Source organism: Bufo gargarizans, chromosome 2, assembly GCF_014858855.1.
Source record: "Bufo gargarizans isolate SCDJY-AF-19 chromosome 2, ASM1485885v1, whole genome shotgun sequence".
NCBI lineage: Eukaryota > Metazoa > Chordata > Amphibia > Anura > Bufonidae > Bufo > Bufo gargarizans.
This window is the reverse complement of record NC_058081.1, coordinates 397,120,153-397,408,510: the sequence shown is the minus strand read 5'-3', so window position 1 is coordinate 397,408,510 and position 288,358 is coordinate 397,120,153. Positions and strand designations below refer to the sequence as shown.

General features: G+C 44.7%; 2 protein-coding genes across 8 annotated transcripts; one reads left to right on the top strand and one right to left on the bottom strand.

The window, feature by feature from the left end:
* The first annotated feature begins 91,598 nt into the window (after window positions 1–91,598).
* AFF4 (AF4/FMR2 family member 4) lies at window positions 91,599–208,345 on the top strand. Of its 7 annotated transcripts, none has more exons than XM_044280834.1 (23): window positions 91,599–91,728; window positions 123,885–123,972; window positions 140,538–140,752; window positions 142,953–143,079; window positions 148,096–148,848; window positions 150,979–151,023; window positions 154,537–154,623; window positions 155,508–155,544; window positions 155,684–155,720; window positions 156,881–156,935; window positions 163,334–163,371; window positions 170,877–171,039; window positions 172,334–173,245; window positions 180,396–180,478; window positions 180,878–181,109; window positions 185,492–185,580; window positions 195,512–195,575; window positions 202,986–203,122; window positions 204,305–204,376; window positions 204,619–204,712; window positions 205,596–205,639; window positions 206,313–206,533; window positions 206,636–208,345. In XM_044280834.1, exons 3-23 carry the CDS (start codon window positions 140,631–140,633, stop codon window positions 206,761–206,763), a joined length of 3,540 nt encoding a protein of 1,179 aa, XP_044136769.1. In that variant the 5' UTR covers window positions 91,599–91,728; window positions 123,885–123,972; window positions 140,538–140,630; the 3' UTR covers window positions 206,764–208,345. The 7 variants fall into 7 exon arrangements, with proteins under 7 accessions (XP_044136769.1, XP_044136771.1, XP_044136773.1 ...); XM_044280832.1 differs by having other exon boundaries at window positions 91,625–91,879; XM_044280836.1 differs by lacking the exon at window positions 140,538–140,752.
* Window positions 208,346–233,566: 25,221 nt separating this feature from the next.
* Window positions 233,567–237,512, bottom strand: LEAP2 (liver enriched antimicrobial peptide 2). The gene is made up of 3 exons (XM_044277774.1): window positions 237,381–237,512; window positions 236,386–236,528; window positions 233,567–233,771 (listed from the first exon to the last, which is right to left on the bottom strand). Exons 1-3 carry the CDS (start codon window positions 237,441–237,443, stop codon window positions 233,735–233,737), a joined length of 243 nt encoding a protein of 80 aa, XP_044133709.1. The 5' UTR covers window positions 237,444–237,512; the 3' UTR covers window positions 233,567–233,734.
* Window positions 237,513–288,358: the final 50,846 nt, after the last annotated feature.

Sequence of the window (288,358 nt, the reverse complement as noted above, 5' to 3'; positions counted from 1 at the left end):
TTTGTCTAAGACCTCCGACTGAAGAGGTCGGAGGTGCCATAAACCCAAGGGACTGCATCCGCAGCCGCTGACATGAGCACCAACATCTTCATGTGAGTCCGGATGGAGACTCGCCGTGTTACGGAAAGGAACCTTGCCAGGTCCTGCATCCATGCTCCTCTTTCTGGCGTCAATTAGAGGGACATCTCCAGAGAGTCGCTATGAATCCTAGATAATGGATAGAAGTTGAAGGGCTGTCACCACCAGACATCTGAGAAGCTCTGACAGACATCTAGAACCTCCTCCTTGAGGTTCCTTTGTTTTGCTTTCATTTTCTCATGTAGTTGTCACGTAGTTGCACCGATTGCATCCCTTTAAATCCTTTTCCCATAGTGCATCACTTTGCGGTTTATACAGCTGGAGTGTGTGCATGCTGCTCCTACTTCTGAGTCTTCTACAAGATAAGTTTTGTTCATTTATTTGTGTCTTTCTGTTTGCTGGATCCCAGGTGACCCTGACTCCCTCCGTATCTAGAGTAGGGAGCCGGTGGTCGTGTCCCCTCACTATTATAGGGTGTTCAGGTGTTATACAGTCGAGGTACGAGGATATGCGATCATCTACCATTGGGATTTTAGCATAGGCTGAGCAGTCAGGGAGAGAGCCAGGTCTGATGCAGGGCTCTCCCTTTTTGTTCCTTAGTGTTTTGTTTTCTAGTTTCCTGCACACCTTCCGTGACAAGGGCTCACGTTCGACTTCTGCCAGTTGATGATCCAACCCAGGTGGAGCAGAAAGGAAATTGCGACATGAAGATGCTGAGAAAGTAATGGGACCGAAGAGGCTAAAAGAAGCCGATCGTCCAAGTAGGGAACAATGGTCAGTCCCTGGAGTCTCAACACTGCTACTACCGATACTACAACTTTGGTGAAGATAAGGGGGGCAGATGAGACTCAGAACGGGAGGGCGGCAAATTGAGAATGCCTGCGCACTTCCGAAATCTGGACCGTGATCCCGAAAAAAATCCTTGAGATGAAGGATGAAACTGGATGTGGAGGAAAATATCCTTGAGGTCCAGAGTAGCCATCACATCCCCAGGGCTGAGGAGGTGGCTGACTGACCTTATGGTTTCCATCCGGAACCTGGTTCTCCTTACAAACGATTGAGGAATCTCAAATCTATGATCACCCGGAGATCTCCTGTCTACTTGGGTACCAGGAATACTGGAGAATAAATCCCTAGACCCCTCTCCCCTGCCGGTACCTCCTCCAGGGCTCCCTTGGAAATATAGTCCTGGATATAGGACTCTAAGATTTCCCTTTTTTTTTTTTTTTTGTCTGGCCGGCAAAAAACTGCGCGTGGCGATAAATCTTTCTAGGGGGAGAGAAATTAGGTATATTAGATAGCCCGAAGCTACTATGCTTTGGACCCAGGGATCTAAGATTTACTGGGCCCATAGGTGTTTGCAAAAGAAAGACGACCCCCTACACTGGAGGGTGAGGGAGGTTTACGGGAAAAACCAGAGGTGTAACGACAGGGGTAGCAGGGTTAATCCAAGAGCCTCAGAGAGGCCCAAAGTTAGGAGGGTTTTGACTCCTTGGTGGGTTTTCGGGAGCGTCTAGAAAATCTTCTAGACTGCCCCCCCCCCCCCCCCAATCTCTACGTTTAGCCTGCTGTCCGGATCTGCCTCCACAATCTTGTCTGCCTCGGGTCCGAAAGGGCTGTTGAGGGAGACTCTTTTCCTTTTTATCGGAGAGTCCCTCCATGATGGTGTCTAGTTCCGAACCAGAATAAATGGTTCGGTTCGAAGGGGAGCCCACAGAGATTATATTTGGAAGCGTTATCCGCATTCCAGGGCTTTAGCCATAAAGGTCTCCTGGCAGCTGACACTAGAGCCATTGACTTGGCTGCCAATTTTAGCTATAATTGGGATGTATCACATAGGAAATCCATTACCAGATTTATGGATTTAAACGCGGCCAGGATGTCGTCCCGGGAGACACTTTGGTCGACATCGGTCTGAATCTGGTTCAGCCTGGACCGTAGGAAGGAAGTAACCTCTGTGGCTGCGATAGAAGTTGAGGCCGAAGCTGCGGCCGCCGGGTAGCTCCTTCTCAGGGTGCACTCTGCCCTCCTATCTAGAGGGTCCTGCAGGCTAGACCCATCATCTGCTGGAACTAGGGTGCGCCTGGACAACTTGGCTATAGCCATGTCCACCTTAGGAATGGAACCCCATGATTCCACTAAGGGTTTAGCCATCGGAAACATCTGTTTGAACCTCCGGGTGAGGACTGGACCTTTCTCCGTTTTTTTCTATTCTGTGCGCATCACAGAAAGGAGGGTCTCATTCACCTTAAAGACTCGCTGAGTCCGACAGGCGGGATCAGAGGACTCCCCTATGTCAACATCACGGTCCCCTGACCTGATGGACTTCAATAGCTTCTGTGTTTTTTCAGGAGGGAAAAAACGAAGTAGATTCTTCCTCCTCAGAGGAAGATGATCCCACAGACAGAGGGTGGGTCTGACAGTAGGGTCGGCAACGTCCATGGGCGTCTGGGAGGAGTCAGGTAGCCTCTCCTTCAGCAGGCGTATAACCCCCTTTATGGAATCATCCACATACGTCTTGGCCCACTGGTACATGTCCTGCATCGTGGGTTCCGTAGTAGAGCCGGAACGGCAACTGTCGCACCTGGAATAGGGGCAAGAATCGTCTAAAGGCGTATTGCAACCATAGCAGGCCAGGTGTTTCCTCTTGGCCGACGATTTTCGCTGTTGGTCTGAATCTCTAAGAGAAGCCATAGCTGAAACGAAAAGAAAGGATTACAACATCCCTAAAAACCCAAAGGGAATTTAACACTTATGTGACGGCACGAACCAGAGGAGTAAGACAGGCAATTGAAATATTAGAATCTGAAAATTCAGTAAATAGCAGAAATTCTCAGTCGGCACAGGAGACTCTGGAGCTAGCTTGTTAAGCAGCGCAGCCAGAGACCGACTGAAGGAACTCAGGGAGCTTAAATAGAGAAGCTCCGCCTAGGTGAGTGGTTTCCTATGACAACCCTCCTCCTAAACAATACTGCTGAGCTATCCCGTTTTTATTAAAAACTTATACCTAAGTGAGGAGAGAACCCTCACATCACATCCCCCCCTGTGGAAAAGAACCCGGCCGGCATCCTCAGCTTGTTTGACCGAGGACGCCGACAGCCGGGCCGAGAAACCGGAAGTGACGCCGCGGCTAGACTGCGCGTCACTTCCGGTCATGGCGGCGCCCATGCCACGCCGGCAACGGAGAGCCGCAGTCACATCGCAGAAGGGGAGCCGCAGATGAGGCAAGCATGGCCCCAGGTACTGCAGCGCGATCAAATGGGGGAAAAAAAATCGATAAAAAATAAAGCGCATATATAAGTGCTACTATGTTTAAAAGAAAAGGAGACCAAGCATAAACTCTGATAGAGTCAGAAGCGTCTCCAAACTCCTAAAAGGGAGAGGAAAACTCGCCAGTCCACCTGTCCAAAGGACAGAAAAAAACACGGTGGGCTGGGGGGTGAACCCCTCCCTTTAATGGAGCTGGAGTTCTTTCATTGGTTACTCTTGGGCTCATTAAAAATTCCGCCGGTCCTACTAGTCCACGGGGGGGCAGTTAACCCCATCTGTGCTGCTGGTAGGACGTAAGGGAATTGTCATTTACATTTTCGGGTGAAATTCACCAATTTTTGGGTGTATAGTACCACTGCTATACCTAGTAGTGCAGTTAACACAAACATTTTACTTGTCAGTTACATTTTCAGTTTAAATTCAACAATTTCTGGGTGTGAAGTACCACTGCTATACCTAGTAGACAGGTTAAACAATAAAAAAAATTGTCTGTTACATTTTATGGTGAAATTCTGCAATTTTTTGGTGTGATGTACCACTGCTATACCTATTAGACCAGTAAAAATATTAACATTTGTCAGTTACATTTTATGGTCAAATTCACAAATTTTTGGGTGTAATATACCCCTCCTCTACCTAGTTGACAGCTTAATAAATTTCAATAATTTTTCTCTTACATTCTTGGGTTGACATTATGAATAAACACCAGCTATGCATAGGTGACAGGGAATAACATTTCTGAAATGCTTCACCTCCTTTCATTAAATGCTTAAACTTAAACAAGTTGAACCACATTTAAGTTTCAATACTTTGTCCCAGATTTCCGCTTGACTCTTTTGTCCCACATTTGGGCGTCTGTAATTTGTCCCACATTTGCACCTCAATAGCTTTTCCCACATTTCTGCTCGATCCCAATTTTTTAAAATACATTTATCTCCCTTAAATTTGGTCTCTTTTTCTCACGCACCCTCTCCGGCCTGGAACCCTGATTCCCCGCCACCCGTGATCACCATGGTAGGCGCGTAAAAGAACATCGAAAGTTGATAGAGCAGATATCAAATTTGATCGTGAACATCACTCGGACGTGCAACATGGTGGGGCAGTAAGTATGCACACGCCTACACGAACTAACTGACAGGGGTCAGCCCCTGCAACTTCTGGGTCTCCAAAATGGGCACATGGCCTAAGCTTGCCCTTTACGCCTTGGAGGTGCTGGATATCACTGAATAATTATCCTACTAAAACTTAACTTTTACATTAGTATTAGTTAAAATAAGTCCCACAGAAATAATCTTAAATAACTGCATATGATAGATGAGGCTTATGCACGGATATATAAGGAAAAAATTACACTGAATAAACAGCTGAGAATACAATTTAGACTTAATAGTCACCACTCACGGTTTGATGTACGCTATTGTGGAGGTATTCTGTGCCAGGGCAAATGGACGTATTTGGGGTAGGAAGTGAGGCAGTATCCACGGTTGTTCGTTTCTTCGCTGCAAATATAATCCAAATGAATCTTTGGTAACTGGCTCTCCTTATACAGAGAGGGTAGGTTAAAGGGAGAGATATATCCCTAACCAACTATATTAGCCCTGCCTGAAAGCGGAGAGGTCTCCCGCCTAAATGCGGGAGAATCACCCCCAGAGGGAGCGACCCCACTTATCGGTGGCTGGCCCTGTTATTCTCACCCTGGAAAAAATCTCCCAGTGCCTGCATAGCCAGATGTTAAATGTTTATCCCAACGCGTTTCCTCTGGTAAAAATTATTACCGGAGTCATCAGGGGATGTCAAAAAAGAGGATAAAAATAAAGATAGAGATATGGCTCAATGGCCGTTAGCACGATCACTCTTTCTAGATAACCCAACTAAATAATGCAGTCCAGAATCATGTTTGTGACTAGCGCCCTAAATATACCCTGTTTAGTTATTGTAAAATAGTTCAGGTGAATACCTCATGTTGATGTCAGCGGCGTGCGTTCCACCCTGTTGGTAACGGAACCGGAAGTACTTCATTCGCGCATGCCCCGACCTATACTATTATTCGGTGTGGAACACATGCCGGATGTATCATGTCCGCTGTGGAACGCAAGAATAATGCAAGGAGGAAGTGCGGCGTACGTGCTGGCCTGCGCTGCAGCCGGTGTATTGTCTAAACGTGTGTTTAGCACGACTGGAGGGTTATACAGGTCCTTCTAAAAAAATTAGCATATTGTGATAAAGTTCATTATTTTCTGTAATGTACTGATAAACATTAGACTTTCATATATTTTAGATTCATTACACACCAACTGAAGTAGTTCAAGCCTTTTATTGTTTTAATATTAATGATTTTGGCATTACAGCTCATGAAAACCCAAAATTCCTATCTCAAAAAATTAGCATATCATGAAAAGGTTCTCTAAACGAGCTATTAACCTAATCATCTGAATCAACTAATTAACTCTAAACACCTGCAAAAGATTCCTGAGGCTTTTAAAAACTCCCAGCCTGGTTCATTACTCAAAACCGCAATCATGGGTAAGACTGCCGACCTGACTGCTGTCCAGAAGGCCATCATTGACACCCTCAAGCAAGAGGGTAAGACACAGAAATACATTTCTGAACGAATAGGCTGTTCCCAGAGTGCTGTATCAAGGCACCTCAGTGGGAAGTCTGTGGGAAGGAAAAAGTGTGGCAGAAAACGCTGCACAACGAGAAGAGGTGACCGAACCCTGAGGAAGATTGTGGAGAAGGACCGATTCCAGACCTTGGGGGACCTGCGGAAGCAGTGGACTGAGTCTGGAGTAGAAACATCCAGAGCCACCGTGTACAGGCGTGTGCAGGAAATGGGCTACAGGTGCCGCATTCCCCAGGTCAAGCCACTTTTGAACCAGAAACAGCGGCAGAAGCGCCTGACCTGGGCTACAGAGAAGCAGCACTGGACTGTTGCATGTCATTCGGAAATCAAGGTGCCAGAGTCTGGAGGAAGACTGGGGAGAGGGAAATGCCAAAATGCCTGAAGTCCAGTGTCAAGTACCCACAGTCAGTGATGGTCTGGGGTGCCATGTCAGCTGCTGGTGTTGGTCCACTGTGTTTTATCAAGGGCAGGGTCAATGCAGCTAGCTATCAGGAGATTTTGGAGCACTTCATGCTTCCATCTGCTGAAAAGCTTTATGGAGATGAAGATTTCATTTTTCAGCACAACCTGGCACCTGCTCACAGTGCCAAAACCACTGGTAAATGGTTTACTGACCATGGTATTACTGTGCTCAATTGGCCTGCCAACTCTCCTGACCTGAACCCCACAGAGAATCTGTGGGATATTGGGAAGAGAAAGTTGAGAGACGCAAGACCCAACACTCTGGATGAGCTTAAGGCCGCTATCGAAGCATCCTGGGCCTCCATAACACCTCAGCAGTGCCACAGGCTGATTGCCTCCATGCCACGCCGCATTGAAGCAGTCATTTCTGCAAAAGGATTCCCGACCAAGTATTGAGTGCATAACTGAACATAATTATTTGAAGGTTGACTTTTTTTGTATTAAAAACACTTTTCTTTTATTGGTCGGATGAAATATGCTAATTTTTTTATGCCAAAATCATCAATATTAAAACAATAAAAGGCTTGAACTACTTCAGTTGGTGTGTAATGAATCTAAAATATATGAAAGTCTAATGTTTATCAGTACATTACAGAAAATAATGAACTTTATCACAATATGCTAATTTTTTGAGAAGCACCTGTATTTCCCAATGTTTTGGGGTGTACCCTAATTTAAAAAACTAAAAATACATTTTAAACCAATAAGCAGTGTAGGCTACCTCCTCCTCCTCCTCCTCCACCACCACTTCCACCTACACCGCCACATCCACCGCCTCCTCAACCTCCTACTCCATATGGACCTGGTCCTCCTAGATCAAGATTATTATTTTTATTTTTTACGTATTTAATGCTATTTTAAGTTATTTCCCTATCCACATTTGTTTGCAGAGTACTTGCCATGCTCTTAACCACATTTTGATGACATTTGCAGCCCTCTAGCCCTTTCCATGACATTTTTACAGCCATTTTAGTGCTCAAAGTTTGGGTCTCAATTGACTTCAATGGGATTCGGGTTCGGGGTAAAGTTCGGGTCCCGAACTCAAACGTTTTTCCGAAGTTCAGCCGAACCCGTTGAACCCGAACATGCAGGTGTCCGCTCAACTCTAGTCAAGACAAGTTCATGCCTATACAACAAAAAAAGTTTATTATGGAGGGCATCAATTTTAGTCTAACACACAATGCGTTCCACTTCCAGGATCAGGTATATAAACATATACGGGATACCGCGATGGGTACGCGTTTCACGCCGAGTTTTGCCAATCTGTTTATGGGTCCTTTCGAGGAGACCCACATCTACCAAATCAACTACTGGTCTGACAACATCATTTTCTTTAAACGATACATAGATTACCTCATCTTCATCTGGAAAGGGGAAAGCACCAGTATGGAGCAATTCATTGCACATTTGAACAACAATCAATGGGGAGTGTCTTTTACATGGAATCACCACAACACTAGAACTAAATACCTAGACCTTGAGATATTTATACAGGACAAAGAAATAATGACTCAGACTTTCTTCAAAAAAGTCGATAGCAATAGCTATCTTGACTTCAAAAGTATCCACTATAAAAAATAGAAGAGCAACATTCCATTCAATCAATTTCAAATAATAAGATGAAATTGTACCCTAGAAAAAAAATTTAAACACCAGAGCGAAATCTTTTCAGCAAGATTCAGGGAGAAGGGATATCCCAATCAGATCGTGACCAAGGCAAAAAAAACGAGCATCAGAACTGACACAAGCGGACTGCTTACTACCAAAATCCAAGTCAAAGGAAGAAAATACCTATCATATGAATTTTATTACCATCTACAATCAAAACCATAATCAAATCAAATCTATCCTAGCCAAAAATTGGTATCTCTTTAAAAACGATCCAGTTTTGAATCAAATTATTCCAAGCAGGGGTGGATTAAGTACATGATAGGCCCGGGGCTGTCTACCCAACTTGGGCCCCCCCCCCCCCTCCATTTTAGTTTTTTTTTTTTGTATGAAGAGGCTGCGGTGCTTCATGGGCGCCACAGTCTCTTCTTAGGCCATATGACATCTTCAGACAAAAAAAAATACCCCAAATTGGGTCCGAAACTGAAAAATGCGGTCGTCAAATTTAAAATACATATAATTGTAATAAAAAAGACATGGAGGAGAATACAGCACCACATACCTGTTACATCCAGTGACATCTCCTGTCATGTAGACCTTCTCTTTCCTTTTCTCCTCCATTTGACCCAGACCACCATGGCAAATTCTTTTAGCCGCATCTCGTCTCTACAGTTTGTAACACAGACACGTTAGATTTCTCAATTTTTTCATCAACCTCCTCATCCTGGTGTCCCCACAGTGTCATCCTGCCAACCCCAATACTGTGCCCGTTGTGCTCACCAATGCCCCAGGAACTATACTGCTAAAAAAATAGTGACCCTGATAGATATAATTGGGGTAATTTATCAAACTGGTGTAAAGTAGAACTGGATTTCCAAAAGAGCTGTCAAATATGAAAGGTGGAGTCTGATTGGCTGCTATGGGCAACTAAGCCAGTTCTGCATTACACCAGTTTGATAAATTACCCCCAGTAATAATAACACCCTATATTGTGCTCCAGGTAATAATCCCTGTATAGTGTCCCCAGAAATAATAGAATTGCCCCTACAGTGCCTCTCCAATAGCAACACCCCCATATAGTAATTTCCACCACACTGCCCCCACATAGTAATCCCCCCATAGTAATTTGCCCCCACACAGTAATTTCCCCCAAACTGCCCCCATATAGTAGTTTGCCCCCACACAGTAATTTGCCCCACACTGCCCCCACATAGTAATTTCTACCACACTGCCCCCACATAGTAATTTCCACCTCACTGCCCCCACATAGTAATTTGCCGCCACACTGCCCGCACATAGTAATTTGCCCCCACATAGCAATTTCCCCACACTGTTCCCACACAATAGTTTTCCCCAAACTGCCCCACATAGCAATTTTCCCACATAGCAATTACCCCACACTGTCCCCACGTAGCAATTACCCCACACTGTCCCCACTTAATAGTTTCCCCCACATAGTAATTTGCCCCCACACTGCCCCATCTAGTAATTTGTCCCCACATAGCAATTTCCCCACACTGCCCCCACATAGCAATTTGCCCCCACACTGCCCCATCTAGTAATTTGCCCCCACATAGTAGTCCCTCTCATAATAATTTGCCCTCACACTGCCCCATCTAGTAATTTGTCCCCACATAGTATTCCCTCTCATAATAATTTGCCCCCACACAATAGTTTTCCCCACACTGCCCCCACATAGTGATTTGCCCCCACATAGCAATTACCCCACACTGTCCCCACATAGCAATTACCCCATACTGTCCCCACATGGCAATTTCCCCCCACACAATAGTTTCCCCCACATAGTAATTTGCCCCATCTAGTAATTTGTCCCCACATAGCAATTACCCCACACTGCCCCCACATAGCAATTACCCCACACTGCCCCCACATAGCAATTACCCTACACTGCCCCCACATAGCAATTTCCCCACACTGCCCCCACATAGCAATTACCCCACACTGCCCCCACATAGCAATTACCCCACACTGCCCCCACATAGCAATTACCCCACACTGTCCCCACATAGAAATTACCCCACACTGTCCCCACATAGAAATTACCCCACACTGCCCCACACAATAGTTTCCCCCACATAGTAATTTGCCCCCACACTGCCCCATATAGTAATTTGTCCCCACATAGCAATTTCCCCACATGGTCCCCACATAGCAATTTCCCCACACTGTCCCCACACAGCAATTACCCCTACACAATAGTTTCCCCCACACTGCCCCATATAGAAATTTGCCCCCACATAGTAGTCCCTCCCATAATAATTTGCCCCCACACATCAATTTGCCCCCACACTGCCCCATCTAGTAATTTGCCCCCACATAGTAGTCCCTCTCATAATAATTTGCCCCCCCTAGTATTTCCTCTCATAATAATTTGCCCCCACACTGCCCCCACATAGCAATTTGCCCCCACACTGCCCCATCTAGTAATTTGCCCCCACATAGTATTCCCTCCCATAATAATTTGGCCCCATACAGCCCCCACATTCCCCCCATGTAATCGATTTATATTCCCTAATATGTCCTCCTGTGTGTCCCCCCCCCCCCCCAAGTAGGCACATGAAATAAAAAAAATAAAAAAAATGAACAAAAAATGAAAAGCTAAATACTCACCTATGTCCAGGGCCAGGCGCTTGCTCGCAGAGAAAGGCGGGATGAGTCAGGCGCGTCACAGTGCTGCGTCCCGGCACAGGCGCGCGATGACATCATCACGCACGCATGCGCCGGGATTTCACTACCGCATAGGCCTCAGGCCCTATTGTTTTTTTAAATTTCCATATTTTATTTATAATGCAAAAATACATATCCACATAACATTTGTAATATTATAAAGTCTAAGATCATCCCCGACCCACCCCACCTATCCCCCCCCCCCTCCCAACCTTGCAGGAAGAAAAAAAAAAAAAGGGTATATATAATAAAAAAGGAAAGTTCCGAATTAATTAAACCATGTCCCACCCTTCCCACAGTTTACCCCATTTTAGATAAGATCCTCTTTGTTTGTGCAGAATCCTCTCATAGCTTTTCACTTTCTCGACCAGAGCCAGCCAGTTGCTGCAGTCTGGAGCGGAGGAGCTAAACCATAGTCTAGCGACAAGAAGCCTAGCCAAGAACATAACCTTAATCAATAATTGACGTTTTATGGGCTGATAGTTAACCTCCGATAAGTCTCCCAAGACCCCTATCCTGGGAGACAGAGGAACAACAATGTTAAGTTTACAAGCCAAGGTGGTCTGGACCGATCTCCAGTAACTACCCACCATTGGGCAATCCCAAAACAGGTGTAAGTGGTCTGCCTCGGAGTCGCCACAACGTGGGCAATCAGAGGAGGCTCTAAGTCCTCTTCTATATAGCCACATAGGTGTCACATATATTTTGTGCAAAATGTTAAATTGTACAACAGTGTGATTAAAATTATGTGAAACATATTTTAAACTTTCCCCTATGTTCTCCCAATCTGGGGGACCCACCTCTGAAAGTAACAAAGACCAGGACTTCTGTCCTGGAGAAAGAAGACCCAGAAAAAAATGTTTAATTAAGTTTCTATAGCAATGTGATATTTTAATTTTCGTGGCAGCTTTCTTAATAATAAAATCGTGTAAGAATTCAGGAGTGTCTATAAAAAGAAGGTGGCTATTCAGAGTGCTAGAAAGTGCAGACCTCAATTGGAAATATGCGTACCAGGCCACCTCACCCAAATTTGCCCTGTGCCCTAATTCCATCGAGGACAGAATTTGTCCACCACTAACCACCTGATGTAAATACTGAACCTTCTTAGTCCTCCAATACTGGCAACAATTCAGGTCCCTTAAATTCACAAGCTTTGGATTATGCCACAATGGGGTGCAAATAAGTGATGCCTTAACTCCACACCAACTCCTAATGACCCGCCAGGTCTTTGTAGCCATTCTGCAGAAAAGTGTATACCCGGTCTGTATATTTGATAGGTAGTCGGACTCCAATACAGTAAAGAAATCCGTAAAGCCTGAGTCTTTCACCACTTTATTGCAGAAATGGCTATTTTCCCTGTCATTAAAAAGGCAGAGTTGAGAGGCCATAAAGTAACCCCTAAAATAGGGGAGGTTAAGGCCTCCCTGATTATAAGGCATGGAGAAGTAGAGCGCCTTCAATCTAACACGCTTCCTCCCCCATAGTAGGTCGTTAAGCATCCGCTCTATTAGTCTAAAATACTTATCTGCAATCCATACAGGCGAGTTGCTCAGGACATAAAGAATCTGGGGCAGCACTACCATTTTTATTAAAGAAATTCTATCAGCTCTTGTATGCCGAATTTTTTGCCATATCTTGATTTTAGCCCTCAGCTTTATCAGCAGGGGAATCAAGTTAAGTTGTGGATATTCCTGAGGTTTGGCAGAGACTGAAATCCCCAGGTACTTTATTGATTCAGAGACTGTTAACTGGTTATCCCAATCACCTCGCAGCTCGTCTATAGGGCCAGACGGGCCATATCTTGATCTCCAGGCCAGACAGAGCAGAAAAAAAACCAACCAAATCCATTATGCGAGGGAGAGTGGTTTCTGTTTGCTGAAGAAAGACCAAGATGTCATCTGCGTAGAGAGATACACGGTCGTGCTTCCCCATTATACCGAAGTCGGCCACCTGCGAATCCTGCCTTATACTGGCTGCTAAGGGTTCAATATAAATATTGAAGAGAAGGGGGGAGAGAGGACAGCCTTGACGGGTGCCTCTTCCTAGGGTGAAGCTCTCTGTGATCGTATCATTAATCCTGATCCTAGCAGCTGGGGAACTATATAATAACTGAACCATCGCCATAAATCTAGGGCCAAAGCCCATTTTTTTCATCACCTCCCAGAGAAAAGTCCACTCCACCCTGTCGAAGGCTTTAGTAGCATCCAACGACAGGATGGAGCGGGCACCACGCCCCGGGGACTGAATATTCATAAATAGCCTCAGGCCCTATTGTAATCCGCCACTGATTCCAAGTGCTCCTCGTCTGACATATAGACAGGCCCGAACTCTGAAGAACATCCTAGCCCCCAGTAAGTTGAAAAATTCCGCCACCACAGGAGGATATACCATCACCACACAGAAAGCTGGAAGAAATTAATGCGGCCAAACTAGATGTCTATGCTGCAATACCATCTGCCAGGAAACATTTTTCAAGAGCAAGAGAGATGGCGAATATTTCCAAATACAAGGCACTCTAGATTGTAATTCTATGCATGTAATTTATATCCTAGAGTGCCCTTGCAAGCAACAATATGTGGGATGCACAATACAAACCCTGAGGAATAGATTAAACAAACTTAGGTCTAATGTAAAAAAACTATTTCAGAAACATAGTGTATCTAGACATGCGGCCACTTTCCATTTGGGATCTTTTTCTGGTTTCAAAATCACCCCCCATAGAACAAATACTGATTCATCAATGCAAGAACCCACAGTGCATAAGAAGACGTGAAATGTACTGGATATATAAACTCAATTCACTGAATCCATTTGGCCTAAATGAGGCCTTTGAAATTAACCTCTGACCAATTTTGAATATCTATGATTAACCCCACTGTACATTAACCCCATTGCACACTAAATATAGAACATCACTGATATGTTAATCTTTGATCAATGCACATATGTATACATATATATACCTTTTAATGTGTACTCTTATCCTTGTTCTTATTATGATACTGTTATGTATATACAGTGGATATAAAATGTCTACACACCCCTGTTAAAATGTCAGGTTTCTGTGTTGTAAAAAAAATTAGACAAAGATAAATAATGTGACCTATAAACTGTACAACTCAATTGAAAAACAAACTGAAATCTTTTAGGTAGAGGGAAGAAAAAACATAAAAATAAAATAATATGGTTGCATAAGTGTGCACACCCTTAACCCCTTAAGGACACAGGGCGTACAGGTACGCCCTTGTGCCCTGGTACTTAAGGACACAGGGCGTACATGTACGCCCTGTGCATTTTCGATCACTGCCGTGCGGCTGGCAGTGATCGGAACCCGGTGCCTGCTCAAATCATTGAGCAGGCACCTAGGCTAAATGCGCGGGGGGGTCCCGTGACCCCCCCATGTCGGCGATCGCGGCAAACCGCAGGTCAATTCAGACCTGCGGTTTGCTGCGATTTCTGCAGTTTCTGATCCCCGCGGTCCCTGACCGCGGGGATCAGAAACTTTAGGATTATTTTTTTTTTCCAGTATCCCTCACCCCTGCACCCCTGAGTTATTTTTCACACGGTGGGAGGTGCAGGGGGAGGGTTGCGGGCGGTGCGGGCGGTGCGGGAGGCGGGCGGTGCGGTAGGCGGGATCGCGATCCCCCGCCCGCCTCCCATTGCGTAATCGTTGGCGTCTAGTGGGTATACCAGGGTGCCAGCACATTGCTGGCACCCTGGTATAAACGGCTGACATCGGTGATGCGATGTCAGCCGTTTAACCCTTTCCATACAGCGGTCCGTACGGACCGCTGTATGGAAAAGGTTAACAGCTCAGGGAGCTCCCTCCCTCTCCCATCGGGGGGCTGCTGTGCCTTTGCAGCCCCCCGAATGGAGAGGGAGAGAGCCCCCAGGCAGCCCCCCCGAAGCCCCGTCCTCACCCTTCCCCGTCTGCGCAGTTCTGGCAACTACTGAGCAGACGGGGAAGGTTCCCATGGCAACAGGACGCCTTCTCAGGCATCCTGCTGTCCATGGTTCTGAACAGATCTGTGCTAAAAGCATAGATCTGTTCAGACAAAGTGTAAGTAAAATACAGTACAGTACAATATATATTGTACTGTACTGTATTATGCAGACATCAGACCCACTGGATCTTCAAGAACCAAGTGGGTCTGGGTCAAAAAAAAAAGTGGAAAAAGTGAAAATAAAGTAAAAATCAAAAACACATTTATCACTGATTAAAAATGAAAAAAATAAAATTCCCTACACATGTTTGGTATCGCCGCGTCCGTAACGACCTGATCTATAAAACGGTAATGTTACTTTACCCGAACGGTGAACGCCATAAAAATAAAAAATTAAAAACTATGATGAAATTGGAATTTTGCCCACCTTACTTCCCAAAAAAGGTAATAAAAGTGATCAAAAAAGTCGCATGTACGCCAAAATTGTAACAATCAAACCGTTATCTCATCCCGCAAAAATCATACCCTACCCAAGATAATCGCCCAAAAACTGAAAAAGTTATGGCTCTTAGACTATGGAAACACTAAAACATGATTTCTTTTGTTTCAAAAATGAAATCATTGTGTAAAACTTACATAAATAAAAAAAAGTATACATATTAGGTATCGCCGCGTCCGTATTGACCGGCTCTATAAAAATATCACATGACCTAACCCCTCAGATGACCACCGTAAAAAAATTAAAATAAAAACGGTGTAAAAAAAGCCATTTTTTGTCATCTTCCGTCACAAAAAGTGTAATAGCAAGCAATCAAAAAGTCATGTGCACCCCAAAATAGTGCCAATAAAATCGTCATCTCATCCCACAAAAAATGAGACCCTACTTAAGATAATCGCCCAAAAATTGAAAAAAACTATGGCTCTTAGACTATGGAGACACTAAAACATTTTTTTTTTTTTTAAATGAAATTATTGTGTAAAACTTACATAAATAAAAAAAATTGGATACATATTGGGTATCACCGCGTCCGTGACAACCTGCTCTATAAAATTAGCACATGATCTAACCTGTCAGATGAATGGTGTAAATAACAAAAAAAGAAAACGGTGCCAAAAAAGCAATTTCTTGTTACCTTGCCGCACAAAAAGTGTAATATAGAGCAACCAAAAATCATATGTACCCTAAACTTGTACCAACAAAACTGCCACCCTATCCCGTAGGTTCTAAAATGGGGTCACTTTTTTGGAGTTTCTACTCTAGGGGTGCATCAGAGGGGCTTCAAATGGGACATGGTGTCAAAAAAAACCAGTCCAGCAAAATCTGCCTTCCAAAAACCGTATGGCATTCCTTTCCTTCTGCGCCCTGCCGTGTGCCCGTACAGCTGTTTACGACCACATATGGGATGTTTCTGTAAACTACTGAATCAGGGCCATAAATAATGAGTTTTGTTTGGCTGTTAACCCTTATTTTGTAACTGGAAAAAAAATATTAAAATGGAAAATCTGCCAAAAATGTGAAATTTTGAAATTGTATCTCTATTTTCCATTAAATCTTGTGCAACACCTAAAGGGTTAACAAAGTTTGTAAAATCAGTTTTGTATACCTTGAGGGGTGTAGTTTCTTAGATGGGGTCACTTTTATGGAGTTTCTACTCTAGGGGTGCATCAGGGGGCTTCAAAAGGGACATGGTGTCAAAAAAACCAGTCCAGCAAAATCTGCAAAAATATTAAAATGGAAAATCTGCCAAAAAAGTGAAATTTTGAAATTGTATCTCTATTTTCCATTAAATCTTGTGCAACACCTAAAGGGTACAGTAGTTTACGGCCACATATGAGGTGTTTCTGTAAACGGCAGAGTCAGGGCAATAAAGATACAGTCTTGTTTGGCTGTTAACCCTTGCTTTGTTAGTGGAAAAAATGGGTTAAAATGGAAAATTAGGCAAAAAAATGAAATTCTCAAATTTCATCCCCATTTGCCAATAACTCTTGTGCAACACCTAAAGGGTTAACAAAGTTTGCAAAATCAGTTTTGAATACCTCGAGGGGTGTAGTTTCTTAGATGGGGTCACTTTTATGGAGTTTCTACTCTAGGGGTGCATCAGGGGGCTTCAAATGGGACATGGTGTCAAAAAACCAGTCCAGCAAAACCTGCCTTCCAAAAACCAAACAGCGCACCTTTCACTCTACGCCCCGCTGTGTGGCCGTACAGTAGTTTACGGCCACATATGGGGTGTTTCTGTAAACGGCAGAGTCAGGGCAATAAAGATACAGTCTTGTTTGGCTGTTAACCCTTGCTTTGTTAGTGGAAAAAATTGGTTAAAATGGAAAATTAGACAATAAAATGAAATTCTCAAATTTCATCCCCATTTGCCAATAACTCTTGTGCAACACCTAAAGGGTTAACAAAGTTTGTAAAATCAGTTTTGAATACCTTGAGGGGTGTAGTTTATAGAATGGGGTCATTTTTGGGTGGTTTCTATTATGTAAGCCTCGCAAAGTGACTTCAGAGCTGTAGTGGTCCCTAAAAATTGGGTTTTTGTAAATTTCTGAAAAATTTCAAGATTTGCTTCTAAACTGCCCCAAAAAATAAAATATCATTCCCAAAATAATTCAAACATGAAGTAGACATATGGGGAATGTAAAGTCATCACAATTTTTAGGGGTATTACTATGTATTACAGAAGTAGAGAAACTGAAACTTTGAAATTTGCTAATTTTTCCCAATTTTTGGTAAATTTGACATTTTTTTATGCAAAAAAAAAAAAAATTAACTTTATTTTACCAGTGTCATGAAGTACAATATGTGACGAAAAAACAGTCTCAGAATGGCCTGGATAAGTCAAAGCGTTTTAAAGTTATCACCACTTAAAGTGACAGTGGTCAGATTTGCAAAAAATGGCCTGGTCCTAAGGTGTAATAAGGCTGTGTCCCTAAGGGGTTAAACTAATACTTTGTTGAAGCACCTTTTGATTTTATTACAGCATTCAGTCTTTTGGGGTAGGAGTCTATCAGCATGGCACATTTTGACTTGGCAAGATTTGCCCACTCTTCTTCGCAAAAACACTCCAAATCTGTCAGATTGCGAGGGCATCTCCTGTGCACAGCCCTCTTCAGATCACCCCACAGATTTTCAATCTAATTCAGGTCTGGGCTCTGGCTGGGCCATTCCAAAATTTTAATCTTCTTCTGGTGAAGCCATTCCTTTGTTGATTTGGATGTATGCTTTGGGTCGTTGTCATGCTAAAATATGAAGTTCCTCTTCATGCTTAGCTTTCTGGCAGAAGCCTGAAGGTTTTGTGCCAATATTGACTGGTATTTGGAACTGTTCATAATTCCCTCTAGCTTAACTAAGGCCCCAGTTCCAGCTGAAGAAAAACATCCCCAAGCATGATGCTGCCACCACCATGCTTCACTGTGGGTATGGTGTTCTTTTGGTGATGTGCAGTGTTGTTTTTGGGCCAAACATATCTTTTGGAATTTTGGGCAAAAGGTTCAACCTTGGTTTCATCAGACCATAACACCTTTTCCCACATGCTTTTGGGAGACTTATAATGTGTTTTTGCAAAATGTAGCCTGGCTTGGATGTTTTTCTTCGTAAGAAAAGCCTTTCGTCTTGCCACTCTACCCCATAGCCCAGACATATGAATAATATGGGAGATTGTTGTTACATGTACCACATATCCAGTACTTGCCAGATATTACTGCAGCTCCTTTAATGTTGCTTTAGGCCTCTTGGTAGCCTCCCAGACCAGTTTTCTTCTCGTCTTTTTATCAATTTTGGAGGGACGTCCAGTTCTTATTAATGTCACTGTTGTGCCATATTTTCTCCATTTGATGATGACTGTCTTTATTGTGTTCTATGGTACAGTATATCTAATGCCTTGGAAACTCTTTTGTTCTCTTCTCCTGACTGATACCTTTTAACAATGAGATCCCTCTGATGCTTTGGAAGCTCTCTGTGGACCATGGCTTTTGCTGTGGGATGCCACTAAGAAAATTTCAGGAAAAACTAACTAGAGCAGCTGAACTTTATTTGGAGTTAATCAGTAAGGCACTTTATGTTTCAATGGGATATTTATTGATGAGAGCATAAAAAAGATCATGTCAATACAGAATAATGTAGTTTTAAACATGAATATACATTGAAGAAAACAACATAATTGGGTGACATTCCTATTGCAGTATATAGATTAGTGCAAGTTAAGCAACATCAGCGGTTTATAAAGCTAAAACCGATTTCAACCTCAAAAGCTAGAATCTAGTGATGAACATCTAGCCATGTCAATGTCAATCACAAAGTGATACAGTAACGAAGATATGTGGAGTGAGAGGAGAACAGCCATGGCTCCCAGAACGTTTCGAAATTAGAGAAAGTATCCATACGGATGGCCGTCAATCGTTCATATGAAAGAATTCTATTGACCCTGTCTAGTACTGCTTGGTAGCTAAGTGCGGGTGATCTCCATTTATAAGCAATATGTATTCTAGCCGCCAATAGTATGAATTGTGATAGCTTAAATTTGGAGTATTGAAGCCAGGTTGGCTTGTCTCCCAAGAGGCATAACAGGAGAGATGTCGGGTAAACACAACCTAAAACTGATGATAAAAGGTTGCTAATCCGACTCCAAAACCTCCTAACTATTGGACAGGCCCACCAAATGTGAAGCATTGTACCATCTTCCTCGCAGCCCCTAAAGCATCTAGGAGAAACTTCAGGGTAGATACGATGTAGTCTGGATGGGACCAGATAAGTTCTGTGCAGAATTTTTATAGAAGTTTCTGCTAACGTAGTTTGCCATGACCACTTAGTGAGGGTCTGGGAACGTTAACTTTATACAGTCTTTTGTAAAGTTCCATATGATAGCAGCAGATATAAGCAGGCTTTCACAACAATGGCAGGTACAATGTTCTTTGCAAGATACTCAGAGGGTGAAAACAACACTTACAGACCAGGCTGCACTTTTCCTCAGAAATCCTGTGCACTATTCCTCAGAAACTATAATTCCTGTTTATCGGTCAAGTTTTAAAATATAACTTTTATTTGACTTTTATTAAACGAACATTAGCACAAAAACATATAAGTGTGAATTTAAAACTACATATGGAGGGCTGTATATATGGGGGGTTTTGGGGTATATTGTCTCTACTAATTAGAGGATCAGATGATATTAATGCATGTCTCTCTGATAATAGAGTGCAGACAATATCATATACTTTATGTCTGTAATGTCAGCCGACATTAGACACTTTGTAGCTTTTTCTATACTGCTCTCTATTAGCTCATTACCCTGCCTGAAGTGCTGTTAGCGTGATATCTAGCATCTGCCGAGATACACTTAGTAGCTCTGCTACTGGCACTTTACATTTTCCGGCACTGCCCCCATGTTGTAATGTGTGCTCGGCGTCGGCAGTTCGCCGTGCATCTAATTATTTCTTTGCCCTGACATAATTTTTAAAAACAAAAAGAATGCAGCTCCCCCGACATGTTTCACCGCTACTGCAGCATCTTTAGGGGGGAAAGGAGCTACTATCAACACGATTGTAGCTCCTTTCCCCCTGAAGACGCCGCAGTAGCGGTGAAACATGTCGGGGGAGCTGCATTCTTTTTGTCGGGGGAGCTGCATTATTTTAAAACTTGACCAAAAACAGGAATTATAGTCGCTGACTATTGGATTTGTATATTTGACCTCCTGGGTTTAGTGGGTCTTTTGAAACTTTATACTATTCCTCAGAACTCCTGGCTGTCTCAATCCCAAGGCCTGTATTCCCTAATGCTGGCTTTATCCTTGGTTGAAAACTTCCTCAGGTATATATCCTTGCTTTTGGGTAAATAATCCTTCTGCCCTTCCGCTCTCCTGTCTGGCTAGAATACTGGCTCTGCTCTGCTTTGTTGTGGGAACTTTGTTTCTCAGGAGGTAACTCTTCCCCTGGTGACAATCTTCTGAACTAACTCTGGCTCAGGAACCTCAGGCAGGCTAGACTGCACTCACTAGCCTCCTGGACTACACTCCTCTTTCCTGTCTGGGCCTAGCTATATATATTAGGGGTTCCCTAGCTCCTTCTACTGTCTAAGAGGAGGAACTACACCCTAACAGGCTTGTCACACAGAAACACATAAAACATCATATCAGGTACAATGGTCATATTAACCCTTGTGTAGTGCCCACATTTACCCAGTGGGACACTACATACCCCATTGCTTTAACGTTGACTGTCCTTGGCGCAACACAAGGGGCCCGCCCAGCTGGGATTGCAACCTGAAAGACAAAAACGGAAAGCAGGCATATACAACAACCACTACTTTCGCAATATAAAACATATTAGGCAGCTCCGCTGGCAAGTGCAGTTAAAGGGGCGTTGTTCTCTTCATACAGGATATAACAGGGAACAGGGGCGCTGACCTGGCACAGCATATCAAGGATAACCAGGATAGTCCATAATTGTTCCTGGAGGCTCAAAGAACAAAATGAGTCCGTACCTGGGTCTTGTAAATAGTTAAACAGGGGTTTTCCTGGAGGGGCTACCTGGGCCCACAATGTAGTCTCCAAATCTCACAGGTGGGTGCCCCTTAGTAGACCGCGTGGACCTTCTTACTGGCAGAGGTTCTTCCTGCCTTGGGTCCGGAGGGTCAGAGGAGTCCACAGGCTCTGGAGCTCCTTCAGGTACATTCTGGGACAGGTCATCCTGGGGTTGAGAACTAGCAGGAACTGTAGCTGGTTCCACAAAGTTCAACCAGGGTGTGAGGAACCAATGAAGTGGCTCTTTGTCATGTATCAGGTTCTCAACAGTCTGCATAGGATCAGCAGGTTGGGCTGGCAACTCGGACTCAGGAGACTCTGGCTCAATATTCTCTGCTGCAATTTCTCCTTCTACGCAGGGTTTTAAACAGTTCCTGTGTACAATTTGAGAGCCTTTATCTTCCCTAGAGATTTGATAAATGTGAGCCTCAGCATTAGGAATAGCAGAAATGTCGTAGGGAGTCCTTTCCCACTTACTGTCCAGTTTGCTGGTTCAGTGTTTTTTTTTCAACCATACCATGTCTCCTACAGCTAGAGGCTCTGCATGAGCAGCCAGATCATAGTCTCTCTTCTGTCGCTCCCAGGCACTTTCCATGGGCTCCTGAACAATCTCCTTAGCATTAAGGAGACGCCTTTGATGCTCCACCACCCAATCAGTCCTTGGTAGTGGATTGATGACATTAGGCACTTGTACATCCAGGGAGTGGTCAGCAGGCAACCTCCCCTGACAGCCGAACATCAAATAGAAGGGCGTGTACCCGGTGGAGCAGTGAATTGTATTGTTATAGGTATACATGAGTTGTGGCAGCAGAGTAGGCCAATCACCCCTTGTCTCAGGGGGTACTGCTCTTAAAGGGAACCTGTCACCGGGATTTTGTGTATAGAGCTGAGGACATGGGTTGCTAGATGGCCACTAGCACATCCGCAATACCCAGTCCCCATAGCTCTGTGTGCTTTTATTGTGTCAAAAAACAGATTTGATACATATGCAAATTAACCTGACATGAGTCCTGTATGTGAGATGAGTCAGGGACAGGACTCATCTCAGGTTAATTTGCATATGTATTAAATCATTTTTTTAACACAATAAAAGCACACAGAGCTATGGGGACTGGGTATTGCGGATGTGCTAGCGGCCATCTAGCAACCCATGTCCTAAGCTCTATACACAAAATCCCGGTGACAGGTTCCCTTTAACATTTCAATGAGAGTTTGATTCATCTTTTCACAGAGTCCGTTACCTTGTGGATGATAGGCTGTGGTCCAGACCTTCTGGCAGTTATGTAGCAGGCACATCTCCTGGAACAACTGTGATTCAAACGCAGACCCCTGGTCGGTGAGGATCCTCTCTGGGCAGCCATAGGGCAAGAGGAAATGCTTCCAGAACGCCTCCGCCGCAGTCTTGGCTTTCAGGTCTTTCACAGGCACTGCTACGACAAACTTGGTGAAGTGATCAATAATGGTCATAGCATGGGGCGGAGGCTGGACTGAGAGCATGGTGGACGTGTGTTAGCTCGCTCCACCACACTAGGCCCGTGCACAGCTCATACCTTAGCTGTACTTGCTACAAGAATGGTCAAAACCGGCAAGGACAAAGCCAGAGATCCAAGAGACCTCACGAAGCCTGATTTGAGGGGTGCCGACATGGATAACTATCTCAGCAGAGCGGCCGCCACGGCGGGAGACCGCGCGCGCAAGATGTCGCCTGAAAGACGGAGAGACCAGTCGGTTGAATCAGATGCAGGCAGCGTCTCTGACTCTACTGTCGCCAGCGGTAATGGGACGCAGGACCAAATCACTAAGCGGTTCCTCAAGCAAGCGCTATCCCACCCATAACCCCGGTGATGAAAGAGCTAGCTGATATTAAAGGCGATCTGAAACAAATAGGGCACAGATTCGAGACCTTGGAAAACAACCAAGCCGAAATGATTGCGTTCAGCTCCCACCTGGAGAAGCGATCTGCCCTGCAAGCTGACTCCATCAATACCGCATTTACCCTCTTGGAAGACCAGGAGAATTGCAGTCGGAGGAGGAATGTTCGGATCAGAGGAGTCCCTGAATCCGTCCTCCCTGACCAGATCCGGGAGACGGTTTTCTCTATCTTTTCCGCTTTCCTGGGGGATGAAAGAGCGGCTACAATAGTAGTTGAAAGAGCCCACAGGGCGCTGAGGCCTGTGCCTAAGCCAAACGAGCCCCCCAGGGACATCGTATGTGGCCTGCTGAATTACCTGGATACTGCGGCCTTGCTTAAGGAGGCCAGAAGCCGCACTGACCTGCAACATGGCGGAGAACGTATCCAACTGTTCCAGGACATTTCTCCTGATACCATCAATAAGAGGAGATTGCTACGACCTCTTACATATCATTTAAAAGCCAATAACATCATGGTCAGGTGGCGTTTTCCAGCAATGGTCGGAGATGTATCATTAGGAACCCGGCTGACTTACCTGCTGCTTGGCTTATCCTCCAGAACGCGCCAATAGAGATACCATCTTGGCTCCAAATCGATACCTCGGAGGACTCACTGCCGTACTTACCAGAATCGGGATCCTGGTCGCAGCCGAAGAAAAATGAATCCACCAGCCGGGACACTGCCAACCCGTGAGAGTTCTCAGCCTTTATTTGTGCTGTATGTGCTACTATTGCGAGTTAAATGACCATAAGTTAGTGGTCGCAGGTTTTTGCAACCCGATTCTATGAGGCATATTTCGTTTGTGGTGGAGGCGAGGGAGCATGGCGGTTTTCGTCTCACCATAAGAGATGCCTTATCGAGGAATAGAAACGCATGGCGTGTAGTAGTAATGCGAGCAGGTGTTTTGCCACACTACCCTGCATTTCCACCTCCGGTGTAATGTATTTTATACTGTCTATGCTTACTATCTGTCTAACTGCAGTTACAGACGTGGACAAAATTGTTGGTACCCTTTGGTCAATGAAAGAAAAAGTCACAATGGTCACAGAAATAACTTTAATCTGACAAAAGTAATAATAAATTAAAATTCTATAAATGTTAACCAATGAAAGTCAGACATTGTTTTTCAACCATGCTTCAACAGAATTATGTAAAAAAATAAACTCATGAAACAGGCATGGACAAAAATGATGGTACCCCTAACTTAATATTTTGTTGCGCAACCTTTTGAGGCAATCACTGCAATCAAACGCTTCCTGTAACTGTCAATGAGACATCTGCACCTCTCAGCAGGTATTTTGGCCCACTCCTCATGAGCAAACTGCTCCAGTTGTGTCCGGTTTGAAGGGTGCCTTTTCCAGACTGCATGTTTCAGCTCCTTCCAAAGATGCTCAATAGGATTGAGGTCAGGGCTCATAGAAGGCCACTTTAGAATAGTCCAATTTTTTCCTCTTAGCCATTCTTGGGTGTTTTTAGCGGTGTGTTTTGGGTCATTGTCCTGTTGCAAGACCCATGACCTGCGACTGAGACCAAGCTTTCTGACACTGGCTAGTACATTTCTCTCTAGAATTCCTTGATAGTCTTGAGATTTCATTGTACCCTGCACAGATTCAAGACACCCTGTGCCAGACGCAGCAAAGCAGCCCCAGAACATAACAGAGCCTCCTCCATGTTTCACAGTAGGGACAGTGTTCTTTTCTTGATATGCTTCATTTTTTCGTCTGTGAACATACAGCTGATGTGCCTTGGCAAAAACTTCGATTTTTGTCTCATCTGTCCACAGGACATTCTCCCAGAAGCTTTGTGGCTTGTCAACATGTAGTTTGGCATATTCCAGTCTTGCTTTTTTATGATTCGTTTTCAACAATGGTGTCCTCCTTGGTCGTCTCCCATGTAGTCCACTTTGGCTCAAACAACGACGGATGGTGCGATCTGACACTGATGTTCCTTGAGCATGAAGTTCACCTTGAATCTCTTTAGAAGTCTTTCTAGGCTCTTTTGTTACCATTCGGATTATCCGTCTCTTAGATTTGTCATCAATTTTCCTCCTGCGGCCACGTCCAGGGAGGTTGGCTACAGTCCCATGGATCTTAAACTTATGAATAATATGTGCAACTGTACTCACAGGAACATCTAGTTGCTTGGAGATGGTCTTATAGCCTTTACCTTTAACATGCTTGTCTATAATTTTCTTTCTGATCTCTTGAGACAGCTCTTTCCTTTGCTTCCTCTGGTCCATGTCGAGTGTGGTACACACCATATCACCAAACAACACAGTGATTACCTGGAGCCATATATATAGGCCCAATGGCTGATTACAAGGTTGTAGACACCTGTGATGCTAATTAGTGGACACACCTTGAATTAACATGTCCCTTTGGTCACATTATGTTCTGTGTTTTCTAGGGGTACCATCATTTTTGTCCATGCCTGTTTCATGAGTTTATTTTTTTACATAATTCTGTTGAAGCATGGTTGAAAAACAATGTCTGACTTTCATTGGTTAACATTTATAGAATTTTAATTTATTATTACTTTTGTCAGATTAAAGTTATTTCTGTGACCATTGTGACTTTTTCTTTCATTGACCAAAGGGTACCAACAATTTTGTCCACGTCTGTATGTTGTTTGGTTTACTGTTTCTACTGTGCCTGAGAGGCACGGGCCTGATAGACCTCTAACAGGCTCATATGTTGTTCTCCTACTTGCTTCGTCTGGTCACCCCCATTCCCAGACAATGCCATGGTGAAGGTGAGGATCTCAACTTCTGGGCAAACCTCTATTGCCTTTTGTCACTTTATTTCCACTCCATATTACCGTTTAGTTTATGTAGTGGTTCACAAATGTGGATTTTATGTTTGTCTTTGACTTTGTTTTCTTCCCCCCCCTGTCTTCCCTGGCCTTTCCACCCCCTCCTCCCCCCCTCCCCCTTCATTGCAGTATAAGGGTTGTGCGTCACCGCATTTGGTACTAGAAATTTAGCACAATGACTCAAGTAAACTGCACTACTTTTAATGTTAGAGGCATGAATACGCCACAGAAACGCTCCCAAATTTGTAGGTTGCTACGTCAGTCCAAAACTGACATATGTTTTTTGCAGGAAACACATTTTAAAGTGGGTGGCATTCCAAGCATGACGCAACATCATTTTCAAAACGTGGTTCCACAGCACTTATGAGAAATCCTCAAGAGGAGTAAGCATTGCCATTGCAAAAACCGTACCTTTTTCCCATATTATGATGCAAGCAGACCCAGAGGGGCGGTTCTTGTTTGTTAAAGGAAAGTTAAGGTCAGATATAGTCACTCTAGTGAACTTGTATGCTCCCAACAAAGGTCAGGGGCTCTGGCTTAAAAGGACACTTTCCAAGTTGGACGTCTTTACTGAAGGATTGTAGGAGGGGACGTCAACCTAGCCCTGTCGCCAGTTTTGGACACTTCATCTGGTTCATCCAGCCATTCTCAACGCTCTCTGGGAGGTGTCTATGGTACGCTGAAGAGAATGGGCCTAGCAGATGACTGGAGGCTATTACACCCCACGACTAAAGATTTTACGTTTTTCTCGGCTGTACATGGCACCTTCCAGAGACTAGATTATCTGTTTATTTCCGAGCAGCATATAGATCTAGTACGTTCTGCTACCATAGGTCCTGCTACACAGGCGAAAACTTGGTGCTTAAACGAAACCCTTCTGGATAGGGAAGTAGATTGCAAGTTCTTACATCAAAAGCTTTCCTTATTTTTTCAGGAAAACCCCCCGGAAGACACCTCCATGATGACAGTCTGGGAGACCCACAAAGCTGTAATTCGAGGCGAAATCATCTCTCTAGGATGTAAGCTTAAAAGAGATAGGCAAAAACAAATGCATTCCCTATTCCGCCATGGATCCTCAAATTGTGACAAGTATAGGTTGGCGAATGTGCATGCAACCAGAGTGCCCATCGCGGTGCCGACATTTTGTTTGAACCACGCATTCCCAAACATAAAGGCATTTAGAGTCCAGTGCCAGGAGGAGATCAGATGTGTCCCTGAGATGTGAGGGTGCCATTTTTACTAACGGTCTCAATGGCCAGTCTAAATACTTGGACAATGGTTCGGTCACTGACCCCACCCCAGAGACAATTGGTCTCCCCGGAGGGTGGGTCAGTGACTTGTGAATCTTCGGGAGAAAATACCATGTCAGTCTCATCAGATACATAGGAAACAATTTTTCAGCTTTGTTTTTAGATAGCAAGTTGATGTCAACATATGTATGCAGAAAGCTCCTTAACAGCTTTTGTATTTTGAAAGTTGGATCACTCGACAATTTTTCATAAGTCAGAGTATCATTTAGCTGTCTATGAGCTTCTGCTACATAGTATTCTTTACTAAGCACTATATTTCCCCCCTTGTCCGCCGGCTTCACAACAATGCCCTCCTGTGACTGGAGCCATTTCAGTGCTTGCTCCTCACCACAAGAGATATTGTGGTTAGCTTGGGGGTAAATCAAAGATTTAACCCCTTCAAGCACCTTTTGGTGGAAGACATCGATGCTACTGCCGGCGGGGACAAAATGTGGAAGGAAGACCACCAGTGAACCCCGGAGTAGCTTCCACCTCCGGAACAATATCCAGACTAGTTTCAGCCATCCATTCCAGACAGGAAATCTTTGTCTGATTAAAGTTGGCATGTGTGCTGAAACCTAAGGGGCCAATTGCTGCGGATCGTTCACCTTCTTTATTTTCGACATGGATAGGGACAGAGGAGTTATAAATTCTTCTGAGGTTTAATTTCCTAATAGCTTTGAAGAGCTCAATTTCAAAATCTGTCGGGTTGAAGCTCTCCACCAGACTGTAATTAAGGCCTCGATTGAGGACCCTAACACAGTCGGGCGGTAGATCCACTCCCGACAGATTTAACACTTCCCTCAAAGGGAATCTCCTCAGCTATCGTCGCCAGGCTACTTGTTTGCGCTTGTATCCCTGTTTTCTTGGCCTGTTTCCTTTCATTGCATTTCCCTCTCCCCCTTCTAATTCTCCTACTAAAGGGGACCCCTCATGGGTTAGTCCTCTAGACTCAAATGGGCCGCAAATGTTTTGGTCGTCAGAAAAACTGGAATCGGAGTCTGAAGTTCAGAAATCGCTTCTCTTTCTCCTTGGATTTAATGAAAAACTCGATATGAGTGTCTTTTTGTAAAATATCAATATTTTATGTATGTTGTCTTTGTTGCTTTTAACATTTCATATATATCTTATTTTGTAACAGTTATGTCTAACCTCTGTTGTTGACACAGCCTATATTCGCAACACTATGCGATAGTCTACGCCAACATCATGCACCTAAGTTTGCGCGCATGACGCATAAAAGATTACGTCTTCTGCGTCAAAGGGTCGACAGTTTTGGCCAGATGAAGCGGTGATACGCGAAACGGCCGTCGCCATGTTCCTGTGATTGCACTGTTGCTTGTCATTTCCCTCTCTGCACCCAGTAAAATAAATTTTGCATCGAATGGTGGGTGCCGCTCATTCATTTCTATTCTTGGAATTATTTTGTACTTTACAAGCTGTGCACCACCAGATCGCAAGTAACCGTACCCCATGCCTCAGTCATGCGATTAAAGTGGTGAAGCGAGGATTCGAAGCCGCAGTGCCACCTCAACCTACGTCTCATTCCAATATACTGAAAAAAAAATTGCCTTCCAGCTCCTGAAAAAGAAGTTAACAGAACCACCAATTTTAGGTTATCCGGATTACCAACAGCCATTTCATCTTTACACAGATGCAAGTAAGAAAGGCCTGGGAGCTGTTTTGTCACAAGTACAAGAATGTAAAGAAAGAGTCATTTCCTACGCTAGTAGATCTCTTAGAGATGCTGAAAGAAACAACCAAAACCACAGTTCCTTCAAATTGGAATTCATCGCACTCGTGTGGGCTGTCACAGAAAATTTTTAAGATTACCTTGCCGCAACACCCTTCGTGGCCTTCACAGATAACAACCCACTAGCACATCTTAACACCGCCAAGTTAGGAGCGTTGGAGCAAAGATGGGCCTCACGCCTTGCTAACTACAATTTTACCGTAAAGTACAGAACAGGAAAAGCAAACAAAAATGCGGATGCATTATCCTGTCTGCCGACCAAAGAAGAGCATACTTCACAAGCGGATGTTTGGGAAGAGGTAGAGATGCCATCCTTCTGCAAAAACGTTGCCCACCAAGACATCATCACTGTCAAAGGGAAAAAGGTTTTCAACCTTCAACAACAAGTGGATCAAAAATCCCATGTGGACAAAGAAAGATGGATCAAGCTACAAAATGAAAGCAGAGTGTTAAGGGAACTACAAGATTTCTTCACCAGCGGAAGAACACCCGAAAGAATCCACAGGAAGAATGCTGATCTAGAGTTGTCAAAACTATGGAGACACAGAAAACACCTCTTTCTACAGAAGGGCTTACTATTAAGAAGAACTTTAGACCTAATTACATGGGATCATCTATACCAAATCCTAATATCACGCCGAGATGCAAGAATAATTCTTGATATGTACCATGATCAATCAGGACACTTTGGCGTGCAGAAAACAGAAGCAACCATCCGTAGAAGATCCTATTGGATTGGGATGAGAAGAGACATTGAAAAATGGTGTCGAGAATGTTCCACCTGTGCTGTTGGAAGAAATGAGAAACATGACCAAAAAGCACCTTTACATTCCATTGTGAGTAGAACACCATTAGAAATAGTAGCAATTGACCATGTGAAGTTGGAACCAAGTCGCTCAGGTTACACATATGCTATGACCATCATTGACCATTACATTAAATTTGTTGTAGCCATGCCTGTCAAAGACTTGACCGCAAAAACAACTGCAGATGCTTTATGGAAACATCTCTTGTTACCATATGGATGCCCAGAGAGAATCCTCACAGATCAGGGATCTGCCTTTGAATCACAACACTTTAAAAGAACTGTGTACCTTTCACAACTGTCAGAAAATCAGGATCACAGCATACCATCCGCAAGGAAATGGACTTTGTGAAAAGATTAACCAAACCCTAATTGAAATGTTAAAAGCAGTCCCACCTGCTACAAGAAATGATTGGCCTACTTTATTGCCTCAGCTGATGTATACCTACAACAACACTATTCATTGTTCTACTGGGTATACACCCTACTATCTTATGTTTGGCCGACAAGGTACATTACCTGCCCACCACACTTTGGGCGTACAAGTGCCTGATGCAATCAACCCTCTACTAAAAACTGATTGGTTGACTGAACACCAAAGGCGTTTTATTGCTGCACAAGAAATTGTTCAACAACACATGGGACATGCTATCACGATCGGCGTAACTGTCACATACGTGACACGGAGGGAGGAACAGAGGGAGGCCCTGCCCTAGTGAGAGGGAAGGTGGTGACCCCTGACTCACCTTGCGTCTGGCACCTGGCTGCCCTGTCGTCCCTAGACGGGTTCCTCACCCGTACGCCGATCACGTGCCTAAAACCCTGGCTTTCCCTAGGATGAGCCCTAGATAGTGAACAGGGCGGTGGGAACACTAGTCTGCACCACTAGCTCTAGAGGAAAACACCAAGGGGAGGACAGACAATACAAACTAAACATATAATCCCAGGTGGGCAACAACAGGAGACAACAAAAGCCCAACAGGGATCCGGAGGGTAGCACTCTGGAACAACAACCAGATTCTCAGCTCCAGTGGGTCAGTATAGATGTCCAGGCAGGAAGCTCTATAACTGGCAACAAGAGAAGTGTGAGAGGAGAATATAAGGAGTTTGGGAGTGGCAGACAAGAAACAGCTGAGGAGGAGAAGCTACGGATCCCTGAGTGAGACAAAAAGGATAGCAAGGCAAACACAGAAAACAAACACTAAGAAACACCGTGATCTTTAGACATAGAGCGCGCAGCCACCCGCTGCGACTTCCTGACCCCGGGTATAACAGAGTCAGACGTGGCTCTTGACACCCTCGTGACAGTACCCCCCCTTTCACGAGGGGCCTCCGGACACTCAGGACCAGGTCTCTCCGGATGAGAGACATGGAAAGCCTGAATCAACCTGTTGGCGTTTACCTCTGACGCTGGAACCCACATTCTTTCCTCGGGACCGTAACCCCTCCAATGCACCAGATACTGAAGAGAGCGGCGGACCCGACGAGAATCAACAATTCTGGATATTTGAAACTCCAGATTACCATCCACAACAACAGGAGGAGGTGGCAGCGGTGATGGTTCTAGAGGTGGAACATACTTCTTGAGCAACGACTTATGGAAGACGTTATGGATCTTAAAAGTCTGAGGTAGCTCCAGGCGAAAAGCCACAGGGTTAATGACGGCTACAATTTTATAAGGACCAATGAACCTAGGACCCAGTTTCCAAGAGGGAACCTTCAACTTAATATTCCTAGTAGACAACCACACATAGTCATTCACTCCTAGGTCCGGACCTGGCGACCGTTTCTTATCGGCCAGTTATAATATCACGATCGGCGTAACTGTCACATACGTGACACGGAGGGAGGAACAGAGGGAGGCCCTGCCCTAGTGAGAGGGAAGGTGGTGACCCCTGACTCACCTTGCGTCTGGCACCTGGCTGCCCTGTCGTCCCTAGACGGGTTCCTCACCCGTACGCCGATCACGTGCCTAAAACCCTGGCTTTCCCTAGGATGAGCCCTAGATAGTGAACAGGGCGGTGGGAACACTAGTCTGCACCACTAGCTCTAGAGGAAAACACCAAGGGGAGGACAGACAATACAAACTAAACATATAATCCCAGGTGGGCAACAACAGGAGACAACAAAAGCCCAACAGGGATCCGGAGGGTAGCACTCTGGAACAACAACCAGATTCTCAGCTCCAGTGGGTCAGTATAGATGTCCAGGCAGGAAGCTCTATAACTGGCAACAAGAGAAGTGTGAGAGGAGAATATAAGGAGTTTGGGAGTGGCAGACAAGAAACAGCTGAGGAGGAGAAGCTACGGATCCCTGAGTGAGACAAAAAGGATAGCAAGGCAAACACAGAAAACAAACACTAAGAAACACCGTGATCTTTAGACATAGAGCGCGCAGCCACCCGCTGCGACTTCCTGACCCCGGGTATAACAGAGTCAGACGTGGCTCTTGACACCCTCGTGACACATGCCCATGAAAAACAACAGAAGGACTATAACCAATCTGCCAAGGCAGAACCTCTCAAAATTGGTAATCGTGTCTGGTTAAAAAATAACCATCGAACCAGCAAACTAGATAGCAAATGGGAACTTTACACCATTACTGCTATTCTCAATCCAGAAACTGATACGTATGAGATTACCCAAGAGGACAAATCCCGGGTAGTACATAGAAATCGCCTAAAATTGTGCCTTAAAGAAGACACTCCAGTAGAAACTTCGCAAGAAAAAGCTGTTCCAGAAGAAATTCAACCCATTAAGCCAGAATTGGAAAAAAACAACTGAGTCAGAGGGACCAATACAGTCCTTTGGAAAAACATTATTAGCCTCTGATCCCTTGCAATGGTTCTTAACACCATGGCTCAACATCTTAGTGCCTGCTAAAACCAACACCCCAACACTTCAACCAGAATCTGAAGTTACTGAAACTCAGGAAACCTCAAGTTCCCCGGAAGCAAGGTCTGAAGAGTCTCAGCCGCTTCGTAGATCCGATAGGAGTACCAGAGGACAATCACCAGTCCGTTACAGGGATTTCCTGCCCCAGCAGCCGAGAAGACAACTTCCAGCTATGCCAATTCAACGTTGAGGACATCCTTACCTTGTCTGGAGTTCCAGAGATCAAGAAAAAGACTGATTTATGTTTATCATGTTTCATTTTCCTTAAAGGACTTTTTAAGGGACTATTTACCTGTTTTGCAACGTTCAAGTCTGCACCCGGAGATAGACTTTCACGTACCTGAGCCTCTGTGATATTCTATTTTGATATTTACTTAAGACCAGGGAACGGACTCATACCCTGTGAGCCTCCTGAGATGTTTATTTTTGTTTTTCTTCTTCATTGTGGATAATTTTGGTTTCCGGTACATCATGAGTCTTCAGAAAAAAATAAATGTGTTACCCCATTTGTCACATTTCGTTGTTGCCTGAGATATGTTTGCCTAACCCATTTTACTTGCAGGTACAAGTAATACAAGCATGGAAGTTATGGTATTGTTTTTCCTATGTATGCATGCTTTTCCCTTTTTCTTATCTTACAGGAAGATCCAACATAGAGGCAAGAATGTGTCGAGGTCGACTTACATTGTACCATGGGGGTATGCAGCGTCCCACTATGTGTGTGTGGGCACTGCTTAAAAGCACTTTTTACTTTGTCAATTGCATTATGCTGTATTGTGGTACTTTGTGTTAATGTATATGCAAAATCCCTATTACCAGGCAGATTAGGTGTAATTTATACATCCCACCACTAGATGGGGATATAGCTTAGGTCATATATATACCTAGTTCAGGCCTAGTGAGATGGGGATAGGGACAGGTCAGTGGTTGTTGACTGATGATTTAGTTTGCTGAGAGTGAGAGAGTGCAGATCTAGCACTTCTGCTCTAATGAACGTTTAGTCCAGAAAGGGACAAGAGAAAAAGGACTTATCTATCCAAAGTATAAAAGCCACAAGTCAGGCATCAAGGACCCTTGGGATATTCAGGTGAAGGATACCATAGCCTCTGGCAACCTCACCAAATTGCACTGATACAGAAAATATCTTGCTAAGCTCCAAGTCAAGCCTAAAAAGCCTAGAAACAGTGGATTTGCAGAATCAACTCTGTTAACATCAAGAGACTGCATTTTTGTACTGCTGCAGCTGAAGTTATCAACAGTAAAAGTTGTGAGTTGCATCTTACCACTGTCTACCTCATTATTACCACTACTGGTTGTACCACCATTAACGGTACTGGCGTCACAACAAAAACCATTAAGGGACTCAGCCGCAACAAGCACCCTAAGCACCCCTAACATCAAGGGCACCTCAACCACCATCTTGGCTGATGCTTCCCTACCACAGAGCGTGCCCCGGAGGATTTCGTGCTGTCCACCTCAACACTGTGCTTCCAGCCCAGGGAGGCTTTCTGCTAACCGTGAGTAAACTGATGAACTGTGTGTTATAATTTGGCCCCTCATCGGTCCACCGTGCACCTCACGTGTTGCCCCTGTGCTACTGGCTGGCTGCACAAAATCTGCTGAAAATTAAACAAGATTTACGCCATATTGGGCACAGTGTGGATGGTTTAGAAGAAATCACAGCAGAGCTATGCAACCATTCTAGAGAGGTTGCCAACCACTTCCAAACCGATCAACACCATTTGAATCAACTTTATACTCAAATAGAAGACCAGGACAATTGTAATAGACGCAATAAACTTCAGAATCACTACTCTCTACAGTAAAACAGATTGCTATTGTACTGCTCGTCGATCGTCACCCCCTTTCTATTGAAATAGAGAGAGCACATAGAGCACTGAGACCGAAACCTGGCCCTGCTGATCTCCCCAGAGATGTTATCTGCAAATTCCTAGACTTCAGAGTTAAAGAAGATATGCTGGGGAAAGCTAGAGAAAATACTAAATGGACTTTTGAAGATCACCAACTTATGCTATTCCAAGACCTAGCCCCCATGACTCTATATAAAAGAAAGCAATTGAAACCTCTTACGGATCTGCTTCGGGGTAGAAATTTTTTATATCGCTGGATGTTTCAATTCGGACTCGCAACCATGGTTGAGGGGAAAAAATGTGTTATCCGGCAACATGAGGACCTCACGGAACTCCTATCAGCCTTAGGAGACCCTATGATCTCAATCGAAGATTGGTGCAATGTCCAGAATCTCCAAGTCTTCCTAGTACTGCCTGCTCCGATCCCGTGGTCCACTGCCCAAACTGGTAAACACGGGAAAAGCAACAAGAGAAGGGGCAGACAGATGTCCTCCAAGACTACGGACAATGAAATTACCCGAATATTATGCCAATATACAATTTGTCTTATGTCTTGGGACATTTCATTTGTTCCTATTAAGAAGGTTTTGCTCTCCTCCTTCTCTAGTCTGACTAACACCTTTGCGCTTCTGTCTCTGGAGGGGAGTGGGGAGAGTAATGTCCTTATATGTGTATAAGGTACTCTCGCTCTCTCTTTTCTTATATGTATTCTCAGATATCTTCCTTTTTTTAAATGTAAAGGTGACCCTTTCAGGGTTCTGTCTTCAAATTGTCATACCTGTGCGCCCCTGAGAACCATGGGAGCTAATCAATGGTTCTTATACCATCATGGGCGTGTTTGCCTAGTTTCACTTTATGGTTTATTTTTTATTTTTAACTGTTTTATTTTCCAGCTTCACTGTAATCCTGATGCAGTCGTGCCGGCTGAGATTCACCGCTCTGCCCTGGGTAACTTTATGCTCCTGCTCATCCCCAAAAACTCACAATGGTATTACACCTAATGTTTATAAATGTGAGGGGATTGAATTCACCCTATAAGCGTTCTGCATTATGGAATGATGAAAATAAGAGTAAATGTGACATCTTACTGGCTCAAGAAACTCACTTGTTAGCCAAGGATAATAGCAGATGTACTAATAAGCAATATCCACATCTATATTTCGCTTCCTCAGAGGCTAAGAAAGCTGGTGTTCTCATAGGTATTAGTCCAGTTTAAATTGCATCAAAGCATCATTGATCAAGCGGGACGGAACATTATTCTAATCTGCACCATATGACTTGAGTATACCGTAGCCAATGTATATGTACCTAACTCTCATCAACTCTCTTTTTTTTACACGTTTTTTCAAGAGACTACTGGACTCTGCCAGGGGTTCCATTATACTAGGCGGAGAATTTAATCTCCCCATTGATGCCTCTCTGGACTGTTCCAAGAAATTATAATTATCAGGTATTATAATTATTCTATTTATTTAAAAAAAAGCAAAGTAATATAATCGCATAGCGAATTAAACTTAGCTGTCTCTATAGTAAACTTTCCTATATGATTGCTAGAATTAGCGAAGTTGATGAATAGGTAGCTAAAACGAAGATGCAGAATACTTCGTTATCTTCGTTTTGTGAAATATGACTAATACATTCGTTATATTCGTTTTGTGGAATATGACGAATACATTCGTCATATTCGCTAATTCTACCAAGCCAACCATAGTAAACCAGGTTCAAGTTGAAATCGCAATGCGATTACTATAACTCGAAGTAATAGCATGGCGATTTCAACTTAGCACTGCTATATTCTATATTAGGCTAGAATTAACGAATATGGAATATAGCAGTGTTAAGTTGAAATCGCAATTCGATTCTTATAACTTGGAATAATCGAATTGCGATTTCAAATTAGCACTGCTATATTCCATATTAGGCTAGAATTAACAAATATGGAATATAGCATTACTAAGTTGAAATCGCCATGCGATTACTTCGAGTTATATAAATCGCATTGTGATTTCAACTTGGACCTGGTTTACTATGGTTGGCTTGGTAGAATTAGCGAATATGACGAATGTATTCGTCATATTCCACAAAACGAATATGGCAAATGTATTCGTTATATTCCACAAAATGAAGATAACAAAGTATTCTCCATCTTCGTTTTAGCTACCTATTCATCAACTTCGCTAATTCTAGCAATCATATAGGAAAGTTTACTATAGAGACAGCTAAGTTTAATTCGCTATGCGATTATATGACTGCTTTTTTTTTATAAATAGAATAATTTTAATAATTATCAGGTATTATAATTATTCTATTTATTTAAAAAAAAAAGCAGTCATATAATCGCATAGCGAATTAAACTTAGCTGTCTCTATAGTAAACTTTCCTATATGATTGCTAGAATTAGCGAAGTTGATGAATAGGTAGCTAAAACGAAGATGCAGAATACTTTGTTATCTTCGTTTTGTGGAATATAACGAATATATTCGCCATATTCGTTTTGTGGAATATGAAAAATACATTCGTCATATTCGCTAATTCTACCAAGCCAACCATAGTAAACCAGGTCCAAGTTGAAATCGCAATTCGATTAATTCAAGTTATAATAATCGAATTGCGATTTCAACTTGGACCTGCTATATTCCATATTAGGCTAGAATTAACGAATATGGAATATAGCAGTGCTAAGTTGAAATCGAAAGTCGATTATTATAACTTGAACTAGAAAAGGTACAATTTCTGGGGAAATTGTGTGATGTGTTCTTGCCTCCACCAGTAGCTTACAACTGGAGTGGGCGGAGTAACTGGGTGGAGTGTAGACTCCGCCCACTTTTATAAATTTTGACCTTTGTCTCACACTGACCCACCCTGCCGAGTTTGGGTGCTGTGAGAATGACAGCTGTTTAAAGGTTTCTTATTGAAGTCAATAGGGAAAATCTGATTGGTTGTTTGTGGCTCCGCCCACTTTTTAGCATCCCCAAAATGAGATATACATTGGCACAGTCCTCCAGTGACCAACTGTGCCAAGTTTCGGAACCCTGCCATTAACAGTCTAAGAGCAGCGGCAGATTGAATTTTTCCCATTTAAACAAATGGCTGAAATTTGATTGGCCGTTGTAGACCCCGCCCACTTTTTATTTTTTTTTGACCCCAGTCACCCAATGACCTACGGTGCCTAGTTTGGGTATTCTGGCTTAAATACTGTGAGAATGACAGCAATTTAAAAGTTTCTCATTGAAGTCAATAGGGAAAATCTGATTGGTGGTTTGTAGCTCCGCCCACTTTTTAATGTCCCCCAAAATGTGACAGAAATTTTCAGGTTGACCCCATGACTAAGTGACCCAAGTTTGGTGACTTTAGTTTAAAATCTGTGCGACTGGGAGAGATTTGAAAATTGTCCCTGTCAAAGTCAATGGGAAAAACGTGGATTTTGGGGGCCCTGTCCCAGGGGCCCGGAGGGTGGGATCGGGTAACAAAGCACAAGCAAGGTACTCGGGTGGGTGCCGACCAAGTCTGCAAAGTTTGGAATTTGTACTCCTAAAAATGTGGGAGAAGTAGCAATTTGAAGGTCTCATTAAAGTCAATGGGGAGATTTTGATTGGTTCTGTGTGGCCCCGCCCACTTTTTGGGGTCCCCGAAATGTGCCCAAAATTTTCGGGTTGACTCCATGACTAAGTGACCCAAGTTTGGTGACTTTAGCATCAAAGCCTGGCGAGTGGGAGCGATTTGAAAATTTACCGTGTCAAAGTCTATGGGAAAAAAGGGGGCTTCCGGGGCCCGCCACGGGGGCCCCGGGGGTGGGATCGCTCCACAAAGTAATAGCAATCCGATCGGGAACAATCTGCACGTTTTGGTAAATTTTTGTCTATGTAGTGTAAAAACTGTGGGAGGAGTTAGGGTGGCAAATTTGGCTATAATAAGAATAATAAGAACTAGAAAAGGTACAATTTCTGGGGAAATTGTGTGATGTGTTCTTGCCTCCACCAGTAGCTTACAACTGGAGTGGGCGGAGTAACTGGGTGGAGTGTAGACTCCGCCCACTTTTATAAATTTTGACCTTTGTCTCACACTGACCCACCCTGCCGAGTTTGGGTGCTGTGAGAATGACAGCTGTTTAAAGGTTTCTTATAGAAGTCAATAGGGAAAATCTGATTGGTTGTTTGTGGCTCCGCCCACTTTTTAGCATCCCCAAAATGAGATATACATTGGCACAGTCCTCCAGTGACCAACTGTGCCAAGTTTCGGGAACCCTGCCATTAACAGTCTAAGAGCAGCGGCAGTTTGAATTTTTCCCATTTAAACAAATGGCTGAAATTTGATTGGCCGTTGTAGACCCCGCCCACTTTTTAATTTTTTTTGACCCCAGTCACCCAATGACCTACGGTGCCTAGTTTGGGTATTCTGGCTTAAATACTGTGAGAATGACAGCAATTTAAAAGTTTCTCATTGAAGTCAATAGGGAAAATCTGATTGGTGGTTTGTAGCTCCGCCCACTTTTTAATGTCCCCCAAAATGTGACAGAAATTTTCAGGTTGACCCCATGACTAAGTGACCCAAGTTTGGTGACTTTAGTTTAAAATCTGTGCGACTGGGAGAGATTTGAAAATTGTCCCTGTCAAAGTCAATGGGAAAAACGTGGATTTTGGGGGCCCTGTCCCAGGGGCCCGGAGGGTGGGATCGGGTAACAAAGCAAAAGCAAGGTACTTGGGTGGGTGCCGACCAAGTCTGCAAAGTTTGGAATTTGTACTCCTAAAAATGTGGGAGAAGTAGCAATTTGAAGGTCTCATTAAAGTCAATGGGGAGATTTTGATTGGTTCTGTGTGGCCCCGCCCACTTTTTGGGGTCCCCGAAATGTGCCCAAAGTTTTCGGGTTGACTCCATGACTAAGTGACCCAAGTTTGGTGACTTTAGCGTCAAAGCCTGGCGAGTGGGAGCGATTTGAAAATTTACCCTGTCAAAGTCTATGGGAAAAAAGGGGGCTTCCGGGGCCCGCCACGGGGGCCCCGGGGGTGGGATCGCTCCACAAAGTAATAGCAATCCGATCGGGCACAATCTGCACGTTTTGGTAAATTTTTGTCTATGTAGTGTAAAAACTGTGGGAGGAGTTAGGGTGGCAAATTTGGCTATAATAAGAATAAGAAGAACTAGAAAAGGTACAATTTCTGGGGAAATTGTGTGATGTGTTCTTGCCTCCACCAGTAGCTTACAACTGGAGTGGGTGGAGTAACTGGGTGCAGTGTAGACTCCGCCCACTTTTATACATTTTGACCTTTGTCTTACACTGACCCACCCTGCCGAGTTTGGGTGCTGTGGCTTAAATACTGTGAGAATGACAGCTGTTTAAAGGTTTCTTATTGAAGTCAATAGGGAAAATCTGATTGGTTGTTTGTGGCTCCGCCCACTTTTTAGCATCCCCAAAATGAGATATACATTGGCACAGTCCTCCAGTGACCAACTGTGCCAAGTTTCAGAACCCTGCCATTAACAGTCTAAGAGCAGCGGCAGTTTGAATTTTTCCCATTTAAACAAATGGCTGAAATTTAATTGGCCGTTGTAGACCCCGCCCACTTTTTAAATTTTTTTGACCCCAGTCACCCAATGACCTACGGTGCCAAGTTTGTGTATTCTGGCTTAAATACTGTGAGAATGACAGCTGTTTAAAGGTTTCTCATTGAAGTCAATAGGGAAAATCTGATTGGTTGTTTGTGGCTCCGCCCACTTTTTAGCATCCCCAAAATGAGATATACATTGGCACAGTCCTCCAGTGACCAACTGTGCCAAGTTTCAGAACCCTGCCATTAACAGTCTAAGAGCAGCGGCAGTTTGAATTTTTCCCATTTAAACAAATAGCTGAAATTTGATTGGCCGTTGTAGACCCCGCCCACTTTTTAAAATTTTTTGACCCCAGTCACCCAATGACCTATGGTGCCAAGTTTGGGTATTCTGGCTTAAATATTGTGAGAATGACAGCAATTTAAAGGTTTCTCATTGAAGTCAATAGGGAAAATCTGATTTGTTGTTGTTGGCTCCGCCCACTTTTTAAATTTTTGAATCCAAATTAATCTATCACCTGATTTCAGAGATTTGAAGCCCCTGACATCAATCATGGAAGCATTTTTCAATTTTCTGCATTTTTTTTTTTCCACATTGAAATCAATGAAAGAAATCTGATTGGTTGTTTTTGGCCCCGCCCACTTTTCAAAATTTTAATCCTAATCCTAAATTGTCCAACTGTACCAAGTTTGGGGAACCTGCCATTAACAGTCTAAGAGCAGCGGCAGTTTGAATTTTTCCCATTTAAACAAATGGCTGAAATTTGATTGGCCGTTGTAGACTCCGCCCACTTTTTTATAAATTTTTGAATCCAGTCACCCAATGACCTACGGTGCCAAGTTTGGGTATTCTGGCTTAAATACTGTGAGAATGACAGCAATTTAAAGGTTTCTCATTAAAGTTAATAGGGAAAATCTGATTTGTTGTTGTTGGCTCCGCCCACTTTTAAATTTTTTGAATCCAAAGTAATCTATGACCTGATCTCAGCGATTTGAAGCCCCTTACATCAATCATGGCAGCATTTTTCAATTTTCTGAATTTTTTTTTTTCCATATTGAAATCAATGAAAGAAATCTGATTGGTTGTTTTTGGGCCCGCCCACTTTTCAAAATTTTAATCCTAATCCTAAATTGTCCAACTGTACCAAGTTTGGGAAACCTGCCATTAACAGTCTAAGAGCAGCGGCAGTTTGAATTTTTCCCATTTAAACAAATGGCTGAAATTTGATTGGCCGTTGTAGACTCCGCCCACTTTTTCATTATTTTTTGAATCCAGTCACCCAATGACCTACGGTGCCTAGTTTGGGTATTCTGGCTTAAATACTGTGAGAATGACAGCAATTTAAAAGTTTCTCATTGAAGTCAATAGGAAAAATCTGATTTGTTGTTGTTGGCTCCGCCCACTTTTTAAATTTTTGAATCCAAAGTAATCTATCACCTGATTTCAGCGATTTGAAGCCCCTGACATCAATCATGGCAGCATTTTTCAATTTTCTGAATTTTTTTTTTTCCATATTGAAATCAATGAAAGAAATCTGATTGGTTGTTTTTGGCCCCGCCCACTTTTCAAAATTTTAATCCTAATCCTAAATTGTCCAACTGTACCAAGTTTGGGAAACCTGCCATTAACAGTCTAAGAGCAGCGGCAGTTTGAATTTTTCCCATTTAAACAAATGGCTGAAATTTGATTGGCCGTTGTAGACTCCGCCCACTTTTTCATTATTTTTTGAATCCAGTCACCCAATGACCTACGGTGCCTAGTTTGGGTATTCTGGCTTAAATACTGTGAGAATGACAGCAATTTAAAGGTTTCTTATTGAAGTCAATAGGGAAAATCTGATTGGTTGTTTGTTGCTCCGCCCACTTTTTAATGTCCCCAAAATGTGACAGAAATTTTCAGGTTGACCCCATGACTGAGTGACCCAAGTTTGGCGAGTTTCACTCCGAAGCTGTATGAGTGACAAACATTTGCATTTTTCCAATAAAACTCTATGGGAGAAAAAAAGAGGTTTTCGGGGGCCCGCCCCAGGGGCCCGGAGGGTGGGATCGGTTAACAAAGCACAAGCAAGATACTCGGGTATGTGCCGACCAAGAGTGCAAAGTTCGGTATTTATACTCCTAAATCTGTGGGAGGAGTAGCAATTTGAACGTCTCATTGTAGTCAATGGGGAGAATTTGATTGGTTCTGTGTGGCCCCGCCCACATTTTCGGGTCTCCGAAATGTGCTAACAAATTGCGCGTTGACCCCATGACTAAGTGACCCAAGTTTGGTGACTTTAGTTTAAAATCTGTGCGACTGGGAGCGATTTGAAAATTGTCCCTGTCAAAGTCAATGGGAAAAACATGGATTTTGGGGGCCCTGTCCCAGGGGCCCGGAGGGTGGGATCGGGTAACAAAGCAAAAGCAAGGTACTCGGGTGGGTGCCGACCAAGTCTGCAAAGTTTGGAATTTGTACTCCTAAAAATGTGGGAGGAGTAGCAATTTGAAGTTCTCATTAAAGTCAATGGGGAGATTTTGATTGGTTCTGTATGGCCCCGCCCACTTTTTGGGGTCCCCGAAATGTGCCCAAAGTTTTCGGGTTGACTCCATGACTAAGTGACCCAAGTTTGGTGACTTTAGCGTCAAAGCCTGGCGAGTGGGAGCGATTTGAAAATTTACCCTGTCAAAGTCTATGGGAAAAAAGGGGGCTTCCGGGGCCCGCCACGGGGGCCCCGGGGGTGGGATCGCTCCACAAAGTAATAGCAATCCGATCGGGTACAATCTGCACGTTTTGGTAAATTTTTGTCTATGTAGTGTAAAAACTGTGGGAGGAGTTAGGGTGGCAAATTTGGCTATAATAATAATAATAATAACTAGAAAAGGTACAATTTCTGGGGAAATTGTGTGATGTGTTCTTGCCTCCACCAGTAGCTTACAACTGGAGTGGGCGGAGTAACTGGGTGGAGTGTAGACTCCGCCCACTTTTATAAATTTTGACCTTTGTCTCACACTGACCCACCCTGCCGAGTTTGGGTGCTGTGAGAATGACAGCTGTTTAAAGGTTTCTTATTGAAGTCAATAGGGAAAATCTGATTGGTTGTTTGTGGCTCCGCCCACTTTTTAGCATCCCCAAAATGAGATATACATTGGCACAGTCCTCCAGTGACCAACTGTGCCAAGTTTCGGAACCCTGCCATTAACAGTCTAAGAGCAGCGGCAGTTTGAATTTTTCCCATTTAAACAAATGGCTGAAATTTGATTGGCCGTTGTAGACCCCGCCCACTTTTTAATTTTTTTTTACCCCAGTCACCCAATGACCTACGGTGCCTAGTTTGGGTATTCTGGCTTAAATACTGTGAGAATGACAGCAATTTAAAAGTTTCTCATTGAAGTCAATAGGGAAAATCTGATTGGTGGTTTGTAGCTCCGCCCACTTTTTAATGTCCCCCAAAATGTGACAGAAATTTTCAGGTTGACCCCATGACTAAGTGACCCAAGTTTGGTGACTTTAGTTTAAAATCTGTGCGACTGGGAGAGATTTGAAAATTGTCCCTGTCAAAGTCAATGGGAAAAACGTGGATTTTGGGGGCCCTGTCCCAGGGGCCCGGAGGGTGGGATCGGGTAACAAAGCACAAGCAAGGTACTCGGGTGGGTGCCGACCAAGTCTGCAAAGTTTGGAATTTGTACTCCTAAAAATGTGGGAGAAGTAGCAATTTGAAGGTCTCATTAAAGTCAATGGGGAGATTTTGATTGGTTCTGTGTGGCCCCGCCCACTTTTTGGGGTCCCCGAAATGTGCCCAAAATTTTCGGGTTGACTCCATGACTAAGTGACCCAAGTTTGGTGACTTTAGCGTCAAAGCCTGGCGAGTGGGAGCGATTTGAAAATTTACCGTGTCAAAGTCTATGGGAAAAAAGGGGGCTTCCGGGGCCCGCCACGGGGGCCCCGGGGGTGGGATCGCTCCACAAAGTAATAGCAATCCGATCGGGAACAATCTGCACGTTTTGGTAAATTTTTGTCTATGTAGTGTAAAAACTGTGGGAGGAGTTAGGGTGGCAAATTTGGCTATAATAAGAATAATAAGAATAATATATATGTGAGATAACATTATGTGGTCTTGCTATGCAAGAACACATAACTAGAATGTGTCGTTTCTGAAGAAACCACAAGATGTTGGCTTGTAGTCTGATTGGCTGTTGGTGGCTCCACCCACTTTTTTGAATTTTAATCCCAGTCCTCCAGTGACCAACTGCGCCAAGTTTGAAGACTGTGCCAATCAAGGTCTAAGAGCAGCGGCAGTTTGAATTCTTCCCATTTAAACACATGGCTGAAATTTGATTGGCCGTTGTAGACTCCGCCCACTTTTTCATTATTTTTTGAATCCAGTCACCCAATGACCTACGGTGCCAAGTTTGGGTATTCTGGCTTAAATACTGTGAGAATGACAGCAATTTAAAAGTTTCTCATTGAAGTCAATAGGGAAAATCTGATTTGTTGTTGTTGGCTCCGCCCACTTTTTAAATTTTTGAATCCAAAGTAATCTATCACCTGATTTCAGCGATTTGAAGCCCCTGACATCAATCATGGCAGCATTTTTCAATTTTCTGAATTTTTTTTTTCCATATTGAAATCAACGATAGAAATCTGATTGGTTGTTTTTGGCCCCGCCCACTTTTCAAAATTTTAATCCTAATCCTAAATTGTCCAACTGTACCAAGTTTGGGAAACCTGCCATTAACAGTCTAAGAGCAGCGGCAGTTTGAATTTTTCCCATTTAAACAAATGGCTGAAATTTGATTGGCCGTTGTAGACTCCGCCCACTTTTTCATTATTTTTGAATCCAGTCACCCAATGACCTACGGTGCCAAGTTTGGGTATTCTGGCTTAAATACTGTGAGAATGACAGCAATTTAAAAGTTTCTCATTGAAGTCAATAGTGAAAATCTGATTTGTTGTTGTTGGCTCCGCCCACTTTTTAAATTTTTGATTCCAAAGTAATCTATCACCTGATTTCAGCGATTTGAAGCCCCTGACATCAATCATGGCAGCATTTTTCAATTTTCTGAATTTTTTTTTTCCATATTGAAATCAATGAAAGAAATCTGATTGGTTGTTTTTGGCCCCGCCCACTTTTCAAAATTTTAATCCTAATCCTAAATTGTCCAACTGTACCAAGTTTGGGGAGCCTGCTATTAACAGTCTGAGAGCAGCGGCAGTTTTAATTTTTCCCATTTAAACAAATGGCTGAAATTTGATTGGCCGTTGTAGACTCCGCCCACTTTTTCATTATTTTTTGAATCCAGTCACCCAATGACTTACGGTGCCAAGTTTGGGTATTCTGGCTTAAATACTGTGAGAATGACAGCAATTTAAAGGTTTCTCATTGAAGTCAATAGGGAAAATCTGATTTGTTGTTGTTGGCTCCGCCCACTTTTAAATTTTTTGAATCCAAAGTAATCTATGACCTGATCTCAGCGACTTGAAGCCCCTGACATCAATCATGGCAGCATTTTTCAATTGTCTATATTTTTCAATTTTCCCATTGAAATCAATCAAAGAAATCTGATTGGTTGTTTTTGGCCCCGCCCACTTTTCAGAATTTTAATCCTAATCCTAAATTGTCCAACTGTACCAAGTTTGGGGATCCTGCCATTAACAGTCTAAGAGCAGCGGCAGTTTTAAATTTTCACATTAAAACATATAGCTGAAATTTGATTGTCCGATATAGACTCCGCCCACTGTTAAACATTTGAATTCTAGTCACCTATTAACCGAATATATTAAGTTTAACAACCCTGCCATTAACAATGTTGAAATGGCAGCAATTTAAAATTTTCTCATTGAAGTCAATAGGGAAAATCTGATTGGTTGTTTGTAGCTCCGCCCACTTTTTAATGTCCCCAAAATGTGACAGAAATTTTCAGGTTGACCCCATGACTGAGTGACCCAAGTTTGGTGAGTTTCACTCCGAAGCTGTATGAGTGACAAACAGTTTGCATTTTTCCAATAAAACTCTATGGGAGAAAAAAAGAGGTTTTCGGGGGCCCGCCCCAGGGGCCCGGAGGGTGGGATCGGTTAACAAAGCACAAGCAAGATACTCGGGTATGTGCCGACCAAGAGTGCAAAGTTCGGTATTTATACTCCTAAATCTGTGGGAGGAGTAGCAATTTGAACGTCTCATTGTAGTCAATGGGGAGAATTTGATTGGTTCTGTGTGGCCCCGCCCACATTTTCGGGTCTCCGAAATGTGCTAACAAATTGCGCGTTGACCCCATGACTAAGTGACCCAAGTTTGGTGACTTTAGTTTAAAATCTGTGCGACTGGGAGCGATTTGAAAATTGTCCCTGTCAAAGTCAATGGGAAAAACATGGATTTTGGGGGCCCTGTCCCAGGGGCCCGGAGGGTGGGATCGGGTAACAAAGCAAAAGCAAGGTACTCGGGTGGGTGCCGACCAAGTCTGCAAAGTCTGGAATTTGTACTCCTAAAAATGTGGGAGGAGTAGCAATTTGAAGGTCTCATTAAAGTCAATGGGGAGATTTTGATTGGTTCTGTATGGCCCCGCCCACTTTTTGGGGTCCCCGAAATGTGCCCAAAATTTTCGGGTTGACTCCATGACTAAGTGACCCAAGTTTGGTGACTTTAGCCTCAAAGCCTGGCGAGTGGGAGCGATTTGAAAATTTACCCTGTCAAAGTCTATGGGAAAAAAGGGGGCTTCCGGGGCCCGCCACGGGGGCCCCGGGGGTGGGATCGCTCCACAAAGTAATAGCAATCCGATCGGGTACAATCTGCACGTTTTGGTAAATTTTTGTCTATGTAGTGTAAAAACTGTGGGAGGAGTTAGGGTGGCAAATTTGGCTATAATAATAAAATAAAATATATGTGAGATAATAGTATGTGGTCTTGCTATGCAAGAACACATAATAATATATGTGAGATAACATATGTGGTCTTGCTATGCAAGAACACATAATAATATATATGTGAGATAACATATGTGGTCTTGCTATGCAAGAACCATAATAATATATATGTGAGATAACATTATGTGGTCTTGCTATGCAAGAACACATAACTAGAAAAGGTACAATTTCTGGGAAATTGTGTGATGTGTTCTTGCCTCCACCAGTAGCTTACAACTGGAGTGGGCGGAGTAACTGGGTGGAGTGTAGACTCCGCCCACTTTTATAAATTTTGACCTTTGTCTCACACTGACCCACCCTGCCGAGTTTGGGTGCTGTGAGAATGACAGCTGTTTAAAGGTTTCTTATTGAAGTCAATAGGGAAAATCTGATTGGTTGTTTGTGGCTCCGCCCACTTTTTAGCGTCTAAGAGCAGTCTAAGAGCAGCGGCAGATTGAATTTTTCCCATTTAAACAAATGGCTGAAATTTGATTGGCCGTTGTAGACCCCGCCCACTTTTTAATTTTTTTTGACCCCAGTCACCCAATGACCTACGGTGCCTAGTTTGGGTATTCTGGCTTAAATACTGTGAGAATGACAGCAATTTAAAAGTTTCTCATTGAAGTCAATAGGGAAAATCTGATTGGTGGTTTGTAGCTCCGCCCACTTTTTAATGTCCCCCAAAATGTGACAGAAATTTTCAGGTTGACCCCATGACTAAGTGACCCAAGTTTGGTGACTTTAGTTTAAAATCTGTGCGACTGGGAGAGATTTGAAAATTGTCCCTGTCAAAGTCAATGGGAAAAACGTGGATTTTGGGGGCCCTGTCCCAGGGGCCCGGAGGGTGGGATCGGGTAACAAAGCAAAAGCAAGGTACTCGGGTGGGTGCCGACCAAGTCTGCAAAGTTTGGAATTTGTACTCCTAAAAATGTGGGAGAAGTAGCAATTTGAAGGTCTCATTAAAGTCAATGGGGAGATTTTGATTGGTTCTGTGTGGCCCCGCCCACTTTTTGGGGTCCCCGAAATGTGCCCAAAATTTTCGGGTTGACTCCATGACTAAGTGACCCAAGTTTGGTGACTTTAGCGTCAAAGCCTGGCGAGTGGGAGCGATTTGAAAATTTACCCTGTCAAAGTCTATGGGAAAAAAGGGGGCTTCCGGGGCCCGCCACGGGGGCCCCGGGGGTGGGATCGCTCCACAAAGTAATAGCAATCCGATCGGGAACAATCTGCACGTTTTGGTAAATTTTTGTCTATGTAGTGTAAAAACTGTGGGAGGAGTTAGGGTGGCAAATTTGGCTATAATAAGAATAATAAGAACTAGAAAAGGTACAATTTCTGGGGAAATTGTGTGATGTGTTCTTGCCTCCACCAGTAGCTTACAACTGGAGTGGGCGGAGTAACTGGGTGGAGTGTAGACTCCGCCCACTTTTATAAATTTTGACCTTTGTCTCACACTGACCCACCCTGCCGAGTTTGGGTGCTGTGAGAATGACAGCTGTTTAAAGGTTTCTTATAGAAGTCAATAGGGAAAATCTGATTGGTTGTTTGTGGCTCCGCCCACTTTTTAGCATCCCCAAAATGAGATATACATTGGCACAGTCCTCCAGTGACCAACTGTGCCAAGTTTCGGGAACCCTGCCATTAACAGTCTAAGAGCAGCGGCAGTTTGAATTTTTCCCATTTAAACAAATGGCTGAAATTTGATTGGCCGTTGTAGACCCCGCCCACTTTTTAATTTTTTTTGACCCCAGTCACCCAATGACCTACGGTGCCTAGTTTGGGTATTCTGGCTTAAATACTGTGAGAATGACAGCAATTTAAAAGTTTCTCATTGAAGTCAATAGGGAAAATCTGATTGGTGGTTTGTAGCTCCGCCCACTTTTTAATGTCCCCCAAAATGTGACAGAAATTTTCAGGTTGACCCCATGACTAAGTGACCCAAGTTTGGTGACTTTAGTTTAAAATCTGTGCGACTGGGAGAGATTTGAAAATTGTCCCTGTCAAAGTCAATGGGAAAAACGTGGATTTTGGGGGCCCTGTCCCAGGGGCCCGGAGGGTGGGATCGGGTAACAAAGCAAAAGCAAGGTACTTGGGTGGGTGCCGACCAAGTCTGCAAAGTTTGGAATTTGTACTCCTAAAAATGTGGGAGAAGTAGCAATTTGAAGGTCTCATTAAAGTCAATGGGGAGATTTTGATTGGTTCTGTGTGGCCCCGCCCACTTTTTGGGGTCCCCGAAATGTGCCCAAAGTTTTCGGGTTGACTCCATGACTAAGTGACCCAAGTTTGGTGACTTTAGCGTCAAAGCCTGGCGAGTGGGAGCGATTTGAAAATTTACCCTGTCAAAGTCTATGGGAAAAAAGGGGGCTTCCGGGGCCCGCCACGGGGGCCCCGGGGGTGGGATCGCTCCACAAAGTAATAGCAATCCGATCGGGTACAATCTGCACGTTTTGGTAAATTTTTGTCTATGTAGTGTAAAAACTGTGGGAGGAGTTAGGGTGGCAAATTTGGCTATAATAAGAATAAGAAGAATAATAAGAACTAGAAAAGGTACAATTTCTGGGGAAATTGTGTGATGTGTTCTTGCCTCCACCAGTAGCTTACAACTGGAGTGGGCGGAGTAACTGGGTGGAGTGTAGACTCCGCCCACTTTTATAAATTTTGACCTTTGTCTCACACTGACCCACCCTGCCGAGTTTGGGTGCTGTGAGAATGACAGCTGTTTAAAGGTTTCTTATTGAAGTCAATAGGGAAAATCTGATTGGTTGTTTGTGGCTCCGCCCACTTTTTAGCATCCCCAAAATGAGATATACATTGGCACAGTCCTCCAGTGACCAACTGTGCCAAGTTTCGGGAACCCTGCCATTAACAGTCTAAGAGCAGCGGCAGTTTGAATTTTTCCCATTTAAACAAATGGCTGAAATTTGATTGGCCGTTGTAGACCCCGCCCACTTTTTAATTTTTTTTGACCCCAGTCACCCAATGACCTACGGTGCCTAGTTTGGGTATTCTGGCTTAAATACTGTGAGAATGACAGCAATTTAAAAGTTTCTCATTGAAGTCAATAGGGAAAATCTGATTGGTGGTTTGTAGCTCCGCCCACTTTTTAATGTCCCCCAAAATGTGACAGAAATTTTCAGGTTGACCCCATGACTAAGTGACCCAAGTTTGGTGACTTTAGTTTAAAATCTGTGCGACTGGGAGAGATTTGAAAATTGTCCCTGTCAAAGTCAATGGGAAAAACGTGGATTTTGGGGGCCCTGTCCCAGGGGCCCGGAGGGTGGGATCGGGTAACAAAGCAAAAGCAAGGTACTTGGGTGGGTGCCGACCAAGTCTGCAAAGTTTGGAATTTGTACTCCTAAAAATGTGGGAGAAGTAGCAATTTGAAGGTCTCATTAAAGTCAATGGGGAGATTTTGATTGGTTCTGTGTGGCCCCGCCCACTTTTTGGGGTCCCCGAAATGTGCCCAAAGTTTTCGGGTTGACTCCATGACTAAGTGACCCAAGTTTGGTGACTTTAGCGTCAAAGCCTGGCGAGTGGGAGCGATTTGAAAATTTACCCTGTCAAAGTCTATGGGAAAAAAGGGGGCTTCCGGGGCCCGCCACGGGGGCCCCGGGGGTGGGATCGCTCCACAAAGTAATAGCAATCCGATCGGGTACAATCTGCACGTTTTGGTAAATTTTTGTCTATGTAGTGTAAAAACTGTGGGAGGAGTTAGGGTGGCAAATTTGGCTATAATAAGAATAAGAAGAACTAGAAAAGGTACAATTTCTGGGGAAATTGTGTGATGTGTTCTTGCCTCCACCAGTAGCTTACAACTGGAGTGGGCGGAGTAACTGGGTGGAGTGTAGACTCCGCCCACTTTTATAAATTTTGACCTTTGTCTCACACTGACCCACCCTGCCGAGTTTGGGTGCTGTGAGAATGACAGCTGTTTAAAGGTTTCTTATTAGAAGTCAATAGGGAAAATCTGATTGGTTGTTTGTGGCTCCGCCCACTTTTTAGCATCCCCAAAATGAGATATACATTGGCACAGTCCTCCAGTGACCAACTGTGCCAAGTTTCGGGAACCCTGCCATTAACAGTCTAAGAGCAGCGGCAGTTTGAATTTTTCCCATTTAAACAAATGGCTGAAATTTGATTGGCCGTTGTAGACCCCGCCCACTTTTTAATTTTTTTTGACCCCAGTCACCCAATGACCTACGGTGCCTAGTTTGGGTATTCTGGCTTAAATACTGTGAGAATGACAGCAATTTAAAAGTTTCTCATTGAAGTCAATAGGGAAAATCTGATTGGTGGTTTGTAGCTCCGCCCACTTTTTAATGTCCCCCAAAATGTGACAGAAATTTTCAGGTTGACCCCATGACTAAGTGACCCAAGTTTGGTGACTTTAGTTTAAAATCTGTGCGACTGGGAGAGATTTGAAAATTGTCCCTGTCAAAGTCAATGGGAAAAACGTGGATTTTGGGGGCCCTGTCCCAGGGGCCCGGAGGGTGGGATCGGGTAACAAAGCAAAAGCAAGGTACTGGGTGGGTGCCGACCAAGTCTGCAAAGTTTGGAATTTGTACTCCTAAAAATGTGGGAGAAGTAGCAATTTGAAGGTCTCATTAAAGTCAATGGGGAGATTTGATTGGTTCTGTGTGGCCCCGCCCACATTTTCGGGTCTCCGAAATGTGCTAACAAATTGCGCGTTGACCCCATGACTAAGTGACCCAAGTTTGGTGACTTTAGTTTAAAATCTGTGCGACTGGGAGCGATTTGAAAATTGTCCCTGTCAAAGTCAATGGGAAAAACATGGATTTTGGGGGCCCTGTCCCAGGGGCCCGGAGGGTGGGATCGGGTAACAAAGCAAAAGCAAGGTACTCGGGTGGGTGCCGACCAAGTCTGCAAAGTCTGGAATTTGTACTCCTAAAAATGTGGGAGGAGTAGCAATTTGAAGTTCTCATTAAAGTCAATGGGGAGATTTTGATTGGTTCTGTATGGCCCCGCCCACTTTTTGGGGTCCCCGAAATGTGCCCAAAATTTTCGGGTTGACTCCATGACTAAGTGACCCAAGTTTGGTGACTTTAGCGTCAAAGCCTGGCGAGTGGGAGCGATTTGAAAATTTACCCTGTCAAAGTCTATGGGAAAAAAGGGGGCTTCCGGGGCCCGCCACGGGGGCCCCGGGGGTGGGATCGCTCCACAAAGTAATAGCAATCCGATCGGGTACAATCTGCACGTTTTGGTAAATTTTTGTCTATGTAGTGTAAAAACTGTGGGAGGAGTTAGGGTGGCAAATTTGGCTATAATAATAATAATAATAACTAGAAAAGGTACAATTTCTGGGGAAATTGTGTGATGTGTTCTTGCCTCCACCAGTAGCTTACAACTGGAGTGGGCGGAGTAACTGGGTGGAGTGTAGACTCCGCCCACTTTTATAAATTTTGACCTTTGTCTCACACTGACCCACCCTGCCGAGTTTGGGTGCTGTGAGAATGACAGCTGTTTAAAGGTTTCTTATTGAAGTCAATAGGGAAAATCTGATTGGTTGTTTGTGGCTCCGCCCACTTTTTAGCATCCCCAAAATGAGATATACATTGGCACAGTCCTCCAGTGACCAACTGTGCCAAGTTTCGGGAACCCTGCCATTAACAGTCTAAGAGCAGCGGCAGTTTGAATTTTTCCCATTTAAACAAATGGCTGAAATTTGATTGGCCGTTGTAGACCCCGCCCACTTTTTAATTTTTTTTGACCCCAGTCACCCAATGACCTACGGTGCCTAGTTTGGGTATTCTGGCTTAAATACTGTGAGAATGACAGCAATTTAAAAGTTTCTCATTGAAGTCAATAGGGAAAATCTGATTGGTGGTTTGTAGCTCCGCCCACTTTTTAATGTCCCCCAAAATGTGACAGAAATTTTCAGGTTGACCCCATGACTAAGTGACCCAAGTTTGGTGACTTTAGTTTAAAATCTGTGCGACTGGGAGAGATTTGAAAATTGTCCCTGTCAAAGTCAATGGGAAAAACGTGGATTTTGGGGGCCCTGTCCCAGGGGCCCGGAGGGTGGGATCGGGTAACAAAGCAAAAGCAAGGTACTTGGGTGGGTGCCGACCAAGTCTGCAAAGTTTGGAATTTGTACTCCTAAAAATGTGGGAGAAGTAGCAATTTGAAGGTCTCATTAAAGTCAATGGGGAGATTTTGATTGGTTCTGTGTGGCCCCGCCCACTTTTTGGGGTCCCCGAAATGTGCCCAAAGTTTTCGGGTTGACTCCATGACTAAGTGACCCAAGTTTGGTGACTTTAGCGTCAAAGCCTGGCGAGTGGGAGCGATTTGAAAATTTACCCTGTCAAAGTCTATGGGAAAAAAGGGGGCTTCCGGGGCCCGCCACGGGGGCCCCGGGGGTGGGATCGCTCCACAAAGTAATAGCAATCCGATCGGGTACAATCTGCACGTTTTGGTAAATTTTTGTCTATGTAGTGTAAAAACTGTGGGAGGAGTTAGGGTGGCAAATTTGGCTATAATAAGAATAAGAATAACTAGAAAAGGTACAATTTCTGGGGAAATTGTGTGATGTGTTCTTGCCTCCACCAGTAGCTTACAACTGGAGTGGGCGGAGTAACTGGGTGGAGTGTAGACTCCGCCCACTTTTATAAATTTTGACCTTTGTCTCACACTGACCCACCCTGCCGAGTTTGGGTGCTGTGAGAATGACAGCTGTTTAAAGGTTTCTTATTGAAGTCAATAGGGAAAATCTGATTGGTTGTTTGTGGCTCCGCCCACTTTTTAGCATCCCCAAAATGAGATATACATTGGCACAGTCCTCCAGTGACCAACTGTGCCAAGTTTCGGGAACCCTGCCATTAACAGTCTAAGAGCAGCGGCAGTTTGAATTTTTCCCATTTAAACAAATGGCTGAAATTTGATTGGCCGTTGTAGACCCCGCCCACTTTTTAATTTTTTTTGACCCCAGTCACCCAATGACCTACGGTGCCTAGTTTGGGTATTCTGGCTTAAATACTGTGAGAATGACAGCAATTTAAAAGTTTCTCATTGAAGATCAATAGGGAAAATCTGATTGGTGTTTGTAGCTCCGCCCACTTTTTAATGTCCCCCAAAATGTGACAGAAATTTTCAGGTTGACCCCATGACTAAGTGACCCAAGTTTGGTGACTTTAGTTTAAAATCTGTGCGACTGGGAGAGATTTGAAAATTGTCCCTGTCAAAGTCAATGGGAAAAACGTGGATTTGGGGGCCCTGTCCCAGGGGCCCGGAGGGTGGGATCGGGTAACAAAGCACAAGCAAGGTACTCGGGTGGGTGCCGACCAAGTCTGCAAAGTTTGGAAGTTTGTACTCCTAAAAATGTGGGAGGAGTAGCAATTTGAAAGGTCTCATTAAAGTCAATGGGGAGATTTTGATTGGTTCTGTGTGGAGCGATTTGAAAATTGTCCCTGTCAAAGTCAATGGGAAAAACATGGATTTTGGGGGCCCTGTCCCAGGGGCCCGGAGGGTGGGATCGGGTAACAAAGCAAAAGCAAGGTACTCGGGTGGGTGCCGACCAAGTCTGCAAAGTCTGGAATTTGTACTCCTAAAAATGTGGGAGGAGTAGCAATTTGAAGTTCTCATTAAAGTCAATGGGGAGATTTTGATTGGTTCTGTATGGCCCCGCCCACTTTTTGGGGTCCCCGAAATGTGCCCAAAATTTTCGGGTTGACTCCATGACTAAGTGACCCAAGTTTGGTGACTTTAGCGTCAAAGCCTGGCGAGTGGGAGCGATTTGAAAATTTACCCTGTCAAAGTCTATGGGAAAAAAGGGGGCTTCCGGGGCCCGCCACGGGGGCCCCGGGGGTGGGATCGCTCCACAAAGTAATAGCAATCCGATCGGGTACAATCTGCACGTTTTGGTAAATTTTTGTCTATGTAGTGTAAAAACTGTGGGAGGAGTTAGGGTGGCAAATTTGGCTATAATAATAATAATAATAACTAGAAAAGGTACAATTTCTGGGGAAATTGTGTGATGTGTTCTTGCCTCCACCAGTAGCTTACAACTGGAGTGGGCGGAGTAACTGGGTGGAGTGTAGACTCCGCCCACTTTTATAAATTTTGACCTTTGTCTCACACTGACCCACCCTGCCGAGTTTGGGTGCTGTGAGAATGACAGCTGTTTAAAGGTTTCTTATTGAAGTCAATAGGGAAAATCTGATTGGTTGTTTGTGGCTCCGCCCACTTTTTAGCATCCCCAAAATGAGATATACATTGGCACAGTCCTCCAGTGACCAACTGTGCCAAGTTTCGGGAACCCTGCCATTAACAGTCTAAGAGCAGCGGCAGTTTGAATTTTTCCCATTTAAACAAATGGCTGAAATTTGATTGGCCGTTGTAGACCCCGCCCACTTTTTAATTTTTTTGACCCCAGTCACCCAATGACCTACGGTGCCTAGTTTGGGTATTCTGGCTTAAATACTGTGAGAATGACAGCAATTTAAAAGTTTCTCATTGAAGTCAATAGGGAAAATCTGATTGGTGGTTTGTAGCTCCGCCCACTTTTTAATGTCCCCCAAAATGTGACAGAAATTTTCAGGTTGACCCCATGACTAAGTGACCCAAGTTTGGTGACTTTAGTTTAAAATCTGTGCGACTGGGAGAGATTTGAAAATTGTCCCTGTCAAAGTCAATGGGAAAAACGTGGATTTTGGGGGCCCTGTCCCAGGGGCCCGGAGGGTGGGATCGGGTAACAAAGCAAAAGCAAGGTACTTGGGTGGGTGCCGACCAAGTCTGCAAAGTTTGGAATTTGTACTCCTAAAAATGTGGGAGAAGTAGCAATTTGAAGGTCTCATTAAAGTCAATGGGGAGATTTTGATTGGTTCTGTGTGGCCCCGCCCACTTTTTGGGGTCCCCGAAATGTGCCCAAAGTTTTCGGGTTGACTCCATGACTAAGTGACCCAAGTTTGGTGACTTTAGCGTCAAAGCCTGGCGAGTGGGAGCGATTTGAAAATTTACCCTGTCAAAGTCTATGGGAAAAAAGGGGGCTTCCGGGGCCCGCCACGGGGGCCCCGGGGGTGGGATCGCTCCACAAAGTAATAGCAATCCGATCGGGTACAATCTGCACGTTTTGGTAAATTTTTGTCTATGTAGTGTAAAAACTGTGGGAGGAGTTAGGGTGGCAAATTTGGCTATAATAATAAGAATAAGAATAAGAAAAGGTACAATTTCTGGGGAAATTGTGTGATGTGTTCTTGCCTCCACCAGTAGCTTACAACTGGAGTGGGCGGAGTAACTGGGTGGAGTGTAGACTCCGCCCACTTTTATAAATTTTGACCTTTGTCTCACACTGACCCACCCTGCCGAGTTTGGGTGCTGTGAGAATGACAGCTGTTTAAAGGTTTCTTATTGAAGTCAATAGGGAAAATCTGATTGGTTGTTTGTGGCTCCGCCCACTTTTTAGCATCCCCAAAATGAGATATACATTGGCACAGTCCTCCAGTGACCAACTGTGCCAAGTTTCGGGAACCCTGCCATTAACAGTCTAAGAGCAGCGGCAGTTTGAATTTTTCCCATTTAAACAAATGGCTGAAATTTGATTGGCCGTTGTAGACCCCGCCCACTTTTTAATTTTTTTTGACCCCAGTCACCCAATGACCTACGGTGCCTAGTTTGGGTATTCTGGCTTAAATACTGTGAGAATGACAGCAATTTAAAAGTTTCTCATTGAAGTCAATAGGGAAAATCTGATTGGTGGTTTGTAGCTCCGCCCACTTTTTAATGTCCCCCAAAATGTGACAGAAATTTTCAGGTTGACCCCATGACTAAGTGACCCAAGTTTGGTGACTTTAGTTTAAAATCTGTGCGACTGGGAGAGATTTGAAAATTGTCCCTGTCAAAGTCAATGGGAAAAACGTGGATTTTGGGGGCCCTGTCCCAGGGGCCCGGAGGGTGGGATCGGTAACAAAGCAAAGCAAGGTACTTGGGGGTGCCGACCAAGAGTGCAAAGTTTGGATTTGTACTCCTAAATGTGGGAGGAGTAGCAATTTGAACGTCTCATTGTAGTCAATGGGGAGAATTTGATTGGTTCTGTGTGGCCCCGCCCACATTTTCGGGTCTCCGAAATGTGCTAACAAATTGCGCGTTGACCCCATGACTAAGTGACCCAAGTTTGGTGACTTTAGTTTAAAATCTGTGCGACTGGGAGCGATTTGAAAATTGTCCCTGTCAAAGTCAATGGGAAAAACATGGATTTTGGGGGCCCTGTCCCAGGGGCCCGGAGGGTGGGATCGGGTAACAAAGCAAAAGCAAGGTACTCGGGTGGGTGCCGACCAAGTCTGCAAAGTCTGGAATTTGTACTCCTAAAAATGTGGGAGGTAGCAATTTGAAGTTCTCATTAAAGTCAATGGGGAGATTTTGATTGGTTCTGTATGGCCCCGCCCACTTTTTGGGGTCCCCGAAATGTGCCCAAAATTTTCGGGTTGACTCCATGACTAAGTGACCCAAGTTTGGTGACTTTAGCGTCAAAGCCTGGCGAGTGGGAGCGATTTGAAAATTTACCCTGTCAAAGTCTATGGGAAAAAAGGGGGCTTCCGGGGCCCGCCACGGGGGCCCCGGGGGTGGGATCGCTCCACAAAGTAATAGCAATCCGATCGGGTACAATCTGCACGTTTTGGTAAATTTTTGTCTATGTAGTGTAAAAACTGTGGGAGGAGTTAGGGTGGCAAATTTGGCTATAATAATAATAATAATAACTAGAAAAGGTACAATTTCTGGGGAAATTGTGTGATGTGTTCTTGCCTCCACCAGTAGCTTACAACTGGAGTGGGCGGAGTAACTGGGTGGAGTGTAGACTCCGCCCACTTTTATAAATTTTGACCTTTGTCTCACACTGACCCACCCTGCCGAGTTTGGGTGCTGTGAGAATGACAGCTGTTTAAAGGTTTCTTATTGAAGTCAATAGGGAAAATCTGATTGGTTGTTTGTGGCTCCGCCCACTTTTTAGCATCCCCAAAATGAGATATACATTGGCACAGTCCTCCAGTGACCAACTGTGCCAAGTTTCGGGAACCCTGCCATTAACAGTCTAAGAGCAGCGGCAGTTTGAATTTTTCCCATTTAAACAAATGGCTGAAATTTGATTGGCCGTTGTAGACCCCGCCCACTTTTTAATTTTTTTGACCCCAGTCACCCAATGACCTACGGTGCCTAGTTTGGGTATTCTGGCTTAAATACTGTGAGAATGACAGCAATTTAAAAGTTTCTCATTGAAGTCAATAGGGAAAATCTGATTGGTGGTTTGTAGCTCCGCCCACTTTTTAATGTCCCCCAAAATGTGACAGAAATTTTCAGGTTGACCCCATGACTAAGTGACCCAAGTTTGGTGACTTTAGTTTAAAATCTGTGCGACTGGGAGAGATTTGAAAATTGTCCCTGTCAAAGTCAATGGGAAAAACGTGGATTTTGGGGGCCCTGTCCCAGGGGCCCGGAGGGTGGGATCGGGTAACAAAGCAAAAGCAAGGTACTTGGGTGGGTGCCGACCAAGTCTGCAAAGTTTGGAATTTGTACTCCTAAAAATGTGGGAGAAGTAGCAATTTGAAGGTCTCATTAAAGTCAATGGGGAGATTTTGATTGGTTCTGTGTGGCCCCGCCCACTTTTTGGGGTCCCCGAAATGTGCCCAAAGTTTTCGGGTTGACTCCATGACTAAGTGACCCAAGTTTGGTGACTTTAGCGTCAAAGCCTGGCGAGTGGGAGCGATTTGAAAATTTACCCTGTCAAAGTCTATGGGAAAAAAGGGGGCTTCCGGGGCCCGCCACGGGGGCCCCGGGGGTGGGATCGCTCCACAAAGTAATAGCAATCCGATCGGGTACAATCTGCACGTTTTGGTAAATTTTTGTCTATGTAGTGTAAAAACTGTGGGAGGAGTTAGGGTGGCAAATTTGGCTATAATAAGAATAAGAAGAACTAGAAAAGGTACAATTTCTGGGGAAATTGTGTGATGTGTTCTTGCCTCCACCAGTAGCTTACAACTGGAGTGGGCGGAGTAACTGGGTGGAGTGTAGACTCCGCCCACTTTTATAAATTTTGACCTTTGTCTCACACTGACCCACCCTGCCGAGTTTGGGTGCTGTGAGAATGACAGCTGTTTAAAGGTTTCTTATTGAAGTCAATAGGGAAAATCTGATTGGTTGTTTGTGGCTCCGCCCACTTTTTAGCATCCCCAAAATGAGATATACATTGGCACAGTCCTCCAGTGACCAACTGTGCCAAGTTTCGGGAACCCTGCCATTAACAGTCTAAGAGCAGCGGCAGTTTGAATTTTTCCCATTTAAACAAATGGCTGAAATTTGATTGGCCGTTGTAGACCCCGCCCACTTTTTAATTTTTTTTGACCCCAGTCACCCAATGACCTACGGTGCCTAGTTTGGGTATTCTGGCTTAAATACTGTGAGAATGACAGCAATTTAAAAGTTTCTCATTGAAGTCAATAGGGAAAATCTGATTGGTTGTTTGTGGCTCCGCCCACTTTTTAGCATCCCCAAAATGAGATATACATTGGCACAGTCCTCCAGTGACCAACTGTGCCAAGTTTCAGGAACCCTGCCATTAACAGTCTAAGAGCAGCGGCAGTTTGAATTTTTCCCATTTAAACAAATAGCTGAAATTTGATTGGCCGTTGTAGACCCCGCCCACTTTTTAAATTTTTTGACCCCAGTCACCCAATGACCTATGGTGCCAAGTTTGGGTATTCTGGCTTAAATATTGTGAGAATGACAGCAATTTAAAGGTTTCTCATTGAAGTCAATAGGGAAAATCTGATTTGTTGTTGTTGGCTCCGCCCACTTTTTAAATTTTTGAATCCAAATTAATCTATCACCTGATTTCAGAGATTTGAAGCCCCTGACATCAATCATGGAAGCATTTTTCAATTTTCTGCATTTTTTTTTTCCACATTGAAATCAATGAAAGAAATCTGATTGGTTGTTTTTGGCCCCGCCCACTTTTCAAATTTTAATCCTAATCCTAAATTGTCCAACTGTACCAAGTTTGGGGAACCTGCCATTAACAGTCTAAGAGCAGCGGCAATTTGAATTTTTCCCATTTAAACAAATGGCTGAAATTTGATTGGCCGTTGTAGACTCTGCCCACTTTTTATACATTTTTGAATCCAGTCACCCAATGACCTACTGTGCCAAGTTTGGGTATTCTGGCTTAAATACTGTGAGAATGACAGCAATTTAAAGGTTTCTCATTAAAGTTAATAGGGAAAATCTGATTTGTTGTTGTTGGCTCCGCCCACTTTTAAATTTTTTGAATCCAAAGTAATCTATGACCTGATCTCAGCGATTTGAAGCCCCTGACATCAATCATGGCAGCATTTTTCAATTTTCTGAATTTTTTTTTTTCCATATTGAAATCAATGAAAGAAATCTGATTGGTTGTTTTTGGGCCCGCCCACTTTTCAAAATTTTAATCCTAATCCTAAATTGTCCAACTGTACCAAGTTTGGGAACCTGCCATTAACAGTCTAAGAGCAGCGGCAGTTTGAATTTTTCCCATTTAAACAAATGGCTGAAATTTGATTGGCCGTTGTAGACTCCGCCCACTTTTTCATTAATTTTTTGAATCCAGTCACCCAATGACCTACGGTGCCAAGTTTGGGTATTCTGGCTTAAATACTGTGAGAATGACAGCAATTTAAAGTTTCTCATTGAAGTCAATAGGGAAAATCTGATTTGTTGTTGTTGGCTCCGCCCACTTTTTAAATTTTTGAATCCAAAGTAATCTATCACCTGATTTCAGCGATTTGAAGCCCCTGACATCAATCATGGCAGCATTTTTCAATTTTCTGAATTTTTTTTTTTCCATATTGAAATCAATGAAAGAAATCTGATTGGTTGTTTTTGGCCCCGCCCACTTTTCAAAATTTTAATCCTAATCCTAAATTGTCCAACTGTACCAAGTTTGGGAAACCTGCCATTAACAGTCTAAGAGCAGCGGCAGTTTGAATTTTTCCCATTTAAACAAATGGCTGAAATTTGATTGGCCGTTGTAGACTCCGCCCACTTTTTCATTATTTTTTGAATCCAGTCACCCAATGACCTACGGTGCCAAGTTTGGGTATTCTGGCTTAAATACTGTGAGAATGACAGCAATTTAAAGGTTTCTTATTGAAGTCAATAGGGAAAATCTGATTGGTTGTTTGTAGCTCCGCCCACTTTTTAATGTCCCCAAAATGTGACAGAAATTTTCAGGTTGACCCCATGACTGAGTGACCCAAGTTTGGTGAGTTTCACTCCGAAGCTGTATGAGTGACAAACATTTGCATTTTTCCAATAAAACTCTATGGGAGAAAAAAAGAGGTTTTCGGGGGCCCGCCCCAGGGGCCCGGAGGGTGGGATCGGTTAACAAAGCACAAGCAAGATACTCGGGTATGTGCCGACCAAGAGTGCAAAGTTCGGTATTTATACTCCTAAATCTGTGGGAGGAGTAGCAATTTGAACGTCTCATTGTAGTCAATGGGGAGAATTTGATTGGTTCTGTGTGGCCCCGCCCACATTTTCGGGTCTCCGAAATGTGCTAACAAATTGCGCGTTGACCCCATGACTAAGTGACCCAAGTTTGGTGACTTTAGTTTAAAATCTGTGCGACTGGGAGCGATTTGAAAATTGTCCCTGTCAAAGTCAATGGGAAAAACATGGATTTTGGGGGCCCTGTCCCAGGGGCCCGGAGGGTGGGATCGGGTAACAAAGCAAAAGCAAGGTACTCGGGTGGGTGCCGACCAAGTCTGCAAAGTCTGGAATTTGTACTCCTAAAAATGTGGGAGGAGTAGCAATTTGAAGTTCTCATTAAAGTCAATGGGGAGATTTTGATTGGTTCTGTATGGCCCCGCCCACTTTTTGGGGTCCCCGAAATGTGCCCAAAATTTTCGGGTTGACTCCATGACTAAGTGACCCAAGTTTGGTGACTTTAGCGTCAAAGCCTGGCGAGTGGGAGCGATTTGAAAATTTACCCTGTCAAAGTCTATGGGAAAAAAGGGGGCTTCCGGGGCCCGCCACGGGGGCCCCGGGGGTGGGATCGCTCCACAAAGTAATAGCAATCCGATCGGGTACAATCTGCACGTTTTGGTAAATTTTTGTCTATGTAGTGTAAAAACTGTGGGAGGAGTTAGGGTGGCAAATTTGGCTATAATAATAATAATAACTAGAAAAGGTACAATTTCTGGGGAAATTGTGTGATGTGTTCTTGCCTCCACCAGTAGCTTACAACTGGAGTGGGCGGAGTAACTGGGTGGAGTGTAGACTCCGCCCACTTTTATAAATTTTGACCTTTGTCTCACACTGACCCACCCTGCCGAGTTTGGGTGCTGTGAGAATGACAGCTGTTTAAAGGTTTCTTATTGAAGTCAATAGGGAAAATCTGATTGGTTGTTTGTGGCTCCGCCCACTTTTTAGCATCCCCAAAATGAGATATACATTGGCACAGTCCTCCAGTGACCAACTGTGCCAAGTTTCGGGAACCCTGCCATTAACAGTCTAAGAGCAGCGGCAGTTTGAATTTTTCCCATTTAAACAAATGGCTGAAATTTGATTGGCCGTTGTAGACCCCGCCCACTTTTTAATTTTTTTTGACCCCAGTCACCCAATGACCTACGGTGCCTAGTTTGGGTATTCTGGCTTAAATACTGTGAGAATGACAGCAATTTAAAAGTTTCTCATTGAAGTCAATAGGGAAAATCTGATTGGTGGTTTGTAGCTCCGCCCACTTTTTAATGTCCCCCAAAATGTGACAGAAATTTTCAGGTTGACCCCATGACTAAGTGACCCAAGTTTGGTGACTTTAGTTTAAAATCTGTGCGACTGGGAGAGATTTGAAAATTGTCCCTGTCAAAGTCAATGGGAAAAACGTGGATTTTGGGGGCCCTGTCCCAGGGGCCCGGAGGGTGGGATCGGGTAACAAAGCAAAAGCAAGGTACTCGGGTGGGTGCCGACCAAGTCTGCAAAGTTTGGAATTTGTACTCCTAAAAATGTGGGAGAAGTAGCAATTTGAAGGTCTCATTAAAGTCAATGGGGAGATTTTGATTGGTTCTGTGTGGCCCCGCCCACTTTTTGGGGTCCCCGAAATGTGCCCAAAGTTTTCGGGTTGACTCCATGACTAAGTGACCCAAGTTTGGTGACTTTAGCGTCAAAGCCTGGCGAGTGGGAGCGATTTGAAAATTTACCCTGTCAAAGTCTATGGGAAAAAAGGGGGCTTCCGGGGCCCGCCACGGGGGCCCCGGGGGTGGGATCGCTCCACAAAGTAATAGCAATCCGATCGGGTACAATCTGCACGTTTTGGTAAATTTTTGTCTATGTAGTGTAAAAACTGTGGGAGGAGTTAGGGTGGCAAATTTGGCTATAATAAGAATAATAATAACTAGAAAAGGTACAATTTCTGGGGAAATTGTGTGATGTGTTCTTGCCTCCACCAGTAGCTTACAACTGGAGTGGGCGGAGTAACTGGGTGGAGTGTAGACTCCGCCCACTTTTATAAATTTTGACCTTTGTCTCACACTGACCCACCCTGCCGAGTTTGGGTGCTGTGAGAATGACAGCTGTTTAAAGGTTTCTTATTGAAGTCAATAGGGAAAATCTGATTGGTTGTTTGTGGCTCCGCCCACTTTTTAGCATCCCCAAAATGAGATATACATTGGCACAGTCCTCCAGTGACCAACTGTGCCAAGTTTCGGGAACCCTGCCATTAACAGTCTAAGAGCAGCGGCAGTTTGAATTTTTCCCATTTAAACAAATGGCTGAAATTTGATTGGCCGTTGTAGACCCCGCCCACTTTTTAATTTTTTTTGACCCCAGTCACCCAATGACCTACGGTGCCTAGTTTGGGTATTCTGGCTTAAATACTGTGAGAATGACAGCAATTTAAAAGTTTCTCATTGAAGTCAATAGGGAAAATCTGATTGGTGGTTTGTAGCTCCGCCCACTTTTTAATGTCCCCCAAAATGTGACAGAAATTTTCAGGTTGACCCCATGACTAAGTGACCCAAGTTTGGTGACTTTAGTTTAAAATCTGTGCGACTGGGAGAGATTTGAAAATTGTCCCTGTCAAAGTCAATGGGAAAAACGTGGATTTTGGGGGCCCTGTCCCAGGGGCCCGGAGGGTGGGATCGGGTAACAAAGCAAAAGCAAGGTACTTGGGTGGGTGCCGACCAAGTCTGCAAAGTTTGGAATTTGTACTCCTAAAAATGTGGGAGAAGTAGCAATTTGAAGGTCTCATTAAAGTCAATGGGGAGATTTTGATTGGTTCTGTGTGGCCCCGCCCACTTTTTGGGGTCCCCGAAATGTGCCCAAAGTTTTCGGGTTGACTCCATGACTAAGTGACCCAAGTTTGGTGACTTTAGCGTCAAAGCCTGGCGAGTGGGAGCGATTTGAAAATTTACCCTGTCAAAGTCTATGGGAAAAAAGGGGGCTTCCGGGGCCCGCCACGGGGGCCCCGGGGGTGGGATCGCTCCACAAAGTAATAGCAATCCGATCGGGAACAATCTGCACGTTTTGGTAAATTTTTGTCTATGTAGTGTAAAAACTGTGGGAGGAGTTAGGGTGGCAAATTTGGCTATAATAAGAATAATAAGAACTAGAAAAGGTACAATTTCTGGGGAAATTGTGTGATGTGTTCTTGCCTCCACCAGTAGCTTACAACTGGAGTGGGCGGAGTAACTGGGTGGAGTGTAGACTCCGCCCACTTTTATAAATTTTGACCTTTGTCTCACACTGACCCACCCTGCCGAGTTTGGGTGCTGTGAGAATGACAGCTGTTTAAAGGTTTCTTATTGAAGTCAATAGGGAAAATCTGATTGGTTGTTTGTGGCTCCGCCCACTTTTTAGCATCCCCAAAATGAGATATACATTGGCACAGTCCTCCAGTGACCAACTGTGCCAAGTTTCGGAACCCTGCCATTAACAGTCTAAGAGCAGCGGCAGTTTGAATTTTTCCCATTTAAACAAATGGCTGAAATTTGATTGGCCGTTGTAGACCCCGCCCACTTTTTAATTTTTTTTGACCCCAGTCACCCAATGACCTACGGTGCCTAGTTTGGGTATTCTGGCTTAAATACTGTGAGAATGACAGCAATTTAAAAGTTTCTCATTGAAGTCAATAGGGAAAATCTGATTGGTGGTTTGTAGCTCCGCCCACTTTTTAATGTCCCCCAAAATGTGACAGAAATTTTCAGGTTGACCCCATGACTAAGTGACCCAAGTTTGGTGACTTTAGTTTAAAATCTGTGCGACTGGGAGAGATTTGAAAATTGTCCCTGTCAAAGTCAATGGGAAAAACGTGGATTTTGGGGGCCCTGTCCCAGGGGCCCGGAGGGTGGGATCGGGTAACAAAGCAAAAGCAAGGTACTCGGGTGGGTGCCGACCAAGTCTGCAAAGTTTGGAATTTGTACTCCTAAAAATGTGGGAGAAGTAGCAATTTGAAGGTCTCATTAAAGTCAATGGGGAGATTTTGATTGGTTCTGTGTGGCCCCGCCCACTTTTTGGGGTCCCCGAAATGTGCCCAAAATTTTCGGGTTGACTCCATGACTAAGTGACCCAAGTTTGGTGACTTTAGCATCAAAGCCTGGCGAGTGGGAGCGATTTGAAAATTTACCGTGTCAAAGTCTATGGGAAAAAAGGGGGCTTCCGGGGCACGCCACGGGGGCCCCGGGGGTGGGATCGCTCCACAAAGTAATAGCAATCCGATCGGGAACAATCTGCACGTTTTGGTAAATTTTTGTCTATGTAGTGTAAAAACTGTGGGAGGAGTTAGGGTGGCAAATTTGGCTATAATAAGAATAATAAGAATAATATATATGTGAGATAACATTATGTGGTCTTGCTATGCAAGAACACATAATAATATATATGTGAGATAACATTATGTGGTCTTGCTATGCAAGAACACATAATAATATATATGTGAGATAACATTATGTGGTCTTGCTATGCAAGAACACATAATAATATATATGTGAGATAATAGTATGTGGTCTTGCTATGCAAGAACACATAATAATAAGAATAATATATATGTGAGATAACAGTATGTGGTCTTGCTATGCAAGAACACATAATAATATATATGTGAGATAACAGTATGTGGTCTTGCTATGCAAGAACACATAATAATATATATGTGAGATAACATTATGTGGTCTTGCTATGCAAGAACACATAATAATATATATGTGAGATAACATTATGTGGTCTTGCTATGCAAGAACACATAATAATATATATGTGAGATAATAGTATGTGGTCTTGCTATGCAAGAACACATAATAATAAGAATAATATATATGTGAGATAACAGTATGTGGTCTTGCTATGCAAGAACACATAATAATATATATGTGAGATAACAGTATGTGGTCTTGCTATGCAAGAACACATAATAATATATATGTGAGATAACATTATGTGGTCTTGCTATGCAAGAACACATAATTAATCGCATTGCTATTTCAATAGGAGAGTAGCCTTTAAGTTAAAGTTAAAATCGCAATACGCGATAATTTAAATCGCATATTAATCGCGATAACTAGAATAATGACAAATATTCGATTTCGACGAATATTTCGTCGAAATCGAGTATGGCACTTGCCGCTCATCACGAATTAGCATCTCCACATTATGGTGCGCCTATAAAAGCTATATGAGAGGACTATTCATTCAGACTGCTTCTAAGCTTAAGAAACAAAGAGAAAAGCAGACGCAAGAGATTTTAACTCAGATAGCGGCTGCGGAATCACAACACAAGACAGCTGCTACTGATAAAGCTATATCATTTAGGAGATAGAGCTGGAGCTATGCTAGCGCGTAGATTGAAAATCAGGGAGGTATCTTCCCGTATTGAGTCAATGAAGCAGAGCAATGGAGTGCTGACTACACACCGAATTGTTATCGCGGACGCTTTTGCGGATTATTATAGCTCCCTTTACAACTTACAAAACGAGACCACCACTCCACAACCTACCTTACAAATCATATTGAACTTCCTAGACTCTGTATCTCTCCCTAGTATTACACCTCAAGATCTGAGGTTACTTAATACTCCCTTTACAGAATTGGATGTGGATACTGCCATAAAAACCCTGAAATTGCATAAAGCCCCAGGCCCAGATGGTTTCTCTGGAGACTACTACAAAACCTTCAGAGCAAATTTACTACCATATCTCACCCGGCTCTTTAATACATTTTTACTACCCAGTAGCATACCTAAAGAAATGTTAAGTGCTATTATCACAACATTCCCCAAACCAGGGAAGCCCCAAGATAGCCTGTCAAACTTCCGTCCCATCTCTTTATTAAATAATGATTTAAAATTATTCTCTAAGCTGCTGGCCTTAAGGATACAACCTCTCCTCCCCAAACTAATTTCCCCAGATCAGGTTAGCTTCATCCCGGGTCGTCAATGCAGAAACGGAACCTGTAGAATGATTGATTTACTGCAGCTGTCGGAGGCCTCAGGTGCACCCACGATTTCAGTTTCTCTAGATGCTTTTGACAGGGTGCACTGGGGGTTTCTGGCGGAGGTACTGAATCGTTTTGGGTTTCAGGGACCTATACTGTCCGCTATTCTAAACCTTTACTCCTCTCCAACAGCCCGGGTTCTGGCATCTGGCTTCTATTCCAAGAGTTTTGATATAACAAAAGGAACCAGACAAGGTTGCCCTTTATCACCTTTGGTATTTGCACTGGTGATGGAACCCTAGGCAGAGAAAATACATGTAGATCCAGAGATTTCAGGAATACAAATAGGGTACATAACACATAAAATTGGCCTATATGCAGACGATGTTATGCTATCTCTCACACATCCAGAAGTTTCTTTCCCAAAAGTCATAACATAAAGAATACGCACAACACCCTGAGAGCAGAACTATTGGCGGATTATACTGGGTATTCTCAGCACTTTATATCTGGATAGCAAGAATCAATGCAGTCAAAATGTAATGACCGGCAACACGCACAGGGAGGAAAACAGGGAAAGCCCTGCCCAAGGGAGAGGGAAAGGTGGTGACCCCTAACTCACCTTGCAGCTGGCACCTGCCTGCCCTGACGTCCCTAGACGGGTTCCTCACCCGTGCGGCGATCACGTGCCTAAACCCTGGCTTTCCCTGAAATGAGCCCTAGATAATGAACGGGCCGGTGGGATCGCTAGTCCTCACCACTGCACTAAGAGGGAAACACCAGGGAGAGGACAGACAAACACAGACAAACACAAACACCCAGGTGGACGGCAACAATAGTCCACAAAGGTCCAACAGGGATCCGGAGGGTAGCGTTCTAAGGCAACACTCAGAGAACTCAGCAACACAGCTCCAGTGGGTCAGAATAGATGTCCAGGCAGGAAGCTCTATATCTGGCAACCAGAGAAGTGTGAGAGGGGAATATAAGGAGGATTGGGAGTGCTGGACAAGGAACAGCTGAGAGAATAAGCTACGGATCCCTGAGTGAGCCAAAAGGGTTTGTAAAGCAAACCCAGAAAGCTACAATAAGGAAACTTCCCTATCTGACATAGAGCGTGCAGCCAACCGCTGCGACCTCCTGACCCCGGGTACAACGGAGTCAGGCGTGGCTCTTGACACCCTCGTGACACAAAATGATGATATTACCTAAGATTCTTTATAAGTTTAGATGTATACATCTTATTTGTATTCGGGTCGGCTCAGAGCAGGGGAGGGAGAGGTGTGTCCCTCCTCTGTTCTTCTGATAGGCCGCAGGTACTAATGCCTGCAGCCTATCAGAGGCCGGCTCAGGCGGCGCGATGATGCCATCATCGCGCCGCCTGAGCCGGGCAGCACACAGCAGGGACACAGGCCGGAAGAGGCCTGCATCGCATCCCTGCTGATGGAGGTAAGTATCAGTGTCATTTTTTATTTTTTGGAGGGGAGGAGCTGGCACTATGGGGGGCACTAAAGGGGAGAACTGGTGGTACTTTTTTTTTGTGTGGCACTTCTTACTGGCACATTATGGGGGGGGGGGCACCATGGGGGAGAGGAGCACTATGGGGGCTCTAAAGGGGCTTTTTTTTTTACACATTATGGGGGCACTATAGGGGAGAACGGCACTATGGGGCATCTGCTGGCACTATAGGGGCATTATTTGGGGGCACTATGAGGAAGTGGTGGTTCTAAAGGGGCCTTTTTTTCTTATTGGCACATGGGGGCATTATGGCATCTGGTGGCACTAAGGGGGCATTTTTTACTGGCACATTATGGGAGGCACTATAGGGGAGGGCGGCACTATGGAGGAGTGGAGCACTATTGGGGCATATGGTGGCACTTTGAAGGGGGATTTTTTACTGGCACATTATGGGGCGGCACCATGGGGGAGAGGAGCACTATGGGGGCATCTGGGGGGTCTAAAGGGGCTTTTTTTTATTGACACATTATGGGGGCACTATAGGGGAGAATGGCACTATAGGGGCATTATTTGTGGGCACTAAGGGGAAGTGGGGGCTCTAAAGGGGCCTTTATTCTTATTGGCACATTATGGGGCCTTATGGCATCTGGTGGCACTAAGGGGGCATTTTTTTACTGGCACATTATGGTAGGCACTATAGGGGAGAGCAGCACTATTGGGACATATGGTGGCACTTAGAAGGGGCATTTTTTACTGGCATATTATGGGGGACACTATGGGGAAGGGGGAGAGGAGCACTATGAGGGCATTTACTGGGGCACTATATAGGGGTATTTTATACTGGCATACATTATGGGGACATTAGCTCAACAGCGGGCACTAAGCGGGGGTATTTCATGTACTGTCATATTGTAGGGAGAATTATTAGTACTAGGAGGTATTATGCGAAGCTTTGCTAATACTGGGGGGCTATGAGGAACATGATTACTAGTATGGGCACTATAGGGGCATTATTACTACTAAGTGTGCTCTGGCAGAGAATTATTTCTATTTTGAGGAGCCCTGTTACTTTGGGGGGCACCCTGCCACAGTATCAGCTTAGCACAATAATTTTTGGGGGACATTATCTTTATACTATTAGTGTCTGGGCACAGTTATTTTTTTAGAGCACTGTGTGCCAATAATTGTTGAGGGGGCACTATCTGTGTGGTAGCAGTATTTCCAGGGGGGCTGTTTCTGCAGTATAGTATTGGGGGCACAGCGGGCACAGTATTGGGGCACTATCTGTGTGGTAGTAGTATTTCCAGGGGGACTGTTTCTGCACTATAGTATTGGGGGCACAGCGGGCACAGTATTGGGGGTGGCAGGAAAGGGTGTTCAGAAGATGTGAAGATGATGGAAATGTGGGAAACTAATGTCTGTTTGTTAATCTCTGCAGAGATGGGAGATGGCTGAAAAATCATCATGGTGGTCTGGTCTGAATGGAGAAGATGAGGAAAGAGAACGTCTACAACAAAGGTGACATCACTGGATGTAAGAGGTAGGGGGCGCTATGTAGAAGAGGAGATGCTCCGGCTCCTCCCCCTGCCATTTGCAGAAGGAGGATTCAGAGCTGGGTGAGGACGGTCAAGGGGGCAGCAGGCCACGGGCGGGTGACAGATGGTGGGGGGAACCACAGGCCTTGAGCAGGATCTGGGAGGGAGGACAGCGGAGGAGCTTTCTGGCTGTAGCCTGCTGTTTATTGTATGATGTGAAGCAGGCAGTGCAGCCAGGACAGGCCTCCCCTCTCCGTATGATGTGTAGAGACAGGCCGCAACTATAGAATGTCAGCTGTACAGTGTTTGTTGGGAGTGGCCTATTATATGTAGGAGGGGCTTTTAATAATGGGCGGGGCCCAAAAAATTGCAGCGCTCTTCGTGCGCCGCATTGTAATTTTCCTACAGAGCTTTTAGAATCGCCAAGTAAAAGAATCAGCACAACACACTACACCACGTCCCTGCATTTTTAAATATAAAGGAGGCTTTGAAAAATTGAATTAGCACAGCACACTACACATGCCACATTTTTTTGCCTTTCGGACCCCCCCTAGACAAAATTCCTGGGTGCTCCCCTGTTTGGTATATATTGTGCATAACAAGCTGACTGTCATCTGCCCAACTTCTTAATAACATGCACTGAGACGTTGTGCTTGGAGGCGGCGAAGCCGCAACAGTGTGGAAGGAATGCCCTGTGATGGAACTGGGACTGACCCCAACATTCCTCAATAATATTCGAATGAATTTGAGAAAGTTCTGACAACTCAAAGGCGCAGAGCCCAGCCTTAGCAGAAGAGCATCCCCTGGGGTTGCTTCGGTAAAGCTCATCCAATCCTGCACTGCCATAACTGGGCACCACTTATTACCAGTGGGGAAGTATCTAACCTCTGTGAGCTGACCCGCTCGGGACGTCTTTGGGGACGTTAAAGTAAGAATTTAGCATGACCCATCCCATGACAGCTGATCCTTCCTCAGATAGCTCTTGCATGTTGTGGCGCAGGTGAACTCGCCTGGTCTGAGGAAGCCGTAGAAGGCTAGGAACATGGTGTCTTGATCAATAAACTAGTGTGCTTACTGAAGGGGTTTTGCGTAGTTTATCTGAAAGCAATCTAAACATTGACCCTGTAAATGGCTGTCGTTTAAGGCTACTTTCACACTAGCGTTTTCCTTTTCTGGCGCTGAGTTCCGTCCTAGGGGCTCAAATCCGGAAAAGAACTGATCAGTTTTATCCTAATGCATTCTGAATGGAGAGTCCGTCCCTTAGGATGCATCAGGATGTCTTCTGTTCAGTCTTTTTGACTGATCAGGCTTTTCAGAAAAACGTAGCATGCAGTATTTTTACCTCCGGCCAAAAATCCTGAACACTTTGACTGAACGCCTGATCAGGCTTTTTTCCCATTGACTTGCATTAACGCCAGATCCGGCGCCATGTGTTCAGTCAAAACGGATCCGGCTTTTGCATGTTAAACCCGAAAAATAGGAAAAAAAAGTTAAAGTCCATAAATGGCGGATCCGTATTTTCCAACGCATTTTTCCATTGTGATCGAAAGCCTGATCAGGATTCAAATGTAATCAGTTTTCACACGTTTTTCTGGATCCGGCGGGCAGTTCCGGTGTCGGAATTGAACGCCGGATTCAAACAACGCTAGTGTGAAAGTAGCCTTAGGCGGGCCACAGCGGACCCCTTCTGTAACATTATAATTGGATGGGCTGAAAACAAGGAGGGTTAATTAGGATGCCATAGATACAAATGATGTTGAATCCCAGCCGGGTATAACTTAATAGTGCTAAATGACAGCTTGTGGTGAGAGTGGCCAAAAAATGCGGCAAAGGCCAGTAGGTGAGAGATGTTGCCCACTCCTGCCGAAGAATGGGTTCTCTTAAAATTACAGAACTAGGTCCATGCCTTCTTATATATCCTCAGGGTGTTACAGGACAGGGCTTTAGTCATAAGTAGAGTTGAGCGAACACCTGGATGTTCGGGTTCGAGAAGTTCGGCCGAACATCCCGGAAATGTTCGGGTTCGGGATCCGAACCCGATCCGAACTTCGTCCCGAACCCGAACCCCATTGAAGTCAATGGGGACCCGAACTTTTCGGCACTAAAAAGGCTGTAAAACAGCCCAGGAAAGAGCTAGAGGGCTGCAAAAGGCAGCAACATGTAGGTAAATCCCCTGCAAACAAATGTGGATAGGGAAATGAATTAAAATAAAAATTAAATAAATAAAAATTAACCAAAATCAATTGGAGAGAGGTTCCATAGCAGAGAATCTGGCTTCCCGTCACCCACCACTGGAACAGTCCATTCTCAGATATTTAGGCCCCGGCACCCAGGCAGAGGAGAGAGGTCCCGTAACAGAGAATCTGGCTTCATGTCAGCAGAGAATCAGTCTGCATGTCATAGCAGAGAATGAGGCTTCACGTCAGCCACCACTGCAACAGTCCATTGGCATATATTTAGGCCCAGCACACACACAGGCAGAGGAGAGAGGTCCCGTAACAGAGAATCTGTCTTCATGTCAGCAGAGAATCAGTCTGCATGTCATAGCAGAGAATGAGGCTTCACGTCACCCACCACTGCAACAGTCCATTGGCATATATTTAGGCCTAGCACACAGGCAGAGCAGAGAGGTCCCGTAACAGACAATCTGGCTTCATGACAGCAGAGAATCAGTCTGCATGTCATAGCAGAGAATCAGGCTTCACGTCAGCCACCACTGCAACAGTCCATTGTCATAAATTTAGGCCCAGCACCCAGGCAGAGGAGAGAGGTCCCGTAACAGAGGATCTGGCTTCATGTCAGCAGAGAATCAGTCTGCATGTCATAGCAGAGAATCAGGCTTCACGTCAGCCACCACTGCAACAGTCCATTGTCATAAATTTAGGCCCAGCACCCAGGCAGAGGAGAGAGGTCCCGTAACAGACAATCTGGCTTCATGTCAGCAGAGAATTAGTCTGCATGTCATAGCAGAGAATGAGGCTTCACGTCAGCCACCACTGCAACAGTCCATTGGCATATATTTAGGCCTAGCACACAGGCAGAGGAGAGAGGTCCCGTAACAGACAATCTGGCTTCATGTCAGCAGAGAATCAGTCTGCATGTCATAGCAGAGAATGAGGCTTCACGTCACCCACCACTGCAACAGTCCATTGGCATATATTTAGGCCTAGCACACAGGCAGAGCAGAGAGGTCCCGTAACAGACAATCTGGCTTCATGACAGCAGAGAATCAGTCTGCATGTCATAGCAGAGAATGAGGCTTCACGTCACCCACCACTGCAACAGTCCATTGGCATATATTTAGGCCTAGCACACAGGCAGAGCAGAGAGGTCCCGTAACAGACGATCTGGCTTCATGTCAGCAGAGAATCAGTCTGCATGTCATAGCAGAGAATGAGGCTTCACGTCAGCCACCACTGCAACAGTCCATTGGCATATATTTAGGCCTAGCACACAGGCAGAGGAGAGAGGTCCCGTAACAGACAATCTGGCTTCATGTCAGCAGAGAATCAGTCTGCATGTCATAGCAGAGAATGAGGCTTCACGTCACCCACCACTGCAACAGTCCATTGGCATATATTTAGGCCTAGCACACAGGCAGAGCAGAGAGGTCCCGTAACAGACAATCTGGCTTCATGACAGCAGAGAATCAGTCTGCATGTCATAGCAGAGAATGAGGCTTCACGTCACCCACCACTGCAACAGTCCATTGGCATATATTTAGGCCTAGCACACAGGTAGAGCAGAGAGGTCCCGTAACAGACGATCTGGCTTCATGTCAGCAGAGAATCAGTCTGCATGTCATAGCAGAGAATGAGGCTTCACGTCACCCACCACTGCAACAGTCCATTGGCATATATTTAGGCCTAGCACACAGGCAGAGCAGAGAGGTCCCGTAACAGACAATCTGGCTTCATGTCAGCAGAGAATCAGTCTGCATGTCATAGCAGAGAATCAGGCTTCACGTCAGCCACCACTGCAACAGTCCATTGTCATAAATTTAGGCCCAGCACCCAGGCAGAGGAGAGAGGTCCCGTAACAGACAATCTGGCTTCATGTCAGCAGAGAATTAGTCTGCATGTCATAGCAGAGAATCAGGCTTCATGTCAGCCACCACTGCAACAGTCCATTGGCATATATTTAGGCCTAGCACACAGGCAGAGGAGAGGTTCATTCAACTTTGGGTAGCCTCGCAATATAATGGTAAAATGAAAATAAAAATAGGATTGAATGAGGAAGTGCCCTGGAGTCCAATAATATATGGTTATGGGGAGGTAGTTAATGTCTAATCTGGACAAGGGACGGACAGGTCCTGTGGGATCCATGCCTGGTTCATTTTTATGAACGTCAGCTTGTCCACATTGGCTGTAGACAGGCGGCTGCGTTTGTCTGTAATGACGCCCCCTGCCGTGCTGAATACACGTTCAGACAAAACGCTGGCTGCCGGGCAGGCCAGCACCTCCAAGGCATAAAAGGCTAGCTCTGGCCACGTGGACAATTTAGAGACCCAGAAGTTGAATGGGGCCGAACCATCAGTCAGTACGTGGAGGGGTGTGCACACGTACTGTTCCACCATGTTAGTGAAATGTTGCCTCCTGCTAACACGTTGCGTATCAGGTGGTGGTGCAGTTAGCTGTGGCGTGTTGACAAAAGTTTTCCACATCTCTGCCATGCTAACCCTGCCCTCAGAGGAGCTGGCCGTGACACAGCTGCCTTGGCGACCTCTTGCTCCTCCTCTGCCTTGGCCTTGGGCTTCCACTTGTTCCCCTGTGACATTTGGGAATGCTCTCAGTAGCGCGTCTACCAACGTGCGCTTGTACTCGCGCATCTTCCTATCACGCTCCAGTGCAGGAAGTAAGGTGGGCACATTGTCTTTGTAGCGTGGATCCAGCAGGGTGGCAACCCAGTAGTCCGCACAGGTTAAAATGTGGGCAACTCTGCTGTCGTTGCGCAGGCACTGCAGCATGTAGTCGCTCATGTGTGCCAGGCTGCCCAGGGGTAAGGACAAGCTGTCCTCTGTGGGAGGCGTATCGTCATCGTCCTGCCTTTCCCCCCAGCCACGCACCAGTGATGGACCCGAGCTGCGTTGGGTGCCACCCCGCTGTGACCATGCTTCATCCTCATCCTCCTCCACCTCCTCCTCATCCTCGTCCTCCTCGTCCTCCAGTAGTGGGCCCTGGCTGGCCACATTTGTACCTGGCCTCTGCTGTTGCCAAAAACCTCCCTCTGAGTCACTTCGAAGAGACTGGCCTGAAAGTGCTAAAAATGACCCCTCTTCCTCCTCCTCCTCCTCCTCCTGGGCCACCTCCTCTTCCATCATCGCCCTAAGTGTTTTCTCAAGGAGACATAGAAGTGGTATTGTAACGCTGATAACGGTGTCATCGCCACTGGCCATGTTGGTGGAGTACTCGAAACAGCGCAACAGGGCACACAGGTCTCGCATGGAGGCCCAGTCATTGGTGGTGAAGTGGTGCTGTTCTGTAGTGCGACTGACCCGTGCGTGCTGCAGCTGAAACTCCACTATGGCCTGCTGCTGCTCGCACAGTCTGTCCAGCATGTGCAAGGTGGAGTTCCACCTGGTGGGCACGTCGCATATGAGGCGGTGAGCGGGAAGGCCGAAGTTACGCTGTAGCGCAGACAGGCGAGCAGCAGCAGGATGTGAACGCCGGAAGCGCGAACAGACGGCCCGCACTTTATGCAGCAGCTCTGACATGTCGGGGTAGTTGTGAATGAACTTCTGCACCACCAAATTCAGCACATGCGCCAAGCAAGGGATGTGCGTCAAATTGGCTAGTCCCAGAGCTGCAACGAGATTTCGCCCATTATCACACACCACCAGGCCGGGCTTGAGGCTCACCGGCAGCAACCACTCGTCGGTCTGTTGTTCAATACCCCGCCACAACTCCTGTGCGGTGTGGGGCCTGTCCCCCAAACATATGAGTTTCAGAATGGCCTGCTGACGTTTACCCCGGGCTGTGCTGAAGTTGGTGGTGAAGGTGTGTGGCTGACTGGATGAGCAGGTGGAAGAAGAGGAGGAGGAAGCCGAGAAGGAGGAGGTGGCAACAGGAGGCAAAGAATGTTGCCCTGCGATCCTTGGCGGCGGAAGGACGTGCGCCAAACAGCTCTCCGCCTGGGGCCCAGCTGCCACTACATTTACCCAGTGTGCAGTTAGGGAGATATAGCGTCCCTGGCCGTGCTTACTGGTCCACGTATCTGTGGTTAGGTGGACCTTGCTACAGATGGCGTTGCGCAGTGCACACTTGATTTTATCGGATACTTGGTTGTGCAGGGAAGGCACGGCTCTCTTGGAGAAGTAGTGCCGGCTGGGAACAACATACTGTGGGACAGCAAGCGACATGAGCTGTTTGAAGCTGTCTGTGTCCACCAGCCTAAATGACAGCATTTCATAGGCCAGTAGTTTAGAAATGCTGGCATTCAGGGCCAGGGATCGAGGGTGGCTAGGTGGGAATTTACGCTTTCTATCAAATGTTTGTGAGATGGAGAGCTGAACGCTGGCGTGTGACATGGTTGAGACGCTTGGTGACGGAGGTGGTGGTGGTGGTGTTGGTGGTACATCCCCTGTTTGCTGGGCGGCAGGTGCCAACGTTCCTCCAGAGGCGGAGGAAGAGGCCGAGGCGGCAGCAGCAGAATAGGCCGAGGCGGCAGCAGCAGAAGAGGTAGCAGGGGGAGCCTGAGTGACTTCCTTGGTTTTAAGGTGTTTACTCCACTGCAGTTCATGCTTTGCATGCAGGTGCCTGGTCATGCAGGTTGTGCTCAGGTTCAGAACGTTAATGCCTCGCTTCAGGCTCTGATGGCACAGCGTGCAAACCACTCAGGTCTTGTCGTCAGCACATTGTTTGAAGAAGTGCCATGCCAGGGAACTCCTTGAAGCTGCCTTTGGGGTGCTCGGTCCCAAATGGCGGCGGTCAGTAGCAGGCGGAGTCTCTTGGCGGCGGGTGTTCTGCTTTTGCCCACTGCTCCCTCTTTTGATACGCTGTTGGCTCGGTCTCACCACTGCCTCTTCCTCCGAACTGTGAAAGTCAGTGGCACGACCTTCATTCCATGTGGGGTCTAGGACCTCATCGTCCCCTGCATCGTCTTCCACCCAGTCTTGATCCCTGACCTCCTGTTCAGTCTGCACACTGCAGAAAGACGCAGCAGTTGGCACCTGTGTTTCGTCATCATCAGAGACATGCTGAGGTGGTATTCCCATGTCCTCATCATCAGGAAACATAAGTGGTTGTGCGTCAGTGCATTCTATGTCTTTCACCGCTGGGGAAGGGCTAGGTGGATGCCCTTGGGAAACCCTGCCAGCGGAGTCTTCAAACAGCATAAGAGACTGCTGCATAACTTGAGGCTGAGACAGTTTCCCTGGTATGCATGGGGGTGATGTGACAGACTGATGGGGTTGGTTTTCAGGCGCCATCTGTGCGCTTTCTGCAGAAGACTGGGTGGGAGATAATGTGAACGTGCTGGATCCACTGTCGGCCACCCAATTGACTAATGCCTGTACCTGCTCAGGCCTTACCATCCTTAGAACGGCATTGGGCCCCACCATATATCGCTGTAAATTCTGGCGGCTACTGGGACCTGAGGTAGTTGGTACACTAGGACGTGTGGATGTGGCAGAACGGCCACGTCCTCTCCCAGCACCAGAGGGTCCACTAACACCACCACGACCATGTCCACGTCCGCGTCCCTTACTAGATGTTTTTCTCATTGTTATGGTTCACCACAACAACAAATATATTATTTGGCCCAATGTATTGTATTCAAATTCAGCGGGATATAAATTTGAGGCCTAGTATTTAGGCGCTGGGTGACCGGTATGGATTTAGTGACAGAATTAGACTTGGAAATGCACAGAAGCGTGTGTGTGTGAAGTTATTCTGAATGACCCAATGTGCACCTTGAATATTATATACCCTTTTAGGGATAGATTTCAAATAGCTCTGATATAGCAGAAACCACTAAATTATGAAATTGCTAAATTGGGAATTGTATTTCAACCCAGAACAAGAAATGTGCTTGAACGGACACTAAATAACTCGCCCAGCTACAGCACTAAGGACAGATTTAGCTGGATATAAATTTGAGGCCTAGTATTTAGGCGCTGGGTGACAGGTATGGGTTTAGTGACAGAATTAGACTTGGAAATACACAGTAGCGGGTGTGTGTGAAGTTATTCTGAATGACCCAATGTGCACCTTGAATATTATATACCCTTTTAGGGATAGATTTCAAATAGCTCTGATATAGCAGAAACCACTAAATTATGAAATTGCTAAATTGGGAATTGTATTTCAACCCAGAACAAGAAATGTGCTTGAACGGACACTAAATAACTCGCCCAGCTACAGCACTAAGGACAGATTTAGCTGGATATAAATTTGAGGCCTAGTATTTAGGCGCTGGGTGACAGGTATGGGTTTAGTGACAGAATTAGACTTGGAAATGCACAGTAGCGGGTGTGTGAAGTTATTCTGAATGTCCCTATGTGCACCTTCAATATGATCTACCCTTTTAGGGATAGATTTCAAATAGCTCTGATATAGCAGAAACCACTAAATTATGAAATTGCTAAATTGGGAATTGTATTTCAACCCAGAACAAGAAATGTGCTTGAACGGACACTAAATAACTCGCCCAGCTACAGCACTAACGACAGATTTAGCTGGATATGAATTTGAGGCCTAGTATTTAGGCGCTGGGTGACAGGTATGGGTTTAGTGACAGAATTAGACTTGGAAATGCACAGTAGCGGGTGTGTGAAGTTATTCTGAATGACCCTATGTGCACCTTGAATATTATATACCCTTTTAGGGATAGATTTCAAATAGCTCTGATACAGCAGAAACCACTAAATTTTTAAATTGCTAAATTGGGAATTGTATTTCAACCCAGAACAAAAAATGTGCTTTGACGGACACTAAATAACTTTCCCAGCCACAACAGGACAGCGGTAACGAGAGATTTAGCGGGATATAAATTTGAGGCCTAGTATTTAGGCGCTGGGTGACCGGTATGGATTTAGTGACAGAATTAGACTGGGATATGGCCAAAAAATAACCACACTATTGCTGGTTAAATGCACTTGGTGATGGGCGCAGCTTGCCCCTGATGTAGTATATGGCCAAAAAATGAACAGACTATTGCTGGTTAAATGCACTTGGTGTCACAGCTTGACCAACCACACTACTGAGGGTTAAATGCACTTGGTGACGGGCGCAGCTTGCCCCTGATGTAGTATATGGCCAAAAAATGAACAGACTATTGCTGGTTAAATGCACTTGGTGACGGGCGCAGCTTGCCCCTGATTTAGTATATGGCCAAAAAATGAACAGACTATTGCTGGTTAAATGCACTTGGTGTGATAGCTTGACCAACCACACTACTGAGGGTTAAATGCACTTGGTGACGGGCGCAGCTTGCCCCTGATGTAGTATATGGCCAAAAAATAAACAGACTATTGCTGGTTAAATGCACTTGGTGTGACAGCTTCACCCTGATGTAGGCTTTAGCCAAAAAACAAACGCACCATTGAGGGTTAAATGCACTTGGTGACAGGCGCAGCTTGCCCCTGATGTAGTATATGGCCAAAAAATAAACAGACTATTGCTGGTTAAATGCACTTGGTGTGACAGCTTCACCCTGATGTAGGCTTTAGCCAAAAAACAACCACACCATTGAGGGTTAAATGCACTTGGTCGCAGCTTGTGCTGGCGCACCACAAGACACAAAATGGCCGCCGATCACCCCAGAAAAATGTGACTGAGAAACGGTCTGGGCAGCCTAAAAACAGTGAGCAATTGAGGATCAGCAGCTCAATGATCCACAGCTGCAGATCGATCAGTTAATCAAGTCCTTTGGAGGAGTTAATCTGCCTAATCTCGCCCTACTGTCGCAGCCGCAACCTCTCCCTACGCTAATCAGAGCAGAGTGACGGGCGGCGCTATGTGACTCCAGCTTAAATAGAGGCTGGGTCACATGGTGCTCTGGCCAATCACAGCCATGCCAATAGTAGGCATGGCTGTGATGGCCTCTTGGGGCAAGTAGTATGACGCTTGTTGATTGGCTGCTTTGCAGCCTTTCAAAAAGCGCCAAGAAAGCGTCACAAAAGCGCGAAGAAAGCGACGAACACCGAACCCGAACCCGGACTTTTACGAAAATGTCCGGGTTCGGGTCCGTGTCACGGACACCCCAAAATTCGGTACGAACCCGAACTATACAGTTCGAGTTCGCTCATCCCTAGTCATAAGGGACCCGGCGGTGGCGAGATGAACCGTTAGTCCATCACTAGCTGGTCGAGCCTGGGCACTGGTGATGGTACGCGGTCTGCTTGTGGAGAGACCTGCAAAAAGAGAAGGGCCAATAGCCCTGTATGGAAACCTGTGGAAAGACCATTGATAACATACTTTACCCAATCTGCATGTGGATGGGACCCTAACAGGATAAGACAACAACCCTGTACAGACTAATGGCTAAGACAAACTCTGGTATGCTGAGTTTCTATTCAACCTCACGTCCTTAGATTTGAGGACCACCGAGACCTCCCCTCAGACTATGGTCTTGTTATCTGGTGCCTCATGAGCTGTTTTGAGTAAGGACGCTAAGTTCACGTCCTTGCCGTCAATTATTTCCTATCGAATGTTGGCTGGAACGGTGTGATAGGGGGTACAGAACCTGACCCACCAGCAACACTAGCCTGGAGGCTAGAAGAAACTGCCGGACTTTGGAACACCAAACGGGCAGCTATATCGCCTGCCTCGACCGACTCTAGCCTGGCCTGAAAGTTCAACATTGATGACGCCATGGAGTTGATGGCCGCGTGCAGTTGTGTAAGAGAGGTCTGAATAGTGTCCATGGACACCAACTGCGGATTTTGGACCTCCGGAACTGAAGACAGAAGACAGAACAGTTCCGCCTTCCTTGCAGAAGCTGGAAATGAAATGCCTCTTTTGGGTAACTCTGCCATCAACTTGGGCACAGTCCATGATCTAATGATGGTGTGGAGTCTCTTGCGGAATGTGACACCACGCTCCCATGGGATGATGATGTATAGTCCATCAATGATTCATTCACCAGTATCACAGACCACCGATGTGCCAAGAACCACCGTACTAGCACGCGAGATGCCGCCCAGCATGCGGAGCACCCCTTCACCGAAGTGACTGAATATGGGAAGATGTGTACATAGCGGAATAGAATGTGACCTAAGTAGCCTTGCAAGCCCCGAACGAGTTCAGATTGAGACATGAGAGTGGACGAGGCATACAGTGTAGGACCGTAACCTGTGGTTGTGACAGGACTTAACAAGACTGTAGACGTGACAGACGTATTGAATTGATGCCTGTAGACGTGACAGGACTTAAACGTGTCTGTAGACGTGACAGACGTATTGTATTGATGACTGTAAACGCGACAGGACTTAAGGTTTTATTTTTATTTATTTTTTTGGCAACTGCTACCTTGCTGATGAAATGACTGAATGTAGCTGAACATGTTAAAAATGGAGTATTAGCAACTGTACAAACCCCCTAGTCTTAAATCTACTCCCGTTATGCACAATAGCTTACTTTGACCCTGATGCTAAATGTTTCTACTAAGAATAGCTGCGTCTGCTGGTCTGAAGCCGTGCATTGGGTGGATAGAAGGAGACACGAACATATGGACGCATATATGAAAGAAAAACATGTAGACAATTGACCCAATAATTGAGAAGTAACGCACTGCTTGAGATGACCCCACTAGAGAAGATGATGGGCAATCAACTTGCGACACGCTGCGGAACCTTAAAGAGTCCCCTTGGATTTTATTTATTTATTTATTTATATCCCCTGGGAGGCAGAACTGCAATAGGAAACAGAAAAAAGGCCGCTGGAAGGATTTCCTGGAAAGGTGGTCCTATGAAAGCAGAGATGGCAAGAGGAAAAGGTGACCCTGAGGAGCTAGAGAGACAACTAGAGAGAGTGAGTTGGAAAAGCAGAGTGAACCTGAGAAAAAAGAAGTCTGAACGGTAGGCTCTGAATGCTTGACTTGTAATGACAAGAAAAAAAGAAGACCCAACAATCTGGAAAAAGAAAAACAGAGAGAAATGATAACTAAAGTAGACTCTAGTGGCCCAAACCACGCGTGCGAGTCTCCCAAAAACATTGTATTGGTGGAGCACAGATGACCGAGCCAAGCGGGCGGAGCCGAGGCCATGCATGAGAGACTCTAATGGCCGAGGCCATGCGTGAGAGACTCTAATGGCCGAGGCCATGCGTGAGAGACTCTAATGGCCGAGGCCATGCGTGAGAGACTCTAATGGCCGAGGCCATGCGTAAGAGACTCTAATGGCCGAGGCCATGCGTGAGAGACTCTAATGGCCGAGGCCATGCGTGAGAGACTCTAATGGCCGAGGCCATGCGTGAGAGACTCTAATGGCCGAGGCCATGCGTGAGAGACTCTAATGGCCGAGGCCATGCGTGAGAGACTCTAATGGCCGAGGCCATGCGTGAGAGACTCTAATGGCCGAGGCCATGCGTGAGAGACTCTAATGGCCGAGGCCATGCGTGAGAGACTCTAATGGCCGAGGCCATGCGTGAGAGACTCTAATGGCCGAGGCCATGCGTGAGAGACTCTAATGGCAGGGGCCATGCGTGAGAGACTCTAATGGCAGGGGCCATGCGTGAGAGACTCTAATGGCAGAGGCCATGCGTGAGAGACTCTAATGGCAGAGGCCATGCGTGAGAGACTCTAATGGCAGAGGCCATGCGTGAGAGACTCTAATGGCAGAGGCCATGCGTGAGAGACTCTAATGGCAGAGGCCATGCGTGAGAGACTCTAATGGCAGAGGCCATGCGTGAGAGACTCTAATGGCAGAGGCCATGCGTGAGAGACTCTAATGGCAGAGGCCATGCGTGAGAGACTCTAATGGCAGAGGCCATGCGTGAGAGACTCTAATGGCAGAGGCCATGCGTGAGAGACTCTAATGGCAGAGGCCATGCGTGAGAGACTCTAATGGCAGAGGCCATGCGTGAGAGACTCTAATGGCAGAGGCCTGTAATGACCGGCGTCACGCACAGGGAGGGAAAAGGGAAAGCCCTGCCCAAGAGAGAGGGAAAGGTGGTGACCCCTGAATCACCTTGCGACTGGCACCTGACTGCCCTGACGTCCCTAGACGGGTTCCTCACCCGTGCGGCGATCACGTGCCTCAACCCTGGCTTTCCCTAAGATAAGCCCTAGATAGTGAACGGACCGGTGGGATTGCTAGTCCGCACCACTGACACTAAGAGGAAAAACACCAGGGAGAGGACAGACAATACAGACAACCACATAAACCCAGGTAGGCGACCACAGCAGACCACAAAGGTCCAACAGGGATCCGGAAGGAAACGTTCTGGACCAACAACCAGAGAACGCAGCAACACAGCTCCAGTGGGTCAGTATAGAAGTCCAGGCAGGAAGCTCTATATCTGGCAACCAGAGAAGTGTGAGAGGGGAATATAAGGAGGTTGGGAGTGCTGGACAAGGAACAGCTGAGGAGAAGGAGCTACGGATCCCTGAGTGAGCCAAAAAGGGTTGCAAAGCAAACCCAGAAAGCTACCATAAGGAAACAGCCCTATCTTACTACATAGAGCGCACAGCCAACCGCTGCGACTTCCTGACCCCGGGTATAACGGAGTCAGGCGTGGTTCTTGACACCCTCGTGACAAGGCCATGCGTGAGAGACTCTAATGGCGGAGGCCATGCGTGAGAGACTCTAATGGCGGAGGCCATGCGAGCGAGACTCTGATGGCGGAATCGTGCGCAAATATGTGTGCGACATCCCGTGGTGGCAGCCTGGACCACGAGGCGAGGGACAGAAACCCCCCCCCTTTCAACCCAAACTCCCAGACCAGATGAATCAAGAGCCTACCAGAAGCAAAACAGCCTTGCATGCATCCCTGCCTCACTACAAGCACGGCGGCCCGTGTTATTCATTACAATGTGTTGCGCTGTCTCCTGCAACCTGAGAGACTGCCGCGTGGAGAGCCGATGCTGCCAGGCAGAAATGTTCCGGTGCGGTGGTGCTTGCTTACCTAAAGGAGCTGACATACCGCCGGCCAGACTGAGAGGACAAAAGACGGCAGTAAGTCACTTACATTCATGAATCAGGAAAAGCAATGCAACCAAGGTTCCTGTGCGGCCAGACATAAACCTGATGGGACTGAATATAGCCTATGTACTGCCCCGTCCTATGATGTAACAATACCGGGTATACATAAAAACACTCCTCAACATATTTAGCCCCTTTAATTTATTATTATTTATTTTCCTGTAACACTCCCCCCCCCCTTTTTCCTTTTTTTTTAATCACTGTAATTGTCACGAGGGTGTCAAGAGCCACGCCTGACTCCGTTGTACCCGGGGTCAGGAGGTCGCAGCGGTTGGCTGCACGCTCTATGTCAGATAGGGAAGTTTCCTTATGGTAGCTTTCTGGGTTTGCTTTACAAACCCTTTTGGCTCACTCAGGGATCCGTAGCTCCTTCTCTCAGCTGTTCCTTGTCCAGCACTCCCAATCCTCCTTATATTCCCCTCTCACACTTCTCTGGTTGCCAGATATAGAGCTTCCTGCCTGGACATCTATGCTGACCCACTGGAGCTGTGTTGCTGCGTTCTCTGAGTGTTGCCTTAGAACGCTACCCTCCGGATCCCTGTTGGACCTTTGTGGACAATTGTTGCCGTCCACCTGGGTGTTTGTGTTTGTCTGTCCTCTCCCTGGTGTTTCCCTCTTAGTGCAGTGGTGAGGACTAGCGATCCCACCGGCCCGTTCACTATCTAGGGCTCATTTCAGGGAAAGCCAGGGTTTAGGCACGTGATCGCCGCACGGGTGAGGAACCCGTCTAGGGACGTCAGGGCAGGCAGGTGCCAGCTGCAAGGTGAGTTAGGGGTCACCACCTTTCCCTCTCCCTTGGGCAGGGCTTTCCCTGTTTTCCTCCCCGTGTGTGTTGCCGGTCATTACAGTAATACTACACAACCATAACCAGAATGAATCAAGACATGACAGGCAAATGTAAGCTGTAATAACACTGCCAACCAGTAGATGGCATGCTGGGACACCTAAGGCAGCAGAGCGCGGCTCTGAACACATAGAAGCCGGCTCTGTCGCCCCCGGAGACGTGACGGTAACAACGCACGGCGTGTCGGTGCTGATCCCTCTCCCCCTGCCCAGGAATGAAGCCGCAAGGCCCCGATCTTACCGCTGGAAGATGTGAATGCTGGGATGTAGGCGTCGATGCCGATGAGAGGCAAAGACCTTATACTCAAGTGCATACAGGCACCCGGAAGTGATGCAGAAACATGCCGCCGGTAAGGTGAGGAGGAGGCTGCGGCTTATAAGCACACAAATGCGGCAAATAGCCATTTGCCTATAACAATACCCTCTAAAACCATACGTTTATTACAGGCAGACCTCCTATAGTTTATATGGGGCAACAAACCCCCTAGAGTGGATCGGCGAGCTTTGTACCCAAACTTAAAAGATGGGGGTTTAGATTTCCCAGATCTGACTTGATATTATAGGGCAAGCCTCACTGAACAGACTAAAGAGTAGTGGTCACCTTCCTCAAGGCAGAGGTGGATAGAGTTGGAGTCCACTTATATGATAAAGGGGTCTCTCCCAGGTTCCTTGCTGCTCACTCCTTGGTTGCCCCTAGACCCCCACCCCTCCTCTTAACTATGCGAGCTGCAGTATGGACCTTGTGCCACTGTATAGAAAAGGGGAAGCTTTTCTCTCCTATTAGATCCAAGATCCTGTTGGTGGCACTTACCGATGGAATCCCAGGCCTTTCACTAGATAAATGGGAGAGGGCTGGTATATTGTGCTTGGAACAGTTATATGAGGGCTATAGCATTAAATCATTTGAAAACTTGCACCAAACATATGGTATTCCTAATTCCTGCTTTTATCAATATCTTCAAATTAGACATATACTGGGAAAATAGGGGACATCTCCGGGGCAGCTGTCTAGGGGTACCCCTTTTAGTAGTTACCATATTTTTCGCCCTATAAGACTCGCTTTTTACACCCCAAAAGTGGGGGGAAAATAGCAGTGCGTCTTATGGGGCGAATGCTGCTGATTTTGCCGAGTTTTCAATGATACAGCCGCCGCGATGCCGCGTGGCGGGTGTATCAGCTGTGAGGGAGGAGGGGCTGGGGGCCGGCATCTGCTTTTAAAATGACAGCGGGGCCCGTGCAGTGACTGTATTCTACTACACGGGCCCCGCTCACTGTATAATCGTATCTCTAATAGTTGATTCTTATGTATATAATCGCATAATCAGCGCTGTGTATTAATTACAACTACAAGCGCCCGCCGCTCCGGTAGGTAGCAGAGAGGAGGGAGGACGGGCGCTGGCAGCGTGAGTCACTACGTTACGCGCCTGCTCTGCCCACTTTATGAATGAAGCAGGCGGTGTGGGCGCATGACGTATGACTCATGCTGCCTGCGCCTGTCCTCCCGGCCTGCCTCCTCCCTCCTCTCTGCTACCCAGCGCTTGTAGTTGTAAGTACCGTAATACACAGCGCTGATTATGGGATTATATACATAACAATTAACTATTAGAGATACGATTATACAGTGAGCAGGGCCCGTGTAGTAGAATGCAGTCACTGCGCGGGCCCCGCTGTCATTATAAAAGCAGATGCGACCCCCACCCCATGTATTGAGGGTTATTCACTACAGGGACACTTATGGAGGCGATCTGTGGATGACACATAGCATAAGATGCAATATATGTGTCATACACAGATCCCCATAACAGTGCCATCCAGAGAGCCCAATAAGAGCCACCCACAGTTCCTCAAGTGTCACCCACAGATCCACCCTAAATGTCACCCACAGATCCCCCCCTAAGTGTCACCCACAGATCCCCCCTAAGTGTCACCCACAGATCCCCCCCTCAAGTGTCACCCACAGATCCCCCCCCCAAGTGTCACCCACAGATCCCCCCCCAAGTGTCACCCACAGATCCCCCCCAAGTGTCACCCACAGATCCCCCCCCCAAGTGTCACCCACAGATCCCCCCTAAGTGTCACCCACAGATCCCCCCATAACAGTGCGTCACCCACAGATCCCCCATAACAGTGCGTCACCCATAGATCCCCTATAACTGTGCCAGCCACAAACCACAATTAGTTCAAAACCCACCAAAAGCACACCTTTTGGTTCAATTTTTTTTTTCTTATTTTCCTCCTCAAAAACCTAGGTGCGTCTTATGGGCCGGTGCGTCTTATAGGGCGAAAAATACGGTATTTCAATAACCGAAGGAGTCAAGGGAAGGGTCTCTCGATTGCATACCAGGCCTTAGGCCCTACTTCAGAAACCAAATTGAGATTTATGAAGAAGTGGGAGAAGGAATTGGGATGTTCCTGGACAGTTGAAGAATGGAAGGATGGAAGGAATGTATCAATCACATTGAACAAAACAGGAAAATACAGCTCAGATGGTATCTAACTCCAGCCCGTATAGCCCATATGGATCCTAACTATGGCCCAGGCTTCTTGAGGGCTTGTGGGGATAGGGGAACTTTATTGCACATGTGGTGGTCATGCCCTATTATTCTCCTGTTCTGGGAAATGGTCTTTGATCTTCTTTCTTCAGTGGCGAGTTTCCCAATTCCTCTCAACCCTTCACTAGCGGTTTTATCCTTCGGAATAGGTGATATGCCTTATAGTAAAAGACCGGTCAAAATGGGAGTTTTATCAGCAGCTAGGAACAGGGGCGTACATAGAAATCACTGGGCCCCATAGCAAGCATCTGAATTGGGCCCCTTAACCCCGCCCACTACCCACCCCTAGCCCATCCCACCTCCTGTCCTGGCTCCTCCCATGCCACACCCCATTAAAGAATCCCTAATGCCCCCCAAAATGCCCGGGGGGGGGGGGAAGGAGTAGGAGAGCACACTGTCCACTATGAGCCCCCCAAAATGCTCAGGACAGTGTGCTTTCATTCTACTCCTCTCCCCCCCTGGGCATTTTGGGGGGCATCAGGGTTTGGGGGGCTCATAGAGGACTCAGGAGGGGGGGGGGTGGAGGCTCATAGAGGACAGTGTGCTTTCCTCCTACTCCCCCCCCCCCCCCTTGACATTTTGGAGTAATGGGGGCATTAGGGGTTGGGAGGCTCATAGAGGACTGGGGGGGGGGGAGTCTCAGAACAGTGTGTTTTCCTCCTACTCCCCCCCCCTGGGCATTTTGGGGTAATGGGGGCATTTTGGGGGGCTCATAGAGGATTCAGGGGGGGGGCTCATACAGGACAGAATAGGAGGAAAGCAGATTGTCCTCTATGAGCCCCCCAAACCCTTAATGCCCCCCAAAATGCTCAGGACAGTGTGCTTTCCTTCTACTCCTCTTCCCCTAGCCCTGGGCAGTTTGGGGGGCATTAGGGGTTGGGGGGCTCATAGAGGACTCAGGGGGGGGGGGAGCTAATACAGGACAGAGTAGGAGGAAAGCAGACTGTCCTCTATGAGCCCCCTCCCTATGAGTTCTCTTGCTACCTGGCAGTGGCAGGCAATGCTGCCTTAATCTATCCCTTCCCGTTCCCATACAGAACAACAAACGGCACACCAACCAATCAATAGAAGGTGACCACCGTCCGGGACTCCGTGTCCGGTCAGGAGTGGGCGGGCAGGCAGGCAGGCAGACCTTCAGGCTGGGGCTGAGCTCGGTGCAGGGTCAGGTCAGAGAATGAATGGGTTTAAGCGGCGCCCGCTCCTGCTGCCTGCAAACACTGGCCAATCAGCAGCTGCCTCTTTGTGCTGCTGACTTGTGCTGATTGGCCAGTGTGAAAAGAGAACACGCCTGCAGCCTGGCCGGGAGAATCAACTTCATGCAATGAGGCAAGTTAATACAAGACAGGAGGGGGGCGGGGCCACCGATCAAAGTCAAAGACAAGTGCAGCGGGCCCGCTGCGCCTGCGCCACAGTGTGTGTAGTGTACTACTAGTACTGGCTAAAATAAACAGAGGGGGCGGGGCCTTCCCTGCGCTCCGGGCCCCCCTGCGCTGCGGGCCCCATAGCAACGGCGTGGTCTGCCTATATTGGCGGTACGCCACTGGCTAGGAAGCTTATTGCTACCTCGTGGAAATTGCCCATCACTCCAAAGCTATCAGACTTGATCCCTTTAGTGAATCAATACATGCAACATGAATGTATCTATGCAGAATCCTATGTAGAGCATCTGCAAACACTTAAGAGGTGGGAAATATGGAGTTCTTCCACATATGCATCTAAAATTCCACTGATGGCTTTGTAGCGAACGACAATGCTTATTAATAGCAATGGGGAGGAGCGGTGAATGCACGGCTGAATAAAGACACGACTCACATATCCATATGCATTTAGGTTACAATAATACTCATATATTCACAGAAATTAATATGTAGTGGTTGGTGAAAAGTGGATATGTAAGCTATGTGGACTAAGGGTCCAGTCACACGTCCGTAGTGTATTGCTACGGACAAGAATAAAATTGCGGACAAAAATAAAACATCTTCTATTTTTTTCAGGTGCCGCGGACCAGAAGATCGGGGTCATGCTCCGGAAATGCGGATGCAGACAGCACACTGTGTGCTGTCCGCATGTCTTCCGGCCCCATAGAGAATGAATGGGTCTGGATTTGTTCCGCAACGATGCGGAACGGATCCGGACCCATTCTAAGGACGTGTGAATGGACCCTAAATCAGAGGTATTAGGTGGTAAAATTACAGGGTACATCAAGGATGAAATTAATACTCCATGGATGTGTGGTAGATTCTAAAACACTCCTGCATGCACAGGCCAGGTTTTTCAGGGCAGGTTTCGCAGTGGTAAATGGTGTCTTTCCATATCCCCCTTTCGGAACACACCCTGCATCTTTTTTGGGCCCTTCCCTTCCTTGCTGTCTGGGGGACTTGACTTGACTTGGAAAATGTTGCCATTATAAAGTACAACTTGTTCTGCAAAAAAAAAAAAAAAGTTATGGCTCTGGGTAGACAGGGAGTAAAAAACGAAAACACAAAAACAGAAAGTGTCAGGTCATTATGTACCGGGCCGTGGGGAGGGTGTTGTCTTACTTTGGTATGGTGTCTTTATGGGAAGATAGGACAAATGGTTTCTTTCTCTGCAAGTACCACAATGTAAAGTATGCTATACTGCACAAATATATTGTGGAACAATTACCGCTTTATTACTTTGCGAAGTTACGTGTGACTTTGTGTAAGTACTTTGGGAAATTAATTGTTACTGTAAAAAAACCTCGGTACCGAACTCTGATTTGGTTCCCAGTGGTACCTTGGAATGAAACCCGAGTTTGGTACCAAGGTTTTTTACAGTAATAATTAATTACCGAAGTTATTACACGAAGTCTCACGCGACTTTGTGAAGTAATAACTTTGGAGCCAATACATTCTGATACTGTACTGAGCTCCTGCTCCGTACAGTATTACAACAAAGTTTTTTGCGAATTGACTTTGGATGTACCATCTGAAGTTGATTCGCTCACCCCTAGTCATCAGTATCAGATTGGTGGGAGTCCAAATCCCAACCCTGGTGATTAATGAAGTCATGCCTGAGGGTCCTATTTCACCACTACGCTCCACTAAAGCTTACCTGTAGCCTGTGAAGTTCCACTCCCAGCTTAGTAGTGGAGCCCAGGCACTTCTGCTACTGCTGGGAAAGGACCCATCCCCCACTGGGCCCCATGCAGCTAAACTGGCCACACAGGTATCATGTCCGCCCCTGGTTTCATTGTTTATGTGGTATTTTAAGCCCACTGCTTGTGTTCAGCAGGGGGTCTGCTGATCTCTGGGGCCCCAAGCATTTGCCTGGTTAGAATGGTCGTAAAGTCCACCCCAACTCACAGCCCTAGCCTAAAAATAACAAAAAAGGCTACATATGATTTTACAACGTGCAATATACCTTTCTACCAGTAGATGGAGTAAACGCCATGCATCAGTTATTCCAAAAAATGTTTTAACCAATTACTTGATTATCACGTTTATTACCTTCACATACATATTTCTGACACCTTATACTACAGATAGAGAAAATGAAGACTAAAAAAAAGAAGTCCGAGACTCCACGGTGCCACCAATAAAATGGCTGCCTTCTTAATAGCGACACAGCTGGAGCAGGCTACGTTCGGTCACCAGGCCGAGTCACGGCGCATGCGATAGGTGACGCAGTCTACGTCTCTCGCGCCAACACAGAGCGAGACAGCCACGCCCCAACTAGCCCGAAGCTCCGCCTGTGGGGCGTCACGTGACTGCCTAGGAGACCCTCCCAACGGTCAGTGAGAGACACCGAGACCGGGAGGCGCAGAGACACCGGAGAGGGACCGAGCGCTAGCTGGTGCGCACAAAAGAGACGCCGGATACTACACACAGGTCAGACAGCCATGGGCCTGGCCGCAGGAGGGGCACCCGGGGCTCAGAGGAGACGTTAGGCTAATCCCCCGTACACGGTGGGGGAGGAGGGAGACAAGTCTCTGCTGTGGCAGCGCCCGGGCCAGAGGCCTCACAAGAGGTGGAGCTGGAGGTAAGAAGAACGGCAGTGCCTTCCCCTCCCCCAGCCCGGGTATTGTCATGTGTCTGGGGTCACTTGCCCATCCTCCATGTCTGCCTCTGACCCCATCACCTCGCTACAGGGGGTCTCGCCTGAGCAGATAGGAGCGCTGACCTCACATGACAGCCCATTATGGGTGAGGACTGGCTGGCACTGCTGCAGAACCTCTTGATGAGTGACAGCTAGGCTTTACTTTCCTGTGTAGGGGGCTGTGATCGTGAAGGCTGCCCACCTTGCATGGACTGGTTATCTGGGAGGCGAGGAAGGCTATTTGGTGTGAATTGGGTTTGGCAGTCTGGCACGTGAAGTGTTAATGGGTGTTTGATGAGCCCTCTGGATTGCCCCATCAGCATCTGTAATGTGTCCACCTCCCCCAGACTCTATTTATAACCTGAAGTGTGTGTCACCCTTGGTGGGGGAGGTAGAGGAGCCTCTTGCTTTTGACCATGGCCTGGGCTGTCCCCTGAATGATTGGGCAGGAGGTGTCTAGGGGTGACATCCTGCACCTTGTCTCCTACTTGGTTTAATTAACCCCTGGTAGTCCACTGATTTTGACAGGGCGTTATATAAAGTGTGTACATAAGAAGGGGCACTGCAACCCCCGCCCCTTGGTTTCTCATCAAGCCCCAACGGTTCTTTTGTGATGCCAGAGTGGTCAGTCGTAGCCCCCGGCTGAGGGGGGATGAGGCACCCAGTGCCAGCGCTGCCTTCCGCTTCTTCGGATCCATCTTTTTCTGCCTTTGTGTGCTCCCGGAACAACATAGCAGCATATCCCTGTCCTCTGTGATGAGCAGGCCTGTGACGGGCTGAATCTCCAGTAATTGACGTCAGGGCTTTGTTCCTCCACTTCAGTCCAGTGAGCATGTCTGTGGCATCACTGGTGGGGGGACGCTGTACTGGAGGCACTGGATTTCCTCATCCGCTTATCTTATTAATATCTTATTGTTGCTCAGTAATCCTTTCGCCCTTTCCCGTGTTCTTTTGACAGCAGTGATTTTCGGATGCTCAGAGGCACAGTAGTACGTTCTTTCCTCACGTGTAACATGCGCTCGTCTTTTACGGGTTCTGTGTTTTTCTGCCATTGGTTGGGACAGAATCTATTTGGATGTACGGTTTTATAATGTATATAGTGGGGTTCTGTGGAAAAGAGCTTCTGTGACATCCAGGGAATAGGTGATCAGTGCATGATCACTTGGAAGGGGGGGGGGGGGGGTCCACCAATAGGCCCCCCCAACAGACTGAATTTAGCCGTGGCTTTTTTTTTTTTTTTTTGAGTAAACATGTTTGGAGTAGTAACAGACATTAGTAAATGTGCACAAAATACTTTGTCTTCATGTTGTGGTGACAAAAAGATGATCTTGTTGGGGCATCCACGTGCCTATGGCCCATGCACATGCTAGGATCAAATGGCTGCCATTCTCTACAGTGCCAACTCTGCTTCATTCAGGAGAGATGTGAGAGGGTTCCCCTCATGGGAAGCCAACACCCAGACCCCCCTGGACACTATTTTGTGACATTTTGGGGTAGAGCTTTCTCAATTGGAAGTTGGGAGAATGCAGGACCGCAGAGCTGCTCTGCACAGCAGGTGCCAGGGGGGAGGTGGGGGTCCTGACATTTAGGCCTCTGTTGATTAGGGTGTGATGGCATGTCCTAGCAGTGGGGGTGAAAACCATTGTGATCTTCTTCTTAGGCCGATCTATGACTAGTAGCTATGAGCGGCATTGACAGATTGCACTGCGGTCAGTCAGGGTAAACATTAGCTTCATCATTGATCTTGCTCAATTATTGGTACCATTGCCCAGAAGCTACCAAATTGGGGCAATAAATAATCAGTAGCCTATAAGTCCTGTTCACACAGTGCAGCTTTATCTGCAGCTTAATCTTGTAAGATCCCAGAACACTTTTTCTCCCTTGTTGTGTTACTGGGCGTCTAGAAAATTCAGTTTATGTGAATTATGCTTTTATTTAGGCTACTTTTACACTTGCATTTACATTTTCTGATATTGAGATCCGGCCTAGGGTCTCAATACCTGAGGAAAAACGCTTTCGTTTTATCCTTTATTCATTGTCAATGGGGACAAAACAGAATTGAAGGCTCCAAAATGCATTCCGCTCCGTTTGGTTGCGTTCTCATACCGGAGAGCAAACCGCAGCATGCTGCAGTTTTTTCTGTCCTGGGATTCTCCGACCATAGAAAAGGGATCTGTCCTACGTTGACTTTCAATGGAGTTCATGACGGATCCGTCTTGGCTATGATAAAGATAATTCAACCGGATCTGTTCATAATGGATGCAGATGGTTGTGTTATCAGCAATGGAAGCGATTTTTGCCGGATCCAGGAAAAACACTAGTGTGAAAGTAGCCTTAGATTTTCAGCGAGATGCCATTTACCGCGTTTCCAGCCTCCATGTTACTATATGCTGCTGTATATATGTGACAGTTACGTAGTCCATCAGCATGTCACGATTACTTCCATGCTCCTCTGTAATGGGAGGTGCACAATGTGTATGAATAAGGTAAAATTGGTTTCTAACATGTATGGCTTTTGTGTGGTGTCCGTGGTTTTCATGAACCCATAGATTATAATATAGGTTAATGTTTGGGTATGTGACCTATGTTTGGAAAGTGACTAACGCCTTTCATTAGCTGATGACACAGGATCAGTATGTGGCTGCTACATTGTATCAAGTGTGCCCGGGCAGTCAGGAGTGGGGCAGCACCTGTAACACACTGAGGCATCCCCGCGCTAAGGCCTCCTTAATACGTCAGTGTATCATGGACATGTGCTGTCCATGGTCTACACAGATGGCACTGAGGGACATTTACCAAGACTGGCATATCCATACTCCAGTCCTCATCTTCCTGCACCGGCTCAGTGCATCTCTGCCCTGCCATGCGCCAGCTACTGAAGTCTATGCCATCTACAGGTGGTAGTAAGCTTTGGCCACTTACAGTAAATGCAGCAAGTGGTGTGTGGCCCCTCCCTCTCTTGCTAAGCCCTTCCCTCTTGCAAAACCCCTCCCCATTCTCAGCACTTCAAAAAAGAGCCAAGAAGCTTAGAAAGTCGTGAGTCACGGCACACATATGACGTGAACCATCACTTGCGACTTATTTAGGTCACAGTAGTGTCATAAATGCCCCTGAATCACTTTACTGCGTGTTGCCCTATTTTTGCCTGTGATTATGGATCCCTCATATTATAGTCTATGGGTTCATGAATACCATCAATGCCATCCGTGGTTTTCATCAGATATGGCATTTTTCATGAACTATGGATGACACGTGGGGAAAAAAACTAACAGACATCCTATTTGTTTGACGGAGAGAGGGGCATCCCTAGTGATCACGGGGTGCTATGGCTGCCAGGGGTCTAACAAAGCTTTCCATGTCTTCCTGTCACGGGGTAATGTGAATAACGGGTACACCAGTTAAACAGACAGCATAGGATAACGGTCTAGGCTTAGAAGCTAGTGACGGAGAGATGGTTACCTCCTAGCAATCCCTGAGTCTCTCCCTGACAGTATGTGCAAGCCCTGATGGTGGACGAACACATACACTCGTACCTAGACCCTACTAATACTGTAGCAAACCCTAACAGGTAATGAGACTGCCGGTACCTTCCACAGTGAAGGGGCCAGCATCTCCCCGAGACCTAGACTGACACAAACAACACAGAGCAAAAGCGGAACTTGGCTTGGGAAGAGTGAGGACCAAGGGGTCCACAAACAACCAGCAGGAACTCCAGAAGGAAATATCAACCACATGGTGAGAAGTCAGAGGCAGACTGAAATAGAGCCTCTAATCAGCAAACGAGCCGATCCAGCCCACAAAAACCAACTGAAAGGAAACACCTAGAACCTGTCAGATAGACTTGCTGCACGTGAGTCTATCTGATCTCCTCAGATATCTCCCAAGGCCGGCAGTGACGCATCCATTCGCTGGGATAATACAGGGAGTGCAGAATTATTAGGCAAGTTGTATTTTTGAGGATTAATTTTATTATTGAACAACCATGTTCTCAATGAACCCAAAAAACTCATTAATATCAAAGCTGAATATTTTTGGAAGTAGTTGGCTGAATATTTTTGGAAGTAGTTGGCTACTTTCACACTTGCGCTTGATCGGATCCGTTCTGAACGGATCCGATCATATTCATGCAGACGGAGGCTCCGTTCAGTACGGATCCGTCTGCATTAATAACTTAGAAAAATTTCGCAAGTGCGCAAGTAGCCTGAGCGGATCCGTTCAGACTTTCAATGTAAAGTCAATGGGGGACGGATCCGCTTGAAGATTGAGCCATATAGTGACATCTTCAAGCGGATCCGTTCCCATTGACTTACATTGTAAGTCTGAACGGATCCGCACGGCCAGGCGGACACCCGAACGCTGCAAGCAGCGTTCAGCTGTCCGCCTGTCCGTGCGGAGGCGAGCGGAACGGAGGCTGAACGCCGCCAGACTGATGCAGTCTGAGCGGATCCGCTCCATTCAGACTGCATCAGGGCTGGACGGAGGCGTTCGGGTCCGCTCGTGAGCTCCTTCAAATGGAGCTCACGAACGGACCCATGAACGCTAGTGTGAAAGTAGCCTTAGTTTGTTTTTAGTTTTAGCTATTTTAGGGGGATATCTGTGTGTGCAGGTGACTATTACTGTGCATAATTATTAGGCAACTTAACAAAAAACAAATATATACCCATTTCAATTATTTATTTTTACCAGTGAAACCAATATAATATCTCAACATTCACAAATATACATTTCTGACAAACAAAAACAAATCAGTGACCAATATAGCCACCTTTCTTTGCAAGGACACTCAAAAGCCTGCCATCCATGGATTCTGTCAGTGTTTTGATCTGTTCACCATCAACATTGCGTGCAGCAGCAACCACAGCCTCCCAGACACTGTTCAGAGAGGTGTACTGTTTTCCCTCCTTGTAAATCTCACATTTGATGATGGACCACAGGTTCTCAATGGGGTTCAGATCAGGTGAACAAGGAGGCCATGTCATTAGATTTTCTTCTTTTATACCCTTTCTTGCCAGCCACGTTGTGGAGTACTTGGACGCGTGTGATGGAGCATTGTCCTGCATGAAAATCATGTTTTTCTTGAAGGATGCAGACTTCTTCCTGTACCACTGCTTGAAGAAGGTGTCTTCCAGAAACTGGCAGTAGGACTGGGAGTTGAGCTTGACTCCATCCTCAACCCGAAAAGGCCCCACAAGCTCATCTTTGATGATACCAGCCCAAACCAGTACTCCACCTCCACCTTGCTGGCGTCTGAGTCGGACTGGAGCTCTCTGCCCTTTACCAATCCAGCCACGGGCCCATCCATCTGGCCCATCAAGACTCACTCTCATTTCATCAGTCCATAAAACCTTAGAAAAATCAGTCTTGAGATATTTCTTGGCCCAGTCTTGATGTTTCAGCTTGTGTGTCTTGTTCAGTGGTGGTCGTCTTTCAGCCTTTCTTACCTTGGCCATGTCTCTGAGTATTGCACACCTTGTGCTTTTGGGCACTCCAGTGATGTTGCAGCTCTGAAATATGGCCAAACTGGTGGCAAGTGGCATCTTGGCAGCTGCACGCTTGACTTTTCTCAGTTCATGGGCAGTTATTTTGCGCCTTGGTTTTTCCACACGCTTCTTGCGACCCTGTTGACTATTTTGAATGAAACGCTTGATTGTTCGATGATCACGCTTCAGAAGCTTTGCAATTTTAAGAGTGCTGCATCCCTCTGCAAGATATCTCACTATTTTTGCCTTTTCTGAGCCTGTCAAGTCCTTCTTTTGACCCATTTTGCCAAAGGAAAGGAAGTTGCCTAATAATTATGCACACCTGATATAGGGTGTTGATGTCATTAGACCACACTCCTTCTCATTACAGAGATGCACATCACCTAATATGCTTAATTGGTAGTAGGCTTTCGAGCCTATACAGCTTGGAGTAAGACAACATGCATAAAGAGGATGATGTGGTCAAAATACTCATTTGCCTAATAATTCTGCACGTAGTGTATGTTGCCTGTCAGTGTAAAGCCTCATTCACACATCAGTGTTCCACACATGTGTGCTGTACATAGTTCTCTACGGACAGCATGCGTTCCCATTCATTTTAATGTGCGTATTCACACATCAGTGTTTTAGCACAGTGTGCGGGTCCGTGTTTTAGCACGGATGCATGCTCTATTTTGTGCATATTCATGGATCTATGGTGCCCATTATAGTCTATTGGTCCGTGAAAACCACAGACTCCTTCTACAGCTACACAGCGGCACTGGTGGTGGACAGGTTCACAGGGGCATCGCAATGTAGTGGGAATCTCTTAAAAATCTTGGAGTTGCAGCACAAGTCATGTGTGCCACGACTATCACCCCTGAATTGCAGAGTTGGATTCTGTGTACTAAGGGTACGGCTACACAGTGACACTGGTTGCTGCCACAGTCTCGTAGGCATCGTAATGTAGCAGATCCTGTAGAAATGAATGGGGTCGCACGTGTGCCATGGCTGTGACCCCTGAATTGCAAAAATCCAACTCTGCTGGATTTACTATGATTCACTATGAGGTTGCTGTCATGGCACACATGCAACTTCATTTATTTCTTAGGCATCACCTCTACACTGCAATGCCCCTGTGATCCTGGCCCGACAAGTGTAGCCATACCTGAAGTGTGCCCATTTGTTTATCTAAGCCTCTGAGGTTCATTAGAGATTGCCCTCTAGAACTACTGCAACTTGACCTGCAGGCATGTCTATTCTAATCTGACTGGTGTGCCGCAGTAATGTGTGTGGGAGTGAAGGACTGCTTTCTTCGGTCCTCTGCTATAATCAGGGCAGGAGCAGATACTGGCTGTCTTTTTCAGGATGCTCACTAATAGGGTCCATTCACACGTCCGCATCCGTTCCGCAATTTGGCAGAACAGGTGCGGACCCTTTCATTTTCAATGAGGCTGGAATGTGCTGTCCGCATTTGCGAATCTGCACTTCCATTCCGCAAAAAAAACTATGTCCTATTCTAAAATGCATTATCTATGAAAGTGCAGGCTATGTGCGGTCCGCAAAATTCGGAATGCACATTGCCGGTGTCTGTGTTTTGCAAAACACATACGGACGTTTGAATAGACCCTTATGGGGCACCAGTCATCCACTACCAAAATACAAAAATGGGTGTGTAGTGTTACCCCTTCGTGAGATTTCCCTACCTCCTGACTTCCTGTCGCACTGCTAATGACAAGAGGAGGCGTTCCTGAGTTTTGACGATCTGCGCATGCGCAAACCGACAGTTTATGGAAAATCTCAGCGGAGTTTAGCTTCACACCGGGACACAGCGCATGCGCCGGCCGGAGTTAGCCGCGCTTGCGCATTGGGTCGTAATATTTCCCTACTGAGGCTCGCATGCGCAGTGTCCCGTTGTAAGGCTGAACTCCGTTGAGATTTTCCATAAACTGTCGGTTTGCGCATGAGCAGATCGTCAAAACTCAGGAACGCCTCCTCACGTCATTAGCAGTGCGACAGGAAATCTCACGAGGTAGGGTAGTATAACGCTACAGGTGCACTATACTTGTGTTTTGGGCTCCTACTTCAGGCGATATACCATAGCGTGTGCAGTGCTATACTTAGAGCAGGTCTTAGGCTGCTTTGACACAGTCAGTGTTTCGTCAGTGATTTCCATCATTAAGCCGAAACCAGAAGCAGAGCCTGTACAGACATAAGGTGTAAAGGAAAGGTCTGCACCTGTTCTGTGTTTAGACCTGGTTTTGGTTTAAAAACACTGACAGTGTCAATACTGCTTTAGTGCTGCAGTGAATTTGACCAGTGACCATAAGTCTTATTACATGAGCAGGCGATGTGGTTACCAATACAGAAAGTCAGACCACTTCAGAGAAGGAGGCCATCGGAAAAAACGGCGGAGAGGATTTGAGTGGAAATGCACAATAGTGTGCTGCATGAAGGCGTTAGTAACTATAACGCCAGTTTTGGGATCCTTCTTTGCCATGAAGTGCTGTTTTTCACCCAGTATTGTGGGGACTCATACCAAGCAGTTGTGAACGTGTTGGACTACTTCTCCAGTGATGCAGGCACCTTCAAAGGTGCTAAAACGTCTCCCCAATTATTTATGTCTGACATCGGCACAAAGAACTTCTTGGAAATGTCCTGTTCTGCCCTGGTTGGTTTTATTAAAAGGTAGTTCCAGTTGTGCGTCTCCTGCCAGTGCTAGCAAGAGATGCAGAAGTTGCCTCCAGTGTTGTATAGTTGTCTACTAGTACTGTCCATGTAGCGGATCTGCCCCCATGGGTTTGTGTGCTGCAACTCGGCAGAATTTACAGTACCATTAAAGAAATCCCCTCCACATGCTGTGAAAATATCCAGAGTAAATTGACCTGTCAGTTTATGCTGCGGCTATCCACCGTGCACAGAGTGAAATAACAGAATTTTAGCTTTGGAAATTCCACTACATGTGGCCTTCCCCTTAAAGGGCATGTATTAGAGCAGATTTTTGGCTCCATGGACTCGCTCCAAGGTTTCCTGCTATTTGAGAGATTCTGGACAGTTCACCCGATTGCAACTACAAGTATCTGATTTCTTCTGAGGTGTATTGGAGAAAGCAGAGGATCCTTGTGGCAGTCGGTCAGGGTTGGTCTGGATGAAAGCTGCTCTGTGATTAGCTCCTTTAGGTTTCAGTATAGAATGATTGATTGTATCTAGTGTCACGTTATACTGCAGGTAGGAATCCACCCCGGTAGTGTGATTAACCAGGTAAAAATGTGGCTCTTCCAGTGCTGGGAAATTTCCATGGCTGGGTAGTATAGGCAGTCTTTTCCTGCAGATGTTGGGTGTACGTCATATACCTGGTGATTTATTGCCTAACTGTTCGCATTACCGTACTTGTATGTAATGTAAGCTTCCAGCATGGATACTTCAGGAGGCACAAGCATTCAGATGATATTTTTCTTCTGCTGTTGTTCTTCATCAGTTTTGGGTGATCTGTTCTCTGGCCAATGTGTTATTCCCACTTGTTCAGTTTGAGATCTGGGCTGTCAATGTGACAGAGACCCAAAATCTGAGTATTTGGTTATGTAAGGAGCTCTACTAAAATAAGCGGCTTATATTATAGTAGGAAGGAGCAAGGGTCAGTCGTTGACGGAATGTATGTGTCACCGAGGTTCCTGGCCTCCGTGGACTAAGAGCCAGTTTTCATGTGTCAGCAGCAGTTGCTATTTGACACCTTGCTATTTAGTATAGCTGTAATGACTGATCCGGGACAGCTCTTACTGGGAGTAGCCAAAGTGCTGGGTGGGTGACTACTCCCCACGTTCCAGGCCGGGTTTTGAGAGGCCTATAAAAAGCAGCAGTGGTGGTGGTGATGATCTCTTCTGACATTGGAGCTCTGGCAATCTCTGTGGGATCTGAGCCTTGTGCCAGGCTGGAGGCTTGAATCCGGGAGGACTGCTCTGTCCTGTGTTATGCCGACCGGGTGTGGATTAACACCCAGGATAAAAGGTGACTGTTTTTGCTGTATGAACTGTCTACGTGTGAACGAACACCAAAACTGCAAATGGACTGTCGTACTGTTTTTGTTGCTATAAGTGTGAATAAAACACTGAAGTTTTTGAGTTACAAGCTGGTCTTTGCCTCTATACTGCGTCTGCTTGTCCTGTCTACCAGAGCGGAAAAAATAAATATATTTTTATATTAAACAGTCATCTGCCATACATGTGTGAGAGTTGTTTATGCAACTGCTGTCCAACCATCTACCAAACATATTTGCCCATAACATTTTTAGTCCAAATTGATTGTTAGGCCTCTTTCAGACGGGCGTTGCGGAAAAATGTGCGGGTGCGTTGCGGGAACGCGCATGATTTTTCCGTGCGAGTGCAAAACATTGTAATGCGTTTTGCACTCGCGTGAGAAATATCGCGCATGTTTCGTAACCAAACCCGAACTTCTTCACAGAAGTTCAGGCTTGGGATCGGTGTTCCAATTACACCCAAGCCTTCCTATTGAAATGAATGGGACGGCTTGGGTGTAAGTACACCTGCTCACCACTGCAGATGCAACGGCTAGAAGGTAAACAGTGAAGAGGAGGCAGCGCTGACACCGTGCGAGTCTCCTCTTCAAACAGCTGATCGGAGGGGGTGTTGGACCCCCACCGATCTGATATTGATGACCTATCCTGGGGATAGGTCATCAATAAATATAACTTGGACAACCCCTCTCTCATTTATTCATATACAGGAGGCGGGAGCTGGCTGCAGAATCACATAGCCGGCTCCTGACCTCTATGAGCAGTAGCTGCGATCCGCGGCACCTGAGGGGTTAACTACCGCAGATCGCAGCTACAGCTCAAAGAGGTCAGGAGCCGGCTATGTCATTCTGCAGCTCCCGCCTCCTGTTGTATATGAATAAATGAGAGATTAAGCTTCATTGGTGGCACAGTGGCCATAGCTCCTCCCCTCCTCTTGTCCCCTGTCCTTTCATTGGCGGCAGTGGCAGCAGCAGCAGCACAGGGGGAGGAGACACTGCTTCCTTCTCCCCTGTGCTGCTAAGGGGAACACGGAGAGCGCTGTCAGCAGCGCGATCTGTGTTCCCCATACGCTATCGCAATATCGGCAAAATAAATACCGATAGCGTTCAAAATCCTGAATATTGGCCGACAAGATCGGTAAATCCGATAATCGGTCGATCCCTAGTTTTGAGCAAAGCGACTTAGGGTCTAGGATCTGAAGCTCGCTTCGCTCATCCATAGTAGCATCCCCAAGACGTCGCTGAACAATTTCCATAGACTCGATTTATATATCTGCTTTAGGGCTCACACACACAAACATATTTTTGGTCCTCATCTGATCCGCCTTTTTTGCGCGTAGGATGTGGATCCATTCATTTCAATAGGGCCGCAAAAGATGCCGACAGGACATGCCTGCAAAAACAATAGAACATGTCCTATCCTTATCCATTTTACGGACAAGAATAGGACAGTTCTATAGTGGGCAGGAGTTTACGTTCCACAAAATGTGGAATGCACACAGACGGTATCAGTGCTTTCCGGATCTGCAAAAACCTCAATGGCCTTGTGCATGAGCCCTTAAGGGCTCTTTCACATGAGCAGATGGCGTGTGGCTAATCTGCTGCGTGAAACAGAGCCAAGCCCCGTTCCAGACAGCAGAGACACGGAGCAGTAACATGACTGATAATGCTCCGTGCCCCTCTGTGATCTCTTTACTACGAAATCACATTGACAACTTTATCTCACTGTGATTTCGTAGTAAAGAGGTCACAGAGAGGCACGGAGCATTATCAGTCATGTTACTGCTCCGTGTCTCTGATGTTCAAAGCGGGGCTTGGCTGTCATTCACGCAGCGGATGACATGCACGGCATCCGCTCATGTGAAACAGCCCTTAGGGTAATTTCAGATGAATGTGTCTGTGTGGGAACGTGGGTTCCTGTTATGGACCCTGCTCCTTACGCAGGACCTCACAGGATTATAAGGTTTTATAATGCTGTGTTTTTTTTGTTTCCCCCCCCCCCCCCCTCTGCTCATGTGGATGGGATTACTGGTTAGTGATTGCTCTTTTTCTGGGTCTATTCTTTTTCTCTGCTTTTTCTTTAGTTGATTAAATAAAGAATAAAAAAAACTTCACACATGTAAAGTACCTTTCATGCCAGTGAATGATAAAAGTGCTACACGATTGTTCTGTAAAAAGCTTGAAGCTGGATTAACAGTCCACCAACGCGTCATAGACCTTCTTAGTAACTGCTTTCCACTGTGGCTAATTGATGACTGTCCTTAATGGGGCCACCATCTATTAAACAGGTTGTGCGGGATCCTTAAAGGTGTCCTACAGAGCATAATGGCTCATTCCAAGATCACATGGGTCTGATATCACGACCAGTTGGGATTCTGTGATGTCAAAGGAAATCTAATCTTCAGAGGGCACGTAACCACTCTCCAGATCTCCGGTGTGAGACAAAGTAGTGTAAGTGCATTAGGACGTTGCAGGGCCTGGGAAAATGTATACCTGGATAACCCTTGAAGTCAGAATTCACTAAGGGGTACATCCACACAGGATGTGGATAAAGTTACACGCAGAGTTGTCATGGATTTGCCAAAGTATTCACCCTATGCATTGCAAATTTAAAATCTGCACCACAGGTCATTTACCACAGTTGATTAATTTTTTTCAGTGGCACATGGATGAGATCTGCTGTTATGCTGATGAGCTGCCAGATTTCCATCCACTGTTCTGCACCATATCCACCTCGTGTGAACATACCCTAGTAGGGAACTTGTCTTGTTTAGAAGATTACTTTTTAGGGTGGGTTCATCCTGGATGAGTGGCTATTTATTTTTTATTTTATTTTTTAAAGCTGCTTTCACACTCGCAAAACTCAATGGAGGACAGATCCATTTTCTATTGTCAGTGAAAACTGATCCATCCCCATTGACTTACGGATCTGTTTGGCTCAGTTTCGTCAGACGGACCCCAAAACCCTGCAAGCAACGTTTTGGTGTCCGCCTCCAAAGCGGAATGGTGACTGAAGGGAGGCAAACTGATGCAGTCTGAACGGATCCTTTTCCATTCAGAATGCATTAGAATGCAACCTGATCCGTCATGGGCTCTCACAAGCGGTCCAGAACAGATCTCGCAAATGGAAAGCCAAAACGCCAGTGTGAAAGTAACCTTAGAAATCTCATCCATACACTGCAGAAAAATTCACAGCGTAAGTTGACCTGTGGCACGGATTTGAATCTGCAGCATTTTATGCTGTGGATTAGGGGGGAGCAAACTTGTGTTTCAGGTTCGGGTTATCGGAGAATTCAGTTATAGATTTCGCATTATTGGATAGTTGTTTGAGCGTTGGGTGTTGTTCATTACAGCCTGGTGCTCCTCTGTCCTCATGATGATCCTATCACTGCTTCACATGACTAGACAAACAGTGGATTCACATTCCACGTGTCCACATTCCATCCACAGCTTCACTGAGTCTGGGACAGACGTTTCTATATTTCTGTTCCAGTTGTTAAGAGGGGAAAGGTCTTCCATTAAAACGAATGTCATCAGAAAATCGCCACTTTATATGACATTTTTGGTGAGTTGTGCTTGGTATCACAGCTCAGCCCCATTCACTTGAATGGGTCTGAGCTACGCCTAGACCCAGGGTTCAGCATCCTCCAGCACTCCAGCTGTTTTGAAATTACAACTCTCAACATGCTCCATTCGCTTCTATAGGAGTTATGACAAAAGCCATGCAAGTTTTACCACAACTAGTGCCAGTCCCAGAGTTTGCTGATCCTTGGCCTAGGCCAGGCATGCTCAACCTGTGGCCCCCCAGCTGTTATAAAACTACAACTCCCACAATGCCCTGCTGTAGGCTGATAGCTGCAGGCTGTTCGGGCATGTTGGGAGTTGTAGTTTTGCAACAGCTGGAGGGTCGGAGGTTGTGCATGCCTGGCCTAGGCCATATGACCAATGATTGTGTCATAACATGGCCTAGAGAAAGGTGAGAGAAGGCTGCGGTGCTGTTTCGAGCACCACTGCCTTCTCAAATTAGTTTTGGATACTGATGACCTATCCAGAGGATAAATCATCAGTATTAACCCCTTAGTGACCACACACATTTAAAAAAAAAAAAAAATCAAATTTTCCCCGCAGGCAGAATTACCATGACAACTGATCGGTGGAGGTCCGACAACCAGGACCCCCGCCGATCAGCTGCTTTGAGAAGGCAGCGGCGCTTAGGATAGGTCATCAGTATCTGACCGGTGGAGGGCCGACACCTGAGATCCGCCCCTCCCCCGAGAAGCTGTTTCCTCATGATTGGTCATCAATATCAGATTGGCAGAAGTCTGACTCCTGGCACTCCAGACGATCAGCTGTTTGAAGAGACCGCAGCGATCGATCGTATGTTTACCTGCTCAGCATCGCAAGTGCAGCGCTGAGCAAGTGTAATTACAACTAAGCCGTCCCCTAACTTACTACTCTGTTCTGCGTTCCTAGTTGTCTTCCAGTCCCTGGTGATGTATGCTGCTGCAACCATTGACTGGCCTCAGTGGTGATGATTAGCTATGATGTCATTAACAGCAGCGCCACACATGACCTCATCCCTCAGGATGTTTACAGGACTGAGACTGGATAACTGCAGAAGAGGGCCAGGGAGCTGGAACAGAGAGATGGGGGGGGGGCAAATTAAAAAAAAAATATATATAGCTTCAGATTTAAAAAAAAAAAACGCAAAAAGCTGGAAAACCTTAAAGTATCACTAAACACAGAAAATACCCCAAAACTTTTGCCCTTCATCTCTTACTTTCCCTCTCTCCTATACTGTCTCGTATTGGGGAGAAGTGGTTGTCAGATGGTATAGCTCAGTGATGGCGAACCTTTTAGAGACCGAGGGCCCAAACCCCAACCCCAAAACCCCCTTATTCATCACAAAGTGCCAACGCGGCAAGTTAACCTGAATCCTACAGTCCAATATAGTATATCTTTCATGTACTTTATCATGTAGTAGCTTTAATAGCCTGTCTACATTCAGTGCGCTGAATGGTGCGTCCTGCGCTGATGAATGGCAGGAAAGGTCTAAGGCATATTGGTACACTCAGACTTTTTCCAGGGTGTGGGTTCCCACAGAGAGGGCTCCGAGTGCCGCCTCTGGCACCCGTGCCATAGGTTCGCCACCACTGGTATAGCTCATGGTTGTACAAGCCTTGGCTGACAGCTGTCTATGCCTTAGGCTACTTTCACACTTGCGTTGCTGGATTCCGGCAGGCAGTTCCGTTGCCGGAACTGCCTGACAGATCCGGTAATCTGTATGCAAATTGACAGCATTTGTAGACGTCTCACAAATGCATTGCAATACTGGATCTGTCTCGCCGGTTATCATCCGGGAAAAACTGATCCGGTATTTATCTTTTTCACATCTTTAATTGTCTGCGCATCCGGCATTAATGCATTTCAATGGAAAATAATGCAAGTGTTTTGTGCGGCATTTTGGACGGAGAAAATACAGCGGCAAAACCGTACAGTGACTGAACTGAAGACATCCTGATGCATACTGAATGGATTTCTCTCCATTCAGAATGCATTCGGATAAAACTGATCAGTTTTTTTTATTTTTCCGGTATTGAGCCCCTGGGACAGAACTCAATACCGGAAAAGGAAAAACACTAGTGTGAAAGTACCCTTAAGAAGGTGGAGACTGAACTGTGCTTCGTTCTGCCTTAGGTATAAGCAGTATGTGAGTCATGTTATTCCTTTCACATACAGCCTCATATCCGTGGTTTCTCACCTGTGGTTAGCAGCTTGCCTTACGGCTAGGACTGACCCTTTTTTATTTTGTGCTCACAGTTGTATTAAGAAGCGTAGTGTGCTATGCATTTCAGTACTGTTGAGCTAAAGGTGTACCAGCCCAGCGTATGCCAGAAGAGCTGTAGGCATATGTCTGGGTAATGGATCATAGAGGCATGTATCGGGAGATGTTTCTAGTGTATGCTCTGGTTTACTAGCCTTAAAGTCCTTTTACACAGGACGATTATCAGAGGCGAACATTCCTATGAACGCTCCATCCCAATAATTGGCCTGTGAAGAGGTGCCCAATGATCAGGTGAAAGCTTGGTTTATTTAGGCACCTAAATCATTATCTCAGCAGTTTGTGCTGTTAAACTGCGACCTGCTGACCAGAAACATATGGAGTCATTTATCAAACTGGTTTCAAGTAGAACTGGCTTGGTTGCCCATAGCTGATTCCACTTTCATTTTACAAAGGAGCTGTGAACAATTAAAGGAGGAATCTGATTGGTTGCTATGGGCAACTAAGCCAGTTCTACTTTACACCAGTTTGGTAAATGTCCCGAATAGATTCTCTATGGGAATGAGCCCAGCATACAGTGAGGTGATTGCTGCATGGAAATACAGCCCTCGCCACCTCTGACTGCCTGCTCAGTTGGCCCCTGTGAATGGGCCCTTAGATGTTTTGCGGTGTTATCCTGCTCTTGTAAATGAGATGTGCATATACATATATAAGATGGTTGTACAGTTCTGAATGCTGTGTAGCAGTAGCACCCTGTTTACTTGTGGCATTGTGCTCGGGTTCTTCCTGGGAACAGGATCTACACCGCCTGATAGTCTCATATTTTACTTGTGACTTGCACAGCAACATAAGTTATTAATGTCAAGAAAAGACGCATCTGGTTCAATGTCAAACTCAGAGTCGTGTCACTACTGGTGTTGCAAAACTACAACTCCCAGATGTCCAGGCATGATGGGAGTTGTAGTTTTGCAACAGCTGGAGGGCCATGAGTTTGACATCCATGACAATTTTTTATTTAATTTTTTTTCCCCCTCCCTCTCCCCCCTTCTCCCCTGTCAGACGCTTCTGTCGGCAGCTTATCTTTCCAAGAATAAACAGACTGGGCAGTTGAAATCCAACATGCTTGATCCTTACCTCTGACAGCAGTTTGTCTCCCCCCCCCCCCCCCCCTTTTTTCCACCATACAGTAGATGGTTGTCCAGTCCTGGTTTGGCTTACTTTTATCTAAGACCTGGGTCACACTTCAGTTATTTCGATCAATTATTGTGAGGCAAAACCAGGTGAGATTCAAAGCCTAGAACAGGTGCAGATCTTTCCATTATACCTCATCTTTGTGTAGGCTTCACTACTGGTTTTGGCTCACAATAACTGATGGAAATAACTGACCAAAAGCATGGTTAGTATTATTGTTGTTATTGCAGTTCATTTTTAATGGTTTTGAACTGTGCATCTCTACCAAAAATCTGGCATTTTTGTTTTCAGTTTAGTCTTATTTTAAATTATTTCTTGAAGAGGTTTATGGCTGCCTTGGCCAAAAAATGGAAGTAGACTATAGTAGGCAGTTGGATTCCTTCATGAACCAGTAGACCTGGTAATAAGAGTTTCATATGCATCGTAAAACATCCAGATAGTTGTAAGCGCATTGGCTCTTGTCCACTCTTTGTTTATGGAGGGTTTTATGTTTTTACTATAGCAAGTATATTCACTATAAACACTGTAATCTTTCATCTCTGGAAGGTGTCTCATTTTGAAGGAGAGAAAGGTCACTGGTTTTATTCTGTTTTGAGTACATTTAGGCGAAAGTTTCACTGCAGAGTCACGTCAACCCCTTGGTGTTGCCGCCAATTTTTAGTCTTCATGGCAGTTTTTTTTTTTTTTTCCCCTCAATCGCAGAATCCATCAAAAACATCCAACATTGGTAAAATGATGGATCCTTTAACAGAACCTGGATAGATCCCATTATACTCAGCGGGGGCGCCGTTGGGTTTAGTTATGGACCAGTCTCGGCACTTGCTTAAAATTTTTATTGTTTTGCTCATATAACTGATTATATAGCGGCTGTGCTTGGTATTACGCTTTGCGTCATTGAAGTGAATGGAACTGGCTGTGATACCAAGCACAGCCGGTATACAATGTACAGCGCTGTGTCGGACCCCAACGATCAGATACTGATCACCTATCCTGAGGACGGGTCATCAGCACTAAAATCTCGGAAAATCCCTTTAACTGAGTTATCCGAGACAAGAAATTGCACCGCATATGCCCGTGCCCCGCACACTAAATATACTTACCTGGCTCCTTGCGCCGCTCCTAGTCCCCACGCCACCGCTGCTTATCCGTGCAAATGAAAACATCTGGTGTGGGGGAGAGGTAGTAGCCAATAGCAGACAGGGACGAGCCTTCCTAGTGCGAGTGACTAAGGAGGCTCGCCCCTGCCTGCCATGACACGACCCCCCCCCCCCGATTGGTTTCATCCACATATGCGGAGAAGCATTTTGTTTTTCGTCTTGGGCCATTATTTGATGATACATTCCCTTTAATGAAAATTTGTTTATGTAAGACCATAGAAATTTTTATTTTATTTTTATAAACTTTTCCACTGTGTAAGGCTACTTTCACACTAGGCGTTTTAGTTTTCCGGAATTGAGATCCATCTTAGGGGCTCAATACTGGAAAAAACGCCTCCGTTTTGTCCCCGTTCATTGTTAAAGGGAACAAAACTGAACTAAACAGAACTGAATGCTCCAAAATGCATTCCTTTCCATTTAGTAGCGTTTTCCTACTGGAGAGCAAACTGCAACATGTTGTAGTTTGCTTTCTGTCCTGAGATGCGGAGCAAGACGGATCCGGCATGGCCCCCAATGCAAGTCAATAGGGACGGATCAGTTTTTACTGACACAATCTGGCACAATAGAAAACAGATCCGTCCTCCATTGACTTTCAGTGGAGTTCATGATGGTCTTGGCTGTGTTACAGATAATACAACCAGATCTGTTCATAACGGATGCAGATGGTTGTGTTATCAGTAACCGAAGCGTTTTTGCTGAACCCTGCCGGATCCAGTAAAAACGCTAGTGTGAAAGTGGCCTAAGGGTATGAATTGTGCTGGTCCTACTGCCGAGACCCTCGCCGTTTATGAGAACAGGCACTTTGTAGCCAACAGGCCCTTTACAAATTTAATCTCTATGGGACCGGCTGGGAATAGCTAAGTGCTGTACTCTACTGTCTCTGGCAGTCCCATGGAAATGAAGTTGCGGTGTGCAGGCCGGACTTGTTGCTTTGTTCATTTTGTGGGTCCTTGCAAGGGATCGGGCCACCGATTTTTGTTATTGGTGGGAGTCCTGTGTATAAGGGGTAAGTTGAAATCACTGGAATACCTGTTGTTTAATGACCAGGCAGTACATGAACAGCAGTTTAGATTGCATGTAAGGTTTACTTTCCCCTGCAGTGGTTGTATAGCTAGTCTTGTCTGAACTGGGATCAGCCAGTATCCCTCCCGAACTGCTTTTTTGGGTGATTTGTGAGGAGTCATGTTTAAGGGCAGCACATTATAAAAGCCAATGGACAGTACTTGGATGACACAAAAGTATTGATTTTTGCTTTGATTAATAGACCACCCTCTTCACCGGTGACTGACTACCATCATATATTTGTAGACACGGAGGAAATCGGTCAGTGGTGGGAGATTCACTCTAATAACAAAACACAGGTCGTGTCCTGACTATGGTGGGGTGAACACCTGCCGTGACATATTTAGCACAGAGTTCCTCACTTACCAGACGGTCCCATCTGTGCCCCGATGGTCCAGACAAGAAAGGGCTCTATGGCTGGCCCATCAGCTTTGGCAGCAGAAATCAGTTCTTTGCCCCGGAGGTGCAGGCGTTAACGGGCTGCAACCCTCACGCGGCAGCCTTCTCTCCCAGGGAGCATACAATGACCGCCGCAGCACTGCCACAGGATCTGCAACCTTACCCGCTGCTCGCACTCGCCGGCCATAGTGCGGAACAGGGAACGAAACCAGAGGCAAGCGTTTTGAGCGGAGGGATCCTTCTGAATTGGCTGACTTTTTGGCTGCTCTAGGCCTGCCTGAGATTGCTCTCCCAGACTGGCACGCAATTCCACCTCTACCATTGCGCGTCTCAGTTTGGAAGGCAAAAAAGACTGGATCAAGAATGGTGACCAACTCCCAAAGACCTCCGACTTGATCATCGTAAGACTGGAATTCTGCCATGTGTCCTGCACTATACATGGACATTAATCTGTCGGTGACTCTTTGCCAGTTATTTCTTTAGAAAAAGTCCTAGAGTCCCTTTGATGGCACAAGGACCTATTCTGGGCCTGCTCTTTAGTTTTAAAGATTCTGTTTCTTGTTGGGTATAAACAAATAGTTTAGATGTCTTACTTTGCAATCTAGAAAGAACAGGTATTAGACTAGGTTCGTTCGATTTAGTCTTGTGAAGGTGTCATCACCCGCTATTGGAAGACTGACCCGGTATAGGATAAAGTTTTGAGTTACTTTCCTCTTTCCCGAGGTCATATTAACGCCGCATGCACACAACAGATGTTTTTTCTTGGTCTCCGTTCCGTGTTTTTTTTTTTTTTTTTTTTTTTTATGTGGATAGGATGGGGACCCATTTCAATGCTTGTAGTTCATCTGTTTGTGTCCCGCGTCCGTTGTCCCTGTTTCCCTTCAGCAAAAAAAAAGTGCATGTCCTACTTTTTTCACGTTTGCGGCTAAGGATAGGCATTTATTACAAGGGATCTGTGGGTGGATGCACAATTTGCTGACGCAAAAAGCAACCGTCATGTGCATGAGGCCTATGGGTGTACTGGTGTATACTCCTAGTGTTTGCACACTATCCCTTTTTTGTTTCACCCCCCCCCCCCCCTCTGTCTTATCCTATTTCTCCTTGAGTTTGTGTTTTTGCTTTTCGCTTATCCCCTGGGCAGTCGGCTGGACACCCTTGCATGGTCAAGCTTGTCTCCTTAATTAGGGGATTTAATATCCCAGATAAGAGGTCAAAGATATTGTCGGAATTACAAAAAGAAAAAGCTCTGGTAATACTATTGCAGGTAACGCATTTTAAGACACACCATGTCCCACTTTTTAGCTTGAAAAATTATACCACCTGGTTCCACAGCACTAATCCCGATGCTAAATCCAAGGGGGTTTTCATTGCTTTGCACAAATCTTTCTCTTGTTCTGTTTATAGATAACAGATCCTGTGACAAAGGAAGATATGTCTTAGTCAAGCTGGCAGTCTAGGGGGGAACGTACACAATTGGTAATATATATTTGCCAAATTCAGGACCGGGTAAGACTTTTGCCACTGTGATGTCCAGATTGGACTCCTTCATAGAGGGGGTTCTCCTTCTTGGGGGTGATTCCAATCTGACTTTGAATCCAAAGCTTGACACCTCTTTGGGCAGATCTCTAGTGCCACTCTCGACGATATCCAGGGTACGTGCGATCCTACACAGCAGGAGACTAGTGGATGTATGGAGAGCTCTGCATCCAGGGGTCGAGATTGCTCTTTCTACTCACTGGCCTATATCACTTACAGCAGGATTGATTTGTTCGCCATTTCTCATCATGCTCACAATTTTCAGCCTAAAGCTACCATTGTCTCAGCTTTGTGGTCCGATCATGCACCCATATCCCTTACCCTTGAATTACCTTATATGGTGACCAAGGTGTGGACATGGCGCCTAGAGGAGACGATTAGGGACTTCATGGTGACCCACAGCCCTTGCTCTGCAGTGGGTAGCACTAAAATGTGTGATCAGTTGCACATTCATACAGCACGGGTTCAGATTGAAGAGAGAAAGGAAAGCACATAATCAAAAGCTTGTAAGATCGATTGCCCGAACTGGAATCCCTACATAAACTATCTCTTACCCCCTGCTCTCTTGGCTGAGTTGACAGCAGTAACGGATAATCTAAAAGTAGCTATAGACATACGATCCATTCTTTCCAGAGAGCGCTTTCATCGGTTTTTTTTTAATATAAGGCCAACAAGTGTGGAAGTGTGCTTGCTAAGGCTACTTTCACACTAGCGTTCGGGGCTCCGCTTGTGGGTTCCGTTTGAAGGCTCTCACAAGCGGCTCCGAACGGATCCGTGCAGCCCTAATGCATTCTGAGTGGATGCGGATCTGCTCAGAATGCATCAGTCTGGCACCGTTTGTCCTCCGCTCAGCAGGAGCTCTTTTTTTTTCTTTTCTTTTTCTTTTCCTTTTCCTTTTTCTTTTCTTTTCTTTTCTTTCCCCCAGCAACTCCTAACAGGGATGGCCAACCTGAGGCTCTCTAGCTGTTGCAAAACTACAACTCCCATCATGCCCGGGCAGTCTACAGCTATCAGCCTACAGCAGGGCATGGTGGACAACAGCTGGAGAGCCGCAGGTTGGCCATGCCTGTCCTAGAAGATCGTAGATCTTCCTACATGATTGAGACAGCTTTGCCAGGGGTTTCAACAAAGCAGAGTGAAGACTTAGCTAAAGCCTTTCACAGAACCAGTACAGACGGTTGTCTCCTCTCTTAAAGGAAAGGAAAACCCTGGTCCAGACAGCTTGCTTCACAGCCACCCTTTTCAAGAAATACCATGAATTACTACTCCCTTTCCTCACTAAAGTTTTCAATAGCATTTCCCCAACATGCCCTTTTTCCAAGCAGTCCCTGGAAGCTCACATAGTAGTCATAACCATGCCAAACAAAGATGGTACTATATGTAGTAATTATAGGCCGATAGCTTTGTTAAATTGTGATATTAAGATCTATTCTAAAATCCTGTCAGATTAAGAAAAATTATTCCTGAAATTATCAAGAGATCAAGTAGGATTTGTCTCTGGTACCCATACGCACTATTACCCTAATTTCGCAAGTTCAGAAGCAAAGGACTCCCATGTGCCTGATGTCAGTGGATGCCGAAAAAGCATTCGATAGGGTACACTGGCAGTTCACTTTGGCATCCTTAAGGCCTCATGCATTCGAGGATCCGTTTTTTTTCCACAGATCCCTTGTAATAAATGCCTATCCTTGTCCGCAAATGTGAAATAAAGTAGGACATGCACTATTTTTATTTATTTTTTGCTGAAGGGAAACGCTGACGATGGACAATTTGAAGCATTACGTCAGAACGCTACCTTTTAGCATGATGTCTTGGTTGGGATACGCCCAGATAAATTCCTTTTTAGAGCTACATTTTCCAAGGAGGGTTTGGGCCCACTGATGAATTTTAACAAATTATGCCTACAATCAGTGGAAAATAGAGGTATCTTGTCCACATTGTATGGAGTACTTCTGGACCTCCATAGTGGGGAGAGAGCCCAAATTTTTTCATAAATGGGAATCTGACTTGCAGGTCTGATTCACTGAGGCAGGAGGTGAGGAAGTGTACGTTCTCCCATGGAATATCACTGGCGGTGCAGGTCAAAGAGAAGAATTACAAAATTCTCTCTAGATGGTACTACTGTCCTACCACACTACACCATATGTTTCCCTCTGTTTCAGAGAGGTGCTGGAGATGCGAAAGAGATAGGGGTTCCCTACTACATATATGGTGGAGTTGCCCGACAATTCACACGTTCTGTGATCAAATTTTGCAGATATACGCTAAATACTCTGGCAAGATGATTCCTAACACTCCCCCATTAACCCTGCTGTCTCTTACTACTGGCTCCCTTGCCCAAGTCAAGAAAGGAGTTCTGAGGCATTTCCTGTCAGCTGCGCACATGGTAATCCCCAGGCATTGGAAGTCTAGTTCCCCACCTACAGTACTTGAATGGACATGGGGGCTAAGGGTACTTTCACATTTGCATCAAAGTTTTCCATGTTGAGTTCCGTCCTAGGGGCTCAATACCGGAAAAGAACTGATCAGTGTTATCCCCATGCATTCTGAATGGAAAGCAATCCGTTCAGGATGTCTTCAGTTTAGTCCTTATTCGGTATCCTGAACACTTTTTTTTCAATTGGAATGTATTGGTGCCGGATCCAGCATTAAAATTGCCGCACTGACTGATCCGGTCTGCGCAGGCCTTTGTCAAATTGCCTGGCGACTGAACTGCCTGCCAGAATCCAGCAACGCAAGTTTGAAAGTACCCTAAGAGAGGGATAAGATAGATAGATAGAGATATATATATATATATATATATATATATATATATATATATATATATATATATATATATATATATATATATATATATATATATATATATATATATATATATATCTATATATATATCTATATCTCTCTCTCTATCTCTCTCTCTATCTCTCTCTCTATCTCTCTCTCTATCTCTCTCTCTATCTCTCTATCTATCTCTCTCTCTATCTCTCTATCTATCTCTCTCTCTATCTATCTCTCTCTCTCTATCTCTCTCTCTCTATCTCTCTCTATCTATCTCTCTCTATCTATCTCTCTCTATCTATCTCTCTCTCTCTATCTATCTCTCTCTCTCTATCTCTCTCTATCTATCTCTCTCTATCTATCTCTCTCTATCTATCTCTCTCTCTCTATCTCTCTCTCTCTATCTCTCTCTATCTCTCTCTCTATCTCTCTCTCTATCTCTCTATCTATCTCTCTATCTATCTCTCTCTCTATCTCTCTATCTATCTCTCTCTCTATCTATCTCTCTCTCTCTATCTCTCTCTCTCTATCTCTCTCTATCTATCTCTCTCTATCTATCTCTCTCTATCTATCTCTCTCTCTCTATCTATCTCTCTCTCTCTATCTCTCTCTATCTATCTCTCTCTATCTATCTCTCTCTATCTATCTCTCTCTCTCTATCTCTCTCTCTCTATCTCTCTCTATCTCTCTCTCTATCTCTCTCTCTCTATATATCTCTCTCTCTCTATATATCTATCTCTCTCTATCTATCTATCTCTCTCTATCTATCTATCTCTCTCGCGAATGGAAGAGTTGATAGCCGATCAGCAAGAAAGTTCTGAGATATTTATAAATAGAACCCTTTTAGTTGCTTGCTTTCCTCGACTCTCTCCAGATTTTGGGAACATTTCTTCAGAATATCAATGAGAAGAAATAGAGTACAGAAGACAGATTTGTAATTATTTTGATTGCAGAAGGCTGTACTAATAGAGATAGTATCGGTGTATATAGACACATTGATAAATGTACGTATTCAATGCAATATATTATTCCAGATATGTAAATCTGCAACTTGGATCCTGCGTGGTCCTGTATTTGAACTGTTCATATAATAGTTGTCCATTATTAGTTATACTGTTATACCTGAAAACCTTTAATAAAAACAGAGTAAACATAATAACAAAACAATACATTTCACCCCCCCCTGATTTGAGCTGTTTGGTGTCGTTCACATCCAGCGCTAATGCTGTCTCTCTAGCAAAAACGCAGCATTTATTACCGAAAGCGGCCTAATCACCCCAGGACCTCTTTACAGTCAATGGGGATCCGGTGGAGAAGTGGATTATCCAGCAACTGCTCTGTGCCAGGAGCCTTCTGGATCTCCTAACTGACGTGAACAAGGCCTTGGTACAGCTGACAGAACATTTTAATATGCAGCGTAAGGTCCTGGAATTCTTGTGTTTATTAGATTAACATCACGAGGGGCATTTATCAAAATAGGTGTAAAGGAAAACTGGCTTAGTTACCCATAGCAACCAATCAGATTCCACCTTTCATTTTCCAAAGGAGCTGTGAAAATGAAAGGTTAAATCTGATTGGCTGTTCTGGGAACTAAGCCAGTTCTACTTCACACCAGTTTGATAAATCTCCCCCTATGTCTTCACGTTTAAACTCTGAGGGGAGTAATGCTAATAGAAGTGCTGTGTGTTGCATACCAACTAGAATATATATAGTAAGTGATTACGGTGATATTACTTTGCGGACTCCTGAAACTGTTGCTTTGAGCGTGACTGGTCAGACTGCTCATTTGACTTCTTAGCAATAAATGGATTCTCTTGAAGCGTGATAAACTTGCACTGATCTGACCTCAGTCTGTGCTTAGCCGTTGTTGTATAGTCATATTTTATAGTTCTCAGTCATGAACTTAATTGTTAAAGCCATAATCCAAAACTGCCTTACTAATGGAATCGGAACAGTGAGCACATTTATATTAGAAAAAAAACCAAGGATAATTTTATTTAAAAGGGTACTCTACCCACTGTTTTTACTTTAATAAGATGGCTTATTAGACAGATTTGCATAGAAAACAGAAGCTCATTCTTCTCGGTGTCCGCTTGCTCCTCTATAGCTGCCTCTTAAAGGTGTTATATGATTGGTGTAAATAATGAAAATCTGACATCCTATAGTACATGCCAATCTTTGTAACAAAGCTAGAACCAGCCCTGTACCTCACAAGGATCCAGATATCTCCCCATTCATTGCTCTGCTAGATTTTATATCAAGCTCACAGCTCAGGGGGAGTGTCTTTTCTGCTGCAGCTAAGGGGCGTGTCTCAGCTCCCCCTATCACAGCTCAGGAGGCCGTTTAAGGCTGAAACTGAGCATGTGCAGCCATCTCGGTGAGCAGGACAAAGAAATAAGAAGAAAAAAAACACAGCAGGTTGCGCTATACAAAAAAACCAAAACAAAAACATTTTATTGAATAACTTAGTGGCTATACAAAATGTTTAAATTAAATCTGTCACCAGGATAATCGCAATTGAAGTAAATCCATGGCCTTATATAGCACTTAGTACCTTATTTCCAGAGGTCTTTATTCCAGCAATAGATGTTTTTTATCCTCTGAAGATCCTGTTTATTTGGTATGCAAATGAGCCAGTGAGGTGCCCAGAGGGGTGTCACTCTTGCAGGAAGGAAACCAGACACGCCCCCTGCCACAATGTGTCCACCCACTCCTCCTAAATCACAATCAAGCCATAACTCTTGCCCTTTTTCACTGCTCCCAGAATGAGGGTGGGCTTGCCTGGGCTCCTTCCTGCAAGAGTGACGGCACCTTACTGTCTCATTTGCATACCAAATAAACTGTATTTTGAGAAGATAGAAAACATCTGAAACAAATGCACATCTGGAAATAAGGTACTAAATGCCATTAGGCTATGGCTTTACTTCAATAACGATTATCCTGGTGACAGACTTCTTTTAATTACATGCAATTACAAAAGTGATCCAGGTGCTGGTTTGAAAAATGTATAATATTTTTCGTGGGACAACCCCTTTAAAGAGAACCAGTCACAACAACTTGTAATTTTATACGTTTATATCTCAGCTTTTTCTCAATTGAAGACCTCTATCAATGACTGATAGCATTATCTGGGTAACTATATGTACATAGGATATCAGTCACTGATAACACCTCCCCTGTGTACAACTATCAGTGATTGACAGCTATCTATGTAATCACACTTAGGGCTGTTTCACACGAGCAGATGCCATGCGTGACATCCGCTGCGTGAATGACAGCCAAGACCCGATGTGGACAGCAGAAGCACGGAGCAGTAACATGACTGATAATGCTCCGTGCCCCTCTGTGATCTCTTTACTACGAAATCACAGTGAGATAAAGTTGTCATTGTGATTTCGTAGTAAAGAGATCACAGAGAGGCACGGAGCATTATCATTCACGTTACTGCTCCGTGCTTCTGCTGTCCGCATCGGGTCTTGGCTGTCGTTCACGCAGCGGATGTCAAGCACGGCATCCACTCGTGTGAAACAGCCCTTAGGGTTCTTTCACACTAGCGTTAAAGCTTTCCGGTATTGAGTTCCGTTCTAGGGGCTCAATGCTGGGAAGAAAAAAAAAACGCTTTAGTTTTATCCTAATACATTCTGAATGGAAAGCAATCCGTTCAGGATGCATGAGGATGTCTTCAGTTCAGTTCTTTTACGGTATTTGGACGGAGAAAAAACTGCAGCATGCAAATTCCGGAACACTTGCAGGCATTACTTTCCATTGAAATGCATTAATGCTGGTTCTGGAAAAACTGATCCGGTTTTCCAGTTTGTGCATGTGCAGACCTTTTTTAAAAATGTGAAAAAAAATATATACCGGATCTTTTTTTTCTGGATGACACCAGAGAGATGGATCCTGTATTGCAATGCATTTGTGAGACTGATCCACATCCGAATCAGTCTACAAATGCTATCCGTTTGCATATGGATTTCTGGATCCGGCAGGCAGTTCTGGCAACAGAACTGCCTGCCGGATACGCGCAACGCAAGTGTGAAAGTACCCTAAGGCTCCATTCACATGTCCGTAGTGTATTGCGGATCCTCAATACACCCGGCTGGCACCCCCATAGAACTGTCTATTCTTCTCTGCAATTGCGGACAAGAATAGGACAGGCTCTATTATTTTTTTTTTTTTTCCAGAGCTGTGGCCCCAAAGATCGGGGCTGCGCTCTGGAAATGCGTATGCGGAGAGCACATAGTGTGCTCTCCGCATCCATTCTGTCCCCATAGAGAAGCAGTGGGTCCGCACCCGTTACGCAGTTTGCGGAACGAATGCGGTTCCATTCTACGGACGTGTGAATGGACCTTTACACAGAGAATGCTATCAATCACTGATGATGCCTCCCCAGTGTACAACTATCAGTGACTGACAGCTGTCTATGTATACACACTTAGGCCTCATGCACACGACCGTTGTGTGATTTGCGGTCCGCAATTTGCAAAATGGCACAGACAGCCATTGATATACTGCCTATGCTTGTCCGCAAAACAGACAAGAATAGGACAGGTTGTTTTTTGTGGACCATGGAACAGAGCAACCGGATGCGGACAGCACACAGAGTTCTGTCCGCATCTTTTGCGGCCCCATTGAAGTGAATGGGTCCGCATCCAAGCCTCAAAAACTGCGGGTCGGATGCGGACCAAAACTGTTGTGTGCATGAGGCATTACACAGAGAATGCTATCAATCACTGATAACACCTCCCCCGTGTACAACTATCAGTGACTGACCGCTAGGTATGTATACACACTTACACAGAGAATGCTATCAATCACTGATAACACCTCCCCCGTGTACAACTATCAGTGACTAGTAGCTATCTGTGTATACACACTTACACAGAGAATACTATCAATCGCTGATAACACCTCCCCCGTGTACAACTATCAGTGACTGATAGCTATCTATGTATACACACTTACACAGAGAATACTATCAATCACTGATAACACCTCCCCGTGTACAGCTATCAGTGACTAGTAGCTATCTGTGTATACACACTTACACAGAGAATACTATCAATCACTGATAACACCTCCCCGTGTACAGCTATCAGTGACTGACAGCTATCTATGTATACACAATTACACAGAGAATGCTATCAATCACTGATAACACCTCCCCTGTGTACATCTATTAGTGACTAATAGCTATGTATACACACTTACACAGAGAATACTATCAATCACTGATAACACCTCCCCCGTGTACAACTATCAGTGACTAGTAGCTATCTGTGTATACACACTTACACAGAGAATACTATCAATCGCTGATAACACCTCCCCCGTGTACAACTATCAGTGACTGATAGCTATCTATGTATACACACTTACACAGAGAATACTATCAATCACTGATAACACCTCCTCCCCTGTGTACAACTATCAGTGACTGACCGCTAGCTATGTATACACACTTACACAGAGAATACTATCAATCACTGATAACACCTCCCCTGTGTGCTGTTTAACAACCCCATTGAAGCCTAAAAAAACACTCTACATTAGGTAGGGCATCACAAACACAATTGACATACTGTGGATTTTAAAATGCGTCAGCAGGTAAATTTTTGCTTTGCTGGTCCTGTTACAGTTCAGTTCTTCCACACAATAATCTGCATGGAAAAAACCGTGTGTAATTCACAACATGTGCAGGTGCCCCACAACGTGACATGTGACTGGTTTTGTGCACGTGTTTGCAATGGGTGTGGCTGAAATATCTGAACTAAATAATTACAGCACTGCTATATTCGGCTGTCTCTGGAACTCCCATATAGATGAACGGAGTCACAGCGCTAATGATCGACCTACTGATTTGTTCATTTTTGGTGCCCCAATGGGTAAAGAATCCCTGTTCTCGTGATCTGTGGAGGTCCCAGTGCTGGAACCCCCACTGACCTAACATATCCTTTATCCTGTGTGTAGGGGATAACGTGTCACTACTGGAATACCCCTTTTAATTATTGGTGACCTGTCCTGGAGATGTCTGATAAATGAGTAGTAATTCACTGAAGTCTCGCATAACGAAGCATTGGCCCTACAGAGCCTATACGTTTTTAATGCTGTACACAAACAGCTTTAACAAAGCTCTATTTGCTGAGGCCTAAATCGGTGGCTTGCCAAGAGTCTGGGTCTGTTGGTTTGAGGCAGGAGGTGCAGTCAGAGCCGTATCCTGTGGACTGAAGGAAGCGCTGGAATGTTTGTGGCCTGTTCCAGGCCGGCTGCCGAGCACTTGCTGTGGTGGGCTTCATTCCAACACGACCGGGAATTGTGGCACAGCCCTTTATTTTCATAGCTAGAGGCAGTCGTATTTTATGAGTAAATGTCATTGTTAAGCTGTCTTAAAGTGAACCTATCACATTGAAAATGCAGAGCAGATAGATACATAGTTTGAGGGAAAAGATTGTATTCCTTGTAGTTTATTTTTTGAGTCCTAGTTTTTATTGAACATTTACAATAAAGTACTAACAATACGGATAACAGCATCCCAGAAAATCTAGTAACAAAGGAAGTACAAACCTTGTACAGTTCTACCTCTAACCTGAAGAGACAGTTAACAGGAGGTTGCACCTACTTCCTTCTGGGATATATTCAACATGTGCGCAAAAACGTAACGCACCCCACCCGATTGCTCCACATAACTACTGCACCGCACTTGGGGCTTCTTCTGCACAGAAACTGGTGAGGCAGATGGAGAAGACCCTAATCTATGGTTGGGAAGAAGGGGAGTCCTCACTAGCAAAGAGCCATTTATCCCACAGGGCTGTGAATTTTGAGAAACATTTTATCCCCTTCTCAAGGTGAAGTACTTTTAGGCCTCATGCACATGACTGCGCTGTGTTTTGTGGTCCACAAATTGCCGATCGACAAAACACAGATGCTGGACGTGTGCGTTCCGCAATTGGCTAGAAATGCCTATTCTTGTCCGCAAAACAGAGGCTTTACTCTGGGGAGAAACTCCTTAATAACAAGGGAATGCGGATGGATTGAGTCGCGCACAGTCAGCTTCCAGGCCTGAAATGGCAAATGTTGTACACTGAGGTTCCTTGTATCTTATTACTTTTAAAGAGGTTATCCCATGGAAAGTATTCCTCTGTGATAATTAGGACATTTCAAATGACGTTAATGCAATAAACGTGTAATAAAAATATTGTTAGTTTCTTATGTCACTAACCTTCTGGTCCACCTTCTTGCTACTGGTGTGGATTACTCCAGTTGTTTTATTTAATTTGTGGGATAACCCCTGCTGATTCTGGGATTTGGAGTCAAGGAGGTGTTCTAATAGTGACTGACTCCTATCTCTAGGCGCAGTCATTGACAAGACCTCCATGACCTCAAAGTCCAGAACCAGCAGGCGTTTCTTTTAGTGTTCTTTTTTTTTTTGGCTTGGCTTGGCTTGCCTGCATGTATGATGGTTATTTTGCCTACATATCTGCAGTACAATCTCCATAAGCAGAACCTATATATCTGTCACCCATAGGTCCCCATTGTCTTAGCATTTTTATTTTTTATTTTTTTTTTTTACGGCCCAAAAAAATAAAAACGTTGCTGTTTGCCGCCCACATGGAGTGCAAAAGGACTCTTTCTCTCCGCTAGGTGTATTTTGATTTTCGCGGATATTTTTTTGGGTGTAGTAACAGACATACCATAACTTCACGTGTATGTTTCTCGGGCTAGGACTGTCACTTGCAGTGGCTTTTTGCTCTGTGTAAGTACATGCTGTTCTGAAGTTCAGATTCTGAAAATCGGGAGGGGAGACTATCTTCAGGTGTCATGTCAACACATGTGTACAGTGAATTATAAAATGCCGAAGAAGTGCTCTTTATTTATGTCCTTTTATTATTTTCAAGGGACGAAGTGCTGGGATATATATATTTTTTTTTTTATGCTTGGCATAATGCAATCTAGACGTGTGCAGATTCTGTGTTTAGCATCCTGTATTCTAGGAATGAGAAATAATGTGTTAAATCCATGTTGCTGGTCTTATTCTTAGAAGCGTTTTAGCTGTATTAGAGTTGCTGTTATTATATCCAATACTAGAATTTTGTTGTGTCCATTTTGTATTAAATGGGTCTTCACAGATTGACAGCTTATTGCCTCTCAACAGAATATAGGTAGTAAGTATCTGATTATTCCTATGCTGGGACCCTCTGCAATCATGAGAATGGGGTCACCATGTGCTCTGTTTAGATGGAGCAGCATGTGCACTACTGCCCTATTCGCGGTCTATGGAACGGCATAAGATAGCAGGGTGCTATGCTTGTGCTCTCAGGCAGTACTATAGGGTTTGAAGAGAGCGGCAGCTTCCTGGTCACTTCATTCAAACAAAGGATTCTTGTTTTTGTGATTGGTTGGGTCTCAGCAGTCGGATTTCTTCCCCCTGATCAGACACTTATCACCCATCCACAAGATACTGGATAAGTTGAAATTCTGGGACAACCCTAGAGAAGCAAAGAAAAAAAAAACTGAAAAGATAAATGCTATTTTCTTTTTACTGTTCCCATTAGGTACAAGTGTGGGACGACACAACTGTTAGAAGCATGGTTGAAGCGCAGGGATTCATTCTGCACACAGACGGAGTGGTGGTGATAACTGGTAAAGTCCTTACTCTTATTACTATATATATTTTTTTTTTTATGGGAACCATTACATTGAATTTGTATTTACAACATTCCCCATATGTCTGCTTTATGTTTGCAGAATTTTAACCACTTCCCATCTGGGCCATTTGCCCCCTTCCTGACCAGGCCTAATTTTGCAAAACTGACATATCTCACTTTATGTGGTAATAACTTTGGAACGCCTTTATTTATCCAAGTCATTCAGAGATTGTTTTCTCGTGACACATTGTACTTCATGATATACGTCATAAATTTGAGTCAAAATATTTCACCTTTATGAAAAAATCCCAAATTTACCCAAAAATTTTAAAAATTCGCAAATTTCTAAATTTCAATTTCTCTGCTTTTAAAACAGAAAGTGATACCTCATAAAATATTTATTACTTAACATTCCCCATATGTCTACTTTATGTTGGCATCATTTTGGAAATGTCATTTTATTTTTTTAGGACGTTAGAAGGCTTAGAAGTTTAGAAGCAATTCTTCAAATTTTTAAGAAAATTGCCAAAACCCACTTTATAAGGACCAGTTCAGGTCTGAAGTCACTTTGTGGGGCCTACATAGTGGATACCCCCATAAATGACCCCATTGTAGAAACTACACCCCTCAAGGTATTCAAAACCGATTTTACAAACTTTGTTAACCCTTTATGCGTTCTCCATTTTCCTTTAATTCTTGTGGATCAAATTTTTAAATTTCACTTTTTTGGCAGATTTTCCATTTTAATCCAATTTTTTTCTTTAACACATCGATGGTTAACAGCCAAACAAAACTCAATATTTATTACCCAGATTTTGCGGTTTACAGAAACACCCCACATGTGGTCATAAACTGCTGTATGGGCAGGGTGCAGAAGAAAAGGAACTCCACATGGTTTTTAGATGCCATGTCCCATTTGAAGCCCCCTGATGCACCCTTACAGTAGAAACTTCTAAGAAGTGACCCCATTTTGGAAACTAGGGGATAAGGTGCCAGTTTTATTAGTACTATTTTTGGGTACATATGATTTTTTGATCATTCATTAGAACACTTTATGGGGCAAGGTGACCAAAAAATTGGTTGTTTTAGCACAGTTTCTATTTATTTATTTTTACAGCGTTCACCTGAGGGGTTCAGTCAAGTGACATTTTTATAGAGCAGATTGTTACGGACGTGGCGATACCTAATATGTATACTTTTTCTCATTTATTAAAGTTTTACACAATAATAGCATTTTTGAAACAACAAAAATGTTTTACTGTGTCCATGTTCTGAGAGCTATAGTTTATTTTTTATTTTTTGAGAGATTTTTCTTATGTAGGGGCTCATTTTTTGCGGGATGAGGTGACTGTTTTATTGGTACCATTTTGTGGGACATACGCGTTTTTGATCACTTGGTGTTGCACCTTTTGTGATGCAAGGTGACAAAAATTGCTTGTTTTGACACATATTTTATTTTTTATTTTTACGGTGTTCACCCGAGGGGTTAGGTCATGTGATATTTTTATAGAGCTGGTTTTTACGGACGCGGCAATCCCAAATATGTCTATTTTATTTAATTTTTTTTCTATTTTTAAATTATTATTTTTTTTATTCCTTACTTGGGAATTTTTTTTTTTTTTTTTTACCATGTGAAACTTTTTTTTTATTTTTTTTCAGCCCTTTTATTTTTTTTTATTTTTTTTATTTTACACTTTTGGTCCCCCATAAGGTCATACAAGACCTCTGGGGGACATTTGCTTCACTTTTCCTTTTTTTTTTTTCTTTCACTGTTGATTTTCTCCTGTAACTGGGGCTGACATAGTAGCCCCAGTTACAGAAGAAATGTACCCCCCAGAGAGGCTGAAAGACCTCACACAGCTCCTGCACTCTCTGGTCCCGGCGGTCACTTGACCGCCGGGCCGGAACAGGAAGCGCACAGCGCTTCCTGCTCTGCATACACAGCGCTCGGTGAGCGCTGTGTCTGCAGCGATCCGGAAGGCAGGGACACCTGGGAACTGTCCCTGCCTTATCTCTGGGTTGCCCTGCTGTCCCTGACGGAGGGCAACCCGATCAGCAGCTGCACGATTAGCGTGCAGCTGCTGTTTCTGAAAGGACGTTTTAAAACGTGCTTTCAGAAATAGAGGTCCACCCATAGGATGTTTATATCCTATGGGTGGACGGAAAGTGGTTAAGCACCAATTCAGTTATAAAGTGATTTTGAGGGGAAACCATCCATAAATGACTCAATTTTAGAAACTTCGCCCCTCAAATTATTCAAAACTGATGTTACAAACTTTGTTAACCCTTGAAGTGTTCCACAAGAATTATAGGAAAATGGTAGATTTTTTGTGAATCATATTTTTTCTTGCAACATAGCAAGGTTTAACAGAAAAATAAACCTTAGGCTACTTTCACACTAGCGTTCGGGTGTCAACTTGTGAGCTCTGTTTGAAGGGGCTCACAAACGGCCCCGAACGCATCCGTCCAGCACTAATGCATTCTGAGTGGACGCGGATCCGCTCAGAATGCATCAGTCTGGCAGCGTTCAGCCTCTGCTCCACAAGCGGACACCTGAACGCCGCCTGGCCGTGCGGAGGCAAGCGGATCCGTCCAGACTTACAATGTCAGTCAATGGGGACGGATCCGTTTGAATATGACACACTATGGCTCAATTTTCAAACGGATCCGTCCCCCATTGACTTTCAATGTAAAGTCTGGACGGATCCTTCTGAGGCTACTTTGACACTTAGAATTTTTTTTACAATATAATGCAGACGGATCCGTTCTGAACGCAAGTGTGAAAGTAGCCTTAATATACATTACTCTGATTCTGCAGTTTACAGAAATACCCCATATGTGGTGGTAAACTGCTCTATGGGCACGTGGCAGTGGTCAGAACGAAAGGAGCGACATATGGATTTTGGAGGCAGATTTCGCTTGAATGGTTTTTAGGCACCATTTTGTATTTTATAGAGACCCTGGCGTACCCGTACAGTGGAAACCCTCAAAAAGTGACCCCATTTTTTAAACTACACCCCTTAAAGAATATATTAAGGGGGGTACTGAGCACTTTTTTCTTGGGCGATTGTCTTAGGTAGGGGCTCTTTTTTGCAGGGAGGAGATGATTGTTTGATTGGTACCATTTTGGGGTACATTCTGATTGCCTTTTTTTTTTTTTTTTTTTTTTTTTTACGGCATTCATGTGAAATTCTTTAGAGCTGGTCGATACGGATGCAGCGATATCAAATATGTCTACTTAAAAACAAACAAAAAACAACAACTTTATTTTGAGAAAAGGACGCTTATTTTTTATTTTATTTTTTCCACTCTGGGACTTCAACTTTTGGGTGTCTGATCCCCTGTACAATGCATTTCAATACTTCTGTATTGTAATGCATTGGCTGTAAGTGTATTACACACTGTAATACACTTCAGCCTGCTCACCTTTGAGATCCAGGGGGCTGGATCTCACAGGCTCACAGGGTAGGCAGCCACGACATCGGCTCCCAGTCACAGCAGCATGGGTTGCATGTGTACCATATACTGCCAGACAGTAAAAGAAGTCCCCCATGCATTTGGATGCAGTTAGGCTCCATTCAGACGTCCGTGTGCGTTTTGCGGATCCACAAAACACGGACACATAAGAATAAGACGTGTTCTATTTTTTGGGGGATCGGGCCGCACATCGTGGGTCTGCAAAATGCAGAACGGAATTGCAGACGTGTGAATGGAGCCTTAGGCTGTCAGAGGCATGTGTCAAAAAACGGTACCCCTTTGGTATACATTAGCCTGTTAATGTCTATTGCCACTGGGATGTATATACACTGACCATGCACCACACACTGGTTGTCCATTGAGCATTAGAGTCCAGCAGCTTTATTTGTAGTGAAAGGGAAATATTTTTTACACCCATAACATGCCTTTTGTTTGACACCTATTGGAAGTTCAGACCCCACCAATCAAACATGGCTTCTCTTTGAGCAGAGAAGTGTTTGCTGTCTGTACCTGCCTGTTCAGTGGGCCAGCTGTACTAATCCTATAGGTGGTGTAAACTTAGGTTGTCTAAACCCGCAGCAGAGTTATCACAGTGGTATATAATGAATGAATAATTTTGAATAAGGGCACGATCGTATCCATTTTGCAGCCCTCTATTTGGGGAGATCCGCAAAAACACTGATACAAGCTGAGTACGTGGCCTCCATTTCTTCATGGCTGTCTTAGGCCGCACCACTTTTCCGAAATCCCAAGCCCTAGGCCTAGGCGCTGATGCAGCAAATTGTGCCACATTTTTGGGGTTATTTTGCTACAATGTAGGAGCGTTTGCATTAGTAATTGTGCACCAGAGTGTTTTTCAGCCTCTCCAGATATTATTATGTGGTAAGTGTGTTTCAGAAATTTATGCCGTCAAGCCAATCACCTGACTGTGGCTTGCAGAGAAACCTATATGCTTTCCGCCAACACAACCCTGTTTTCATTCTCAGTCAGAAACATTCGCTAAATATCTGCCCCGTGTGAACACACCTTTGTACAGAGATGACAAGTCCTGTGTGTGTGTGCAGGCGCGGATTAGTTTTTCAGGTCCTGATTTTACTTTTGGCTGTGTGGTGGCTAATGGTTGTGTCTGGTCGCAGAGCTGTGCATGGGTGGGAGAGGAGGGAGCGCATACCAGGGGATTGCATTTCTATCTTTCCAGGAAACCCTTCCCATTTGCTTTCTAATGTTAATACACTTGGTTATGAGAGGAAGTTACAAATCCAAGGCATTCAGTAAGTTTATATTATCAAGCATTGTCTAAAGTCTGATTATATGCTGACGCTCCCTGTCGTCTTGTAAAACATTGAAATTCTGTCTCCAATGTAAATCTATTTCTTTGAATACACATCCATACCGCCCATGCAGATTTGACAGTATATACATTGTTACTCCTCGGTGAGGTGCACAGTAGTAAATGTTACTCAGTATGCGGCAGGAAGTGGTGAGTTGTACATTTGGGTTTTCTACGTCAGCGAGTCCGTTCTGTTGTCTCCAGTTTTCTTTTCCTTATCCCTGTGACTGAAAGTGATTTGCATAAGCAAAATCTTTTTAAGACTTGATTTACAATTCCTTTCCCGTGCTGCAGGAAGCGGGTGGAAAGTCTTAATCCCGTCGGTAGCCGCTCCAGCCTTGTGATTGAGTTGAAAATTGAGCTTTGGCAACCATGCTCTTCACTTGTGGAGAGACAAGGGCCATTGTGAACGTGTCCCGTGAAGCATGGAGTGTCTTCAGAAGTGCAAGTAGCATGACGGTCTTGGTGATGCAGAAGGTCAACACAGGATGAAAACAATAATTGTGCCAAAGAACAGGCAGGTCACAACCTGTCACATAGTAAATATCTGATCAGTCAATAATGACCCTTGGGATCCTGTGTTACCACCGGTATTATAGTCCAAAGTTGCATTCACAGGGGGTTATTTATTCTGAAATGCGCCTAGATTAGGCCGACTCCTCAACATAACTGTGGCGGATCCACCGCCAGTGCAGGCCCTTACAACGCTGGTCTTAATAAATGGACTGTCACGGGATTTGAGGTGCATGAAGGAGAACTAGGACATCAATCAACTGGACCTGGGCGTGCCAAAGGGTGAGAAGATGGAGCCTCTCGGTGCTGAAGCAGTGCCCTATTAGCACTTAGAGGCTAATTTGCATATTATAAAAGTCATTATTTAGCGTGGACAGCGGCAGGCAGGGAGTTATAAAGCCCACTGTTATGTACTGCTGACATTAGCACATCGCTAATATCAGTCAGCTACATAACGTTGTTTCTCATGACAGAAACCCTTTAAAGGGAACCCACAGAGAGTGCTCTTAGTGCCACCTCTGGCACCCGTGCCATAGGTTTGCCACCTCTGTCCTAGGGGTAACTGCAACCCCCTTCCTGCTAATGTGTACAGAGCCTTACATGTAAAGTAAAAGCAGACCTGATCTAATAAGCTGAAGAAATCCAGCGAAGAGTTAATGCAGCTACACGTGACCATTATTACTTCCTGCTCCATTAGGATGAGCAGGCAAACATTGCATGGATTAGCCCTTTGTGTGACGGTAAGGAGAGGACATTTCTCTTCCTCCAATGTCTTCCAGGCTCTTGCTGGTATAGCTCAACCAGCGTCTGACATCCGGTATATGTTCAGTAAGGCTACAACTGTATCCGTGTTGCAGATCTGCAAAGTGGGGATGTGCTTCTTGTACATCCCTCGCTTTTCGTAGGCCCCATTGTAAAAATTGCCTATTCTTGTCTGCAATATGGACAAGACTAGGACATGTTTTATACAGATGCGGGCAGCACACTAGGGACATAGAAATGAATGGGTTTGTGTGTGATTTTCTAAAGATGCAGATTTGGATTTGGTCCGAAAATACGTTGTGGGAGTGTAGCCTAAAACCAAGGGTTTGTAACCTGATCTTTTCTTCCCCCGTACGGATCCGTTCTAGGTGGTGGCAATGCGATCCCGAGACTTATTTTACAGGAGGGGAATAAAATAAAAAAAAGTGCATGTTCCCTGGTTGATGGGTGCCAGTAGAGGGGAGTGAGCACTGTTCCTTCCCGATCATTAGCCTATGTAAAATGCTATGCATAATTGAATGGAGATTCCCATCTCAGAATGCTACGACTAACTGCAGGTCTCCCCATGCGTTCAAAGATGGGGTCTTGCAGCGGTACTCACTGTCGGTTCTGCAGTGCTCCATAAGTCCTATAAAAGTGAGTGGACCTACCGCTTCGGTCTGGGACCCTCCCCAATCTGATTTATCTCCTGTTCTTTGGGTAGGTGCTAAATACTTTACATCTGATAGTCCCTTTAATCCACTTTATCTGGAGACAGCGGTTCGGCCTCAGGATGTACAGAAGGTTTCCATTCTCACACAGTATATCAAACAAGGGGTGAGGAATGTCAGCACCACAGAGTATTCAGAAATTGCCTAACTTTTCATAAATTAAACGCCATAAAAATGGGCCCATCCTTTAAAGGGGTTTTCCCATGACTCCATTCACAGGACAAGGGATAAGTGTCTTGGTGGGTGTGTGACTGATGGAGCCGCTGCTTCAGATGGGGGGAACTAAGGGTCCCTGTTCTCATAATTGGCAGGGGCACCAGAGGATTGACCTCCCGCTTATCCTGGTAATGTGTTTGTAACGGGATGCGCCCTTTAAATGTTGAGCTATAATTGTATGAAGACAAGCGGCACCCCCACCGCTCAGCTGTTTGAAGAGGAGGCGCCGCCATTTCCTGGTCTTGACACTACGTGTCGTCTCCTGTCTAGTGGCGGCGTTGTGTAATTACAAGCACTCGCTCCATTCAAGGTCTGCAAAAATGGCGGCCAGCAGAATACATACGGTGCAGAAGGCTTTTGTCTTGTGCTGGTTCACAGGGAGTTCCTGGAGAATTTGCTTTCCCCACACTATTAGATTTATATTGGGGTATTACATTTTTGGTCATTGCCTAATAATGGAACATGTGGATTCAGGTATAGTTCTCTGCCCTGCATACATGCAGGAGATTTGGTATTGGAAGGTCACTTTTCATAAACGCTAGGTGCCCTGCACTGTACTGATATTTTTAGAACAGACCTGTCGGTGGGTTTTGGCGCAGTGTTCTAGTGAGGGGAAATGTATTGTGTATGCTGATAAGTTCTGTTAGCTGGAGATAACTCTGACTAATTCATTGATAGGACAGTTTGATTAGCATCCTGTTTCCATTAGCAAAGGAAATTACTTTGTGGTACACGAAGGTTGGTTAGGTTACCACCGCAAGTTCTAAAGACTGGCTGCTGCTCCTAGTGCTGCCCAATTTTCATGATTTACCACAAATGAGGTAATTAAACCATGTTTCAAATCCGAACAGAAAAGGGTGGTCCTCTTTGGACGGTCCTTTTTAGTTAGAAGGCCCCCAGTGATCTGCTTCACTACGGAAATGACGGCTTTTGGCACAAAAATGTGAAGCCGATAGTGCCAAAGCTGCCCAATCTGCTGCAGAACCACTTACATTGCACACAGATTTTGGGGCAGATTTCATCCTCTGCTGATGTTTCTGTAAGAGTACAAGTAAACAGCGACACATTTGCTATTCAGGGCTCAGTCACAGCACACGTAGGATTCCCTTCATTTCTATGGGATCGCCATGATGCCCCTGCAATCCTGGCCAACACAGAATTCTGCTTATTGCTGCAGATTCCTTACTGAAAAGCCATGGTGAATTACGTTAGCGCTAATCTGCAATTGGTTTCCATCTGTGGCAGGAATCTGAGTTTTCACTTTGGATTTCTGGCTCAGATTATCTAAAATAAAAAAAATTAAATTAAAAAAAAAAATACACAAATGGCTCGCCTATGACATGTCTTTTCCATGTCATCATTGCTGATTAGTCCTCCTGTGTTAAGGGTGGGGATCAGACAGGTGGGATTACCATAGGGGAGTGAGACTGAGACCGAGTGCCCAAACTGCAACATAAAACCCACTAATCTATCGCAAAGTGCCAACTACAATTTTAACCTGAATACTGAGGTTTTAGTTAAAAAAAAAAAAAAAAAAACTCTCTTGCATTAACATCTTTTGTTTTAAAAGAAAAAACTGTTACAGAGCTTTCAATGATACCTAAGGAAAATAAAACCGATCCCGTAAAACAAAATCTTTCAGTTTATTTTTTTGCCGGAAAAATAAGTCTTGTATGCAGGATAACGGATCTCACAATGAAATGGCTCAAATGGATGCTGAATGTGCAATTGATCCGTTTTTGTTTCTTTGTTTTTCTGTACTCCTGACGGAAGAATAGAAAGCGAATGGTCATTTGAACTCTCCCTAACTAAGGTAAAAGTAAACCAGGAACCTCAACCTACCAAGACTGCAAAAAAGGAACAGGCAGATCCTGGACTAGAGGCCCTTGGTGGCTGCTGGGCTCAGGAGTGGACTCTGGGCTGGGAATCTTCAAATGTCCTTAGGCCGCATGTGACCAGTGCAGGCACCAAACGGGCTCAGCGGGTTTATAACCTTCACTGCCTGCCAGGGCCACCAACAAGTGAAGGACCAAGAACTGAATATAACAGGGGGCTGGCCTGGCTGGGTCACTATGTAGATTTAATGCCACTGCCAGTGTTTGACGAGCCACTCAGTTTGGAGCTTTGGCTCTTCCTAGCATGGCGGCAGCCACCGGCCTCTGTCTGGCTCTCTCTGTGTCTGTCTGGCTCTCTCTGTGTCTGTCTGGCTCTCTCTGTGTCTGTCTGGCTCTCTCTGTGTCTGTCTGGCTCTCTCTGTGTCTGTCTGGCTCTCTCTGTGTCTGTCTGGCTCTCTCTGTGTCTGTCTGGCTCTCTCTGTGTCTGTCTGGCTCTCTCTGTGTCTGTCTGGCTCTCTCTGTGTCTGTCTGGCTCTCTCTGTGTCTGTCTGGCTCTCTCTGTGTCTGTCTGGCTCTCTCTGTGTCTGTCTGGCTCTCTCTGTGTCTGTCTGGCTCTCTCTGTGTCTGTCTGGCTCTCTCTGTGTCTGTCTGGCTCTCTCTGTGTCTGTGTCTGTCTGGCTGGCTCTCCCTCTCCCTCCACAGGCACCCAGTAGGTAAAGGGTAAGCGTCTGACTAATATCCCATTCAATACTAAGAGAGGGGCGGGTACAGCGGTAGCAAAGTTGCCTCCTGTTTGGAGGAGGTGTGTGGTGATGTGAGTTCACCGTTCACCCCCCCCCCCCTCTCTTCTCTTTACCTTGTTCCTTCCACTCAGGGCCCAGTTGTTTTTATTGCAGCACTAGCGCTGCATATACATGTAAAAATGTCACATGGACGTTTGGGACAAAAGTGGGTCCCATGTTCATATGTGTCTGCATTGCTGAGAAAAATTCTTATATATGCAAGTGAGCATCTAGGTGCAAAGGGGGAATTGCCATTACATTTAGAAGCTCTGCTCTCTCTGCAACTTCTGCGCCCCTGCACTTCAATTGACAGGGCCAGGTAGGGAAAACATCACACCTGGACCTGTCAAAGTGAGGCTCTAGGTGTAATATAAACGCCCCCGTTGCTCCTAGAGGCTCATTTGCATATATTAAAACATAATTTTTTTTTCAGCAGTGTTGCCCCATATGACCATGGGACCAACACAGATGTCTTCATCTGCCAAGTGCACATGTAACAGGTCAGCCAGTGTCATAGGGACAAATCTGCCCTTTAAGAAGTAAAAGGTCTTTTATTCAACCAAAGTAAAATATTTCAGCTTATAACAATATTGATAACAATATTATGTATACCTTATAGCTACACACATCCTATCATATGCACATCAATTAATAAGAAAATAGAAGTACATAAAGTGCATAATATAGTGAAGGTAATTTCATATGTTAAAAATTAAATCGGAGTGCATGATCACCATAAAATCTTTCAGTACATAATTATATTCATAAAAAGGCCCATAGTACCGTATATTAATTGATCATAAAACAGCACCCAAAATGTATGTAATGTTTAATGAGTCTACATGAAGATTGGAATGAAAGCGACACAATCTGCAGTTCATACCGCAGCGTATGACCAGCAGGAGGAGAGATGACTGCAGCGAGACTGATTACATTTTTAACATATAACATTTACCTTTTGTGATCACTTTATATCATGCACTTTTATATTTTTATTACGTGCATTTATTTGAGAGGCTCTAATGTTGAGTTGAACTGTTGCAATCACTTGTTTTCTAACCCCCTGGAAGGGCTGTATTGCCTGTGATTTTTGTCTCATGTCCCTTTTGGGCTTGCACCTCAATTTTTCATATTCATCTAGTGCTGATATTTTTGTGGTAGCTATATTTGACATACGAAGCTCCAATGGTTTGAGCTAATGATTGTCAGATGTATTTGCTGATGCCCTCTGTTTGAACTACTGCAGCTTCCTATATCGTTGTTCATTCACACAGTAGTGCTAGGGTCCTGTTCAGTTATGTTTTGAATTCTGGTGGCCTGATTTAGCTGATGATCAGACTAGTCTAGTATCTAGTATCCAGCATTGACTGGTATGACTGTACACCGCCGGATCCCCTTCGACTATAGTGGTATCCAGTGGTGATCCAGACGGTTTTCGGGTATAAATGCTGGGTTTCGGCTGGACGAATATTGCTGCGTACGGTGGTATTTTCCATCTGACAGCTGTCCCTTATGCTGGGACAGCCTGTTGCATCAAACCTACCGTGAATGTAGCCTAACTTGACAATGGAAGCAGGAGGAAGATCATTTCTGAAATAATGCTGTGAATAAGAGCAGGGGGCAACATATCAGCATGTAACCACATTATAGGTGATGGCTCTGGTGCTTCTCTAAAGAGGAGTTACCACCATGACTTCTCAGGAGTTAGAAGTTAGCACATCAAACAATTTGTTCAAAGTATTGTCCAGTCAGTCACGTATTTTGAGCCTTTTTTAAATGATAGGTTAGCCATCTATCTAATAGGTGGAACAAGATGTCCTCCTGGATAGGAGCTCCTTTACGTTCACTGTTTCCCAGGGAGCATGGCCTGGCTTGAGTGCCCTGTGCTTATTCACCCAGACACACATCAGAAGTGTCTTGTTTTTAAAAGGGCAAACATTGGCTTAGATATCCTGTGAGTGGCGCCTCCTCTTTGATAAGAGCTAATTTACAGAGCTTTCTTCTTTGAGAAGAACATATTTTTTGTCCAGTCACCTCATTTAACTTGGAGAAAGTGGCATCAGAAAGTGCAACCATATTGGTTATCAGTTTCTGAGAAGCTAATTCAGAAATGACTGCACTTCTGATTGTCACTTCTCATGAAACAGCTGCCATACCTAAACATGACAGTCTGTGTAAATTAATGAGGTTATCAAACCTGGTTTCTTCTGATTTACTCATGTTTCCTTTTCGGGTAAACTGGATTTTTAGATTGGCACCTAACATAGAGAATGCACGTGGAGATTGGATAGGTATGAAGGTACAGCGCACACGTGCAAGGAATCGGTGCTGAGTATTTTCCCTCTGGACATTACTGCGTGATACTAGTGAGATGCAGATTTTATCTCCATTTATAGCCTCACGCTATGCTCGCCAGTTGAATAGTGGAGGGATAGCCTGTCTTCATTCATTGCATCATTCTGTAACTACTACCACTCGGTGCTTTTGTACTATAGACTATTGGGAAGATTCAGGGAACTTGCTATTGCCCATAGCCCAGTATTCTTTTTGTATTCTGCTCTTGAAGATTGAGAGCGGTGCTATGATTTGTTGCTATGGACAGCATAGTCTTCATAAATCTGCCCCTATATCTTTTCCACAGTGACCTGTCAAAACTGTGCCGTGTGAACCTGATCCTATGAGGGGCTTCTTGCAGAACAGCAGGGTAAGGAGTGTTTAGCAGTGAGCAGGAATTCCATAAATCTCAGCATTACCAGGCTTGTTTAAAACATGAAGATCTGCATGCTGTCATCGCGGACGTGACCCACGCAGGAAACCAGGGAACCTCCACTGCTTGGACACCTCATAAATAGCCGTTCCGGAGCGTCTTTTCATATAAATGTGTTGGTCCGTGCAAATTTGCAACTGGGCGTTAACGGTTGGAGGGTTGTCCATACACGGTCTTACACTGGCATGGTTTTTTATTTGTAGGGACACGCCACCAACTGGTAACACCCAGTTATGAATTTATTCATGTGTTTCTAGGACTAATGCATAGAAACGGTAGAATGTAGCGTTCTAGGATATCCAGAATAGTTATTTTTGGAATATACTTATATACTGTTTTACTTTTATTAAAAATGTGGCTGTGAAGTTTTCCATTAGCAGTGCTTTAAGTGAGCAATGATAAGGAAATCTGTCTTCAGCATGCACTGTACACACTGATGCTGGCTCACTGTTAGGGTATGTTCACACAGCGGGATTTACAACGTAATTTTGGCGCAGACTGTGCTCAAATTACACCAAAAACCTGCCCACTGCTGTGTCCTTTCTGCCTCCCATATATCCCAAGGGGATGATAGCGCTGAGGATCATGGAGCGTCTCCTTATAGCAGTGACCACACAAAGAAGGGACATGTCCGTTCCTGACATGGCTGCAGCTTTAAGTTGCGGCTCAGCACTGCCATCCATAAATAAATGCTGGTGGGCTTTCAGCAAAATTGAATTAAACTTTAAAATGCTCTGTGTGAATGGGTCCCTGCAGAGGAAGGCTCCTTAGCCCACCTCTAGTCTACATATACTGTATGTATCCCCCTATGCAGAGGACACCTGCTGCTGTAAGATTAGAAAGGCTTTGGTAGGTGCTCCACATTTATACATGGTATCAATTAGCCTCCTAAAAATAACCGTTGGCACAAATACACTTGTTGCCTGGCTAAAGCAGTCAAAAGTGCAGGGGCTTCATGAAATCCTATATTGTACTTACTGATTAATTTATATAGTCCTAACACTAGCTAGAGGGGCCTGCTGTATACTTTGTGTCAGTTCCTTTGTGTTCAAGATCTCTGCTTTGTCATTCAATAGTAATGTTCCCTGTTTACTACCTGGGGATAAAAAGATCTGTCTTGGACATGTGATTAACACATATTTGCAAGGCAGTTCTCTCCTTTAGGCCCCTTTCACACGGCAAGAATTCCGTGCGGGTGCAATGCGTGAGGTGAACGCATTGCACCCACACTGAATCCTGACCCATCCATTTCAATGGGGCTGTGCACGTGAACGGTGATTTTTCACTCATCTGTGCGTTTCGGGAAAATCGCAGCATGTTCTATATTCTGCGTTTTTTCACCCAACGCAGGCCCTATAGAAATGAATGGGGCTGCGTGAAAATAGCATTGCATCCACAAGCAAGTGCGAATGCAATGCGATTTTCATGCATGGTTGCTAGGAGATGTTAGTATATTGATAAAAGTCAATTGATTGTATTTTCCCTTATAACATGGTTATAAAAGAAAATAATGGCCTTCTTAATACAGAATGCTTACTAAAATGTTGCTTGAGGGGTTTAAAAAAAATAATTTACTTTCCTCATCCTCTTGTTAGCTTGTCCTCTTTCAGCTTCTTTGCAGAAGGACCTTTGATGCAATCTCGCTCACCACGTGGTGAGCGCGGTGACGTCAGTGCAGGTCCTGCTGAATGAAGATAGAATCTTCTATCTTCATTCAGCAGGACCTGCGCTGACATCACCGCGCTCACATCGTGGTGGGCGCGATTACATCATCAAAGGTCCTTTTGCAGGTCCTGAAAGAAGACTATGCCAGCTGCGCAAACAATAGGGAGGAGGTGAGTACATTTTTATAAATATATTTTTTAACCCCTCAATCGACATTTTAGTAAGCATTCTTTCGGTATTAAGAATGCTATTATTTTTCCTTATAACCATGTTATAAGGGAAAATAATAAAATATACAGAACACCTGCATGATAAAAACTGAACAACGCAATTGCAGTCAAAACTAACCGAAATTGTGTGCGTACTCGCACAGGCTTCCCCTGAAATACATGCAGGAAGCATCCGGAGCAAATCCGGGACGCCTGTGTGAAAGAGGCCTTAGAGATGCCCAACTTTAAATTTGGTGTTACTCACAATACATTCAAGTGGCTGTCATTTATGTTTGAAGAAACATGATGTGGGTCATACAATGTATGTACAGACCAAAAGTTTGGACAGTGTGTCCGTTCAAAGAGTTTTCTTTATTTTCATGACTATGAAAATTGTGGATTCACACTGAAGGCATCAAAACTATGAATTAACACATGTGGAATTATATACATAACAAAAAAGTGTGAAACAACTGAAAATGTCATATTCTAGGTTCTTCAAAGTAGCCACATTTTGCTTTGATTACTGCTTTGCACATTCTTGGCATTCTCTTGATGAGCTTCAAGAGGTAGTCACCTGAAATGGTTTTCACTTCACAGGTGTGCCCTGTCAGGTTTAATAAGTGGGATTTCTTGCCTTATAAATGGGGTTGGGACCATCAGTTGCGTTGTGGAGAAGTCAGGTGGATACACAGCTGATAGTCCTACTGAATAGACTGTTAGCTGCTTTTTTCTTGCCATAATACAAATTCTAAGTAAAGAAAAACAAGTGGCCATCATTACTTTAAGAAATTAAGGTCAGTCAGTCCGAAAAATTGGGAAAACTTTGAAAGTGTCCCCAAGTGCAGTCACAAAAACCATCAAGTGCTACAAAGAAACTGGCTCGCATGCGGACCGCCCCAGGAAAGGAAGTTCATCCGAGTTAACAGCAGCTCAGATTAGAGACCAGGTCAATGCCACACAGAGTTCTAGCAGCAGACACATCTCTAGAACAACTGTTAAGAGGAGACTGTGTGAATCAGGCCTTCATGGTAGAATATCTGCTAGGAAACCACTGCTAAGCACAGGCAACAAGCAGTAGAGACTTGTTTGGGCTAAAGAACACAAGGAATGGACATTAGACCTGTGGAAATCTATACTTTGGTCTGATGAGTCCAAATTTGAGATCTTTGGTTCCAACCACCGTCTCTTTGTGCGACGCAGAAAAGGTGAACGGATGGACTCTACATGCCTGGTTCCCACCGTGCAGCATGGAGGGGGAGGTGTGATGGTGTGGGGGTGCTATGCTGGTGACACTGTTGGGGATTTATTCAAAATTGAAGGCATACTGAACCAGCATAGCTACCACAGCATCTTGCAGCGGCATGCTATTCCATCCGGTTTGCGTTTAGTTGGACCATTAATTTTTCAACAGGACAATGACCCCAAACACACCTCCAGGCTGTGTAAGGGCTATTTGACCCTGAAGTAGAGTGATGGGGTGCTGCGCCAGATGACCTGGCCTCCACAGTCACCGGACCTGAACCCAATCGAGATGGTTTGGGGTGAGCTGGACCGCAGAGTGAAGGCAAAAGGGCCAACAGGTGCTAAGCATCTCTGGGAACTCCTTCAAGACTGTTGGAAGACCATTTGCAGGTGACTACCTCTTGAAGCTCATCAAGAGAATGCCAAGAGTGTGCAAAGCAGTAATCAAAGCAAAAGGTGGCTACTTTGAAGAACCTAGAATATGACATATTTTCAGTTGTTTCACACTTTTTTTTTGTTATGTATCTAATTCCACATGTGTTAATTCATAGTTTTGATGCCTTCAGTGGGAATCTACAATTTTCATAGTCATGAAAATAAAGAAAACTCTTTGAATGAGAAGGTGTGTCCAAACTTTTGGTCTGTACTGTTACTGTACATGTTGGGGTCTATTCGCTCCTCTGTATAATGGGACCCATTCATTCTCTATGGGGACGGAATGCATGCGGAGAGCACACTATGTGCTGTCTGCATTTTCAGAGCGCCGCACTGATCTCCCGGTCCGCAGCTCCGGAAAAAAAAATAGAGCATGTCCTATTCTTGACCGCAAATTGCGGACAAGAATAGGCAGTTCTATGGGGGTGCCGGCCGGGTGTAATGCGGATCCTCAATACACTACAGATGTGTAAATGGACCCTTAGGACAATTACAATGTGCAGTATATCTGTAAATTATTAATAATGCTGACATAGTGCAGAGGATATTCATTATTATTTTTTTATTTTAAAGCTGCTTTCAGGTAATAATAATCTTTTATCAAATGTCTACAGCCTGCCCCCTGAAATAAAGATTCAAACTTACCCGCTCCCTGCTGCTCCGGTCCTCTTTGCTGCCTTTGCTGTGTCCATGTGTTGGTCCAGCCAATGGCCACAAGCAGCATGTCACCGATGAAGCCATGGTCATGCACCGCAAATAGAAAGCAATGCAGGGATTGGAAGATGGACAATGTGGAGGCTAAGCGGAGGACCGCAGCAGTGGAGCAGAAGTAAGTATGAATCTTCTGTTTCAGGAGACAGGATGCGAACACTTGATTAAAAAGCTGGGGCAGTGAGGCTGCAGCAACATGTCATTCATAGGCCCTAATGTTCAAGGAGGGGATAAAAGGCAAGGGTATAACACTTTGTGGTAGCACACTGCATAGTAAAGCACAGTAGACTGCACTTTTCTACGCAGTATAGAAAGGAAATGATGCTAAATCTATCAAGATGACACCCACACCCATCTCTCCTAAATAGTGCCATAGCTAGGAAGACTTTCTTTTCAGTGTCCTGGGAGAGTTGGTTTATAACCATATTGAGACTGCAGAATACTAGGGCTACACACGCGACACAGAGCACAACTACAACGCGACAGTCACAGAAAAATCAATTTCTGTTTTTTTGTTTTTTTTTGTTTTTGCAACTGTCGTGTCGCAGTGCGACACCATAGACTATTATTATAAAAATTGTCACGCGACAATGTTGTCTTGTAGCCCTAGCTTTAGGCTAGGCTTACACGACATGTGTCACAACTACACTGCAACATGTGTCGAGCGACAATGTTTATAATGATAGTCTATGGTGACGCGACAGTCACAATGTTTTTTTTTTGGCGCCTGTGTCGCAGTGCAAAAATTGTTGTGCGACATAGGTGCAACACAATGTTGCACGACAAATGTCGTCATGTATCCCTAGCCTAAATCTACTAAGACAAACCCTCTCCTCACTCCTAAATAGTGTCGTAGATGGGCAGATTGCAGAATACCAAATCTATCGAGATTAATCCTCGACACTACTAGAATACTGCTGGTGAGTTAAAGGGAACCTGTCATCATCTTTATGCTGCCCATACTAACAGCAGAATAAAGTAAAGACAAGCGAGTTGATTTCAGCGGTCTGTCATTTATAAGTTAAAGTAAGTGGTTGCGGAGAACCGACATCACAATCATTGCAGACTGAGCCTCGAAAAGAGTCACGGCCACCTGAGAAGAGTCATGGTTATTCATGAAGTCCTGCTCTACCTGCCCACCTGCTGATGACTGACAGTCTTCTACCTAGTTTTCTCCCTTCCTCTTTAGGAGAGAACTGCCAATCATCAGCGGATGGTCGGGAAGTGCAGGATATTATGGATAGCCATGACTCTTCTTAGATAGATTTGACTCTTTTCCAGGCCTGGGCTGTAATGATTATGATGCTGGTTCTCGGCAGCCACTTACTTTTAGCTCATGAGTGACACGCCGCTGAAATCTGCATTTCTGTCACTACTTTAGGCTACTTTCAGACTTGTGTTCAGAGCGGATCCGTCTGAGACGGATCCGCTCATATAATGCAGACGGTGGCTCCGTTCAGTACGGATCCGTCTGCATTATAATGTTAAAAAATTTCTAAGTGTGAAAGTAGCCTCAGACGGATCCGTCCAGACTTTCAATGTAAAGTCAATGGGGGACGGATCCGTTTGAAGATTGAAGATGACACACTGTGGCTCAAACGGATCCGTCCCCATTGACTTACATTGTAAGTCTGGACGGATCTGCACGGTCAGGTGGACACCCGAACGTTCAGGTGTCCGCCTGCTGAGCGGAGGCTGAACGCTGCCAGACTGATGCATTCTGAGCGGATCCGCGTCCACTCAGAATGCATTAGGGCAGTACGGATGCGTTCGGGTCCGCTTGTGAGCCCCTTCAAACGGAGCTCACAAGCAGACACCCGAACGCTAGTGTGAAAGTAGCCTAATGCTGCTTTCAGTCAGGTCCGCGTAAAGTTGATGACAGATTCCCCTAAGTGTAAATATTAAAAATAAAAATCCCCCAAACACCTCAAAAACGCCAAAAACCTCATGTGTGACATCAGTCTTAATCTGCTGGAAAAAGTGCTTGATGCTGGTGGAATTTAAGAGTGTCATGTCATAAACTGGTTCTATGGCTTTTTCATTTCTGTAACCTTACTCAGCTTTCAACCTTAGCAACCTCCATACACAAGTGTGTGTTTTTCTAAGTTACAGGCATTACATAATATCAATTATTGGCTTCCAGCCTCCAAGAAGACGGGCGTCGTTCCTTTCGAATTTGTGTATAGTCTGCTCATTTTCAAGAGGTTCTTTCCTGCATTTGGTAGAATGACATCCCATTCCAAAATAGGCTTCTGTTGTGGGCGCAATAGTGCAGTTAACTGTTGAAATGCTGACTTTATGTACGTCTTTCTTTGTAGCAATATGAACCGTGAAGAACGGAACGTGCTGCGTATGAAAGAAAGGGAAAGGCGAAATCAAGAAATCCAGCAGGGCGAAGAGGCCTTTCAATCTACTTCTCCTCTCTTTGCTGAACCTTATAAAGTTGTAAGTGTGCTACACGGCGATAATCCTTCTGCTTTCCCGTGGCAAGCCTTCATCTGCCGACTGTTGTATTGCACTCCCTGCTGTAGGAAGTTCTTATGAATTACCCTTTAGGATGCATGGCTTCCAGAGCGTTCCCTTCAGAATTGGAATCCTCATTGGTTGCATTGCTTGACACATGTCCTGGCTCGTAAATGTGTTTTTCTGAGTAATTAATGCATCCACCTCCACCAAACTGGTCTGACTCATGAGGTAATTGCTTCTGGATTAAAGAGTAATTGCACCAAGCATCATTTCTCTATTACACTGGGTACATTTGTTTAATTTGCCGTTGAAGTGCATTCCCTATCTAGGATGTGACATCACTTTCTCGGTGGGGTTCTATACTCTGGGATCCCCACTGACTGAAGGGGCTGGTGTAGTGCTGGGTCCCCTTCTAAGTTTTCTATCTACAGTGGAACCCCACCCTCCCGCTGTGCAGGCAACTGCAGCATAACTCTGCTTGTGTGGAATTAGGTCGGCTGCAGTTCCCTCCACAGGAGCCAGTGCTTGAAATTCTTTGATCTCTGGGTGAGTGGTGATCTCAGAAGTCAGATCCCCCTACTGCTTATAATGGGATGACATATCCTACTTTATTAGATGGAATTACACCTTTAATTCAGCTAGTGCTTTTAAGTCTTACGTTGAGTGAAAATTATGACACTCTCTCCATTGGTGGTGTCTGACAAAGACAACCTATCCTTACACGTAAACCTTTATAAAGCATTCTGCTATATAGGCTTCCATACTCGAACAGAAAATAAACTAAACTCTTATTACATGTAGTTTATCCAAGTATTCTTACATATTTTTATTTATTTTTTCCCCCGAAATGCGTCATGTATTTATTTATTTTTTCTCTGCTAACAATTCCATGGGGTTAGGGCTCTTAGTAGAAGTCCACTTACAAGCATCAGTAGCCTAGGCAGATTTATTGTTTGTTAGTTTTGTCCCTAGAAAAAAAAGCATAGACCTGCTAACATTTAAGAGAAATCTGTTTTACGTTTTTGATACAGTTCCCCGCCAAGGCAAAACAATGCAATATTTAGGGCCCTTAAAGAGTCTTATTTTTATTTTTTTAATCTTTCCGAAAGCCCAAAGTACAAACCAGATTCCAAAAAAGTTGGGACACTAAACAAATTGTGAATAAAAACTGAATGCAATGATGTGGAGATGGCAAATGTCAATATTTGATTTGTAATAGAACGTAGATGACAGATCAAACGTTTAAGCCGAGTAAATGTATAATTTTATAGGAAAAATACGTTGATTCAAATTTGTTCACGGTGTCAACAAATCCCCAAAAAGTTGGGACAAGTAGCAATAAGAGGCTGGAAAAAGTAAATTTGAGCATAACGAAGAGCTGGAAGACCAATTAACACTAATTAGGTCAAATGGCAACATGATTGGGTATAAAAAGAGCTTCTCAGAGTGGCAGTGTCTCTCAGAAGCCAAGATGGGTAGAGAATCACCAATTCCCACAATGTTGCGCAGAAAGATAGTGGAGCAATATCAGAAAGGTGTTACCCAGCGAAAAATTGCAAAGACTTTGCATCTATCATCATCAACTGTGCATAACATCATCCGAAGATTCAGAGAATCTGGAACAATCTCTGTGCGTAAGGGTCAAGGCCGTAAAATCATACTGGATGCCCATGATCTCCGGGCCCTTAAACGACACTGCACCACAAACAGGAATGCTACTGTAAAGGAAATCACAGAATGGGCTCAGGAATACTACCAGAAACCATTGTCAGTGAACACAATCCACCGTGCCATCCGCCGTTGCCAGCTAAAACTCTACAGTGCAAAGAAGAAGCCATTTCTAAGCAAGATCCACAAGCTCAGGCGTTTTCACTGGGCCAGGGATCATTTAAAATGGAGTGTGGCAAAATGGAAGACTGTTCTGTGGTCAGACGAGTCACGATTCAAAGTTCTTTTTGGAAATCGGACGCCATGTCATCCGGACCAAAGAGGACAAGGACAACCCAAGTTGTTATCAACGCTCAGTTCAGAAGCCTGCATCTCTGATGGTATGGGGTTGCATGAGTGTGTGTGGCATGGGCAGCTTGCATGTCTGGAAAGGCACCATCAATGCAGAAAAATATATTCAGGTTCTAGAACAACATATGCTCCCATCCAGACGTCCTCTCTTTCAGGGAAGACCCTGCATTTTTAGACAAGATAATGCCAGACCACATTCTGCATCAATCACAACATCATGGCTGCGTAGGAGAAGGATCCGGGTACTGAAATGGCCAGTCTGCAGTCCAGATCTTTCACCTATAGAGAACATTTGGCGCATCATAAAGAGGAAGGTGCAACAAAGAAGGCCCAAGACGATTGAACAGTTAGAGGCCTGTATTAGACAAGAATGGGAGAGCATTCCTATTTCTAAACTTGAGAAATTGGTCTCCTCGGTCCGATCTGTTGAGTGTTGTAAGAAGAAGGGGAGATGCCACACAGTGGTGAAAATGGCCTTGTCCCAACTTTTTGGGGATTTGTTGACACCATGAAATTCTGATTCAACATATTTTTCCCTTTTAAAATGGTACATTTTCTCAGTTTAAACTTTTATTCAGTGATTTATGTTCTATTCTAAATACAATATTAGAAGTTGGCACCTCCACATCATTGCATTCAGTTTTTATTCACGATTTGAATAGTGTCCCAACTTTTTTGGAATCCGGTTTGTACGTGCTTTCTTCACCCTGTGCAACAAAATCGTGCAGCGTGCCACACAAAAACGTGCACTAGGTTGTGCTCTAGCGCAGGCCATCTTCATAAGAGAAGGGTCCCCCACAAACCATTCCCTATCCCTCCGGGCCTATGGCTCCTGCAAGGGACCGGGACAAATTGCAATCCGAAGCAGAAGCCGATGGTACGCCCATCTGTGCTCCCGGCTTTTGCCTCGGCTGCCACCCAGGGCGTCAGCCAGGAGCTCCAACAAAGGTCTGGACTTTGCCCGAAGGGAGAGTCCAAGGGGGTTGGCAGGGGGGTGAGGAACCAATATGGCAACACACATTTCCCCCTTCCCCAGACCTCAGGGGTGGGGGGGGATCTGTAAGGGTGCCGCTACCCTGAAAATCCTAGTGAACACTACAAATGTGTACACAGTGAACACAAAAAAATAAAGTAAATGTGTGCCGTTACAGCCCGGGCATTTGACCGGAATATAAAATGAAAGAGTCATACTCCAGCTAATTTCACAAGTTTTTGTCACCTGCCGAGAGAGAGACCATATTGATTCCCCACCCCATTCCATCCCCATGAGAAGTCTTCCACAACCTAGGAGTTTGTCTGTGCAATCCAACCGAATTGGAAAAACGAGTTTCCCACTGGTACCATGCAAATACCTCTGCCAAATGCAGGTTGCAGTGTCATGTATTCTTGCTGTCCTCCTGATTTTGTTAAACCTGCTGCCAGCCGCCCTGCTCTACTATTGGGTCACTACTTCTAATAAGGTGTAGGACCTATGAAAGCAGAGTATTTGTAATGTCCAAGTAATTCGGTGTAAATGTAATGTACTGGGCACAGGTCATTTTAAAACTGCCACTTCCATATCTTTAGTGGAGTTTCCAGGGGCTCCACAGTAACCAGTCTTCGGTCGTGATCTTAGTCTTTGCCATTTTCCCATCCCAGGACGTGACCTTTTGTGACTATATAACCTCTTTTTAATTTTTGACTTCACTCTTGAGTTCCTTCTCTTATATTTATACCTCTGTGGGTTTTGTGTTGGAATGAATTTAGTTTGAAGTGAAATTTCAGCTCAACATGAAAATATATGCCTTGCTGCTTTGTATGCTTGACGCTGTGTAAAAAAGAAATTTCAATTCTCTCCTAAAATCTACATTTAAAAGGGTTCCTGACTCCGTTATTCATGGTTGGGTAATGAACAGCTGCTGCTCTATGGCAGTCATGAGTGGTTGGTGTTACAGATTCAGCCGGGCAGTTTGTCCCACGCGGTTTTTATTTAAGAATGGCTGAGATGGTGGTAACTCTTTAAGTTGCCTACCCTATGTAAGTGTTCCACTGAAGGTGCAATTTTTGGGAAGGGCTGGACCACTCGACGCATGTGGCCTTTTATGTTGTGAGAGCTATGGCATAGATTTACTACACTTTTTAATTCCTGTGCTTGGCACAAAGCAGACCGCTGTCTGAATTCAGCCTCAGGGTAGGGCTACATTGTGGCTATGGCACACTGCTTCATGTTTTTGTAACTTGCGATCAAACCTGATCTGCAGTTGACTTGGTTTGCTTGCAGTGCCATTTTACTTCAGTCATAGACGTGGGACTTTTCCCATGGGCAATTAGATAGTACTTTATCATTTAGGAATTTGGTGGAATTATAAAAACAGGTCCAGGTCCTGATCACAGCTGTGTAGCCTTAACTTGTCTGGGTTCAGAGCTGGACATAACCCCTTTTACAGCCTAGGGGCAGCCCGCCCATTAGTACCGGTGATGCCACTGGGAACACTGCTAGGCGAAGGCCTTTGCCTAGCAGAGACTCGTGGTACGACACTGGATCTGCAGAAAAAGCTCTGTGTGATTCAGCACAGGGCGAGGGAGAGCATCGGAGCATGAAATGCTCCACTCAGTGGGGCTGCCCGGGTGAAGAATGGGTCATGTCCAGCTCTGAACCCAGACAGCCCCTTCAAGCATAAGTTACAGTAAATAGCTGATGTGAGTTATCAACATCCTTATTTCACAAAGCTCCTCAAAAATAGACATTCAGAGTATCAAAATGACCAGTTCATCTTCCTTTTAGCTCTACTCACTCAGATACAGTTTTTACTCCTCCTTTTCTATTGTTGTTGCTTATTCCATAATATTAGTGCTGTCAGGGGAAGAAGTATTTGATATACCAAAAATGAGTACATTTTTCAGTTACTACCTCATGATGTGACTGTGTATTTGTTAATTTTGTTTGACATACTGGTATTTCATGGCAACCTTTCTTTTTGTATTCCCTTGTTTTAGACAAGCAAGGAAGATAAATTATCAAACCGAATCAAGAGTATGCTGGGAAACTATGATGAGATGAAGGATATGATAACTGACCCACCTTTGTCACTTGGAATTTCCAAGCACACCGCCCCACCCCCTCCATCAGATGATAAATCAGGACAAGTCTTCTATGCGGATCAGAGACATAGTTCTTCACACCAGAGCAGTAAATGGACTCCTGTGGGGCCTGCAGCAGGCACGTCTTCTCAGTCCCAGAAACGCTCCTCATCAGGTTCACAAGGCGGACATAGGAGCAGCAGTGGCAGCAGCAATCAAAGGCATGATAGGGAGCCCTATAGCAGTAGCCGGAAAAAGGGTCAACATGGGTCAGACCACTCAAAATCACGGTCCATCAGCCCAGCAAAGCAGGCTGCTTTAAATTCTAGCCATTCCCGTTCTCATGGGATTGATCACCACAGCAAAGATCGTCCACGCTCCAAATCTCCAAGAGACCCAGATGCTAACTGGGATTCCCCTTCTCGAGCACCTTCATTCTCAAGTGGACAGCACTCCTCACAAACATTTCCACCATCTTTAATGTCTAAATCTAGCTCAATGTTGCAGAAACCTACAGCTTATGTACGGCCGATGGATGGGCCGGAATCTATGGAACCCAAATTGTCCACTGAACACTACAGCAACCAGTCTCAAGGCAATAGCATGAGTGAGCTGAAGTCCTCTAAAGCACACTTAACAAAACTGAAGATCCCTTCTCAGCCACTGGATGTAAGTCGATTTTTCCATGCCCTTTGAAATACATACTTTGTGGAAACTGTCAGGATTTGGGAGCTAATCCACATGCCAATCTGTGTACCAATCTGCAACAGAAAACAGTTTTTCAGTTGTGGTTTTCTGCAACAGATAATGCTTAAAATTTATGGCACATTAGCTCTTACAAATCCTTGCCTTGTGAACGTAGCCAAATAGTTTGCTTCATGGCAGGTTGGGTTGTCTGACTTGGACGCTTGTATTTGCTCAGATCTCATCCACACTCCTGGTATTACTGAATGATCTGCAGCATTTGCATTTTGTTTTAATGTACCTTAAACCGTCACTAACCTTTGTATTAGTAGTGTAGTGTGTGTACATGAGGAATAATACTGTTTTTATAACCATTATATCACGTTTCCTCTCTGTATAGTGAATGTATAGTTTGCAGTTCTCTCAGACATGGTAGGTCAAGAACAGCTGCCATCCACTGCATGCAAAGTAGAGGAGAAACTGCTTCCTAACCTTCTCTTACTTAGAAGCCTCCCCAGGATCATGGAGAACATTATAAATACTAACCTATATAATTGTGAATAAAGGAAGTTTTAAATCTCAGCCCATGTAGCTCCAGCAGTCTTGACATGCCTAATATGATCCTCCTGTGGAGCTGATCCATCTTGGACAGGATTAAAGGTCCCTTTTAGATGGGTCAATTCAGCAACCGATTGTCAGTAAGGAATTGTTCCTTCCCTGCAATCACCTGCTCGTCATTCGCGGAGACTACTGCATCTACATACAGCGATCTCCACAGTATGGGAGGAGATTGCGTTGTTTGCCGGCAGCACAACTTACCGCCGGCAGACGATGATTTAGGTGCCAAACAACTGATCTAGTTACCAGACGAATGAGCATTTCATTTGTTTATCGGGTAATCAGCAGCACCTTTACACCGTCATATAATCGCTAAATGCTTGTTAGTGATTATCTGGTGGATTCTCTGCCTGTATAAAGGGCCCTGGGGGAGGGTTAAAAGCTGATAACATGAAAACTAGACATTTCTCACTGATAAGACATGTCATAAATTGTACTATTGATTTATGTAAAGTTGTGTGACTATTATGAACCTGCACAAATTGCAGATTCTAGTGAGGCTAGGGCCAACCTTCCAGAATTGAAAAATGCTGTATGATTTTCCTTTTTTTTTTTTTTTTCCCTATTGAGCACGTTGTTGGTGACATTCAGTACCACACTGCAGTTTTCTGTTGAAAATGCTGTCGCACTAGAGCAGTTTACTTCCAGTCATAGATACCCACATAATATCCCACCTCTCAGATCTGCACCTATTTCCAGAAGCGGGATCCCCAGAACTCTCTTCCATTTATTGTGGAGCCACCACTTGCTGTCATGTCTGAGCTAAGAATGAATGAAGAGGTGATGACACATTTCTCCATTCACTTCTGTGGGGGTCAAGTGAGCAAGCATGCTCTGCTATTTTGTTGAGGCTCATAGAAAAGAATAGAAAGAGCTGCATGTAGAAGCCTGGAGTTCAGAAAGTACAAAAAAAGGAAAAGTTTTCACATGCTCCTCTAGATAGGCTGATAGACTTTCTGCGAGCTCTTCTTCAGCTAACCCAGCCAGACCACCATCTGCAGTATGTGCGGACCCTCCCCCAATAGTCAAAACTTTTGACATGTCACTTTCTGGTTGTGCTGATGAAACATTTGATGCTCTAGGATGTGGGAAGTCTAGATCGCGTCAAGAAAACTTACCAGCAAAACCCCCCCTCCTGATTAGGTCACCAGAAGGATACAATAATTATTTTCTAATTTGTTTTCTCCAAGCACAGAGCAATTCAAAGGTTGCACGGCCATTAACCACGTCACTTAGTATCACTCATGGTGAATCAGCTCGACGTGACTTAGCAGTGTTGTATCGCTAGGGGTTGACGATGGAAGCACTAGTTATTTCATGGAAACAGTCTGCACCACTTTTCCCTCTGGTTTTACAGAAGATAGTTGTCAGTATAAAGCTTTGTAATTAACCTGCAAAAGAATGTGAAGGAGTCTCAGCATTACAAATGACACCCGGCAAGGATTGTCTCGCTGGTTTCTGCCATGTCTTTTAGCAGCTGTCACTTTTGTATTTCAGGCCTCAGCATCTGGTGATGTTAGCTGCGTGGATGAAATTCTAAAAGTAAGGTATTTTTTTTTTTTTTTGTAGACTGCTAATGTTACTTGTATGATCTCAAAGGGGTTTTCTCAGATGTTTGCATCCATTGTTCTTAAAGGGGTTGTCTCATCTCAGACAACGAGGCCATATCGCTAGGATATGCCCCCATTGTCTTATAGGTGCGGGTCCCACCGCTGGGACCCGCATCTATATCGGGAACAGAGCCTTGCAAGCTGGTGGCTGGAGGACTCCATTCCGGCCACCACCAAGCGCTCTCCTCATAGAAGTGAATGGGAGCGCACCACGCATGACCGGCCACCACTCCCATTCACTTCTATGGGCCCAACGGAAATGGCCAGTATGCGAGTTCTAGCGGAACACTGGCTCTGCTATTTTCAGAAGTCCTGTAATGATGAATGGAGAGGTGACCACGCTTGTGTAGCTTGCTCTCCATTCAGTTCTATGGGACTTCAGGGGCCTGTTCTAGAGATGAATGCTGCTCCTGCCTCTAAGATCAGCACCTATCTGACATTTAGTGGTATACCGTAAACGTTCCAGAAGGGAATACCCTTTTAAGTGTACAGTTTTGTTTGTTTACATAGTAATTCCATGAGATCTTGTAAAACCCTTAAGGGTTTCCAGTTTTTCCACTAAATGGAAAGTTGTAGAACCTTCTAATAAACTGTGGGGGTCCTTTACAAACAGATATACACAACTTTTTGGTGTATATCTGTCAATGATTGTGACGCAAAGGTTATTTGCACAACAATGTGTGACTTTTCCCCACCAGGTGTGAAAAAAGGAGGCGGGGAAAGGGGTGGGCGAGGAGGCCCTTCTAATTTATAATTTTCTACGCCGGTTTTGGGTATAGAAAATGGTGTAAATCTACGGCAGCAAGGGAGCTGGCATAGATTTAGACAAGTGTAATGTCTGGCCTCTAGATAAGGGCTCATGCACACTAACGTATATTCTTTCTGTGTCCGTTCCTTTTTTTTTTTTTTTTTTTTTTTTTTTTTTTGGGCGGAGCATACATGGAACCAGTAATTTCAATGGATCTGGGAAAAAAACTAAATTACTGTGTGCATTCTGTTTCCGTATTTCCGTTCCGCCCCAAAAAATAGAACATGTCATATTATTGTCTACATTACGGACAAGTATAGGACTGTTCTATTAGGGGCCAGCTGCTCTGTTCTGCAAAATACGGAATGCACATGGATGTCATCCATATTTTTTGCGGATCACAAAATGCATACGGTCGTGTGCTTGAGGCCTAACTCTACACTTGTTACAGCAGGGACGAAGACTAGCGTCTAAATCGCTGGTCTTCATAAATGTCCACCTTTTGTGTTTCAGGTACTCACCATCTTCAAGATAACTGTTAGCTGTGAGTGAATGAGGGGCTGAAGTACGTGGCTAGTCCTGCTGTAACACAAGAGAAGATCTATGGGTGTATAACTCTCCAGATCTCTCCAGTACGGTCCATCGGTCTGCAGTGCAGGCCGCTCACCGAGCATGGTCTAGACTGAGTAGAGCAGGACTGGCCAGATTCTTATCAGGGCCCTCCCTTGTGATCGTCACATGTCTGAGATACATTTTTATCCACTGAAAGTAAACTATTATTTTAATGACCGCAGGCGTCTATCTTGAACAGTGAGGAGTTGAAAGTGTAACTGCAGCTTCAGAAAACATTTCACATGTCAGAATTTTTAACCTGTCGGGTTCCGGGTGCTGAGATCCCCACTGATTGCGAAAGCAAAGAACAGCACTCAGCCGTGCACTTGTAGTCTCATAACATGAGATCACAATGTCACACTAAATGATAGTGAATGCTGTAGTGTTGTGACCCCATGTTGGCCAACACAGTGGCAGTCTTATTTATGTTTGGCTTTAGGCCGCCTTAGGCTGCCATATATTTTTTTGTTAATGTTTTCTCCTTTGTAATCTCATATTACGGAGAAAATGAAACAAAATTCCCTGTAGTAATTATAGGTAATCCTGGCAGTCCCACACATTCAGCAGTTTGTCCTGTTGCTCTTGGAGCCACAGCGTTTTTAATTGTTTAGCTTTTGGTTACAGCTTTAACAGTGCTAGACGGATACATGACTCCTTCCTTGCCAATTTTTAAAGGGAATGTGTCAGAAAATGACATTCATGTTTTTAGGTTTAAAAAAATATTTTCCATAAAAAATAACATTACCAAAAATTCTGTCACGATTTATATTTTTAAAATGTATGGAATCCTGCAATTTTGACACTGGCCACTAGGACTAATAGGTGATGATTTCCTGTCCTGAACAGGGAACTTTTCAGTAGCTATTATCATTATCCCTACAGGTAGACTTGCAATGACGGATAACACCGGGTCCACCATTTACAATAGGTGGTATCACAGCTTATCGGCTCCCTCCTGACCTCTGCACAGGTCACAGAGCATGTGTAGAAAACTCTCCCATAGAAGTCAATGGTCCCCCTACTGTCCATAGTCTCTATGGCCTGTATAGCTGCTGTCAAGACAGTAAGTCTTAACATATTTTAGGCCTAGTGGCCAAGGTTAAAATTTCAGGATTATTTACAACTTTAGATGGTGACATGGAAAAATATAAAATACAATCACCGAAAATTATAAATAAATAAAAGTTTACCATGAAAACATTGGGGCACAAAAATTACTATTTATAAAGCCCTAAACTGGCGGTGGATCCGCCGTAGTTATGAAGAGGCACAGGCTCTCTATAACTTTTGGGCATCCAGTGCCACTTCTAAATGTAAAACCGCTTCTGAGCCGTCTTACATTTAGACCTTTTTCTATGCTTCACACAAGCGTAGAAAATGGTGAATGAGACCACCCTCCACCTGTGCTACATCCACAATTTTAAACCTGGTTGTGAGCATTGTAAAGTCGCAGATAGTGGTGCAACTAACCGTTGCACCGCTATCTGCGCCTTTTATATATGCCTAATTTAGGTGTATTTCAGCATAGTATATGACCCCCATGATTTAACAATAAAGGGAACATGTCAGCAATAAATGACCTACACTGTCTGGGCTCCTATCACTTCAGGTATACAGTGTATTGCTAGGGGCTCACAGGAGAGACTGCGGTTTCAGGTGGCATTAGAGATTGAGGACCTGTTCCAGGGAGCTTTTCTGATGAGACATCCAGAATATCTACATTGCTGCTTCCTCTGCTGACACTACTGTTTCTCAAACCTGTCACACAGCAGTTCTGGGGGAAGAGGAATTTAGGGAATGTTATCAGAATTCACTGCAGCAAATAATTAAAGGGGTCACCTGGCTTCTAACAGAGAATAAAATTAGCCGCAAATGCTTTTTAAACTGAAAAATACTCCCAGTCCAGGGCAGATGGTAATGTTTCTAAAATAATGCACAGAAAAGGGTCGGCCATGTCAGACTTGCCTAAGCAGTCAGTGGATAGAGGTGAAATCTACTTACTTTTTGGTGGGATATACCTTGTCATTAAGGTATCTTAGACTATTTATTTTATTTTATAAAACATATGTATACTTTTGATTGCAGGAGATGACCCACTCATGGCCACCCCCTCTGACTGCAATCCATACCCCATGCAAGACTGAGCCTTCGAAATTTCCATTCCCTACAAAGGTTTGTGTCCTTACTTTGTATTTAGCTATTAGTGGTGAAAGAGAGAAGTGTATTGTGCAGGCACATAAGCAGTATAAATGTATGGCCCGCTGTGGAACATGAGTGAAATGGTAGTGCTTGGTAGTTGGTCTTCAGAATGTATTGAGTACTTGTGGCAAAAAGTAACTGATAGTACATTTTGATAGTGATTATTGTAGGTTCCAGAGGTCGGGCCCTCAGCAATCACATTTATGCATGTGTAATTTGACCGACCATAAATCAGCTTCAGTTGTTCAGGAGATGAGAAAAGGTGCTGGAGATGCTGCGTCAGAAGAACCTTGACTGATTTCATTGTGAACAGCATTCTGCACCTTTTATTTTTTATTAAAAGCTCTTACTGCATCTAAGGATCCCGACCGATTTGCTGCCATTTTTTTTTTTCTTTCCCCTAGAAATGTCCTATCGTTGTCTGCAAAACGGACAAGAATAGGGCATGTTCTCTTTCTGCAGGGCCATGGAAGGGGAATCTTTTGTGGCAATGAATAGGGCTATCCATATAAATATCCTGGACAACTCATTTTAAGAATACTACTTTATGATGAGGAGCTAATGCTTGTTACTCCATGGTTGGTACAGAATGCCCCCAGCCAGTCATTTAGACGTCGATTTTCAGTCCATAATCTTTAGCGCTAACATGCGTAGAATGTCCATTGCAGGCATTAATGGCCGCATCCATTTGCCTCCAATAGTAATAATAGTAATAAAAATAGTAATACTAGTAAGTTTATTTTTTCTATATTCACATTTTGTGTCATAGAGGTTGGCCTAAAATAAAATCATAAGTAAAACCTTTATAGTAAAGATATAACTTTGCTGATTCTACTTTTAAACCCTCTTGTTTGTAGGAATCTCAACAATCAAACTTTGCCAACACTGATCAAAGTAAGTATACTCTCCATGTGCTATCTAATATTGTATCCTAGAGAAGTATGTGTTGTATACAATGAAGCTCTGCACACCAATACATTAGCAGGTATCTATAACGGCTATTACCATTGTGGTATTTCTTTTCACTTCGTAGAGAGATACAATGTATCGAAAGGTCATCAACCAAAATCGTAAGTTGTATTTTCTTCTGTGTACTTTTCTGATCTTTAAATGTAATCTTGGTATAAAAAAAGCAAGTTTACTTTTTTATGTTCTTTACATAGATTAATACTCTGCAGCTGATAAGTAATTAGAATAGTGCAAGTCCTAAACCGCAGGCTATTGTTATAGCAAGTTATGTAGTACAGGATTATACGGAGGAGTATAAATAACTCCCTGGGAGTTTTCCTAATGCTGCTTAGCTGGCAGCAGCCCTCTATCCTTAAAGAACATCTGATGATCTGTATTTGTGTTTCTGATTTAGTTCCCTAATTTGTCTAGGAGTAGATTCACCATCTTAAGGGTCCATTCACACGTCCGTTTTTTCTTTCCTGATCTGTTCCGTTTTTTCAGGAACAGATCAGGACCAGATCTGGACCCATTCATTTTCAATGGGTCCTGGAAAAAATCGGACAGCACAATGTGTGCTGTCCGTTTCCGTTGTTCCGTTCCGCATGTCCGTTTACACATAAAACATGTCCTATTCTTGTCCTGAAAAATCGGATCCTGGTACAATACAAAGTCAATGGATCCGCAAAAAACGGATGACATTCGGATGTCATTCCGTATGTCATCCGTTTTTTGCGGATTCCGTTCCTGGAAACACATAACAATTTTTTTTTTTTTATTTTTTTTTTTTTTTTCAATTTTTTTTCAATTTTTTTTCAAAGAAATCCAAACAACTTTATTTGATTATTGAAATGTATACATGTTCCCGTTTTTTGCGGATCCGCAAAAACGGATGACATACGGATGACATACGGAAACATTTTCAGGAACAACGGATCCGCAAAAAACGGACCGTTTTTCAGGATGAAAAAAAACAGGACGTGTGAATGGACCCTAAAGGGATCATTATTTTATATATAAAATTTGGAATTAACCTTGGAAGACCACTTTAAAATTTCTGCTGTTTGTATTGTTGGCTGCATTTCTAAGACTCTAAAATTATGCACAGTAGAAATAAGGTTGATTATATTTTAAGAATGGAAAAAATCTTTAGAAAAATGTGGTATCCCTTTAAGCATTCTCATTCGTACACGTTCACACTCGCCTGATGTTTTTTGCTTGAAACATAACACCCAAGCTAGTATGTTAACAGATTTTGAGCTAATTGACCTCTGTTTTATAGCTTGCTGAAGGAGGACTTAAAGCTCAGCAGCAGTGAAGACAGCGATGGAGATCAGGTACTTTTAACCCCTTAAGGACTCTATTTCACCTTAAGGACTTGGCCATTTTTTGCAAATCTGACCAGTGTCACTTTAAGTGCTCATAACTTTAAAACACTTTGACTTATCCAGGCGATTCTGAGATTGTTTTTTCGTCACATATCGTACTTCATGACACTGGTAAAATAAAGTCAAAAAAATAATTTTTTTTGCATAAAAATTTTTTTGAAAAATTTGCCAATTTCAAAGTTTCAGTTTCTCTACTTCTGTAATACATAGTAATACCCCCAAAAATTGTGATAACTTTACATTTCCCATATGCCTACTTCATGTTTGAATTATTTTTGAAATTATATTTTATTTTTTGGGGATGTTACAAGGCTTAGAAGTTTAGAAGCAAATCTTGAAATTTTAACCCATTTTTTCCACTAACAAAGCAAGGGTTAACAGCAAAACAAGACTATCTTTATTGCCCTCACTCTGCCGTTTACAGAAACACCCCATATGTGGCTGTAAACTACTGTACAGCCACACAGCGGGGCGTAGAGTGAAATATGCGCCGTATGGTTTTTGGAAGCCAGATTTTGCTGGACTGGTTTTTTGACACCATGTCCCATTTGAAGCCCCCTGATGCACCCCTAGAGTAGAAACTCCCTAAAAGTGACCCCCATCTAAGAAATTACACCCCTCAAGGTATTCAAAACTGATTTTACAAACTTTGTTAATCCTTTAGGTGTTGCACAAGATTTAATGGAAAATAGAGATACAATTTCAAAATTCCACTTTTTTGGCAGATTTTCGATTTTTTTTTTTTTTTTTTTTTTTTTTTTTTTTTTTTTTCCAGTTACAAAGCAAGGGTTAACAGCCAAACAAAACTCATTATTTATGGCCCTAATTCTGTAGTTTACAGAAACACCCCATATGTGGTCGTAAACCGCTGTACGGGCACACGGCAGGGCGCAGAAGGAAAGGAATGCCATACGGTTTTTGGGAGGCAGATTTTGCTGGACTGGTTTTTTTGACACCATGCCCCATTTGAAGCCCCCCTGATGCACCCCTAGAGTAGAAACTCCCAAAAAGTGACCCCATTTTAGAAACTATGGGATAGGGTGGCAGTTTTTTTGGTACTAGTTTAGGGTACATATGATTTTCGGTTGCTCTATATTACACTTTCAGTGCAGCAAGGTAACAAGAAATAGCTTTTTTGGCACTTTTTTTTATTTTTTTTATTTACAACATTCATCTGACGGGTTAGATCATGTGGTAATTTTATAGAGCAGGTTGTCACGGACGCGGTGATACCTAATATGTATACAATTTTTTTTTATTTATGTAAGTTTTATACAATGACTTCATTTTTAAAACCAAAAATATGTTTTAGTGTCTCCATAGTCTAAGAGCCATAGTTTTTTCAGTTTTTGGGTGATTATCTTAAGTAGGGTCTCATTTTTTGCGGGATGAGATGACTGTTTGAAGGGCACTATTTTGGGGTGCAATATCACTTGCTATTGCACATTTTGTGACATAAGATGACAAAAAATTGCTTTTTTGACACCGTTTTTATTTTTTACGGTGGTCACCTGAGGGGTTAGGTCATGTGATATTTTTATAGAGCCGGTCGATACGGACCCGGCGATGCCTAATATGCATACTTTATTTTTATTTATGTTTTACACAATGATTTCATTTTTGAAACAAAAAAAAAAAATCATGTTTTAGTGTTTCCATAGTCTAAGAGCCATAGGTTTTTCAGTTTTTCGGCGATTATCTTGGGTAGGGTATGATTTTTGCGGGATGAGATGACGGTTTGATTGGTACTATTTTGGCATACATGCAACATTTTTGATCACTTTTATTACCTTTTTTTGGGAATTAAGGTGGCCAAAATTTCAATTTTCTCATAGTTTTTATTTTTTTATGGCGTTCACCGTGCGGGGAAAGTAACATGACCGTTTTATAGATCAGGTCGTTACGGACGCGGCGATACCTAATATGTGTAGTGTATTTATTTATTTTTATTCAGTGCTAAATGTTTTTTTTTTTTCTTAACTTTTTTCGCTTTTTTTTTACATATTTTTTGACCCAGACCCACTTGGTTCTTGAAGATCCAGTGGGTCTGATGTCTGTATAATACAGTACAGAACACTATATAGGGTTCTTTACTGTATTTTACTCACACTGAACAGATCTATGCTTTTAGCATAGATCTGTTCAGCACCATGGACAGCAGGACGCCTGAGAAGGCGTCCTGTTGCCATGGGAACCTTCCCCGTCTGCCACAACTTTGCAGACGGGGAAGGGTGAGCACGGGGCTGCGGGGGGCCCTCTCCATCGATGGGCTGCAAAGGCACAGCAGCCCCCCGATGGGAGAAGGAGGGAGCCCCCTGACCGATGAGTTAACCTTTTCCATACCGCGGTCCGTACGGACCGCGGTATGGAAAGGGTTAAACGGCTGACATCTGCACAGATGTCAGCCGTTTATACCAGGGTGTCAGCAATGTGCTGACACCCTGGTATAACCACTAGAAGCCAACAAATTTTCAAGGGGAGGCGGGCGGGGGATCGCGATCCCGCCTGCCGCACCGCCTGCGACACCCCCCCCCCCTTCCCCCCCGCACCACCCGCCCACATAAATCATGCAGGGGTGCAAGGGGGGTGCAAATCGGCATTTTAAAAGTTTCTGATCCCCGCCGACGTTGTGACAGGATGCCGGCTGAATGATTTCAGCTGGCATCCCGTTGCGATTAACCCCCGCGGCGCCGGAATGCCTATTTAAAGTTAGGACGTTAAGGACTCGGGGAAATAGGGTGTACTGGTACGCCCTGCGTCCTTAAGGGGTTAACAGAAGCATCACTTTTTTTTTATTCTTTTGTTTAGTTTGTAGAGTACTGTTGTTCAGAAACACATTTTGAGACAGGTCTTGCAAGATTAAGGCTTTTTCTGGGTTCCCACTGTTGATGGCCTATATAATAGGCTATCAATCTCCAATCAGTGGTGGGAGCAGACTCTTAGCATCCTGCTGATCTGCTGTTTGAAGGGACTCCGGTGCTCAGGATGTGCTGACTGACGGGTGTCTGGAGTTGGACTCCCATTAATTTGATATTGAAGGCCTATCCAAAGGAATTGTCTTTGGTATTGTGAACCTGGAAAGCCCATTTAAAAAGAACCACTTGCCATGAAAATACAGTTTAATCTGCCAGCAGGCTGTTGTAGAGCAAAAAGAGCTCAGCAGACTGATTATATAATTTTTATGACTAAGCTTCAGTATTTCTTGTATTTGATTCATTTAAATTCCTGCTCATTTTGAGGATATGTCATCAGTAAAAAAAAAAAAAAAAAACTCTAGGAAAATCCTTTAAATGCCCATATCTCAGCCTAGTCTTGTTTGACAGCTGATAGTCTAATGGTCAACCAATATTAACTGGACAGAATAAATATCAAATAAATCGAAAAAACGGACCCGCAAGGAGTCAATAATCACCCAAAAATATAACCATATATGAACAATACATACATGCATGCATAATAAAAGAAGGCAGCACAAGGCAGGACCCAAGGAGAAGCCAGGAGATCAGTGCACGAAAATAACGGGAAAAAAGAATGCTAGCTAAAAAAGCATACCTCAAAACCTCATGACAGCAACGCCCCAAACAAAGTGCAAAGGAGGCAATTGTAGAGATGGAGGTTAAAGTACAAGATCTCTCGGCCGACTCCTGACCCAACGCCATTTCGTCAGTAAACCTGGCTTCTTCCGGGGATATGGAAACATGTAAAAACCTCTCCCCTATATAGTGCCCACACAGGTGTGTGGAAGAAAATTAAGATTGCAGAACCTGAATGACGCCACCAATGGAGCTGATAGTCTAAGCTTTAAAATAAGTCCAGAATCGCTGCATTATCTCTTCTACAGGTCCTTTCCAAAAAATTTGCATATTGTGATAAAGTTCATTATTTTCTGTAATGTACTGATAAACATTAGACTTTCATATATTTTAGATTCATTACACACCAACTGAATTAGTTCAAGCCTTTTATTGTTTTAATATTGATGATTTTGGCATACAGCTCATGAAAACCCCAAATTCCTATCTCAAAAAATTAGCATATTTCATCCGACCAATAAAAGAAAAGTGTTTTTAATACAAAAATAGTCAACCTTCAAATAATTATGTTCAGTTATGCACTCAATACTTGGTCGGGAATCCTTTTGCAGAAATGACTGCTTCAATGCGGCGTGGCATGGAGGCAATCAGCCTGTGGCACTGCTGAGGCTTTATGGAGGCCCAGGATGCTTCGATAGCGGCCTTAAGCTCATCCAGAGTGTTGGGTCTTGCGTCTCTCAACTTTCTCTTCCCAATATCCCACAGATTCTCTATGGGGTTCAGGTCAGGAGAGTTGGCAGGCCAATTGAGCACAGTAATACCATGGTCAGTAAACCATTTACCAGTGGTTTTGGCACTGTGAGCAGGTGCCAGGTCGTACTGAAAAATGAAATCTTCATCTCCATAAAGCTTTTCAGCAGATGGAAGCATGAAGTGCTCCAAAATCTCCTGATAGCTAGCTGCATTGACCCTGCCCTTGATAAAACACAGTGGACCAACACCAGCAGCTGACATGGCACCCCAGACCATCACTGACTGTGGGTACTTGACACTGGACTTCAGGCATTTTGGCATTTCCCTCTCCCCAGTCTTCCTCCAGACTCTGGCACCTTGATTTCCGAATGACATGCAACAGTCCAGTGCTGCTTCTCTGTAGCCCAGGTCAGGCGCTTCTGCCGCTGTTTCTGGTTCAAAAGTGGCTTGACCTGGGGAATGCGGCACCTGTAGCCCATTTCCTGCACACGCCTGTACACGGTGGCTCTGGATGTTTCTACTCCAGACTCAGTCCACTGCTTCCGCAGGTCCCCCAAGGTCTGGAATCGGTCCTTCTCCACAATCTTCCTCAGGGTCCGGTCACCTCTTCTCGTCGTGCAGCGTTTTCTGCCACACTTTTTCCTTCCCACAGACTTCCTACTGAGGTGCCTTGATACAGCACTCTGGGAACAGCCTATTCGTTCAGAAATTTCTTTGTGTCTTACCCTCTTGCTTGAGGGTGTCAATGATGGCCTTCTGGACAGCAGTCAGGTCGGCAGTCTTACCCATGATTGCGGTTTTGAGTAATGAACCAGGCTGGGAGTTTTTAAAAGCCTCAGGAATCTTTTGCAGGTGTTTAGAGTTAATTAGTTGATTCAGATGATTAGGTTAATAGCTAGTTTAGAGAACCTTTTCATGATATGCTAATTTTTTGAGATAGGAATTTGGGGTTTTCATGAGCTGTATGCCAAAATCATCAATATTAAAACAATAAAAGGCTTGAACTACTTTAGTTGGTGTGTAATGAATCTAAAATATATGAAAGTCTAATGTTTATCAGTACATTACAGAAAATAATGAACTTTATCACAATATGCTAATTTTTTGAGAAGGACCTGTATATCAGAAAACATAACTGTTTAGAAATTGGGTTGGGAGATATAGCAGCTTAAAAGTGAAAGCAGGTGTCTGACAAAAATCTAAATTTGGCAGCATCCTAATCGTAGTGACCCACATAATGTTTAAATTGCTGCTTTTTATCTTTTCCCTAAAAATATTAAGTTATTTAGTATACTAAATGCACCCCAAAATGCTTCCTAGAAAAAAAACTAAAAACTCATAGCTTAATTGAATACATTTTTTTTTAATTCAGACCACTAGAGAACAGATGTGGATATTGTTACTGGTCCTTGAAGCTTAGTTATGTCGCTAAGGGATTAGAATGTACTTGTGTCCTGAGTTGTGCACAACTATATTTACTACAATAAAAAAGTCATTTTCAGATGGGGTTTTTCCAATTTTAATGTGTCTGTTGTGGGGTTTAAAGGCTATGGACACTTTTCTATTTTTATTATAGCATTCTACTCATTTTCGACTAAAATAGTTCATTAAACACTTTATTTATAGCTAAACGTTTATCAGTGTGACACTCATTTAAGCTAAATTCTTATGAGCGGACAGGAGTTCAGATATAAGAGTTACAGATCCAGCCAACGGAGCAGCTCCTGACGGATTCACTGTGAAGCAGAACCTTATAGTCTGCAAATGCTGTACACTGAAAGTGAAAGCTGTAGAAGAAAAATAGTTTCAAATCTTTTTTTTATTATTATTTTTAAATAGACAGAATGGCGAAAAAAGTTTTGGACACCAAATGATACTGAAGCCAGCGCCAAAAACTGACCCACACTATCCTAATACATTTTTCAGCTTGCCAACATCTCCTCATGAGTCGAGTGATTATTTTGTTAGTTGTGATCTGAAGTACACTCCATAGTTGGTTCTGTGATTGACATGTTCACCTCTGTTCATCTTGGTAATTACAACCTCTTTATTTTCTTCCAGGACTGTGATAAAGGTGTCCCAACCAACACCCCAGTAAGGTAAGTGTGCAAAGCTTTAGCAAATCATTACCCTTACGTATAGCAGTTTAGCACATAAATGATTTTATCCACAGTTTATACTGATCCTGAGCTACGGCAAGTCCTTCGTTTACGCTGGGTTCACACCTGAGCGTTTTACAGCGTGTTCCTACGCGCTGTAAAACGCACAACAGGCAAGAACCAATGATTCCCTATGGGAAGGGTTCACACCTGGGCGTTTTACAGCGCGTACGATCGCGCTGTAAAACGCCCGACGCTCAAACAAGTACAGGAGCTTTTTTTGACGCGCGTTTGGGCCATAGACTCTTTGGACAACACTGCTGTCAATCACTATTAAAAAAAACGCGCGTTTGAGAAACGCCTAGGTGTGAACCCAGCGTCAGAGCTGCATACATGAGGCTACTTTCACACTCGCGTTTTGGCTTTCCGTTTGTTAGATCCGTTCAGGGCTCTCACAAGCGATCTAAAACGGATCAGTTTGCATTCTAATGCATTCTGAATGGAAAAGGATCCGCTCTGTTTGCCTCCGATCAGTCTCCATTCCACTTTGGAGACTGACACCAAAACGCTACCTGCAGCATTTTGGTGTCCGTCTGATGAAACAGAGCCAAACGGATCCGTCCTGGCACACAATGTAAGTCAATGGGGACGTATCCGTTTTCAGTGACACTATCAGGCACAATAGAAAACTGATCCGTTCTCCATTGACTTTCAGTGGTGTTCAAGACGGGTCCTTCTTGGCTATGTTGAAGATAATACAAACTGATCCGTTCTGAGTGGATGCAGACGGCTGTATTATCTGAACGGATCCGTCCATGACGGATCCGCACAAAGCGAGTGTGTGAAAGTAGCCTTATTCTGCTGTGACCAAAAATGAAATCTCCTAGTTTTCCTTGCTAGCAAAGTTTATAGGGTATATTATGATTTTGATGTTTTTGATTTTGCATATTAATAAAGAAATGCACATATTCATTTTATTCAAGACCAGTCTGTAACTGGGGACAGGAAACTGGCATTCACTTTTGGGGACATCATTCAAGGACGAGCAGCTCTGAAATGCAAGCTGCTGCTTTAACATGAAACCGGGCAGATCCCAGTTTCTTTTTAACTGGTCCTAAAACAAGTGAGAAATAGATATGTTCTTAAACATCCTTTGAGAATGTTTCTGTTCTCCTTTGTGCTTGGTCCAATGTTTTGGGAAAAAATAACACTGCACAGCAATGATTTTTCTACTGAGAGAAAAACATGTGATTTATACTAAAATGAGCGCGCTTATTCCAAATATGAACTCGGAATTTACCTGACACGTCTAGATTTTAAGTTATACATGCAAAGCCTATTCTATTAGTGCATTATATTGGAGATATTCCAATGGACATGTCCAGACCTGCTTCGGACGCACTCAGGCTGATGTCAGCAGTAAGTATATAAGGCAAGCTGGACAGATTTTGATAAAGTGCTATATTTTTGAAACTTGAGTTGGATAAACGCAAATGTGTTAGCGATCCAGTCAAGTTGGCTGCATACTATGCAATGGAAAGCAATGTCTGTTTCTGTACTAATGTAAATGGTCTTAAGATGGCGTTAGATGGTACTCATGTTCCTAATGAATGGAGGCTATTCACAGACTCTAGCAAAACAAGTTTGAAAGCTGCCTTGTTGCACAATGGTAATGAGAAACCATCTGTTCCATTGGCTCATGCGGTTGGAATGAAAAAGACCCGTGCTTCTATGGAGTTAATTTTGAAAATTATCAAATACTCAGAACATAAATAGAAAATTTGTGCTGACCTGAAAGTGGTAGCACTGCTGCTTGGCCTACAGTTAGGGTACACAAAGCTTATGTGTTTCTTGTGACTATGGAACAGTCGTGATGACAACAATCATTACAAAATGAGACTGGCCTCTCAGTCGAGCACACAGTTGGTCAGTACAATGTGCGACACAAATAACTGGTCGATCCACTTCTAATTTATCTTCCACCACTTCACATTAAACTTGGTTTAATGAAATATTTTGAAATTGCATTTGATCGTGGTGGAAATGGTTTCCAGTATTTGAAGGAGAACTGATGCTAAAATAAAAGCCGGAATTTTTATTGGCCCCGAAATCGGCAAACTAATTCGGAACAAAACTCAACCCTCAGGAACTTGCAGCTTGGGCTGCATTTGTGCTAGAATTGCAGAACTTCCTTGGGAACATACGAGCTGCAAACTATGCTGAATTAGTAGACAACATGCTTACAGCATATGAACAACTTGGCTGCCGAATGTGATTGAAAGTGCATTTCTTACATTCCCATCTTGACTTTTTCCCACCCAATTTGGGACACGTAAGTGACTAACATGAAGAGCGGTTCCATAAAGATATTTCTACAATGGAGAACAGGTATCAAGGTGGCTGGAATCTCAACATGATGGGGGACTACTGCTGTTTTTTGCAACGGGAAAATTTGACCGTTCACAAACGCAAAGGCAGATGTCTGAAGCACTTTTGACAGTACTGGGCCTTGCTCAAGTAAGACTTTTAAACTGAAAAACAAGACTTTTTGAAACTGTTATTCCATTACATTCTCATACACTGTTTACTACTGAAACTTTGATGTAGATCAGGTAATTGTTGGAGTAAAACTCGTTTTCTTGTGCATGGCATTGGGGGACACGGCACCATGGGTATATGCCCAGCTGCCACTAGGAGGCTGACACTAGAAACAAAAGTGTTGGCTCCTCCCAGGTGGGCTCTGCCAGAGCCGAGAGAGATCAGTCTTGTTTTAGTGTCCGTAGGAGGCAGACATGACCTGCTATCTTTTTTTCGCAGGTCACCCTGCTAATTTTTTATTTATTTTTTCTCTGCAGGCAGGTTCCGGCCTGCTGCAGGGATGGCTCCATTGTGTTCCACTTTAGTTGCCCCCCCCTGCGGGCGCGTACTCAGGTACCTGGCAGCCACCCAGTCCCCGCTTCATCTGCTTCCACAGTGGAATTCCGGCGGACCCACAGCTCCCGTGTTGAGTCCGCCGAGGGGGTGGTTATTGACGCGCCTGAAGACGTCGGAAGGAGAGTATGGATCTTTCTCCCCTCCCTCCCCCCTCCTCCTTCCTGAGCTACCACTAATCCCCCATCTTAGGGTAGCTGTTGAGCATGGGGGCACTGTCTGGCACTCAGGGGGCACCCAGCATCCAGGGGGCAGTTTTTGGGCCGGGGCTCCAGCGGGGGGGGGGGGGCTCTTTTGCTTTTTCATCGGCCTGGCCCTTTAAATCGCGGCGATCGGTTCCGTCCACTTGTTCCGACGGGGTTCTCCTGGCACCTACTTAGCCGGCCCCCTCCACTCGGCGCTGTGTCCACATTTCAGCGGCTGCTTCCGGACGTCCCCGCGATCACGGGCGTCCGTTTCCGGAAGTCTCTTCTCAATTTAGGCCCCGGCCGACTAGGCCGCAGGTCACGTGGGGCGAAGCTCCTTCTCCTTGCTTCCCGGGCTTTGCTCTCACCCGCCCCACTGTGGGTGGAGCCCTGGGAGGCGTTTCTTTCTCTCTACCAACCCTGCATCAGCGCGGGCTGCTGAGGGGGCGTTCCCTTTCGGATCGAGGTCTTGTGCTGCCGGCTCCTTCTCCTGCAGCCTCTGCTGTTCGCCATCTTGTTCCTTCCCTGTTGTCTGTTTTTCTCTGGACACAGCACCAGTGGGTCTGGTAGGCAGCCTTAGGCTGACTTTTTTCCTTGCAGGCTCCACTTTCCGCCCTAATGTCTTCTTCTGGTAAGGACCCCACTCCCCCTGCCACCATTTCCACTCATTATGCCTGTTCCATGTGTAATAGGAAGTTCCCATGCGGCCAGTCTACCTCTCTCTGCGCGCAGTGCCTTAACCCCAGGCCCGCCCAGTCCGCCTCCGCGGCCTCCTCTTTGTCAGTTCTTCCAGAATGGGCTGCTACCCTGTCCCAAGCCATAGGTAACCTTGCCAGCCTCTCTCAATCACTGGCGCAGTCCATAGACCGTCTGCCTGCTCAAATTGCGGCCGCCTCTGGCAGGGACCCCCCTGCTGGGGACGTCCGTACTCGCTCTGACACGCGGTCCTGTACGGTCTCGGCTGGGTCCCGGTCTTTCTCGGATCATTCCCCGGATAAGTCTGAGACTGGCGAGATTTCTTCTTCCGCCGCTCCTGGAGACTCCTCTGATTCTGAATCGGAGCGGTGCTCGGCGATGTCTGCGGCCATACAGGATCTCATCAAAGCTGTCCGGGACGTGCTCCATGTGCAGGACAATCCTTCTTCCTCCTCCCAGGAGTCGGTGTCCTTCCGCCGTTCTAGACGATCCACTGTGGTTTTCACGAATCACGAGGATCTTGACGCACTTCTGTCAAAGGAGTGGCGTCACCCTGACCGGCGTCTTCACCTTACCAAGGCCTCTGATGTCCCTTATCCTTTTTCTGAGGAATCTGTCAATCTCTGGACGGCTCCTCCTCAGGTAGACCCTCAGGTTGCTCGCCTGGCGAAAGCTACTACCCTTCCCCTGGTTGACGCGGCTTCCTTGACGGATTCCGCTGACAAACGGGTTGACTCTTTGGCCAAGTCTGTCTTCGTGACAGTGGGTGCCGCCATCCGTCCTGCTTTTGCCGCTTCCTGGGTGGCTAAGGCCTGTGCTATCTGGGCTAAGCAGCTGGTCCGAGCTTTGCCTCCAGACTCTGTCCAAGAGGACCTGGCAGTTCTTGCCTCTCACATTTACCAGGCGTCCAAGTTTCTTTGCAATGCCTCTATGGAATCGGCCGGCCGTGCGGCCGCTAACTCTGTGGCCATCCGTCGCACCATCTGGCTTCGTTCCTGGGCGGTGGATTCCGCCTCCAAGAAAGCTCTAATTTCCCTTCCTCGGTGGGAAGTTCTTTGGGAAGCGTTTGGAGGAGCTAATCTCAGAGGCCACTGGCGGTAAGAGTTCTCTTCTTCCCCAGAACCAGCCTCACCGCCGTTGCTTCCCTGGGTCGTCATCTTGGGCACAATCCTTTCGTTCCTTTCGGACTCGGGTTGGGGGGCGGTCTTCGAGTCCCTCACTGTCCAGGGTCTTTGGTCTGCTCAGGAGTCTTCCCTGCAGATCAATGTTCTCGAGCTCGGAGCGATTTTCCAGGCTCTGTCTCACTGGACCCCATGTCTCCGCGGTCTCCCGATCCGGGTTCAGACAGACAATTCCACCGCCGTGGCCTACCTGAACCACCAAGGCGGCACCAGGAGCGTGATGGCCCTAAAGGAAGCCTCCCATATCCTGAGGTGGGCGGAGAGGCATGTCCCCGCCCTCTCCGCCGTACACATTCCCGGGGTCGACAATTGGGCGGCAGACTTCCTCAGTCGTCAGCTCGTCGACCCGGGCGAATGGTCTCTCCACCCAGAAGTGTTCCTCCAACTTTGTCACCGTTGGGGAACTCCGGACGTGGATCTCTTCGCGTTGCGCCTCAACCATAGCGCGGGAGCCTATGTCGCGCGATCCAGGGACCCTCAGGCTCTCGCGGTCAACGCCCTAGTTCTGGGTTGGTCTCAGTTCGACCTTCTGTACCTGTTTCCACCCATTCCTCTCTTGCCCCGAGTACTCAAGCGTCTCAAGGCAGCCTGTGTTCCGGCGATCCTGGTGGCTCCAGATCTGGTGTTTCTGCTCGCCGACGTTCCGTGGCTGCTTCCTCTGCGCCACGATCTCCTTTTTCAGGGCCCTCTGTTCCACCCGAATTTACCTCAGCTTCGTTTGACGGCGTAGCTGTTGAGACCGCGGTCCTGAAGTCCCGCGGCCTCTCGGATTAGGTCATCCAGATGATGCTTCATGCTCGCACACCCCAGTCGGCCCGCATTTACTACCGGACCTGGAGAGTGTATTTTGCCTGGTGCAAGTCTGGGCGTTTTTCGCCCTCTGTTTTTTCGTCCCTAACATTCTGGCCTTTCTTCAGGCCGGTTTTGAGAAGGGTCTTCGCCTGGCTTCTCTCAGGGGGCAGATTTCGGCCCTATAGGTCCTCTTCCAGCCTCCTGTGGCCTTGCGGGCTCAGGTTAGGACTTTTCTGCAGGGTGTTGCCCGTCGAGCCCCTCCCTTTCGTTTTCGGGTGGAACCGTGGGATCTGAATCTGGTCCTCGACGCACTTCAGTCTTCTCCCTTCGAGCGCTTGACTGGGATCTCTGTCGTTTGTCTCATTTAAGGTCGCCTTTCTCGTGGCCGTCAACATCATCCGCCGGGTCTCCGAACTGGCGGTGCTTTCTTGTCGTTCGCCTTTTCTGGTGTTCCATCAGGACAAGGTGGTTTTGCGCCCAGTCCCCTCCTTCCTCCCGAAGGTGGTCTCCTCGTTTTATATTAATGAGATCGTTCTTCCTTCCTTCTCACTCTAGGGAGAAATCCCTCCATTGCCTGGATGTTGTTCGGGCTCTTCGTCTGTATCTTCGTCTGACGGAATCCTTCTGTCGCTCGGACTCTTTTTGTGGTCCCGTCAGGCCCTCGTAAGGGTTTGCCTGCCTCCAAGGCCACCATCTCTCGCTGGGTTCGGTCAGCCGTTAAGGAGGCCTATGTCGCTAAGGGCCGCGCTCCCCCTTCCAGGTTGACCGCTCATTTAACTACAGCTGTTGTGGCTTCCTGGGTGGTGCATCCTCGGGCATCGGTTTCCCAGGTCTGCAGGGCCGCCACCTGGGCATCAGTTCACACTTTCTCTAAGTTTTACCATATTCATTCTCTGGCTTCTGCTGACGCCAGCCTGGGGCGCAAGGTTCAGCAAGCAGCTGTGCTTTAGATTTGCGGCATGGCGTTGTTTTTGCTTCCCTCCCTTGGGGACTGCTTTTGGATGACCCATGGTGCTGTGTCCCCCAATGCCATGCACGAGAAAAATGGATTTTTTTGTACTCGCAGTAAAATCCTTTTCTCGTAGTAGGCATTGGGGGACACAGATCCCACCCTTCTTGAGTTTCTTCTTGTTGCCTGAGTGGTGATCGGGTCTCCCCAGTTGAAGACTTGTTGGCTTTCGGTTTTTCTCTTTAGTTCTGGTGTGGTGTTCCTACTGCTTTTGTATCGACTGATCTCTCTCGACTCTGGCAGAGGGGTATAGCCCACCTGGGAGGAGCCAACACTTTTTTTGTTTCTAGTGTCAGCTGGACATATACCATGGTGCTGTGTCCCCCAATGCCTACTACAAGAAAAGGATTTTACGGTGAGTACAAAAAAATCAATTTTTCCAAGTGCTTAATTCATTTAGGCATACTTATGTATAGCAAAATTTTGTGACGTGTTACAACAATTCTGACTTCGGATCTGTAATCTGCACACTCTATTTATTTAGTATAGGACAAACAGTTGTGTTGTGTGTGTGTGTTTTTTTTTTTTTTTTTTTTTTTTTTTTTTTTTTTTGGCGTGGTGTAATGTGACAAATTATTTCTTTCCTGTTTGAATAATTATTTAACTTTTTTATTTATTTCTGTTAATAAATGAAAGCGAACATTGAAAGTTAAGTGTATTGTGTTACCCATGGAGTGAACATGACCGTTTTTTTTGTTTTTTCTTTGTCAGTAACTCTGAGCCATCACAGCTTAACAGCGAAGGGGCAGAGAATTCCAGGGATGATTCAAGCAGTCACAGCGGATCAGAGAGCAGTTCCGGGTCAGATTCTGAAAGTGAAAGCAGTTCCAGTGATAGCGAGGCTAATGAACCCTCCCGCAGTGCCTCTCCTGAGGTAAAAATCAAGTCTATAGTGTTGTATAGCAAATATAAATTCTGCTCACATGACCAAATAACTCCCATATATGCTGGTAAAGGCGAAACCTCTCACAAGTGGCCTTACACATGCAGCTGCTCAAACAAGTCTACATAAATACTTAGGGGTACCTAACAAAAATATGTAAAAATCATAGCAACATGTCTGGAGTTTTGATGATTTGTGAGGTTGGCACACTACAACCCTTTCAAATTAATGAAATGAGTCAACAAAAGCACTCTCTTTAGCACTACACTCCTTCATTTCAGCTCAGATCTCTGAGGAGTCCATAGCGAGGGTTGTTCTACTTTCATAGAAAGTCTACAAGCCCATACACTGCTCACCTAGCTGTCCGGTGAGAGCAAGTCAGGAACAAAGGGGCGCAGCGATTCTGCACCTTCATTTTAGCAATCGGTAAAGGTCTGTCCCCCACCCACCATGTGCCTGTATTTGGTCAAAGTAAAGATATTATCCTCTGCAGTTAGGAACCTATATGAGTCTCTTTGCTAATAAGTAAGCATCAGTGGAAGTTTTAGTCACAAACTTTTTGCCATTCTGTTTCTCACTGAGCTTGGAAGAAACAATACCAATTGGGCAGAAGGTCTAAAGTGGCAGTTTTTTGGGGACTTGAATATCCCAAATATGCTGCAGAGTTGCCGTCCTAAATTTGTGTAAATCTGCAGTGTATGATAGTACCAGCTAAGTGGACAAGAATTTGCCAAATATCATCCACATTTATCTGAAGATATCTACAACATAACTTGACTTGCAATGTGGATTTTAAATCTGCAGCATATCAGTGTATGCTTTTGACTTCCACAGCTGATTTTACCATTTGCAATGCAGGTTTTGTCTCTGCAAATTACTTATCGTGTGGACATTCCTAATTGGTCAACAGTAATCTAATGACTGTTAACCATGTCACTACTGTTCAGGCTGGGTTCACATCTGCGGTTTTGTTGGAGTTTAGCGTATCCGGCACAGCCCGCATACCGCCTAACCCCCATTCACTGTCAGGATCAGGCCAGACAAAAAATGCTGCATGTATTTCACACTTGCTGACTTGTACCTAAAAGATTTGCATTTAAAGGAAATGTCTCATCAGAAAATGACCTATTGTTTAATAATGTATATTTTTGGATATTTTTTTTTTTCTTCATGTCGCTATAAAGTTTAATTTTAAGGAGCAATTTTTGTGCTCTTGTTTTTCTTTTGTTTCTGAATTGATTGGCACATTTGTGAATGATGATATTTCATTTATTTTTCTTTTAAGCCTGAGCCTCCACCATCAAATAAATGGCAACTGGATAATTGGCTGAATAAAGTTAATCCTCATAAAGTGTCTCCTGCATCTTCAGTAGAGAGTAATATTCCTTCATCACAAGGATACAAAAAGGATGTTCAAGAGCAGGTAACTGGAGCAAATTACACAGAACCCAGTGGGCCAAAGGAGTCTAGCAACTCTACCCCTATCAGAGACTCTAAGTCAGCCCAAAAAGGATCAGAGGGAAGTCGTGGAAGGCAAAAGTCTCCAGCTCAAAGTGAAAGTACATCTCAGAGGAGAAATGTTGCGAAAAAACAACCAAAAAAACCCGAAAAGACAACTGTAGAGGCCCCAAGACGAGATCTCAAAATTGAAAGCGTGACAACGGCAGAAACTACCACAAATCTGCCTGCTAATCGCCATAAAGCGGCCACAAAAGGGTCCAGAAAACCCAGCATAAAAAAAGAACCCAAGTCATCACCTCGGCCTGCAGCAGAAAGGAAAAAATACAAGAACTCAAGTAAACCCTCTCAAAAATCCAAGGAGTTTATTGACACTGATACCTCATCTTCTGATTCAGATGAAATTGAAAGCCTTCCGCCTTCATCCCAAACCCCCAAATATTCCGAGAGCAATAGGACTCCTCCAGCTAAACCCTCCGTTGAGGAGGACGATACCATTTTTCGGCAACGATTCTTCTCTCCTATGGAAGAGAAGGAGCTTCTTTCCCCCTTAAGTGAGCCTGAGGACAGATACCCACTTATTGTTAAAATTGACTTGAGCCTGTTATCACGGATACCAGGGAGGCCTTTTAAAGAGACAGAACCACTGAAGGTGGAAAAGACTGCATCAGAGAAGCATCCGAAAGAAACCCAAAAACAGACAGATAAAACTTCCAGCAAGGGAAAGAGGAAACACAAGGTTAGTCTAGAGAGGATATATTGCTGGAAATTTGCTGTTTTTTATTTTTTCCTTTTTTGTTAACACTTTAATGGCACATTCCAGGCTTGTTTCATTACTATAGTCAGTTTTAAACATACAACGGACAAGCTCTTCAGCTGTATGTCTTTCAGACTGGAGCTCATGAGGAGACTGCAAGAGCAGTCTGTGCTCGTCCTCTCTGCACGTCATGAGCTCCAGAGACAGACTTACTGCTGATCCTACTAGGTGAAGAGCGAAGTCGAAGCAGGTCAAGATAAGTAACCCATCCGTCTGTATAACCTGTAGGACAGGATGTGTGTGTATTAATATTTCAGGCTGATTATCAACCCCCTCTAGACAAAATGAGCCATTATAAATAATGGAAGGTTAATAATAAAGTAATATTTCAGTAATGTTTTATTCATTCCTGGAGAACCCCTCTAAGTACACTAAGGGGCGGGCCTAAGGTCCTCGGTGCACATTAGCTTCACTGCTCTGAAACATTGGCCATTCCCTCTTCCGCTTGTTTGCCAAGGTCAGGGATCAGCAGCGTTATCTCACACCTGCGCCCTACAGTCCCCTATCGGCGAGTGCGCAGTAGATTTGCTTGTGCCGATGCATGAAGCAAATGCAATGTGAATGCACTGTATGGTGTGTTCCTTTACTTGTATTCATTTAAAAGAGCCTTCAAAGTTAAGTGTGCGGGGAGGATAGAAGATTAGTTGTCTGTAGTAAGGAAACATGAGCCCCAGGTCCTCCCCAGAAGACCTTGCTGAAATTTTGGGCGGTTGTCACTGTCCTAAGAAAAGGTTTCGTTCAACTTGTCTAGTCCTGTCCAGCTCCTTTTGACAGAAATTTTACTTTGATGTGAGACTGCTGTTTTAAAATGTAAAATTCTTCTTTTAAAGATAATTTGTCAGCAGATTTTTACCTATGAAACGGGTCATGGCCATGTGAAAGTGGAGAGGAAGTGGTAGTTTCAGAGAGAGCAGAGCCTCTAGGTGTAATGGCAACGCCCCTGTTGCTCCTAGAGACACACTTTGTATATCTGGTCATGTAGAGCGGCGCCCAGGGGTCTCGCTGCACTTGCTCTTATCCCTGGGCGCCGCTCCGTTCGCCCGCTGTGGCCCCGTTGCCTTCTCCCGCACTATATGGTAATTGCTACTATTGGTTCACTAGGGAGTTGTCTGCCCTGTTTCACCCTGGGTGTTCCTTCTCCCTGGCTGTAGCGCTGTCCAATCGCAGCGCAGAGATCACAGCCAGGGAGGAAAAAAACTCCCAAGGCTGTGAGTTCTGCGCTGCGATTGGAAAGCGCTACAGCCAGGGAGAAGGAACACCCAGGGAGAAACGGGGCAGACTCCTCCCTGGTGAACCGATAGTAGCAATTACCATACAGCGCGGGAGAAGGTAACGGGGCCACAGCGGGCGAACAGAGCGGCGCCCAGCGATAATAGTAAGTGCAGTGAGACCCCTTGGCGCTGCTCTACATGGCCAGATAGTTATCTTACAATGTTTGGACCCATGAAAGGTCCTCTTTAACCTCAGGACCGCCGCACGCAGGATTGCGTCCTGGCGGTGGCCCTGTTTTTACATATACCCGTGCTGGTTGAGAGAAATAACTCTCTAAAAGATAACTTTTTACCATTTTTTTTTTTTTATACAAAGTTGTCATTTGACAGATTTCTCTCACCCAGCATGGGTATATGTAAAAATAAACCCCAAAACACATTGCCCTACTTCTCCTGAATACGACGATGCCACATTTTGCAGCCTAGGTGGGCAAAGGGACCCAAATGCTAAAGAGCACCTTTAGGATTTCACAGGGCATTTTTTTACGCATTTGGATTCCAAACTACCTCTCACGCTTTAGGTCCCCTAAAATGCCAGGGCAGTATAAATACCCTATAACTTTTACCCAAACCAATAAATATACACTTATTGCATGTAGAACAATAAATTTCGTTTTTTTTTTTTTAGATAGAAATGTAGTTTTAATTGAAAAATTTCAGTCAATTTTGATATAAAAAAAATAAAAATGTCAGCAGCAATGAAATACCACCAAATGAAAGCTTGATTAGTGAGAAGAAAAGGAGGTAACATTCATTTGGGTGGTAAGTTGTATGACCGAGCAATAAACCGTGAAAGTAGTGTAGTGCAGAATTGTAAAAAGTGGTCTGGTCATTAAGGGGGTTTAAGCTAGGGGGGTTGAGGTGATTAAAGGGGTTGTCTCACTTCAGAAAGTGGCATTTATCATGTAGAGAAAGTTAATACAAGACTCTTACTAATGTATTGTGATTCTCCATATTGTATCTTTTGCGGGCTTGGTTTATTTTTCCATGACATTATATGCTGCTTGCATAGTTACGACCACCCTGCAATCAGTTAGTGGTGGACTTGCACACAATAGGAAAAAGCGCCAGCCTGTGCACTTCCAGAGAAGCCGGGGGGTGGGGCGGGGATGAGGGATTATAAAAACTGGCTTAGTTCCCCAACCAATCAGATTCCACTTTTCATTTTCCAAAAGAGCTCTATAGAATCTGAGTGGTTGCTATGATCAGCTAAGCCAGTGTTCCTTTACACACACACCCCCCCCCCCTCCCCATTTATACAGGCTTGTGCCGCATACAGCTGAGGCCAGTGATTGGCTGCAGTGGCCACATGCAGTATATGGACAGGTCATCAAATTGGTCAGGAAATCAAAACCCAACAGAGAGGATAGGGGAGCAGTGCTGGAACGAGAAGCATAACTTTTTTTTCTTTAAACGTTACTTGTAAAGCCGTGGCCGCGGCAAGAAGTGGCTATAAGCCACTGCTCTGCGATCCTCAGCCCTCCCTCCTATTGAGATTTATGGGAGACAGAAAGGACGGTACCACCTTTTGGGTTTTGGCAGAATTTCATTGCAGCTGCCCGCGCCAAAATTCAGCTGGAAAATCAGTCTTGTGAACAGCCCCTCATTGCGTTGCCTTTTAATGATATTGTCCACATGTGCCTTTATTCTATATCTCTGTAGACACGCAAAATAGGTCAAGCAACTAGGTACCCCAGCCCAAGTATTCTGTGCGTAGAGCAGAGGTCACATGACGGGAAGGTGACATAGAGAAATCTGCTACCATGGTAACCCCAGAGCAGGCTTAATATTTCCGTTATTGCAGCTGTTGGGAAATCCTGAAGAGGACAGGAGCAAATGACATTACACATGTGCAGACTCTGCAGAAGGAAACCTTGCTTTTCACCAAAATTCCTACCACTGAATGGTTAAATTCCACAACATCCCTTGCTTCTCTTGTACTGAATTCAGCTACATTTAGGGGCTTTTAACACAACCACGTTTGACAGTGGAATTTGGCATGGATTCCAGACAGCGGCAGCCGTCTCTCATTGTTTTGAGCAGGGTTTCCCAACCAGTGTTACTCCAGTTGTTGCAAAACTACAACTCCCAGCATGCCCAGACAGCCTTTGGTTGTGCAGGCATGCTGGGAGTTGTAGTTTTGCAACAGCTGGAGGCACACTGGTTGGGAAACACTGATTTCTGAGGACCATAGGAGGCGAATTCTGTGTGACTGCCGGAGGTTTTTTGGAGTGGAATCCGTCAAGGGGCTTTAGGGAAAGTTTACCATTAGTAGCACAGGAAAAATAATTGCTCTGTCCAGGTATGGTTTTCATTTTTCTGCCCCTGTGATAAATATCAGTATTTTATTGTCTTTGCACTTTCATAAAACTTCTGACATATCAAAAGTTCTGATCAGTGGGGACTGGTTTCCAAGACCCTCACTGTGCCCCTTCAGCTGTGGTCAGCTCTCCGTGGTGTATAAGGTCATAGATGTCTAATCCCAATGCACCACATAAAGTGTCCATTTCTCTCATTGATTAGTGGGGGGTTTCGGCAGCATCTAAATCAGTGAAAAGATTGGACGTGTTATTGTGACGCAGCAGGTTGTCTGAAAGTGCAACTAGTCTTTAATCCTAGTTTATCACCACATGACAGAGTGGAGATAAACTACTCACTGGCTAAGAGCAGCAGAATATTCAAAATTAATATACCGGATTTCTCGCTTTAGAAGATGCACCCCAGATTTTAGAGGAGGAATATAAGAAGAAAATATTTTTTTATCAGATCTCATATCAGACCCCCATAAATATCAGGATATCGTATCAGCCCTCCATGTGAGAACCCTATCAGACCTCCATGTCAGACCCAAACAGACCTCAGAACAGCCCTTTTCTTTCAGACCAGCATCAGACTAAAATATAAAAACTTCTTTGCCTCTCCTGTGCCACGGCTCCGCTCCTGGTCCGGTGTCACACTCCCCTATCGCCTGAATGCATGCAGCGTCGGGTCGTAGTGTGTGCACTATGTCCTGACGCTATATGGGGTCAGAACAGTGGAGACCGGGCCCTAGCAAGAAGACCAGGGAGGGTGAGTATCGGAAGCGCTTTAATGAACTTCTTCGCCACTCCTGGCACCTAATGTATACTAGTGAGCGCTTCCATAATGGAATAAAGCATTTAAAGCGAAAAATATGGTATATAACAATAGAGAAATCTTACTCAAACTGTGCTTTACAATCATTACCTTTTTTAAAGGGGTTGTCCAGGCTTTTACTGTTGATAGGTCATCAGTATCAGATCGGTGGGGGTGCCATAGACAGCAGGAGTGGACAGAAGAGACGGGAGACAGCACGTGCGCACGTAGTCTCTTCATACAGCTTATCGGCGGGGCTGCCAGGTGTCAGACCCCACCGATCTTATGTTGATGACCTTTCCTGAAGATAGATCTGTAGTAAAAGCCTGGACAGCCCCTTTAACAACATGAAATCTCTATCTCACCAGTATGACACATTTTTAAAGGGAGTCTTTTACCTAAACTGACCATTATAGAACACTAACACCATGATCTGCATTATACCGTAGTCCCCATATTGGAAAGCTACTTACGTATAGCTGTCCGTCGCTTATTTTCGCTAAAAACACTTTTATTCAATATGTTAATTGGGGTCTGAAGGTGCCCAGGGGCGGCGTTCATGCGGCCAGTGCCTAGGTCCCTCGTCGCTTTTCATATGAAACCCCTCCCCTTTCACCCCTCTGGCCCACCCTAGGTTCTTCAGAAATCCAGCGCCGTTCACAAGATTCGCTGCGCCTGCGCACTTCATTCGCATTAAACGCTCTTGTGCCTCTGTCCATAATGGGGAATGAAATGCACAGATGCAGCAAATCTTGTGAACGGCGCTGGAGTTCTGAAGAACCTAGGGTGGGCTATACGGTAAGTGGCACTCCAATATTGGGACTATAATGAAGATCATGGTATTGGTGTTCTATAATGGTCAGTTTAGGTGAAAGACTCCCTTTAAAGGGGTTTTACAAGATATTTTAAATGATGACCTATCCATTCATCAGTATCTTATCGGTGGTGGTCCAACACCCAGGAACCCCGCCAACCAGCCCTTTGAGAAGGCATCAGTGCTCACAGTAGCACAACAGCCTCCTCTCACCTCACCAAGCACAGCGCTGTGCATTGTATAGTGGCTGTATTTTGTATTGCAGTCCAGCTCCGCTCACTTTAACCGTGACCGATGAATGGTGACGTCATGTGACCTAGGAAAAGCTTAGAGAAGCCCACAGCTCTACTGTGAGCATCGGTGCCTTCTCAAACAGTTGGAACCCCACCTCTGAGATACTGATGACCTATCCAGAGGATAGATTATCAGTTAAAATCTCGGTAAACCCCTTTAATAACTGATGCATTTGATAAAGTGACAACTGTTTGCAATCTGGCTCCAGTCTACAATTAAAGACTTCGGGGGTCATGTATTAATCTGAAATACGCCTAAATTGGGCGTATTTCAGGGCACAGATTGCGGCGCAACGGTTAGGCTATTTTCACACTTGCGACAGTGTGATCCGGCAAGCAGTTCCGTTGGAACTGCCTCTCGGATCCGCCGATCTGGATGTGACTAAAAGCATTTGTGAGACTCATCCGGATGCGGATCCGTCTCACAAATGCATTGCAAGAACGGATCGGTCTCTCCACTTGTTATGCGGACAGACGGATCCGTCTTGTATCTTTTTTCAAATTTTTACCGGTCTGCTCAGACCGGAAGGACGGATCCGGCATTCCGGTATTTTGAATGCACTAATACATTCCTATGGGGAAACGGCATTCAGACAAGTCTTCCGTTTTTTTCCGCCGGAGATAAAACCGTAGCATGCTACGGTTTTATCTTTTGCCTGATCAGTCAAAATGACTGAACTGATGCATCCTGAACAAATTACTCTCCCTTCAGAATGCATGGGGATATGCCTGATCAGTAGTTTTCCGGTATAGAGCCCCTGTGATCGAACTCTATGCCGGAAAAGAAAAACGCTATTGTGAAAGTACCCTTAGTTGCTCCACAATCTGCAACTTCTCCCGGCTCAAACCAGGTCTACAATTCTGGACGTGGCATGGAAGAGGACATGCGCATGTTGCATTTTTAAAAAAGTCTCGGCTCAGCCCATCATTGTATGGGATTGGCCACTTTCTGGTTATTGTTGGCCAGTGTGAGATGACTATATGGCTCTTTCTGATATAGGCTTTGTTGATATTCTGCACCATTTTCTATATTTCATAAGGTTATGCTCCCTTGTTTATAGTGTATTTTGTGCTGTCCTCACAGAGCCCTGCCCATAAGATGGCTAATGATGAAGGGTCATATGAAAAGGAAAATCACCTCCATGTGATATCTCCTCCATTCATACACCCTGCACCTGCACTAAACTCCCAACAGTACAAGTGCAGATGGCAGGTGTAGTGTATTTGAACAGAGGAGACATCACATAAAGAGTATTTTCCTGGACACATGACCCTCCATCAGCGGCCATTTTATGGACAAGACCTCTGTGGACAGCAAAAGGGGCAAACAAGGGGTATACCATATAGAAAATGGTGCAGATTTTCAACAAAGACTACATTAGTAAGAGCCATATAATCATCTCACAAACCCGTTGGACAGCAATAACCAGAAAGTGGCTAACCCTTTTTTAAGACTGCAGTTAATTTCCAAGAGGATCATTTGCATACATGTTACCAGATTCACAGATCCGGGCTCAGTAGAAAATCCAAGCCATTTCAACTATACCTAGAGGATGATGTTTTGTTACTTTTCTTTACAGAACGAAGAAGAGGTCAGGGGTAATGATAGCAAGAAACAGAAACTGGAGGAAAAGTCATCAAACCACAAGACGTCCAGCAAAGAGTGAGTTAATGATCAGTCTGTCCATCCTGTGCTGGTGCATGTGAGGAAAGGGGTACATTAAAAGGGTAATACATTACCCCTATCAACAGGATCCAACTGTTGGGACCCAAACTGATAACGGACAGGGGTCCTGCGTTCCTCCTTTCTTGTGTGTCCGCTGCGGCTCCATTAAACTGGAGATGTGACCTCTATTACCTATTGTCATCTTGTGATTGGAGTGGTTTCTCCCCCAAGACAGGCAGCAGCATTGCATTCAACTCTGCAGCCTCTAATTGTCTAAATGTTAAGAAAGGAGTTACGACATTATGCACAAACTCAGACCACCATCCCCATGATATGAACTCAAGTCAGCTATTTGCAGAATTGTGGGGTGGAATCCTTAATTTATGCCTTTCACAGGTCCACTAAACAGAATCCAGTGAAAGAAAAAGATCCGCTTCCCTCTCCGGCCCCTCCTGCACTACAGAAGGATTCAAAGACGGAGCGGAAGAGAACAGTTAGTCAGTCGTCCTCCCTGAAATCAGGCAGCAGTGGCAGCACTAAGGATACTAGCTCCAAAAGTAACTCTTCCGCCAAGCAAAGAAAGACCGAAGGGAAATCTGCCAACACTACAAAGGAGCCCAAGGTGAAGGTAACTGTCTGCCGTTTGGCCTTAATTTGGTGGGGGTGAGCTGGTTGTGATGTTGAAAAGGGCTAAGTCCTTATGTTTTGCCAGCACTTACTTTACACCGTGTGTCTGTGAAAATGAGTTCTGAACTGTAACATTTCTACAGTTCTGCGGTTGTGTGCCTTCACATAGCCCATCATAGGCTCTGTTCACATTTGCCAGATCTAATGCCAAGGTTTCTGCAACAGAATGTGTGACAGGGAGCCTCCATAGGGGTTTGCTAAATAGCAGGTATGCACACACTCGCTTTCTACATCCAATGCAGCTCTTATGCTGGTCAGTTGCTATCTACAATGATACAGACCAGCAGAGAACCAATGATTTGTGAAAGCCACGTCCGTGCCCATTTGGTATTTTTCCCATATCCAGCTTAGACTGGATTTTTTTCTTTTATCTCCATAACAAACCACCCACTATATTTTGACAGTAGGGGACTCCTTTTATCTCCATAACGAAGCACCCACTATATTTTGATGGCGGGCGATGCAGGTCCTCAGTCTGCAGCAATGTCTTCTGCTATGTCTGCAGTAAAGGGGGGTTGCAGACCCTGGGAGTGCCCCTACATTAAGAACTAGCTGTTACCAGCGGCTCAGGTTCACAGCTGGGGTCAGAGGAATATCTAATCCTGGCTGTTTGCCCTTTTGATTGCCATGGTCCATTACTGTAGAATGATCAAGGGGGGATTCCTCCCTACTCTTAGATCACAAAGTTTCCCAGTAAGCTGCTCAGACTGGGTGAGCTTTCTGAAGGCAGTCCTAAAGACCTTCAAGGGACCCCTAAGATGTCCATCCAGTTATCCTGCAGTTATGAGACACTAATCATGCCTTAACAGTACCATAGAGAGACGGTGCATAATGTTGTATTAGCACAACGGAATATGGAATAGTTATAAAATAGAAGTCCTATAATGGGATTTTCTTTTTTTAAATGTTCTAATTAACCCTTTCATGACCAAGGGTCATTGATGCCCCAATGTCCAGGTCAAAATTTACAAATCTGACATGCGTCACTTTATGTGGTAATAGCTTTGGAACACTTTTACTTATCCACGCCATTCTGAGATTGTTTTCTCGTGACACATTGTACTTCATGATAGTCATATATTTGAGTCAATATATTTCACCTTTATTTATGAAAAAATCCCAAATTTACCAAAAATTAGGAAAAATTCACAATTTTCCAAATTTCCATTTCTCTGCGTCTAAAACAGAAAGTGATACCTAATAAAATATTTATTACTTAACATTCCCCATATGTCTACTTTATGTTGGCATCATTTTGGAAATGTCATTTTATTTTTTTAGGACGTTAGAAGGCTTAGAAGTTTAGAAGCAATTCTTACAATTTTTAAGAAAATTTCCAAAACCCACTTTATAAGGACCAGTTCAGGTCTGAAGTCCCTTTGTGGGGCTTACATAGTTGAAACCCCCATAAATGACCCCATTATAGAAACTACACCCCTCAAGTTACTCAAAACTTATTTTTACAAACTTTGTTAACCCTTTAGGCGTTCCACAAGAATTAAAGGAAAATGGAGATGAAATTTTAAAATTTCACTTTTTTGGCAGATTTTCCATTTTATATATTTTTTTTCTTTAACACATTGAGGGTTAACAGCCAAACAAAACTCAATATTTATTACCCTGATTCCGCGGTTTACAGAAACACCCCACATGTGGTCGTAAACTGCTGTACGGGCACACAGCAGGGCGAAGAAGGAAAGGAATGCCATACGGTTTTTGGAAGGCAGATTGTGCTGGATTGGTTTTCTGAACGCCATTTGTTTTTTATTTTTCTGCCGATCGTCTTGTGCAGGGGCTCGTTTTTTGCAGAAAGTGTTGAGGTTTTTATTGGTATCATTTTTGGGTACATAGGATTTTTTGATCATTCATTATTACACTTTATGGGGCAAGGTGACCCAAAAATTGGCTGTTTTGGAACAGTTTTCATTTATTTATTTTCACAGCGTTCATCTGAGGTTTTAGGTCATGTGATAGTTTTATAGAGAAGATCGTTACGGACGTGGCAATACCTAATATGTATACTTTTTCTTATTTATTTAAGTTTTACACAATAATAGCATTTCTGAAACCAAAAAAATGATGTTTTAGTGTCTCTATAGTCTGAGAGCCATAGCTTTTTTATTTTCTGGGCGATTGTCTTAAATAGGGTATCATTTTTTGCGGGACGAAGTGATGGTTTGATTGATACTATTTTGGGGGTCATAAGCCTTTTTGATCGCTTGCTGTTGCACTTTTTGTGATGTAAGGTGACAAAAATAGCTTTTTTGGCACAGTTTTTTTTAAATTTATTTTTATGGTGTTTATCGGACGCACGTGATATATTTATAGAGACGGTCGTTACGGACGCGGTGACACCTAATATGTGTATTTTATTTTATTTTTTCATTTTTTTTATACGAAAAGGCAATGTCTTTTTTTTTTTTTTTACATTTTTATTTATTTATTGATTTATTTTTACTTTTATTATTTTCACTTTTTTTTATCAGTTCCCTCTTGGATCTTGAAGATCCAGTGGGGCTGATAGTTGTACTATACTTTGCAATGCTCTTGCATTGCAAAGTATAATACTTCCAGACTGCCTGTAGGTGGCAGCACTGGACGCCTTTGCCATGGCAACCGGACGCTTTTGCAAAGCGTCCGGTTGCCATGGCAACCATCGGGCGCTGCAATCACAGCGCTGCAGCCCCGATGGTGGAGAGGGGGAGCCCCCCTCCCTCTGTTAACCCGATGGATGCCGCAACCGCAGCATCTATGGGGTTACAGGAGAGTGTCAGCATAGAGCTGACACTCTCTGCTGATGGCGGCGGCTCAGGAATGGAGCCGCCGCCATCGCACACAGAATGGGGAATCGGGGGCCGCGCTGGGGGGGGGGGGGCGCCGGCGGCCAGAAAATTAATGCAGGGGGCGGGGAGGGGGCGGACCGCATCAGGGCAGGAAGAAGATCAGCGCAGCTGCGCAGGAGGCACAGATCTCCGTGGCACAGGTCAGCGGGGCACAGATGGGGGGGACCACAGAGGGGCACACCAAAGGCTTGGAGGATCGGGGGGCACGAGGACACCTTACCGATTTCAGGCTCTGATCTGCAGAGCGCAGATCAGAGCCTGAAACCGGCATTTTAACGCTGCCGCGATCCGATTGGTTAGTCTGCACAGACTAACCAATCGGATCGATTGCCGGCAAGGGGCCACTCTGATTGGTCCCTTGCCGGCATTACTGCACTGTATGCTGTCCGTGACAGCATACAGGGCAGGGGCAGAAGCTTTAATCCAAGCGCTTTGCAGCGCTTGGATTAAAGAGCTGCCAGAACGTATATATACGTGGTAGCTGCACGGGGTATGTGCAGCTATCACGTATATATACAGATTGCAGACGTGAAAGGGTTAATGTAGTAAAAAAAAATAATAAAATACTCGTATTAGATGACCATAATAACCGTGAAAGGACACTACCAACAAAACATTTTTTATCGCATATATACAACCAATATGTGAATATGCTATAAACAGTTTTTTTTTAAATCTGGTGTATGGTTTTGTGGATATAATCTTTTGAAGTGACTTCATATATTCTACTTCCTGTCCTGGATTTTTAAAGAACATCTGTCAGCAGATTTGTAAGTTCTGAAACTGGCTGACCTGTTACATGTGCGCTTGGCTTCTTTAGGCATCTGTGTTGGTCCCATGTTCATATGTACCCGTATTTCTGAGAAAAAAATAGGTTTTAAGATATGCAAATGAGCCTCCAGGAGCAACGGGGGCGTTACCATTACACCTAGAGGTTTTGCTGTCGCTGCCACTGTCGGGCCCTCACCACTTTGATTGGCAGATCCAGGTGTAATGATGGGGAGGGGTGGGGGGCTGGAGTTACAGAAATGGCCAAGTGTTTGGTGCTCTGCTGTTTCTGTAACTCCCATAGCAATGAATAGGAGCTGTGTTACGGAAATGGTGTAGCTAGCTGTCCTGTGTTAGCGTAGCTTGCATTCACTCACCATGGCCGGAGGTTATTTCTGGCTTAGATGGAAATACACCTTAAAGACCCTTTTAGGCATGATCATTATTGGGTTAAGTTCTCTGGTCGGAGGCTCAGCTGCACAACTGTTAAGTTTTCTGGTTTTGCTATTTAGCTTATATTGTCATAGTAATAAATCACTTTTGCACTTAAAATAGATTTATGTTTATGCTATTAGATCACTGAAATGAGCAAATCTTTCTCAATAATTCTAACAGTATGTCAGAAGGGGGGGGGGGGGGCGTTATGGTTTGATACAACCTTGGCGCACTTGGTATAATTTGCTAGTAGTTATGGAGAATATTTCCTTTCTAGGAGAAAGCTTCAATTAACTCTGCTGCAGTTGCCTTTGTTCCTCCAATTGATAACAAATCCCGAAAAGCAAAGCTGACTTTTGAAGACAGGTAACACTTTTATTTTATTTTCATTTACAAAGTTTTGATTGCACTCTTCGTAAACTGGGTGAACCTATGAATCTTAAAGGGTCACTGAGTTTGTAGAAAACTTTTGATATCTCATAGAAATATATGAAAGGTTTTGATAGGTTGTTGTCTGAGTGCTGAGACCCCCACTGATTCTTAGGCCCCTTTCACATGGGCGAGTATTCCGCGCTGGTGCAATGCGTGAGGTGAACGCATTGCACCCCCACTGAATCCTGACCCATTTATTTTAATGGGTCTTTGTACGTGAGCGTTTTTTTTCACGCATCACTTGTGCGTTGTGTGAAAATCGCAGCATGTTGTATATTCTGCGTTTTTGATGCAACGCAGGCCCGATAGAAATAAATGGGGCTGCATGAAAATCGCAAGCATCCACAAGCAAGCGTGGATTTGATTTTCACGGATGGTTGCTAAGGAGATGAGGGATGAGCGACCTGGGACCCCATTTACTTTTATTTTCACTAGATGCAACGCATCCGGACCTAATCCAGACACGCTCGTCTGCAAGGGGCCTTAGAAAAAAGTGAGAAAAATGCTCATGCTCTCTCCTCACTGCAGGAAACTGCAGCAAGGAAAGTGTCTGATGTGAGTCTATAGATCATGGGGTGGTCTCGGCTTTCAGACCCCGCCTATTAAAAGTGGTATGTCTCTATGACCTATCAAAAGATCTCTGAAAGCTCAGTAACCCTTTAATTCAGCATGTCTATATCTTACAGTTTTAGGATATTATTATACAGGGGAAGGCTAGGTGTCACTTGTCTTGCATACATTAAAGGGGTTGTGCCATGAACTACTTCTAACTCTAAGGCTGTATTCACACGTCCGCAATGTGTTTTGCGGATACACGGAGACACGGATCCGCAAAACACGGAAAGCGGCAATGTGCTTTCCGCATTTTGCGGACCGCACATTGCCGACATAATAGAATATGCCTGTTCTTGTCCGCAATTGCGGACAAGAATAGGACATGTTCTATTTTTTTGCGGAAACTGAAGTACGGATGCGGAAGTGCGGATCCGCAAATGTGGATGCGGACAGCACATTCCGTCCCCATAGAGAATGAATGGGTCCGCACACTTTCCGCAAAATTGCGGAAAGGATGCGGACCCATTTTGCGGACGTGTGAATGGAGCCTAAAGTGTATTTTCATCAATTATTCTAGCTCCTATTTCTCCTATACGAAAATAAAGTGTGTGTGTGTGTGTGTGTGTGTGTATAATGTATATACACACTTTATTTTCGTATTTGTCGCTTTATAAGAGACACACCAGGTTTAAGAGGAGGAAAATTTTGATATTTTTCTTCAGACCTCGTAACAGATCCTCAGATTAGACCCCCCATAAATATCAGGACATCACTTCAATGTTGGACCCTCAATCAGCCCTCAAAGTTGGACCCCCATCAGACCTCAGATCAGATTAAATTAAAAAACCTCCTCTTACCTATCCTGCCCATGGTTCCTCTTCACCTCCGGCAAAAGTTGCGCTCACCTGTCTTCCCGGACTGCATGCAGCGCCAGGTCAGGACAGTGAAGCCCCAGCAAGGAAGATCAGGGAGCGCGAAGATCAGGGAGCACGAGTACTACAAGAGCTTGCTGTGCGTCACTCCTAACTCCTGGCACCTAATTCATACTAGTGAGCGCTTTTATAATGGAAGTGCTCACTAGTATTCGCTTTAAGACGCCCCCCAATGAATAGTGAAACACATTTACCACAGGGTGCAATGGTAGGCTTATAACTAACAAATACATCAGTTTTGATAAATGGTTTTATTTGGGGGGAGGTGATATAACTGATATCTGTTGGACAGGATATTCTTATATTAGTGGGACAACCCCTTTAAATTGCACTTTTCGGGTTATATACTGTGACTGCTAGATACTGGTCTGTGACACATTTTCATTTGTTTCAATGAGAGACATACAGACCTATTCAGGAGTGGAAATCGGGATATGGAATCCTGGGAGGTGAAACGGAGAATGCAATAGTTGCTCAATCTAAGTTTTGTAAACATTGCATGTGACTTTTGTTGTGTGGTTTTGCAATTACCTAAAGGTTTACCATGTAGCCTTTTTACTGACTGGACCCTATGGTATTGGACCCCAAATGTCTCTTAAAGGGAACCTGTCATCGGGATTTTGTGTATAGAGCTGGGGACATGGGTTGCTAGATGGCCGCCAGCACATCCGCAATACCCAGTCCCCATAACTCTGTGTGCTTTTATTGTGTAAATAAACCGGTTTGATACATATGCAAATTAACCTGAGAGGAGTCCTGTCCCTGACTCATCTCACATACAGGACTCATCTCAGGTTAATTTGCATATGTATCAAACCGGTTTATTTACACAATAAAAGCACACAGAGCTTTGGGGACTAGGTATTGCGGATGTGCTAGCGGCCATCTAGCGACCCATGTCCTCAGCTCTATACACAAAATCCCAGTGACAGGTTCCCTTTAATTGCATGGGTAAAAGGATCCTTTTACATGGTTATCCTTTCAGGTGGATTTGGAATGCGTGCTAGTTAATGGTTAACAGCTCATATTATAGAAATACAAACATTATTGCAGTTTAAAAGGATTTTCCCATTATGGAATGTTATAGTATATCTTTAGGGTATGTCATAACATCCAGTTTCATCAATGCCAGCTACTCGCCTGAAGATGAATGGGCTGTCCAGAAATAATGTATTCTTCATTGCTCAAACATTGAAGGAATTTTTATTGTGGCTATACCATGCTACTAGAACCGTGTTTTACAAAATGACTTCAGCACTTCAACAAAAAAGCTTTATTTTGCAGAAAACACAATTATCAAAATTAGAGAACGTCAATTACTGTAGTACATTGAAAAATTGCAACTACATTTTTTGAAGGTTACAACAGTCACCGATTTGTAGAAAGTGTCCAGCCATTTGCTTTGAATGGCAGGACCTCATTTCTCGTACATTCCATTGGGGGACACAGACCATGGGTATAGCTTAGAGGTATTACTAGGAGGGACACTATGCAAAACGAAACTCCTCCTCCTCGGGCTATACCCCCAGACACCTCCAGGAGGACTTCAGTCTTTGCTTAGTGTTCGTCCAAGGAGGTGACGCTTGTTCTTCTCCTGTTTGTTTTTTTCTGTTTTCAGAGGGGGACGCAGGTCAGCATTGCGCTTTCCTGGCCCCCGTGGAGTGTCTGCCACCGTCTTTCGACGTGTCCTGGCTACCTCCCATCCCCCCACAGAAGAAAAGTGGATCCAGGCTCAACATGTCAGCTCTGGCATCCCACCAGCTGCTGGGACGCCTGCTGCCTACCCTCCTCCAGAGCACTGTTCTCCTGGATTGGAGTCAGAAGTCTGAAGAGGTGCATCCCTGCTGGTCTGGACATCGAGGGAGCATGCTGATCAGATAAGTATTGCCCAGTCCCTCCCTCTCCCTCTGTGTCTGTTTTGTCTGTGGCTACCTGGGTGAGCTTGAAGAAGGATCCTGATGGGGGCACTTTCCTTTGGCATCTCTTCCCCCTTAAACTTCCGGCATAACTGTGGGCTTCAGCGCTTCTCTCTTCGGGCCTTGCTCTCTCAGCGCCCGCCGGCAGGCCGCTCCTACATGGCCTCATTAACCCCTGCTGCGCCGCGTGAGGGGAGATGGGGTGTTTGTTCAAATCGCGCGCGCACTTATTTTCGCGTGCGCGTGATTATTTTCGCGTGCGCGTGATTATTTTCGCGTGCGCGTGATTATTTTCGCGTGCGCGTGATTATTTTCGCGTGCGCGCGATTATTTTCCCGCGCACGCTTTTTTCGCGCCATGATGACGCGTTCGGGGGGGGCGGAGCCTCGGCATGCCGCTCTGACTCTCCTTACACCGGAGACTTTGTTTGCTCACGGCCGTGCAGCTCCTCATCTCTCTACACCGGAGACTTCTGCTAGCGTTGCCTGGGTGGTAGGATAGCAGCTCGCTCTGCTCCTGATCTTTGCAGCAACTGGTAGGAGATCTTTTACTGTGGGGTTCCATCATGCCAAAGCCTGGGGCACTTAAATCTGCCAAGGCCTCCTCTCAGGCTCTTTTGGGGTCATGCAAGGTGTGCCTTCTGCCTTTTTCTGCCTCTGGCACCTGTGACTCGTGCCCTGCTCCTGGACAGGATCAGCCTCCTTCTCTTGCTCAGCCCAGTCCTCCCTCTGCCCCTGCGGAACCGGCGGTACCCGCCTGGGCTTCCGCCATGTCTAGTGCGGCAGCGGATCTGGCCCTAGTTGCCAAGGCAGCCATGTCCTTCATGGAGCGTATGGCGGCTACTACTCCAGTAGCATCCACCGCTCCGTCTCCTCTCAGTGATTCTCACAGGGGGCGTCTGACGTCTAAGAGGCAGCGTGAGCGGCAGCATTCCTCGTCGGATGACTCCGCTTCTCCCCCATGCCTTGAGGCATGCCCGGTTGACTCTCCCTCTCGTGGGGAGCGCAAATCCGAAGGGGAATTGTCCGGATCGGACGAGGCCACGGAGCGGGAACCCCTGCCTAAGCTTTCCACCATGGTATCCGAATTGGTGGAGGCTGTCCATGACACTTTTTTAATATCCAAGGAGATTCCACTCCCTCCACTAGTCGGGAGTTCTCCCTCTTTCCGCCCAAAAGGCCCGAATTCACAGCGGTCCTATCAAAGGCTTGGGACCGACCCAATCAGAAATTTTCGGCCACCAAGCGCATGGATACGCTTTACCCTTTCCCCTCTGACTCGGTGGAAAAGTGGACTTCTTCCCCTAAGGTAGATCCTCCGGTGGCCAGGTTGGCCAAGAACACGGCCCTTCCTGTCCTAGACGGTTCCTCCCTGCAGGATGCGGTGGACAGACGCCTGGATTCACTTTCCAAGTCCATTTTCTCTCTGGCGGGCGCTTCCCTGCGACCGGCTTTTGCGTCGGCTTGGGTTGCCAGAGCCCTTACGGCGTGGTTGCGGCGCCACCACCAGGATCTGACGGAACAGGGCGCCCCTGCAGACACTTTGGAATTTATTCTCCAAATGTCTCAGGCTTCTAAATATCTCTGTGAAGCTTCAATGGATATCTGTTCCCTATTTGTCCGTATTTCGGCTCTCTCGGTCATTCAGCGTAGAGAGGTTTGGTTGAAGGTGTGGGATGCTGATGCTTCTTCCAAGCGTTCCCTCGCTAACCTTCCCTTTGAAGGATCTAGGCTCTTTGGAGCCAAGTTGGACGAATTCATTTCTGCCGCAACGGGGGGGCAAGAGTACGCATCTGCCTCAATCCAGATCCAAACGGCCCTTTCGATCTCGGGCTTCAAGGTTCCGGGTCCAGTCCTTTCGTCGCTTCTCCACGGCCAGGGCGTCTTCGTCCTCGTTGGCTAGGGGATCCCAGGAATCCCGCAAGAAGCCTTTCTTCAAACCCCAGCCCTCTTGGCGACCACGGGCACAGTCAACCCGTCCCCCTGCTCCCAAACAGCCCTCCGCATGAAGGGGTGCCCCCACCCCTCATGGTGGGGGGCCGTTTGCTCTCCTTTCAACAGGTCTGGAGGGCTCACGTTCAGGACGCCTGGGCTCTGGAGATTGTGACGTCTGGTTACAGTTTGGAGTTCGCGTCCAGCCCGCCGGAACGTTTTTTCCCATCTCGCGTTCCGGGGGATCCAGCCAGGGCCTCGGACCTCCTCTTAGCGGTCTCCTCTTTTCTGGACCGGGGTGTCATTTTTCCCGTTCCCCCGGAGGAACAGGGAACAGGTTTTTACTCAAACCTGTTCGTCGTTCCAAAAAAGGAGGGGTCGGTGCGCCCGATACTGGATCTGAAGCTTCTGAACAAGTGTCTACGGGTGCGGAGGTTTCGCATGGAGTCCCTTCGCTCCGTTATTGCTTCTCTGCTTCCAGGGGAATTTCTCGCGTCTGTGGACATTCAAGACGCCTACTTACACGTCCCGATTGCGAAGTCTCACCATCGATTTCTGCGTTTTGCCATCTGGGGTCGTCATTACCAGTTCGTCGCCCTGCCTTTTGGGTTGGCGACCGCCCCTTGCGTTTTCACCAAGGTTTTGGCGCCTCTCATGGCGCTTCTTCGCACCAGGGGCATCTCGTTGTTGCCCTACCTGGACGACATCTTGATAAAAGCCCCGTCTCTTCCACAGGCCGAGGACAGCGTCCGAATTACCGTTCAATCTCTAGAACGTTTCGGGTGGCTGATCAATCTACCAAAATCCTCTCTGCACCCTTCCCAGAGACTCTCCTTCCTGGGGTTGATTTTGGACACCTCGAGTTCTCAGGTGTTTCTTCCGGATTCCAAGTCCTCTCAGATTCGGAGGGCGGTGTCGCTCCTTCTACAAGCTCCTCGTCCCAGCATTCGGGAGTGCATGCGGGTTCTGGGCCTTATGGTCGCCTCCTTCGAGGCGATTCCGTATGCCCAGTTCCACACTCGACCGTTACTACAGTGGATTCTTGCCCTCTGGGACAAGACCTCTCGGGGTCTGGACGCTCCCGTCCGTCTGTCCCGGCAAGTTCGGTTGTCTCTCCCTTGGTGGCAGGCCTTCCCGAATCTCTCATCAGGGAGGTCCTTCCTTCCGTTCTCCTGGACGATAGTCACCACCGATGCCAGCCTCATCGGTTGGGGAGGCGTTCTCCGGAACCTCACAGTTCAGGGGGTCTGGTCGACGGAGGAATCCCGTCTTCCGATAAACGTTTTGGAACTAAGGGCGATCTTCAACTCCCTCTCCCACTGGACTTCCCTCCTTGCGGCTCGGCCGGTGCGTGTTCAGTCGGACAATGCCACGGCTGTGGCCTACGTCAATCATCAGGGCGGAACGCGCAGTCGGGCAGTGATGCAGGAGGTGGCGAGGATCCTCCTATGGGCGGAGTCTCATGTTCCAGTGTTGTCGGCGGTGTACATTCCGGGCGTCGACAACTGGACGGTGGATTTTCTGAGCCGCACCAAGGTGGATCCGGGAGAGTGGTCCCTACATCCGGAGGTGTTCGAGGACATCTGCCGCCGATGGGGCCGTCCGGACGTTGATTTAATGGCGTCCCGGCTAAACAACAAGGTGCCGGTGTTCCTGGCCCACGCTCGGGACCCAAGGGCGTGCGGAGTGGACGCGCTGGTGTCTCCTTGGCAGCGATTCGACCTCCTCTCTGTCTTCCCTCCACTTCCTCTGTTGCCGAAGGTGCTGCGCAAGATCGAGGTGGAGGGGATACCGGCCATTCTTATCGCTCCGGATTGGCCTCGCCGCGCCTGGTTCTCCAACGTCGTCCGAATGCTAGCGGACGTTCCGTGGCCTCTTCCCGACAGAGAGGATCTTCTATCTCAGGGACCGCTCTTCCACCAGAATTCACGTCAGTTGCGTTTAACGGCGTGGCTGTTGAGACCTACATCCTGAGGAAGAGAGGCTTCTCTGATGCAGTGGTGAGAACCATGATCAGAGCTCGGAAGCCGGCTTCTTCGCGGATCTATTATCTCACCTGGAGGGCCTATCTAACCTTTTGTGAGAAGTCGGGTTTTCCGCCGCTTCGTTTTTCTGTTCCGGTGGTGCTGGCCTTTCTACAGTCCGGCCTTGAGGTGGGACTGTCGCTCAGTTCTTTGACGGGTCAGGTTTCGGCCTTGGCGGTCTTTTTTCAACGGTCTATTGCCTTTTTGGGGCCTGTAAGAACCTTCCTGCAGGGGGTGGCGCATTCGGTTCCTCCGTATGTTCCTCCCTTACCCCCCTGGGATCTTAACCTGGTCCTGCGCGCCCTTCAGGAGGCGCCTTTTGAGCCTCTGAGGGAGGTCTCCCTAGTCTTTCTCACCTGGAAGGTGGTTTTTCTGGTGGCCATTACCTCCATCAGGAGGGTTTCGGAGCTGGCCGCGCTTTCCTGTCAGGAGCCTTTTCTGGTCTTCCACCAGGATAAGGTGGTGCTACGGCCGGTTCCTTCTTTTTTGCCCAAGGTGGTTTCCCCGTTCCACCTTAACGAGGATCTTGTCCTGCCCTCTTTTTGTCCTTCTCCGGCGAACCCCAAGGAACGTGCTCTCCACTCCCTGGACGTCGTCAGGGCCCTGAAAGTGTATCTGGGGGCCACCGCCTCCTTTAGTCGTTCGGACTCCCTCTTTGTGGTTCCCGAGGGGTCTCGTAAGGGTCTGGCGGCTTCCAAGGTTACTGTGGCGCGGTGGATCCGTTCCGCTATTGCTGCGGCCTATCGCGCTCGTGGTCAGGTTCCCCCGTCGCGGATTACCGCTCACTCCACAAGGGCAGTGGGAGCTTCCTGGGCCAGACGCAATCGCGCCTCCGCCTCCCAGTTGTGTAAGGCTGCCACTTGGTCGTCCTTGCATACGTTCACAAAGTTGCATTCGCTGGCCTCGGCTGATGCTGTTCTCGGGCGCAGGGTTTTGCAGGCCGTGGTGCCCGTTTAACGGCTGGACGTTTTTTCTCCTGGCGGTGTTGGTTTTTCCCACCCCATGGACTGCTTTTGGACGTCCCATGGTCTGTGTCCCCCAATGGAATGTACGAGAAAAGGAGATTTTTGTGAAACTCACCTGTAAAATCTTTTTCTTGTCTTTTCCATTGGGGGACACAGCTCCCGCCCACTTTTTTCGTTTATGCTCAGGGTGTGTTGGTGTGATGGTTTCCACTGTGGTTTTTTCAGTTCTCCTTTTCCTACTGCTTTTGCAACGACTGAAGTCCTCCTGGAGGTGTCTGGGGGTATAGCCCGAGGAGGAGGAGTTTCGTTTTGCATAGTGTCCCTCCTAGTAATACCTCTAAGCTATACCCATGGTCTGTGTCCCCCCAATGGAAAAGACGAGAAAAAGATTTTACAGGTGAGTTTCACAAAAATCTCCTTTTTTTCTCTTGCACTGCTCTGGTGTGATTTTGGTCAACTCTTCTTCCAGTCCTTTCCGCAGTTCGGTGACTCTAGTGTGTTTCTTGGCCATAACGTTGTCACCAAAGATTTTCCAGAGGTCTTCTATTGGGTTTAGAGCAGGGCTCTGAGCTGGCCGTTTTATTTCAATGTTTTCAGTTGCAAGGAACTGCTTTTGCTGTGTGACGGGGGCCATTGTAGTGCATGAAAATTGCTGGCTGATTGAGTGATGAACGCAGGGAAGGAACCACATGTTGTCGAAGAAGCTTCTAATGAAGATTTGCATTCACTTTGCCGTGTATCTGTATAAGAGGCCCAACTCTTGCTCCCAAAAATATTGCCCAATCCATGACACTTCCTCCTCCACCGTTCAGACTTCTTTACACACTTTGGGTTCAGTCTTTCCCATTGGACTCGCATTAAACTTGCTTTCGTCCTCTGTCCACACAGCATGTTGCTCAGCAAAAGTTATCCAAGGCTTTTGTTTTTTTTCTGCTCATAAGAGGTTTGGTCACTGCTGAGTGGGCTTCCAGTCCAAATGCTCTTTAACGACGAGACAGATCCTTACCCTGTTCAGTGCTGAACCAATTGCTACTCAATATCAATATTCTCTGCATCATCCTGTCCTCTCTTGCATTTTTCTTTCTTTTCTTTCACTGACGACCAGTCTTTCTGAGGACTTCAATGAGTTTGCGATGTTGAAAAGATGCAATTTTCGAAAAATCACAAAATGTAACTCATGAAAAATGTTTAAAATACTGCCTTATACTCCTTTTTTGGGGATAATTTCAAATAGGACTATGCAGTGACTGTGACGTTTAGGAAGTTGTATGTTCTCTAATTTTGAGCTTGTGTGTGTAATATCTATATCTCTATCTCAAAACAAAAAAGTAAAGTGCAAAAGACCGGCAACCAAGGTCTTACTGAATACATTGAAAAAATATTGTGAAGAAAATGGGTGGTTTATTAACCCATGTGACGGCAACGTTTCAGCTCTCTATGGAGCCTTTGTCAAGCCAAAGGCTCTATAGAAAGAACTGAAACGTGTGTGTGTGTGTGTGTATATATAATTTATTAATTTATTATGTATTTTGTCCCCTCCAGGAATCATTCAGCTGACCATTATTTACAAGAAGCAAAGAAGCTCAAGCACAATGCGGATGCTCTGGTAAACTATGACATGCTTCATGTTTTATATGTAATCTGTAAATAAATGCAGAAATACAGTACTTGGTAGGCGGAGGGTAGAGGCGAGTATTGGGCTAGGTCTTGCTATATGTGAACAGGACTTTTCAAGCCAGATACTATCTGGGTGGTCTGGGAATTGAATATTAAAGGGGTTATCCAGGAAAAGATATTTATGACTTCTCCTCGGGATAGGTCATCAGTATCTCATCTGCAGAGGTTCATAACTTCTTGCAGAAATAATAAAGGAATGAAACATGGTAATAAGAATAAATGCTGCAGAATTGTTATTACACGGGGAATGCAAGTAGATACTAAAACACACATCAGTAAACGTTGCAGTCCTCTCAAAGTTCCTCTCTCTATATTTTATGGCCAAATGGTTTTATTACCTCACACCTTTTTTTAAAGAAAATGTGTCGCCAAAAATGTTTCTGCCAGTTAAAACCAGATAGCAACACACACCCTTTGCTTATGAAAGATTATAAAAAAAAAATTATGTATTTCTCGTGCGTGGCATTGGGGGACACAGCACCATGGGTATATGCCCAGCTGCCACTAGGAGGCTGACACTAGAAACAAAAAAGTGTTGGCTCCACCCAGGTGGGCTATACCCCTCTGCTAGAGCCAGAACAACTCAGTCTAGTTCTAGTGTCCGTAGGAGGCAGACATGACCTGCTAGCAGGTCCTTTTTCTGCTAATTTTTTATCTTTTATTTTTATTTTTATTTCTTTTAATTTTTTCCTCTACAGGTAGCAGGGGCGGCTCCATCGTGTTCCACCTTAGTTGTCCCCCTGCGGGCGCGTACTCGGTACCTTGCAGCCACCCAGTCCCCAACGTGACCTGCTTCCGCAGTGGATTCCGGCGGACCCACGGTTTCCGTGTTGAGTCCGCCGAGGGGGTGGTCATGCTGCGCCTGAACTAATCGGAGGGTGAGTATGTGCTTCAGCCCCAACCCCCTCCCCCACCCCCCCACCTCCACTTAGTAAGCTGGGCCTTTGGGGGGGGGCACCTCTCCTTCTTGGGGTCTCCCCCGCTCTCCTCTCAGGGGGGTCGCCATTCTGGAGCCTTTTTTAATGGTGTCGGCCCCTTTAAGACGGCCGGTTTCGGCCCTCGCTCTCCCTACCTCGGTGGCTGTGTCCCCTCCTCTGCCTTCCCTCGGCGCTGGCTGTTTGTTAGCCGCTTCCGCCTCCTGCGCTGGCGGGCGGGGGCCTGCCGGCGGCGGCGCTTTTCTCCTCCGGCGGCACCCTGGCATACTAGAGGCCGCGGCTTTTGCCTGGCCTAGGCCGCGGTCACGTGGGCGGGCGTCGTCTCCGCCTCCTGGGCTTCCCGGGCTTCCTCTCTGCCTCTCCCCTTGTGGGCGTTCCTCCGGAGGCCTCTCTTCTTTCCGCCCAATCCTGCGCCAGCGCGGGCTGCTAGGGGGGCGGTTCTTCTGCCGGACGCTCTCTCTCTCTCTTCTGCCTGAGCTGTGCGGCCGCGTGCGTCCTCACTCTGTGCGCTCCGGATCCTCCAGCTTCGGTTTTTTCTGGGACACAGCACCATTGGTCGTGGTAGGCAGCCTCTGGCTGACTCCTTCCTCTTCTTTTCAGGTTCCACCACCGAGAGGCCATCATGTCTTCCTCTGGTCAGGCCCCCACTCCCCCTGCCGCCATTTCCACTCATTACGCCTGCTCTGTGTGTAGCAGGAAGTTCCCATGCGGCCAGCCTACGTCCCTCTGTGTGCAGTGCCTCACCCCCGGGCCCGCCCAGTCCGCTCCTGCGGCCTCCACCTTGTCGGTTCTCCCGGAATGGGCTGCTACCCTGTCCCAGGCCATAGGTAGCCTTGCTAGCCTCTCCCAATCCCTGGCGCAGTCTCTGGACAGTCTCCCTGCCCAGATTGCGGCCGCCTCTGGCAGGGCCTCTACCGCTGGTGATACGCCTGGCGACAGTTCCCAGCCTCGCTCCGGCTCTCGGTCCCGCAAACGACCACGTACGGTCTCGGCTGGGTCTCACTCCTCCTCAGTTTCCCCGGATCACTCCCCGGCTAGGTCTGAGTCCGGTGAGATTTCTTCTTCAGCCGCTTCCGCCGCTCCTGGGGACTCCTCCGCTTCAGATTCTGAATCTGAGCGGTGTTCGGCGATGTCGGCAGCAGTGCAGGATCTCATCAGAGCCGTGCGGGACGCACTCCACGTGCAGGATGTCCCCTCGTCCTCCTCCATGGAGGCAGTGTCCTTCCGACGCTCTAAGCGGTCCACTGTGGTTTTTCCCAATCACGAGGATCTGGACGCTCTCCTTGCCAGGGAATGGCGTCACCCTGATCGGCGCCTTCATCTCACCAAGGCTTCTGATGTTCCTTATCCTTTCTCTGAGGATTCGGTCAATCTCTGGACGATGCCCCCCCTGGTGGATCCTCAGGTCGCTCGTCTGGCGAAGGCTACTACGCTTCCCCTGGCTGATGCGGCTTCCTTGTCGGATCCCGCTGATAAACGGGTCGACTCCTTGGCCAAGTCCGTTTTCATCGCAGCGGGCGCCGCCATCCGTCCTGCGTTTGCCGCCTCTTGGGTCGCCAAGGCATGCGCCGTTTGGGCAAAGCAGCTTCTCCGTGCTTTACCTGCTGACTCTGAGCAGGGGGACTTGGCAGTGCTTGCCTCCCAGATCTATCAGGCCTCCAAGTTTCTTTGTGACGCCTCTATGGAATCGGCTCGCCGCTCTGGGCGCGCGGCCGCCAACTCTGTGGCTATCCGCCGCACCATCTGGCTTCGTTCCTGGGCGGCGGACGCCGCCTCTAAGAAGGCTCTTATCTCTCTTCCCTTTCTTGGTGGAAAGCTCTTTGGGAAACGCTTAGAGGAGCTCATCTCCGAGGCCACTGGAGGTAAGAGTTCTCTTCTTCCTCAGAATCAGCCTCGCCGCCGTCGTTTCCCCGGATCGTCCTCCCGGACGCAGTCCTTTCGGTCCTTTCGGGCCCCTCCTGCCCGATCTGACAAGAAGCCTTCCAGGCCTTCCTTCAAGTCCAGGCCCTCTTGGCACGCCAAACCCAAGCCCGCTCGTCCCCAGCCCACTAAGCCTCCTTCAGCATGACTCGATCCCCGTCATGGTGGGAGGGCGCCTGCTCGTCTTTCGGGATGTTTGGCGGGCAAACGTAGAAGACGCTTGGGTTCTCGAGGTGGTCTCTTCGGGGTACAAAATCGAATTCACCGACCTCCCACCCAGTCGGTTCTTCTTGACGTCCCCCCCCATGTCTCCCGCCCGGGCAGACAGTTTTTTTCAGGCCATTCATTCCCTGCGCGCTCTGGGGGTCATCGTTCCGGTTCCAGAGTCAGAACGTTTTCGGGGCTTCTACTCGAACCTGTTCACCGTCCCCAAAAAGGACGGCTCACTCCGTCCTATCCTGGATCTGAAGGCGCTCAATCGGTTTGTCCGGGTCCGTCATTTCCGCATGGAGTCCCTCCGGTCCGTGATCGCCTCCCTGGAGTTGGGCGAGTTCCTGTCGTCGGTCGACATTCAGGATGCCTATCTCCACGTTCCCATCGCCCTCTCCCATCAAAGGTTCCTTCGCTTCGCGGTGGGTTCGCTTCATTTCCAATTTGTAGCCCTTCCCTTCGGTCTGGCCTCCGCACCAAGGGTTTTCACCAAGGTGTTAGCTCCCCTAGTGGCTCTTCTTCGTGCCAGGGGGGTCGCCCTGGTGCCTTACCTGGACGACCTTCTGATTCGGGCCCCGTCTCCCGAGGACAATCTGTCCAGCCTGAGCATCACCCTCTCGGCTCTTGCTCGGTTCGGGTGGCTTGTCAACCACTCCAAGTCCTCCCTTGTCCCACGCCAGAAGATGCTCTTTCTGGGAATGCTGTTCGATACTCGCCTCGGGCGGGTGTTCCTTCCCCCGGAGAAGGTGTCTTCTCTTCATGCGGGGGTACATCTTCTCCGCAGGCCGTCCTCTCTGACCATCAGGACGTGTATGCGCGTCCTGGGGAGGATGGTGGCCTCATTCGAAGCCATTCCTTATTCCCAATTCCACTCTCGGGACCTGCAGATGTTCATCCTGTCCAGGTGGGACAAGTCCCCGGAGGGTCTCGAGCGCCTCGTTCGTCTCCCTCCTCAGGTTTGTCTGGATCTCTCCTGGTGGTTGCTTCCCCGGACGGTGTCCCTGGGCCGGTCCTTCCTCCCCCCTAGTTGGCGCGTGATCACGACCGATGCCAGCCTCTCGGGATGGGGAGCGGTGTTCGAGTCCCTTACGGTTCAGGGTCTGTGGTCTGTTCAGGAATCTTCCCTGCAGATCAACGTTCTCGAACTCAGGGCGATTTTCTTAGCACTGTCGCACTGGACTTCCCGTCTGCGCGGCCTCCCGATCCGGATTCAAACGGACAACTCCACCGCCGTGGCTTATCTGAATCATCAGGGGGGCACCAGGAGCGTGATGGCCCTGCGAGAGGCCTCTCAGATCCTGCGATGGGCGGAGGAACACGTTCCCGTTCTCTCCGCCGTCCACATTCCCGGGGTCGACAATTGGGCGGCAGACTTTCTCAGTCGTCAGCTCGTCGACCCGGGCGAATGGTCTCTCCACCCGGAAGTGTTTCATCAACTGTGTCTCCGGTGGGGAGTTCCGGACGTGGATCTCTTCGCGTCTCGCCTGAATCACAGACTTCCGCGCTATGTTGCGCGGTCCAGGGATCCGCAAGCTCTTGCGGTCGATGCCCTGGTTCTGCCTTGGTCCCAGTTCGACCTTCTGTATCTCTTTCCGCCCATCCCTCTTCTGCCTCGAGTGCTCAAGCGTCTCAAGGCGGCCCGGGTGCCGGCGATTCTGGTGGCCCCAGATTGGCCCCGCAGGGCGTGGTACGCAGATCTCGTGTTCCTGCTCGCCGACGTTCCATGGCGTCTTCCCCTGCGTCGCGATCTCCTTTCGCAGGGCCCTCTGTTCCACCCGAATTTACCGCAGCTTCGTTTGACGGCGTGGCTGTTGAGACCGCGATCCTGAAGGCCCGTGGTCTCTCGGACTCTGTCGTTCAGACGATGCTTCGCGCTCGGAAGCCCCAGTCGGCCCGTATTTACTATCGGACCTGGAGGGCGTATTTTGCTTGGTGCGAGTCCGCACGTTCTCGTCCTCTCCTTTTTTCGGTCCCTAATATTCTGGCCTTTCTTCAGGCTGGTTTTGATAAGGGGCTTCGCCTGGCTTCTCTCAGGGGGCAGATTTCTGCCCTTTCGGTCCTTTTTCAACGTTCTGTGGCCACGCGGGCTCAGGTTAAGACTTTTCTGCAGGGTGTCGCTCGCCGAGCCCCTCCTTTTCGTCCTCCGGTGGAGCCGTGGGACCTGAATCTTGTTCTTGATGCTCTTCAGTCCTCTCCCTTTGAGCCCTTGGCAGACATCTCTCTGTCGTTTGTGTCATTTAAGGTTGCCTTCCTTGTGGCTATCACCTCTATCCGTCGGGTTTCCGAACTGGCGGCGCTTTCCTGCCGGTCGCCTTTTCTGGTGTTCCATCGGGACAAGGTCGTTTTGCGTCCCGTTCCTTCTTTTCTCCCTAAGGTTGTCACCCCGTTTCACATCAATGAGGAGATTATCCTTCCTTCCTTCTGCCCTAATCCTTCTCACCCTCGGGAGAAGTCTCTCCATTGCCTGGATGTTGTTCGGGCTCTCCGCTGGTACCTTCGCCTCACGGAACCCTTCCGTCGTTCGGATTCTCTTTTCCTGGTTCCGGCGGGTCCTCGTAAAGGTCTGCCTGCCTCCAAGGCCACCATCTCTCGCTGGGTTCGGTCGGCTGTCAAGGAGGCCTACGCCGCGAAGGGTCGCGCTCCCCCTTCCAGGTTGACCGCTCATTCGACTAGGGCAGTCGGAGCTTCCTGGGCGGTGCGTCATCAGGCTTCGGCTGCCCAGCTTTGCCGGGCCGCCACCTGGGCGTCAGTTCACACTTTTGCCAAATTCTACCACATTCATTCCCTGGCTTCTGCTGATGCCAGCCTGGGGCGTAAGGTTCTGCAGGCAGCGGTGCTTTAGGTTGCCGTCTGGCGATCTTCTTCCCTCCCTCAGGGACTGCTTTGGGACGTCCCATGGTGCTGTGTCCCCCAATGCCACGCACGAGAAAAATGGATTTTTTGTACTCACCGTAAAATCCTTTTCTCGTAGTAGGCATTGGGGGACACAGATCCCTCCCTTTCCTTGGAGCATCTGTTCTTGTTCGTGGTTCCGGCGTTTGCTTGTGGTTGTCGGGTTCCCCAGTTCAAGACTTGTTGGCACTCCGTTTCTTTTTGGTTCAGGTGTGGCGTTCCTACTGCTTTTGGTACTGACTGAGTTGTTCTGGCTCTAGCAGAGGGGTATAGCCCACCTGGGTGGAGCCAACACTTTTTTGTTTCTAGTGTCAGCCTCCTAGTGGCAGCTGGGCATATACCCATGGTGCTGTGTCCCCCAATGCCTACTACGAGAAAAGGATTTTACGGTGAGTACAAAAAATCCATTTTTCCTGAACATGATTATAGGGGCTGCAATCTTCTTAAAAGTGGCCATACACATAAGATTAAAGTTGGCCAACTGTTTAAAAAGAACCTAGCACAAACGAGAGATCGCGATCACGGGTGGCAGACTTTAGTCTGCAGAAAATGCAATCCGCCGCGCTGGAAAACTTTGGCTGGCCATCAGCCGAAACTGGACATTGATAGCATGATCACCAGAATTCAGCCGTTCATTTGCCATTGTGTTCAAGCACCAGGGAGTCTGTTTTTATTTTAAAAAAATGGCTCCCCCTTTGGGCAGTTTAGTTGGTGGGATCGTTCATATGATCACGATCCCATGGACGACTGATCGTTATTGCCGATCATTATCTCAAATGTATGGCCAGCTTAACAACATTTAGAGAGCATTAAGAAAATTGCTTTACAGCAGCCCCATGGTCTATAGACACAATGGTCTGGAGGGTACATCCCTGACTTCTATGGGAAAGAGACTGTTATAATCGCCTATATCCTGTCTTATCTATTATTCTGATCCTGCCTGGAATGATATCACCTCTGTGTATAGATAAGGAATGGCACCAATTATTAGGCTTAGTGGCCAGTGCGAAAGCTGCAGGATTTTCAGTTTTTTGTTTAAATATAGATATTGACAGGGAAAATTAAAAGAAACAGTCAAAAATTATTAAAAAATATATTAAACATAAAAATGTGATTTAAACAATAGGCCACTTTTGATGACGCATTTCCTTAAAGTCCCCGCTTATTATTTAGTAAGCCCTTATTGCACTGATAAATGGTATTCCAGTCTGTGGAAGGGTGCCAATGTGCCCACTTTCAGAATCCTAATTTGTAACGCACTGTGCTGCAGTAAAGTTCTGTGTGCTTCATAAGTAACTGTAGTGGTAGTGTTCTGTGATATGTGCTCTTCATTTACCCCAAGAGTCTTCTTTCCTCTAACAGATACCTTTCTTTATCTGCAGTCTGACAGATTTGAAAAAGCAGTATACTACCTTGATGCTGTGGTTTCCTTCATCGAGTGTGGGAATGCATTGGAGAAAAGTGTGCAAGAGTCAAAATCCCCCTTTCCTATGTACTCTGAGACTGTGGAGCTGATTAAGTATGTGTTCATTCTTTTTTCATTCATACATACATCTTCTGGTCATGATTTCCATACCTTCCATATATGAACTGCTTACAATTTGAAGGCAGATGTGGAGAAGTCATGTGCTGAGACTTTCTTAGGCGACTTCATGTCAATAACTAGGGATGAGCGAATTGACTTATTAAATGTCCGAAATCAATTTGCATAAAACTGTTTCAATATTGTATTAGCTCCGATGAGCCAAAGTTATTACTTTGCGAAGTCTCGTAAGACTTTGCGTTATAACTTCATAAATTGATTTCTACTGTAAAAAAAAAAAAAAATTCCCAAACTCTGTTTCGGTTCCAATTGGTACCTTGGAACCGAACCAGAGTTCAGGAAAAAGTTTTTTTTACAGTAATTACATGAAGTCTCGAGAGACTTTGCAACGTAAAAACTTGTGCTTATCGGAGTAAATACATTCTAATTCTTTACGGAGTGCTCGTTTCATCTGAAGTAGAGTCGCTCATCCCTGTCAATAAAACCTCATGTACACGCCGTATGTATTTTATGGTCCGTGAAACGCAGATCCTCAATATATACTGATGACTTCTGTGTTGCATCATTTTTTTTGGACCCGTTTTGTGGAACGGACATATGGATGTGCAAAGCACATGGATGATCTACGGTATGTGCTTTCCGCATTTATCTGTCAGTACTGCAAAAGATAGAACATGTCCTATACTTGGCCACAAAATGTGGACCACTGATCCGTGGTAGTCTTTATTTTGCTGACCACAAAATACATGCGTTTCATGAGGCCGAAAGCAGATTTTCTTTTCTCTTTGACTTCCAGGTTACGCAGGCATTACTGTAATATAGTGCTAAATATTTTACCTGGTGGTGGTAAATGCGTTCCTGCTTCTTGTTTTCCAGGCAGAGTTCTGTACTTTCAGCAGTGGCTGTGCCCGGTATTTCAGCTCAGTCCCTGCACATAAATGCTGTAGTAAACTGTAATCCAGTACTGAGCTGTGCCTGGTAAACTGTGGAAGGGACGTGATTTCATGTGCTATCAGTGGTTCCTGGACAGATTCTAGATGATAGAATCGGTTGGCCAGCAGTTATTTCTGTTTTGCACAGATTATTCATGTTCTATGCTTTGAGTAAGGCCTTAAGATACTTACATAATTTTTTTACGTATTGTCCATTACTCCTTAGGTATACAATGAAACTGAAAAGTTCTTTAGCACCAGATGCTACAGCAGCTGATAAAAGATTGGCTGTTCTTTGGTAGGTACTGAAAAATTCTTAAAGATAGTAATGTATGCCCTCAAGGAAACTCACTCCTGCATCTCTTTCCCCCTTTCTTCCCTACATTGCCAGCCTCTAAGCCCACAGAATCCATGTATAAGGGCCTTGTCTTTCTACAGTACTTTTTGTCTCTCTGCTTGTATACACTGTATATAGAGATACATACAGTATATAATATGCATGTTAGATTTTGTTGACAGTATATGCTTCTTTCTCTCTAGTCTTCGATGTCAGTCCCTCCTGTACTTGAGATTGTTTAAACTGAAGAAAGAGAGTGCACTGAAGTATTCAAAAACCTTAACGGAGCACCTAAAAGTAAGACCACCCAACATCCGCCACCAGTGGGAATCATTAGTGGCTCTATGTACTAACGCTGTCTTCATGATCAGTTAGTGCAGCTGGGATTTTTGTCCCCTTGCCTTGTACAAGTAAGGGTACTTTCACACTAGCGTTTTTCTTTTCCGGCATAGAGTTCCGTCCTAGGGGCTCTATACTGGAAAAGAACTGATCAGTTTTATCCCCATGCATTCTGAATGGAGAGTAATCTGTTCAGTTTGCACCAGGATGTCTTCAGTTCAGTCGTTTTGACTGATCAGGCAAAAGAGAAAACCGTAGCATGCTACGGTTTTCTCTCCGGCGAAAAAAACTGAAGACATGCCTGAATGCCGGATCCGGCATTTTTTCCCATAGGAATGTATTAGCGCCGGATCCGGCATTCGGAATGCCGGATCCGGCGTTCCGGCATGCGCATGCGCAGATCGGTAAAAATGAGAAAAATGTACAAGACGGATCCGTCGGTCCGCATGACAAGCGGAGAGACGGATCCGTCCTTGCAATGCATTGGTGAGACTGATCCGCATCCGGATCCGTCTCACAAATGCTTTCAGTCAGCGGCAGATCGGCGGATCCGGCGGCCAGTTCCGATGACGGAACTGCCCGCCGGATCACACTGCCGCAAGTGTGAAAGTAGCCTAAGCAGCGGGATGTGGTCCATTTACTTGTTAATATTGTCCCAAGTCCAGGACCATAGTGCTTTCACACTGGAAGGTTAAAGGGCTTTTCCATTTTATATATTAATGAAGAAATAATCCTCTTGAGAATTAGTAACATGGAAAGAACTTGATTTCTCTTTAGGAAGATGTCTAATATTGCACAATTATGTACAAACTGTGCGCTGAATCCCTTATCTTTTTTTCAGAATTCTTACAATAATTCACAAGCTCCATCGCCGGGTTTGGGAAGGTAAGAAAATGATGAGTGCACACAGCAGAATTTTTTTCTGTTGTGTATATTGTGGTAGAGTTTGCGGTTACATGCAGATATTCATGTGGATTCACAGAAGATTCCACCCTATACATTCTAGGGGTAAAAATCCACGCCAAAAGTGATATGCTGCAGATTGTTTCTGTATTGTACTGTAATTAGCTGCAGCTTTGCAGTGCAGAAAATCCACAGCCAATCTGCAGCATTTGCATTCAACCAATAGTTTATAATAGTATTATAAAAATACATTATTGAATGGATGACATTATTGACGGAGGACGCGTGCTACATGAACTGGAGAAACTAAGCAGATAGATATAGGAAAAGAGTCGGTAAAACCTGTAATTTATACAACTGTATCTTAGGTTTTCACAGGAAGTGGAAATGGCGATTGGTAGAGGAAGGAGAGACTGATGGCTATCTCTTATACCCACAATGCTTATCAGTCCCTGATAACCCCTTCTTGTACTGAAGCAAAGCTGTATATGAATCTGCTCTGCTTCTCCTGCTCTATAACATGCTGCTCTCAGATCACATTGCATTTTCTGGTGACAGGTTCTCTTCAGCAATCAATGTATGGTGTTTATGTATGTCCATGTGCCACCAGTGATGATTGTTATCTTACCCCTTGTGTCCTCCTCTCTTTAAACAGTAAGTCTGTCAGCATGCCTTCTCCCGTGTCTCCAAAGCTGTCTCCTGGTAGTTCCAACAGCTACACTTCCAGTGTGTCTAGTTCATCGGGTGGTACGTCGTCTGTAACTATTCCACAGAGGATTCACCAAATGGCAGCCAGCTATGTCCAGGTCACATCCAATTTTATTTATGCCACTGAGATTTGGGACCAAGCTGAACAGCTCTGTAAAGAGCAAAATGGTATGTTCTAATTTTACTGAGCGATTAGACAAATGTGGTTGTCTTCTGGTAGAGGGCCATTTCTGAAATCTTGTTTTTTGTTTTTTTGTTTTCTCCCCTCAGATTATTTTACAGAACTGGATAAAGTAATGGGCCCCTTGATCTTTAATTCAAGCACCATGACAGAACTGGTACGCTACACTCGTCAAGGCCTGCATTGGTTGCGCTTAGATGCTGGTTTGAAGCATTAAGGACCCAGAATATTTTCTTGCTGCCTCTCTATTTTTCCACAACACTGTGTCCTGTTGAGAAGGAAGACTGCCATAACATACTGTCTGGCTGGTGCTGAGGATGAACCGCTCCGCACAACTTTGTTTCAGCCATAACCATGTAACACTTTCCTGATCATCTTGCTGAGAGACACATGCTGAAGCTTCACTTTTTATTTAAGAATAGAAAACTATTTAAACTATTTTTCATAGCATTATGAATGTTATTTTTTTTTTTCCATCATTTTACAGAGGAATCGATATTCCTGATATCATGCACGATAACTTTTTAAAACTATTTATTTTATAAAGCTTATTGCAAATGTAAAAAGTACAGGGAAGCAGTGTCCTTCCCTTGTCTATGGTCAAACCGTCGTCAGTGTCGGGGGGGACGTTGGATCCCCACCTGTAGTAAGTAGTATTTTCCACAGACCACTCATCTATGTTTACTGATCGCTGTGACGTGTCACAGGGTTGGACCGAGTGACACCTTAAATCCTGTCTTTTAGCAGTGAAAGGGGGTTGTGCAGTTTTTAATATATCTCCTATCAAATTAGCCTTCCAAACTCTTTATTATACAACATATGCATTTTTTTTTTAATGGTTTGTGGGCTTTGTCACTTTGTACTGTCTTACCGTGTTAGAGAAGAGAATAAGCAGCAGTGCATTTTAGTATAGCGATAGGTACTTTCATACATGTCATTTAGGACCTGTGAAATGATCATATTATTAAGAAGAAAAAAGCAGAACAGAGCGCGCACATCAGATTTAAGAGCCAATATAAGCAAGAGACTATATATAGAGAGAGAGAAATATATGGAAATATAGAAGTATTATTGAGTGGGCGATGAAGGACTGCTCTAGACCACATAAAACACTATTTTACAATCAGTATGATACATAGTTTGTATGAAAGGCAATCTTCAGATTGGGTAACAGGGTATGATTTATTATACATAATCTATCAATGATGGAGTCACGTTAACTATGTCAGGTATTGAATCACTCTCTTGTATTCCCCCAGTATTCTGTGCAGAGTGTAGAATATTAAAATGTTGAGATATACAGAAGTGTAGCTGGTTTTCAGCTGATGGCAGAGAAACACTGTGTAATGTGAAGCAAGGCTTCTCTGTATTTAGCCCATGAAATGGGATCCTTTGGATTTTAACATGGAGGTCTGCAAGACCTTCTTGGTAGGATGTACCTACAAAATGTATTAGCCCTGGTGCCAAGAAACGTTAAGGTCTTTAACGTGTAGCTCAATTATGAATTGCTTTTATACGGGAGAAAGGATGTTCTACTCTTATTGGCATGGACATATAATCCTCAGCGTGTACAGTGTTTTTGCTCTTCAGAAGTGAAAATGGTGCTTGAACAATTGGGCAGTATCTTCTAGTGACGGTCAGCAGCAGTGCCCTGGGTACTGCGCGCAATACTTTTTAGGCTGCTTTCACATTTAGCATTTTTTGCGGATCCGTCATGGATCTGCAAAAACGCTTCTGTTACAATAACGCAACCACATGCATCCGTCAAGAACGGATCCGGTTGTATTATATCTTCTATAGCCATGACGGATCCGTCTTGAACACCATTGAAAGTCAATGGGGGACGGATCCTTTTTCTATTGCGTCAGAGAAAACTGATCCGTCCCCATTGACTTACATTGTGTGTCCGCCTCCAGAGCAGAATAGGGACTGAACGGAGACAAGCTGATGCATTCTGAGCGGATCCTTTTCCATTCAGAATACATTATGGCAAAACTGATCCATTTTTGACCGCCTTTGAGAGCCCATGACAGAGCTCAGAAACGGAAAGCCAAAACTCTAGTGTGAAAGTAGCCTTACATGGATCTCATGGAAAGCTTATATAGACCAATTTGCTTTAAAGGGGTTGTCCCATCTGGAAATGTATGGCATATACAGAGGATATGCCAGGTGTGGGTTCCACTCCTATCTAAAGAACAGGAGCTATTGCACATCACCAGAAATGGAGCCATAAATTTCCATGTGGGAAGACCCCTCGAATGTGATAACATCTAGGAGTCCTGTATATTCATTGAAGGCAAGGGTCCGTCATGAACTTGGTTGCTTTTAAAGGGGTTAATAACTCAAATATGATCACATAGAAAAGAAGCAAGTCTTCTACATCAAGCTTCCTCATTGGTAGCAATGCTTTACATGTTGCAAGCTCTTTGTCAGCTATATCAGGCCGCATGCTGCCGATTTTCTTCAGTTTCTTTAACGGTGCGGTAGAAAGAAAACTTCCTCATGTGTTTTATCACCTTTGGATTTTGAATATGATGCGGCCTTGACTCAAGTCAGTGCTGTCATGATCTGACCACCCATGGACTAACCAGTAGTGGTAGATAGTGGTCATCTTCTAAACCTTGGTTGATGTTTCTTCATGAGGATAGGCAATAATAGTTGTCAAAGATCTACAGCTAAATTCTCTCTCCAGATATAAGGATGTCCATTCATGACATTACCATATACTGTGACTGCTGTAATTATTGCACATAAGCTAACCACTTTGTCACTTCACTTCCAAGTTCGAAATTACAGACTTTTCCCCAGAACAGTGTTGAAAATGCACTTTTTTTACTCCAGAAAAAGAATATATTCATAATCATGTTACTGTATTATTGTACTGTTCTTAAAGAGCCATTATCTATGTTTTTATTTTTTATCTTCATCCTATACAACCAACCAAACATCCATACTCAACCAGGTAATCGTCCAGAAGGCTCAAAGGTGCGATTTGGAATTTTTTTCATTTATTTTCCCCCCCCCCCCCAGAAACAGTGTCTAATACTGCAGGGTATGTCCATTCACTTAAATAGTGCTTAAAGAGAACCAGTCACAATGCAATGCAATCTGCAGTCCGCATGTTATAGAGCAGGAGGAGCTGAGCAGATTGGTCTTAAGTTTAAAAAAAATGCATATATAAATGTATAAATCACAAGTTTTACTGAATTTCCACAAAATGATTTACCAGTCTGCTCAGCTCCTTGTGCACTGGGACATGCTGCCTGTAGATTGCACTGCATTTGTGGTGTCAGCTCCTCTTTAACTGTAATCCCAACCCTGGCCTGTGGACAATAGTTCAGTCCTTGTCATTACACAGGTTTTTTTTAGCTCATGGTTTACTGGTTTTCTCCACCTTCCCCCAAATAAGTAAATGAAAATGATGTGTGGCTTGTGGCACATTTAGAAAATCTTGTGACCTATTTGAAGCCAGCTTGGCATATGAAATGTCAAACACGACTAGAGGGCCACAGTTAGTTTTTCACAAGCCTGCTTCAGATTTATAGGGTATGTGCAACATTTTCTATTAGGCCTTTGGCAGAATGCCCCTTGTTATAAATGCTCCCTAATACGTAATACTTGACATTTTGCACTCTGACTTAGCAGGGGATATTGTATGTATTGCGGATTTCTGCTGTTACCCATTGTCTCTTTAATGCATGGTCAGTGTTCCCATCTGTTCACCATATAGGGGACTCTTCTCTTTAGGAGGGCTGCTATCAAATGGCTTTCATCCAAAGTATCACAGGAAGGGGCATCTTATGGTGCCCACATATAGAGTTCTTAAATGTCATTTAAAACTGTAAATTCTTTGGGTCTCCCAGTCCCTTGTAAGTAACAGTAATGGAGTCATGAAATAGAAGACCTTTATACATGAGAGAGAAGCAATGGCTGTGTATTTGGCCTGATGCCACGGTCTCCTCTTGTGTGCCTTACCACAGTAAATTTCTAGAACGTGGGCTGTTAGCAAGAGCCTATTAAAACGTGTCACATAGTTCTGGGTTATTTCTGTATTATGCGGACTGTTGTGCGCAGTATAGGAGAAATTCACCTTTTGATTGCAACATCAGGTCTGTGTACAATTTTCCATTGAGGAGTTACATCCCAGTGTTAGAGATGAGGAAAAGTAAGCCCCGCTGTCTCTGTTCCAGACATGAAGGAAGGAAGTAATGGGCTGTGCTGTCAGTAACAACTTAGTTTTTAACATTGCATTTTATTTTCTGCTATTTCTGTAATCTCTTCACATCAGGGGGGCCATTTACTGAACTTAAAGGGGTTATCCCACAAAAAGTATTTTTCTGCAGTGAATAGGGCATTGTAAAAGAAGTACAGTAGTTTTTATGTACATTTTACATTTTCCTCTCAGATAGCGCCCCCTGCTGCTTATCCCTCTGGCCCATTTTCTCCTGCATTGAGAGGTGGCCTAACATGCTCAGTAGCTTCCCTGCTCCCTTCCCTTCGTCTAGTGATCTCATGCAGGTGAAACAGCCCAGACACCTTTCATTCATCCCAACGTATACATTCTATAGAATTATATTTCTCTCTAGACAGTGGAGAAGGAAATTGGGGGCATTACACAGCATATGTATCTTTGGTGCGATTTGTGAGTGACTATTTTCTATCCAAGGGAGGAAGGGATTAACAGGAGCTAGAAAATGATGATGGAATTGAATACATGTGACATGACTGCTGCGCATTTGAGACCCCTAACCTCATCCCAGACACATTACATCTACTGCTTCCTTCTAGTAGTTAGTGGCACCCTCTCCACCAGTATTGCACACATATATCCTGAGGCGGTGTCTTCTGTCAGTTGAAGAGATTACCTGCTCCGTTTGTGAAGTAAGACAATACTAAGGACACTATTTAGAGGGAGCTAATTTTTAGCATATTTACATGAATGTGAAGAAATGATCCATTCAATAGACTTGATCTTAAATAGATATTTTTTGCACTTGCAAATTACTTTCTTGTCAAATCATGACCTGTTGGATTCTATAGATTTATTTTGCTATCATAACATAGTCATATATAATCAGATGTACAGACTGAAAGGAATAATCCATATCTTGAATTATCTCCTGAATTATTTCATTTTGGGCAAAGGTGACAAGACGCTCCTCCTGCATAGCCCATATGTCAAACATGTATAGTAGAAGGGTATCCAATGTTAGAGGACGAGTTATTGTAAAAGTTGTAAATTTTTTTTAATTATAGAAATGTCATTCTTCCAAGGTACTTGAGATGATTGGCTTGAAACTTGGGCTATGCTTTTCTTATGTGGGTGTTCCAGCCCAAACTAAATTCACATACGATGTTGGGACAGAACTCTACACCAAGGATGTGACATGATCTCAGCGTTACTCTTCTGTTCTTACTGTAGTATGCAGTGTGTATAGTACTTGTTTAATATGGTTGTAGTGTCTTGGTCGATGATATTCCTTTCTAGAGGTAGAGGTCAGCCAACCATACCATTATTTATTCACAGTGCAGGAATGGTGGTTTCTTCACTGCCATTCTTGCAGATTTAATATTCAAGTGCAATGTTCTCCTTGTAGATTGAGGCTTAATTAGTATTTTCTTATATATATAATTTTTTTTTTTTTTCTTTTGTGAAAGGAATAGATGTATTTATAATTGTCCATACACGTGGAAGGATACAATGTAATTTTAACCAATATTTTGTGGGCAAAGGGATTTTTAATTGTCTGTCCAGCATTGATCGCTCCCCCGTCAGTAACATGCTACCTGCGGATATTTTTTTATGCACCGGCAGTTTGCCTTGTAAAATTTGTAATTTTTATCTGTTGGATACAGTTTTAAGGGTACAGCCCCACATTCAGGTTTCCTGATGCAGTTTTGGAAGCCAAAAGCTAGAGTGGATCATAAAGGGAGAGAAACTATATTAAGGCCTGATTTTCTGCGATTTAAGATCAAACGCCTCTTAAGAAATCAGTTGGATCTCAGGCACTCAATGCACCAGAGACTCAACTACGCCAGCCATGGGCTGGTGGAGAGTAGAGCTGTAACTTATGCCAGTTTCTGGCGTAATTTATAGTAAATTCGGCAGGCTACAGTACACTAAGCCCCTTTTTGTCTCCACTTTTGAGGCTTAAAAATGTGAAAAATATGGCATGGTTTACAAATGTATCTTAGTTTGTTTTTTAATAATTCACTTCTGATCCTCCATCCAGAAACTTAAATGTGTGGCTGCACCCTAAGTATTTTAGTTGGATTGTATACAAAGTTAATGACCCTTATTATTTGCTATAGATTAGGGGTAAGCTATTTGTCTGTCACGTATTATAGAAGTATAAGACGACATGCCGAGAGTTTAAGTTCAACAATATCTACAGTACTTAAATTGAATGCCCAACTTTTAACGCCATCTTGGTTTTAGGCACTGCATTCTGTGCCAATTAATTAATCATTCACTTCATGTGGCTGCTTTCACCGTTTTACAGGAAACCATTATTAAAAACATTTTCTTCAAAATTTATAGAATTAACAATTTCACGTATATCTGTCATTGCATTTTATGGAATCTAATGGTTTAAGTTTTGCGTTATTTTCTGATGGGCTTCATTTTGAGAACTTGGCATTTTCAACTGTCGGCACAGTCTGCATAGACTGCTGGATGTGCGGCTCAGTCACTTTACTCTTGATCATTAGCATAGACTATTTGCCTATTATAAATGACTGATTAAAGCAAAGGCCATAGCTGAGGGTAGCCATACACTTTAGATTGATGTCGGCGGAACCTTGTATGAGGTTGTCCAAGCTTTAAACTCGCCAACAAATGATGGGGAAAAGAATTGCCCCAAGGTTATGCATGCTTTGATCCTTTTGTTCTCATGCGAGATAAGCCGCTACTAGAGCAGTCTCAGCGGAGCAGAGTGTGCATGTTTATGGGGAATAACTGTTGGTTAAATGACCGCTAGAAAAATTGTATAGCCATCTTTAGCGTTATGTTTGTGGGATTCAGAAAAGTTGTTTGGGGAAGTAGGTTTTCATACAGTTTCTGCCTCATTCTCTTGCACTGGTCACTTATCCAGTAAAATTGGTTATACTGTCTCTTACTTTTCACTGGTCATCTTATCATAGGTTGTCCACATGTAGGAAACTTGCTCTTCACTGTGCGTGCATAGGTTTGTGTTGCAGTAATGAGAAGCGTCTTTCTGACATTAAAAGCCACACATTCACGGTTATGTTTTTCTAGCTGGTAGACCCTCTGTTCCTTTAGAGGGCATGGAACGCAGAAATTGACAAAGCTTTGCAGTTAATAGTTTACTCATTGGCAGTGTTAAGCAGTTTGTATTTACCTCTGTCTTCTCCGCTCTATGTATGCTTTCATTCTTCCAACTTGCTTCTTAAACTTGAGTTTTTAGTACAGGAAAGATTACTGTATGCCGCCTGTCTACTATTTCTGTCCATAGGGTTTATAACATAACTAGATTTTATGGTATGTAGGTCAGGTTATCAGAAGGTCACAGCTCCATTAACCTCACTGATGTTCTCTTTTGAAATGTTGGATTTGCAAAGCCCTGAGTGAACTTGTGTGCCATTAGTGTGACCTTCTTCCACAAGTATCTGACCTGTCAGACTTTGCTATCGATTCTCAAAAGGGTTTACCAGGAATATTGCAGTTATCCCTTGTATCTTTTCTGCCTTACTGAAGATTCATACTAACCTGCTCCCCACCGCTGCAATCTTTCATGGACTGCAGTGACAGGCTGCTTAAGGACATGTCACTGATGAAGCCAGTCATTGACTGTAGCTGTGTAGGTGACCATGTCTATACCAGTTGGAAGACAACAAGCAAGGAAGCAGGACTGGAGTGGCTGAGAGGACATATAAGAATCTTTCAATAGGTCATACGCATTACTCGGCATAACTGAAAACTGAAGTACTTTTGAAAAAAAAAAACATTTTAAGGCAGAGTTCACATTTCAGTTGTTTGATCAGTTATTTCCATCAGTGATTGTGAGCCAAAACCAGGTGCAGGTCTAAACACAGAACAGGTGCATATGTTTCCATTATACCTCTTCTTTGAATAGGCTTCACTAAAAGTTTTGGTTCACAAATCACTGATGGAAATAATTGACCAAATAACTGGTCTGAATATGGCCTAAGAAATAGTTGAAAAACAAAATGCTATAAGGGTAGACGCACATGTGGCGCATTTACTGTCAGAAATCTGTAGATCTTACTACAAATCTATGGCAAAATCTGCATATCTAACGTGTATATTTTACTCCTGATTTCACCCCTCTACATTAAAAAGTTGTTAAAATCTGCATTGCAGATCAATATCCAGTGGAATTTTTCCCTCTGCACATGTATTATACTGTAAACCACTGCAGATTTTCCATACACAAATCCTCAACAATTCTACCACGATGTGCGTTTACCCTTAATAGTTATCAGTGCACCTTAGAATAGTTGGAAACCTATTTGTTGAGGTTTGATACTTTGTACCAGTAAAATCTTGTTTGCCAGTCAGGCTTACCAAGTCTACATCAGGCCCCAGTGTTATTTCAGGTAGTAATATAGTGGCGGGTTATTTTGGTGTCTGGGTTTGGGTATTTTGGAGTGTATTGTACAATATCGTTGTTTGAAAGTGGTCTCGGTTATAAAGCACTTTCCATCATTTGACCACCTGATACCCATCCACACAGACACCCAATCACTCTTCCACTTGACACCCACATAAAGTATTTTAGTTCAGTAAAGTAATAATGGAAATGCCACATAAAATGCAGGACTGGCGAGACTCAGATGTGTGATCTGCTTCTTGTTCCTGAACGTGTTCTAATATGTATTTTAGGATGTTTCCCATTTTAAGTCCAATCAGAGCTTTGGGAATGTGTCTGTATTTATTTAAAAAAAATATCATTTTTATTGTTAAAATGTAGTATACATATTTTTATTTAGTAATTAATTTTTACCACTGGAAATGACATTTATTTAGTAAGGTACTCCAGATAAAAAAAGCTTTTATTATTAATCAAAATTTTGTACTGTGCTTCAATCCAAAATGTCATTTTTTTTAACCAAATCTTTACTTAAAGATGTTTATTTGTTGCAATACATTTTTAAATTACAAAATGTACTTTATGCGCTCAAATTGTCAGTTTCTATGTGAGTTTGAACTTCACATCACAAAGCTGTAAGCAAAGAATACTTAACTAGAGGTTTTCCTCTCCCACGCCTGTATAGTATATGTCCTTTGTGCTTTTTGAGAACATAGGAAGTTTAGAGTGTCCGAAGCATAAGTTTTAATGTGTATTTTTAAACAAATGTATGGAAATTCACATACTTGGAGAAAAGGGTATTGCATTTCAATTTGTAAAAAAGAAAAAAGAAAAAACATTTTTAATTGTCATTTAAAATGCTTTGTAAAATGCAAACTGTAACTGGAGAAACTATGTTTAATAAATATCATAGATTTTCTGTATTGAACAATTTGTCCTTTTCCGTGTGAGATAACACCAGTATTGCACACCCGTACGCCTATACATATCTGCCTGAGACATATCGGCATGCCAAGTTTTGTAGCAATGACATTTCTGTTATATTTTTTTTGTCAATTAAGACAAATGATTCACATGTCCGTGCTTAAATCCGTGTAAAGGTGGTCAGTGATGCCTTCATGAAGATGTCTGTGATGGATCCATGTTGAATCTGTGTGTCTGTTTTTTGCTGTCCGTGTGTCAGATGTTTCACGGACACTGAACAGCTGAAAAATAATTTTCAAAGCATCTTCCTAATGATCTGTGAAACACGAATGACATCCATGGTTTTCACGGATCCATAGACTATTTTGTCTGTGTTCACAGATCCATCACGCCTATTATAGAGCATGCATCCGTGCTAAAAACAGTGATGTGTGAATACACACATTAAAATGAATAGATGTGTGTGCTGTCCATGGAGAACACGTACAACACATGTCCGTGTATTCCCCAAAAAACTAATGGGTAAACTGGCTTCCTATAAAATCAACCCTAGCAAATGTTACATGTTGAGAAAATGTATAAATATTTTATCTTTTCATGGGACAACACTGAAGATATGACACTTTAATAAAGTATTTTTTTTATTAATTTAAGGATCACAGCGATAGAGCTTCAGTTGAAATGCTTTTATTTGTGCATCAATCATATAGACATGTGGCAATTTCGTGTGTGAACGTTTTCGGCACATAGTCCTTCGTCAGACACTGCAAGTGTGATGGAATAAACGACATAAAAAATTACAGAAAACGGAAATGCGTAGCATCATTAATACATGACTGAGAAAAAAATTAAAAGGTAACAAATTAAACAATAATAAATAAAAAAATGGCCATCACTTCTGGAGTGAGTATTAATCATCTGGTCCACAATCAATTCCAATTCCATTTCAATTCATGCTCATAATACATGGTATGCAAGTAAATAGGAGATATTACAACACATGATTCAAAGGGATAATATATGTTTCCAAGGGAATGTTAAGCACAATATGGTGTCTGTCCCGTCCATTCTCAGGATGTGGTAACTGTCCGTTGTGTACATGTATGGTAGAAAAATTAAGGAGTCTTACATCTACCCCACACCGGTTTATAAAGTAGTCAGTGTAAATTTGGTGTGGCCTCAAAATAACTCAACACACAACGATTAATGTCTAAACCGCTGGTAACTAAAGTGATTACACCCCTAAGTGTAAATGGCCAAATTGTCCACAGTGTCAATATTTTGTATGGTCACCATTATTTTCCAGCACTGCCTTAACTCTCTTGGGCATGGAGTTCACTAGTGTTTCACAGGTTGCTATTGGAATCCTCTTACACTCCTTCATAATGACATCATGGAGCTGGTGGATGTTAGAGAACTTATGCTCCTCCACCTTCTGTTCGAGGGTTTCTCCACAGATGCTAAATAGGTTTTAGGTCTGGAGACATGCTTGGCCAGTCCATCACCTTTACCCCAAGTTTCTTTAACAAGGTAGTGGTCGTCTTGGAGGTGTGTTTGGGGTCGTTATCATATTGGAATACTGCCCTGGGACCCAGTTCCTGAACGGAGGGAATCATGCTCTTCAGTATGTCACAGTACATATTGGCAATTATGGTTCCCTCAATGAACTGTAGCTCCTCACAGCTAGCACCACTCATGCAGCCACAAACCATGACACTTCACCACCTTGCTTGACTGTAGCCAAAACACACTTGTCTTTGTACTCCTCCCCTGGTTGCTGCAACACACGCTTGACACCATCTAAACCAAATAAGTTTATCTTGGTCTCATCTGACCACAGTACATGGATCCAGTAATCCATGTCCTTAGGCTGCTTGTTTTCAGCAAACTGTTTTTGGGCTTTGTTGTGCATCATCTTTAGAAGAGGCTTCCTTCTGGGATGACAGCCATGCAGACCAATTTGATGCAGTGTGCGGCGTATGGTCTGAGCACTGACAAGCTGACCCCCCCACCTCTTTGTCCTCTACAGCAATACTGGCAGCACTCATACGTCTATTTTTGAAAAGAGATCCTCTGGATATAACACTGAGCACTTGCACTCAATTTCTTTGGTCGACCATGATGAGTCCTGTTCTGAGTGGAACCTGCAGCTCAGTTTCAGGGTGTTGGAAATCTTCTTATAGCCTTAGGCCACCTTTATGTACAGAAACAATACTTTTTTTCAGATCCTCAGAGTTCTTTGCCATGAGGGGTGTTGCACTTAGGGGTGTAGTCACTTTTGTTGTCAGCGGTTTAGACATTAATGGCTGTTGAGATATTTTGAGGGCAGATTGTATCAGTGTCATGTCTTCAGTGTTGTCCCATGAAATGATAGAATAAAATATCTACAAAAAAATGTGCATTCACTTTTGTGGGATACTTTGTGTATGTATAATATATATATATATATATATATATATATACACTGAACAAAAATATAACCTGGTTATTAGGGGAAATTATATCATTCTTAATACAGAATGCTTGGTAAAATAGGGATGGAGAGGTTAAAAAAAATAAAACCTAAATTAACTCCCCTCATCCACTTGTTCACACAGTCTGGCTTCTCTTCTGTCTTCTTTGATGACCTGGGAGGAAAAGGGCCTTTGGTGATGTCACTGCGCCCATCACATGATCACAATGTTATAAGGGAAAATAATAACATCTACACAACTAACCCGAACTTCTGTGAAGAAGTTCTGGTCTGGGTACCAAACATGCAGATTTTTTTCACACGTGTGTAAAACGCTTTGCGCTTGCGGGAAAAATCATGCATTTTCCCGCACGTCACCTGCAATGCCAGTGTGAACCCAACCTAAGCCGTCTCCAAAGGCGTTTCTGAGAATTTGGCAGTAGATCCAACCCGCCTCACAACTGCAGACCACGTGTAAGCACACCAGCCCAGGACCTCCACATCCAGCATGTTCACCTCCATGATCGTCTGAGACCAGCTGCAGCAACAATCTGTGTGCATAACCAAAGAATTTCTGCACAAACTGTCAGAAACCGTCTCAGGGAAGCTCATCTGCATGCTCGTCGTCCTTATCGGGGTCTGGACCTGACTGTAGTTCGTCGTTGTAACCGACTTGAGTGGGCAAATGCTCACATTCAATGGCGTCTGGCACGTTGGAGAGGCATTCTGTTCAGGGCAGATGGCAGACAGAGGTGTGTAGCATTGTGTGGGTGAGCGGTTTGCTGACGTCAACGTTGTGGATCGAGTGGCCCATGGTGGTGTGGGGTTATAGTATGGGCAGGCGTATGTTATGGACAACGAACACAGGTGCATTTTTATTGATGTCATTTTGAATGCAAAGAGATACCGTGATGAGATCCTGAGGCCCATTGTTGTGCCATTTATCCACGATCATCACCTCATGTTGCAGCATGATAATGCGCGGCCCCATATTGCAAGGATCTGTACACAATTCCTGGAAGCTGAAAACATCCCAGTTCTTGCATGGCCAGCATACTCACCGGACATGTCGCCCGTTGAGCATGTTTGGTATGCTCTGGATCGGCGTATACGACAGCGCGTTCCAGCTCCTGCCAATATTCTGCAACTTCGCACAGCTATTGAAGAGGAGTGGACCAACATTCCACAGGCCACAATCAACAACCTGATCAACTCTATGCGACAGAAATGTGTTACACTGCATGAGGAAAATGGTGGCCACACCAGATACTGACTGGTTTTCCGACCCCGACAGTCACCAATACACACACATAATGTAAAGTCATAATTTATTGATTCAATTTATTACAACACATAAAAAACATGATTAAAGAATTAGCAGCAATACATGAAGTGCAATGACAAAAATATTCACCCCAAAATTTCCACGGTCACATGTTAGATATATTTCCAACGGGTTCATGATATACTCAATATGCAATCACCCCAAATGTCAGTAATAAACCACACTTGCATATTCACCCTGTTTCTGCCCACGATATTGTGAGCCACATTAAAAACAGTAACCAAATAATCAAAGACAAATGCCACAATATTATATCCCAAGTTGGGCTGACTGTTATTAAAGCATATGCTATACAATACTTTGAAATAAACACCAAATATGTAAAAAGGGCAGGAATATCACATACAGACCGAAGACCTTGACGCTGGGTTCACACCTGAGCGTTCTGAAAGGAGCGCTCTGTATGCGTGATTGTACCGTCGTTTACAATCGCGCATACAAAGACAAGCAAACGCCCATTGTCGCGCGTTCCCGAAAGTCTATGTACGGGAACACGCAACAAGACGCCCCAAAGAAGCTCATGTACTTCTTGGGGCATAGGGCGTTTTACAGCGCGATCGTACGCGCTGTAAAACGCCCAGGTGAGAACCATTCCCATAGGGAATCATTGGTTTCTCCTTGGTGAGCGTTTTACAGGGCGTAGGAACGCGCTGTAAAACGCTCAGGCGTGAACCCAGCCTGAGGGAACACCAACCCCGACATGCGTTTCGCCTCGCTTCCTGACACGCTATATCGCTCTGTATCTGGCTAGTGTATCAGAGATGAAAGCTTTGAAAGAATAAAAGATATAGTAAAAAATGAATTGGTACAGAATGCAACCAAAGATTAAAGTGATTTTTAATCTTTAAACATACAGTATGGTATACGAGTAGTATGATTTTTCACTTTCTAACGTACTGTCCAGCTAAAATCTGTCATAACCACTCCCAGTGTCTGCTTATATAATGTCCTGTACTCAATCACACTCCAGCTCACTTCCGTCTACTGTATGTCTGTCTTGTTTCACATGCTAAGCAGACAGCAGATTATACAGAGCAGTAGCAGAGCTGTGCGTCTGTGCAAATAGTGTGTAATTATAGCACTACCTTACATCTAGTGGTGGAAGGGGATGCGTACAGATGTAAATGTCTGTGAGAGGAATTATAGAAACTGTAGCCTTTTATATGGTAATCCCAATGAAAGCAATCACTGGCAGCATTAAATAACTGTGCTGCACAGAGCACTGCAAGATAATAAAATCCTCTACTTGGTTATAGTTGCATTATCTCATGAGCATTTAGACATAGGTAGTTTTCTGAAAGACCCTTTAAAGTAGTTTTTTTGGACTATTGGTAACCATTATCAGATTGGTGGGGGTCCAACAGCTGGCACCTCCATCAATCAACGCTCTCAGGCAGTCGCCAGCACCAGAAACTATACAGTGGATAGATTGAAAACAAGAACGACCCCGATGTCCCGAGGAAAAGAGAGGGACAGTGCCCACCCAATATGGCCACAGGGGGCACCCGTGGAAGGTAACTCGATACAAGCTACAGTGGGCACTATACAGTGGATAGAGCCTGAAGCAGAAAGCTCTGTTTGCCGTATAGTGGTGGGCTGGAGTATTGCAGCTCATAGTTTCCATCGACTGCCCGGTATAGCTTATTGGTAGAGGTGTCAGTGCACCAGCACTCTGATCTTGATGATCTATCCAACTAACAGAAAAGCTTTTTAGGAGCCTTTTTACGCAGCAGATTTTTTGTAAAGACCATATTAAGTGCACTTCTTGACCACAAAATATGCAGTAGAGACCTAACCGATATCAAACTATATCTATGCCATTTGCTGGAGTTTTATCTTTTGGCAGTAACCAATTAAAAGGGGTGTCTGTGCTTTTAATACTGATGACCTATTCTCAGGATAGGTCATCAGTATGTATTAGGTGGGGGTCAGACTCCTGATACACCGCTGGCCGATCAACTGTTTGAAGGAGCCACAATGGTTCCCGACATGCAAACGACTTCTGTGGCTAAGTGTCAAAAATATGCAGTAGCCATAAAAGAAGATTTAGTAAAGTACATGTGAGCGAAAAATAAGCTGTTGGCCTGACATAAACACAGTAACATGCTGGTAATCTATGGTCCCTTGATGTAACAAATACTTCAATATCTTTGGCAAGTATTACCCAGGTTTTAGTGTACATTAATCTATTTTGTGGAAATCACACAGACTACCAACAAGACCTATATTATATCAAGCTCTTTATGCTGAATGGTCAATTTCAAGGTAATATAAGGTCTATAGGCTTATTAACTTTACTTTGTAATTGGATTGAAAACTGGCTGAAGGACCGTGTCCAGAGAGTTGTGGTCAATGATTCCTATTCAGAATGGTCCCAGGTTATAAGTGGTGTACCCCAAGGTTCAGTGCTGGGCCGTTTATTATTTAATTAATTGATATATTAATGATACCAAGGACGGGATTAATAGCACCATTTCTATTTTTGCAGATTACACTAAGCTATGTAGTACTGTGCAGTCTAGTAAGCTGACTTGAACACTCTGAGTGATTGGGCATTCTTAGTGATTAGGTACAATGTGGATAAATGTAAAGTTATGCATCTTGGTAGTAATAATCTCTGTGCTTCATATGTCCTAGGTGATGTAGCACTGGGAGAGTCACTTATAGAGAAGGATTTGGGTATCCTTGTGGATGGTAGATTAAATTACAGCACATAATGTCAATCAGCTGCTTCTAAGGCCACCAGGATATTGTCATGCATTAAACGAGGCATGGACTCGCGGGGCCAGGGCCGTCTTTACCAAGGGGCAAAAGGCAGCTCCTGGGGGGCCCAAGGCAGCTGCCTCTTGAGCCCTGCTAGCTACTGCCCCGGGTGTCAGGCTGTCAGCTACACAGGCATCATGATTGTACTGTGTTAATGATCTTAATTCTAGGACCTTAATGAGTTTTGCTCTAGGACCTTAATGACATCATTACCATGTGACCAGTAACCTAGCAATTACTGGTCACATAACTTCTGCAACACTCAGTAGGACCTGTGATGACCTCAAAGTCAACTGTGGAGCTTTTTTGTGTAAAGATTACATCAGAAAAAGGTGACAGGGGCTGTTATGTTAATATACTGTAAACTACTGTATAGTGGGGTGCTGTATACTGTGTGGTGGGCTGTATATTGTGTGGTGGGCTATATATTGTGTAATGGGCTGTATATTGTGTGGTGGGCTGTATACTGGGGGGGGGGGGTGGCCTGTATACTGTGTGGGGGGCTGTATACTGTGTGGTGGTCTGTATACTGTGGGGGGCCTGTATAGTGGGGGGGGGGGAGTGCTATACTGCTGTACTGTATAGTGTGGGGGGGCTGTATCGTGTATAGTTTGGGGTGCTGTAGTGAGGTGTTGTATACCGTGAGGTGCTGTATACTGTGGGCTGCTATACTGCTCTACTATATACTGTGGGGTACTGTATAGTGTGGGGTGCTAAACTGCATACTGTGTGGTGCTGTATACTATAGGGTGCTATACTGCATACTGTGGGGTGCTGGGGTGCACTGTAACACTAGGGTGAGCCGAGCCCTGGTCTCCTTCCTGCAGAGTGGTGCCCACTTCCAGCCTGAGCCCAGCTGCCCAGAGCACTGATCCTGAGCCGCTGGAGTCTTCAGAACTGGAAGTGTTTACAGTCATTCACTGGACTCTACCAGATGTGTGGATTATTTGTGTGTGTGTTGTGGTGGAGAGCGTGATTGCCTGCTAAGGTGTGGGAAGGCGGGATCCAGGGGGCCCAAGTAAATTTTTGCCCAGGGTCCAATCAATATTAAAGATGGCCCTGCGCGGGGCAGGGATGTAATACTACCACTTTACAAAGCGCTGGTGCGGCCTCATCTGGAATATACAGTTCAGTTCTGGGCACCAGTACATAGAAAGGATGCACTGCAGCTGGAAAAAAGTACAAAGGAAAGCAACTAAATTGATAAGGGGCCTGGAGGGTCCTAAATTACATTTATTTAGTGTTGAGAAGAGCTGTCTAAGGGGGGACATGATTAACCTATACAAATATATATATGGGCCATACAAAAAATATTGCGAAAATCTGTTCCATGTAAAATCCCTTCAAGAGATAAGTGGAAGTTCATTCTCCAGAGGCGTCAAGGCTTCTTCACTGTGAGAACTGTGTGGAATATGTGGCATAGACTTCCTCAGGACGTGGTCACAGCAGGAACAGTGAACAGTTTTTAATAGAGCTTTCATTAATTCTTAAAAGTAAATGACATTTAGGCTACATTCACACGACCGTATGTGTTTTGCTGTCCGCAAAACACTAATCCACAAAAAATACGGACGACGTCCTTTTGGCATCCGTATTGCATCCGTTTTTTTGCGGATCCATTGTAACAATGCCTATACGTGTCTGCAAAATAGACAAGAATAGGACATGCTCTTTTTTTTTTTTTTTTTTTTTGAGGGGCTACGGAACGGACATACGGATGCGGACAGCACACTGTGTGCTGTCTGCATTTTTTGCAGGTCCATTGAAATGAATGGGTCCTCATCCAATCCTCAAAAAAAAAAAAACGGACACGGAAACAAAATATGTTCGTGTGAATGTAGCCTAATGCTTATGAAAATGTGTAGAAATCAGGGTTTCACTAACTGGTTTTCTAACATTTTCTTCCCAACCTATCCCTTAATGGACTTATATATTAACTATGTTACTATAATGTGTACTGATGCTGTGTAATAACAGTCTGGGAATGTTGGGAGTTCTAGTTATCTCCTGTTATACCCTCTCCCTGTAAGGTGATCTTTTGTTTCTTAATAACAGCCTGAACATGCTGGGAGTTGTGGTTCTCTTATACTCTCTCCCTGTAATCTCATCTTGTGTTCCATGATAAAATCACTGCAGTGGTTTCTCAAGGGTTAAGATGTTGGACGTTAAAGGTCTTTTTCTATCTTTTAATCTGTGGCCTGCACATTTCAAGTCCCTGCTTCAGAGTCATATTCCCCATCCTGGATGTGTACGTGCTGTTCTGTACGTTCTAGTGTCACTGACCAGTTGAGAAATAGTGAACCAAAAGCCAAACAACACAACCATTTAGCCACGTCTTCTCTGATCTCAAAGTCTACAATAGGCATTTCTGTTCTGCCAACTGCCAGATACTATGTACTTCTGTTCTGATTGCTGTGCTATAAAGTGTCATCAGCTTTATGGACCCTATATGGACTGCTCCGTCCTCCTACCCATGATGCAGGTTAACAGTGAATAACCCAATAAGTTACTTTTTCAGCTTAATACAGTCTTGTAGATATCTAAGTAAAGGTGTTCTCAGACCCAAAGTGCTTGTTACAGCTGATTTTTGTTTTACTTTTACAGTCTACCTGGTTTCCCAACCATGGGTTGTCGGTCTCTTTAAGGCTAAAATTATCGGAGGTATCTTTCCTGACTTTTTATGATCTGTTGGAAGAACATAAGACACTGTTATTCTTCCTGCAGTTTGAACACTAGCCGTGTGTCGTCATACAATGCCGAAATGTATGGAAACTATGAAAATGACCAAATTCTGGCACTTTTGTTATCATATCATTAACAAGGTTGGCCAGTTTGCAACAATTGTCGCTTGCCTGTCATTAAAAAGAACCTGTCATCAACCTTACGCGGACCAGACTGAGATCAGCATAAAGTAGTGACAGAAAGGCTAATTTCAGCGGTGAGTCACTCATGAGCTAAAAGTAAGTGGCTGCCGAGAACCAGCATCATAATCATTACAGCCCAGGCCTTGAAAAGAGTCAAATCTATCTAAGAAGAGTCATGGCTATCCGTAATGTCCTCCATTTCCCGCCCATCCGCTGACGATTGGCAGTTGTCTCCTAGAGAAAAGGGGAGAAAACTAGGTGGAAGACTGTCCGTCATTAGCAGGTGGGCAGGTAGAGCAGGACTTCATGAATAACCAGGACTCTTCTCAGGTGGCCGGGACTCTTTTCCAGGCCCAGTCTGCAAGGATTGTGATTGTTGGTTCTCGGCAACCCCTTACTTTTAACTTATAAATGACAGACCGCTGAAATCAACTCACCTGTCTACTTTTTATGCTGCTTTTAGCATGGGCAGGATAAAGTTGACAACAGGTTCCCTTTAAACAAACAGTTGTGCTATTTACTAAATGTCTAGTTTAATTCCCTCCTGGTTTCCAAATTTCAGCCCCCACTGTGTGGTCGGGGCACTGAACACATGTAAACAACTGTGCCTGCCGTACTACTCCCAACAAAAACAGAAGTCATATGATGTCACCCTTATTCACATGAACAGGAATAATGGCCATTTGACAGCCATTGGTTTTAGAAGAACCAGTTGAATTCTATGGGGCTATACACATCACAGTTTTTTGCGCCCAGGGAATAGCAGCCGCAATAAAATAGGACACGTTCCTCCAGTGCAGAGTGACTGTTCCACCGCGTGCAAGTGGATGAGTATTTTATCATTATTACTATTTTTTATGTGGCACTAGTAGGGGTCGGAGGAAGGCTGAGGCATAAGCATAAATATATATATATTGTAGGAAGATACAAGGGTCCGTGACGGAAGGTACGTGTCACCGAGGTTCCTGGCCTCGTTGAGATAGGAGCCGGTAATTTTGTGTGTCAGCGGCAGCTAGTGCTCACTGACACCGTTTTTACTTAGTTTGGCTGTAAAGCCGATCCGGGCCGCTTCTTATTGGGAGCAGCCAAAGAGCAGGGTGGGTGGCTGTTCCCCAGGTCCAGGCCGGGTTTTGGGCTGGGGTTTAAAAACCCAGCCAGCAGCTCAGCTGAGTGTGGGATGATCCTTCAAGTGATAGTGGAGATGTGGAAGCTCTGTTGTTTTGGGAGCTGAGGAGACCCACCATACTGCAAGGCTGAGAGCTGCATGAGAGCCGCCTGCTGGGAGTCAGGCGCCCTAAAGCCTGCTGTGGTCTGCCAGGTGATTTATGTTATTTTGGGAACTCTTGCTGTGTGAACTAACACCAGTACCCTGTAAAGCATTATTTTTCTTTTCTGTGTGAATAAACACTGGACTTTTGTTTTTTCAACCGTGGTCTTGCCTCTGTATTGCGTCCACTTACCCTGCCTACCAGAGCAAATCCCTACAATATATATTTATACACACACATACAACTGGGCCCAATAGCTATACTATGGGAACAACTTGGGGGGCCATTATAGATACTAGGGACAGAAAGGAGTGCATTATTTATTTTGGGGGCACTATGGGGGGTACAAACCGGATTCAAAATAAGTTGGGACACTAAACAAATTGTGAATAAAAACTGAATGCAATGATGTGGAGATGGCAAATGTCAATATTTTATTTGTAATAGAACGTAGATGACAGATCAAACGTTTAATCCGGATAAATGTATCATTTTAAAGGAAAAAATAAGTTGATTCAAATTTTCACTGTGTCAACAAATCCCAAAAAAGTTGGGATAAGTAGCAATAAGAGGCTGGAAAAAAGTAAATTTGAGCATAACGAAGAGCTGGAAGACCAATTAACCAATTAATTAGGTCAATTGGCAACATGATTGGGTATAAAAAGAGCTTCTCAGAGTGGCAGTGTCTCTCAGAAGCCAAGATGGGTAGAGGATCACCAATTCCCACAATGTTGCGCAGAAAGATAAGGTAACTCGTGTAGGTGTGATATATAGACCACCTAGCCAAGTCAAAGAATTAGATGATCTACTAGTTGAGGAAGGGAGAAGTTATCATTATGGGAGACTTCAATCTTCCAGATGTAAACTGGAAAACCAAAATAGCTAGTTCTGCCAGGAGTATAGATATTCTAAATTCCCTACTGGGATTATCTCTACAGCAAGTAGTGGAGGAGCCAACCCGGAATGAGGTCTTTTTAGATTTAGTATTCACAAATGGGAATTTTGTATCTGATATTACTGTAGGGGAAAGCTTGGGATCTAGTGATCACCAGTCAGTGTGGTTTACTATAAGTACAGTGACTGAGTCACACCACACGAAAACAAAGTTTTAGATTTTAGAAAAACTGACTTTTCTAAAATTAGATTAGTGGTACACGAGTCCCTATCAGACTGGAACTGTTTCATTGGAGTCCAGGAGAAATGGGACTACTTAAAAGTGGCACTATTGAAGGCAACAGAAAATTGCATTAGGCTTGTCAGTAAAAGCAAAAAAAGGAAGAGACCACTGTGGTACTCAGCAGAAGTGGCCAAAATCATTAAAAACAAAAAGATAGCATTTAGGAATTATAAAAAATAAAAAAAATGAAGATGACAGACAAATTTATAAGATTAGGCAGAGAGACGCCAAACAAGTTATAAGAGCTTCTAAAGCACAGGCAGAAGAGAAATTACCTCAGTCAGGGAAAAAAGGCGATAAGACATTCTTCAGATACATAAATGAAAAAAGGAAACTAAAACAAGGAATTACCAAATTAAAAACTAAAGAAGGAAGGTATATGGAAGAAGATAAAGAACTAGCTGACTGCCTCAATAAATACTCCTGTTCAGTTTTTACAAAGGAAAATGAAGGAGAAGGACCTCAGTTAGGAAAGAAGACTAATGAATCTTTTGACGCATGTGTCTTTACAGAGGAAGAGGTTCTAAGTCAACTGTCTAAAATTAATACAAATAAGTCACAGGGGCCTGATGGGATACACCCAAAGCTATTAAAAGAGCTCAGCGGTGAACTAGCAAAACCATTAACAGATTTATTTAACCAATCACTGGCAAAAGAAGTGGTCCCAGAAGATTGGAAATTAGCAAATGTTGTGCCCATTCACAAGAAAGGTAGTAAGGAGGAATCGGGCAACTATAGGCCAGTAAGCCTGACATCAATAGTGGGGAAATTAATGGAAACCATACTTAAGGAGAGGATTGTGGACCATCTAAAATCCCATGGGTTGAAAGATGAAAAACAGCATGGGTTTACTTCAGGGAGATCATATCAAACTAATCTTATTGATTTTTTTGATTGGGTGACTAAAATAATAGATGGAGGAGGTGCAGTAGACATTGCTTATCTAGACTTTAGTAAGGCTTTTGATACTGTCCCACATAGAAGGCTTATCAATAAAGTGCAGTCATTGGGCTTGGACTCCCATATTGTTGAATGGATTAGGCAGTGGCTGAGGGACAGACAACAGAGGGTTGTAGTCAATGGAGTATATTCAGACCAAGGTCTTGTTACCAGTGGGGTACCTCAGGGATCTGTTCTGGGACCCATATTGTTTAATATCTTTATCAGCGAAATTGCAGAAGGCCTCAATGGTAAGGTGTGTCTTTTTGCTGATGATACAAAGATTTGTAACAGGGTTGATGTTCCTGGAGGAATACACCAAATGGAAAAGGACTTAGGAAAACTAGAGGAATGGTCAAAAATCTGGCAACTAAAATTTAATGTTGATAAGTGCAAGATAATGCACCTGGGACGTAAAAACCCAAGAGCAGAATATAAAATCAGTGATACAGTCCTAACCTCAGTATCTGAGGAAAGGGATTTAGGGATCATTATTTCAGAAGACTTAAAGGTAGGCAGACAATGTCACAGAGCAGCAGGAAATGCTAGCAGGATGCTTGGGTGTATAGCAAGAGGAATTACCAGTAGAAAGAGGGAGGTGCTCATGCCGCTCTACAGAGCACTAGTGAGACCTCATTTGGAGTATTGTGCCCAGTACTGGAGACCATATCTCCAGAAGGATATTGATACTCTGGAGAGAGTTCAGAGAAGAGCTACTAAACTGGTACATGGATTGCAGGATAAAACTTACCAGGAAAGATTAAAGGAACTTAACATGTATAGCTTGGAAGAAAGACGAGACAGAGGGGATATGATAGAAACTTTTAAATACATAAAGGGAATCAACAAGGTAAAAGAGGAAAGAATATTTTAAAGAAGAAAAACTGCTACAAGAGGACATAGTTTGAAATTAGAGGGGCAGAGGTTTAAAAGTAATATCATGAAGTATTACTTTACTGAGAGAGTAGTGGATGCATGGAATATCCTTCCTGCAGAAGTGGTAGCTGCAAATACAGTGAAGGAGTTTAAGCATGCATGGGATAGGCATAAGGCCATCCTTCATATAAGATAGGGCCAGGGGCTATCCATAGTATTTAGTATATTGGGCAGACTAGATGGGCCAAATGGTTCTTATCTGCCGACACATTCTATGTTTCTATGTTTCTAAAGATAGTGGAGCAATATCAGAAAGGTGTTACCCAGCGAAAAATTGCAAAGACTTTGCATCTATCATCAGCAACTGTGCATAACATCATCCAAAGATTCAGAGAATCTGGAACAATCTCTGTGCGTAAGGGTCAAGGCCGTAAAACCATACTGGATGCCCGTGATCTCCGGGCCCTTAAACGACACTGCACCACAAACAGGAATGCTACTGTAAAGGAAATCACAGAATGGGCTCAGGAATACTTCCAGAAACCAGTCAGTGAACACAATCCACCGTGCCATCCGCCGTTGCCAGCTGAAACTCTACAGTGCAAAGAAGAAGCCATTTCTAAGCAAGATCCACAAGCTCAGGCATTTTCACTGGGCCAGGGATCATTTAAAATGGAGTGTGGCAAAATGGAAGACTGTTCTGTGGTCAGAAGAGTCACGATTCAAAGTTCTTTTTGGAAATCTGGGACCCCATGTCATCCGGACCAAAGAGGACAAGGACAACCCAAGTTGTTATCAACGCTCAGTTCAGAAGCCTGCATCTCTGATGGTATGGGGTTGCATGAGTGCGTGTGGCATGGGCAGCTTGCATGTCTGGAAAGGCACCATCAATGCAGAAAAATATATTCAGGTTCTAGAACAACATATGCTCCCATCCAGACGTCATCTGTTTCAGGGAAGACCCTGCATTTTTCAACAAGATAATGCCAGACCACATTCTGCATCAATCACAACATCATGGCTGCGTAGGAGAAGGATCCGGGTACTGAAATGGCCAGTCTGCAGTCCAGATCTTTCACCTATAGAGAACATTTGGCGCATCATAAAGAGGAAGGTGCAACAAAGAAGGCCCAAGATGATTGAACAGTTAGAGGCCTGTATTAGACAAGAATGGGAGAGCATTCCTATTTCTAAACTTGAGAAACTTGTCTCCTCGGTCCCCAGACGTCTGAGTGTTGTAAGAAGAAGGGGAGATGCCACACAGTGGTGAAAATGGCCTTGTCCCAACTTTTTGGGGATTTGTTGACACCATGAAATTCTGATTCAACATATTTTTCCCTTAAAATGGTACATTTTCTCAGTTTAAACTTTTGTTCCGTGATTTATGTTCTATTCTGAATAAAATATTAGAAGTTGGCACCTCCGCATCATTGCATTCAGTTTTTATTCACGATTTGTATAGTGTCCCAACTTTTTTGGAATCCGGTTTGTATAATATAAATGCCCAGGGTTTGGGGTTTTTAAATAAAAACCCAATAAAATGCATACATTTTTAATGACAGTTAAAAACAGATGTTTTTAATGGCCGTGTTTTTTTTCATTGTCATTTGCATGTAACAGCTAAGGTACATTCAAAATGACAGTGAAAAAAAAAAAGTCTGTCAGTTTTTCATGGCCATTTTGCATCATTAAGTGCATCCATTTTCTGTCCGTATATCAATTTTTAGTGGCCATTTTGCATGCATTTTTGAATGGCCATTTTAACTGCCGTTTTTCCCCCCATCATGTTAATTTAGCTATTCCCTGCACAAAATAATGAAAAAACTGCCATTGTTTGTCATTTTTTTTTTTTACATCTGAAGCCCTACAGTGCCCTCAATATACAGTATTCAACGCTGTCAGCATCAGGTCCTACATACTCCAGTGCAAGTGGATGAGTTATTTTTTTTTAACTCTGAAAGGCCCTTTAAGTTTTTAATGTCTGTTATACCAATTCACTCCTGACTAAACAGCCGTTAAATGGGCCCATTGATTGTAATGGGATCTGTCTAAGAATACATAGAATGGAGGCGGCAAAGTCCTAGGGGGCGACAGCCATGTGTCGTTGTTGCATTGCACATCAATCTCTGTTTTGTGCGTACTGGCTGCGAATACTTTGTGGTGTGAACATGACCATTGTGTATGTCTCTCCTCTCTGTTCTGTTCAGCATGGCAGGGGTTCATTGGCTTTGCTGGCTGTGTGTTCTGTGTACCATGTACAGATGAATCCTTCTTCGTCTTTGTTTGCACCTATGGGTGTTTTGGGCTACAAGCTCAGGTATATGTTCTGCCTGTGTGTCCCACCCCTCAGCTGAGTATCTGAGTCTGTTTGCCTGTCCAGTTCTTGCCAGTCTGTATGTCTGTTTTGTGTCCATTGCCATGTCTGATCTTAAAGTCACTGCCATGGTCTGTCTGTGTTCTCTGCTTTTGGTCCCAGTTCAGTTCCATTCATGTTTTGTCATCCAGTCTGGTGTTTCTGCTCTTGTTCCAGCCAGCCTGTCGTGATGTTCTAGAGACCAGTGTTTTAGTCTTAGTTCCTGTTCAGATTGTGCTTGTGGTTTTGTGCGTTTCCTGATCCTGCCGGTGTTCCTGAGTCCTAGGGTCAGCTGCTAAGTATACCGGGACTGTCCCATGAGGTAACGGTCTGGTCGCTAACCTGCAGAGAAGTCAACATCCCTGTATAAGAATGAATAGCGGCAAGGCGCAAGAATAACACCCTTAGGGCTCATGCACACAAATGTATTTTCTTTCCATGTCCGTTAAATTTTTTTTTTGCAGACCGTATACGGAACCATTCATTTCAATGGATCCACAAAAAAAAACGGAAGGTACTTTGTGTGCATTCCGTTTTCGCATGTCCTATTATTGTCCGCATTACGAACAAGGATAGGACTGTTCTTTTAGGGGCCAGCTGTTCCGTTCTGCAAAATACGGAATGCACACAGACATCTTCCGTATTTTTTGCGGACCACAAAATACATACAGTCGTGTACATGAGGCCTTATGGTTTGGCCCAAGGTCAAATCGTTTTTTTGGCACAGTGGTTCCACATTGCCACTTATCCGTCATGATCCATAATCAGTGGATCCATATCTATCTATGAGAAGAAACTTAAAAAAATGGTATGAGCAGCACAGCAGTTAAATAAGTGGGGTGTGCCAGCGGCTGAAGAGGCGATCCACCAACCAAAAAGACAAAAAGGAAAATTTCCACAGCACTCCCACAGTAGGTAAATTTATGAATCTTTCCTTTTTTATCAATCTAAGGAATGAGCAGCTCCAAGAGTGTCTAGTTTTCTTATTCAAAAGGCCATCATTGTGATGTCATGGAATGCTGTGATGTCATGTGCTAATTTACATATATATCAGCTGATACAGGGGTGAATAAAGACATCAATTCTTTTTCACTTTTGGAGGGCTGCCTGTTTTTTTTTTTTTTTGTTTTTTTTGTTAGATAGATATATATGAGATAGATATGAGCCTGACCTTTGGTTTTTTCACATTGAATCTTGCAGGGTCCAATGGATGGGAAGTTTTCAGTATGGGAGGGAACCATTTTATTTATTTATTTACTCACTACCTTCCCATAAGTTTCCTATTTTTCCTTTCGCATACTGTAGCTGTATGAGGGCCATATGTGAAACAGCAGAAACAGGGAGGCTATGGTGCTGTTCAGCTTTTGAGCAGGCACTATTTTTAAAGGCTGGACCTCCGTTGTACATGTGTGGCAGAGGTCCAGTAGGGGTTAAAATAAATAGTAAATTAGCCCCACAACAAACTTCTAGTTATAAAAAGAGAACGGATGCTTAAAAATACTATATTATATATAAAATAAATATAAAAACCATGAGAACAAGTTTTAAACAGAGGCAAATAAATACATCAATGTTAGTAGGAAGATCTCCTTTATCTGTATTCATGGAGGTGCATGTCTTTCCTATTGCTGCACACAAGCTGTTGAGTCTTCTATCAATCTGCATATGTCTTTAAGCAGCACCTTTGGTTCCTAAAAGGTAAAGTAGACAGTAGACATTACATTTTCACAGACCTACATATTATGATTACTCTTGAGCAATTAAAGGGGGTTGTTCCAGAATGACACCACCTATGCACAGGATAGGTGAAAAGTGCCTGGTGGGGGTCCGACTCCTGGGGCCCCCACCACGCAAGAGAATAGAAATCCTGCATGCCCTGTTTGCATGGAGCTGCATTCAGATCGTATGGGAATGCCACGGATAGTCTAGCACTGTACAAAGCCTTTTTTCAGCAGTCTCATAGACTCTGAATAGAGCAGCAGAACGGCAAAAGAAGTGACACCACACTGCTCCCGACACTCTCATTCCGATGCTTCCCTGGTCCATCTGGATGCACAACAAGTAACAACTTAGTCAATCACTGACTGAAATGGCAGGTAAAAAGAAAGAGATTGAGGTTTAGCCGGATCCTGTGGAATAAAATCCAGAGGATCAGAACAAACTAGAGGCGCCAATGGAAAGAGAGCTGATGTGAAATATGGTATACGATATGGTATCAATTTGCATGTGTTATAGATACTGGAGAGGGGAAATAACAGAATGGTTGTGCCCAGTGGGCTCAGAGATATAACCCGCTGGGAAAAACCTGTTCCGACCCACTATAGAGCGCCAGATCACTGGTCCCTAATAGAAGATCACAGTAAATGGACCTTTGCTGGAAAATTTCTCTTCAGTAAAACTCAAATAAATATAAATATATCAGTGTATGAAAGTATATAAGAAGAAAAAAAAGTATAAACATGCCACCCACATGGATGTATTAGATACAGATAAAACAAATAGAAATCAGTAGCGAAGACCCAGTTAATAGTATGCGTCAATACAATACATATAAAAAAAAATAAAAAAAAATATGAGAATTGTACCCATACAATATGAAGTTAAAATTATAGCTTAAAATGTATAAAGGAATCATGTACAAGCTCTGTTGACTATCTTCACGAGGGGGGTGGTTACCTGGATAAACTCAAGACACCAGGGAATCTTAAACCCCCCCCCAGCCTGGATTGCCTATAGAGTATCAGAACATGAAGGCAGCCAACATCAAACGGGGCTTCTTTTCAAATTCTTTATTAGGAATCAAACATCCGGCTCAATGCGTTTCGGGACTACACAGAGTCGCTTCCTCGGGAGCAGTACATCTTTTTTCTTATATACTTTCATACACTGATTTATTGCTATTGATTTGAGTTTTACTGAAGATTAGTTTTCCAGCAAAGGTCCTTATACCGTGTTCTTCTATTAGGGACCAGTGATCTGGTGCTCTATAGTGGGTTGGAACAGGTTTTACCCAGCGGGTTAAATCTCTGAGCCCACTGGGCCCAACCATTCTGTTCGTTCTCCTTTCCAGTATCTCAAATGGCAGGTACCATTAAAAACTTCCAGAACAGCTCTATACACCATCCATTTGTGCCGATTACATCACCGGGATCCCTGCTAGGTGGAATTCTCCACCTAGCATACTGATGTGAATCCGGGTACATCACCGGCTTGATGCTCAGATGCTTTACTCGTACATGGTAAAGGAGTGAACAGGAGCTTATATCCCGGTTCATCCCTGAACCCGAACAACCCCTTTAAGTATTACTTCTCTAATTTTATGCTATTCTGCTTCATCGTTATTTTTTTTAAATGCCAGCCTAACAAACCCTAGGCTCCTTTATTCACATATGTTGCAACTAATGTATGGCTGCTTGTGCCCTACTGGCTACATTTTAACATACAGCACTGATATTAAATTTCACACAAGCTAAAATTAAAACTTTGTACAACATGATCCATGTGGACCTTTTTTCAAGTTACATTTCATAAATGTGTCTAAAGCCTGACCAAATGGCAGTAAATTCTGGCACAGGTAAATAATGAACATGCCACACAGCCTATAAGGCACTAATTAGGTGTAAACTGCACCGAAAATATGCAAATACTTTGATAAATAGGGTTGGATGTGCTAAATTTCCCCACAAGTCTCCACCTTTGCAAATGAATAAGGCCTCTTACACACGTTTCCTTTCCGTATACGGACTGTATATGGAACCATTCATTTCAATGGATCCGCCAAAAAAAAAAAAAAAAACACCCCAAAAAACTGAAGGTACTCCTCCGTATGCCTTCCGTATTTCCGTTCAAAGATAGCATGTCCTATTATTGTCCGCATAACGGACAAGGATAGTACTGTTCTATCAGGGGCCAGCTGTTCCGTTCCTCAAAAAACGGAATGTACACGGACGTTATCTGTATTTTTTGCGGATCCGTTTTTTGCGGACTGCAAAATACTGAAAAAGCCACACGGTCGAGTGCAAGATGCCTAAGATGACTTCTTGGAGCTACCTGGTATGATTTCATGTATAAATAGGACACAAAGTAGAGCTATCTTACTAGATACAGTATATAGCCCCTGTCATGAAAAAAAAAAAAAAAAAAAAAAAAAAAAAAAATGGAAGTATCCAGCTCAGAGACGATTAAAAAAATCATAGCTTTATTGCGGTATAAAATCTTCGACACACAGGACAAGTTCGGTTATGCGTTTCAGACCAATTTTTCTAATATTACATATTTTATTTATAGTCTGGGTTAATGAATTACCTGCAGAGTCTTGTAAGGCATTCAGTATCATCCCTGCAAGATGCTCCAACAGGACGCATGGACATTATTCTCCAGAATGGTGTCATTCTCTTAACTCTCATCGCAGTTTTGGGGCAGTCATTTTTTAGGGGAGCTGCTTCTAGCTGCAGAGACAGTAAGCCATGGCAATATATAAACCATCCATATTTCACAGTACACATACATTCATTTCTGAGGGGGTTTTGTAATTCATGGTATAATTCATGGTCAAAACTTTAGAGAAGTGTCACTTGTGATGCACTTCTACCCAAACTGCAAGGGTGACTGGATCTCCTAAATAACTGTAGTTGTTACTGGAATTTATTGTTATTATTATTAATAAATATTTATTTCTATATTCCTGACATTAGCCAGAGTTTAGGGCACAGATTCACACTTTGAGGATGCAAAACGTATACGTACGAAAATGAATTGCCTAGACGAGATACATTTAATACTGTATACTCTTAGCTCAGAGCAGGATTATATATGTAGTGTTTGCAGCCTCTCAATGAATGCAAAGGTTTTTATTCATTGACAGCAAAAAGTTTGTAAATGTAAATTCCAATAATCACAAAAGAAAAAGAAAAAAATTGGGTCACTATGAGGTTTCTGACATAGGGATAGCCATTCCACCATTTCATATGGTAAATAATGGAGGACTAGTTAATTTCTGTTACACGTCAGTAGGTTAGACCAGGGATGGCCAACCTGCGGCTCTCCAGCTGTTGCAAAACTACAACTCCCAGCATGCAAAGACAGCCTACAGCTATCAGCCTACAGAAGGGCATGGTGGGTAGTTTTTCAACAGCTGGAGAGCCGCAGGTTGGCCATCCCTGGGTTAGACATTTAACACATTACAGTTTAGTAAAAATGTATGGAGACATTTCCCACCCTATGATATCCTACAAAGCCCAGGTTCCTGCAAAAAGGAATGTGAAGCAAAAGCATCTACATTCCTGACTACCTAATCTCACCTGGAGTATCAGTAAGATAGAAAGCACAAAGATAGCTGTCCACTTCCCCAGCTGTAGACTCATGGTGCTAGATGATCCTGAAAAGCCAGATGCTGCACTGAGGAAGCATCTTGCTTCCTACCTGTGACTTTATAGACAACGGTAGGAATAGATTGCATCATTTATATCCTAAAAGGCCAAAGTACAATAGTTACATTTAATAAGTTAATGACTACCAACACACTCTATTAACACCGCCAGAAGTACTCAACAGAATGTCATTGGTGTCACAGTAATCTCACCCTTGCCCTACTGGTTTCTGGATGCTGTAGGTTTATGGTGGACTTTTGTATTAAACTCACAGGTCTGGCGAGTCGACTGTCAGTAGGTCAGATGTATAACAGCAGTTAAACAATGTCAAAATCAATCACAGTACCAGCACCATTAAAACTTAAAGGGGTATTCCGGTTAGAGAAACTGTATCCACCAGATAGGGGATATCTATTAGATCAGTGGGGGTTCTACTGCTGCCATGAGAATGGGGGCCCCAAACTCCAAGTGATGTACTCTATTTCCAATGCTCCCATAGAAATTAATGGAACAGCAGCACACACTTCCGACCACCCACTTCATCCATTGCAGGGGGGCTCCAAGATGTACAGGGCCCCTGTTCTCATTATCAGCGGGGGTCCCAGCGGTAGGACCCCCACCGATCTTATAGTTATTCAATAGGATAGGGGATAACTTTTTCTAACATGAATACCTCTTTAACCTGTAATGACAAATAAAAGTAAAAAATATGAGTAACCCCTAAATGTGATCAATAATTTGAAAATTAAGGAGGTTGTGGCTTACTAGGGAAGCAAACATATCCATATTGTCTGTCTATTCTATTAAGCCCTTGCTAAAAAAAAAAAAAAAAATGGAATGGCTGTCCCATAGAGGCGATCCCATGTCAGGAGTCCTTAGGATTGCCGTGAACAGGGATAAAAACCATCACCACCACCACAGTCAGTAATACCATTTATGAATTCAAAGATGCATATATCCAAAGTCCCGACACGTTTCTCTGTCAGCTTTTTATCACAGATTGTCAGGGGACCCATAGGGCTGATTGTGTATGACCATAGAAATAATAATCTACATTAAATTCAAAGGGTCCATAATAATCAAATGTCCAATACAACCCAAACAGCACAAACCCCCCCCCCCCCTATATGTATACCCCAATACATATACTAGATAAAGAATGAAGCAAGTCCAGATATCTGTGAAACCACATTTGATAGCCAAGTAAAAACTATGTAAGTGTCAAACACAGACTAAGGGCTTATGCACACAGCCGTTGCTGTTTTCGCAGTCTGCAAATGCCGATCTGCAAAACATGGATACCAGCTGTGTTCGTTCTGTTCCACAAAATGTCCGGCCCTCTATACAAATGTCCTATCCTTGTCTGTAATACGGACAAGAATAGGACATGTTCTATATTTTTGTAGGGCTGTGGAATGGACATACGATTGCAGATAGAACACTATATGCTGTCCGCATGTTTTGCGGCTTTATTAAAGTGAATGGGTCCACATACGATCCCAAAAAAATGCGGATTGGATGTGGGCAAAACTACATGAGCCCTGGTGGTTTGCATGAGCCCTAAGGCCTCATGCACACAGCCGTTGCCCAGCCGTGGCCATATTGTGGCCCGCAAACATTCACTTGAATGGGTCTGCAATCCGGAGCTGCTGTGTGGAACGGAGGCACGGAACCCCACGGAAGCACTATGCCATGAGATTTCTGTCCATGCCTCCGCACTGCAAAAAAATAGAACATGTTAAAAAAAAAAAAAAATTGTGATGCGGACAGATCACAGACAAAAACACCATGGAAGCACTCCATAGTGCTTCCGTGGGGTTCCGTGCCTCCATTCCGCACAGCAGCTCCGGATTGCAGACCCATTCAAGTGAATGTTTGCGGGCCACAATATGGCCACGGCTGGGCAACTGATGTGTGCATGAGGCCTTAGGGCTCATGCAAACCAGAAGAAAATTGAGAATTGACGTGCTTAATTAAGAAACTTGATACCTTTATTAATGAGTGGGTATAAGCAAGAGTAATCAATATACTCAGATGCTCTGATATATAAAAAGTTTTGGATGAGGGAGGACGGAGTTTTGGATGAGGGAGGACGGAGTTTTGGATGAGGGAGGACGGAGTTTTGGATGAGGGAGGACGGAGTTTTGGATGAGGGAGGACGGAGTTTTGGATGAGGGAGGACGGAGTTTTGGATGAGGGAGGACGGAGTTTTGGATGAGGGAGGACGGAGTTTTGTCTAAAGTCTGAGGTAGGAGGGAGTTTTGCCTGACGGAGGATGGAGTTGTGGATGATGTCTGACGATGTCCTAATATGTATGCCGTACTACTGCTACACCCTTAGGCCTCATGCACACGGCTGTTGTGCAGCCGTTCCTGCGGATTGGATGTGGACAAAAGTACATGAGCCCTGGTTTGCATGAGTTAAAGACACTTAACTAGATATCTATTGATAGGTTACACGTAGGAAATAGGTCAGAAGAAAATTGAGAATTGACGTGCTTAATTAGGAAACTTGATACCTTTTATTAATGAGTGGGTATGAGCAAGAGTAATCAATATACTCAGATGCTCTGATATAAAAAAAGGCAGACGACGAACCTCCTATTATAGATAGGTGGTACAATAATAAATCACTGTAGGAACGGGGATGGTTGTGGGTAAGTCTGTGGGAAAAATTCTCTCCCTAGACGACCCTACGGAACTATGTCCTGAAGCACAGGGATGTCCCCTAATGGTGGAGACACCCTGCCCCCGTACCTAAGCCTAGATGTGGCCCTAGTGATGCCCTACTAAGCAAAGCTGGATCGGGAAATATTAATCCAATGAAACTAAACAAAAAGAATAAATCTAATGTAAATAATAAAAAGACAAGGGGTTGTGTCTTTTTATTATTTACATTAGATTTATTATTTTTGTTTAGTTTCACTGGATTAATATTTCCCGATCCAGCTTTGCTTAGTAGGGCATCACTAGGGCCACATCTAGGCTTAGGTACGGGGGCAGGGTGTCTCCACCATTAGGGGACATCCCTGTGCTTCAGGACATAGTTCCGTAGGGTCATCTAGGGAGAGAATTTTTCCCACAGACTTACCCACAACCATCCCCGTTCCTACAGTGATTTATTATTGTACCACCTATCTATAATAGGAGGTTCGTCGTCTGCCTTTTTTTATATCAGAGCATCTGAGTATATTGATTACTCTTGCTCATACCCACTCATTAATAAAAGGTATCAAGTTTCCTAATTAAGCACGTCAATTCTCAATTTTCTTCTGACCTATTTCCTACGTGTAACCTATCAATAGATATCTAGTTAAGTGTCTTTAACTCATGCAAACCAGGGCTCATGTACTTTTGTCCACATCCAATCCGCAGGAACGGCTGCACAACAGCCGTGTGCATGAGGCCTAAGGGTGTAGCAGTAGTACGGCATACATATTAGGACATCGTCAGACATCATCCACAACTCCATCCTCCGTCAGGCAAAACTCCCTCCTACCTCAGACTTTAGACAAAACTCCGTCCTCCCTCATCCAAAACTCCGTCCTCCCTCATCCAAAACTCCGTCCTCCCTCATCCAAAACTCCGTCCTCCCTCATCCAAAACTCCGTCCTTCCTCATCCAAAACTCCGTCCTTCCTCATCCAAAACTCCGTCCTCCCTCATCCAAAACTCCGTCCTCCCTCATCCAAAACTCCGTCCTCCCTCATCCAAAACTCCGTCCTCCCTCAGACATCAGACAAAACTCCGTCCTCCCTCAGACATCAGACAAAACTCCGTCCTCCCTCAGACATCAGACAAAACTCCGTCCTCCCTCAGACATCAGACAAAACTCCGTCCTCCCTCACCCAAAACTCCATCAGACCTCAGACATCAGCTAAAACTCTGTCCTCCCTCAGACATCAGCCAAAACTCCGTCCTCCCTAACTCAAAATACGCCCTACTACACACACTCTTCACCTGACGGAGCTGCTAGCTGCTGGAGAGGCAAAGGACCTGTGATGACGTCATGACCATGTGACGAGTCACGTGTGTGGGAGGGGTCAGATGTGCACAGCAGCTGGTAGAGTGTACAGAACAGTAGCCATCAAATAGAGCTCTGTACTAGAGATGTATGTGTAACCTGCAGGTAGCACAGCTGTGTACTGTGTAGCAGATCTGTATGTGTAACCTGCAGGTAGCACAGCTGTGTACTGTGTAGCAGATCTGTATGTGTAACCTGCAGGTAGCACAGCTGTGTACTGTGTAGCAGATCTGTATGTGTAACCTGCAGGTAGCACAGCTGTGTACTGTGTAGCAGATCTGTATGTGTAACCTGCAGGTAGCACAGCTGTGTACTGTGTAGCAGATCTGTATGTGTAACCTGCAGGTAGCACAGCTGTGTTACAGAGATGTATGTGTAACCTGCATGTAGCAGAGCTGTGTTACAGAGATGTATGTGTAACCTGCAGGTAGCAGAGCTGTGTACTGTGTAGCAGAGCTGTATGTGTAACCTGCAGGTAGCAGAGCTGTGTACTGTGTTACAGAGATGTATGTGTAACCTGCATGTAGCAGAGCTGTGTACCGTTTTACAGAGATGTATGTGTAACCTGCATGTAGCAGAGCTGTGTACTGTGTAGCAGATCTGTATGTGTAACCTGCAGGTAGCAGAGCTGTGTACTGTGTTACAGAGATGTATGTGTAACCTGCATGTAGCAGAGCTGTGTACTGTGTAGCAGAGCTGTATGTGTAACCTGCAGGTAGCAGAGCTGTGTACTGTGTTACAGAGATGTATGTGTAACCTGCATGTAGCAGAGCTGTGTACTGTGTTACAGAGATGTATGTGTAACCTGCATGTTAGAGAGCTGTGTACTGTGTAGCAGATCTGTATGTGTAACCTGCAGGTAGCAGAGCTGTGTAGTAGATCTGTATGTGTAACCTGCATGTAGCAGAGCTGTGTACTGTGTAGCAGAGATGTATGTGTAACCTGCATGTAGCAGAGCTGTGTACTGTGTAGCAGATCTGTATGTGTAACCTGCAGGTAGCAGAGCTGTGTACTGTGTTACAGAGATGTATGTGTAACCTGCATGTAGCAGAGCTGTGTACTGTGTAGCAGATCTGTATGTGTAACCTGCATGTAGCAGAGCTGTGTACTGTGTAGCAGATCTGTATGTGTAACCTGCATGTAGCAGAGCTGTGTACTGTGTAGCAGATCTGTATGTGTAACCTGCATGTAGCAGAGCTGTGTACTGTGTAGCAGATCTGTATGTGTAACTTGCAGGTAGCAGAGCTGTGTACTGTGTTACAAAGATGTATGTGTAACCTGCAGGTAGCAGAGCTGTGTACTGTGTAGCAGATCTGTATGTGTAACCTGCAGGTAGCAGAGCTGTATGTGTAACCTGTATGTAGCAGAGCTGTGTACTGTGTAGCAGTGCTGTATGTGTAACCTGCATGTAGCAGAGCCGTGTACTGTGTAGCAGAGCTGCATTTGTAACCTGCATGTAGCAGAGCCGTGTACTGTGTAGCAGAGCTGTATGTGTAACCTGCATGTAGCAGAGCTGTGTACTGTGTAGCAGAGCTGTATGTGTAACCTGCATGTAGCAGAGCTGTGTACTGTGTAGCAGATCTGTATGTGTAACCTGCAGGTAGCAGAGCTGTGTACTGTGTAGCAGAGCTGTATGTGTAACCTGCATGTAGCAGAGCTGTGTACTGTGTAGCAGATCTGTATGTGTAACTTGCAGGTATCAGAGCTGTGTACTGTGTTACAGAGATGTATGTGTAACCTGCAGGTAGCAGAGCTGTGTACTGTGTAGCAGATCTGTATGTGTAACCTGCAGGTAGCAGAGCTGTATGTGTAACCTGTATGTAGCAGAGCTGTGTACTGTGTAGCAGTGCTGTATGTGTAACCTGCATGTAGCAGAGCCGTGTACTGTGTAGCAGAGCTGTATTTGTAACCTGCATGTAGCAGAGCCGTGTACTGTGTAGCAGAGCTGTATGTGTAACCTGCATGTAGCAGAGCTGTGTACTGTGTAGCAGAGCTGTATGTGTAACCTGCATGTAGCAGTGCTGTGTACTGTGTAGCAGAGCTGTATGTGTAACCTGAATGTAGCAGAGCTGTGTACTGTGTAGCAGAGCTGTATGTGTAATCTGCATGTATCAGAGTTGGGTGCTGTGTAGCGGAGCTGTATGTGTAACCTGCATGTAGCAGGCTGTGTACTGTGTTACAGGGATGTATGTGCAACCTGCATGTAGCAGTGCTGTGTACTGTGTTACAGAGATGTGTGTGTGTAACCGCATGTAGCAGAGCTTTTTACTGTGTAATAGAGAGTCCAAATGTCCGATTCGCCGTTTTTGGTCGCTTCATTTGCTACAAAAATGTAAATAAAAAGTGATCAAAAAGTCTTAAACACCCCAGAATGGTATCAGTGAAAAGTTCAGATTGCCCCGCAAAAGATGAGCCCCCACCTAGCTCTGTACACATAATTCCCAAAAAGTTATAGAGCTCAAAATATGAAAAAAAAATTAAATAAATCTGATTCTGTAAATCTCCTGTCACTCCGAGTTACTCAGAATTGGTAGCCCTAATTAATAAATACATGCAACATGAATGCATATATGCCGCTTCACACAGATCACAAGTGTTAGGCCTCTTGCACATGAACGTTGTTGGTCCATTCCGTGCATTGGGGACAGCAATTTGCAGTCCCCAATGCACGGGCAACGTGCGTGCAGCGGCCGGGACAGATCCAGACCCATTCAACTTGAATGGGTCCGTGAATATGTTCTACTTTTTTGCTGTGCGGAGGCCAGAAACACCACGGAAGCACTCTGAAGTGCTTCTGTGGGGATCCGATCCGTGTTTCTGTTCCGTTCAAGTGAATGGGTCGACATCACGGATGCGGGATGCACACGGCTGGTGCCCTGTGTATTGCGGAACCGCCGTATGTGGTCCACAATACAACTACAGGCACACACGGCCATGTGCAAGAGGCCTTACAAAGATGGGATTTAAGTTGCACATCCGCTTACGCTTCCCATATTCCACAGATTTATATCACACAGCTACTTACAGTTGTGCTGATAAGTTTACATACCCTTGCAGAATTTATGATTTCTTAAAGGGGTATTCTCATCTTCCCTTTTTCATACTTACCTTCCTTGAGCGTGACGTTCACTTCCTGTATTCTTCTCCCGGCCGGGCCGCGCTTGCGAAGAAGACTGAAGATTCTCTCCCGGCCGGGCAGCGCAATGTCCTGAACGCGCACGGCGCCGTGCATGTGCCATGGTGACTTATTCCTGGCCTGTATAGTACAGAGTCGGCGTGCGCATTCGCAGGAAGAAGTCATCATGGCGCATGCGCGGCGGCATGCGCATTCAGGACATTGCGCGGCCCAGCCGGGAGAGAATTTTCCGTCTTCTGCGCAAGCGTGGCCCGGCTGGATTCGACAGGAGAGGTGGCCGTGACCACCAAAGACAACATCAGGTAAGAGGGGACTTATTTTCTAAAAAAGGATGGGAATTGGGTAATAAAATGTATTTTGAAAAATTATCACTGTCAAATCATTAACAGATTTAACAGTGATCATTAAGATGAGAATACCCCTTTAACCATTGTTCAGAGAATATGATTGATACCACGGACACTTTTCTCTCGCTCATGGTTAGTGGTCGGCTGAAGCCATTTATGTCAAACAACTGTGTTTACTCTTTATAAATCATAATCACAACACAAACTCCCCAAATGACCCTGATCAGTAGTTTACACACCCCAGTTATTAATACCATGTATTGCCCCCTTTAACATCAATGACAGCTTGAAGTCTTTTGTGCTAGTTATGGATGAGGCTCTTTATTTTCTCAGATGGTAAAACTTCCCATTCTTCCTGTTGAAAAAAAAAAAAAGCAATTCCACCACAGTTTTACGTGATTTTTATTTACGACATTCGATGTGCGATAAAACTGACTGTTACTTTTATTCTACAGGTCAGATCGAATCCGGCAATACCTTATATGTATAGTTGCAGGTTACACATACATCTCTGTAACACAGTACACAGCTCTGCTACATGCAGGTTACACATACAGCTTGCTACACAGTACACAGCTCTGCTACATGCAGGTTACACATACATCTCTGTAACACAGTACACAGCTCTGCTACATGCAGGTTACACATACAGATCTACTACACAGTACACAGCTCTGCTACATGCAGGTTACACATACATCTCTGTAACACAGTACACAGCTCTGCTACCTGCAGGTTACACACACATCTCTGTAACAGTACACAGCTCTGCTACATGCAGGTTACACACACATCTCTAGTACAGAGCTCTATTTGATGGCTACTGTTCTGTACACTCTACAAGCTGCTGTGCACATCTGACCCCTCCCACACACGTGACTCGTCACATGGTCATGACGTCATCACAGGTCCTTTGCCTCTCCAGCAGCTAGCAGCTCCGTCAGGTGAAGAGTGTGTGTAGTAGGGCGTATTTTGAGTTAGGGAGGATGGAGTTTTGGCTGATGTCTGAGGGAGGACAGAGTTTTAGCTGATGTCTGAGGTCTGATGGAGTTTTGGGTGAGGGAGGACAGAGTTTTGTCTGATGTCTGGGGTCTGATGGAGTTTTGCCTGACGGAGGACGGAGTTTTGTCTGATGTCTGAGGGCTGATGGAGTTTTGCCTGACGGAGGACGGAGTTTTGTCTGATGTCTGAGGGCTGATGGAGTTTTGCCTGACGGAGGACGGAGTTTTGTCTGATGTCTGAGGGCTGATGGAGTTTTGGGTGAGGGAGGACAGAGTTTTGTCTGATGTCTGGGGTCTGATGGAGTTTTGCCTGACGGAGGACGGAGTTTTGTCTGATGTCTGAGGGCTGATGGAGTTTTGCCTGACGGAGGACGGAGTTTTGTCTGATGTCTGAGGGCTGATGGAGTTTTGCCTGACGGAGGACGGAGTTTTGTCTGATGTCTGAGGGCTGATGGAGTTTTGGGTGAGGGAGGACAGAGTTTTGTCTGATGTCTGGGGTCTGATGGAGTTTTGCCTGACGGAGGACGGAGTTTTGTCTGATGTCTGAGGGCTGATGGAGTTTTGCCTGACGGAGGACGGAGTTTTGTCTGATGTCTGAGGGCTGATGGAGTTTTGCCTGACGGAGGACGGAGTTTTGTCTGATGTCTGAGGGCTGATGGAGTTTTGGATGAGGGAGGACGGAGTTTTGGCTGATGTCTGATGGAGGACAGAGTTTTGGATGAGGGAGGACGGAGTTTTGTCTGAGGTCTGATGGAGTTTTGGATGAGGGAGGACGGAGTTTTGTCTAAAGTCTGAGGTAGGAGGGAGTTTTGCCTGACGGAGGATGGAGTTGTGGATGATGTCTGACGATGTCCTAATATGTATGCCGTACAGTAGAAACATCCAGGACCTAGGCATATAGGGATATAGCTGAAGCAAAATATGTCGACACAGAATAAATGCGCAACACATCCCCAGATATCATCTCAGATGCATAATGTATCAAGGATATGGGGTGGTAGCCTTGCTGGATGAACAGGCGCAACTGATGATTAATGCAATGCTTTCCATCATTTGACCAGCAGGCACCACGAGCATTTAGCATATTATGTTAGTTATTGACTGCGCCTGTTAATCTACAATAGCACAGCATCCAAAAGAGGGGCTCCATAACAAAAAAAAAAAAAAAAGACCCTCAAACCCCTACCACCCAGAAAATAATGGTCCAGCACTGACCCCCCCTTACCATAGTCACATACAAGTTACATAGTTAATACGGTTGAAAAAAGACAAACGTCCATCCATCATCGTTCAACCAAGGGATAGGTGGGGACGCGAATCCTAGAAGGAAGTGAGACTCCGATTTCTACATGTTTTCATAAGCATTAATGTTTTTTACTTTTAAGAATTTGTCTAAACCCTTTTTGAAACTGTCCACTATTCCTGCTATGACCACGTCCTGAGGAAGTCTATTCCACAGATTCACAGTTCTTACAGTAAAGAAGCTTTGACGCTTCAGGAGACTGAACTTTTTCCTCTCCAATTGGAGGCAGTGCACCCTTGTCTTTTGAGCACATTTTACATGGAACAGCTTTTCGCCATATTTTTTGTATGGCCCATTTATATACTTGTATAGGTTAATCATATCCCCCTTAGACGTCTCTTCTCAAGACAAAATAAATTCAATTCTTTTAATCTTTTTTCATAACTAAAACCCTCCATGTCCCTTATCATTTTAGTCGCTCTCCTCTGTACTTTTTCCAGCTATAGTGCATCCTTTCTATGTACTGGTGCCCAGAACTGGACTGCATATTCCAGATGAGGCCGCACCAGCGCTTTGTAAAGTGGTAGTATTACTTCCTTGCCCCGCGAGTCCATGCCTCGTTTAATGCATGACAATATCCTGGTGGCCTTAGAAGCAGCTGATTGACATTATGTGCTGTAATTTAATCTACCATCCACAAGGATACCCAAATCCTTCTCTATAAGTGACTCTCCCAGTGCTACATCACCTAGGACATATGAAGCACAGAGATTATTACTACCAAGATGCATAACTTTACTTTTGTCCACATTGAACCTCCTTTGCCAAGTATATACACACACACACCTAAAGAATTATTAGGAACACCTGTTCTATTTCTCATTAATGCGATTATCTAGTCAACCAATCACATGGCAGTTGCTTCAATGCATGTAGGGTTGTGGTCCTGGTCAAGACAATCTCCTGAACTCCAAACTGAATGTCAGAATGGGAAAGAAAGGTGATTTAATCAATTTTGAGCGTGGCATGGTTGTTGGTGCCAGACGGGCCGGTCTGAGTATTTCACAATCTGCTCAGTTACTGGGATTTTCACGCACAACCATTTCTAGGGTTTACAAAGAATGGTGTGAAAAGGGAAAAACATCCAGTATGCGGCAGTCCTGTGGGCGAAAATGCCTTGTTGATGCTAGAGGTCAGAGGAGAATGGGCCGATTGATTCAAGCTGATAGAAGAGCAACGTTGACTGAAATAACCACTCGTTACAACCGAGGTATGCAGCAAAGCATTTGTGAAGCCACAACACGCACAACCTTGAGGCAGATGGGCTACAACAGCAGAAGACCCCACCGGGTACCACTCATCTCCACTACAAATAGGAAAAAGAGGCTACAATTTGCACGAGCTCACCAAAATTGGACTATTGAAGACTGGAAAAATGTTGCCTGGTCTGACGAGTCTCGATTTTTGTTGAGACATTCAAATGGTAGAGTCCGAATTTGGTGTAAACAGAATGAGAACATGTATCCATCCTGCCTTGTTACCACTGTGCAGGCTGGTGGTGGTGGTGTAATGGTGTGGGGGATGTTTTCTGGGCACACTTTAGGCCCCTTAGTGCCAATTGGCCATTGTTTAAAGCATTGAGCATTGTTTCTGACCATGTCCATCCCTTCATGACCACCATGTACCCATCCTCTGATGGCTACTTCCAGCAGGATAATGCACCATGTCACAAAGCTCAAATCATTTCAAATTGGTTTCTTGAACATGACAATGAGTTCACTGTACTAAAATGGCCCCCACAGTCACCAGATCTCAACCCAATAGAGCATCTTTGGCATGTGGTGGAACGGGAGCTTCGTGCCCTGGATGTGCATCCCTCAAATCTCCATCAACTGCAAGATGCTATCCTATTAATATGGGCCAACATTTCTAAAGAATGCCATCAGAACCTTGTTGAATCAATGCCACGTAGAATTAAGGCAGTTCTGAAGGCAAAAGGGGGTCCAACACTGTATTAGTATGGTGTTCCTAATAATTCTTTAGGTGAGTGAAAATTCTGTGCAACATAAAATGTTAACAAAAACCGGAATTTGCGCTATATGTCTGTTCAGACATAATTAGTCTCTTTCATATTATAAACTCCCCTTATATATAATTTACTTACAGTTCTAAAGACTCAGGGGTGCTGGGTGGCTTGGCCAGGCAGAAGGAGTGTGGGAGACGGTGAGGCCTTTTTTCTCCAAGCTGCTCTGGGAAAAAAAAAAAAATTCATTACACCTCAGGTCAGACCACCAATCAGACCCCCAATGTCAATAAGACCCCAATAAGACCTCAGATAACACCTCAGCTCAGACCCCAATATGAATGACCCCCAATCAGACCTCAGATAAGAGCCCCATGCCTCATAGCAGCCCCCAGTAGCCTCTCCACCAGCCCCCAGTGCGTCTCACCAGCAGCCCCCGGTGCCTCTCCATCAGCCCCCAGGCCCCCCAGTCATTGCATCTCCATCAGCCCCCAGTGCCTCTCACCAGCCCCCAGTTCCTCTCCATCAGCCCCCAGTGCGCCCTCCCCGGTATTAAAATCATTGGTGGGCAGTGCACCCCCCCCCCCCCCCGGTATTAAAATCATGTGTCCTGGCTGCCATGGTAACCGATCAGAGCCCCAGCATTACACTGCTGGGACTCCGATCAGAACTGCCGCTGCCACCAATGATTGGGGGGAGGGCGCACTGCCCACCAATGATTTTAATACTGGGAAGCGTGGGGGGAGGACGCACTGCCCACCAATGATGCAGCATCTCCATCACCATGGGAACGTCTTGGATTTAGAATATACCATCGGATCGGAGTTTTCTCCAATCTGATGGTATATTTTAACTTCAAGCGTTACTTACAGAGGACCAGGAAGTGGTGAGTACAAAGCCTTCACCGCTTCCTGGTCCTTTTGCCTGGCATTAAAGACGGGCGGCGCTGAAAGGGAACAACGTTCCTGCTATGAAAAAAGTACAAGAACTCCAATTCCACACATTCCCGCAGGACACGAGCCCTGCTGTAGAGCCTATAACCGACTGCGAAGTCGGCCCAGTTCTCCATGAACCCAAACCGTTCCTTCCTGCACCAGCTTCTGAGCCACTTATTTAACTCCCTAAGCTCCTGTTGTCTCTCTAGTGACACTCGTGTCACTGGTAGTATTTCTGAAAACACTACCTGGGAGGTCCTGGACTTGAGCTTCTCACCTAGTTCCCTAAAATCATTTTTAAGGACCTTCCATTTCCCACTGACTTTGTCATTGGTGCCAATGTGTACCATGACCACCAGGTTTCCCCAGCCGCACCCAGCAATCTGTCAATCCGACCCGCAATATGCCAAACCCGGGCACCCGTCAAACACACTGTACGGCATTCACGGTTTCGGCAACAGATGACCCCATCTGTCCGCCTAATAATAGAGTCCCCTACCACCAGCATCTGTCTGACCTTTGCTGCACTTCTTTTCCCATCCTTCTGCAGTGCTCATCCTGCTTGCTAAGAGAAATGCCTTGCTGCAGTGTTGCTGGCCCTGGGTTTTCATCCCTAATATCAGCCAAACAGGCATATTTACTAGGGCGTTTCAGCTCAGGATTAGCCTCTCTGGAACTTTTCCCTCTACCCCTTCTTTCTACATTAACCCAACTGCTGATCTGATAGTCCTGATCTTGCCCTCCTCCTCCCACCTACATCTCACTGACCCCAGTCAGTGCCTGCACAGTGAGGTCTAAGGGTACTTTCACACTTGCGGCAGGAGGGATCTGACAGGCTGTTCACCATGTCGGATCCGTCCTGCGGCTATTTCGCCGTGCTCCATCCCCATTGACTATAATGGGGACGGGGGCGGAGCTCCAGCACACCACGGCGGTGCACGGAGAAAGCCAGCCGGACTAAAATTACTGCATGTCAGGCTTTTTAGTCCGTCGGCTTTCTCCATGCACGACCGTGTTGCGCGGGAGCTCCGCCCCCGTCCCTATTATAGTCAATGGGGATGGAGCGGCGGTCCGCGGGCACGGCGAAATAGCCGCAGGACGGATCCGACATGGTGAACAGCCTGTCGGACCCGTCCTGCCTCAAGTGTGAAAGTAGCCTAAGCCTCTCCAGGTCTGCAATGCCACTAAGTATTTCAAGCTGCTTATTTAGATCCAAGATCTGGGCTTCCAAATATGCAACATGATTGCATTTAGTGCAAATGTATTCACCCTCGAACGGCTCTTCAAGGCAGGCATACATTGCACAGGACACACACAAGGGGGCATACCTAATAAAATATAGAAAAATGGCACAGAATATCAACAAGGCTATATTAGAAAGAGCCATATAATCATGTGTGGGGACTCGCTCTGGTAGACAAGTTTAGCGGACACAGTATAGAGGCAACAACAAGTTCTTTGGATCAAACAGTTCAGGGTTTTATTCACACTTTAGGCAAGTGACAAAACAACCAGTCATATTGAAACAGAAAGTCACCTTGCGGTGTTGGTGGTAATTCACACCATGCAGCAATTCTGCCTCAAAGACTCCTTGACCATAGCAGCACCAACCTGTTTTCACGCCAGACAGGTAGCAAGCCTTCATCCAGACACAAGGCTCCCAGATCCCAACACAGAGACATGGCTTCTGGGCCCAGCTGCCTAATGCCTAGCCAGGTGCTGCCAAAACCAGGACCGGCATTTAAAATCCAGTCCGGTATTTGACCTCACCTGGCTGTAAATCAGTCCAGCAGCACATGCTGAGAGGAAAATACCTGTTTTCCCAGACCAAACCTCTCACTGTGTTACACATATTACAAACACATAGCTCATCAGTAACCGGAAAGTGGCCAACCCCTTTAAATGAAACAAATGTAAAAGGAATACTATATAATACCTGGATATCCAGACTGCTCTGGTGAGATATATACAATGTATGAAACCTCAGGAATTTTATACTATTTGCCAAAACGATTAAAGCAATGACCTGAAATAATTGCATCACTGTGGTAATTATACTTAGTCTTAGATATAGACTTTGCAGCTTGCGAAATTTTACAGATAATAGATTGGATCTGTCACAATAACATGCTGCCTTTTTAATGGTAGGTCCAAATAGCACAAAGACATTGGGGAAATTTATCAAAACAGGTTTAAACTGGCTTAGTTGCTGATAGAAACCAATCAGATTCCACCTTTCATTTTCCAAAGGAGCTCTGAAAAATGTAAGGTGGAATCTGATTGGTTGCTATGGGCAACTAAGCCAGTTTTTCTTTACACCAGTTTTGATAAATCGCCCTCATTGTGCTATTTGGTTAAAGGAGTTTTTGGAGTTCAGAATATTGATTGCCTATCCTTAGGATACACATTGGTGGGGCTCCGACTCTCAGCCTGTCCCTACATGCAGGGACAGATATGGCACTTCAAGGGGCCCTGTTGCATCATTAAGCTCTACCCATCACAACCCTAGTATGATGACCCCTTTCTTCCTCCAACACAGTATAATGCCCCCTTAACACAATTTGGTGCCCCTTTAGTGTTTCCAAAATGAAGACTTACCTAGCATATAATTCCACATGAACGGAGAAGAGGTCTAATGCAGATCTGCTCCTGTCTGTCTGGTAGCTATGAGCAGCAGACATGATGACATCATTTTATCACACCTGTCAGCACCAAACTGCCAGTCACAGGGTGAGTAGTAGAGCAGGGGCATTTGGGGTTGCAGGGGTTTCCCCACAGGGGCATACAAACAAATCACTGGGCCCCATAGCAAGAATCTGAATTGGGCCCCCTTGTGAGTGACCCATAGCACCCCTTAGGGTACGTGCACATCTACTGCAGAGAGCAGAAGCCTCAGTTGCAGATTCTGGCAAAGCAAAGGGCAAAACAATCTTGAATTACCCCATCATTCTGAATGGGATCTGGCAGGTGCCAGCAGTGTTTGGCATATGCTGGATCTGGTGATTCTGGAATTCTACTGGTGGCTGGAACAGAATACCAAAGTGATTACCTGGCCTGACCCAATGAACTGTGCCCGCTGCTGCTGCTTTTTATATAGTGTGTCATCCTTCCCCCAAGGAATGTACCTGCTGCTGCTGCTTCACCTCCTCCCCAATGCTGACTTACTGTTTGTGCTGCTGGCAGAGCACGGTCAGGGCCTGGGGCAGATCTTCACCAAGCTCAACTGGAGTCTGGACTGGAGACGCTGCTGGATCTGGTCAGTCAGGTCACAGTGCAAAGAGTGCCGGCAGAAGAACAGCACAGGGACATTTTACAAAGAGCAGACACAGAAAACTAAAGGATTTTATCCAGTCACAACTGATGTTTCTCTGACTGCTGCAGAACCTCCTAATACACACCTCAACTGCTGCAGAACTTCATAATACACATCTCAGCCGCTGCAGAACCTCCTAATACACACCTCAGCTGCTGAAGAACCTCCTTATACACACCTTAGCTGCTGCAGAACCTCCTAATACACACCTCATCTGCTGTAGAACCTCCCAATACACACTTCAGCTTCTGCATAACCTCCTAATACACACCTCAGCTTCTGCAGAACCTCCTAATACACACCTCAGCTTCTGCAGAACCTCCTAATACACACCTCAGTTGCTGCATAACCTCCTAGTACACACAGCAGCTGCTGCAGAACCTCTTAATACACACCTCAGCTGCTGCAAAGCCTCCTAATACACACCTCAGCTGCTGCAGAACCTCCTAATACACACTTTAGCTGCTGCAGAACCTCATAATACACCTCAGCTGCTGCAGAACCTCCTTACACACCTCAGCTGCTGCAGAATATCCTAATACATGTCAGCATTCTCTGCTGACATGGCTTCATGTCAGCAGAGAATCAGTCTGTAGTCATGCGCACCACCGGTCCATTCACAGATCATTAGGGGTTGTCCACTATGCTACCCACGGATCATGAGAACAGGAGACTTCAGTTTGAATGGAGCACTGGTCACTCATGCGCACCACCAGTCCACTCACAGATCACTAGGGGTTGTCCACTATGTGCCCCATGGACCACGAGAATAGGGGACTCCAGTATGAATGGAGCACTGGTCATTCATGCGCACCACCAGGCAATTCACAGATAGCACTCAGGCCCTGTTCTTGTCATTGACTTGTGAAAACACAAGCAGTCGGACATCATACATTTATAATCTATCCTGTTTTTTTTTTACCAACCCCTTTAAAGTAGGGTCATATAAATAAGTTATCAAAGAGATTGCAGATTTCATGACAATATCTAAAATGTTTCAATTCCAAAGTGATCAGTGTTCATTTATCATTTTCTACATGTCCAGCCCCATATTTAGACATTTTTACAAGGTCCAAGAAGAAAGTAGTGTATAATTGATAAGATAAGATGTAACAGTACGAAGATTTTGGTGTCAGTGACTCATAAACTCTCAGACCTCAGATGTCTGAGCACCATTGTACTTTTATATGATTTTTTCAACCTGGTATTTGATGTTTTCACATTTTAAATACATAAACTACTTTCATATATTCTTTGATCTTAAATGGACCTATCACCGTAAAATTTACACCAAGAAAAGATGAGAAAGTGACAGGTCTGGTGGGCTGTCAAACTAAATGGCAGAGAAAAATATCAAGGGGAGTAGATTTGCTATTGTCAATTCACTAGCACAAAGCAAGCCACCTACAGTAATGGGTAATAAAAACTTAAAGGGGTTTTCCGAGATTTTAATGATCAGCTGTTTGAGAAGGCACTTGCAATAGATCCTTCTCTCACATTTTCCTAGATCAGTGACGAGATGTTTATTGGTCACATGGCCTAGGCACAGCCCAGCCCCATAGAAGTGAATAGAGCTGAATGCGATACCAAGCACAGCGCTGTGATTGGTAAAGTGCCATTGCCTTCTCAGTTTCGGCCCCCCACTGGTGAGATACTGAAGTATCTCAGTATTAAAATCTCGAAAAACCCTTTTAAAGGTGCACTAGATTTATCATCCAGCATCAGCCTGAGTTTCTAGTCTACATTAAGATGGTATTAGTACATGCCATAGATGTGCCTGTAAAGTGTGTAGTCTCCCAGGAAGTTAGTTTGGCTCAAATCTACATCTGCTTATGACAGGCTTAGATAGATGCTTTGACTGAGAGTTCAAAATATAGCAAATTTATAAATCTTAAATTTGATAGTGCAGAGATCAACCATGACTGTGGAGGCATGGAGATTAGGAGTTGGATAAAGAGAAAAAGCAGTTTAAATAAAACAACTGAAATTAAGCTGCTCATTTAAGCCCAAAGGAGCCATGGTTTTAAGGTAATAAATCCAGCGTGTCTCCCGCTGCAAGATGGCGCGATCCCAATCTCCCCCACGCTTTGGGGGTAAGATCCGATCAATGCCCATCACTGAAATGTGGGCTTTTCCGTTGTGCCAATTGTGGACATGATTAGCAACAGGGGTGTCTTTGGCCTTTGCTATGTCACTGAGATGTTCCCCAATACGTCTGTGGAACTCACGGATGTTTTTACCCACATACCCCCTGCCACACTCGCATGACAGGAGGTATATGACCCCGCGAGTCCTGCAGTTAATGAAGTGATGTATATGGTATTCTCAGCCTGTGACCGCACTGCTGAAAACTTTCCCAGATTTCACATAGGGAAAGGCAATGCAGCCACTGCACCTGTAACATCCCTTCACGTTGGATCTAAGCCATGTTGAATCGGACAAGATGGGGGGGGTGAATTCGCTAGACACCAGCGTGTCGCGGAGGCTGCGCCCGCGACGGTATAGTAAGGATGTGGGTAGTCCCCCACCACCTCTCTCAGGTCTGGGTCTAGTTGAAGGATGCCCCAATTCTTCTGAAGAATGTGTCTGATGTCACCTGCAACCCTGTCATAGGTCATGATGGGGCGAATAATGCTTACAGGCGGCACCGTACAGGGCTTGGGAGTAAGGAGAGATGCTCTATCTGAATGCAAAGCAAACTCGAACGCCCTCCTCAAGACCCTGTCGGGATAGCCGCGCTAGAGGAACATAATCCGTAGGTCAGCCGCTTGTCTGACGAATTCTTGTTTGGTTGAACAATTTCTCCTGAGCCTGAGATATTGTCCTTTGGGAATACCCCACTTAAGTAGGAGAGGATGGCTACTCTCCCACCTAAGTAGGGTATTGGTAGACGTCGGTTTTCTGTAAACCGACGTCTCCAATTCGCCAGTTGATGTTTGAGAGATGAGGACATCGAGGAAAGGTAGCCTCCTGCCCCCAACCTCACAGGTGAAATGCATCCTCACCAGCGAGCGGAACAAGGACTCGTTCGCTCTCCATATGATGATGTCATCGATGTACCGTGCCCACATGCCAACTTGGTCCATGAGAATGGAACGGTCCTCCCTGAAAACCAGGGTCTCCTCCCACCAACCCAGGAACAGATTAGCATACGACGGGGCACAGGAGCTCCCCATTGCAGTGCCCCTGAGCTGGTGGTAGAGTCTCCCATTAAAGGAAAAGACATTGCTGGTCAAGGTAAATTCCAAAAGGGAGAGGACAAAGAGGCTGTGGGCACGGTACTGGCATCCACGGGTGCTCAGAAAATATTCAACTGCCTTGATTGCAAGGGTATGGGGAATGTGTGTAGCCAATTATACATCATAAGTTGGAGTTGAAATTGCATAGGTGTTTCGAAGGGGTGAATGGGAAGCAGTATGTCTAATCTGGAGGAATTTATAGAACTCTCTAGCAAAGATATCATATTTTTCCATTGTGAAAAGGAGAGAAGTGTTTTGTCCACTGAAAAATCTCCTATTGTGTGAATACCTTTCTCTTTCCATGAAGAGAGGTCCAAATCTGGGACAGCAGCTTCTAAAACTCAGATGGGCATTGATTGTATAGATGCGTTTAACAGTTTTCGTTTGTTGATAATGAGATCCCAAATCGTGTTTATGGCTCCAAGTGTAGAGAGATTGAGTTTAGGATGAGAGTTGAAGAGGTATTTAGACATTAGCAAATCTTTTAAAGTATGTCTTCCCATGCTATATTTTTCTATCTGAATCCATGCTTTGGACTCGTCCTCATGCCATAAACGCTTTATTTGTTGCAAAATTGCTGCACTATAATATTTCAATAGTGAGGGTTAACTAACACCACCCTGGCTTCTAGGGAGAAAGAGGATCTCCGCATTTACTCTGTCTTTTACTTCCCCACAAAAGGTTCAAAATAGCCTTTTGTAGTTGTTTGAGGTATGAAGTAGGAACAGGAATGGGTAAGTTTCTTAAGAGTAGTTGGGGGGATAGTTTATATCAAAAGTATTGAGGGAGAGGCTGCAAGCTTAATACCTAGATATGGGAGGGAGTGTTCCACCCATTTGAAATGAAAGTCTGTTTTGAGATCTTTAACAAAATGATTAGGGGTGCCTAAATTAAGGATATGTGATTTTGTTATATTAATTTTGTAGTAGGATGCACATGAAAAGTCAGTGAGAATTCTTGATCTGGCCTGTAATGAGTAGTGATGAGCGGCAGGTGCCATATTCGATTTCGATGAAATTCGCGAATATTCGATAGAATATTCGTTTTATATTCGTCGAAATCGAATATTCGTCATTATTCTTATTATCGCGTATAATATGCGATTTAAATAATCGAATTTCGATTTTAACTTAAAGGCTACTCTCCTATTGAAATTGCAATTCGATTTTTTCAAGTTATAAAATTCGAATTTCGATTTTAACTTAGCACTGCTATATGCCATATTAGGCTAACTAATATGGCATATAGCAGTGCTAAGTTAAAATCGAAATTCGATTATTATAACTTGAAAAAATCGAATTGCGATTTCAACGTAATTCTCAAATCCGACAGTACATTCTAGTATATGGAGTCGTTCCCATGGTGATGGGGACGCTCCATAACAAAGCATGGAATATGGCTTCAATGGCTTGGTAGAATTAGCGAATTGACGAATATATTCGTTATATTCCACAAAACGAATATAACGAATGTATTCGTCATATTCCACAAAACGAAGATAACGAATGTATTCGTCATATATCACAAAACGAAGATAACGAAGTATTCTGCATCTTCATTTTAGCTACATATTCATCAATTTCGCTAATTCTAGCAATGATATAGGAAAGTTGACTATAGAGACAGCTAAGTATAATTCGCTATGCGATTATATTACTGCTTTTTTTTATAAATAGTATAATTATAATAATTATCAGGTATTATAATTATTCTATTTATTTAAAAAAAAAGCAGTAATATAATCGCATAGCGAATTAAACTTAGCTGTCCAGTCAGTGCCCGTTGCCGCTTCTGCCGACTTCCATGCTCATGGAGCGTCCCCATCACCATGGGAACATCTCCATATACTAGAATGTACTGTCGGATTTGAGAATTACGTTGAAATCGCAATTCGATTTTTTCAAGTTATAATAATCGAATTTCGATTTTTAACTTAGCACTGCTATATGCCATATTAGTTAGCCTAATATGGCATATAGCAGTGCTAAGTTAAAATCGAAATTCGATTATTATAACTTGACATAATCGAATTGCGATTCAAACTTGGACCTGGTTTACTATATGGTTGGCTTCAATGGCTTGGTAGAATTAGCGAATTGACGAATATATTCGTTATATTCCACAAAACGAATATAACGAATGTATTCGTCATATTCCACAAAACGAAGATAACGAAGTATTCTGCATCTTCGTTTTAGCTACCTATTCATCAACTTCGCTAATTCTAGCAATGATATAGGAAAGTTGACTATCGAGACAACTAAGTTTAATTCGCTATGCGATTATATTACTGCTTTTTTTTTAAATAAATAGAATAATTATAATACCTGATAATTATTATAATTATACTATTTATAAAAAAAAGCAGTCATATAATCGCATAGCGAATTAAACTTAGCTGTCTCTATAGTCAACTTTCCTATATCATTGCTAGAATTAGCGAAATTGATGAATAGGTAGCTAAAATGAAGATGCAGAATACTTCGTTATCTTCGTTTTGTGATATATGACGAATACATTCGTTATCTTCGTTTTGTGGAATATGACGAATACATTCGTTATATTCGTTTTGTGGAATATAACGAATATATTCGTCAATTCGCTAATTCTACCAAGCCATTGAAGCCATATTCCATGCTTAGTTATGGAGCGTCCCCATCACCATGGGAACGACTCCATATACTAGAATGTACTGTCGGATTTGAGAATTACGTTGAAATCGCAATTCGATTTTTTCAAGTTATAATAATCGAATTTCGATTTTAACTTAGCACTGCTATATGCCATATTAGGCTAACTAATATGGCATATAGCAGTGCTAAGTTAAAATCGAAATTCGATTATTATAACTTGAAAAAATCGAATTGCGATTTCAACGTAATTCTCAAATCCGACAGTACATTCTAGTATATGGAGATGTTCCCATGGTGATGGGGACGCTCCATGAGCATGGAAGTCGGCAGAAGCGGCAACGGGCACTGACTGGAGCAGCCAGGAAGCCAGGAATCCAAAGGACAGGTAAGAACAACTTTAGGGAAGTGGGAAAGAAAAAAATATAACACAAAAAAAAACAAAAAAAAACGAATATTCGAAATATCGAATTTATATCACTATATTCGAAATATTCGCGAATTAGCGAAGTGCCGATATTCGCGAAAAAAATTCGATATTCGAATATTCGCGCTCAACACTAGTAATGAGTCTATGGGATTTGTCATAATAAGTAATCATCTGCGAAGAGACCTATACAGTGTTCTCTGATAGCTACCTGAATACCCGATATGTCCTTAGCAGATCTTGTGTTGGACCAGTGGTTCCATAATAAGTGAAAAGATTAAAGGGGAAAGTGAGCAGCCCTGTCTTGTACCGTTTGTAATAGGAAAGGTATGGGACTTAAAAACAGAAGAATAAACAGGTCTAGGAAACGTCTAGCACCGTCCAATGTTTGGAGGTGTTTTACAAATGCCACCTGATCATTGTTAACTAGTGATGGTATAATATCTGCCAATCTGTTAGCTAAAAGTTTTGCTAATATCTTTAAATCAGAGTTCAACAATGATATGGGCCTAAAATAGGTGGGATTATCAAGAGATTTCCCAGGTTTCAGCAAGGTGATAATAGTCGCTGTCACAGATCAGCGGGTGTGAACCCACTGTGCCACTGACTGGCTATACTCTGGAGGGGCATGTCTAAGCAACTACCTGGTTTTCACTAGAGCCTCAGATGGTGAGGATAGACTTGAGCCGTTAGAGTAGTTGCCAGGAGGACCAGGAGATACCTGTGTAGGTACCAGAAGTACACAGGTAGTCAGGCAGGCGGGGTCCTTACCAGGAACAACAGTGCAGTACCGAAGGATGAGGCAGAGGCATAGTCAGACAAGCAAACGGTCAGGGCAGATGACACAGGTACAAGTCAGGCAATCCAGTTCAGCAACAGGAGAGACAAGGCAAGCAGGCAGGGATCAGACGATAAGCAGAGTCCAGAAACGAAGTATAAATCAGGAGCACACAAGAGTATCAGGAACCAACAAACTGAAGGACCTTGACACTGAGGCATCTGGGAAGAGGTCTGAGCCACTTAAATACCTGCAGGAGAGCCAGGGTCACCTGACCTAACCCACACAGCCCAGGGAGTGATGCGCTCTGCCCTTAGTGCTGTGTAATACGAAACCAGCCAAAGTCATGCTGTGTCCCGGGCTGAGTGGAAGCTGTTGAGCGGAATCCTCAAAAGCAATACCACCTACAGAAAGAGATCCCAGGACCGCAGCGTTGAAATAGGAAGCACCGACCACAGGTCACCGCTGAGTGCAGCACCTGGAACTGAGCAGTGTTAAGCGGGGGAACAGCGCTGTTACAGTACCCCCCTCACGCCCCCTTTTTTGAGTCCGCAACGAGACAAGAAACTTTTTATCAGGTCCGGAGCGTGAATATTCTCATCTGGCTCCCAGGCCCTCTCTTCCAGACGAAAGTCCTTCCAATCCACCAGGTAGTAGGTTTTCTTACTACATTTCCTGAAGTCCAAGATGTCCCTGACCTCGAATGTCTCTTCCAAGTCTTCAGACACCAGAGTCGCCGCAGATGGAGCTGTAGAGAAGCGGTTAAGGACTACCGGTTTGAGCAAGGATACATGGAAGGCATTGGGGACACGAAGGGAGAGAGAAGTAGCCGTAACTCATAGGTCACTCCATTGATCTTCTTCACAGCTACGAAGGGTCCCAGGAACCTAGAGGCAAACTTGAAACTAGGAACCTTTAAACTGATGTTTCTGGAGGAGAGCCATACCTTATCTCCCAGCGAGAACTGAGGCGGTTTTCTTCTTTGCCTACCAACTTTCGTCTTCATGTGGGTCACTGCTTTATCGATGCAAATCTTGGTATCTTGCCAGATCTTCAAAAAATCCCTGGTACCCCAGAAGATATAGGAACAGGGAGAGGAGTACGAGGATGCTGACCAAAAACAACAAAGAAAGGAGATGACCCCGTAGACTCACTAGTATGGTTATTGTATGAGAACTCTGTCCAAGTAACAATTGTACCCAGTTGTCATGTTGAGCTGAAACAAAATGCCAAAGGTAATTCTCCAATATCTGATTGACCCATTCTACTTGCCCGTTGGTTTGGGGGGATAACCGGAGGAGAAGTCCAGGTCAACTTCTAGCAGTCGGCACATAGCTCTCCAGAGCTTGGAGGTAAACTGGACTCTCAGATCAGAAACAATATGCCCCGGAAAACCATGCAAACGGAATATATCTTTCAGAAACAGTTTAGCCACCTTTTGCTTTGATTACTGCTTTGCACACTCTTGGCATTCTCTTGATGAGCTTCAAGAGGTAGTCACCTAAAATGGTCTTCCAACAGTCTTTAAGGAGTTCCCAGAGATGCTTAGCACTTGTTGGCCCTTTTGTCTTCACTCTGCGGTCCAGCTCACCCCAAACCATCTCGATTGGGTTCAGGTCCGGTGACTATGGAGGCCAGGTCATCTGGCGCAGCACCCCATCACTCTCCTTCATGGTTAAATAGGCCTTACACAGCCTGGAGGTGTGTTTGGGGTCATTGTCCTGTTGAAAAATAAATGATGGTCCAACTAAATGCAAATCGGATGGAATAGAATGCAGCTGCAAGATGCTGTGGTAGCCATGCTGGTTCAGCATGCCTTCAATTTTGAATAAATCCCCAACAGTGTCACCAGCAAAGCACCCCCACACCATCACACCTCCTCCTCCATGCTTCACGGTGGGAACCAGGCATTTAGAGTCCATCCGTTCACCTTTTCTGCGTCGCACAAAGACACGGTGGTTGGAACCAAAGATCTCAAATTTGGACTCATCAGACCAAAGCACAGATTTCCACTGGTCTAATGTCCATTCCTTGTGTTCTTTAGCTCAAACAAGTCTCTTCTGCTTGTTGCCTGTACATAGCAGTGGTTTCCTAGCAGATATTCTACCATGAAGGCCTGATTCACACAGTCTCCTCTTAACAGAACTCTGTGTAGCATTAACCTGGTCTCTAATCTGAGCTGCTGTTAACCTGCAATTTCTGAGGCTGGTGATTCGAATGAACTTATCTCTGCAGCAGAGGTGACTCTTGGTCTTCCTTTCCTGGGGCGGACCGCATGTGAGACAGTTTCTTTGTAGTGCTTGGTTTTTGTGACTGCACTTGGGGACACTTTCAAAGTTTTTCCAATTTTTCGGACTGACTGACCTTCATTTCTTAAAGTAATGATGGCCACTGGTTTTTCTTACTTAGCTGCTTCTTTCTTGCCATAATACAAATTCTAACAGTCTATTTGGTAGGACTATCAGCTGTGTATCCACCTGACTTCTCCACAACACAACTGATGGTCCCAACCCCATTTATAAGGCAAGAAATCCCACTTATTAAACCTGACAGGGCACACCTGTGAAGTGAAAACCATTGCAGGTGACTACCTCTTGAAGCTCATTAAGAGAATGCCAAGAGTGTGCAAAGCAGTAATCAAAGCAAATGGTGGCTACTTTGAAGAACCTAGAATATGACATATTTTCAGTTGTTTCACACTTTTTTGTTATGTATATAGTTCCACATGTGTTAATTCATAGCTTTGATGCCTTCAGTGTGAATCTACAATTTTCATAGTCATGAAAATAAAGAAAACTCTTTGAATAAGAAGGTGTGTCCAAACTTTTGGTCTGAACTGTACATAGTGTGGGCATGGCTGTATTAAACATTCTTAAATTATTTTTTTTTAAACGGAGGACTATATAACAGCCTGTTAAAACCAAATGCTAAAACATTGTAGTCGCTGAACCAGATCCCAAAGCATTGTTCTGGCCATGATGTGATTAATTTGAGAATTTTTCCCATCAGTTAATTTGATAAAATCCATCAGTTTCTTCAGATCCTTGGTGATCCTTCCATCAGGGGCAATGTTGTCCGGAATGTTGATGCAGCAGGAACTTCCAATGATCTTGTAGACCCCTCCTTTTTCTGCTGTCAAGGACCAGTCGGTTCTGTAGAGTCATTACCAGAAAAGAGCTCAGTTGTTCCACCATTCCCATTCGCAGCATCACATCACATTAGAGATGTAAATCTAATCTACATAATTGGGGGAATTAATGACTCAAATCTTGTAGCTATCTGACTTTTAGCTTTAAATTCATCAAAAACACTTCTACAGACTCCTATGGCTTCTATGTATATATGTGAGTCAAAGGATGTCAAAGTGACCTCCTTAGTCATGAATGCTTTTATAATGAAACCAGACACACGAGTTGGTTTCATGAAAGCATTGAATGTATTCTTTCCTTCTCAATGCACCCTGATTCCTCTCTGTCTCCAAAGACAGGTCTGGAGAACTATCAATGACACATACAGTATGATGTCAGAAACAGCTCTGTTTTAATCTTGACCATACGGTCCTTTTATACATCCATCCATACATACAAGAAACAGCTACGGCTCACATTACAATAGTGCTGACTAGAAACAGTTCCTTATACGGACAGAAGGTCAATGTAAATATATTAATGTCACCCAACCTCCTGTCCTTCATACAGATCATATAGCTTATTCTATTTAACCCTTCAATCCCCTCTTAAGTCATGAATATGACTTATCTTTTTTCTCTCATAGAGAGGTAAGTAGCATATGATTGTCCAGGGTCTGTGGGTTTTGGACACATTACACAAAACATCTGTATGAGGGAAGGGATACATTGGATACAACAACATATGACAATCAAGGAAGCAATTATAATTATAATACTGATCAATAATGTTCTTAACCAACTCAAATCCGGCAGCCAGTTCAATAACCAGTCCCACCCAGAGGATGAATCAACATCTTTCTTGATATTATTAGCAATTTCATGTAATGCTTGAATATAGGACTGGATTGATCTGGAATGGTCAGATAAATTAAAGCAACACATTCCTTTAAAATCTTGACATCCTATATTATGTTTAAGTAACAGATAATCCACAGCAAATCTAGTTTCTAGCACTGCTCCTCTTACTCCTGTATATCTAAAAGCATGTCTGATAAGGCGATAGAGGTATGATTCAGAGATTTAGCCAAGTCACATGCAATAGAATTTATAGTACGAGTATTATATATAGCCAGTCCAGGCACTCCTAATATAGAGGCGCCCAAACTTGTATATTCTGTATGGCTGAGAAAGGGTAAAGTAGAGTCACAGTCTTCTGATAAAGTCTTGGTAACTGATCTGTAAGCTCTCCTGATAGGGGGTTGACTGGGAAGGGCCAAATTCAGCCTGGATAACGCACAGGGACCGCCAATAACATTAGCAGGAATATAATTGTTACCACAAGAAAAAATAAACATCCCTTAGGGAGCATTATATTATAGATAAAAATGGGAGTCACAATGGTCTTATTACAACTCATGGAATTATCCAGGGAGCTAGCAAGCCTACTATTCTTTTTACAAGGTAATCCACTTTTTATGTCTCTATTTTCACAACATAAAGTAATATCCTGGGAAAAGGTAAAACAAGTCTCTGCTGCAGTCACATTAATAGTAGTTATTCTAATATTATCCCTGCTATTTCCTAATTTCTGACACTCCCCACAGAAGTCATACAAGGGAATAAAAGATTGTGCATTGTTAGCCTTTGACCAAACTTTAAGGAGGGATTCATCAGGTGTAGGCACAGCAATAACACATGTTTGTATAAGATCCCGTGGGCTCTGTAAGTCGTTAAGGCACAATTAACCAACAATTAGGGCATTTGCCATCCTGACTATACTATTCTGTTCAGAATAAAAGGGGACGGGAGCAAAGGGATCTTGCTCCTGAGCTCTTCCATATACTGACTGATTATTTGGTGCACCGCAGAAGAAACTCATCTCATCTGGGTGATAAATACATGTAGTAATAAACCAGACTGGCAAGAAAACACAAAGATTAATAATTATCAGCAGACAAACAAATCTCCCAGAATATTGTGATGTCATCATCCTCAGCCTGTGGCAAGGCACTTTTCAGGGAAACTTCTTCTGAGCTCCCCTCTTTGTTCAGGGAATTCACACCTGCTTCACCCTCTTTGTCTTTTTCCATCACCGGAGAAGAAGTCTCAGGGATCCTTTTCACTCTGCTAGCGTGAATCCAGATTGGAGCCTCTTCTGTGAGAATCGCTGTTCTGGTGACTGCTACCACTCGGGTGGGTGGTCTAAACGGGAACTCAGTCTGTTTTCGTCCTTTTGCCAGGCGCTGGACTATCACCACGTCTCCTGGTTGGAAAGGATGTGTAGGTTCCTGTGGAGAGAAAGGAGAGGCACGAGCAACATCTCGTTCAATTTGATCTAAAGTTTCTACAAGTTTCCTCACATATTCTGCCTGTACTACTTCTAGATCCCCCTTTTTCTATCATGGGGGCCTTTGGACCCCAAGGGGTGGGGAAGGGTCTTCCCATTAGGACCTAAAATGGTGAGTAACCAGTATTCTTATTAGGCTGCATCTTAATTTCTGCTAGGGCTATAGGCAAGAACTTTTTCCAATTAGTGAATGTGCCTCCAGTAATTTTCCTTATCTTTTTCTTTAATTGTTCTATTCATTCTTTCTACTACCCTGGAACTCTGTGGGTGATAAGGGAGGTGGAACTTCCAGTCAATCCTAAGGGCTTTGTAAAGCTCCTTACATACCCTGGACGCAAAAGCTGGGCCATTATCTGAGACAATTTGAACAGGACACCCCCATCTGGGGATCATCTCTTGTAACAAAATTTTTACCACAATTTGTGTGGTTTTATTGGTGGTAGGAAAGACCTCCGACCATCTAGATAACATATCCACAATTACAAGGGCATATTCCTGCTTTCTTCCTGTCTTTGGGATATGTGTGAAGTCAATTTGTAAGTGAGTGAATGGCAAAGTCGGGTAATTCAGATGCTGATGTTGGGCCTTCTTTGAATTATTTGGGTTGTTTCTGAGACATATAATACACCGTAAAACATAAGAGTGTACCTTTGATCTAAGAACTGGTATAAAAAAATCTCTCCGAATGAGGTCAGTGGTTGCCTGTGCTCCCCTATGGAAGACCATGATATTGTGCAATTAAAATCGGGGCGCTTGCAACTGGGATACATGGTTTCCCCTCTTTGAAGATAAGACCCGTATTAGGGTCTTGTACTGCACCTACCGACTGCCATTCTATTTTGTCACTACTGGTAGCCAAATCCTGAAGGCTGAGCAATAGATTGTCAGTAAGGGTAATGTCTGGAACTAGGGAGGGCATTTTAACTGTTGCTGCCATTCTAATAACAGCCTCTTTTGCTGCCTGATCAGCTAGGGCATTCCCTTTAGCTATGTGCATTTGGAGACCAGTATGTGCCTTACAATGGATAATAGCAACTTTGCTTGGTAATTGGATAGCGGCCAGGAGATCATGTACTAGGCTGGAATGTGAGATTTGTCTCCCATCTGCAGCTATGAAGCCTCTCCTCTGCCAGATTACCCCATGATCATGTACAACCCCAAAGGCATACTTGGAATCGGTGTATACATTTACATCTTTCCCCTCAAAAAGACAACAAGCTCTAGTGAGTGCAATCAGTTCAGCTGCTTGGGCTAACTGAAAAGGTATAGAATTTGACTCCAGTATAACATCAGGGAGCTGAACCACAGCGTATCCTGCATGATAAGTGTCGTCATTAGGGCGGGAACATGATCCATCCACAAAAATATGAGGTGCTCCGTCAATGGGTGTGGACTGTAAGTCAGGCCTAGGTGAGGTATGTTCATGTATAAGTTCAGTACATGCATGGAGAGGAGACAAATCATCCTGCTCTCCCTTGTAGCCAAGTAGGGCATTCAGTATAGCCATTGGACCAAATGTGGGTGCTGAGTATTTGATATGAAGTTGAGGATTAGATAGCACCAAAACTTCATATCCACTCAGTCTTTGTGCTGACATATGTTGCGTATGTATGTTCCTCAATAGGGCCTGAACATTGTCTGAGGTATGTAGAGTAGTGGGATGACCTAGGGTGATAGGCGTGGCCAGGGGCGTATCTATCACGAGGCAAACAAGGCATTTGCCTAGGGCGGCACTTGCCAATGGGGCGGCAAAATGCCTTGTTTGCCCCTTGTCCCATCAGTCTCATCTGCCTCCGGTATATTCAGAAGATCCGATGGTATATTCTAACCCCCAGGCGTTCCCATGGTGACGGGGACGCTTGCCTGGGGGTTAGAATATACCATCGGATCTGAGTTTTCACGCTCTCAGTGAGAGCGTGAAAACACAAATCCGATGGTATATTCTAACCCCCAGGCGTTCCCATGGTGACAGGGACGCTTGCCTGGGGGTTAGAATATACAGGGCCCCGCCGCTCACAGGAAAACATTTAAAAACGAATCAGTAACCTAAACTTTATTCATTAGTGATGTCTTTACTGTATACCTTACTCTGTCTTTCAGCTCCGGTAACAGCAGGCAGTGCGGGCGGGCGGCGCTCACTCACTGACGTCACGCGCCTGCGCCGCCTAGTGGGAGGAGCAGGCGCGTGGCGTCAGTGAGTGAGCACCGCCCGCCCGCACTGCCTGCTGTTACCGAAGCTGAAAGACAGAGTAAGGTATACAGTAAAGACATCACTAATGAATAAAGTTTAGGTTACTGATTCGTTTTTAAATGTTTTCCTGTGAGCGTCAGGGGGAGGGGGAATCTGTGGATGGCACTGTTTAGGGGAGGGGGGGGGGATCTGTGGATGGCACCGTTTAGGGGAGGGGGGAATCTGTGGATGGCACTGTTTAGGGGAGGGGGGAATCTGTGGATGGCACCGTTTAGGGGAGGGGGGGGGAATCTGTGGATGGCACCGTTTAGGGGAGGGGGGGGAATCTGTGGATGGCACCGTTTAGGGGAGGGGGGGAATCTGTGGATGGCACCGGGGGGAATCTGTGGATGGCACCGTTTAGGGGAGGGGGGGAGTCTGTGGATGGCACCGTTTAGGGGAGGGGGGGAGTCTGTGGATGGCACCGTTTAGGGGAGGGGGGGATCTGTGGATGGCACTGTTTAGGGGAGGAGGGGGGGATCTGTGGATGGCACCATTTAGGGGAGGGGGATCTGTGGATGGCACTATTTAGAGGAGGCGGATCTGTGGATGGCACTATTTAGGAAAGGGGGATCTGTGGATGGCACTGATTAGGGGAGGGGGATCTGTGGATGGCACTATTTAGGGGAGGGGGATCCGTGGATGGCACTGTTTAGGGGAGGGGGATCCGTGGATGGCACTGTTTAGGGGAGGGGGATCCGTGGATGGCACTTTTTAGGGGAGGGGGATCTGTGGATGGCACCGTTTAGGGGAGGGGGATCCGTGGATGGCACCGTTTAGAGGAGGGGGATCCGTGGATGGCACTGTTTAGAGGAGGGGGATCTGTGGATGGCACCGTTTAGGGGAGGGGGATCCGTGGATGGCACTATTTAGGGGAGGGGATCCGTGGATGGCACTATTTAGGGGAGGGGGATCCGTGGATGGCACTATTTAGGGGGGATCTGTGGATGGCACATAGGAAGGGGTGGGGTTTAGAGAGAAAGGGGTTTGGCCTTGACAGGAAGGGGTGGGTCAAATTTATATTAGGGGGGTGCCCGAGTTTAGTCTTGCCTAGGGCAGCACAAAACCAAGATACACCACTGGGCGTGGCCATCTCAGCGACCATAGCACAGGCTGCCAAACTCCTGAGACATGCAGGCATGCCCTGAACCTGTACGGGAACCACTTTTGAGAAAAAAGCAACAGGACGGAATTTACCTCCATGATCTTGCGCCAGGAATCCCGCCATGGTTTTACAATTGTCCCTGACAAATAAGTGAACCATCACACCATAGTCGGGTAGGCCCAAACCAGGACATTGCACATTTCAAATGATTAAAGGCTTGTAACATTTCATCAGATCATTTAATGAAGTCAGGCATCTCAGCATTAGTGGCTTGTTTCAGAATATTATCATAGTAGGAACAATCAGCAATCCATTGGCAGCAGTAACCAATCATGCCAAGAAAGGTCAACATGTCTTTTTTTGTTTGTGGGTGGGGCAGACCCACTACAGCGGTAATTCTGGCATGGCTGATTTTCCTCTCACCCTTACTGAGAACAAAGCCCAAATACTCAACACTTTCCATACACCATTGTAATTTCTTCCTAGAAACTTTGTGACCACTTTCACATAACCACAGTAATAAACTAACACAATCTGCCTGGCAGGCCTCCCGAGTAGAACTGCATATGAGGAGATCGTCCAGATATTGTAGAAGGACAGAACTATGAGGGGCAGTCCAAGGGCGCAGTGTAACGTGGAGGAAAATGGAGTAGACTACTGGGGAGTCTACATAACCCTGAGGCATTCTACACCAAGTATACTGGCGAAATTTAAATGTGAAGGCAAAAAGTGGCCGTGTCTCTTTGTCCACTGGGACAGAAAAAAAATGCATTCTTTAAATCAATAACAGAGAAAAACTCTGCATGGGCAGGAATAGCTGATAGCAGAGATGGTACATCTGGAACCACAGGGGCTATAGGTATGATCTGTGCATTTACCACTTTAAGATCCTGGACAAACCTAAAGGTATTATCAGCTTTTCTCACTAGGTTGATAGGTGTATTATAGGGGGAGATAATTTCCTCAATAACCCCTGCCTCTAGGAATTCCATCAACATAGACTCAATCCCCTTTTCTTTTTCTGGGGAAAGGGGGTATTGTTTAATGTAAACAGGTTGCAGAGCTGGGCTTAAGCATTGCCTTATATGGTGTACAAGAGATAAGGCCAACATCTTGGTCAGTATTTGCCCAAACCTCAGGAGGTACTGGATCAAGTAGCGGATCCTGAGGTTGGCATTCCAAATATAAAAAACAATTATCCTTTGGTACATGAATGGGCATAACTTAGGATGTGACATGTAGATGTCCCGTCTTGCTAATCCCCAACTGCAACTTTAACAAAACAAACAAATCTCTCCCTAATAAATTCACACATTGTGTGTGAACATTGACTGGTGCTGGTATGGATGTTGGATCGAGAGGGGAGGAGTTTTATAAGATCTGGTCAGTATCCCATTAATTCCCACATAGGTCTCAGCATTCTCTCTTGGACCACCATAATAATCCTCACATATAGTAATACTAGTAGCACCAGAATCCACAAGAAAAGGGAGAGGACGTCCCTCTATGGTTAACACAATCAATGGTGATTCCTTATAGTGGTTTGTGATAAGAGTGAATGCTGGGATACTGTCCCCCGGGCATCCTCATTGTGATGTCTGCTGCCCCTAGGCTATGGAAAAACGAGGGGTATTATTCTAGGGGCTGTGACAGTGGTGGGGGAAGATCTCGGATCTGAGCTTGTGGGTAAGGTTGGGTGCCTTGAGCTTGGGTATCATTTGGGGCATGTTGCCTGAGTGGGTAAGGTCATCGACTGATCCAGTGGTCAGTCTTACCACAATTAAAGCAACCTGCAGAACGATTTCTATTATTTCCTCCTCTCCCAGAGCATGGCCCTCTACCCCTTCTTCTGCCACTTTCCCTATTGAGCTGATTTGAGGGACAATTCCTATCCTGAGTTTGGTAATGGGCCTCTTTAGGTCTTACTATTTCAAAACAACCCGCCGTATCTTTCTCCAGTAACTTATTTTGGAATTGATCTTTATTAAGACTAGGCCATTCGGAATTAATTTGTTTAACAGTAAGCTGGAGATGTGGCTGTAGGTTGGTAAGGAAAGTCTGAATGAGCATAGAATGCATAATATAATAAGTCCAAACTTCATTGAACCTCTTCCAAAAGTCTATAACAGACTCTCCTGATTTTTGTTTACAAGCTACAGCAGTCGGCAACGAGGACCTGGGGGAATTGTGTCCAACTATCCCATCTATTATAAGGCACATATCCTCCTGAGTCAGACATCTCCCTGATGAAGAGGGTTTAGGGCAGTGTTTAACAATCTTATTAATAGCAGTCATAAAAGGGAACTGTTCCTCAAGGTCACTGTCCTCATCATGATGAGGTATATGTACAGGTTTGGGAAAAGACTTTTGTGATCTAAGGCGCATGGGAGCTATGACATCCCCAGCACCAACAGCACCAGCCGCTGGATCCTGACCACTCTGATCCAGGATAGGTTGTGGTAACTGCGGAGGTGGCTGTGGGAGCTGGGCAGCTGTAGGTGGTTGGATATTGGTAGCAGTATATGCAGCCAGTAAATCTAAGTTATCTTTTGAAAGGGATGGATATATCTGTGGGATATTTCCTAAATAGGGAGGAGGGAGCTTCTGGAGTGAACCCCTCGTCAATTCTTTTTCTAACTCATGTTTCTTTTTATATCCCTCCTGGTTCTCTGCCTTCTGTTTGTTAACCTTTTTTATTTGGTCTATCATACCAATATACAGTAAGAAAAAGAAGAAAATCCAGCTCTCTCCGGTGAAAAAATGAAAAACTTTAATCCAGCAAGTTTAAAATCCATACAGGTGTACAAATAGCAGTCAACGCGTTTCAGACCTCAGAGAAGTATGGGTCCTTCCTCATGACAAACGTGTTTATAAAATGGGAGCTCCCTCTTAAGTAGCACATACTAACCCCAGGCTGATAGGTATCACCTGGGAGGTGGAGACCCAAAGGGGCGTTCCCATGCACATGACACAGAAGAAAACCCTTTTTAATCAAGGGCAAACACCAGCAAAAAGGGAAAAAAAAAGGAAAAAAGGAAAAGAACCTTACATACAGGTAAATTAAATCACGATGGCTACTTTCACACTTGCGTTCGGAGCGGATCCGTCTGGTATCTGCACAGACGGATCCGCACCTATAATTCAAACGCTTAGATCCGTTCAGAACAGATCCGCCCGCATCACCATGAACAAAAAAAAATAAAATGGTTTTCTCTTTTTTCTCCCTTCTCCCTGGCAACGCAAACGGATCCGTCCCGACCCCAAACCGAAAGTCAATGGGGGACGTCCGAAAACCGAGCCATATAGTATCAAATTCAAACGGATCCGTCCCCACCGACCTCCACTGCAAGTCCGGACGGATCCGCCTGCCTCCGCACAGCCAGGCGGACACCCGAACGCTGCAAGCAGCGCTCAGGTGTCCGCCCGCTGAGCGGAGCGGAGGACAGACGGAGCCATAACGATGCACCCTGAGTGGATCCGCATCCACTCAGAATGCATCAGGGCTGGACGGATCCGTTCGGGGCCTCTTGCGAGAGCCTTTAAACGGAACTCACAAGCGGAGCCCCGAACGCCAGTGTGAAAGCAGCCTAAAACAGTGATCATATATAAAAATACAAATACAAAGAGAGCAAAAATACTAATGGCAAAGAATGTGTGTAAGAAAAAAGACGGCACGATCCCACATTAGTACTGTAAAATGAGATCATGGCATCTATTCAACCCACAGGGCTGGCGAGATTCTAACTGGAAGATCCAGAAGGCCTCCCTGTTAAGGAGTTTCCTCCTGTGATCTCCCCCCCTAGGCGGCAAAAAAACTCTTTCTATGCCCTTAACCTGTAGGTGGGATACATTTTTCCCTTTTTGCTGGTGTTTGCCCTTGATTAAAAAGGGTTTTCTTCTGTGTCATGTGCATGGGAACGCCCCCTTGGGTCTCCACCTCCCAGGTGATACCTATCAGCCTGGGGTTAGTATGTGCTACTTAAGAGGGAGCTCTCATTTTATAAACACGTTTGTCATGAGGAAGGACCCATATTTCTCTGAGGTCTGAAACGCGTTGACTGCTATTTGTACACCTGTATGGATTTTAAACTTGCTGGATTAAAGTTTTTCATTTTTTCACCGGCGAGAGCTGGATTTTCTTCTTTTTCTTACTGTATATACCGCATCCAGGAGCGGCATCCGTGCACCTCTGGTGATTTTACTACTGCAGGTGAGAGCTGCCTTACGTTTTCATCATACCAATATGGTGCATAAGTAAGTCAATTTTCCCCTCCCGACTTCATATACTGCATGTCCCACTGGAGGTCTGGACCATAATATGGGTAAGCTTCAGTGTCACCCAAACATAACTCTTTTACCATATCCATATGAAAGGTGTCATTAGCCCCTTCCCGAGGGAACAAATTTATACTCTTGATCCCCTCTGTCCATCCTGCCATATTATCCGTCCAGGGAGTAACTAAATAATAATCAGTCCCACAGACCCGGGCTACATAATCCTTACATGTTTCTCCTACATTCAGAGGGTGTGGAGAGACCTTTCCGTGCTTTGCACCCATTTCTTATGACTTAATTGAGACGGAGGCAGAGCAAAACTCTCCCCAGGACTGGCTGTACTGAACCGTAAAGGCTTCAACAATTCCTGTCAACTGGGTCAGTGGACTTATGTCTATGCTCAACCTCCTTCCCAACTGTCTATTAGTATTATCCCTTAAAACCGTCACTTGCGTTCACCAGTTTCTGGGCTAGCGGGTTTATCCAGGACACACAATAAAGTTAGTACAGTTTTCACAGTATCATTTGCCGCTTACCTTCAGCATAAAAATTACTTAATGCTTCATAACATAACAGAAAGCAGAAGAAAGCGACAGATAAGAAGCAATAGAAATTGGGTGACAAGAGAAATCAGGGTGCAGACACTATTTGAATTCTTTCCAAAAGAATTCCTCTTTTAAATCATTCCCTAAAAATGTATCTGTTAGACTTGGCCAGTAATCTATTTATAGTCTATCTTGCCTAAAGATAGATACTATTCCTTTCAGTGTGTCTAAAGTGGATTCAAAATAGAAGCAACAGAAAATTGTTCGGAAAGCGTCAGAACGTCCCCAGTCCTTAAAGACAGGAACGTTCCGTACTCACCGAATTCCTGTATATTCTATCCTGGACAGAGCCCCCAGCTAAAAGTATTCTTTCCTTCTCAATGCACCTTGATTCCTTCTCTGTCTCCGAAGACAAGCCTGGAGAACTAGCAATGACACATACAGTATGATGTCAGAAACAGCTCTGTTTTAATCTTGACCATATGGGCCTTTTATACATCCATCCATACATGCAAGAAACAGCTACGGCTCACATTACAATAGTGCTGACTAGAAACAGTTCTTTATACGGACAGAAGGTCAATGTAAATATATTCACCCTCTAGTATGATGTCACGCAACCTCCTGTCCTTCATACAGATCATATAGCTTATTCTATTTAACCCTTCAAGCATCTTCTTATCCCCCTGAGCCTGAGCAAGAAGAGGCCCCTTATTCAAGTTACAATCACTTAAATAGCAGACATGACATCACAAAAGGGGTGTTCCTTAAGAAGAGATTATTGGCTCTTTAACCTGATAGGAGTGGTTTCAGCAACTTCAACTGTGAGTTCATAGGTAGATTTGAAACCTGCAACCTAATAACCCAAATAGGATTTGCCCATGCAAGTGCCTCATCCGACAGGCTTGGAATAACCAGCGGGGTGCATGACCTCAGTGTATTGTCACGGACCAGCAGGTGTGAAACCAATGAGCCACTGACTGGCTATACTCTGGAGGGGCGTGTCTAAGCAACTACCTGGTTTTCACTAGAGCCTCAGATGGTGAGGATAGACTTGAGCTGTTAGGGTAGTTGCCAAGGGCTACTCCAGAGCAATCCCCGAGTCAGTGGCAGCTGGTCCAGGTAGACCAGGAGATACCTGGCTAGGTACCAGAAGTACACAGGTAGTAAGGCAGGCGGGGTCGTTATCAGGTGCAACAGTGCATTACCGAAGGATGAGGCAGAGGCGTAGTCAGACAGGCAAAATGTCAGGGCAGGTGGCAAAGGTACAGGTCAGTCAATCTGGATCAGCAACAGGAGAGACAAGGCAAGCAGGCAGGGATCAGACGATAAGCAGAGTCCAGAAACAAAGGAGCACACAAGAGTATCAGGAACCAACAAACTCAAGGACCTTTACACTGAGGCATCTGGGAAGAGGGCTGAGCCACTTAAATACATGCAAGAGAGCTAGGGTTGGTCAGCGAGGTCATCTGACCTAACCCACACAGCCCAGGGAGTGATGCGCTCCGCCCTTAGAGCTGTGCAATACAAAACCAGCCAAAGTCATGCTGTGTCCAGGGCTGAGTGGAAGCTGTGGAGCGGAATTCTAAAAAGCAATACCACCTACAGAAACAGATCCCAGGACTGCAGCGTTAAAATGGGAAGCACCAACCATAGGCTACCACTGAGCACGGTGTCCGGGACCGTGGCAATAAGCGGAGGAATGTTGTTACAGTCGCCTGGAGCATTTCTGATGGACATTGGCCTGAATGGGTGATGTAATGAAAGCAACTAAGTAGGTTAGAAACAAGGATGTTGGAGGAGGTCTTATAATATTCAATAATAAGACCATCTGGGCCTGGTGATTTATTTAATTTTAGGGACTTAATAGTGTCCAGTATTTCTAAGAGAGTAATATCTGCATCTAGGGTGACCAATTGTGTCTGAGACATCACCGGAAGAGATATCTTCTGAAGAAAGTTATTAATATCTGACAAAGTTGGCTGGTGAGTAGTTGGGTCTTAATTTAAGTTATACAGATTCATAGAAAAGTTGGCAAAGTCATCTATTTTTTGGGGATTCATTATTTTGTTTCCTTGGGAGGACCAAACAAAGCATATTCTGGAGCGGGCAGCTTTGGTTTTGGTTTTATTTGCTAACATTTTTGAAGCCTTGGTACCTTGTCTGTAAAATTTCTATTGTCTAAGGTGTCTTTCAAAGTTTGTTTGCATGAGAAGATATATTTAATGTCTAAGTGTTTTTAAGGAGGAGGCGTGTGAGTTAGAGGAGGATAGCTGATTAATTATTTCTAGGTCTCTAAGTTTAGTGTGCAACGCATTAGGTTTAGCTAATCTTTCCTTTTCTTCAAGGCAGCATATTTGAGATACAAACCTCTGACTACTGCCTTATGGGCACACCATATTGTGGAAGAATCAACTTCCCCATTCGTGTTATGGTCAAAATATTCTGTGAGAGAGGTGGAAATGGGATCTATATAGTATTTGTTAGTGAGAAGTAAATTATTTAAGCGCCAAGGAGAAAAGTGCTGTGAGCTGTAGGATTCTTGGATTGTAATAGAGACAGGGGCGTGATCAGACCAAGTAATCAGGCTTAACTTGGAGTCCATTACCCACTTCAATAACCACTTATCTACCAAGAAAAAAAACTATTTGTGAGTACGAATTGTGTGGGTTAGAATAAAAGCAAAGGTCAACCTCTGAAAGCATGTACAATTCTCCAGACATCGAATATTTTCTCTTTGTGGCAGAGATCTCTTAGTTTGCAGTCATTATTTTTACTCACAGAAGAAGACTTATAAGGTTGAGGATCTATGACTAGGCTATAGTCACCGCAGATCATCAAGGAACACACTTTGCAAGAGGAAACAGAGTCCAGTATAGACCTGAAAAAAGAACAGGAGTTAGGTGCATATAAAAAGACCTACATGTAAGGGCAGTTATTTATATTGCACATCAAGATTATATATCTACCCTTGGGGTCAGTTTGGTAGGATGTTAGTTGGAAAGCTACAGAATTTTTATAGCTTTTAAAACTCCACATATTTTATCTATGGCATGTGTGGGGTTTCGCTCTGGTAGATCGGGTAAGAGGGGGCAGTACAGAAGCAAAATACAAGTTCTTAATTCAAAATGTCAGTGTTTATTCACACTTGAGGCAATTGCACAAAACAGCACATAACTTTGCAGTCTTGGTGTTAATTCACACACAATGGAAAGTTCATATAACACAAATCACTTTGCTGGCAGTTCTGCCTCCAGTAGTCCACAGCAGGCTTTAGGGGGCCTGTTTCCCCAGCAGGCGGCTCTCAGCCCTCCAGCACGGCACAAAGCCTCAGATCCCAAAAGAGACATCTCAGCTGAGCCCAGCTGACTATTTAAGGACAGACAGGTGCTGCCAAAACCCAGAACGGCACTTAAACTACGGTCCGGTATTTGACCTCACCTAGATGAAAACGAGCCCAGCCGCACATGCTGGGAGATAAATACCTGCCTTGCCAGACACAACCCCTCACTGTGTCACACATGCAAGAAGAAAATGTTTGAAAAATCTTTATGACATAATCTGGGACTGTCCGCCTCTTTCAGGTGCATCTCCTGGGCACAAATAATGTCACAATTGAGGCTTTGAACTTCCTTCCAAAAAAAGGAGTACTTTATAGGGCTATTGAGGCCTTTTACATTTAAAGAAACAATATTAAAAACCACTTGGTTAGTAATACAGTACTGCTAAGAAAGAGGGACACATCCAAAGGTGGAGGACACCCCATGTATGAGAAATATACACTCATAGAGCAACATAATGCAATACAGAAGAAATAAACCATGCCTAATTGTAGTAATATAAACAGCAACATAAGAAAATAAAATGGAAAAAGAACATTTATGGTTCCATATATCCATCCTCAGGGAAAACAACAGTGAACAAAACTGCTGTATTTTTACAGTCACATTATTAGGTATTAATGAGCAAACAAGTCGACTATAATGTGAGACTTGTAGAAATTAGCATAGGCACAAAGATAATTGACTTCAGACTAATCTTGAGCTTAAGGTCACGATACAATAATTTTCTCACCCGGGAGAGTTAACATTCTTGGGGATCCAACTACAGTTCATTCAGGAGATAGAGTGTCAGGTTTCTTCTTTGGTGAGCTTTCTGACCCCTCTGATTGAGGTAGCAGAGAATATTTGGTAAGGAAGGCAGCCGCCTCCTTGGGAGACATCAGGACATGGGATATTCCATTCGATGGACGATGAGCTTGACTGGGAAACCCCATTTATAGGGAATTTTCTGTTTCAGAAGAATCTGTGTATATTTAGCGAATTCCCTTCTTCTAGCGAGTGTAGCTGGAGAAATATCAGTAAACAGGGAAATTTGTTTAAAGTGGTCAGGGAGGTCTTTTGTATTTGCCGCTGCCTTTAAGAGATTCTTCTTCATGTGATAATATGGAAGACGAGCAATGATGTCTCTGGGAGAATAAACTGGAAGGTTTTTAGGGTTGGGGATCCTGTGGACCCTGTCCATAGGAAAGTCCTCATTTGAAGCAGTAGGGAGAATAAGGGAAAATAAATCCATCAAAAATTCCCGCACTTGTGAGTCTTGTATGGACTCAGGAATGTTCCTAAAATGGATGTTATTTCTACGGTAATGGTCTTCTAAATCTGCCAGTTTAAGTTTTATGGCCACTATATCTTCCTCTGCAAGATTGTGGGCATCTACCAGGCTATTATGTGCACTGGTGAATTCCTACATTTTCTCTTCAAGGTGCGCTGTGCGGTTGCCTATGGCAACCAATTCAGATCTTAAAGAGAATAAGGCTGCTTGAAAGTCATTGTGCATAGCCTTTTGAAGATCGGATAAAAGTTCTTTCATTGCTGCCACAGAAATGGAGCTGGAGGAACGGGCCTCGGCCTGTTTGTGACCTTGATGAAAAGGGGAAGAGGAGGGAGACTTTTCTCCATATATGCCCGATGACCGACCCGGAGAAGCACTCACCCCTTGGTTTGGAGATTGTTTAGGCGGTAAAACTGCACCAGAACTGCCAGAGGATGTGTCCCCGCGTTTGTACGCCATGCTGTCTTGCTTACTGTCGCCAGCTTGGGGAGCGGCGGGACTGATGAAAGCTGTGAGTTTTGCGGGTGTCTCCGTTTGTTTCCGTTGCCCCTGATCATTGTGGCTTGAAGTGCGGTGCTTCCGAGGATGTTTGTGGATTGAGTGGTCGCTTTAAAAGCTCTCTGTGAGCCACTTTGGAGACTGTAGAAGCCGGAGCTACAGATGCATGCTGCTGATCTGGTGCGCACCAAGCCATGTCCCCTGGAGTCCTGTATTGAATGATGCAAAGGATGACAAGTTTCAGCACTCAGTGGCCCCACTTCGTGGTTAAGCTATTTTTACACATAGATGCTTCCACTTCACAATATAGCATTTACACTTGATAGGCACAGGTCTAGCACTTCAAAAATGTCATAAACTGCAGAGGGAAGTCAGGTGGGCGTATATATAGATCTATATACACTCACCTAAAGAATTATTAGGAACACCTGTTCTATTTTTCATTAATGTGATTATCTAGTCAACCAATCACATGGCAGTTGCTTCAATGCATGTAGGGTTGTGGTCCTGGTCAAGACAATCTCCTGAACTCCAAACTGAATGTCAGAATGGGAAAGAAAGGTGGGCTACAACAGCAGAAGACCCCACCGGGTACCACTCATCTCCACTACAAATAGGAAAAAGAGGCTACAATTTGCACGAGTTCACCAAAATTGGACTGTTGAAGACTGGAAAAATGTTGCCTGGTCTGATGAATCTCGATTTCTGTTGAGACATTCAAATAGTAGAGTCCGAATTTGGCGTAAACAGAATGAGAACATGTATCCATCATGCCTTGTTACCACTGTGCAGGCTGGTGGTGGTGGTGTAATGCTGTGGGGGATGTTTTCTGGGCACACTTTAGGCCCCTTAGTGTCAATTGGCCATCGTTTAAATGCCACGGGCTACCTGAACATTGTTTCTGACCATGTCCATCCCTTCATGACCATCATGTACCCATCCTCTGATGGCTACTTCCAGCAGGATAATGCACCATGTCACAAAGCTCAAATCATCTCAAATTGGTTTCTTGAACATGACAATGAGTTCACTGTACTAAAATGGCCCCACAGTCACCAGATCTCAACCCAATAGAGCATCTTTGGGATGTGGTGGAACGGGAGCTTCATGCCCTGGATGTGCATCCCTCAAATCTCCATCAACTGCAAGATGCTATCCTATCAATATGAACCAACATTTCTAAAGAATGCTATCAGCACCTTGTTGAATCAATGCCACGTAGAATTAAGGCAGTTCTGAAGGCAAAAGTGGGTCCAACACTGTATTAGTATGATGTTCCTAATAATTCTTTAGGTGAGTGTATGTCTCTGCCCCTTCATTGATATATACTGTATGTATATCTGTACATATATATTGGCCCCTTATATGGCCAATAGGGATATATTCCCTGTATGGCTATATATACTGTACATATATTGGCCCTGTATGGCCAGTGGGGACATATGGGTCACCTGTATGTGGGCCCAGTATATGGGTATATATGTGGGCTTATATTTGCCCATTTATACCCCAAGTTTATCTCATGAGTATATATATATGTATATAGATATGCCCCAACTATCTATGTAGATATATATACTTATGTTCCCCCCCCAGTCACGGGTGCCCCCCCCCCCCCCTCTGGTATGTGCCTGCAGGAAGGAGAGGCCAACAACTGGACAATTATGTCCAGTTTCGGCCACTTCAAAGGATCAATAAAGATCCTCTGCCCTTTGATAACATCTCCGGCAGCTTCCGAGATGTTATGCATAATAGGAACAGGAGAACAAAGAGCTCCCCTGGCCCTGTGTGTCGCGTACCTCCGGCGCTGTAATTAGGTATGTAATATTATCACGGGCGGGGTGATCAAAGGATCCCCCTGCCTGGAAGAGCGCGCCAGCCCACGTGGACTTGGGTGAGCGCAGGAAGACGGGAGCGTAGCTGGGTTTAAATACCCCGGCCATGCGGCGCTCAAGAGAGAAGACAGGCTCCCCCTCCAGGAAGAAAGTGCAGGCTGCGCTGCGCTGGAGGAGAGAAGAGGAACCAGGAGGAAGAGCATATGCAGCGCTCAGGAGGAGGGAGGCAGGACACAGAGTAGCCACATGAAGAAGAGCACAGAATCTTGGATTGGCTGAGTATCCCTGCCCTGCCTCCTACCCCTGCATTTTACCCCTGTGTTCCCCAGCATTCAGCCCTAGCATTAACCCCTTGCTGGGCTGATACCCACTGCAACTAATAACCCCTGTTCCTGCTTCCCTGAACCCTTCCCCATGCTTCTGCAGTCCCTGTACTGCAGTAACTCCTGTGGCCTCAGTGGAGAGTGTAACAGGGATATTCATCCCTGCCATACCAGGTGTTAACTCTTTTTTGGGTTAACCCTTGCCCTGCAGTACCCAGTAATTAACCCCTTTCCCATCTACCCCTGAACCTAATCACCATTAACCCCTATTGCACTGTCCTGCAGGTCCTTAACCCCTGCATTCCCAGAAACCTTGCAGTGCCACTATACCCCTGGTCCGCATTGTATCCCCTGGCCTGCATGTATATTAACCCTTGCAGTGCCACTCCCCAGTAGGGACAGTGTGTAGACAGGCGGGTGGGCACAGCTAATTGCGTGTGTATGTAAGTGTGTTATTTAGGTAGATTTGGGGTGGAATTGTGTATTATATTGTACTGTGTGTAGTATAACTAGGTGTTTATTGGAGTGCTATTACTGCACTGTGGTGTGTGCTTCTATATGTATATATATTTATAACCATTAATATATAAATATATATATATATAGATATAGCGTAATAGACTGTATTTGTATTGTGTAATAAATATTTATTTATTCATAACATACAGTGTATATTCCATTGTAGCAGTAAGTCGCTAGTAGTTTAGTTCAGTGTAGAGTAAGGCAACAGAGGTATTATTATTTATAGCATAAATAGGCAGAGTCATCAACAGACGACTCACACCCATGTATGAATATTAATTATTGATTAATAACAAAAATATTAATAATTAATATGGCCCTTAACATAAACTGACTTGTAGCAGAGGTTTCATCCTGTAACAACACTATATTTAAAGTCACTGAGTTCTTCTACAGCATATGACCCATACTACTACCTCCAATGTTGGTCTATAGATAACATAGCTGCATGTCAATTTGCAATGAATTTTACTGAAACACCTGAACTCAAGAATTGAGGCTCGTCCACACGAACGTGTGAACCCCATGCCCGTGCTGTGGACCGCAAATTGCCCGTGGGGCAAGCGCATGGGGATTGCAGACCCATTCACTTGAGAGGGTCCGCGAACCTTCTTTTCCTCAAAAAGATAGAGCAAGTTCTATCTTTTTCCGGTGCGGAAGCACAGAACGGAACCCCAGAAAGCACTCTATAGTGCTTCCGTAGTATTCCGTTCCGCATCTCCGGATTTGCAGACCCATTGAAATGAATAGGTCCGCATCGGTGATGCGGAATGGCCACGGAACAGTACCTGTGTTATGCAGATCCGCAAATGCGGTCCACAATACAGCAACGGGCATTACACGTTCGTGTGAACGAGCCCTTAGAAGGGGTTTCCACAGACTCTTATCCATGTAGTGTACATGAGAGCTCAGCTGGAGATTTCTACATTATACATATACAGGTCCTTCTCAAAAAATTAGCATATTGTGATAAAGTTCATTATTTTCTGTAATGTACTGATAAACATTAGACTTTCATATATTTTAGATTCATTACACACCAACTGAAGTAGTTCAAGCCTTTTATTGTTTTAATATTGATGATTTTGGCATACAGCTCATGAAAACCCAAATTTCCTATCTCAAAAAATTAGCATATTTCATCCGACCAATAAAAGAAAAGTGTTTTTAATACAAAAAAAGTCAACCTTCAAATAATTATGTTCAGTTATGCACTCAATACTTGGTCGGGAATCCTTTTGCAGAAATAACTGCTTCAATGCGGCGTGGCATGGAGGCAATCAGCCTGTGGCACTGCTGAGGTGTTATGGAGGCGCAGGATGCTTTGATAGCGGCCTTAAGCTCATCCAGAGTGTTGGGTCTTGCGTCTCTCAACTTTCTCTTCCCAATATCCCACAGATTCTCTATGGGGTTCAGGTCAGGAGAGTTGGCAGGCCAATTGAGCACAGTAATACCATGGTCAGTAAACCATTTACCAGTGGTTTTGGCACTGTGAGCAGGTTCTAGGTCGTGCTGAAAAATGAAATCTTCATCTCCATAAAGCTTTTCAGCAGATGGAAGCATGAAGTGCTCCAAAATCTCCTGATAGCTGGCTGCATTGACCCTGCCCTTGATAAAACACAGTGGACCAACACCATCACTGACTGTGGGTACTTGACACTGGACTTCAGGCATTTTGGCATTTCCCTCTTCCCAGTCTTCCTCCAGACTCTGGCACCTTGATTTCCAAATGACATGCAAAATTTGCTTTCATCCGAAAAAAGAACTTTGGACCACTGAGCAACAGTCCAGTGCTGCTTCTCTGTAGCCCAGGTCAGGCGCTTCTGCCGCTGTTTCTGGTTCAAAAGTGGCTTGACCTGGGGAATGTGGCACCTGTAGCCCATTTCCTGCACACGCCTGTACACGGTGGCTCTGGATGTTTCTACTCCAGACTCAGTCCACTGCTTCCGCAGGTCCCCCAAGGTCTGGAATCGGTCCTTCTCCACAATCTTCCTCAGGGTCCGGTCACCTCTTCTCGTTGTGCAGCGTTTTCTGTCACACTTTTTCCTTCCCACAGACTTCCCACTGAGGTGCCTTGATGCAGCACTCTGGGAACAGCCTATTCGTTCAGAAATTTATTTCTGTGTCTTACCCTCTTGCTTGAGGGTGTCAATGATGGCCTTCTGGACAGCAGTCAGGTCGGCAGTCTTACCAATGATTGCGGTTTTAAGTAATGAACCAGGCTGGGAGTTTTTAAAAGCCTCAGGAATCTTTTGCAGGTGTTTAGAGTTAATTAGTTGATTCAGATGATTAGGTTAATAGCTCGTTTAGAGAACCTTTTCATGATATGCTAATTTTTTGAGATAGGAAATTTGGGTTTTCATGAGCTGTATGCCAAAATCATCAATATTAAAACAATAAAAGGCTTGAACTACTTCAGTTGGTGTGTAATGAATCTAAAATATATGAAAGTCTAATGTTTATCAGTACATTACAGAAAATAATGAACTTTATCACAATATGCAAATTTTTCGAGAAGGGCCTGTATATATATAGAGGTGGTACAGATGTTTAGTTGGTCAGCATTCAATGCTGTTGCCAAGAATACATATGTATATAAGAACTGGATCACTTTTAACCACATTATACACACCACATAACATTCATCAGTCAGGTCACAGACCAGGAGTCTTTGATGAGGCAACAGTGATGAGGCAATATGATTGCACTGTACCAGAATGTCCAGTTTTTTGAGTACTTTGGATAAAACTGAAGGTCTGACATAGTCTAGTGACCATCACATGGAAGGCTGAAAAGTGCATGATGAAATGTATAAAATGCATTTGACTGCCTCTCACAACACACGTGATTTATATCTTATATGTAATCGTTATATGTAGACTTGGAATTCCAGTACCTCCCTGTTGTTCATATTGCCAGCTTTATTTAAGCACAGATTCAACACCAGGGAGTAAGGTACATGTAACAAACATGGGGCTCAGGTCTTGGAATCCATAGGTGCAATGGTTAAAAACGTTCTGCGAGAAACAATGTAATGCTGAGGTTTACAGTAGCAAAGAGTCAGGTAAGCAGATGCTCACAAATATGTTTGCGTGCAATGGACATGTTGGACACCTCAGACCATGTCTGACACAGCGCTTGGCTGGGATGCGCTGTGCGCCGGGTCACGTGGGGACGCCGCTGTGTTTCCTTGGGAGGCGGGCTGGAACGCATGGCTTGCGTTCCACCCCTCCTCCTGACGAATGCGGCGCCTCCATGACACACTCGGCGCGCAACATCGGGCACAAGCGCTCGATAAACAGGTATCAGCTGCATTATATGATTGGTTCACATTGAGGTTACATGGGGGGTATAAAGAGGGAGCCATGACCACATTTCTATTAACCTTCTGACGAAGCTGAGGCGAAACGCGCGTCGGGGTTCCAGCCTGCCCTGTGTCCGCTGTCTCTGCCCTCCATCATGTCTTTGGGTATGTTTGTTTTTCCAGCAGGTACCGGTGGGAGAGTTTCTTTCTTATAGCTTCCATAGTGATAGCTTGGTGTAAGGGGACCTATTCACTTGAATAATTTAGACAAATACTGTGTCATTACTTTTTTTGTCATTATTGTTATAATATATAGGGCCCCGCACCTGTATTGACTCTCCTCAGGGGTATGCAGTGGAGTGAGGACCACAGTTACTTGTAGTTGTTCTGTACCAAATAATATCTACTTGTAAATTACCCCACTGCATACAGCACATACTCTTTACATGTGTTCCATCTGTTTGGCGGGTTATTGAGACACCAGTGGGGGGACTATGGCATCCAGTTTGTTTGCTGATTTTTTCCAAATTAATTCTGTTCAATAATGTCTCATATTTATGAATTTTGATTAATTTATGATATAATAAAGTATTTATATTTTTAAATATACTGGGCATTCTATGGTTGTTTTTTTGACAACACTTTTAGGTTTACATGCCCTGGTGGCCTTAGGCCTCTTTCACACTTGCGTTGTCCGGATCCGGCGGGTACTCCACTTGCCGGAATTACACGCCGGATCCGGAAAAACGCAAGTGTACTGAAAGCATTTGAAGACGGATCCGTCTTCAAAATGCTTTTAGTGTTACTATGGCAGCCAGGACGCTATTAAAGTCCTGGTTGCCATAGTAGGAGCGGGGAGCGGGGAGCGGGGGAGCGGTATACTTACAGTCCGTGCGGCTCCCGGGGCGCTCCAGAATGACGTCAGAGCGCCCCATGCGCATGGATGACGTGCCATGCGATCACATCTTCCATGCGCGTGGGGCGCCCTGACGTCACTCTGGAGCGCCCCGGGAGCCGCACGGACGGTAAGTATGCTGCTCTCCCGCTCCCCGCTACACTTTACCATGGCTGCCAGGACTTTAGCGTCCCGGCAGCCATGGTAACCATTCAGAAAAAGCTAAACGTCGGATCCGGCAATGCGCCGAAACGACGTTTAGCTTTAGGCCGGATCCGGATCAATGCCTTTCAATGGGCATTAATTCCGGATCCGGCCTTGCGGCAAGTCTTCAGGATTTTTGGCCGGAGCAAAAAGCACAGCATGCTGCGGTATTTTCTCCGGCCAAAAAACGTTCCGGTCCTGAACTGAAGACATCCTGATGCATCCTGAACGGATTTCACTCCATTCAGAATGCATTAGGATAAAACTGATCAGGATTCTTCCGGCATAGAGCCCCGACGACGGAACTCTATGCCGGAAGAAAAGAACGCATGCCGGAAGAAAAGAACTGGGTATTCCTTTTAGAACATTGGGAGAGATTTATCAAGACTGGTGCATCCATCCGCCAGTCTTGATTTTCCTGCACTGGTTATGAGATGCACCTAATTTATTAAGAGGCAGCTGTCTCTTCACAAATCAGGCGCATTTCTGCCCTGCCGCCCGAAACTGGAGTCTACACCAGCTACAGGCTGACGTAGACTTCAGCTATAACTTCTGCCATTTTCTGGCAAAAGTTATAGTAAATGCGCTGTGAGCGGCACAAAACCACGCCTGTTCCCAAAAAGTGCAGAGAAGCTCAAAAAGTTGCAAATTATGGTGCACGCATGGCGTGTGCCATAATCTGCGACTTTTTTACGCCACAAGAGTGTTGTAAACAGCTTAATAAATGTCCCTCATTGTGTCCACTATCTACTGGCTAGAGAATAAGTCTTAGATCATGGGGGTCTGACAACTGGGACCTCCACAGATCATAAGCACAGGCTCCATTCTATGTCTATGAAACTGCTAAAAAATTGTGTGCTTTCTCCAGCAGTCCAACAGAGATGAAGGTAGTAATAGTGCGCATGATTGACCAAGGCTCATTTAGACCTCCATTACCTTGATCTTTGTGGGTCCCAGAAATTGGCTCTTCCACCATGCTAAGGCTTCTTGCACACAAACGTATTTTCATTCCGTGTCCATTCACATGTCAGTATTTTTGTTTCCCGGCTTTTCGTTCTGTTTTTTGCGGATCCGTGTTTCTGTAAAAACCTTCCATTTTTACCAATTGTACATCCGCATCCGTTCTGTTTTTCCACAAAAAAAAAAAAAGGTAAGGTGGAATATACATTGCTAGGGTACTAAAATAAAATGTCTTTCTGTTTCCTGGAAACTAATCCTCAATTGCGAATGACATGCGGATGACATATTGATGCATTCCGCATGTCATCCGCATTTTTGTGGACCCATTGACTACAATGGGACCATGGACCGCATTTTGCGGACAATAGTAGGACAAGCTCTGTTTCTTTTTTGCGGATACACATAAAGGAATGGAACAACGGATGCGAATTACAAAATACGGACATGTGAATGGACCCTTACAGTTATCCCCTATTCGGTGGATAAGGTGATAATGTTTTCGAACCAGATTATTCTTTTAAGGGTCCATTCACACATCCGTAGTGCATTGCGGATCCGCAGTACACCTGGCCGGAACCCCCATGGAACTGCCTATTCTTGTCTGCAATTGCGGACAAGAATAGGACATGTTCTATTTTTTCCGGAGTGTGCTCTCCGCATCCATTCCGTCCCCATAGAGAATGAATGGGTACGCACCCGTTCCACAGAATTGTGGAACGGGTGCAAACACATTCACGGACCTGTGAATGGACCCTAAAGGGGTTGTCTCACTTCAGCAAATTACATTTATAATGTAGAGAAAATTAATGCAAGACACTTACTAATGTATTGTGATTGTCCATATTGCCTCCTTTGGTGCCTGGATAAATTTTTCCATCACATTCTACACTGTTAGTTTGCATGGTTACGACCACCTTGCAAGCTAGCAGCTGTGGCTGTGCTTGCACGCTATGGAATAAAGTGCTGGACTCTGCGCACCCCCCGCAGTCCCAGCCACCAGAGAGGTCAGTGCTTGTTCCTATATTGTG

Excerpts from the sequence above, each read along its gene's own strand:
- AFF4 (XM_044280834.1), top strand. The coding sequence starts at position 140,631 with ATGGCCACAAGCAGCATGTCACCGATGAAGCCATGGTCATGCACCGCA. Across the intron at positions 171,040-172,333 it reads CCCGCAGTGCCTCTCCTGAG|CCTGAGCCTCCACCATCAAA; the intron begins GTAAAAATCAAG and ends TTTTCTTTTAAG. Across the intron at positions 173,246-180,395 it reads AGGGAAAGAGGAAACACAAG|AACGAAGAAGAGGTCAGGGG; the intron begins GTTAGTCTAGAG and ends TTTTCTTTACAG.
- LEAP2 (XM_044277774.1), bottom strand. The coding sequence starts at position 237,443 with ATGAGTCTACAGCTGGGGAAGTGGACAGCTATCTTTGTGCTTTCTATC. Across the intron at positions 236,529-237,380 it reads CTATCTTACTGATACTCCAG|CTAGAAGCAGCTCCCCTAAA; the intron begins GTGAGATTAGGT and ends CTGTCTCTGCAG. Across the intron at positions 233,772-236,385 it reads TGCCTTACAAGACTCTGCAG|GAACCAAAGGTGCTGCTTAA; the intron begins GTAATTCATTAA and ends TTTACCTTTTAG.